Genomic DNA, 288,358 nt, shown 5'->3' with positions numbered 1-288,358 from the left:
ATTTTAAACTCCTTATGTAGCCGAATCTGTGCTGGTTTGTATTGGCCGCCTCCAGTTTTCCCTTTGTTTTGCCTCCAGCTAGTGCCGTGACGTAAGCGAGAAAGGGGTCTATATGCTGGGGTTAATATCTTAACAGTAGTATTCATAATTTTTCTGATTTTACATTGTGTGCTTAATTCAGCAAGTGGCACTTTATCTTGGAAATCAAAAAGCATTTTTAATCCAAAGTCTTAAAGGTGCTGTGTGTATTTTTTTTGGGGGGGGGTCGATTGACAGAAATACAATATAATATACACAGCTATGTCTTCAGAGGTGTATAAAGATCTTACATAATGAAACGTTATGTTTTTATTACCTTAAAATTAGCTATTTCTATCTACATTCACCATGGGTCCCCTTACATGGAATTCGCCATGTTGCTTCTACAGTAGCCCTGAATGGACAAAATACTCTACAGATCTCGTTTCACAAATATGTTATGTCCTTTGGCAAAGAAGCGAAACCGTGATAACATCTTAGCCCTGTCACAGCCGCCGTGATGATTCGAAAGGGAGGGGGAGGGGGAGAGAGCTGTTGGTTGCAATTCGCAACCTCACCACTGGATGCCGCTACATTTCATACACTGGACATGTTTTGAACCTGTCAGCCAAGTCTTGGCTGTCAACGATCAGATAATGAATCAGTAAGTCAGGAGATAATAAAAAATCACTGACGTTTCATTTGTTACATTTGGTCGAAGTCAAATGCGTTGCATTGTTGGAAACAATGCCCTGTTTTATACAGAATATTTTGGCATAAGTATTTACTGCATACTGCCTAACTAATATGACTCAAGTTTATGTATGTCAGGTATTCCAATTATATCCTGATTTATTTGCTGTATCCAAACATCAACTAGACACATGTCAAGATATTGATATGGCGAGAATGTCATCCATAAAATGTATATTTATACCGTGTCTCAACATTTCATATGGTCAGGATTTTAACATTTTCTCATTTCCATTGTTGCTGTTGAGTTTTCTTAACACACACTCAGATTACAGTGATTGACAAACTTGGGTGCCAGCATTCTTTATGAAAAGCAATGATTTCCATTTTGCAATACCCTGCTCAGCATTTTCTATACAGTGCTGTAGGTTTATGAATACTGTCCTTAGTTAATGAAGGAAGTGTGCAGCTGTTACTGTTGGGTTTGTTTGGGTACTAATTGCCTCACCTGTCTCTGTAGTGATTTTATTCTGACAGTCATTCTCCACTTTTCCACAATTTTGGAATGTATTGAGTGTTTGAGTTTTTTTTTAATGCTTCTGAATCTGACTCAACCTTATTCTAGACACATGACCACTAACATACATGTCTTGGGGATTAAATCATTTCAAATCTTTCTGATGGGGTAGCATTTTTGTGTCACGATGAACATACTCTTAAAGGAGAGGTTTCTTTCTACTTTTACACAAATGTAATATAAATCTTAGGGGTCCACAGAATGTGTCTGTGAAGTTTCACCTCAAAATACACCGCAGATCTTTTATTATACCATGCCTTAATTGCCCAGTTTTGCATGTGAGGAGAAACACATGTGTGTCTCTTTAAGTGCATATGAGCTGCTAGTCTCCGCCCCCTTTTCATAGAAAACTCAGCCAGGGTTGTGAGCCTGTGCTTCCATCGACAAAAGAAGGGTCACATAAAGCGAATGAGAAACGCTGTTTCCGTCTTTAAACACCAAACACATTGTTTTCTAAAAGCGAACAGACTCCTAACAAAGGCGTCATGTTTTCTACATGCGAAATTACACATGACAAACCTGTCGCGGGTTTACAGACCATACACACTGCTTTCTATAAGTGAAGATACTCAAGACAAACGCATCGCGTTTTCTCTAAGTGAAAGTAACGTTACACAGGACAATCCCGTTGCGTGTTTACAAGCCATACACATTGCTTTCTTTGCGTGAACGGACAAACGTTTCACAATGACGTTTTACCTACTTTTAAGTTGCCTCAGGTCCCTGAGGTCTTACTTAAAAATAACTGTACTTACAATGTCTTTATTTGCAGCTTTGCCTCGTTCAGTCTGGTGGATTTCCATTGAAAACAAAATAAATCCATTGCTCTCCTGTCAGGCTGGGAACAGTGTTCTGTGCTGCTCTGTGCAGCCAACAACAGAACACTTAGCATGCTTTGCTTACTTTTGCCATGGTGTCGGAACTAATTCAGATATGTCGCTTGCGAAAACAAAAATGGTGGCAGCGCCATGGGTGGACACGTTCAGAAAAGGGGGCAGTAATATTATAATAAGAACGACTACCTACGTCAGAAAGCGAGCGAAATCTGAACGGCTCGTTTTCTCACATGCTTGCAGAGATAGGCTCACGTAAACAAAGTTACTGGATTGTCTTTTTTCACGTTTTCTGAGTTGGTAGATGCACCAGACACCTGTTTATAGTACTTAAACATTGAAAAAGTCAGATTTTCATGAAATGTCCCCTTTAAGGTCTTATAACTGTAAGATAAAGATTATTCTAAAGATAAAAGATACAAACATTCTAAATTTAAGAGAATAGCCAGAGTCCACAACAGTCAACAATCAATACGAAGGAAAGAAATTGCTGAGATTCATTTCCTCATGAACAGTGAACATTGATAGCCAGTCAATGGTGTGGATGCTAATCTAGTTATTGTTATAGCTGTCTTTATAGTTATCGTTCTTGATGTGAACAGGCCTTTAGAGACTTCTCTATAACCTAAAGCTCTAGTTGTAACAGACTTGTGACCCATTTTTGCATCATGACTCACAAGATGAGAACTACTAGCCTATAGTTATTACATATTCCTAACATGTTGATCCCTGGTGCTCATGTGGGAAATACAGGTTTAAATCGAACCTCATTGTGGTACCATTTCTTATTTCTCTCACCACTTTAGTATGTTTTAAATATGTATATATATTTTTTTTTTCTGAGCAAGAAATAACTATCATACGTTTTTCCCTGATTTACAGAAGACTCCCACTAAAATGTCTTTCAGTGTATCAGTCTTGTCAGGCATATTTACAACAAAAATCAATTTATGACACATTAAAAGACTAATTACTTTCACCCCAAATGCTAATTAGTTGTAATTTTACTTTTTTTTAATTTGCCACTATCCTAGGTTTTGCCCATTTGTCAATAAGATTTTTTATCTCATTTAAAGCACAATAAAATGTAATATGCTCCCTTATTAAGGTCATGTCTTATAACCACCCAACTACCTGCCCGCTAGATCCCATCCCCGCTCATCTCCTCCAGGCCATCTCTCCATCGGTTGTTCCTGCTCTGACCCACATTATCAACTCGTCTCTCACCGCTGGTACATTTCCCACAATCTTCAAAGAGGCCCATATTACCCCGCTACTGAAGAAACCCACAACAGTGCAATCCTGCACTGTTAGAGAACTACAGACTGGTATCACTCCTCCCCTTCATTGCTAAAACTCTTGAAAGTGTGGTATGTAACCAGCTCTCATCCTTTCTCACCCAGAACAACCTCCTGGACAGCAACCAGTGTGGTTTTAAGAGCGGTCATTCCACTGAGACTGCGCTGCTCTCTGTCATTGAAGCCCTGAGACTGGCAAGAGCCACCTCTAACTCATCTGTACTTATCCTACTGGATCTATCTGCTGCCTTTGACACCATTAACCACCACATACTCCTGTCGACCCTCAAGGCTATGGGTGTCTCTGGAGTGGTGCTACAATGGTTCAGGTCTTACCTCAGAGGTAGGTCATTTAGAGTATCCTGGAGGGGAGAGGTCTCTGAGTCCCAACATCTCGACACAGGGGTGCCTCAGGGCTCAGTGCTTGGTCTGTTGCTATTTTCTATATACATGACATCCCTTGGCTCTGTCATTAGGAATCATGGCTTTTCCTATCACTGCTATGCGGATGATACACAACTCCACCTGTCATCTCAGCTTGATGATCCGACTGTTTCTGCACGCATTTCAGCATGCCTAGCCGAAATTTCGCTCTGGATGAACGACCATCACCTGCAGCTGAACCTTGCTAAAACAGAACTGCTTGTAATCCCGGCTGACACAAAGATTCATCACAACTTCTCCATTCAAATGGGCTCATCAACCATCACATCTTCCAGAACGGCCAGAAACCTGGGAGTGGTGATCGACGATCAGCTTAACTTCACTGATCAGGTTGCCAGCACCACCCGGTCCTGTAGATTCATCCTCTACAATATTAGGAAAATTAGACCTTTCCTATCCGAGCATGCTACGCAAGTCCTAGTCCAGGCTCTTGTTCTGTCCAGACTGGACTACTGCAATGTGCTACTGGCTGGACTTCCAGCTTGCACAACCAAACCTCTACAGATGATCCAGAATGCAGCTGCAAGAGTGGTCTTCAATGAACCGAAGAGAGCGCACGTCACTCCTCTCTTTTTTAAGTTACATTGGCTCCCTATAGTCGCTCGAATCAAATTCAAGACTCTGCTCCTGGTCTGCAAGACCACCACTGGTTTGGCACAACTCAATATTTGCGCCATGTCTGAGACTTTCCTTATGCGCGCTTTGGATCTTCTCACAGCGCGCAAGCGAGTTTTCTTGTGCATCATCTTGCACTTAAATGTTTTAATTGGCAAGGCTTGAATGAGTGTAGTTTAAATAGCAACATGTGCTGTTCAGGTCTCACCTGCACTCGCGTGCTCATAACACCCGGGTGATGAAAGCATAAATGACTGGTCATATTACAGCATACGTCAATCCTATTGAAATTTTTCTACATTATTTGATTTGTTGTAGGTATTAAATGTGTATCCATCGACAAACATACATTAGCTGAACTTTGTCAGTCTGTTTAACGCATTATAATTTTTAACGAACTATATTATAATGCGTCGTCATATTTAAGATGAGCCGCGTTCCAAGCTCGTTGGACCGAGTGCCGAACAGTTGGTGGAGAATCGTGCGTTTAAATTTTTTACCGAGAACCGTTACACCCCTAGAAGCTAGACATCAATGTTAATATCGCTGTCAATATGGATATTTCTCTTAAACAAATGCATTGATTCGCTTCGGAAGAATTTTGTTAAGACCACAGAGCCGTGTCGAGCAGTTCTTTGATCAATGGATGCACTTTTTGGAGCTTCAAAAAGTCGACGCCCATTCACTCCCATTTTACCGCTTGGAAGTAAAATGATACGTGGTATTATAACTTCGACTGCATTATTCTTCGAGATGAAAACAATATTCGGTTAGGATGCCTTGAGGGTGAGTAAAAGTTTGGAAATTTTGATTTGCCGGTGACATATCCCTTTACTGTCTTTGACCCATATATATATATATATGAATACTTGAATTAAGTTTACTTCTTCATTAGGTGCAATTTTTTTACACAAATATTTTCAAAAGTCATTTTGCTTGATATTTGTACTGAAAATGAGACATTATGTTCCCAGCCTATAACTTGAGTATGCTTGCTCTCCCATTATAAATAAGTGCCCCAGATCTCCCAGTTTGTTCATATGGATGATGTGGCAACAATTCAGCATGTTCCACCTCCTGAATCATAGCCCTCTCAAGCAAACTTAGAACATGAAAAGATTTTATGTAGACCATTCCTTACAGCGTCCTGGTTTCATTGGTGAGGCGTGTATATGTAGATCAATACAGAAAGTTAAGCCGTATTAAAGAGGAGGGGTCTGATCAGTAATACAGTGACAAACAGTCCCTGCGGCGTGCTCATGCTGGGATCAGACTCAGAGTGAAGATCTAGCCGATAGCGTGACGAACACCGTTGGGAACATGATACAGTACATTATTTTATGTTGCTGTAAAGCCACACGGCGACTTGAATCTATTAAAAGCTTGCTTGCTATTAACCAGAATGTGTGCCTGTAAAATGCCAAGATTGTTTGTTCGTTGTGATTTGTTTGGTTTGTGCATTGCAGTTGAACCTGGTGGGTATGTTTACAGTAAGTGTTTCTATGATGAATATTTATACTGTATAATAAAGCTGCATAAATTTGTATAAGTTTGTATACTTTAATTGCAGTATAGGTAAGGTGTGTAATTTTATCGGTTAAAATGTTTTCCAAACCTAAGATGCAGAGACAAGTAGGCCCCTTTAGGTTAGTTTCCTTCGAAAATAATTACGACTTTGACTGAACCATCTAGCCCTGCATAAAAACATTGACGAATGGTGTAAATTAGGGGCGGAGCTATTTCCTTGGCTCATATTTTTTTCAATTCTGTTCATTTTTCGACAATAGAAATTCCTTCAGATTTAAAGGAATAATTTAACTAACAAGAAAAACATTTTTGTCATCGTTTACAGTATTCACACAAGCAAAAAAGGCTTGGAACGACATAGGGTGAGCAAATGATGAGAGAATTGTCATTTTGGGTAAGTTGTCCCTTTAATGAGATGTTACCCTGAGATCAAGAGATTTAACATACATGACATGTATTACAGCGTGTCAATGCCACAGGTTCTTCACAAGATCACATAAAAAATTCATTATATGCTTCTTCATCTATAGTCTAATGTAAAACGTACATTGACAGGACTGTCAGCTGGTTTGGCTCATTTAGCCGTCATCTTGTTTAGCTCATCTTTAAAACATGATTTTCTTATCAATCATTTTCTGTATTACTCTTTGATTTTGTTATATCGTGTGTGAATTTTAGTGTGTCTCATGCTGTGGCTTGTATGAAATCAATAGGATTATATTGGCTCAATGCAGCATAGAAACAGTTAGCATGTTGAGTTGAACAGTCAGCAAAGAGTGATAGACAGAATGATGCAGAGGGCTGAGAGAAGAAGTGATGACATATTGTAAATGCAAGGATCTGAGGTTTGCGGTTACTGCCCGCATAAACTGCCTATAGACCACTTGGCAAGAAGTAAACACTGGTCCAGAAGTACTTCCGGTATCATTTGTATTTATTTCATTTTTAAATCTTACATGTGTAATTTAATCTTAATGAAATTCATTTAAATTTTTGATTCGGTTATAAATGTTCTTTTGGTTGTATTTTGTTCAAATGTTTGTGTGTGCTGTCTGTAGGAACTGCACCACATCTTTTTTTTATCCTAAAAGGTGAATTAACATCATGAATAAACTAATATTTACCAGTAATCGTGGTTGGCAGACTGTAGAATTACTTCAATAACATCATATTTAACCTGATAGACATACTCAGTATGATGATGTTTTCATTCACACTTACATTTTATCTGTAGCCCTGTATTAATTTGAGATATTTAGTTATTATTAACACACTGAAAATGACATTTATGAAACTTCAAAGAAAGATTTTTAAACATCAACGATAACAAAATAACACTAAAATGCACAATTTAACACTGCTAGAGTTTCATCATTTGTAGGCGACTTATTTAGATCAGTAAAGTTAAACCGTATCTTATCCGACTACATATTACTGTACTTTACGACGAGATTAGAATTTGCAGGCTAAATCTTGCCTCAAAAAAGGTGCAACCGAATTAAAACGTTTATTTCAAACTAATTTGTAGTTACTGAGCCCCTGCTGTGAACCTTCCATGTCTATTTAACTAATACCCTATATGTATTACCAAGCCAAATCCTCCTACCAAGGTGAGAAAGAACAAATGTTCCTCGTCTGAGCATTGCAGCAGTTCGTGGGTTGAATTTCTAAAAAAAGTCAAATTAACACTCGCAGTGTAATCCACACTCTCAAAGTGTGGATTATATATACACTGTGAGAGTTGATTTGACTTTTTTTTAACACTGATGATTTTGCTGTGCAGGGAACACACATATTGATAAATGTATACCTTGAATGCACTCTAAGTCACTTTGGATAAAAGCGTCTGCCAAATGCAAATGTAGTCCAAAGACATCCAATAAAATCCATTAGTCCTTTCAAACTATACAAGCTTGTTTAATATTACAGATGAAAGGTATTAAAGAGACCGCAATGTGAAAATGTATCAAGAAATAAACAGTTTTCAACATTATTATTGTTTTATTTGTCCTCGGGTTGTTTTGTGAGTGTGTTTTGTTGTTCATCGCTCTCAGAACAGGTCAGCCAGTTGTGCTCAAACTGGTTACAAACTACATTATTAGACAGTCTAAGTAATCAATAATCTATTACCAATCAGACAAGAAGCCTATTTCATCTTCTCTTTCAATGGTGAGTTGTGTGTGTGGGCGAAATTAGTTTTGGTCCTTTAAGGGAGAACAACACTGTTTTGTAGCACGCTTGACAATCACATTTCCTAAACTGATTTATGGACGCAACCAAATAAAACTATATGTAAAGGATACCGTCAGATAAATCTTCTGCAACGTTCTGTTTGCAACAATCTGTCAAATAAATCTTTTTCAATGTTCGTTTTACCAAACTTTAGAAATGCCTTTGCAAAGTGTCTTCTCGTACACGGGGAAGGTCATTACAGACAATGATCATGTAGCTGGATTTAATGCTCAGTACTTAGATTTCTGACTGCGGATGGCAACCAATCATATTTCACTCCGCCCAAGGCCACCGTGAGATTGGATGGTATCCAGATATCAGTACAGGGCACACGTCAGCTGGGATCAGCCGTACTTTATGTGCATGTGAGCAGTTAGTATAATCCCATTCCTCACAGCGTGAAGCGCTTGGTCTGTGTAGGTGTATGTGAGGGATCATAATATGTATTCAGAAGATGTCCATAGTCAGTCCATATGTTATATTTTATTCATAATTTCTCCAGAAAATCTTTCACAATGGTTCATTGACTCTACACCTGATGTGATATCAAGCAAAAACATGGTTGAAACAAATCACGTTATGTGTGTACTCAACATCTATCTATGTACTGTATCTATTGCTATCTGTCTGTTTGTATATGCTTATGTATGTATGTAAAACAGCAAGATTATGAAGGAAGGTAATACAGAGAAGGCAATGCAATTTTGCTACGCATTACTTGAGTTCTTTGCCTTTGGGTAGATGATTTCACCTGTGAAGACACCAACGTAACGTAAAAGCTGTATATGGGATGTAATTCATTTAAGGCGCTTTAGGCACGTAATAAAAAGTTTGAAATTAAAAAGTTTAAGGGAAGCTTTGAAGTCATAAAGACAAATTGAATAAAAACTTATCTTAATCTTAAACAGTGAAAGTCCTGGATAAGGAATGATCATGTCTTTCTGCCCATCTGTTGTTAAGTGCATTAGTCTACATTAGTTTCCAATCTCGCACAAGTGTATTTTAGCTTTGGTTTATGTGAGATTTTCGTTCTAACAATATAATATATCTAGTCATTCTACATTTAATCCAGAATTAAAACCACATTAAACCGAGTAGAAAATGAAGTCAAATTAATATATATATATATTTTAATTAATGTTTTTCTGGCTATTCTGGGTCACTTCACAACATGGGTCATTGGGTTTTAGGAGAATTCTTTTTAATCATCATGTGTATTATTGTTATAATATCCTGTAATTTGCGATGAAAACAATTCTGTTAAATTTAGAAAGCAATAAAGTCTATTGCAAATGTGTAGGCCTTCTGTAGGACTAAATGTGCGTATCTGTTTGCCCTGCGACAGTAAGCATTTGTTAGCCATGCAAGACAGGGCCCAATGACAAAGGCATTGTTTGTTTGTATTTACATGTGATTCAGGAGATGTGCACGGCTAATCTGCCAGGGTCACACTTTACATGACACAAAAGATTGCTGTTTGCTTTCGGCTTGGCAGTGATTGGCAGTGCTCAACCAACCACATCCTGCATGAAAATACTGCTTCTTTTACTTGCATTACAAAAATGTCTGCGTTTAAAGGTAATGCGTGTCATTTTTGTAAACTTAAATTACTTTCTCTCATGCCATTTTAATGTGTAAATACAGTATATCAGTAATCAGTAAGCCATTCATATCTTTGGCAGGCAGAGATGTCGAATGTTTCACACATATGCACTCAATAACACATTTTTTACTTAAACGCTGCTTGATCTACTAAATTTATAGTTAATAGTGCTTATTAATTCTCCAATTAGGTTTTATCACCCTCACTTAATGTACAATACTGCTGTCTCAACAGGCAGTATGCTGCGCCTATACATAAAAGACTCAAGGCATGTTAGATTTTTGTTTGTTTAAAGGTAAAATGTGTCCGTTCTAATCTGCTGGCAGAACCAGATAAAACTGCAGCTATAAATATTGTTTCTGAACAGGCATATTTCAGATTATTTAGATTATTTTCAGATTATTTGTTTGTATGAGGGCAGTCAACTAATTAATGGGTTAACCCTTTCAAACATAGAGGTCACTACAGTGGACAACTACAAAACGACAGAAAAGGTCAAATCTTGTTTTATATTCTCTAACAGCCATAACACACATGCTCGCACGCGCACACACACACACACGCACGCACGCACGCATGCAGACACACACACACACACACGCACACATGTCTTTATTTAAAGCAATCATATGGCTTCAAAACACCAATGAATGGAAAACCATATGGAAAAAATCAGGATACTTTTATTGAAATATTTTATCTTTTTTGGACATAACCTAAACCAGTGGTCACCAACCTTTTCGGGCCCATGATCCCCAACCTCGGAATTGTTGAAAGGCAAGATCTACCACTCAAAAAGTTGAAAATAAAAACAGCCCAGATTGAACCTCCAGCTTGGGGCCTTTTATTTAGCCTATAATTGTGGGTCTATTTGAATTACCTGAAATTCTTTGTTCCACTTTTCAGATGCAACTAAGCAAACTCTGTAACATGTAGAGTTGCCACTTTCAGTGTGCCAAAATGAGGTGAAAAACACCAATTCAAACACCAGCTCAAGGACTAATTCACACATGACAGCTTGACATTAAAACGAGGTTAAGAATAAGTTTAACAAGACCCTAATTATTTAGGTATTTACTGTATAAAGATTTGTTATTTATGATGCATTTATTTGGTTTACTTTTATTAAGTAAATACAGTATATAGATGGAAATGTTATAAATAGGCCCTAATAATAACAACAAGGTCAATTATTTATGTTAAATCATTTATCTATTTACTTTTACCCATCTAATAATGTCTTGGTAATAAGTATCTGTTTCACTAAATAGCTAGGTCTGACAAAGTAGTATGGAATGGGCTATCATATTAGGCTAACTGAAAACATAAATAGGACGTCAGCAGATGTCATCTCCTGCATGAGATTGTACTGAAAACTGCAGTTTACCATCATTCACAATTACAACTTTGTGAATAGACTGATTTTGTCTTTCAGACAAACTCAACATTAAAATGCGCCGCTTTTAATGTTATATTATTGATGTTATATTCGCGGAAGACAGAGAGCCGCGACTCCTGATACGCGGACAGTATGAAATGCGTGCATCATCCACACCCGCGGGCGGCGCTTGCTTGCGCATCCAGTGTCAAAGCACAAAAACGCGTACAACAACGAACAAGTGGCATTTTAATGTCATATGAATAAACAGTTTTTAAGTGTAATGCACCGCAACAGTGTGGTGACCTCCAAATGACAGTTACGCCACTGCACGAGCGAGTCATTTGCGTTTGATCACTGACCACCGACATTAGAAACACTGAAGAGCGATCACGCGCAGTCGCGCATCACAATGAAATGAGATTAATGATAACGGTTGCATTAAAAACTCACGCAGTGAATCATTATTTACACAGCCGTGAAAAGATTAATGCAGAACTTAAAAACATACAACCGCTGAATGAAGAGAAAGAGAGATGCGCTTGCAAAACTGAACATTGATCAGGCACAATATATTTGTCTATTAATTTTCCTATCCTACTTTCGGGGATCGACAGGTAACGTCTCAAAGATCGACCAGTCGATTGCGATCGACGGGTTGGCGACCACTGACCTAAACCCTTTACCCACTTTCCATTAGGGATGTTCATTTTATACACTCTTTATACACTTTAGTGTGCCATGAAATAAAGAAAATAATATCGGTTTGGAACAGCTCAGGGGTGAGTAAATGATGACAGAATTTTCATTCTTTGGTAAACTTTCCTTTTAAGCCTTGAGCTGTGAAGTCATTTGGTCTTGCCCTCAGAAAAACCATGTGGAACTCTGTGGTGCTTAGCTGTGTTAGAAGCTCAAAGATTTACCCTGAGAGTCTTCTGAAGACGTGCTGTCATAAGGGCACAAATGTAGTCTTACGCTTCATCCCCCTGAGGGTGCAGAAACATACGTTTTTCTTAGCTTTTTTATAGTGTCATAAATGAAACCTTGTTACGGTAGTTTTATACCACCGAGAGATGGAATACTGTCATTCTCTACATTTTGCCGCCCAGTTTATAGCAATTGCAAACGCCCACAGTCCATAGTCCATTCACTCCATGTCAGATGCATACTGCACACAAGACTGGAAAACAGTGATTAAAATCACTAGTTCAAATCTGGTTTTGTAGGGATGTAACGATTCACTGTGAGCCGGTTGAAAATCGATTATAATATGTGACAATTCAAGCCAGATGAGATGTAATTTGAACAGCAGGGGCAGATGTGTTTACTGCAAACTTGGAAAATGTGGCAGACGAAAAGCACAGACGAAGTCTTGTTTTTTTTTAAAGACTTAAACTTTTGTAGTATTAATTTTTTATTTGATTTGGAATTTGTTTCAAAATTGCAGTTTAGTTTTGTTATTTCACAGAAAATATATTTTTATTTTAAAAAAGAAATGTGCAGCAATTGAGAAACAATAAAAGGGAAGTTTTTAGTTAATTTGTCTCAACTCATTTTGTAAAAATAAATTGTGAATTAATCGTATCATGAGATCAGTCTGAGCTGACTGAATCGTTACATCCCTAGTTTTCGGTCCTCCTTCTAATTAAAGAATTTCTGTTACCAATGTTTGCGTGTTTACAGCTTTTTTTCTGTACAGCCGTTTGTTGTAGACAGCCGTGACATTATTGGCATCGGTAATTTTACTGCTGTAATATATTTGAGATATTCATGACATTAAACAATATTTAATTCAAAGCAAGCTTTATTTAGTCATTTTACAAGTCAACAGTCTGTTTTGCAACTCTTGTGATATATGCTTCATCCTAATTCGCCTACTTGTACTATGCCCTTAAAGGACCTATTGCATGAAAGTCCAATTTTTTCTGTGTTTAAGTGCTATAATCGGGTCCCCGGTGCATCTAGCAACCCAGAAAACGTGAAAAACAAGATCCCAGTAACTTTGTTTTGGTAAGCCTTTCTCTGCAAGCATGTGAGAAATCGAGCCGTTCAGATTTCGCTCCTGGTGTGATGTAGACGCAGGCTCTTATTATAATATTACCGCCCCTTAATCTACACAATTCCACCCACGGCACTGCCGCCATTGTTGTTTTCACAAGAGAGAGCGGTGCACGTTAAGCCATGGCTAAAGTTCGTGGACAACATGCAATGTAGTCGCTGCACAGAGTCCTAACCTCGGAAGAGACAGGAGTGGATTTATTTTATATTTAGTGGAAATCCCTCAGAAACCATAAGTAAAAACCTGCTTGTTTGAGCGAATCACTTCAAGCCGGAGTGAAATCTAGGCCAGGATATGTCTGGGAAAAATGTCACGTATGGTCACCCTAAAATAGCAAAAATGAACCGTGGCTAACAAGGAGGTAAAGAACTAGGCACACAAGAAAGATTGATTTCATTGTATTATATGAAAAAATGATAGTGCCGATACCTCATTACAACAGAGAGAAAAGACATTTGAAGTTTGAAACACTTTTCACTGATGCAGTTTTAGTCAGGTTGTTAGCCAGTACCTTAAACTAAAATGATTGACATCTCACATCTTCTCTTGATGGGGGATTCTTTGCTTAATTCCCCCTCTGTTGCAGAAGAAGAGTAGGTAAAGCAAAAGTGTGAAGGTTTTTACACTGAGCTTACTTGCCATTCTGGGGAACAGGTTATTTTCTAGACTTGCCCGAGGCTTCTTGCATCATCAGTTGTGCTTCCCTGTGTGCCATCTGCAATGCTGTCTTGTGCCTGTGCTCAGCTGCGCTGTCTGCGAATGCTGCTGTTTTTTTAACTAGAACAACACATCTTGGATTTTACTTCAACACCAAACAAACAAATCTATCCCACCATCTATCCAGCCACAACCATCCAATTATTCATCCACAACAATCCATCCATCCATCCATCCATCCATCCAGGAAGGAAATACTGACATTAACTAGCAAAAATGAATATTTTGTCATTTTTAATATGTTAGCCTCCATCCATCCATCCAGAAAGGAAGGAGACAAGGAAGGAAATATACTGACATTAACTTTCAAAAATGAATATTCTGTAATTTTCCCCTTCGCTTTGCTCCAAGTAGGGTTTTCACTAATGCTTCACTATGTTTTTTTATCCATTTGGATATTGACAGCCTATAATCTATTATATTTGGAATCATACAAATTTTTATTTTTGGTTGAACTATTCCTTCATCCTGTAAATAAACAAGCAGTCAGGGTTTGACACGTGACACCGCATCCTAACCAAACGCTATGCGATTAGATTCCTGGGATAAGCAATTTGTCTGTCCCTACCGAGCACGGAAAAGGGGCGGAACGCGACGATCAATCACAAAACACAGCCAATCAGAACAGGTTTTCTCTGTCCACTCACCCTCTCAGACTGCAGCTGAAGAGTGCACTGCACATTATAGGACTGCATTGGGATTGGGGTCCCGCGGGAACGCAAATCTCGCAGCAGTGGCCGGTTTTACCTTTGCCGCGGGCAGGACTGGGCGGGTAAAACAAATAGTGCAGGTTCCACGATTTATAGCCACCATCAAGGATGGAGTCAGTAAATGAAGTTGAGAAGAAGATTAAAGCACGATTTTACGGCACAAAACAAAAGCAAGGCAAGTCCGACATTTGGACAAATTTCTCCATTGTTACAGACAAAAGTGATAAAGAATTAGACTTCGTAAGTTGCAAGAAATGTGGAAAAGTATTGATTTACAACGGAAACAAATCTGGCACCTCTGGGTTGGGGCAACATACCTGCTCCATTATCCCTGGTCAAAGTAAGATCTGCTTCAAAGATAATTTAAAGTACTTTAAAGTACTTCTCCCCGCATGTCTTAAGCAAGATACTACAGAGAAATGCATTGAACTTTGCTATAAAGACATTTGAGGCTAAGAGTTACGGTGTTATGTTTGTAGCCTTTCATAAGTGAAAAGTTTTATTGGTCTAATGAAAGAAATTAATTTGTCACGTGGTCGTCATTTGTTAAGTTATTTGTCAGGCGTGTGGTGCTTTACCTTCACATTAACATATTTATCGACCATAAGCGTTTAATTGAGCACAAATGTTCTGTGTCTGTTATTATGAACGTTAGCATACCTCAACATTGTTTAAATTCTTTAAGCTAAATTTTTCGCTGGTGGGAGCGAACGCACAAATTGCGGGTGCGGGCGGGAGTGAAACACACGTTGCGGGAGCGGGCGGGATTGGTCAGAAATTAACCGGGAGCGGAATTAAGAAATCAGTCCCGTGCAGGGCTCTACTGCACATAGAGAGATGCATCATGTTCTCATGACATCAGTGATGCCTCACCGAACGCTATGCTATAAATTCAGAATCTAAATTCAGTAATCAAACGTATATAGCCTGTCCTCATTCATGTTTGGCGATTAATATTCATGAGGTGCCTAATTTACATCGAATGAGATCATTGTGTGGGCGGAGCTGTCAGCCGCGACATTATAGAAATAGAAACGGCCGCTCCTCGTTGCGCAGCGCTGTTGCGGCTGGTTAGGACAAAACCTCTGATTGACATGGAAAGAACCTTTTATTGCATGTCATGGCGTCGCATCACGTTTAGTTAGGCCATCTATGGTGTTACGCCGGCTTCACACAGCACGCGTCAGCAGTGCGTTAGCAGCGCTTATTTTTTTCAGCGCTCATGTTAACAGATGAGAGCATTCATACCGCACGCGGAGCAGAAGCGGCTCGTAAGCAGCAGTGCAGCGATCATTTCGGCGCCGAGTCTATTTTTGCTGCGCTGCTAACGCTCAATTAAAGCAACAGTGCATACTTTACGGACAAAATCCACATGGATTGACAGGAAAAAGTAACACTTTTACCTTTAAAGCATGTAAGTGGTGTCTAATGTGTTTTTAACAGTCGCCATGACTTTCAAAAACACAACAGCACATTTAAAGGATTTATAATACAAGTATATCTTAAATGTTATGCTTATATTGCGTATGTGTGAGAGAAAAGCGATCGCATCACTCTCCTATGGTGAGTTAACCCTTTAGTGACTTCGCATCCTTCAGAGCACGATGGCTTTTTATTTAACTTGTACTATGTAGATCTAAAAGAGCATGATATAACAAATCATAGTTATGCTTAAAAAGCGCTTTGATGAAGTTCTGGAAGATATTTTGCTCATTGATGTATTTAAATAACTTAATGCAAAATTGTATTGTTGTACTGTGGTTCCCAGGCAGCGTGGTGCACGGACAATGGGCACGCGCTGCTAACGCTCTCCCTACGCACTGCTCACGCGTGCAGTATGAAACGGGCGTTAGAATTGACAAGATGCGTAACTACAACATTCAGTTCCAAAAGGCATTTTCCATTCATCTCTGTTGACAGTAATTCAAAAGTAGCCGTGTATTCTATCCAAGCATGTAATGGCCATCAGGGCATGTTTTAAACCATTAATAATCATAATTATATTTATGTATCAGTCCATCTTTGGACCTTTTAGAGAAAAGTAAAAAAAAAACAAGACGCACTTGAGGCAAAGACTACCAAATAATATGAAAAATTAATGAATGGAATGCTGGCAAAAGACTTAAGTGAAGCTGAGAGCAGCGTGGGCCTGACTGATGCAGTGAGACAGACATTTAATGATACACATTTTGTTATTTTGTGAAAAAGGTTAAACCTTTTTAAAAAGATTAGAAGATGGCGCATGTAATAGGCCACCACTGTAAAATCTCACTGCTAGACAGTAGTTGGAACAGAACGGACGGTCTCCTGCCTTCTGCTGATGGCTTTTGTTCATGAAGTTTTTTGTATTTACTGTACTGCAGGGCCAGCCCAGCCTCTGTTGGTGCCCTAGGCAAGATTTAAGATTGTGCCCCTCCTATACAAAAAATAAATTAATAAATAAAGATGAACATTTTTTTAAAGCAAAATTCATATTTATTTTAATAAAATGAATTGTGATTAACATAAATAAGAAGTAAATAAACAACAACTACAAATATTTGTAATAAAAATGTTTCTAATTACCTTCTCATTATTTGGAAATAATGTTGCAAATAAAATAAAACAAATTGTTATCTCAATAATAGGCTACTGTATTGAATATTGGAGCTCATAAAATGAATATTTGATTGTTATTATTATTTATAAGGGTTAATGAGAAATTGTTTTTATTAGGGCTGTCAGACGATTAATCTTGATTAATCGCATCCAGAATAAAAGTTTGTGTTTACATAATATATGCCGGTGTTCTGTGCATATTCATTTTGTATTTATAAACACATACACATAAATGCATATATTTAAGAAAAATATAAAATATAACTATTAATAAACTTTTATTTACAATTTCAATTATTGGTAAATATAAATTAATACATTTAAAATTTATAGACAAGTATGTGTATGTTTTGTCTTTATAAATACAAAATTAATATGCACAGTACACAGATATATGTATTATGTAAACACAAACCTTTATTCTGGATGCGATTAATCGCGATTAATCATTTGACAGCCCTAGTTTTTATACATTTTGTCAACCTCTGCACAAATGCTGTTTTGGGTTTTCTTAAATAAATGGCACATGCTATAGTGCCACACACTTTTCAGTTCACTTAGTTGAAAGCAGTAAAATACAGCACGCATCAGTGTTATCAGTAGAGTGGTTCTAAATAAGCAGTTGTAACTTATAATTTGCACCTCTATATTGCAACATTTTTTGTTTCCTACCTTTTTGCATCTGATATGTTTTTAATTTATTTTAACTCACCTTTGTATAAAAGTTTTGAATGAATGGTTTGTGTTTGCACATGTGGCTGACATGTGTAACCGATCCTACCTGAACCTGCTCCGAGCGGGGTAAGAACTTCTAACCAGCGAGAAGTACAAAATGGCAAACAGGCACTCTAGCCACGAGGCCACAGACACTAATAAGGTGTTCTCACATGAATTAAGTTATTTGTGCGAGTAAATTACAAACAAAGTCAATGCAAAGAAATAGACACAAACTCTTGCAGGCGATGTGAATGACGCGAAACGGACTGTGAACGTGCGTAAATCGCGTCTTCCTTTTTGCCTTGCAAAATAAATTTGCCTTGCGCGAAAATAACGAACTATTCCCGCGAATAATAAAGTGCAAGGAACGCGATTCATCGCGTTTGGTCTGAACACAGCATAATGTAAATTGTAGTCTGGGAGTGAGATAAGCTGCACAGATCACACTAGGTGACATAATTAATAACGCGTTAAGATGATGAATTATAATTAAAATCTTTACTCATTTTGGCACCCCTAGCATTTGCCTACTCCGCCTATGCCCAGGGCCGGCCCTGCTGTACTGCATGCTCAAAGAATAATACATGTGCTTATTGAAGCCTTGCTGATAAAAACAACAGATTTTTCCCTTTATAAACTGTGCATATTCCTCTGGTTCCATCAGCCAATCAGCTCTTTCGTGACGTCATTCTCATGTGGCTGCAGGGTAATTAGTTACAATCCATTTTTGGCTCAGGTGATTGGCTCAAAAAAGGAAAAAAAACTGGAAACGAGTGCCCGAGAGCAAAGATGGCAAATTTCAAATCGACCAAATGCCATTGAGATGAATGGGAATGCCAGCGGATAGCTTTCTGCAGGTATTATAGACCTCCTAACACAGAGCGGTAAATCTGCACATAAAGCCATCAGACTTTATCCGGTTATTTTAGCACCTCTGAGAAACAAGGTCTAAATGGATCTAATCCTACAGATGATTTTGTAATTAACCGTCAAACAGAATCCATTGAGTAAGAGATGTCAGGGGGGTCGCCACGGGAGAGCGGGTCTAAATTTAGGATGTCAGCAGGTGGGTGCGATTGAAGCATTGGAGTATGTCATTAAATGAAAAAACACAATGAAAGGGAGATAATGAAGAACAGGTGGACATCTCGGGGAACACAGAGTTGTCATGGTTGAATGACATTCTTACATACTCTCTCTCTCGCTCACTCATTCTGTGTCCAATGTGTTGATTGCACTTCATTTTTTTCTGTACTGTGTATGGAGGAGGGATAGAAAAAAAGAACAACAGTTGGCCGTCAACATAGGTTTTGAAATTGTTTGAATAGAAAGGAAATAAAGATCAGATTATAGAATACATTCTAGAGGAAATGCCTTCTTTGCATTTGAATGCCCACTAGTTTATTTGCGTGTGTCAGATCAGAGCTTCTGATTGGTCTATTGAATAATTTCACCAACTGGTCATGTTCGATTTATACAAGAGGGTATTTGATTTTGAGGCTAAAACAAGGTAGAGCAATTGAAATGAATATGAAGTGATTTTATAGGGGGATTAAGTTTATACACTTTGTATTATGTATGATGATAATAATAATAATAATTATTATTTTAGTATTATAGTATTATTATATTTAATAACAACAACTATTATTATTATTAGTAGTAGTAGTAGTATTGTTGTTGTTAATATAAAATATTATAATATTATAATAGAATATTAAAAAAAAACGTTTAGCACTTATGTGCACTGTATGTTTTTTCCCACAAATGAAGACAGATGCCCATGCACAACAAAAACACGAAAAAGCAAAGAAACTGGGAACTTGTACTTGTCAGTAAATGGATCTGGTTGGCTGGCAGGTGGATCAATGAAAAAAGAGAGGGCCCAGCTTTGAAGGTAATCTGAGACGAATTCTCATGCTGGGATTCGTACGTGTTAAAAGAGATCCAGGCTCACCAGAAAAAAGTATCACAAAAAAACACTCAATAATATATTGACTTAATATATAATGGGATGTTTAAGAATGTAATATCCCCATGAATCTGAATGCGGTTGTGTATGGACCGAGACGGGGAACGTGTTGTGTTCAATGGTGCCTGTATCTGATTTATGCCATAGAGGAGACTCTGATGTGGGACCGCATGTCCAGGTCAGTTGGATCAGAGATGCTCGGGAACGGAGAGGACATTGGCTCCAGTGATCCACAACATGCACCCCTGCATGCATGAACCATACACCCATGCCAGCCAGAGAGCATCTATGCATGTACACACACACACAGAGCCCGGACATCAAATGCCCTTATCCAAAGTGACTTACAGTGCATTCAATGTATATACTTAATCACTGTGTTTTCCCTAGGATCGAACCTGTGACCTTGGCGTAGCAAGCATCATGGTCTGCAAGTTCATACCAGCTTGAAAATACTGCACACTCTGTCATCACAGATCGCATGAACAGATTGTTTCTTCTATGTTTTTTCCAGGACAGTCCTCTGGTTTTACAGTCAGATCGCAACGTAACAGTGAACGCACGAAATAACCTTGGCCAGCTGACAGGACAGCTCACTGTGGGTGAGTGGCATTTATAAACCAACTAGATTTTCATGAGCATGTCAGCCGAGTTCACACGTTCTCATTTTCACAGCAGAGTGTTTCATTTCTAGCACATGTGCTTTTCATACTCGCTTCTATTTTGTCTGTATCTTTTCTGCTGTCACAATATTCCCATGTTTGTGATTCCTACTGTTTTGTCCACTAAACCTGTAGGGGAAGGTTCACAAGTAAACAACTACCAGTTTTGCAAAACAACATTTTGACGTGAAAAATGTCATCTTGTGTACGAACCGATCCAGCCCTTACAAGTTTCTTTATGTATAGGTTGAAGTCAAATGACATCAAACTGATATTTTATGTGAAATTTTACACAATAGTTCAAATTACAAATACATTTTTTTATTTAATTTCATTATTTCATTTCATTTCATTATTTATTTAGGACTTTCAAACAATTACTTGCATCCAGAATAAAAGCTTATGTTTACATAATATATGTCTATGTACTGTGTTTATTAATTTTGTATTTATAAACACAAAAACATACATTTATATATTTAGGAAAAATATTTATGGATTTATTTATATTTACCAATAATTGAAATTATGCATCGTTATTCATTTTTATAAATATTTTCTTAAATATATGCATGAATGTTTATGTGTTTATAAATACAAAATTAATAATTTTATAAAATTATTAACATTTATTTAATTTTATTTATAAAATATTTATATTATTTTATTACATGCTTAATACACTTTTTTTTAACAAAAAATATACTGGTTGTGATTATACATTGTGCTTTAGTCACTCAAAATCTTAAAGGAAACGAACTAAAGGCAAATGTTAAATGCTCCCTCTTGTGAATGTCGCTTTGGATAAAAGTATTCGTTAAATTAATAAATATAAATGTAAACTCAGTACTGTTTGTCTGGTGCAATTATTGCCTGGTGGAACGCAAGCGTTAAACCGAATTTCATTTATAAGGATGTTTTGTGTAAATTTTCTATTGATCTGGCAGCAGCTATTCATCAAATGATGGAGAGGAGCGTTCAAACCGGGCGTATATCCAGATGCGCAGTTTAGACGAACACACATTTGGCATTTTACGGAGCACAGATTCATTTTTCTCAAACATAACCTTATTGTGCTCCTAATTGGCATCCGCACACTCGTGCAAAAGTAAATCAAATTTAAAACAAGGAAAGAAAATCCGTGTATCATTCGTTCAGTGTTTTTTTTATTTAAAGTTGAAAAATGAGAAAACGGCTCCTTTTTTGTGTTTTTATTTTTTTCAAAAACACGAAAAACAGGAATTCAGCTCGATTTTTCGTTTTTCATTCAGGAATAGAAAAATGAACAAACAGCTTGAATATTCTTTCTCTAAATGTGGGCGTGAATGAAACTCCCCATTCGGCTGATTGGTCAGCTGAAGATCAACCCGTGTCGTCATCAGCTCTTCCTCAATTCGGCATGGCAGAATAATAGTCCTCAACTGCTGCAGTTGTACAGATTCTTAGTAAAAGTACAGTACAGTAAAAAAGCCTTGACCCACTGCAACAGTATTAAAGTACCCCACTTCTGCGGTAAAACTGAGGACTTGGCAACCCTGGTGCACTATAAAAAGTGTTTAAGTACAATTAAATTAACTTTACAAGTAATTTACAATTTAAAATGTTGGTGACTTGATGTAACGTATGAAAAGTTTAAATAGCTCATCTTGATAAGCTGATAAGTGAAATGATTTGAAATGAGCATGGTCATAATTGTTTACCATCAAACAGCTTTTTTGCTGTTTTAGGGCCTGATCAGACAGAACGCGTCTTTTGCTGTTAGACGCGCCTCATTTGAATTGTTTTCAGTTGGCAGGGAGTGTTTTGCGTGCTGCTTATGCGCACAGGGCGCCTCGCGTTTCTGCCACCTGCTGCGCCTCGGTTTTAGGCAGAGCGCTCCGAGCGCCCGAAGTTGAAAAAAACTCAACTCTGAGCAGAAAATCGCTTGACGTCATGTGCGCTTTTTTCCATTGTCCAATCGAATGAGTGGAGAGGCGGGGCTTCCTTTTTGGCAACGGAAGTTTACAGATGCTCGGAATGCCTGGAGACATGGAGGAGAAACTTGTTGTGGCTGTTTCAGGTTACCTAGCAACATAAAAAAACGCTGCGCGCTGCTCTTTTCAAAGAGTCACCAAAAGAGTAGCACGGCGCGCTTCGTGTTTTCCAACATGAAAAGCGCGTTCTGTGTGGTCGCACCCTTAGGTGGTTTAAACTAAGGATGTATAGTGGTGTATAACATATTGCAATAAAATTAAAGATATGTATCGTAAAGCTATGTTGATTGTATCACGATTATTAACATATATATTTTTATTTTTTTATTTTTCAGTGACAGGCTTATTCCATTTTTATTTATTTACTTACAGAAGGTTCAAATAAACCTTAAACGTTAACAATGTTATTGAAAATGTTAATGTTTTGGATATTAATCTGTCATCTGAGTTTCATTTCATTTTTTCCTAGTTTCATTTCAAGTTATATTTTTACATTTTGTTCAAAATATTGTGATACACTTGTTATCGTTTCCACAGTATCGTGTTGCATATCCAGGGGCGAGGAAGTAGGGGTCTATCATAATTCTTTGTCTTGAATCTTAATTGAAGCACACACGTACAATGGCACGCAGTATCAGACGTGAGCCTCTGCTAAAAAACGAACTCTAAAAAGATTATGGGGCAAAAGTGAATTTTGGATTTCCAAGCTAAAAGACGCAAATTTTATGAAGCGTTGGATATTGTGAGGGCAGAAATTGAACGTAGATTTGATCAGAGCAAAAGAGAAAAGACATTCTTTTGAAAGCTGTGAAGGGCACAATGATTGCTGAGTCTGACATGGACTCATTGCTGCAGCGTAATAACATTGATGTAGCGGCCCATTTTCTGTCAAAATTGCATTTGCAAACAAGGGAGCTCTTAAAGGAGATGGAAAAGCTTGTCCAGTTATGTTTATGTCTACCTGTGTCTACTGCAAACTACCACCATCAGCAGTCAGTCCTCTGCGCCGCCACCTCTTGATCACGCCCAAACCCCCGACACATGCTCGCTCCCCTCTTTCTCCCTCCTATCTGAAGATGATGTTTCCAAGGTCATGTCTTCGAACCACCCAACGACCTGCCCGCTAGATCCCATCCCCACTCATCTCCTCCAGTCCATCTCTCCATCGGTTTTTCCCACTCTGACCCACATTATCAACTCGTCTCTCACCACTGGTACATTTCCCGCAGTCTTCGAAGAAGCCTGTATTACCCCACTACTGAAGAAACCCACTCTTAATCCTGCACTGTTAGATAACCACAGACCAGTATCTCTCCTCCCCTTCATTGCTAAATCTCTTGAGCGTGTTGTATGTAACCAGCTCTCCTCCTTTCTCACGCAGAACAACCTCCTAGACAGCAACCAGTCAGGTTTCAAGAGCGGTCATTCCACTGAGACTGCGCTGCTCTCTGTTATTGAAGCCCTGAGACTGGCAAGAGCCGCCTCAAACTCATCTGTACTCATCCTACTGGATCTATCTGCCGCCTTTGACACCGTTAACCACCACATCCTCCTGTCGACCCTCAAGGCTATGGGCATCTCCAGAATGGTGCTACAATGGTTCAGGTCTTACCACTCAGGTATGTCATTTAGAGTACCCTGGAGAGGTGAGGTCTCTGAGTCCCAACATCTCGATACAGGGGTGCCTCAGGGCTCAGTGCTTGGGCCGTTGCTCTTTTCTGTATACATGATATCCCTTAGCTCTGTCATTCGGAAACATGGCTTTTCCTATCACTGCTATGCGGATGATACACAACTCCACCTGTCATTTCAGCCTGACGATCCGACTGTTTCTGCATGCATTTCAGCATGCCTAGCCGACATTTCGCTCTGGATGAAGGACTATCACTTGCAGCTGAACCTTGCTAAATCAGAACTGCTTGTAATCCCGTCCGACCCTAAGATCCATCACAACTTCTCCATTCAACTGGGCTCATCAACCATCACATCTTCCAGAATGGCCAGACACCTGGGAGTGGTGATTATCAGCTAAACTTCACAGATCAGATTGCCAGCACCACTCGGTCCTGTAGATTCATCCTCTACAATATCAGGAAAATTAGACCTTTCCTATCCGAGCATGCTACTCAGGTCCTAGTCCAGGCTCTTGTTCTGTCCAGACTGGACTATTGCAATGCGCTACTAGCTGAACTTCCTGCTTGCACAACAAAACCTTTACAGATGATCCAGAATGCAGCGGCAAGTGTGGTCTTCAATGAACCAAAGAGAGCACACATCACCCCTCTCTTCATTAAGTTACATTGGCTCCTTATAGTCGCTCGCATCAAATTCAAGACTCTGCTCCTGGCCTACAAGACCACCACTGGTTTGGCACCCCCTTATCTTCATTCACTAATGCAGACTTATGTACCCGCCAGACCCTTACGCTCTGCAAATGAACGACGTCTTGTGGTGCCATCCCAAAAAGGTAAAAAATCGCTCTCACGAACCGATCATTTCTGACTTGCATATCTTTTCTACTCTATCTATATATATTAACAAAAAAAAACTTAGCTCTGTACACTGTAGTAGGCTTTGTGAGACATGTTTTATTGCACTTATGCTTTTTGATTTCCTAATGTTGACCCAATTGCTTCCATTGTTTACCCAAATGTATAAATGGGCAGAATTGTACACATCTGTATTATTTAACCGTCAGCATTACAGTACATTGCTTTAGAAATAAAATAATCTGATTCTGAATACAGAATTGATAGCTCTGTTTTACTAGCAAACATGCGGCAAGCGTTTTCTGACTCTTATGGCCTGTATTATGATAAACGCAAAGGTTTAAATTGAATCTCGAGCTATTTGAGTCCCATACTTAACTTCATAATGTACGTGCCCATGGGCAGATGTTATTTGAATGTACTTTACTCACTGACGGTGTGTTGCCCATCTGCAGTTGCAAAAGTTCTCTCTCCAATGTGCCCTCTCTCTGACATTACCCACAAGTCTACAGGCCATCGCCCTTGGCTGCCACTGCTCTCTCGATGCCGCCTGAACATTTAGACAATATCACATCATAAAACAGCTCCCAATCAGATAGCAAAGTTTTACTGTATCGCATCTTGTTTCCTGAGTGGTCCTTGCCACCCGCTCTTCTCGCGCTCGCTCGCTCTCCTCCTCGAACCCGCTCGCTCTGAGAACATTAATCTTGAAACAGAAATTGTGCAGAGGTGCTGAGAGCTAGAGAGCTGGGCTTTCCTCTGATAGCTTGGCCCTCGAGTGCAGAGGTCTGTGTTTTTATAATATGTCCCATAAGTTCAGATGATTGATGTGCCATTGTGCTGCGGTGAGCAAGGAGCGGGAGCAATGCGATCACGACTTCATCCCGCATTCGTAAGGGAGTCGCTTAATGTCTGAGAGCGCTAGTCTGTCATGCTCCTCATGGCTTTGGGCTGACCTTCTTCGGGGATAAAAGAAGCTGCTAAATTGCTACTTAACACCTCACATTTACATGACACTAAAAGCCATTCACACTGACAGCAAGTTAGTAGAGCAAATCGAACTGAAGTAGTTAAAATGAATTTATGTTGTCGATGTATGCCGATTCCAAATGACAAAAGCGGCAGCAGACATTGGTGACGTCACGAATAAAGTTCAAATCACACATATGCAGTGATGTAATGTTGTAGCTTTGGAGAGCAGACAGTTGAGCTACTAGAAGCAACGTTACAGTAAAGCTGAGGTAAAAATGTAATTTTGACTATAGTTTGTAGTATTTAGGCAGCTTCTTGAAAAAAATATGAAATTAAAATGTAGTAAGTGCTCAACTTATAGGTACAGTAAGCAATTTCAAAGAACCGCTGTTGAAATTTTTCTGAGAAACGCTGTTGAAACAAATACAACAAATACCCCCACCGCCTTTAAGGCTCCGCCCTCAAAATAACAAAAACGTTCTTGCTTTCTCTCTTCCCTGATCATGAGCGTGTATGCGTACACCCCATGGTTTTTTAAGGTAACTGCATTCCAAATTCAATGTATTTAGATAAATATCATTGGTGTGTGTAGATAAATCTCATTGGTTCTCATGTGTCTGTTGACTAGATATCATATGCGTGTTTCGTACATGCAAGATCTAATAATTACCAATATGGACGTGTTAAATGTTTTTAACATTTACATTTAGCTAAATACACTTTTTTAGTATTATTTTTAATACATTTTTAATCTTTGTGTTCAACTGAAGAAAATATTTCATATGCATCTGGGATGGCATGACGCTGAGTAAATAGTGAGAGAACTTCCATTTTTGCGTGAACTATACTTTTATTATTATATCAAACGTTGCATCCACTGCAGCGCAGTGAGCACAGAGGAACAAATTTAGATGTACATTTATACCTGAAAATCTCCAAACAGCTGTGTCAAAGTGCCTGGAGCTCATGTGGGAGTCACCAAGTAAGTTCTGAGTTCCACTGCACCAAATATCCAGCAACTGAGCGATTAGTTCCAAGTAATTAATCAGAGTAAGAATACATTGGCAAAGTATTCATGCATGTAGATGAACGCTTAAAAAATAAGTTGCTGTTTTATGTTGTGTAATTTAGCCAGAATAAATTGCAGGTTTTAAATGCGTTTCATCATCTTCAACTGATTTTCTCATGTTGTGTTCATATGGGAGCCGTTTAATATCTGAGAGCGGAAGTCTGTCATGGTTTTGCAGGCTTTAAACTTCTCCTGGTGATCCATTGGAGATGTGTTTTTCAGACAAATGGTGGTCAGAAAAGATGCTCCTCGTCACCTCGAACATTGCTTGAATGATGGGGTGGCAGGATTTAGTTGGAGCTGTTGATTGGATGTCTACGAAGGTGAGCTGCCAGCCCATCATGCTTGTCCTGCCAGATCTTGTTTAGACTCTCCCTCCATCCTTCTCCACTAACTGGAAAAGCCCCGCTGTTCGCCACGAGGTCCCCACACGGGTGATTGAAATCAGGAGACGTGAAAATAATCCGCACGCGGGCTGTTCTCACGCTCCGCTCCAGCTGTGAGCTGGAGAGGATAACAACTAAGGGACGAGGAGGGGAACACGGCATCTGTTTTTCCCCGTCAGCTTATTGACTTTTCATTTTTATAAGTGTGGACTGCATAATGAATGCCTTCTCACTTTTGAGAGCGCGGGAGATGATTTCATTAGCGACGGGTGACCGAGAGGACGAGCGAGCATAGACACGCGCTCTGGGGGTGGGCAAGGACGACAGGAAGAGATTTGTGACAGTGGGGTCTCACACGTACACGTGCACAAAGATGCTGCCAGCATCAAAAGTGACTTTGTTCATCCTTCCTAACACATTATGGAGGTGTGGTTTGGTAGTTTAAGGGACGGTTCACCTTTTCAAACCTGCGGTTAATTTTTCTACATTTTGAATTCTTGTCATAAAATGACAGTTCAGATTGACCAGGCTCTAAAAAGGCCAAAAAGACGTTTTATGAAGCCATAGTGTATGATAGATCTGTGTGAGGAACAAACCCAAATTTGAATTCACAAATAAATCTTCAATGATGCCTACTGTATATTTGACTTTTGGGAGTTTTTAATTTGGGGTAGCTGTTCCTTTAAAGATCTGGGCTGAGAAATCCACAAGCTCTACCTCCTTGAGCAAGGCACTTAACCCCGAGCTGCTTCAGGGCAAACTGCAATAAGTGCACTACAAGTCGCTTTGGATAGAAGCATCTGCTAAATTGCTACTTTACATTGACATGACACCAAAGGGGTGCTCGCATTCACAGAGACTTGCGGTGACAAAGCGGCCGTAACTCATTCATTTGTAATAAGAATTGGGGATTTGATAAGTCGTGAGCGACAGCAGCCATTGGTGTTATAACCAGGATGAGCAGAGTTCAGCTGAATGCAAATTAGCAATAATAGGAGTTACTATACTTCACTTGTGCTGTGATGCTTTCACGTGGTACTTTCTATACTCTGGCACATCTATGCATCATAATCATGATTTATATGTAAAATGCTACGTAGTACCATTGTACCTTGCTCTTTTTCTCACTTTTTTGTATGTGTAACTTTGACAACACCTAGTACAGTACAGTGACTTTACGACCTCCAATGATATAATCAAGACTAGTGAATATCCCTTAAAGGATAGTTCTCTTAAAAATGAAAATTCTGTCATTATTTACCCGTACGTCATTCCAAACCTGTATAAGACTCTTCCTTCTGTGGAACACAAAATAATATATATTTGAGAAATTATGTTTTGTATCCATACAATGGAAGTCAATGGGGGCCAATGTTGTTTGGTTACCAACATTTTTCAAAATATCTTCTTTTGTGTTTTGCAGAAGAATGAAAGTCATACAAGCTTGGAATGGCTTGAAAGTGAATAAGTGATGAAAATGAGTTAGATTTTTTGGGGTGAACTATCCCTTTAAAGCTGGATTCTGTTACTTTTTCTCTATATTGCCATCTCTGTTTGAAACATAAAATTGGAGCTTCATGTGTACTTATCTTATGCAGGTTGTAGTAATATGATGTCAAACTGACATTTCCGTGAAATAGTACCCAACGGCGAAACTCAAAATGAGTAATATACAGTGTTTAACAAATTTATAAGACCACCTGTCATGATAAAAACACAAATATTGTACAAATCTGTTCAAAAATAAAACTTCAAATTTTATTGTCATGTATTAATAGCAGAGAAACAACTAAATAGTCTTTGATCACATTTTTATACCCAAATTGTAGCCGGCACATTCAACTTCAAAAGTCAGAACTGAATGTAACATTCAACCCTTAAAACTTTTTTTTGTAAAGGACTACAAGTAAATAACTGTATTGGGAATCTGAATAAAAAATTAACCATTACAGAAACCTAAAAATGGTTTTGATAATCGTCAATATCGTTAGTTGAGGGACGCTGTGGCACAAACCTTACATTGGGTGGTGGTGGTCTAATAAATTTGCACAGTAAGCAGAGTAAACAATGCGAATCTGGAAAAAAGATACTTTTTAGATTTGCCACTTTTTTATGTACTTGCTCAATAACTTATTTGTGTTTATTTTTAACCTGAAAAGTTGTATTGCAGCTTTATCTTTTGTGATGCACAGTATATACTGTATAGACAGTGAAAAAATACTCCAGATAATTTCCATCAGTATGCAAAACAATTGCATGCATTTGAATTTCAAAGTCGGTTTTGCCTTCAATGAATGCTTTACATATTCTTTTTTCCATTGCAACCACTTCCAAGCATACTATAGAAGAATGAATTTCAATGTAGAAGTATTTAAAAATTGCATATCAACTGCATCAGTTCTCTGAGCTCATGTGGGAGTCACGAATTAAGAGTTGCGTGGTAGCAAGAATCCAGTGATTTGAGTGATTAGTTCCAAGTAATTAATCAGAGTAAGAATACATCGGCAAAGTATGCACGCATGTCGAGGAACGCTCGGAAATTAAATGTGCTGTTTTATGTTGTGTAATTTAGCCAGAATAAATTGCTAGTTTTAAATGAACATCATCATTCGTAATGCCACATTGCCTCTTAGAGGTAGTGAGCTTACACCCCGCCTGCTATGGAGAGAGAGAGGTTACCTACCAAAAGGACGTATGAAGATTAATGCGTACAAATAGACACATCAGTCTTCTACACGTTGTTTCCTGATTATGACAACAACTCTGAATATTCGTCTCTTTACCGTGTCTGCGAGCCACACCCAGACACATGAACGCACACCCACTGATGAATGCAGGTGATCAAAATTCACCCGTTTTGTCTTTTATTGATGATGGTCATCAAGCTCAGATAAATATTTTATCTTTCCCTATTTACTCTTATTTATTCTATCTTTTTTGTGTCGCACGTTTCAGAAAGCTACTTTTATTCACAGAGGAACAAAGGAGATTTTTTTTAAATCACCACTAAAAATGGACCGTTTTTGACATTTCTTTGTCTTGCGTCAGCTGTGGTTGTTTGCTTATATGGTCACAGTAATTCAGAACCTCGGCGTGCTTATAGACAGCCTTCTCGCAGAGGGCAACCTCATCCAAATCTTTCACACTTTTTCTATGGCTGCAATGTAATAGAGCAGAATATGTTTGGCACATTACAGTGTAGAGAAGAACGCTTCTGAATAGCCGACTTTTCTTGCATCGCTTTTTTCAGGTTGCAAAATCGTTGACTGAGAATAGCCTGAATGAATTCAATGGTAGGGAATTTTCGACTTGTTTCTCAGGGTCCACCGCGCCATCTGGGTTTCCACAACGAGGTCATTTATTCGTGGCGCTTCACTTTGAGAGAAGCTTTTCATTTCCTCCCACCTCAAAACAACAATTAATCATCAATCCATACTTTTGATGAGGGCTATCAATTAATATTCAAGAGCAGGTTGTTCATATCCGTCACATCGTTTCATCGATTTAAATCACCTGGATGAGTGGAACAGAGGGGAGATCTGTGAGGCGCTGCGGTCTGGCTGGCTTTGCAAAAGTGATGATGTCCTTGTCCAAATATTGAGCGGGTTTGCTCTAAACATTTGCGTTCACGGAGAAAACCCACTAAAGTAATAAGTTAAGTTAAATATGATGAACATAAATATGAACACTTCCTGTGTTGACATCATTTTTATTAAATAGGAAGTGTTGGCAGGACATATCGAAGGACTTGTACCTTTTTTTAAATAGCCTAAAGGGTTTTATCACAGCTGTGAACCGGGATTTGATGCCTGCTAGTCGGCATCAGGTGGTGTTTTGGACTGAAATTCTTCCTCTAGAGAGAATTTCATTGGACAAAAGTTTAATGCAATGTGTTTGGTCATTCTTAAACACAAGTACAATAAATAAATGGATTAATGGTTCAAGCTATTAAAAGTAGGCTTGCGTGCCAACCAACAAGGTCTATACGTATTCTAATTGAAAGAAACGGTGCACCAAAGAAAGTTTAATTCTCTTGTAATTTCACTATATTTTATAAATATGTGCATTTCACCCAAAATGTCCTTTATGCACAAGTTATACTTATGTTCGAACTTTCATGAATGTTTTTCATTTAATATGCGTCAAATATTCATATTTTTCTCACACATTATCCATCAACACAAGATCAACACAAGACACAAGATCCTCCCTAATCCTTTAAGTTGAAAAAGTTATATACATCTGGAATGGCAGGAGGGTGAATAAATTATGAGAGGAATTTCAATTTTGAGTGAATTATCCCTTTAAAGCTGAATAAACAGCAGGGAGAATAAGAAAAAAAAGCTTTAGTGTGTCCTCTCATCACATCTCTCTGAAGATGATCATATGCTCTGTAGTGGAATTGTCTTTCAAGCAAATCTCTGTCCACCGCTGTGTGGTATGATACGGTCAAGAGAGGATTAATCAAATATGAGTGTAAATGAACACTTTATTAGCATTATTTCCTTTCGGCCTAATCAGCATAATCGAAATTAGCCTTGCCTTATCATCAAGCACGTCTTGAATCTCTGGCCAACGTAATTAATGTAGATTTTCAATTCTTTAAAATATATCAAACGATGGCATTTTTATAATCGTAAGAAAAAAGACTAACAAGCAGTAAAATAATGAATAACGTGTTCGTTTTATATTTAAAATCATCTTTCTTTCTTCTGCAGAACACAAAAGAAGATATTCTGAAGGAATTTGGTAACCGAACAGAGCCCGGCACCCATTGACTTCTATTGAATGGACACAAAACCAATGCAAGTGAATGGGTGCCGGTTAACAACATTCTTAAAAATATCTTTTGTGTTCTGCGGAAGAATGAAAGTCAAACAGGTTTGATATGACGAGAGGGTGAGTAAATGATGACAGAATTTGCATTTTTGGCTGAACTATCACTTAAAGAGACTTGAGAAATGTCTTGCAGAATAAATACCAAAAAACAGCAAATAAATGGATGAAGAGGGCTAGAAAGACAAAAGAGGGTGGCAAAGTGAGAGAGTGAGTTTAGGAATAAAAGAAGTTCATTTTCTGTCACACACCATGCAAACAAACAAAGCCTTTCAAAGTTTGCTCTCCAAGGTCACATAAGACATGGGAGATATGATAGCTGTGATGAATAATAGTCTCTGAAGCCGTTGTATTATCCGTGTGTGTGTGTGTGTGCTTGGGCCACTGGATTAAAGGCTCCCGAGTTTCCAATGACAATGCAATAGTGTTTCAGACGCTCTGTGTGAATAAAACCTAGATCAGTTCCATTCAGCTCTCTCGCTTCACCATGAGTGCAAGAGACAAAACAGATTCATTTCCCTGCTTCTGAATCATGTTTGACAGGAATAATACCGACAATAACAAATGTCTAAGAAGTCTTTCCCATAAATTGTATAACCCTTTTGTACATGAATTATGATGACATCATACAATACTTTTTTTTCATTTTGTACTGTTCATTTTCCACCGGAGTAATCATCTGAAAAGATGACAGTGTATACAATAGGAGGCTGTAGTACACTCTTAAAAAAAATGGTGCTATATAGCACTAAAAGTGGTTCTTTGCTTGTAATCATAGGGGAACCACTTTTAGTGCTATATAGAACCATATCTTGGTGCTTCTGTGGTTCTTCAGTGGTTCTTCAGAGGTTCTTTGGGGTGACCGAGGTGCTATAACACTGTTTCTGTATAAAGAACCTGTTAAGCCCCTGTATGGTTCTTCAGCGGTTCTATATAGCACCTCATCCCAAAGAACCACTGAAGCACCAAAATATGGTTCTTTATAGCACTAAAAGTGGTTCCACTATGATTTTGAGCCAAGAACCGCTTTTAGTGCTATATAGCTATATGTGACCCTGGATCACAAAACCAGTCTTAAGTAGCACGGGAACATTTTTAGTAAAAGACAAAAATACATTGTGTGGGTCAAAATTATCGATTTTTCTTTTATGCCAAAAATCATTAGGATATTAAGTAAAGATCATGTTCCATGAAGATATTTTGTAAATTTCCTGCCTTAAATATATAAAAACTTTATTTTTGTGAGTGGATGGTCTGCCACAGTGCCCCTGATTAACAACTTCAAAGGCAATTTTCTCAATATTTTGATTTTTTTGAGCTCTCAGATTCCAGAGTTTTAAACGGTTGTATCTCAGCCAGATATTGTCCTATTCTAACAACTCATATATCTATAGAAAGTTTATTTATTCATCTTTCAGATTACGTAAAAATCTCAATTTCGAAAAATTGACCCATAAGACTGGTTTTGTTGTCCAGGGTCACATATATCAAAACTCATGCCTACACAAAAATGGCTTAACAAATACATGCAAATAAATGCAACCATTTAAATTAAAAAACATTTTTTTGTTTGTGTCAATATAGACGCATTCCGACCGGATAAGTTCAGGAACAAAGTTCCGGAACGAGTAAAAAGGGCTCTCGTTCGTGGACTAAGTTTTCCCTCGCGTCATTTCCCTGATCGCATTCGCGCCGGCAAAAGGAACTATTTAGTAACGTAAGTTGGTCGACAGCAACGTCATTTAAGCGCGTCGGTCAAACAACGACAAACAAGCAAACAACAGAAGTTCGGCCAATCAGTGTTTGCTTACGTCACGGGTCGTTCCGATCCTGCTGGTTTAGAGAATGCCTTGGAAAAAGAGCTAAAGTGTTCCTCCGAAAAGGTTCTCCCGAACAAAAATTCTTTCCGGTTACTGCGGTGCGAAAACAACAAAAAGCCTGTACTTCCGGCAAATCGTCCCAGAACTATGAAATCGTTCCTACATTGCCAACGCCGCTTATGTTGTGTCTTTATTCTTTAGTGGACCTCTCTCCTTGTCTTAAGGGACTTGAAGAGGGTTGGAGAGAAAAAACAGGAAGCGAAACAAGTGAGAGAGTGAGTTTAGGAATACAAAAATATGATAAGTGCAACCGTGCAACGATGGAAAGACAGACAGAGTGAATAAAGTGAAATAGCGGGATAGCGTGAAAACCAATTTACTAAATAATGTTAACTTGACCGACTGTTTTATTTTCGCTTTAACCAAATTGTACAAACAATATTGTCATTTCTTTGTTAAAATGGTTTCCCAGCTTGGTTAGGTCCTTTTGTGCTTTTTCATGTGGTCAACTAGGGAAACCACTCAGTTGACACGCTAAACAAGTTGTTCCCCCAGCTTGGCCAAACTGGTTGTTTACATCAGCCTTGACATTGTAGCATGTTGTGTGTCTTTAAACGTCCTGGAAATTGCCTTTTATTTCGGCTCTGTTTAAAACCCCAATAAGCGGTCCCAATGTAACTCTCTACATCAGGCACCATTTAAGCCAGCATCCTATTTGAAAATACTTTCTCTCAATAACTCTCCTAACAACCCTGTCTCCTGTCTTTTCACAAGAAGACCGATGGTGTTTGTGGACCACAAAGATTTTAATGCGTTAAATATATGTCTCTCTCCCTCTCTTTCTGTAGGCTCAGAGATGGTGGAAGCCCAGTGTCAAAGGTTCGAGGTGAGAAGTAGCGATGGAGAGCGAGTCCTCTTTTCTGCTGATGAAGAGGAGATCAGTATTGGCACAGATAAACTGAGGGTCACAGGTAGCGCAGAATACGCACATATTCATCTGACATTCCCATTCAAGTACGCGCACAGTGCTGGCTGGGGTACACGGACACCCCTTCTGATTAATGGGTTTGCTAGGCATTTTAATTTCGGCGTAGACAAATCTTAATGCTACGGCATACAATGGCATTATACAGAATTGAGTGCACGGGGAAGGCAATTTTCTGTTTTAGCATGACAATGCCTCTGTGCACAAAGCGAGGTCCATAAAGAAATGATTTACTAAGTCTGAGGTGGGAGAACTTAACTCACCTGCACAAATCCCACACCTGAACCCACTGAACATCAGTACCCCTGGGATCAAATGCAGGTTTGTACAGTTGACAATTTATGATGTAGTCGAATTTTAATATTTTTCCAAGGCACTGTATGTACTAGTAACCTGCCCTTGCTTTAAAATGCAAATAGATTTCAAATAGATTTCGCTCGTGCCGGTCTCTCTCACTTTCTGTTCTCTGTCCAAAAGAGAGCATGCTGGGAGGTCAAGTGGAATAGTTAGAGGTCAGGGACAGAAAGGTTACATGCTCAATAATTGGGTCAATAATTGTCCATTATCGTTTTTTTGCGAGAAAAAGACATGGGTTGAGAGCAAAAGAGAAAAAGATGCATAAACGAAATACAGCTGTTCTTCAGGCGAGACTGAAAAGCTAAAAACGTGTCAGGAAGAGGAACTGCCCTCCGGAGAGCAAGAGAATGAAGAGAGAGAGAGGACCATTTGGAGGGCAGGATCCAAAAAGAGTGAATGTCTTAAAGGAACATTCAGTTATGTCATTGTTTTATACCCTCTTGTGGTTTAAAACCCATTTGCTGAGGTGTTTCTGTATATGGGTAGTTGACAAATATAACGTACATGTGTCCTATGGTGTGACATCGCAAAAATAGAGAAAACTGTTAATAATACATTATTTATATTTCTAATCTAAAATAGCATATAATCAATTTAACTTCACTGTTATTGATTTGTTTATTTTGCTGTCATAGCACAACTACCTATACTGTATATGGAGATACGAGGTTACAAAAGGACAGCAGCGATATGTTATATTTTAAAAATGACAAAGACCTCATAAAAGTAGCACAAACGTTAAAAAAATGTTCACGAATTTAATTTTATTCGTCATTTTTCTATAGCTCAGTTGATCAAGCATTGCAACAGCAGTGCAAACCACATGGGTTCGACCCCTAGGGAACACACATTCTGATAAAATATTGAATGCGTTGTAAACCACTTTGAATAAAAAGCGTTTGCCAAATGTATACATGTAATTACATTCCATGTCCTCTGACGTCATACAATAGCATTGTGTGAGAAATGTCTGTTCGCTAAATTCAGAATGCGTCAATTATAACCATATACTAAGCCATATGGTCTGCTTTGATAGAGCTTTTTCATATTTTTAGACCGCACAGGAGTTGATCACTGTGAACTACTGAAGGGCAAGAACCGGCGTGTAATAATTCTTCAAGAAAATCTACTTTTGTATTCAGCAGAAAACATAACAGCATATGGGTTTGGAACGACATGAGAGTGTGTAAACGACGACAGAATTTTAATTTTGGTGGAGCTGTATTTTTTAAAAGTAGAGTAATGACATCATATGCTCGATTCTTTCCCAAACGTGATTGTGAAGGAGGAGAGAAATGAAAGAAACAGAAACAGACAAGCACACACTTGGAAGGAAGGAAGTCATTACTTTACAAGAGCTGAGCACATTTTCAGGAAATACTATGCTGTGAAATGGTACACACTTTAAATGTTAAAGCAAATATTTCTCAGTTCCACTCTGTAGTTTATCTCTTTACACCTCTTAGTATGTCTAATCTCAGTAACTCTCTACTTTATTATTATAAAAGGTGTAACAGAGCACCTGGTAGAGGATAAAAGGGATTTGAGTCAGGTATATTAATTCCACCATGAGCCGTGTGTGTGTGGTGCAACTTATCTTATAAGTCTTACAAGAGTCTTTCAAGAAAGTGCAGTGAATTTGGCCTCTTATGAGCTCCGTTACCTGATATTAACCTTCACTATTTCAGACATTTCTCAAATCTTCTTATGTGTTCCACAGAAAAAGTCATATACAGGATTTAAACAACATTAGGGTAAATAAGTGATGACAGAATTTTACATTTTATATGATTTTTTACTGTCGGTGTTCCTTTAATGTCCTCCGGAGACATAAAGACACATTCACACTACTAATACAATCCATGCCTTCCTACTTCCAAAATTGATTTGACACAAAACACTTTCCACCCTATTTACATCTGTATTCACCGCTGTCCACCTAAGATGAATGTCAGCACCAGGTCCAAACGCTGCCATGTCTTCAGAATCACACTCGCACACACTTTTCGTTTGAAGATCTGAGTAATGAAAAAGTAGATTAATCTTCTAAAGCTGCTCCTCGGGCAGTTTTGTTTTGCAGTCTCAGAAAAGTACATAGAGACAATCATTAGCTCTAAGATCTTGGCCTCTATTATCATACGATTATCATTCGACCATACGATTTAGCTCACTGATTTGTGCAATTGCGGAAGATTAACGTTTTACACTTTTAGACAAATTGTTGACAGGATGTAAGCAATAAATTAGGCAAAAACAGCAAAGCAAACTGCAGAGTGGTGAATTTTCTTGCATTGTGTGCGACTAACAATTCTTGTTGTTGATCATTTAATATTTTGGAAGTATGGTAGAGCATTATTTTTGATTCTTTGCTTATAGGTGCTGTTTGCTCAGTTCTTTTTTTCACAAATTTTTTGAAGAGTTTGGTTCCAAAATGAGGGAACTCCTTTTTTTTTAATTAAAAAATCATGTTTTTTATTGTTATCATGTTTTTATTGTGTTAGTAGAGCTGTATTATTTTTAGTTATTATGGCTTAAATCAAAACAAACCAACTGCCGTTTGATTGATATTCATTGGAATGCACATTAAAAAAACATGATTTTTGAATTAATTAAAAAACAGAGTCATCTCATTTTGGAGCCAAACTCTTCATTTGGTTCTACTTCATCAATAGGACTATTAACTCTCTCTCGTTCTCTCTCTCTCTTTGTCTCTCTCTCTCTCACACACACATTCTTTATCTCTAGGCAACGAGGGAGTCGTGTTTAGTCATTCGGTGGAAACGCCACACATTCGAGCCGAACCATTCCAAGACCTGAAGTAAGGCCTGGTTTTCTTAATGTATCTCCTTGTCATTCAATGTGTGATTCACCAGAGAGGGAAAAAGAGCGAAAGATAGAAAAAAGACAGAGAGATGGATAGAGAAAGTACCACATTAACCCTAATGAATGTTCACTTCCTAATTGTCCACAGACGCTTTATATTCTCAATATTCAATGACATACTGTCCAATTGACACTCTGTTATGAGCAAGAGATTATGACCTCTCCGGCATTCCCGATCCATCACCAGTGGATCGGCCAATCAGATCTAATCTGTTCTGTCTGCACTAGTCGATATGTGATTGGATGTTCGATAGGTCAGAATCTGTGCTTCTCGCTCTCCCAGACATTATCACTACAGGAAATGATGTAGTGTCGTGATGGATGAAGTCACTTTAAGTGTAAATAGGCAGGTTACTGAGGGAAACCGCCAGCTTTTACCGCACGGTTTGGTTTGATGGAGCACCGCCGGATGCTTCCCAGTCGCTTACGAAGTCACTTAATGCAAATACACCAGGAAAAACGATGTGTTAATGGAGGGATAGTGGATTCTTTTTAGCTTTCAACAGGAGTGTTGACCTTTGTCAGTTCCATTTCTTATCTTAATGGCAAGTATTATCAGGGTTGGAACGTGCGAGCGCAAGGTTGCCAGATCTTATTCCCGCTCATTTGTATGTCATGGAAACAGCTGACAGTGGCCTCAAAAATAATTGGGCTCTTAGGCCACAATTAAAAATGTATGAATGTCACCGGACTAGATAACAAAATATCAAACCAAGTGTCATTTAGCAAAAGATACCACAAGCGTACTGTCAAATGAAGCATTTTATCATTTGAGCTTGTTGATTAAAGGTGCTATGTGTATCTTTTTGGAGGATCTATTGACAGAAATGCAATATAATATACATAACTATGTCTTCAGAGGTGTATAAACACTTTACATAATATGAAGGTTTATGTTTTTATTTCCTTATAATGAGCTATTTCTATCTACATACACCTCGGGTCCCCTTATATGGAATTCACCATGTTGTTTCTACAGTAGCCCTAAACGGACAAACTGCTCGACAGAGCGCGTTTCATAAATATGTTATCTCTTTCGGAATGGAAGTGATGACGTGACGACATCTTAGTCCTGTGTCAGCCCCTGTAGTGCTCGAAAGCCAGGGGCGAGTAGTGGAGTGAGCCTTTGGTTGCAGTTCGCAACCTCACCATTAGATGTAGTTAAATTTCATACACTGGACCTTTAAATCGACCTTTTTCCCATTCATCGATGTAATCTTACCCTGTTTCAGCAGAAGAGAGCAGACATTTTGATGTTGAAGTAACACCAGAGAATGTCATTTAGTGATTACGTCATTTCCTCGTCTTTTCTTGTTCCCCCTTCAGAGAATTTCAGAATTTCAGGTTGTTCTCTTGCATCCTTGACTGACCTGCGTGCATCAACGTTTCTCCGCCATTTTGTGGTGATTAACTCCTTATTACACGCTTTGTGCGCATCGGTCCGCTCTCACCCTCATTAATTTGTAAATCGAAAGAAGGAAACGTATAAATCAAGTTCGCTTTCTCTTAATTATTGTTTTATCGAAGCGTCTTCATTATCGTCACGCTTAACAGCCAATTGAAACTAGTCTTTTTAATGAGTTACGAGACAGCTGTGTTGTCCTTGGTGTGTGAAACTTTTGTTTGTCTGGTTTTGTCTGTTCATCTCTCTGTCTCTCTTTCTTTCTACCTTTTTAAGAGTTCAGAATTATGCAGTTAATCTAAATGGAACATGTAATTTCTTAATAGAGTCTTTAAAAGGCTAATGTCTTATGATATAGTCTCACAGACAGAGTTCGGTTGTGTTCAGAGACGAAAATTCTCACAAGTTAATCTGTCCACCTTGACTAGGTGTATTAATATTATAGGCACACATTTCATCTCCATAAGAAGGTACTGGTTAAAGAGAAATAATATTTATGATTATATCTAAAATATTTTAAAATGCAGAAATTATTAAACACTGTGAGGTGAATTGCATTTTACTGTACTAATAACAAATAATTAAGCCTGTTTTGTGGAAGAAAATCACTAAATAGCTACTTTAATCCTCCGAAAAAAGTAAATATTTAAAATATTAGGCTTAGAAGAGCAGTTCACCTTCAAAATGTTGTTAACAGCCCTATTCTATTTTGCATTGGTTACAATAGAAGTGAATGGGGGCTGTGCTGTTCTGTTACCGACATTTTTCACAATATCTTCTTTTGTGTTCTGCAGAAGAAATAAAGTCTTACAGGTTTGAAATGACAAGAGGGCGAATGATCACAGAATTTTCATTTGAAGGTGAACTACTCCTTTAATGCATCAATATTAAAGGTAATTTATTATTACTTCAACTAAAAAGAATGGAGACCTGTTTTTTAGGAAATAATTAATGCTCCTAAAACTAAAGATGATCCCATTGAAAAACATATTATTTTACTGGTTATACGCAATAAACTTTAAAGTAAAGTTCACAGTAAAATATTTTTTATTTTATTTTATTTTATAAAAAACATTTAAAAACAACCTAAAGGTTGACCAAAGAGCTGTACAGAAAATTGGAAACAAAACATAGAAAGAGTACTTAACAATCAGCCGAATAAAAAAAACTAAACAGTAAAATACATTAGTTGTTAAAAAATATAAATATAAAATAAGATTTATGCTTGGATTTAAACAAAGAGAGAGATGACACTGTTCGAATTCACAGTGGTAAGCTGTTCCATAGTTTAGGGCCTAGCAAAGGCTCTGTCCCTTCTATGTCTAAATGTTCTACTACCGGTCAGCAGCCTAGCAGCGGCGTTCTGAACATGTTGTAGACGCCCAATGAATGAACTATTAACTCCGTAATAAAGTGAATTACAATAGTCAAGTGATTAATGCATGAATAACTGTTTCAAAATTCCTGAGGGAGAGAAAAGTTTTAATTTTAGCAAGGCGATGTAAATGAAAAAAGCATGATTTAACAACAGAATTCATCTGTTTGTCGAACCGAAGTCCTGAGTCAAATAAGACACCAAGGTTTTTCGCACACGGAGTAACATGAGAACTTAAGCTGCCTCCAGATCACCCCCATCATAAGAAACACTTGGTCCAAACAATACAACTTCAGTTTTTTTCGCATTTAAGGCCAAAAAGTTATGTGAAAGCCATGATTTCAGATCCTGTAAGCATGCTAGCAACGCCTCAATGGAACATAAATCTTTGCATTTAAGCGGAAGGTACAACTGGGTGTCGTCAGCATATAAATGAAACGACACTCTATGTTTGGAAAATAAAGATCCCAGTGGCAGCATTTATAAGGAGAAAAGTGTGGGAGCTAGGATTGATCCCTGTGGAACACCAGAAGAGAGGTGTGCTACTGAAGAAGTTTGTGGAAACATAGGACAAATTCCTATTAGTTAAATAGGACCGAAACCATTTTAACACGGTTCCCTGAATGCCAACATAACTTTCCAAACGAGCAATTAAAATGTTATGATCAACCATATCGAATGCTGCGCTGAGATCTAAAAGGATCAAAGCAACAACATTCCCATTATCAGTAGACAGCATAACGTAATTTGTGACTTTCAATAATGCGGATTCCGTACTATGTAATTTTCTATAACCTGACTGAAAAGTTTCGTATAATGAATTTGAACTCAGAAAAGACTGTAATTGAGAGAGAACAACCTTTTCTACGATTTCTGAAATAAACGGGAGATTCGAAATTGGTCTAAAATTACTCGAGATTGCGTTTCTTCAGAAAAGGAGTGACGGAAGCATGTTGGCAGGCAGGGAGCGTACCGGTACTCAACGAGATATTGATGAAAACAGAAGATCAGGTCCGATGATATCTACAATGTGCTTTAAAAAAACGTGAAGGGATAAAATCATGATGACAGGAGGTGGGTTTTAAATGTGCAATAATATCTTTACAGGTTTATAAGGAAATGTGATCAAACATGCTCCAGGTGACTGAGTGACTTGTTGTTACGGACCGTGACACGGACCGGGTACGCGACAACAGCAGTTTTTGAGGTCTTGACAATTTTGGTCACTATTTTCACGATCTAAGCGCATGGTTTAATGCGCACGGCGCAGGTGCACTCAGGGCGTGTCCGAATCCACTTTTGCTAAGAGTAGAGGGTAAAGTTGCGTGTTTTACCCTAAAGTTAAAGCGCGTTGTATGTGGACTCGCCCAGAGGCGCATTTTCTACTAATGCGCTATTTTTTTAAACAAAAAAATATTGCGCCATTGACTTTAGACCAGGTTTGAGTTGGTCTATGGCGCAGTCTATTTTCAGTTCCTCAAAATAGCAACGCGCCAACAATGCGCCTGAGCACACCTCTTTTTTAGACCAACACGCCCATGGGCGCACAAATGAGCGCAAATGCATTTGCTATTTAAAATGAGAACTGCGTCGGGCGGAAACTAGGAAAAACACTTGCGCTGCGCGTTGCGCCGGGTGTACAATAGGGCCCCTTGTCTTTTCAGAAAAGAAGGACAAAAGGTTTTCACATAGAGAATCAGACATGGCAGAGAAAACATTTACAGCAGGATTTAAAACAGAATCAATAGTTGAAAATATAATCCTAGGACTCTGATCATTTTTATGACCGTCTCAGTGAGGAATTTGAACTTGGCTGACTTAACAGCCTTCTGAAGAACAGAAAGAGACTCCCTTAGCATTTCACATGACACCTGCAGTCTGTCCTTACAGAATTTGCGTTCAGCCCTTCTGCATACTCGTCTGAGTACGTAGATGCACTATATACTCTGTGTGCCTCACTGTGATCATTGTATAAATTAATATGTTTTTTATTATAATTATATGTAATGGGATTTGTGACAATTCATCGCTAAATAAACCATCATTAAATATTTTTGTATTTTTATTTATTGTTTACAAAATCAGAGCACAGAGGCACCATAGAAATGAAAACAAAAGTTTTGGTTACTAGATTATAAAATTATACCAATTTACCACAATTGCATTAGGTGTCCAGAGCCTAACTAGCTTTTATGCATGCTGGCACGAGCCCGTTCATTTTCCTCCATTTGTTTAGTTCAGTGCTTTCCTTTCAGTGCTTGGGTTTGATCTTGCCAGAGGCTGTAATTAATTAAACTGCACATTTCCGACAAAGAAACATTGCCACCATTTCAGACGGCTTGGATGTTGTCTTTTTCTATTTGACTGTGACACGCGGTCTAGTACTTTTTCCAGTTTAAACTATAGGCAAGAACTGCCACCTTAGACACCAAAAGCAATTTGACTGACTTTAAATGCACCCAGTCGCAGTTTCTCTTGTTTTTGTGCTGTTTTGGTTTAACAGAACATTCCTCTCTATTTTAGATGATGGAGTTTTCGCTAATGATGAAGGGCAAAGACCATACGCTTGTTGTTGATGTCTGTGTTCCACCGCCCCACTGTAGGGTTCGCTTTTTAATAGCCCGCCGGTGGGGTGGGGTGAGAGTATGTCACAATCAGGCCACTAGCAATCAGTTAACGTGGGGTATAATAAGATGAGAATTGATTTAGTTGCCCCAGATCTGATGAGAGAAACTGAGATGACTCCATAGTCATTTAAAGCCACAGCGTATAACTCAAAATTAAACTCGAAAGATATTTCTCAATATTCTTGTCACAGACAATAGCCCCTATGCCACCACAAGTGGTGTTCACTTTAAAATTGATGTTGTAGGCGGTTTACCCTTCTTGTTTGGTGCGTGTTTTACCCTAAGCTGGGTTTCAGAGTGAAAATTATACTCAATACAAAACCAGCAGCTGAAGGGCGTTTGAACAATGACTGGCAATCAAATGACAGCTAAAGAGTTTTTGGCTGTGTGAGTATGTCAGTCAGTCAACAAAATAACATGTCCTAGACTTTCGGTACGTTGCTTTTTTGAAAAGACCTGTTTTGGGAGCTGCCAATCGTTCGCATCAATTTGGCTGCAACCAAGAGTCACATAACTTCTCTTTGCATGCAAACCTTTTACCCAAGAAAGCATCTTTATTTAGCTGTGCGCTGACCAAAAGAAAAAACAACTTGGATTAGCAAGCATATCTTTCATTTTAAAATAATTTCCTATTCATTGTTGCAAAGCCAAACTTGCCTCATGAAAAACACTGTAATTCAGGAAATAAGAGCCAGAGCCCCGCTGCATCGATCCCCTTAAGTTAAGAAGCCATTAGTTATAATTGAAAGGTTATTATCATTAAGTGTTTTCTTAACTTCAGGGGTGTGTTGTAACTGAATACAGTGCCTGAGATGCAATTATGGGTATTGGAGCTAAAAACAATAGGGGAGACTACAGGGAGTGTGCAACACAGGGATTTCTTACACCGTTTAACCAATTACAAATGAACTACATACAGTAAGTGACATCACTGTCGTCCCCTGAGGTCACAGTAGAGGTTGCAAGTCTAAAAATACCACGGATTAATAGGACGAAAAACTCATTTTCAGGTAAGAGAGTAAAACTTCACAAACACACATAAAACTAGAAAAAAGTGAGAATAAATCACTGGGGTGAAGACAAATCATACTAAAATGTACAAATGAGATTTTATAAATAACACTAATTAGCCACTTTGTAAAACAGGTATAAGATTGTGTTTTATATTCCTTTGCCGTTTCATGTGCTTATAATTTCAGGTATTTTGAAGTCAATTTGACTTAATACACTTACGCACATATTTGGTTAATGCTTTTTATTCATTTTGAATAGTAAGGTTTGTTCTCTTTGTTCTTGACAATGATTGACAGTTTAGGAAAAAGTACATTTCTACGGTAAGCTAATTTGTAGCAGATAAATAAGGACATATAGTAAAGGTTGGGAACACGTGACAAACTAAATGTTATGACATTCCGTAGTCTCCCTAAATTTCAGTCGTCTGTTACCGAAAGAACATATTCATAATTGCAAAATATTCTGCTTTTACGCTTTTTATGTTCTTTAAAGGGTGTACATTTCAAACTACAAAACAAGAAAACTTCAAGGGAAAACTTGTTATTGTTATAAGACCACTCTGTTTCTTCTGTACCTTTTAATCCGGTAATTTCATTATTATAAAAGCCATGCAATTTTGCAGGATCATGCCAGCAGATTAGCACGAGCTAGACCTTGCTTTGGAATACATGAGGCAGCTTGCAGGATATAACGGAAGGATTTGGCAGGACCTCATGCCGTTTCCGTAAAGCAGCTACTTACAGGCTTTGGTTAACATCTGCTTAGTAACACCTGTTAATGTTGTGAAGCTATACTCCAGTAAGGGCTTATTTTCACAAACACACAAACTATGAGGTTAGCTACCCTTTCTTTTTTACTGTTTACATAGGCAGCAATCTTCTAAGGGAGTCTTATACAAACATGGCATTAAAAACGAAACAAAAATGTCACCGAGTAATATGAATTACACTTAAAGGAGCGATGTGGAAATTTTAGCAGCATCTAGTGGTGAGGTTGCGAATTGCAACCAGCGGCTCAGTCCACCTCTCACCCCTCCCTTTCAAAGATCTACGGTGGATCAAACCCATGACCTCTGTGTTGCAAACATAATGCAGTACCAACTGAGTTACAATAACTTATAATGTAATAGATATTTGTTAGATATCTATTCATAACATATTTGTTTGGTTGTTTCGGACAAACTGATACATTGAATGCACTGCATGGCTTTGGATAATTGCATCCGCTAAATTAATAAACAAATGTAAATGTAATTGTACGAAAGATCAAGACACGAATCCCTACAGGGAGTTGTAAAATCTCTCCATTAACACCTGCTACCGTGTTCACTAACAAGTATCCGCAGAGAAGGATCCAACCAGATGGTACAAGGCAGAAGCTAAACCCAACAAAAGAGTGATGGGTGCTTTCCTGCACAGTGTGACTGAAGTACAGTTGTGTGGGGCTTAATCCTGATAAGACAGTTCGCTCTTTTCCTCTTCAGAACATAATTATGGATAGAAAGCGATAAAGGGAGACTGAAGGTTGACGGTGGATTTGAAGGGGCTTTGGCAGATTTATTGCACACCTGAATCTTCACAGACGATCGAAAAGCTCCTGTGCCTTTCACCATTTGGGTATATTGGGGAAGTGACCTCAGTGTGCGTGCAGGTCGGATTGCACATACGTTTTAAGGACCAGCCTGAAGAAAATGATTTAAAACACCAAAGAGAGAAACCTTAAATGGTTACATTTAAATTTGAAAATGTCCTGTCAGATGTATTTGCTGCTAATTTTGCTGTTATTGTGTTTATCTGTTTCTTCAGATAAACACGTGAGAACGTAACTATATTAGGATGTGGTGATTTTTTGATAAATGTACACGATTGGAATCATACAAAAACATACGATTGTCAGAAAAACGAATGATGAAAGAATGAAGCTCCACCTCTAACCCCACCCACACCCAGCATCACTAAGGGAGAAAGCAGATTGTACTGAAACGTACAAATGAGGTTGTACAAATGGTTACAAATTAGCTGCCTCATAAAATGATGCCTCGTAAAGTTACCAATCGAGTTTGTGTTGGTATGCTTGTATCAAGTAATGCATCAGTTACAGTAATCCTTTCATGCATGAATTATGATAACCTTAGTCACGATTGGCTCGCTTTTTTAGTTTCCTTTTTTCTTTAAGGGCACGAAAAACAAGATTTTAACCTTTTTATTTTTTGTGCGTGGGTGTGTGCTTGTGTTTTAATTGCCACCTATCTCCTCAAAACGTTACACAATTGCTGGAATTCAGCTAGCGAGTCTTCATTGTCTTACTAGTACTTAATGATGCAAAGTGAACATTTGTTCCCATGAAAATGTATTGTAAAAGAACAATCACAGACAGTTATTACGCTTCCCTCCTAAGATTATGTATGAAGGTATTTTAGTAGCAAAACTTGAGAGCATGTAGATTTTAATTTGTGAACTTGTAAAGTAAGTATTTGTACCTGTAGCCTACACTAAAATGTACACTCACAGCCCCAATGTCAAAACTTGTAAAATAAAAAGCTGAAGTTGAATATTGAGATTTGCACTCGTGGACAAAACTCACAAATCTGTCTTCTGAATTTGAAGTTGCAGAAAAATAGTCACAAACGTGTAAACTGGCATTTACTAAAATACATTGGCAGATACAAATGTATAGCACATATTTACACGTTTTCCTAGATTCAGATTTGAATTGCAACCACAAATAGGCATCTACAACCTCTCAAATCTGTCACTGCAGTTTCAAATCTTCCCGCCTTGACTTTTGCTACTACTTTCGCGATAAACCCGTTGCAAAACTAACTTGTGCACTTGAAAGCTCAGAGGCGAGAGAAAGAACGGCATTTGATGACGTCACGCGGCTGAGCCACACCGCCCCCTAATGGCAGGAAAAACCACAATTTAAATCACTAATACAGTATTTAATTTAAGATGAAACTCTAAATCAATAAATACATTTTCCTTAACAAAAATACTACTTACGGCCACTTTTTTACTATAAATTAACTTTTCTATTTTATTCTCTTTTATATTTACTGCAGTATATCTTTGTTCTATGTTTGTCCTTTATTATATATTTATTGCTTTTCTACCCCATCTGCAAAATATAATTTTTTTACAGGTACATACTGTATGACAATAAAGATCTTGAATCTGATAAGGGTGATGTATAAATTAGCAACCTAATTAACAACCTAACTTAGCTGAAGCAAGTTCGCTGACGATAATGATCAAAATTAAAAACAGAAAATGTACAGTCAGCCTGTCATTGTGTAAGGCTCCTATATCAGAATGATCAGAATCAGTTCTTGTATAACACTGAAGGGGTTTATTCTGCGATAACAACCGACTGGATGCATTATCCTGCGGCTAGTAATTATCACATGAGAAAATAATTGTACACTAAATATTGATTAAATATGTTTAAGCTCATCTGTTAAAAATCCAAACCTTCCATGAGAAAAGAAACTTCCAGGTAAACCCACAACCCCAATACTGTATATAATGGCATTGCACAGTCCTGCATACAATTTCTGTTCATTTTCCCTTTATTGAAAATAACCAAAAAATATAAAAAAGTAGAAATAGCTTAAAAGTGCAATAATGGTCAATAATACATTGCTCACTGAATTTAATTTACATTTATATTATACTACCAGGAACGTGTTTTTTTAAATATTAATATAATATTGGTAACATTATAACTAAAGCAATAATAATTCTCAAGGGTTAGGCTATAGAATCATAATGTTGAACTGTGTAAATGTACATTTTTATATAGTATATCAATGAACATTATAGTATACATAACGGAAAATGTAGTCAGCCTGTCATTATATTTTAAAACAAACCATAGTACACAACGTATTATCGATAGTATACAGAATGATATCATTAAAATACATTACGAAATGATATCTATACAAGATAGTATAAGTCATGGAATAATTATACATGATAGTATAGATAAGTCTGATGGTTTCGCTTTAGTTATTTAAACATTATGTATACTATTATTTGCTAGATCCTTTCATTGTGATTTTTCCCGCCATTAGGGGGCGGTGTGGCTCAGCCGCGTGACGTCATCAAATGCCGTTCTTTCTCTCGCCTCTGAGCTTTCAAGTGCACAAGTTAGTTTTGCAACGGGTTTATCGTGAAAGTAGTAGCAAAAGTCAAGGCGGGAAGATTTGAAACTGCAGTGACAGATTTGAGAGGTTGTAGATGCCTATTTGTAGTTGCAATTCAAATCTGAATCTAGGAAAACGTGTAAATATGTGCTATGCATTTGTATCTGCCAATGTATTTTGTAAATGCCGGTTTACACATTTGTGACTATTTTTCTGCAACTTCAAATTCAGAACACAGATTTGTGAGTTTTGTCCACGAGTGCAAATCTCAACATTCAACTTCAGTTTTTTATTTGACAAGTTTTCACATTGGAGCTATGAGTGTACATTTTAGTGTACAGGTACAAATACGTACTTTACAAGTTCACAAATTAAAATCTACATGCTCTCAAGTTTTGCTACTGAAATACCTTTATAATTATGAAACCTTTTTAGACATCATGTAATGCCCAATTACTAATTCATGTGACTAGGAGGACATACTGTACAACCAACAGCACTTTTTGGGTAAGAGCTTTCCTGGCAAGGACAGATTCCCTTAAAAAAACGAGACTTCTTGTGTACAGACTCTATCACATATGCTTAAAGCAAATAGTTAAGAAATAAGAGACTGATTTTGATGTTTGATTCAATTTACTATTGCAATTCAGGATTCTGTCTTTCAAATGCAAGTCTAAATTCTAGAATTAAATAGCAATTTTAATGCTATTCTCTGATAGCTTTACCACCTGAACTCTATCATTGCAATTCAACCAAAGATGACAATTTCAAGTATCTCAAACTAAAAGCGAGACTCTCAAGCTAAATCGTTTTTTCAAATGCCATGCTACTTTTTTTAACAACCTGAAGATCATATCTCAGCCCGCGGACACCAGTCAGGGACATTAAGCATAGATTCTTATCACCCTCCATCTCTTCAGCTAAAGGCCACACTTAGACTCATCTGTCAAGCGTCTGACAAGAATCGCCTCATATGTGGCTTTTCTACTTCTCAGGCTCTCGTTCCAAATGACCATTTTTTCTGCTCTCGTTACGGCTGGGGTTAAAGTTTGGGTGGAGCAAGATGGTTCTAAATCATGACAACGGCGCAACGGCGACTGATTTCCAGCGACTGATTGGCCAAGATCGTGCTTGGAAATTAAATCTGATTGGCTTGAGAGTTTAGGAGGCTCCTGAAGATGCTTAAATTATCGTTCTGAGTACTACAAGGTTGACAGCCATACAGTTACATATGTAATGTATCATTATATGCGATACGAGATATTCTGTCCGGTTGTAATTATGACAGCACAACCCTCTCAAATCCACATTAAATTGCCTTCCACTCACAAAGACCTCGAGAACATTCACCTCTCGGCCGTGACCTTCAGCCGCATTGATGAATTTATCACACAGGGATTACTCTGATATCTGTAGTGCTGTACCCCCATGTCCATTCCTTATATTGTACTGTCGGCACGGATGAGCAAGTTCTTCTTTTTCTTTCTTTCTGTAAGAGTAAACTTATTTTTTAGATGCTTTGGAAACCAAGGATGTATACAGTTTTGACGCAGTATCGATCTGTGGTGGTGACCTTCACATTTATTGAGTAGTTTGGTAAACTGGCCCTGTTGTCATCTGTCTTTTCTACGGATTAAAAGTCAGTCGATGTATCATATCTTTGAAGAAATCCTGACTGCTCTTTGGACATTATTTAATTCTAAAGTGTGTCCTTAGTTTTTGCCAAAGGTTTTCACTCTACTGATATGTCAGATGTCAATGGTTTAAATACCCATGTGAAGTCTTTCCTAAAGTTTTTAAAGCATACAGTAGTTTTTCATTCAGGTAAGAGATTTGTCACATCCATAACGGTCCATATTCCTCATAAATGGACATATGAAAATTAAAATAAAGTAACTATTTCATGTTCTATAAAGAGCAATCCATTCTCCATTTGTTGAGATTTTTTGCTTCTGGTTAGCACATTTTAATTTGAAATCCTACAAAGTATGTTTTCTCTCAAAAACGTGTGTCCTTTTTTGTCACATCCATAACACATTCATTTGCCATCTTTGAAAATAGAAAACTTGTGCATATGTTTTTTCTGATATCATCAGGGGTTTTGTAAAATATAAACAGATGGTTGAATATATTGGTAATAAATACATTCTCCGAGAATTTATGTTTCAAGTTTTGACATCCATAATCCATTTATAGACTATCCCAGGCTGTTTTGTGGTTCCGGTCTTGCTGGAAGAAATAATATTAATTTATATTTTTCATATTTAATAATAAAAAGAAGATAAACGACATCTAATGTTTTGAAGGCCTGATTTTGCATAAATGCGATTTTTAGATTCAACAAGAGAAAACTAGCTAAAACTAAAATGAAATTCCATATTATTATTGAATCACAGTTTCAGTGTAAAAACGTTTGCGCAAATGCACCCGTGAATGAGAGCCTATATCTTTGCTTGTGTAGTTCTGAGTAAATAGTCTTGTAAATTGCTCTCTCTCTATCTGTCACACTCACGGTCGGTTTCACTTTTTCTTGGTTTGAAACGTCCCTGAAGTGGTGACTTCACCAGACACACGATCTCACTCGAGTGAATGATATTCTTCACGATGAGTGAAGTAAGATACAATACCATTCCTTTAGTCCTGTAACCTGTTTCTACACTGCTGCGATGGTTTAGAGACCCAGTGGCTCTACCTAATTCCTGCTTCCCACTCTGAGCATATACTGGTTCCCCAGTTCTATCTCTATCGATTAAATTATCAGCGATGGATGCGCACGGGCATGAAATTGCTTTACGTTTTCTCACAGGGTCTTGCTGCCAGCCACAATTTCCCCAGCTACATTTCACACAGCAGACAGCCAGGCTGCAAAAGTCATTTTTGACCGGTTCGAGGATTTGTCAGGGAATGTCTGGGACAAGAAACGGGCCATTGGGCCAAGAGCTCAGCGAGCTGTAAAGGAAACCCACTCAGAGGGTCAATGGCTCCGGTGAACTTTTCTGAAAGCCCGCTTTCAACACTCTTTTTCTGTAGTGTCGTGATTCAGATGTAAGCACCTGAAGCTTCTGTGATGAAACGTTTGTGGTGGAAATTGGGTGCTTCTTCAACAACGGGCACCTCTGGCCTTGAGGTTTAGGGGAAGGGGCATTTGTTAGTGGACATGTTGTTGGATATTGTTAGTGGACAAATGAAATTGTACAAATTGTGAGATTATCTTTTTAATTGTTAAGATTATTTCATATGTAAACTTACAGTGTTCACATTATTTTTTTTAATATTCATATTTTTATGATTTTGGGCAAAACCAAAGGGCACATTAAATACCTTAATTTCTTTCTTTTTAAATATTCAAAAATTCTTTAGCTTTTTTAGGTTGCCATTTTTTAAATGCAGTAATATTTTTGTGAAAGCTTTCCTTGTTTTAAGTCTTGGTCTGGCATAAGGGTAAAAAGAAGCTCATACTTTGAGAAACACCCCAATTGTTATACGAAAATCATTGATGTTTCAGTACATCTCTTGTTCTTTCCAAAAATAACTTGCTCAACTTTTACAAACAAGTTTTCGAGATTCCCCTCGGTTGTGTTCAACGTCATTGTGGAAACCAAGCGAGCAAGAAGCTTCACATAGAAACTTTAAAACTCAGGCATGCTTGAAAATGTCAAAGCGAAACGTTTTCTCATCTTTGCCATTGGCTCATGTTCATTTACCCATGCTACAGTGTCATTCATCAATCTGAAGGGCTGCGACTGAAAGTAAATACATACAGAAGAACAGGAAGTCAGAGGTTAGCAGTTGGAATTCAGCTGCCTAATGCCATCATTGGTCTCATTCTCCAAAGTCAAAAGTCAGTAGCCAGCTCCCATGAGCATGTTGGAGACACGGTGATAAATGATAAGACCGTACGCACAAAACTCAGGAGAGAGGAAGACCTCATTTGGGGGCTTAGTTTTGAAAAGTGAGCAAATATAGAAAATAATATGAAAAAATGAAACTTTACTCAAATATGTCCATGGAACCCAGTGACATCAAAAAAGCAGTCAGATATGTAATATTACCAAACACATGGGCATCCACAAAGGAATTATATTTTTAAAAGGGCAGGTTTATGAAAGATTAAAAAAGAATAAAAAGAGGAAAAAAATGTCATGGGGGACAACCTTTTCACCAAAGTAACAATGGACGGTAGTTGAAAATAATACATTTGTAAACACAGAGCTGGAAGTTTACAATGCTACAATACATAATGTAAGTATAAAAGTTAAAAAAATACTACAAATAAGCTTTAAAATTATATGTTTGCTTATATTTTGTTTATTGATCATGGCAGCAGTAATTCATCAAATAATTAAGAATGGTGTTATAATGTGGCATATATGCAGAAATGTTGTATGGTTGATTGCACATTTGGCATTTTAAAGAGCTGATTCAAGCGTCTGGAGTGGTGTGATGAGGAAGTCCAAGTTTACCAGATCGCATTAGTCTGCTGCATCCTCCACAACCTCAACCTCAAATCCAACCCGCAAGATTGAGTTGTAGTGCAATCCTTAATTTCTCAATCTGGTTCTATATCATTGCTCTCCTCGGCTTGCAAGTCATTCTTCATGAATTCCCCCAGTGAATTCTAGGGGAAACAAAACCATATCATAGTCGATCAAAAACATATCATAGTCAAAATCAAAAGTGCACCATAACAATTGCCTGACATGTTGTGGCAGCCAAAGTCAAAATACAAAAGGCACATTTTCAGTAGCATACGATTTACCAATCATGCACTTCTAATTTAAATTCTACCTGTGCAGATAACAAGTCATTTTCAAATATTACTGAAGTCTACATATTCATGTGATGTACTGTACGTGCACAGCATTTGATTCCTGCTGCCAGTGTTCTGTTGATCTACTGATTCACAGCATGGGTTTTGCAGATAGCATACATATTTATCACTGTAACATTCGCTGGGAGGAATTCATAAACTTTTCTTGAACTCCTATGACCTTTTAGCTTCATAATACCAGAAATTGCCCAGGTCAGCACAGCGCCCCATAAATGTTTGCTGTGCTTGGAAAAATATCTTCAACTTACCATTTCTTGAACAAAGACGTGTATAAGAGAGAAGGGAAAAGGTGTATAAATGTGATAATGGTATACAATTCGAATGGCCATATTTTTTGTATTGCTTATCGGGTGAAGGTAGCAAATGTTCCAGCGCATAAATTTGTCAGTGGCAGAAAAGGTCAAGATGGATGTTTGAAAGGCTGAGTTTGTTGGCGGAATAATGAATCAGGCCGATAAGAGACTAAAGCGGCCCTCTCTTATCTTCCATATAAAAATCAAGTCCACTCTCTGCGTGCTTAAGATATTTTGTTTTGCTGCTGAATTGCTTGGGAGCACACCAAAACAGAAAATCAATGACCTGATTGAGTTTTTCGTTTCAGACGACAAGGGATCGCACAGATATTGGGTAAGAGAAGAATACAACGAGGAAGGAAAGAGAGAACCAAAAACAAGAGAGAGCCGTTAGGTCATTATATTCATTTCTGACAGGTCATTAATTAAACTAGTGTGTGTTATTTCAAAATTGCATGAGTCAACTTACTGCAGGTGCTGATGTGTTGTTTTATATTTAAAAAAATGGCAAACGTTTTCTGTGAAGGTTGGGTTTAGGGGTGGGGAATATTATTATTATTATTATTATTATTATTATTATTAATCATCACCATCATCATCATTATTATTATACTGTTTTTAATCATTTATTTATTATTATTATTTTGTGTAATTTATAAAAAATACAACTTTGGGAGTGGCACATAAAAATAATAATTTAAAATCAGTTTATATAGAGTAATTAATAATAATTAATGTTTAACAATAATTAATAACCATTACTGTATAACAATAATTAAAACTCATTTGTGTTTATCATTTTTACACTATAGCAAAAACTTAGTTTTTATTCTTTCTCAGTTGTATAAAATGTTACAATATTTTACAATTGATGTTCATGTTTAAATATTGAATGTCTATGTCTCGGATGAAGGTAAAATAATTAAATATGTACAAAAATAGCAAATGTACATGAACAAGGCATAGTAACAAGCTTCAATGGGAAAGTTACTCTGAAAAACAAAAGTTCTGGGACTCTTTTAAAAGAGCTATAGGCTCCTCTCTCTTTTTGGCTCTGCTGATCGATATTCTTTCTTGCTCTGTGTTTTAAAGCAGTGGATATTCAGGAGTGGACAGCCTTATTCAGTTATCTCATTCTCTGACAGATCTCACACTCTCTTATCGATTTCTTTGTTCCTGTTCTCTCCCCTCTTACAATCTCCTTACCATGTCTCTCTCACAGTCTCATGCAGCCCTAAATAAGTCTTGAATATAAAGCCTTTAATAAGTCTGAATATTGAATGCGATGCATGCAGTTTGTGCAGAAGTCATTTTTGACTATTATAACATGGAAGTATATCTGCTTTCTAACAGACTCGAGTCCCCGACGAGGACGTTGACACTGGAGGCCCCTAAAGGTGTGGAAGTGAACGCAGGAGTGGGGGAATTCAAAGCTTCCTGTAGGAAAGATCTCACTTTAGAGTCTTCAGAAGGAGAAGTGAGTATGTCAGTTGTGTATTGGGGTAACCTTGACATGGTTAAAAGGAGTAGCCTGAATTTTTTCATTGATGGGGAAAAGGTTAGCGGGTCAATTGTGAACGGGGTAACCCAGCTATTGGTAAGTTTTTGTGGCAAATATATTGTGGCAGTGAAGGTACAGTATTAGATGATTTCTTGATACTTTGGATAACACTTAATTTCAATAGTCCACTTTAGATATTTTACAAATTTAGCAAATATGCAAAATCTTGTCAAGTTTTAGTCAGTAAAGTAGTAGTCTTTGTGACATCAGCTATATATTAATATCTGCTATATACTGCTATATTTTGTCTTTCTGATATCTGCTTGCACGTTACTATGATAGTGCCCCAAAAACATTTTACTGACAACGGTTCACATTTCGCATCTTTTCCGTGCGCATATTCGTTATTTTAAATGTGTGCGCGGCAGGCTCGCGCAAATAGGGGGCGACGCGGTCGTTACCCAACCCTAACCCGGACCTTAAAGGGATGGTTCACCTAAAAGGCAAAATTCTTTCATCATTTACTCACCCCTCTGTATAACTTTCTTTCTTCTGCAGAACACAAAAGAAGATATTTTGAAGAATGTTTGTAACCTAACAACGGCCCTACCCATTCACTTTTATTGTAAGGACACAAAACCAATGCAAGTTAATGGGTACCGTCGCTGTTAGGTTACAAACATTCTTCAAATATCTTCTTTTGTGTGCTGAAGAAATATGAATGGAAAGCTCTGATGGTTGTCTAGTAGGTGTTTGTTGTATTATACTGCACTGTAGCATCCTCATGCTGTCACTGATCTTTAACGTAGCGTCGTAACATTTGTGTGTCATCTTCAATGATGAAGTGGTCCCACACAGCACTTAATTTAGCTTCTTTATTAGATTGAGAAAAATACACTAGATCGAAAGTAGATCTTTCAAAGAGCCTAATTCCCTGTCCAACTTGTTGGAATTCGGCCAGTATCCAAACATGTTTAGCCTATCCATGCTCACATAAACCACTCTCCCCAACCCATTCACATTAGTGCCGCCATGTCGAGCTGTCTTGCTCTCTTTCTTCCCCTCTCTCTCTCTCTTCTTCTCTCTCTCTCTCTCTCTCTCTCTTGTTCTCCTATCTCCCTTTAGTAACTGCCCAGGCTATTTAATTAACTTCCATGAGTCTGAGTCATATATCATGCAGTCCTGTCACCTCTCTGGAAAAAAGGGAGATTTTTTTCTCGTATTTTGTGGCTGAGATAACAGGATGGTGCGGAGAGACGTTATATAAGAGACAAAGCGGTTGATGCACAATGAGACCCCGCCTCCCTTTTGACTCTCTCTTAGAACAAATTTGGAACAAATGCTCATATCAGCACAGTCCCACCGTGTTTACCCCCACCTTCCTTTAATTCTCACGGGAGAAGAGACGCTGCCCGGAAAATGGAGGCCTTGGTCAATTTAGAGGAGAGAATCAAGTGCGTCAGGCAGCTCGGATGAAAAATCTAATCTATGTTGTCAGCGGTCGACTCTTAAGAGGCCTGTGTTAAAAAGTTTTAGGTGAGAGAATTAAAGGCAAAAGGCTGACTGGGTTCAGGTCCTAGTGGCTTCTATTGCTGCTGCTATTGCCCATTAAGATCAAGGGAAATTAAAAGTGACTGGTGTGGGTTGTCTGATAGCTGTTCTGAGCGAGGGAGCAAGAGAGAGACCCTGAATGCTGTTTTGTTAGTCGAAGTTATCTAATCTTTGTTTTATAAAATGAACTGTTCGAGAATTCTGTAATACGCGGATGAACATTAAAAATTTCATCACATGTGCTGCAATGCTGTTATAATAAATATATAATTATAAATATATAATAAATAGGCAAGCGCAGCTATGATTTGTGTTTAAGCATAGGCCACAGTTCAATAAACAGGAAGTTAATATCGAGAAACATACATTTTCTTTTCAGTAGTTTTTCCATGTTAACACTATTGTACACACTAATATCACAGAGTTGTTAAGAAAGTTAAGCCAACAACAATGTTATCTTTAAGTCACAACATACTAAACTACTAGGATCATCCAAAAATGCTTTTTCACGACCTACAGTATAGTTATGATTTAACGTTAAGCGCCATCTAGGAAGAAAAAACAGCAGTTTTGTGTTGTGCGTGACATCACGAAATGACATTCAACTGTCGCAGTGGGTTAATTTATACAAAATGCGTGAACTTTACATAAGACAGACATTACAATTATGCATTTGGCCGACCCATTGGAAAAGAGACTTGCAGTGCATTCAAGGTGTATCTTTTACCAGTATAGCCACTGTTCCACCATTGGGCCGAACTTGTTCTCAATGCCTAATCGTTCCATTTCGTGACTATATAAATAAAATAACTTATTTTTATACACTAATGTATTTTTATACACTTAAGAAAATGTTCAAATGAATTGGCAAGAAATATGAATGCTGTAAAAGTGAATTAGAGATCAAGCATATTCAATATTGGGTAAAGAAACCAGTTTAACAATCGAAGGGCCAAAAAAGAAAAGACAATGTAAATGACTTCATGATTATCTCAGCCCAGCCCTCGACTAAATCAGTTTTCATTACTGCTAAAGACCATCACATCATCATCCGTGAAATTGAGTATCCATTTTGTTGTTTCGGAGGTGTTACATGACAGCTGTGGAGCCAATTAAATGGCCCATTCTCTCCACCTGAACACTCCCTCTCGCTTCAGCCAGCCAATGAGGCGATGGATATAGATACATATGGTGGCGGCGAGCCGAGGAGACAGGAGAGCTGAAGCAGGCATATGTACTCTAATGTTTCATTTGTTTGTGCAGAGCTCCAATATGGCGTCCATTTGAGAGCGTCCTCTAAGCCATGCGTCTTAATAAAGCCACTAGGGTGTGCGATAGGGCCAAAGTAACGAGAGAAACATTTCTAAACTCACCCCGCGCTTATCTATCAGTGGATGAATCAATCAGAAGGCCCATGGTGCACAGGAAAGGGGGTAGATCCTGTGAGGTTAATAATCCAACGGCCATATTACTGCCAGCAGTTTGTTTTGCCCCTGGGTTGTTTCTGCGTTATGGCAGCAAGCTTTGATTTTCTATTATTCTGGACTATGGAGTCCCATGGCACTTCTTTCTGCCGTGCTTAGCCTCTAAAAGTCAGAGGGACAATTTAGTTTTTGGAGTGTTTTTATTTGTGCCAGCTCCATTTTGGTTTATAAGTCTGCTGTTGCTTTTCTCTCCGAAATCGTTTGTCCTCCATCGAGGTGTCTTTGAGGCAACCATATTTTTTGGTGTACTCTAGTTGGCCGTTTTTTAGTTGGCTGTTTTTTAGAGTAATTGATGTCTCATTGTGGGTTCAAAGCCATGGTGTGCCCTTTGAAGCGCAAGAACATAGATGGGTTTCTCCAGCACAAAAGAATAAAAAGTTCTTTGTAGAAAGTTTTTCTGTAGCATCAGGCTGTAATTGTGCGTTCACGTCAGGTCAGGATTACAGTAATTAAGAGTTTTCGGCATACGTTTTCATTGAACTCGTAATTACAACTGTTACCTGGCTTTCTTTGTTCTTAAACATTTGGCAGGAACATACGGAGGTATGTAGTGCTTAAATATTTTGCTGGCGTTAACAACAAATCCACACGTCGATCTATTGTGTTGCTATGAGCTTTGCCATAGAAACAAATTATTTAATAGGATCTAAACATCTTTAAGACGACTCCAAGTAGAAACTTAAGAACGCAGCACGACACAGTTTTTGCTTCTAAACAGAATATTGTTTTTAAGACCCGAAAAATACTTTGTGAACACAGATGCTTCTAGCTAAACTAAGTTTGATTTCACGCATTATTGCATTTTGAAACGTGTTGTAACTCTCAATGGGCAATTTTGCTGCCATTGACTTGAGTGTATTTTTCTATAGGCAGTTTTTCTTTATTTTAAAGCAACTGTTGTTATGGTGAAGCAACAGACTGAAGAGACTTGCTGGAAAAGTTTATTTACAGTAAAGTGGCCATAACTCAGACAGTTTCTGCATATCTCATGTTAATCTTACTTACAGAATAGTATCGCACCCTTCAAATATCCGTAGAGTCTTTAGTTTGATCGCATATATAAAAGACAGAAACAGCTGTACGATTATTTCCGAAAACATATGACGCGCGCGAGGGGGGGATAAGGGCGGAATTAAAGCACGTGAGCACTAGTGATGCGCGGGTCGTCTCATAACCCGCGGGCCCTGCGGGTCAGGTTGAGGCTGGTAAAGAAATTGTCACTTTATTTGCGGGGTGGGTTGGGGTGGGTCATTAAAAACAAAATAAAAAAACATGTATGTTGCGTGCAATTCCCTATAGCCTATATTAAATATTTGGGAAAATAAATGTTCATATTTTATTAGGTTCTTTGATAAGGTTACAATACGTTGGCCTACATAGCAACGTAACTTGTGTGATGTCCCCAAACCGAACACGTCACGAAAGAAAGCCACAACAACGAAACAAACAGAGAAATAAAAGTGAAGATAGAAGACGAGGTGCGGGAGAAATTAAGGTTGGGAATTTACATCATTAAAAGAAAAGAAGGTCAAGCTGCTAAATCTAATGTTTGGGACCGGTTCTCAGAAATAGTTGCAGCAGGAGACAACAACAGTATCGGCTATGTGACGTGCCAGTTTCTATGGTTCATAATGGCTGTTTCCAAGCACTTTTAGGCTGAAATAACGCCTGTTTTCATTTACATTACAATGCCTAATATGTCTATTTAGTGGTTGCAGGTGCGGGGCGGGTTGTAAAAATAGATACAGTGGTGCGGTGCGGGCTGGGGCAGGCCAAATACTGTAATTTCATAAAAGCGGGACCCGCTTTCCAACCCACGGGTTGGAAAAATCTCCGACCCGCGCATCACTAGTGAGCACCCATTGCCAACAAAACACAGACATATGACATAAGTTTCACTTACCGCGTGCGGTTCATGTCCGGCATCTTTTAGCGCTGGGACCATCTATCAGTTTCAAAGTCTCACCATCTATCAGCGGCATCTATCAGTTTCAAACGATCTCCAAATCCAGCATTATATCCACCGTTTATATAACATCATCACTAAAATGCCGTGAACATACAAACACACCTCAACTTCTCTCACTATCGCAAGAGTAACGAGCTGCAACTGCAGGCCCGAAGCACAGCCAATCTTGATGGTAAGCGGGTCTTCGTTTCGCTCGCCGGTTAACGCGTGGGAAGGTTATTTCTTTCACCTTGCCGTGGGCGTGCTTTTCCGGGAGAATTGCCCAAAAAGGGACTAAGAAAAGTTGTTACGAAACGGATTTTCATGTTCGAAAAAAACTTTCCGAAACATATACAAATGCTAGGGTAGTGTATCGAGCACAGAAATACTACGTCCAACTCGTTTTTTGACAAGTTGAACATGTCAAGCATGAGAAGACAGCACGTTTAACATTGTAAAGAAGTCAGAATGCATGAAACACCGTTGCACATCCCCTTTAAACTATAGTCATGTATATCATGCACAGGTACCTCTATTGCCCCCTTTAGTTCTAGGTTGGCTACTGATACAGGAACGCATTAAAGGAATAGTTCACCCAAAAATTTAAATTCTGTCATCATTTACTCACCCACAGATTGTCCCAAAAATGTATACATTTCTATGGTCTGCTAAACACAAAGGAAAATCTGTTTGGTTACTGACATTCTTCCAAATATCTTCCTTTGTAAGGGTGAGTAAATGATGACAGAAATTTCATTTTTGGGTGAACTATCCCTTGAATGCATTCTTTTAATGTGTTTGCAACCCTTGTATGTTTCTTGTCTGAAATAACATTTTTATTATTATACTTGTATTATTTGGCCTACCAGTGTGCTCACAAAGGCATGAAATATAAATGATAAGAAATAAATAAATAAAAACCTTTATTAGGGCAGATGTCGAAATGGTTTGTAAATTAGAAATGGACAGTTGCGTTGGCACAATTCCCTAGAGAAAGCTTTAGAAGAGCTAGACTTTTTATATTATGACATCAGTCATAACCAGCCTTCCTCGTTGCTGCTTTTGGTTTTATTAGCATTGCTTTTACATTAAGCGAAGGTCTTCTTTTGCATAGCGGATGGGACCTAATGTTCTGTTTCTGCACAAACAAACATTGCTTGAGGCTTGAAGTATTTGATGAGGGAGCAAAAAGAATTTGTTTTTACATGTATGAATATGCGGGTTCAAAAGGTTGATAGCGCTCGTAAAAATGCATTTAATTTACATCTTAGAAAATTTTCCATTATCAATTATAAGAATAACAGTTACCATGAAAGTTACACATGAACATAAATTTCGTACTGTCGGTGTGCAACTTTTGTTATTGGTAGCGTGCACTTGGCATAAGGTCCACATAAATTTGTCAATAATCCTAATGATCCATATTGTCCCAGCAAAATTTAAGTACGTTATAGGTCCAGTTGTATCAACTCAGCTACCGCTGTACTTTTTGTGTAAATACACTTTATTGTTACATAGAAACTTAAAGGTGGGGTGGTTGATTTGGAAAGGTGCTAACTTGAGCCTGCTAGCACTGAAATTATCATCTATGCGATTCGCCATCCAAAGCCACGCTTCCTCTAAGCACATGAATGTATTTTGTAAATCCACGTAACGAATTACAGACCAAATCCATTAAATTCTTCTTGAAGCATGTACATACCTGTCCAAAAGAAAGATAGCAACCATGGTACCATCTTTCAGACCCTTTGCCTGCTGCAGCTGTCTCCATTGTGTTAAAGCTGAACCGATGTTATTTCGAGTTTTTCCTCTTTCACGATCCAGACGTTTTTTCGTTGCTGCTTTTTCAAAAAAGTTTCGTTTTGTAGATTTACTTGTTATTGGTTCCGCAGGAAAGTTTGATTGTTGCTGATTGTCCGCCATTCTCTCTACATTGACACAGCGGACGTGAACTGGCTTGATGACATGTGATGTCTGCGTGAACAGGGTGCGCAGTGGTATTTAAAATACGTTGGCTGAAAATGTACACATGACCAGTCACAGTGTTCGGCCAGAACGTATTGATTGGGCGAACGTTTTTTGGTCCTACGCCTTTCACAGATGATGTATAATTATAAAAATATTATTTGACCACTATACTTCTTGATTTCCAACCAATATGAAAAAAAATGTTTCCGAACAGGATCACCCACCCTGCCTTTAAAATAGTAATCTCAAAGTGGGCTGGAAAAAATCCTCACGCTCCGACGAGAATAAGTCTGGATAGAGATAAATATTATGCAAGGGTTATTCCCCACCATTCATTTACCTTTTTCAATCAGTTGCATTTCTGAAAACGCTCCCAGGCTTCCCACCTTCGGCTGTCATCTCAACTCTGTCTTTCACAACCTGTTCTTTCTTATTTGCTACCTTTGCTCCAGCTGTGGCGTGGGAGAAATCATGCATGAAAAAATATTCAGACCAGCCATAATTGGCCATACACACATAAACACACACATCACAACAGTGCTTCTAGATCCGTAAGAGGTTTGTAAACAACGCACCGACCGTGTTTTTCTCCGTGTTTGATTGACAGTAATTCATACAGACACTTTCATTTGGGGATGGTGCCATCTTTAATTCTCTCATAAGGTGACCTAAATGACTCCGTTCTAACTTCTTTCCCCTAACCGCCCATCTCAAAGTGATTCTTAGCGGAGGTTATGGTTCCTGTCGGTGGGCGGTGTCAAGAGGATGGAAGGTTCCAGAATTGTTGTCTCTTGGCAAAAAAAATGGGGGACTGTTTAAAATGGGATTGGATTTGAAGGTCTATTTTGGGCCAAGGTGGCACTCACCAGTATTAGGTGACATAATCCATGAGGACATGTTGACTAACTGCATGCCAAAATAGAATTTGAGTAATTTGGCCATAAAGGGGTGACGTGATAAAAGCATTTAGAGGACGAATACGTTTCAACAGAAGAAGGGTGAAATGCAAAACGGCAACTGACCTTCACTGAATGTTAAAACATCACAAAGGAAACTCAGGTTGGAGATTTACAAAGATTAGAATGTGCCTGCCCTGATCTTAAACGTGTTTACAGTATTTTCATGCCCTGTCTGTGGCGTTTATCATCCTCTTCAATTAAAAAGGCAGATTGAGTACCAGTGGCAGTGCCACCCCAAAAAGTCTTCGCTGTTCAGTTTTTATTAGTAACTGTGACACTTAATGCTGTGTTCACACCAAACGCGAATTAAGCGTTTTACTTGTGTACATTACATACAAAGTCAATGCAAAGATGTGAACTCACACCGGGCGTAACAAATGACGCAAAACGTTGAAAATTTTCAACTCGAGCTAAAACAGCATGCAAAAAGCTCATTGACACCTCCTGTTTGACGGGTCCGGACGCCCGAACACACTCCCGGTCACGTGATGTTTTTCGCGTCACGAGAACTAATCTCGCTAGTAATAAAGAGCGAGGAATGCGATCCTTTGTGTTTGGTGTGAACACAGCAGAAGAAACTTGTAATGTCTTTTAAATGCTGCAGTTCATAACTTTTGTCTTTCTATCGCCATCTCTGTTTAAAACATTAAATTGCAGGTTGTGTTACGTGCTAACCTTTACGAGTTGAAGTCAAACTGACATTTCCGGCAAAATCCTGATAACTGTTTACTTTTATTAATTTTGGTTTATTTTAACAATTTTTTTTTCGGATTGCAGCTTTAAATTAAAATTATGGTCGGCGCTGCGATGCACTGGGCTCTCCAGATGCTCATGACACATATAGAAGACTTTGGTTCAATCTGGTCAGGAAAGAACGGTTGACATTGTTCTTGCAACAGGCGTATTTTATTCCAAACATAATGTTCCCGTAGATGTTTTTCAACACCATGAGTGCATTCTGCATTTGAGCTGTAGTTTACTCAAGTAGACCTCAAGTATAACTTGTAACTGCACTCTTTTTCGCTTTGAACACTGTGGAAAAACACTTGATTGTTCTGAAAGCCTCATGTAAACAGGCGTTTGAAGGAACAATACGGCATTTTTAACAGGATCTATTGACAGAAATGCAATATAATATACAAAACTATTTCTTCAGAGGTGTATAAAGACCTTACGTAATGAACCATTATGTTTGTAATACCTTAGAATAAGCTGTTTATATCTACATACAGAGCGGCCCTACATACATTTAATTCTCCGCCATGTTTTGTACAGCAGCCCTAAACGGACAAACAAGTCTACAACGCGAAGACATGTCATATCCTCAGACTGTCATTAATGCACCTCAGTTATAGAAGGACATAACAGCAGAGGTGTTTATAATGTCTTTGAGAATGATTGCATTGGTAGATGTACTTTTCAATGCTGGAAATAGAATGGTCAACATTATGTTCTGAATACTTGCATTCCACCCTAAAGGAGCCTGTCAAGATGGAGACATCTAAAACCCAAGACAGCGTGTGCATCGAAAATAACGTATTACCAATAATTGTGATATTGCAAAAAACACAATTATTGATATAGTGTTAATTGTACATTGCGTAAAAAAAACAAATACATTCATATTTTAAATGTGAGTCATTGATTGAAAATAAGAGAAAACACAAAATAATCAAAGATACATTTGATAATATCGTTATAATGATAACATCGTTATTGTGAATTCTTCTGACCACGATAACCGTGCAGTGATAGCCTGATATCGTAACCGCCCTAATTGTAAGTAACATTTTGTAGTTGCTGGAAACTAACGGACACAGAAATGTAAAAAATGACGCAGCAAACAACAAAGACAGACGATGTAAGAGTCACATAGGGACAGTGGTGATATGCTGTTCTGACAGCAAGCCATCACGTGGGCTTGTTTGTGCAAATGTTTGTTGAGATATGCCCTGTCAACCCTCTCAGATACCATTACTTCCATTAATTACTTCATCCTTGTTGGCATATCAGTCTTTCCTCTCTCCTCCTCTCTCCCTGTTTATATTGTTCAGCCACTGTGTTTGAGTTACGGTAAAATTGTTTGGTTTTTTTTAGTTGTCAGGCCCAACAGATTTTGGAACTGATAAAAAAAGAATGAACAAATTCATAAATCAAACAGCCGGAACTTTAATGAAGTAATGTAGTTTATGTGCCTCCTGATATACTTCCTCCTGTTCCACATCTGGAGATAAAAAGCTTGTCCTTCAAGCGAGCTAATGTGCCAGATTTGTGTCCAAGAAGTTTTTTTTTAAATGTAAGCGTAAAGTCTAGTATAGTTTGTAACTTTTGTCTGGACAAGAACCATCTAGTTAGATGAGAAGAGATTGTTTGACATATAAAGCGAGTTTTTGTACAATTTTATGGGTGGGTTTTTCTGATGAAGTTGATACCACAATCCTCAAAACTCAAGCCATTCATCCAAGATGGCCATTTTTCTGGATATAACATAATATTACAGTTAAGTGTTACAACCGTTTGTAAATGTCTACCGTAATGACACAGTCATTCATCAGCGTGGTGGTTTTATACGAGTGGTGTTTTCGAGTGGTAAATGACTATTATCATATCGATTTATATGAAGCCTTTGATTATAACGTCTGTCTTGTTTTTACTCTTTCTCTCCTGACCTCTCTTGCTCTCAGATCTTTCTAAATGCAAATTCAATCCGTCTCGGCAATCTTCCACATGGGAGTGTGGACACCTTGCTTGGTCCAGGGACCACATACCCCAAACAGACTGTGTACGAGGTGTGTGTATGTCCCAGCGGCAAGCTCTATCTGTCTCCTGCAGAGAGCTCCTCCACCTGCCAGACCACCAACAGTGTGTGTCTCTGGAGCTGAGAAAGGTGGGTGGGCAGTGGACCACCCAGCACCAGAAAGGCCTTCCTTCACCTTTTCTCCCCCCTCCTTTTCTTTCTCAAGTCTTTTAATCTATAATCCATATTTTGTTTTATCTATCTATCTATCTATCTATCTATCTGTCTATCTGTCTATCTGTCTATCTATCATTACTCTGTCTATCTATCTATCTATCTATCTATCTATCTATCTATCTATCTATCTATCTATCTATCTATCTATCTATCTATCTATCTGTCTGTCTGTCTGTCTGTCTGTCTGTCTGTCTGTCTGTCTGTCTGTCTGTCTGTCTGTCTGTCTGTCTGTCTGTCTGTCTGTCTGTCTGTCTGTCTGTCTATCTATCTGTCTGTCTATCTGTCTATCTATCATTACTCTGTCTATCTATCATTAGGCTGTCTGTCATCATTAAAGCCCCACATTTTGCACTTTCTTTCACTTTTTTCTCTCTCTGTCTTTCTCTCCTCTCGTCCTCTCTATCCTTTCAAATGGAAATCAGGAATCATTGGACGTATCTCGGCTCAGTTGACGCCGCATCTTCCCAATCTGTAAATGGAGCAGAAACTCTCTTCGTTTCTATTTTGTTTCTCTTATTTTTATACGGACGTCTGACTCTGTGGAGGACTGCGAGTGTGTGCCGGGATGCCGTACTGCACCTGTAAACGAGCACACACACAGCGAACGAGTGTGTGTTTTTCTAAAGAAGATACAAAAGGTGCCTTTGCTACTGTTAGTAAAGCACATCACCTGCTACGCTCCCTCCACGTACAGTTAAAGAAACTGAGCGGAAGAACTCTTACCTTTGTTCACGGGTCGACTACGACGAACTTCTTTCCTCTTGGATGTTTCTTTTTGGAAAAAAAAGCACAAGATTATGCCATGTATATAACAACATGAATAAATGAAAATAAAAAGAGAAAGTTTATTTTAAGAATTTTGTATTCAAGAATGCTTGGTAATGTTTCTTTTTTTATGGTTTAGTTCTCATGGACATGTTTACATGTACTATGGTGGGTTGACTGATGTTGATTTTTTTATACAATTTCCTGTTATCAACCAAATTCAAATGTTGATTTGTGTTTAGGTTCTGACTAAATTGATCCTGCCAAAAGAGGTGCCGTCACCTTTTCTAAACTATGTGGTTTTTATTTCTTTTATTCAAGTTGTCTTGGTTATTCCTTTCGCATAATGTAGAGCAAAACTCAATATTGCAAGTTTAATACTAATATTCATTGATGCATTATTTATTGTTTTCTTTGTTTAGGGCAATGGGCCATTGCACTTGGGTAAATTAAAATATGATTTAGATGGTCATTTCTGCAAAAACCATCCCACGGTGAATGAAACGTAACTGCCAATGTGGAATAACCATTCAGCGTTCTGTGTTATACAGAGCATTATACAGTTATGAGAAACAGTTCGAGACCCATTTGAAATGATATGCATTTATGCAAGAATAGCTCCTAAAAGGTAATTTCAGTATGATAAATAAGTAAATAGTGATTAAGGACAGTTCTATTTCACAAACAACATGCACACATTTAGAGGCCATTCATGTACAAAACTAATTCCAAAAAGATCATTAACCGTATTGCACATCAGTAACAACAGTTATCCAATAACACTTCAGTTTATAGCTGTTATGAACCTATGACACATGAAACATTGACCGAGCATTTTAACAGCAGCTTTGTGTAGTTGAAAGGGAAAAAGTGGATTTTGGCGACATACAGTAACTTACTGTTAGCATACTGTAAATCTAAGATACAAGTGAGCTCCATGCATTGTTTTTCTAGGTGACCAGCTGTCTCCTGCCATCTATCATTGAAATTCAATACCCCCCAAAAGATACCCAAACCCCATACGCCCTTATCAATGTATCAAATGTGTGAAGATACTTGTACTTGATGATGAAACACCATCATCACCAGAAAGGTGAACTTGCAGTAGTATGAGGTGCTTAACATCAATATCACTATTTATTTATTTTTATGTTTGTGTTCGGTAGGAGAGAGGTTTCTTAAACTCAAACAAAGATATATTTTCTTATAAATTCTATGCAATGTGTTTGTAAGGTTGCTGTGAGGTTGGACTATGATTCAGTTATAGAGGTAAAAAATAATGTTCTAGATTTTCTTTTCATTATAACTCCAGTATTATTGTTATTATTACGCTCACATTAAACTGTCTCGTACAAATAATGACTTTGAAAGTAATTAAAAATAAATGTGAAATGATACACAAATGCAAATATGTTTATTTGGAAAATTAAATATCTTTATTTGGGAAATGAAACCAGGCACTCTCGCTTTCTTCATTTTTTATGTCTTCATGACATGTTTCTAATGCCTTACGTTCAGAGAGAATTGATGATTTACCATTGGAAAATTTTTGCTACCATTCTCTCCCTCTGTCTTTTTTTTCGTTCTGTCAAATTTTCTATCAATTTTCGACTAGAATGGGTAGAGGCAGAGAGATGAAGTCTTTGAGGCTTTTGGATCAAATTTACCATGAAATAGAACATCTTCATAATAGTATGAGGTCAGTGCTTTGGTTAGGACACACTCTCTTCTCTGACACCTCTAGGCTCATTTGGAAAAACAGAATGGTCTTAAAAAGCTTAAGAACTCTGTGTGAGGAGCTAAACATCAGAGGAGAGTGAGTGCCAAATCTATATTTCTCGGAGTCATAAAAACTTTTTATTTGTTTGTGTGTTCGAAATACTGGCCTATTATTAAATGTGTTGAGTGCAAGAACAAATATGGTTTAGGGGTGTTGTTTTTATTTTTTTAAATGTACTCATTTTAAGTTGTTACACTTTCCCCCTTTTAATGTGTTTTGAAAGTAAAATTTAAAATGAAATGTCATTAAATCTGTCTTAAAGGGCTTTGAAAAAACCTTGTTGAGTCTTGAGATGAAGGTTTTTCTGAATATAATTTTTTGAGTGCTTGACGTTTGTAGGGTTCAACATTAAGCTGGGCATTTTCATATATTTGCATCAACAAATAAAATTACAAAATAAAATGATCACACAGGGTTTCTTAACACCAACAGATCACAAAACAGATCAGTCCCCAAATATATGTACAAAATCTTATGAGATTAGGAGCATAAAAATGTAGGTATGTGTGTTTATTGCTATAAATTATATTATACAATCCTAAATGTTCAAAATATGATAAACACTGCTGCAATTAATCATTCTATTGATTCTGCATTGTGTTATCTGCTCAGAAAATACTGGAAGATGACTTCTGACAATTTTAGTTATGTTTAATGAAAGAAAATATAAGAATTAAGTAGGTTTATGTTTAAAACAAGAGAAATTAACTTAAAGGGATAGTTCACCCAAAAATAAAAATTCTGTCATCATTTACTCACCCTTAAGTTGTTCCAAACCTGTGTACATTTCATTGTTCTAATGAAAACAGTGAAAGATATCTTGAAGAATGCTTGTAACCAAGCAGTTCTTGGCCACCATTGACTACCATAGAAGGAAAAATTACAATTGTAGTCAAAAGTGCCCCAGAACTGTTTGCTTTCCTACATGTTTCAAAATATCTTTTATGTGTTCAACAGAACAAAGAAATTAACAAAGATATTTTTCCTACTGTGGTAGTCAATGGTGGCCAAGAACTGTACGTTACATATATCCATATGTACGGGAATTGATCCCCCAAATTGGCTGACGTGGATACTCTTTAAGACAATCCCGCTGTGCCGGTCACGCCCTAATTAGTGCCCTATAAAACACGTATGGGCGTGTGTTCTTTGCTGTATTTTGATCGGAACGTACCCTGCAGCTGTCTGAAGGTGAAGAGATCTCTTCACTCAGAGACAGGGACGGATTATGACTTCAAAGGGTCCCGGGGCCAGATACCGCCAAGGGCCCCCCCTCTTCTTTCCCTTAGCTGCGCATTCACAGTTATAGAAAGTGAAAGTTAAGATGATAATGAATAGTGAACACAGTGAAAAATCAACAATGGACCAAATTAAGGTGTATGAAACACATGTCTTTAACTGTCAAATATACACATATTTAATGCATCACATAAATAAAAAATGATTTCTCACCATAAATGCCCCTGTGACACATGTCTGTAAACATAAAATCATCAAGCAAAAGGTTCAGAAAATGCATTTAAATGTGCTGTAATTGAATTAATAAGTTAAATTTAAGTAGTTAAAGTAACATAAAAACATATTTTGCCATGATTTGTTGATCATTTCATTTTTTACAGGGTATCCACAGAGGCCTTGTATAGGCTATGGGACCCATATATTAAACATAGATAAACATTTGTTTTCCTTGTTGTTGGGTTTTCTGTACCAAACTGGATGGCGCAACCTTGAAGCCCAGGGCCCCCTCGGGCTCATAGTAGCCAAGGGCCCCTGGGCACTGGCCCCATTGGCTCGGTCAGTAATCCATCCCTGCTCAGAGAACAAGGGTTATACCATAACCGAACATTCTCTATCGTATAGAGACTACCTCTCCACAACGTTACATACGTACAGTATATCCATATGTACGGGAAACTCTGTAAGACACCCCGCAAAGGGACGGTGCAGTGAAAAACTAACTATATACAATATTTACATATTTACTATACTGGGCCTCTTCTTTCGCCTTCTCCCTCTTTTCAGAGCGCCCAGGAGTTTGCACTCTTGTTTTGAGCGTGCTTGACGCGCGTCAACATTTAAACAACAAACCTGATTAAACGACCGATTGTAATATCCAGTAATCCAAACTACAAAACGCCAAAAACATATCATTTACGTGTTTAATGTCAGTTTGACATGACAAAAACATTACCAGACCTTCATAGTTCATGCTAAACTGCGTGGCTTTGACTCAGGTGTGTTTTTAGGTTGTGGTTAGCCTATTAAAACAACTATATGATTTGCAAATAATTCAAATGCATCACTTTTAATCAAGTTCTCATTCTTTAATTCTGTTTTTATATTATTTTATGTTGACCAATTTTTAATAAAAACCTAAGTGTCTGCAACTTCTGTAGCTACACAAAAAAGTTAAAGGGGCAGTTCACTCAAAAATGGAAACCTCTTACCTTTATGTAATTTCAAACCCAAATGCATTATGATCCTTTATGAAAGACAGGTTGTATTTCAATCTGGTAGTATTTGTATAAAAATTATAATATCAATTGACCATGTGTTTACTTTCATTACTGATAAACATGAAAAGACAGACATGGTTTTAGCAATTGTTATCTAATTTGCACTCCAAACGTTTTAAAATGCACATTTGTAGATCAAGAAAGTCAATTTTTTTGTTTGGGACAAATTCAGTTTTTGGACTTCGGTATTTCCCAAATCCTGCATACGGCCCTGGAAGAAATAGTGGATGAAGTTCAACCGACTGTCTAAGGTGTATGTCGGACAACACTTTAGGCAAAAGAACTGAGTTAGGGCGTAATATATAACCACTGCATCATCTGGCATGAACGTACAGCAGCTTTCATGTACCGACAGAGCTTGAAGTTCCCCGATCCTTTTGGCTGAAGTTATAGCCAGAAGGAAAGCAGTCTTTAAGGACAACCATTTCAGGTCTGTCAATTCAAGGGGCTCGAATGGGGGCTGCTGAAGTGCCCTTAAGACTCGATCTAACCCACTGCGGTATGACATGTCTAGTACTGTGTGCTGTACATCTTAGAGCCCCCTTGAGAAATTGGGAAATCAGGCTACCACAGCATTCTGATAGTTTGTAATCTCTTTTAAGAAAAAGGTAAAACTAAATTCAAGTTTTTTTATTACTTTTATTACCCCACTAACCTTTTAGCAATGTGTTCTCTACATTGTTTTTTTTTTTGCATTTTGCTAGGTTTTCACAGACTGGGATGAGATAAGTTGAGATAGGGCACACTATATATTTAACTGCAGCAAAAACACACTTTAGCTTTAATAACACAGTTTCATGAATTATTACTTGTCTAATACAAAACAGCTGTTTCAATGTAGTGAATAAATGTAATAAAATGATGTTACTTGGATTTAGTAGAAATTAAGTAGATTGAATAAATGTTATTGCATTTGTATTCCATTCTAAATAATAAAGGCAGACTTCCTGACATTCAAGAAGGGATAAATGCATGAACGAAAGAATAGCGAGGTAGAGGCAAGCCACACACGCATATTAATACAACTTACAAACACTTACTTTAATGTACCTTTGATATCCGTACCAGTCTTCTTCCTTCTTTCTCGCCTTATTTCTTTAGTAAACTCACACCATGAGACCAAACACAGCACGATCTTCAACAGAAATCAGAACACCGTATTATTATTATAATCAGAACAGGTCTAGTTTTCCCAACATGTCTGTAAAGTAGCTTTTATTTCAGACAACTTTTTAGTCATGGTATGGGTGTGTGCTGCTAATGTCAGATCCACACAGACTACTATCCCCTGTGTTATTTTTCATGGCATTAAATAAAGATAATCTTTACTCGCACGAGAACATGCAGTATCTACAGTAAAAAGTTTGTATAAAACTACTGGCCAATTTGGACTGTATTGAAATCACGAAATGAGTCTGTACAAAGTGAACTACGAAAGTAGAAAAATAGCAAAAAGTAGAATATTCATGTGATAGTTTAGGCAAACGATTCCCAAACAGTGTGTGTACCCCAAGGGGTACTTGAAAAGATTTCGATTTTGTTTTGCTAAAACTATAAAACAGAAATTATGTCTTAATAATTCATAAACGTTGAGCTTCGAGGGTAATTCGGCAAATGACTTTACATTTGTTAAACGTTCCATCTGGGTTTTATTTATAAAATAGCTGTTAGATAGTAAGTTTAGCCGTTATTGCCTCCAGAAATGTCAAAACTTGTGAAAGTCAAAAAAGCTCATGTGTCTCATTAAAGGGAGAGATGGGATGAAAATGGGTAAGTGTGTTGTCTTAATTGTTGTTTTTAAAATTGAATCATTGTAATAATGGCAATGCTGAATGATACTTGTAGTAAAATGAGTCAGAAACAAGCATTTATGCAGATGAAGCCTTACTGATGGAGCTGTGAGAGTACTTACAGCAAACAATAACATAAGCTATTAAGTCCATTTCTTGGAACAGAAAAATGATTTGTCTCTGATTACATATCATAAAGACTGTAAATGATTTTAGTTTAGCCAATAGTACACCAGGATTGTATTCGTCACCTTTAATGGTCTTAGCTGTAGCACCCTCACGTCAAGAAAAATCTTCCGTGTTTAGCGTTACGTGATTCCCGGTGCACATCTGCCGTTATGGAACACTATAGCGCAAAAGCTAATGTGAGCGCTTTCAGGCATATTAAATCAGATTAGGCAGGCAATCACCTGAAACAATGTGTCTAGCCATGAGCCACACTGCCCCGTCACAGCCATCCAACTGCCGTCATTTATTTAATGTAATAGAATGTAATTCAGATTGTAATTTAGAATGATTAATTGTATTATACTGTAGGAACATCAGTGATCCCAAAGGGAACATCAGGATGGCTACTGTAAGTAATATTTGCCTGGCTGTCTGCTTCATGTTTACAGAAAAAGCTCACATCTGCCTCAACATGTTACAAGAACATACCTAAAATCTCTCTCTCTCTCTCTCTCTCTCTCTCTCTCTCTCACGATTGTGATTTTTATTTATATTTCTTGGTGTTGTTTTTTTTTCTTTTTCAAATAGCATTTGATTAGTTTTTTTGTGTAAGTGTTTTTGAAAACTTTTCGAGGCGGCATTGCAATGGCGTCTATCCCCGCGGGGATAGTGTCACCTGTGTCGGTCCGCCATGGGATTAGGTGTGTACCAGCACAGGGCATCACGGTGGAGGAGTAATAAGGCCCAAAAGTAGCGACGTGGATGTTGTTAGGCCTAGTACTCCTTCGGCTGTGGAGAGTAGCGGGTTAGCTACGGGGAGGCTTCAGCCTCAGACTGTATCAAAGGAAAGTACTAGTGGTGATGGATCGATTAATGGTCAGACTGAAGATGTGAATGAAGTGGTAGATAAAGGAAAAAAGGATAGCTTTCTTGAACTAGTTGATGACAGAGTAGGAGTTTGTGGAGCAGTTATGGATGATGATGAAAATTCTGAAAAGGTCAATTCTGATGAAACGTGTACTGATGCTGATATGGAGATGACAAATGATGATGCTCTCTCTGACATATCTGATTTTGGATCACAGTACGTAAATGTGGAAGATGTTTACACTTTGCAGGATATAAAGGGTTTTCTAGATGCAACGTTTGGTGAAACTGTGGAAGTGAAAAATTTCTTTCCAGATACAGATAAATTTATTAACACGGTAAAATTGTTGTTTAAAAGCGTTAGCTATGAAGTTTTAAGTCAGAAGAAACGATTTAGGTTGAAAAAGATGGTGACAAAGCTGAGAAGGGCCAAAGTAAACGCCTCACAAGACAAATCAAATGTTTGATTGACGTTTTTTCTTTTTTTGTTCTGTCATCTTTCTTTTTTCTTTTTTCTATGGAGCTGCTGAGGGTGGGCTCTTTAAATATAAATGGGCGCAGATGTGGGAATAAATTGCAATTGGTATCAGACTTTTGTAGTGTTAAAAAGATAGATGTAATATTTTTACAAGAAACGCATACTACTCTAGAAAATGAATCTGAATGGACTAGAGGGTGGGGAAGGGAAAAGTGTTTTAAGCCATGGGACGAATATGAGTGCTGGTATAGCCATTTTATTTGCTAAAGGAATGAATGTTAATATTTTACTTGTGGAAGAAATTGTTAAAGGGAGAATTTTATTGCTGAAGATAGAACATGATGGCTCTGAGTTTATTTTGATTAATGTTTATGCGCCAAATAATGGACCTGAGCGTGTGAAAAGTTTTTGGGAGCTAAGAAATGTGTTTCAAAGATTTGAAAGAAATGTATGCACTATGATTTTATTTTTGATAGAAATGGAGATGAACCCCACTATGAGTCATAGTCATCAAAAATGTTAAAAGAATTAGAACTTTTGGATATTTGGAGAAAAAGAAATAAAAAAGTTATACAGTACACCTGGCTTAAAGTACATGAAAACAGGGTCAGTGGTGCTAGATTAGACAAATTTTATTTGAGTAAAGAATGGAATAATAAGGTTTTGGAGGTTTCAATTTTACCTGTTGGTTTTTCAGATCATCTTATGGTTTTATTTAGTTTGAATATGAATAGAGTTTTAAAGCCAAATTATTTTTTCCATTTTAATGTTAAGTTATTGCAGGATTGTTTATTTTGTGAAAAGTTTAAAGTTTTTCGGAATGATTGGAGGTCAAAAAAGGATTCTTTTGAAAGTTTGAGTATGTGGTCGGACATTGGTAAAGCTAATATAAGAGATTTTTGTTAAAATTATAGTTCCTTTTCTACTTCTATGATGAAATTAGCAATTACAAAGCTTCAAAGAGATATACAAGTCTTGGAGAGTACACTTGTGGACAATAACAATGAGAACGTGCGAAATGAACACTTGAAAAAAAATAAGAAACTTGGCTCACTATTACAAGAGCAAGATATTGTTCTATTAAAGACATGGATGCTCCTTCGGCATAGTGTTTAGTCTTGAAAGGAAAATTGTTCATCAGAAGCAGATGCATCACCTTCGTCGACCAGACAGGGTCATGACTTCTGACCCAATAGTAATGAGGAAACTGGCTGTGGATTTTTATACAGACCTATATGGTGCTGAGGACTGCGATCTTGAATGTGCTTCCGATCTTTTAAGCAATTTACCAAAGTTGACGAATGAACAAAAAAAGCCATTGGATAACCCAATCACTTTTCAAGAGATTACTGGAGCAATGAAACAACTATCAAATGGTAGTTCTCCAGGAATTGATGGAATACCGGCAGAGTTTTATCAGAGTTTATGGAAGGAGATAGGAAGTGACTTATATGAAGTTTTATTGGAGTGTTTTAAGAAAAATTTGCTTCCTACAAGTTGTCGAAGAGCAGTTCTCTCTTTTCTTCCTAAAAAAGGGGACTTATGCCTTCTAAAGAATTGGAGGCCAGTGTCCTTGTTATGTGTGGACTATAAGATACTGTCAAAATGCTTAGCAAATAGGCTGAAAATGTTTTAGAAATATTAATTGACAAGGATCAAACGTATTGTATCCCGAATAGATCAATAATGGACAATCTTTTTCTGTTAAGAGATGTATTTGATCTAAATCAAGCTAATTATGTTAATATGGGTGTTTTCCTTAGACCAAGAGAAAGCTTTCGACAGAGTTAATCATACTTATCGGTTTTGGATTTTTTTATCGTATGTTAAATGGTTGTATTCTGATGTGTTTGCGATTGTTAAGCCAGGTGGATGTTTGAGTGCACCAACACCTGTTTCAAAAGGAATTAGGCAAGGCTGTCCGCTTTCTGGACAATTATATAGCCGTGCTATTGAAACATTACTGTGTAGATTAAGAAAGCATTTTATGGGTTTTTCCTTTTCTGATGCAAATATCAGGAGTAGAATATCAATATCAGCATATGCGGATGATGTTACGGTTTTTATTTCTGATCAAAATTATGTGGATGTTTTAATGAATGCTATTGAGATATATGAAAAGGCATCATCAGCAAAGGTAAATTGGGGAAAAAGTGAGGGTCTGATTATTGGGCAGTAGAAACGTGGGCAAACACCTCCGAAATTACCTGGTGGCTTATTGTGGGAAAGAGAAGGATTAAAAATGCTGGGGGGGGTTAGGTAATTAAAATGTTCAAAGTAAGAATTGGGAGGGACTGCAGGAGAAGGTGTCTGCCCGATTGTTTAAATGGAAATCGCTATTACCATCAATGTCATACAGAGGAAGAATAATGGTGTTAAATAATCTGGCAGCCTCAACTCTTTGGCATAGATTTATGGTAATGTAAAAGACCACCCACTGGCCCAACGACGGAATCCAATAGCGTGGTTGAAGGGATCTCGTGTTCTGCTTCTCCTCAGCGATTTCCACATGAAGTTATTTAAAAACTGTTACAATTGAGTTCAATTTACATGACTCTGTGGTTAAGACCGATCTGACTCCAATTTTATTATAATGTTAAATAAGTTATAGGACATTTCCAATGTATCTATTGATCATAGTTAATTTTATCTGTAAATCTTCATACTTTATATATATATATATTTAGTTATCCTTTCGAGTCTCACGCCGGCCGGATCGCGGATCTCACGGTCACAAAACTGTCAGATCTGACCTTTAGTCAGAGGTTGCCGGGTAAACTAATATAATTAAGTCTGGCCGCCAAATGCTTGCTCAGAAACATAACAATAGTTATTTTAGTCACGATCATGCAACTTGCTAAGACAGATAGATAGGTGGAAGTCTTTACATGTGAGCTTTAAATACGCCCCATTCATATATTGTTGAAAATCAAAACTACATTCCATCCTATCCTGACATATTGATTTTGCGGTAACAGAACAGGTTCCTTTCAAACTACCGATCATAACAGACTCTGAAGAATTCAGATATAATCAACAATAACAATTTATTATGCCAGGCAGGTACAACATTAATTCAATCATAGAATGCGCATACAAAGAAAATCCAAACTTAATAGACAAAGATGATCAATATAATATAATAATAATAAAAAACCACAAAGTTTATCATACCTGGCAAAATTGAGACACACACTTGCAGTGTGGGAAGTTCTGATTACAGAATGCTTCCAAAATTGAGACACACACTTGCAGTGTGGATAGTTCTGGTTACAGATGCTATAAAATTGAGACACACACTTGCAGTGTGGATAGTTCTGGTTACAGATGCTATCCTGAGTCTTTTGCCTATTCACCTTATATACCCAGATGTAACAAAGAATCCAATGGTCAGTGAGAAACTTGGTTTGTTTGTTTTCTCGTGACTGAAGAAAACATCAAATGGGATCTTATCTATCTATAAATCAGATTCCCCGAGAAAGTCACACCTCTTAGAGAAGTGCAGGTTATGTCCTAAAGTTAAAAAAGCTCTAATACACTCTTTGAAGGAACCAGACCCTTTTACCCATCGCACCATGACCTTTAAAACAATACCAAACATGATGTTCAAAACTTCATAATATGACAATAAATTATATACAAAGTATAACAAGTGTAAGCATTTTTCCAGTGATCAGGGCCTGAAGAGATGAAGAGGAGGGGAGAGGTGTGATAAGAAGAGGGGAGAGGTTCCTGGGCATCAACAATCCCTGAAAGGAGGGCAGGATATCATTCCTCGGGATCTAGCAACAAATGGGGTTTAATTGTTTTGTGTCCCAGCATCAAAAACAAACTCAGTTCTTAGCACTTTTCCAGCTGCCTTACAGTAATGCAACCACCAGAAGAACTCATTTGTAAATTACAGAGGATTTTTGTGGATTTGTTTTGGAGTGGAGAGCATTGGGTTCGTGCTGCAGTGCTCTACTTGCCCACTTATGAAGGCGGTCAAAGTCTGGTAGACATACGGAGCAAGATCTATGCGTTTAGAATGCAAGCAGCACAAAGACTTTTGTATCACAAAGACCTGATGTGGGCACAAACTGCAAAGACGATTTTACAAAAAGCAGGTGGTCTTAAATTGGACTGGCACCTGTTTCTAATGGATCTGGAGAAGGTGAACCTGTCTGGGATTACTTCTTTTTATCAGTCAAAGTTTTTTTCCTGGAGGACTGTGTTCAAGGTGGAAAGGGACTGTGATGAATGCAGGAGTTGGATAAAAGAGGAGCCGTTATTTTTCAATCCGGTGATCCAGACAAGGCTTTTATCAGCTATAAGTGTCCGTGAATGTTTACTAAGGCATGGAATTGTGAAGCTGGGGCAATTCTTGGAAAATGACAAATGGAAATCAGTGGAAACCCTGAAAGAACTGACTGGTTTAAAGTCTTCACGCCTGGTCGAAAGATTAGTAAAAGAAATTTTCAATGTTTTACCAAGTTGGTATAGAGAAAAAATTGGACAAGGTTTTCTTCTAGATGTAACAGCTGACTTTGAATTTCCAAGAATAAGAGTTGTGGATGTTGACAGAAAAAAACAAATGGATGATTCAGCAGGATCCCTTTTAATTTTTGATACTACAACCAAGAAAGATATATATACCGTGCTACAGTTAAAGTCTTGCATCAGGATTCGCTTAGAGGACAAAAGATCTCAAGGTGGCCAGAATTGTTGAAGCCAAAATTTCTCGTGAGAGACAGATGGAGAACCCTATATAAAACTCCAGTAGAGAAGTGAACAGCGGATCTACAATGGAGGATTATTCATGGGGTAATACCTTGAGTGCGCACCTGAATCCAGCACTAGGGATGGAATGTAGGTTCTGTGGGGAGGAGGAAAATTTAGAGCATTTGTTTGTTAAATGCAATAGATTGAGGGGTCTTTTCGATGCTCTTAGTAGGTTGTTTCAGGGTTTTAATGAAGACTTCTCAAGTTTGGTTTTTATAGGGGGTGTGAAATATAGTTTTTTAAACAGAAGGAAGATTTGCTTGTTAAATTATTGAATTGGAACAGCAAAATTGGCAATCTGGAAAACAAGGAAAAATAAGGGATTACAGTTTTATAGCACTGATGCTGAAGTGATGTTTTTGAAATTAGTGGCTGGAAGACTGAAAATAGAATTTGCATACTATAGTCTTGTAAATGATGAGGTGGGTTTTAAAGATGTGTGGTGTGTCAGTGATGTTTTATGTTGTGTATATGAAGTACTTTTGGTTTAGAATTTTTAAATCTATTCTTTATTGGATAATGTGAGCTGGTTATTGTAAAAAAAATTATGGTTTTGTTTTGAAATAAAGTATTGTTAAGTCTCTCTCTCTTTCTCTCTCTCTCTCTCTCTCTCTCTCTCTCTCTCTCTCTCTCTCTCTCGACAAATGATATCAAGAAGAAAAAAGTGGAACTAAAAACACTTCTTGAAGAAAGAGTTAAAGGTGCCTTAATTAGCCCTAATTAGAGCAAGAATATCTTCAATAAAGGACATGGATGCTCCAACGAACATTTTTTTAAATCTGGAATGGAAAGTGATAAAACACAAAAATATGCTTCACCTTCAGACAGATAATGGTACTTTAACCTCAGATCCCAGGGAAATGAGAAGAATCGCATCAAAGGAGTATCAAAGGATCAAAGGAGTATGGATCAAATTTTAGAAGAGCTACCTAGTTTGGAACCTGAGGACAGAAAAGCACTGGATAAGATGTTTTCTTTAAATGAGCTTTCAGACGCTATAAAGCAGTTGTCTACAGGACGTTCCCGGGGAATAGATGGTTTCAATGTAGTCACTGCACAGAGTCCTAACCTCGGAAGAGACAGGAGTGGATTTTAATTTATTTTTAGTGGAAATCCCTCAGAAACCATAAGTAAAAACCTGCTTGTTTGCGCGAATCACTTCAAGCCGGAGTGCTTTATCAACCTGGGACAGTACAAGCAGGATTAGCTTCAAAGTTGTTCCTCAAAAGGGTTCGAGACCAACTGAACGAGACAAAAATGCCGATGTAAGTAATATTTATCAACAGTCTGAATTGACGTACATGTAACGTATGTATAGGAGGATAACGTTAGCATACGATAGCGAAGTCAGTCACGGGCTAAATAGAACATTCAAAGCCAGTGTTAAACTTACTCTATATTTATGTTATTTGGCAACTGGCCACTTGGAGTGCGTTGTAACTCATTACCATTTAAAGAGACATGCACCAAAACGGGTTGTTGGCATAGCTGTTTTTGACAAGGCAAAAATGGTTTTGTTTACACTGCCACTGAGTGTTTTTAAGCAAAATATGTTACAGACATTTCATGAAGACCCTAATAAATCATACCAACTTGTTGAAAGTGGTCATTTTATGAGTCCTTTAAGATGGGGGGGGTTTGAGCCAACCTTTTCCTATATTAAGATGGATTAGGCAAGGCTGTCCACTATCTGGTCAATTGTACAGTTTAGCAATTGAACCATTACTTTTTAAACTTCGAGAGAAATTGTCAGGTTTTTCTTTTGTCTCAAAAATATGTCTTCCTGCCTACACTGATGATATTACAGTCTTTGTTAACCATAATTAAGGTATTAAGAGGCTGTTTGAAGTTCTTGATTGTTATGAGAAAACTTCATCAGCCAAAGTAAATTGGAACAAAAGTGAAGCTTTTTGGGTGGGTCAGGGTCATTTAGAGAATCTCCCTCAATTGCCATGGGATCTTAGGTGGGGCAGAGAAGGAATCAAATTGTTGGGAATTTTGGGGGGTCTGACACTTTTCAAAAGTTAATTGGGAGGGTACAGTAGAGAAGGTGTGCACAAAGTTGTCTAGATGGAAATATTTGTTACCTCAGTTGTCTAACAGGGGATGAATTTTAGTGACCAATAATTTGGTTGCTTCTACTCTTTGGCATAAGGTGCTACAACCACCTGCAGGACTTATAGAAGAAATTCAAAGAAAGCTTGTGAGTTTTTTTCTGGTCAGGGCAACACTGGATTCACTCTGCTGCTTTGTTCCTTCCTGTTCAAGGTGGAGGTCAAGGACTGATGGATATAAAATCCAGAATAATGACCTTCCGTTTGCAGACTGTTGTATCACACTAATGCATCATGGATGGAAACTGCTGTTGTTCTCCTTAGGCGGGCAGGAGGTACAAACATCTGTTCCTAATGAAGCTTCCAAGATGATGATCGAGTGGATATTACATCATTTTACAAGTCAACAATGGAGGCATGGAAAGTGTTTACTATTTTGCGTTCATCAGATGAACCTGCTGGTTTGTGGCTATAACTCTTTGTTATAAGCAAGACCGATGTCTGCACAAAGTTTGCGTTCGCATTTCATTGCTGCTGGATGCATAAAGTTGGGACATGTTTTGAATATAAAGATAGAGGATGTAAGTGAAAGGACTGGGTTGAGATCCTTACGACTGCTAAAGAAAGCCATCTCTGAGATTACTCAGTCTTTGGATGTGGACTATAAAACTTTCTGAAATGATTCAAAGAACATTAATCAATGGAGAAAGGGAGTTCCTTATGTGTTTCCCTCATTAAAGATAAAAATTGCTATGTGGGAGTGGGAAGGTGATGAAAACTGTCTTCTGTCATTAAAAAACCCTCAGTTGGATGAGTTTGAAGATGTAACAAGGAAAACTCTTTATATTTTCTGTGTAAAGTCATCTAATGGTCATTTTTTGAGATGAGTTCCAGAAACAAGATGGACTGAGTTTTTAGGAACTAATTCTTCCCCTAGAGGCTGTTGGCGGTCCCTACACAAACGACCAATTGAGAAACGGACAGGTGACCTCCAATGAAGGATTGTACATGGGGCCATAGCTACAAACAGACACGTGGCACACCTTAATTCTTCTGTAGGGGTGAGCTGTCTTTTTTGTTCTGAAGTTGAAACAGTTTTTCATTTATTTGTACAATGTTCTCAGTTAAACGATCTCTTTCTTTTGTCCCAATGGTTTATGGCAATTGGTGAAGCTTTCTCTTCTGAAATATTTATGGTCCAAAATATTCAGCAAGTAGGAAAAATATGTTCACCTTATTGAATTTTTTGTCTGGTACCGCAAAACTTGCAATTTGGAAATCTAGGAAAAATAAATTGCTAGGGTAAGGTTCTTTGAATGTGGTGAACGTTTATGGGACTGGTGGCAGCTCGTCTTAGGATAGAGCATGCCTATTATAAATTGGTAAACCGTGTAGAAGTGCTTGTTGATATTTGGGGGATACATGAGGTTCTCTGCACAGTTAATGAAGATGATGATTTATGATTGCTTTTTAAAAGAAAAAACTGTTTTATATATATTGTATGTTTTTAAATAATTGGTTTGCATTTTGATAAGCCTTTTGTGTGACTGAAAATAATGCGTCTCAATAAAGGTGCTTTCAAGGTCTCTCTCTCTCTTTCTCAACAGGTGGATAAAAGTGAAGATATTAATCATTAAAATTTAGAACTTCAGACATTTCAGTCAAAAAAATTGCAATTCTTCCCTTTTCTCCCCACAGAAATAAAGTTTGATTCGAGATTATAAGGTCAACAAAATATTGATGCATCCATCAAATATAATTTTCCAGGCCTCTCACAGCGGATCGCAGTCCCATGTGAGTACTAAGGTGGTTGAATCCAAAGGTGTGTGAAAGATTTTCCTGACAGACAGTGTCTTGCTTTATATTTGATCTTGGTTTGTATGTACTGTGAGGTCCAAATATGTTAAAATTTGGTATAATAAATATTATCTTTATCAAAAACATTGTGCCTTTAAAGGGATAGTTCACCTTCAAAATTAAAATTCTGTCATTATTTACACGCCCTCTTGTCATTTCAAACCTGTATGACTTTCTTCTGCAGAACACAAAAGATGACATTTTGGAAAACAGAAAAGCGTTTGTCCCCATTGACTTGCATTGGTTTTGCGTCCATACAATGGAAGTCAATTCAATGGGGACCAACGGTTTTTTGGTCACAAACATTTTTCAAAATATCTTGTGTTTTGCAAAAGAAAGAAAATCACACAGGTTTGAAATGACAAAATAAAAAAAAAGAAAATTCATTTTGAAGATGAACTGTTTCTTTTAGAGCTCCTCAGCAGGTGTGTTTTTATGTTAAAGGAGACAAAAGATGACTTCATTTTATATTTATATAGCGCTTTTCACATGTAGTTAGTGGAAAAGTAAAATAATAATGAAATTAAAAAAGACATGGGATACATTGTATCGTATTTTTTCTCAAAACAATTTACATTGATGAAACTTTTTTATGATATTTTATCCAACTAAAGCAATTTGCTATAAAATGACAAGCAAACAATTCTCTAGAATATCATTATATGCTGTAGCATTAAGATTTGTGCTCACAGAAATTACTTAAGTTGTCAAACCTGTTTATTAGTGTCAGGATTGAAGAACAGAGAAACCGACTGTGAAGGTTTGAAACCCAATGCTGGAGTTTTTAATGAAAACCCAAGCAAAAATCCAAAGTACAACAAAAGCAAGACAAAAATAAATCAAACACCAAAAAACTAGCGCTAACGATCAAAACGCTTAACTTGGGTGAAGATAGGCATCAAAAACCAGTTATGTCCACAGAGAGGTGAAGCATAAACTAGACAAAGAACAAACCAAACTGAGAGCTATATATACACAAATGGTGAGTACTGATTACGTTAATGGGTACAGGTGTGCGTGATTAGAAGTCCCAGAGGTGCTTCTGGGAAATGTAGTTTGGGGAGAGACTGGTGAGTATGTGACAATTAGAAGGGGGTGTCCCAATACTTTTGTTCATATATGAGTAAAAATACTATTTTTGAGTAAAAGTTTAGTTTTAGGGTCATTTTAAACTTTCTAGACTAGAATGAGAACATTCCGTTTCCTTGGAAACACTCCTGACAGTCTTTCTGGTTAATAGCAGCAATTTGACATTGTACAGCAATTACAGGATTTAAAATGAGAATTGTTTAACGGATATCTAACACTGTGAACTATTGGAGTCAGCTATCATGGTCCCATAATGTCCCACAGCTACTTAATCACGGTTTTCCGGTCTGTGGCTTGAAGACGTTGATCTCTTTAACTTTGTTTTGTTTACCTCCTTCATTTATAGCAACAAAGGTATTTAAGAATCGGATCACAAAGCAGCGCACCAGCTCAAGGGCAAAAGAATTTTGGAAGTATTGTTCTGCTGAGTGCTTTGAAATTGAAAGGTGCTTTTATTTTGTCTCTGACATTCCATCTTCATCATCGTGACATCGCCATTGTAATACAAATGACTTTATCATGCACTATTCTTTCAGTTTCCATTCTCTCTAATGTAGCTTTTGACGTTTACCTTTGTAACAGCCCAGGAGTTTTATAGACCCAATTTTGCCGTCATTATGGCGTTTCCGATCACAGAGGAAGCAATTAAATTATTTTTTTTTTAATTGAATCATGTCAGAGTCCTAGAGGTAGTCTTTTGGCTTTTCATGTAGTTCATTTTTTGCAGTTTGTTGTGGGATCAGGTTTGAGAATAATTGCTTGCTTTTAATATTTTTTTTTTTAAATAATAATGTTTTATAAATATACTGGCTAATTTGCTCATGTTGGCGTTAAAAATGTACAGTAGAGCTCTAAGGTCTGTTTACACATTTTACCGTTAACATCAATTCCACAAATTATTCCCTGAAAATGCACAAAAATGTCTTCTGGCTCTGCTTATGCCTTCAATAATCCACATATTAAAATATACTTCATATATCTCACTTCAGCCGCATCCATCTGCTCATATGTAAGGCGAATCCTGAATTAAAAACACCTCATGGCTCATTTGCTGGATCTGGATGTGTCTCATATGATTTAACATTCTAAACATTATTCATGTGGTAAAATTAGTGTGAAAGGTTTCGACATGGAGAGAGACTCTCTCTATAATTTCCCACTTACAGATAATCTACACGTCTGCACAGACAACCCGGTATCCAGCCTGATCTCATGGAATTCGTAACTATTATACGAGGTGGCTATTTCTTATGAATCTTCACAAAGTAAATTGTACAGAGTTTTAGTAAAAAAAAAAAAGATCATGAAGCCCCTAAACATAAAGCAAATCCTACTAATACAGTATATAGGAATAAGGTACGAATATACAAATAAATACGAAATTAGCCATCTCATATATTGAAATGTGTACCTGGTGCAGATCCATGCACAATGGCTGACATTAATGATAAAACTGATACAACAGCTGATATGATGCAACTCATCTTAGAAGTTCAGTGATGCTAAACAAGATAAATAAATTAAAGTAATGCTTCACTGAATTAATAAATTAAACAATAGTAGCAGTTACATAAGACATAAAGAAAGACGAGCTGAAATGAGATAAACAGCTGAAATGCAAAGCGGAGTTGTAGTTGTAATATGTGTAATTTGTAACAATCACAATGTGCAGAAAACAAGATCTTCTGTTTAATAGATCAGAGGTTCAACACCAACCATTGTTTGATATGCCAGTTATGAAGCATTTGACTGATACATTACATTGTATTTTAATTCACATTACACATTTTTAAGCAACTCTCTGTTGCTTTTTGTGTGCAAGTGAGAAGCAAAACTTTTAAGCTTAGAGAATTCAATGACTGTTCTGTCAGAAGCAGTTCAATTTCAAATCTCTGTTGAATTCTTACAGCATGTCCAAAAGGAAGATATCTACAGTACAGTATAGCTTTTGATCATTTCCAACACTGTCCTGACAAGTACAGTACAAATAGAGGATACGTTTTATCCTTTTTATCACCTCATATAGCCTATTGATGTAAAAGTTCCATTTTAGATCTTAGAACAAGACACCTTTCTAGCCGACATTCTTTTGTCAACCGGCAGTATAAAGTAACCCGATGCTCATCGTCATTACAGCAATCACGCTGCAATAATCACAAACATTTTGTTTTTCTTATTAAAGCAGAGCTAATTGGTATTGCAATAAACTGTACTCGTTAAAATGTGTTAACCAGTAGTGATTTTGAAATACGGATTATACCGTAGCATAGCTGTGGATAAAAAAACCCTCCAAACTGTGTCACAGACGGACGCATGTAGTCCAACCGGCTTTGTTGATTATAATGGGAGCAATTTATTTTGGGCGTGTTGTGACCCTCCGCTTGTGTCTGGTGTAAACACAGTGTGACATTTTATAATTGATAATGAACGTGGCTCATTCATTCAGGGTTATATTGTACGACTGTATGAGTATTTGTGTTTAACTCGGGTGTATTGATGCCCTGTGCAGATTTATGAAGAATTTTCTTGTTGTGCTTGTTCGACATTTGGAAAATGCATCTATTCAAAGTAACTTGCAGTGCACTTACGGAATAATGGAACCCATTGGAATTTGAACCCATGACCTTATATCGGCTAAAGAAATGCTTTTCCATTTGAGCTACAGAAACGTTAAGATTTATCATTTGTTTTCATCATATCTTACAGGTCCAGTGTATAAAATTTAGCGCCATCTAGCGGTGAGGTTGTGAATTTCAACCAATGCCTCACTCCACCCCTCCCCCCTCCCTTTCGACACGGGACTAAAATGTTGTCACATTTTTGCTTCTTTGCTGAGATCCTTTAAAGGGGTCATATGACACGGCTAAAATGAATATTATCATATGTTTTAGATGTAATGCAATGTGTATACACGATTTAAGGTTCAAAAACGCTGTATTTTTCAGATACCGTGCATGTTTGTATCTCCTCTTTGCATCTCCTCTTTGCCCCGCCTCTCAGAAACTCGCGAATTTTATACAAAGCTCATCACTCTGAAAAGCGAGGTGTGCTATGATTGGCCAGTGCGTCGTGATTGGTCGAATACTGCAAGTGTGTGATACATGCATAGGCAACTTATAACACACCAAAGACACAGAAAAACACGTATTCGCACCATATGACCCCATTCATATACATGCAGCACCTTTAATTTCCAAATAAGAACAGCCAGGGGTGAGAAGTTTTGATAAATAATCAAAATTACAATTACAATTAAATAACAGTAGAAAAAATGAAAACAAAGAGAAAAAAATAAAAATAAGATAAATTATAGAACAATCTGTCAAATGCATATTTATATATATAACGTTACACAGATCTCATACTGTGATTTTTTTTGTTGGTCAGGGGGCGTATTGTAGAAAGTTTCTTATCTGAGGTCTTAATTTAAGATATGATACGTTAAATTAGGATTTTTCACAAATTCGTATTACAGAAGCAAATCTTAACTTGATTTGGGATTCCTATCCTATCTTACAAAATCGTATCTTATCTCTAGTTAGGAAATCCTAAATTGCACCATCAAGCTCGGCAATCCACTTTCAAGTCTGTTACCAGGCAACCAACACTGCGCGAGCTGCTGATGAGGTAAACAAATTATAAAAAACAAAACAGGCAAGCTTTTCATTTTACTGCCGCAGAAATAGAAACTTTAATAAGTTTGGTAGAAAAGGCAAAGCAGATACTATTTGGAAAGTTTTCACCGTCGCTCGCTCATGAAGACAATGACAGGGAGTGGGCAAGAGTTGTCGATAATGTGTCTGCAGTGTCCGGCATTAACCGTACAGCTGAGGCTATGAAGAAAAAGTTTACCACCCTTGCAAATGAAACAAAAAAATCGGCCCTACAGGCAAGGGAGATGAAGAAAACGGGAGGGGGAACAAGCAAGCTCCAACGCAAACTCAATGCTAAAACGTTACTTACAGTATAAGTACTTTGTCATCAAATTGTAACCCATCTTCAGGGTCCTCCAAGAGTCTTTCTTCCATTACACATCTCCGGTCTTCATTTTGAATTATTAATAAATGTATTGCCATTGTTGGACAGCGCAATTGTGAGCGGTTTTTCTGTTAGTTTTTAAATCATTTTGAAGTTAGGACAGCTGTGGGGTTGTCCTAAAGTTAAGACCGTTACAAAGATTATTTGTCAAGTTAAGACGCTTCTGTATTTCCCCTTTCCTATCTGTAGTTAAAATAAGTTTATGCACTTAGGAAGTGCTGTTCTGTAATGGCTTTTTTCCTAAATGAGGTCCTAACTGAAATGACCATGGTTATCAAACAGATAGGATAAGATTTTCAAGTTACGATCTTTCTGTAATACGCCCCCTGATGTGTAACACAGAACTTCCTTTATCAATATAAAACAGTTCTAAAAAATAGCGTTAAGACTAAAGGAGTCTTTGTGGCCCCAGAAATGTGACTGAAGCCATTCACACCCACATGCTTTAGGGTTGCTGTAGACCAGTGGTTCTCAACTCTGGCCCGCGAGATCCATTTTCCTGCCGAGTTTAGCCCCAACTCTGATAAAACACCTGAAGAGGCTAATCAGTGACTTCAGGAACAGACGTGTTCAACTTAATGTTGGGCTGCGCAGATTGTTTGGCAAATCGCATTAAGTTGAACGCATCTATTCCTAAAGACGTTGATTAGCTTGTTCAGGTGTTTTATATCAGATTGGGACTAAACTCGGCAGGAAAATGGATCTCGTGGGCCAGAGGTGAGAACCACTGCTGTAGACAGACCTTGTGTCCAAACTCGTTTCTATCTGAGACAAGCGTTCAATTCAGAAGCAAAGTGAAAGAATTCCCACACAGCGATGAACTCGTGTACATGAGCCAAACGAGGCCTTGTTTGCATTATGCCCACAATCTGCATTTATTTCTCGAAGCCATTTACATGTTTTTCAATTATGTCTGAATGAACCAAGTCCTGTCCAATTAACGCCCCGCACCACTGCTCAATTCGTTCAGCCCAGCTGGTGCCTTCTCGGAGTTCTTTTGGAACCGTTTCCGGTCCGATCGACCGACTGACCTGTTGTTGCTTTCTTGTTTTACTTTTTTTCATGAGGTGTGCGACACAACCTAGCGACTGCGGTTTTCGCCATCACCTAATTGAAAACATCGACCTTAGCATCAAGCGAGATGAGGGGAAATTGAATTATGACATGCTGTCCCTGAAACTGCCTTTATGATTTCTAGCTGTGGGGATCAAGCGATTCAGGGGGGTCATTGCAGTCGGGGGTATGGGTGAGGGGGGATCGGTTGGGTCCGCTTTGGGTCCTGTTGTAAAGTGCGAGCGGATTTTGAATAATGATGATCAAACTTTCATTTTGTCTTTCATCATGTGCCGACGGGAGGAATGGGAGAGGAGGGAGTTTCCTCTCTGGACACATTTCTTTCTGATGTGATGAACAGAGACAGAAGGCATTAAGGGTTTCGTGGCGATGTTTAACCCAGCCTTTCCCGATCTCACCCATCCATCTCGCCCACTTCCACCCGTGGATCCATCGTGCCAAGGGCTACTGTAATGAGTTTGCTTGTTTCGCCCCGCTGCTGTGATTGAGTTATGGAGGGCTAAATGAACTCCATCATGGCGGGTGTGTGTTTATCAAGCCAAACCCCATTGAAAATGTTGTTGAGAATGTTGAGGACGGCAAATGAGTTAATCTGTGGATCCAACGTTGGTTCATTACCCCCACTTTCTATTTACCAATACAGAAGACGAAACCTCCACACCGCTTCTTATTTTCATCTTTTGCCCTCTCTTTCAGCCTCTCAGCATGTCCCGCCCATTTTTTCCCCGGTCTTTTATTAAGCGAGGGATCTTAGAGGTTATACAAGGGTGGTTGTTAGTGCACGCGATGTCTTGAATGCTTTGACTAGAAAATAGCTCTGTTATTCCACGGGCACCTTTGGGATTTAAAGAAGGAATAACAGGGGATGGAGGCTTATTATTTGGAGGATTTGTTATTCATAAAATGCACTTTTAAGTAGCCCATTTAAAAGCAACAGTCTTTAGGCCTGCAGTCCCCGTTGAATTATCTGCATTATTAAGCTGCAATACTTGACGAGCCCTTATGGTTTTAAATCAAGCTGAAGAGCAGGTATGCAGCATTGAATTTACTCACAGCTCTCGTAGCCGCCGAGAGAGAGAGGGAGAACAAGTGAGCGATCAAAGAGACATAAAACGCGAACACTTAGATAAGTGGAACAAAGTACGGGGGGCCGAGTAATAAAAGCAAAATAAATCTCTTTACGTTTAGTTCTTTATTGATTCACGCCATTGTGCCGTTTCTATCAGTCATCATGCGACGTTCTATATCAAATCACATTTCTGATTGGTTCATTCTGTTCAGGGAACAGGGCTTTGAAACTGCTTGTTTCCAACAGAAAAATAAAAAAATAGGGCTGCCTGTTCACAAAAGCAGTGTTGGTTGTTTCTTTTTTTATATATATATAAGTTTATATTTCTCTTTTTATAAACTTATGCTTCGAACGACGTCAACTGCCTTTCTGCCTGCAGAGCTCAGAATGAAAAGAATCATCGCCGTCTTCGTGGTATTTAATATTATTTTTATGCATTTAATTTCATTTATTTCAAAAGCATAGTTATCAGCTTCATGCTTGAATTTTAATATATGAGGCCTTCGGAGTATATTGAAAGACAACTTTTTAAAGTTAACATTTAGAGGAGCTGAGGTAAATTCATCTCACTGACAAATACAGAAAAAAGTCACAATTTATCTGAATTCCTCTTCCAAAAAGACGCAGAAGCCATTACGTGTTGGTTAAGTATTTGGTCCGCCAAGCTTCTCACATTTAAAAGGTCTAAAATGTAATATATCATCAGACTTTGTGACATAGGCCTATTCTTCTTTATGCCTAATTCGTCAAGGCTAATTCAGACTTAAAATGAAAAGAAAGTTAAATGAATTGCAGACAAAAGGTCTATCAAGAGCAAAACGAAAATCATTTCAGTCGTTTGTGTGCTGTAATGCAAGATACAAGTCTTCTGATTATTTTCTGGAAATTTTACTATCTTTAAAGGGAGACTCCACCCCCAATTTTTTTTTTTTATTGAAAATTCTGTCATGAATTACAACCTCTAGTTGTTCCAAACCTGTATACATTCCTTTGTTTGGTTGAACACATAGAACAATATTTGGAAGAACAATTATTTGGAAATATTTGGAACTGACAATCCTGTGACATCACTGAATACCATAGCAGAAAAAAATAGTAGTTAAAGGTGCCCCAGAACTCCTAGATTGCTCAAAATATCTTCTTTTGTGTTCAACAGAAAAATGATACAATATCTTTGTTTCTAGTATGGTAGTCAACGATGTCCCAGAATTATACAGGTTTGAAACAATTTGAGGGTGAGTAAATGAAGACAGGATTTAAATTTTTGGGTTTATAAATGTAACACTCTGTTTGCAACTCATTGAACCTGTGTAGTACTCTATTTAGATTTAAAAAAAAATGATAAAGAGAATAATACACAGCATTCGTTTTTGATATTTTTTAAATATAATTTTTTTGATTGTTGAAAGTGGGTGTTACAGCAGAATGTGTTCAGGTGGCTGGAGAGAAAGGGTTAAAACATTAAAGAGATTCAGCACAGGCAGCGTTATTATTTCATTTGGATGAATATTAGGCATTAGGTAAATAAATAGGGTCATTTTTGGATCCACGTTTATTTGGAACACATTACTCATTGAAAAATTTCTTTCTCAGTGTCAATAAACCAATTTATATCATTTATATTGGTCTATTTATGTAATAACATCTGCTTGTTGTTAACTGTCTCTTCTCTTTGACATTACCCCGGTATAGCAAAGAAACAGCAGAGCAAAAGAAAAACAGCCGTGAGTAAATATGTTGTCCAGGTGACTCAGGGGTTTGAATCAAAATCAACCATATGGTGAGGTTTGTGATTAATGTTCCTTAAGCCAGAGAAGATAAACACACAAACACACTGTTTTCGTATCCGTGATTCATTACTGTTTTTATGTTGCCTTCCGTACTTTTCATTAAATATTTAGAGGTGGCTGTTGACTACAATGTGGTTCAAATGTTTTCACGATTAGGGTAATGATTCATGAATGATTCATATTGTATATATCTTCTGTTGAAAACCCATTTCACCAAACGGAAACAAGGAACGCATTCAGCAACTGGGAAATAAATGATTGAATGATGGCATATGATGGAATGATGACATAATGCCATGTGTCATAGTTATATCATTATCTTGTGACAGTTCTATTTGCGTATTTACTGTATAAGTATATAAAAGCATAGATTATGACCAGATCGTAATGTGGTGATGCTCAATGTTCCAGACAACCTTTTTAACCCAAACCTCAAACTCTTTCCAAAAGTGTCAAGTTTTATGAAATCTGTCATTCTCGGACAGCTGCGCTTCAGGCAGCGAGTGCACATTAAAGTCTGCATCTTGTCAAAAAAATTCACCTTTGATCTGGTTTAACGTGTCTGTGTACATGTCTGACAGCCATTATACAGGTTCAGAATTGGCGTCGCAACTTTCACTTTCTCGCTGCCCTGTGAAATGCAAAGCCAGAGGAACTGACACGTATATTTTTATTGTCACCCATACATTGATACGCACATGATCTTGAAAAAAATCTTACTTGCGCCTTTCTTCTCCATGCTAAAGTTTTTCTCTACAAGTCCACCAAGTACAGGAGCTCTTTATACACCGCAAATATGGATGACAGACTTCCTGGAGCGGGAACGACGGTCCCATCTGGAACTTATCTCATCCTAGATAAAAGAGAAAAGAAACCTCGATCTTAGAAGTCGGTAGGAGGCATTGTGCTGCATTTCCACGGCCTCTGATCAAACAGGTGTCAACAGAAGTGATGCTGCAGAATTTCTCTGTTGATTATGTAAGTTTTGTCAACAGAATTTCCTCCAGCAGAGCTTTTGAGCTTCGGTTGAATCGTAAATCCGAAAGCCTGAAATTCTGAAAGTGTGGATTTTGCTTTGTGCTGTGGAATTTGTAATGCTTTAAAAGCAGCTTGCGAACATTAGGGAAATGAAAGAGAGAACATAGAGACATTTCATAGGGAGTCTTTCATGTTTGGCTACTGTGAAAAATATTTTGTCACATAAACTGAAAATGTGATAATGTCTAAAATACTTGGTTTTGTTTAAGTGAAACAGGCGATGAAAATTTATTTGGGTGGTGATTCATCTCTCTTGGAGCTTATCAAAGCCAACCCTGAAGATAACAACATCTAACAGTCCAGCTATATCTCTGTTCTCACCAGGTTCGCCGTTGTTCTCTACCAACATTTTTCAAAATATCTTCTTTTGTGTTCTGCAGAAGAAAGTCGGGTTTGAAATGACAAGAGGGTGAGTAAATGATGACTGAATGATTTCTTTTTGGGTGAACTATCCCTTTGGAATGGGCTGTCATTTCATTCATTGTTCTTACAGGTATAGTGTTTCTTACCATTATTTTTCCCTTGTGTACAATTAACTCTGTTTATATTCGCTATCTAATTGAATCTCAGAATGGAATTGCATTCGCATGCTAATTTTGGTTGTTTGCACCCATTGCCAAGATGTCTTTGGTCTTTTTATCCACGATTAGATTAATTTACCTGATGAGGATTTCATGTGATGAAAAAAAATCAAAGTTTCTTAAGCGGTAGAAAGAAAATGTTAAACAAAACTTTAATCAATTAATCATCAATTTATGACTGGCACATTCCGCACAATCCCCCATAATCCTCTGTAAACATTCTGAATCATATACTCTGTTGATCCAGGGAGTCATTTTTACACAGAGCTGTTGTTGGAATGATAAGTTTTAATGTTCCGATTTCCTCACCCTGAACTTCTAAACAAGATGCCATTTAATGGAATGAATAATGTATAGATCTGAACCGCACAGATCTGTTTTGTTGGCGAGCTACTCGGTGTTGATTTAGCAAACTGAATCTCCTTTCATGTCGCAGGTTAACAACACAGTTTTGTAAAAGCAAATCCCCATTATTTGAGTATCGACTGGCTTAAAGCTTACCGAGTGTACAAGTGTTTTTATCACCGTTCTGCATCAGATAAGGTGTAGAACGCACTGTAATCCAAAACTCGAAAAACACATACTATATATACATGTATATATAAAACATCTTATGTGTATAAAGGAGGAGGGAAAGTGGGATGCATTTGCTCTCTCTTCGTCTGTAATGCTCTGGGCATTTCTGTTCTGATGCACTTTGGTTCCTGTTATATTAATGGCCCATCTGTGAGGATCTGTTACGAATCGCTGCAGAGTTTGCACTGTAGTGAAAATAAAGATTCAGGAAAGAATACTGTTCTTATCAGGAATCATTTTTTACTTTATATGGTTCTTGATATGGCTATACTGTATGTACATTTGAATTTCCCTTACTTCTCTGTAAAAATGCGTTAATCTTTTCTTTTTTGCCAGCCTATATTATATATGGAATTTTGTAGCCAAAACTGGTCGATTTTACATAAAACTTTTCTCTACATTCTCTTGTGGCTTAGATTCATCATTTTAATATTATCTTAGACTTGTTTATAGCTATGCAAAAAATCTTGCTTGCCAATACTTATCAATTGTTTGATCAAACTTTTGAAAGAACTGATATCATTTGTAACCAATGCAACCATGAACAGAATGAGATAAGGTGTGAAATTACTGATAACACCTTTTGAAACAAAAGAAGATGTCACTTCCATAGTTATTTCCATAGTGAAGCCTGAAAACAGATAGCAGAAATAAAATCTTGCTTCCTTCCATTGCTTCCCTGATGTTTCTATGTACGCTATTATTTTAACCCTCCATCACTGCATTGCCGTAAACACGCTACCAGTGATAACAGCAGTTGCGGCTTAAATTAATCACCATATGGCTACGTGACTTGGCAAACGCTGGCACGGATATTACTCACTTCCATGCAGGAGCTTGAGAGTAAAATGACTCTGTTCATAAAAGGTCATATAACGCACAATGAGGAAGTATTTACCATATTATAATGTAAGCGGTATAAACAGAGCACTATAAACCTCCATTTAATAACTGAATTAAATCTCATTCATAAAGAAAGATTAACACTTTGTACATAAACCTCCCCTGCTAAATGCATTAAGAAATGAATGTAATATAATTTTTAGATGTTTTTTCATCTGTGTTTGAATAAAATCTACTGCTTTTTAATTTTTTGCAAAATTATTTTTCCTTGCCTGCAATCAGGTTTCTTACATTTCATAAACTGAAACGTTTTCATAAATATCTGATGGTGTTACAGTAATAAATGTATATGGACACGTTTGTGAAAATATTTTGATAAAATGAACCAATTTTCTCAAGACAACACTTTCTATTGTAAAGTTATATTTTGCACTGTAAAAACTGTAAAACAGTGTAATTTAGATCTCCAGATTTTTATTATTTTTTTAATAAAATATTTCTTTCTTCGCCTGTCACTAAATATAGGGAAACAGTGTCAGATACAAAAATTTGAATGTTTTTTAAAGAAATGTTTTCATAAATATCTGATTGTGTTAAACGTCATATCTCATATTAATCTTTAGTACCTGTACAGTAGTATTGCAAACTTTGTATCTTCGAAGAGTATTTAGTTTGATCAAATTTATAAAAGCGAGATACAGCTGTACGATTACCATTATCCCTTCGTGTTGTTTACATTATGAAATCCGATTGCCAATAAAACAGACATATGACTTAGGTTGACTTACCGCATTCAGTTCATGTCCTGCATTTTTTAGCACTGGGACCGCACCATCTATCAGTTTCAAACGATCTCCAAACCCAGCGTGATATCCACCGCTTATATAACATTCATCACCAACATGCAGTGAGCAAACATACACAGCTAAACTTCCGTCAGCCGAGTTAAGCGGCATTGATGGTCGTGCTCTTTCTCTTGCGCTAGTGCGTGGGCTTGGTCTTTCGCTCGGTGGAAGACGCGTGGGCGTGCTTTTCCTGGTGAATGGCCAATAAAAGGAATAGGATCCCTGTTACGAAACAGGGATCCAGACTTATAAAAAACTTTCCGAAACAAGTTGGAGTGCTGGGGGAGTGTATCGAGCACATAAATACTACGTCATACATCCAACTCGTTTTTTAACAAGTTGATCATGTTAAGCTTGAGAAGCCAGCACGTTTAACAGTGTAAAGAAGTCAGAATGCATGAAATAGCATGGTAACCCATTTTAAAACTAGGGAGCCATTTGAGAAACACTTTGAAAAGTTTATTTGCAAAATACAGCTAACTAACACAATAAAACACAATAAAAACCATGATTTTGAAATATTCTTTTTGCAAATAAACTCATTTGTAACACTTTTTTTAAATGCTACAGTATCTTTTAATAATAATATGAAATATTAGATAATTTGGTGAATATAATGTCTAAATCTAAAAAATTAAAACTAATTATATAAAATGTGTTATAGATCATTCATGTGATCATTTAATCCCTATTCAATTTCAGTGGTGAAGGGCTGTTTAAAAGCTTATCGCAGGTAAAGTTCATGAATAATAAGAGAGATAAGTGGAAGAGAAGAACCAAGAGAGAGAGAGAGAGAGAGAGAGAGAGAGAGAGAGAGAGAGAGAGAGAGATCAAGAAAAAGTGCATGCAAAAGGTAACTGCAGACCTCGTTTGAAAAGCGAGATCGAGAATGAAAATGAGTGCTGTTACATCCTGTTGTGCTCAAACATAGCCGTGGCATCCTGCAGTCCATTACAACACAAAGGCGCACAGACGCTAACGCGCGCACGCATAGCACGCCGAATGCCCGCAGAGCCAAGGAGCAGGATTTAGACTGATTACAGGTCTATTAAAACAAAAAAAGAGCTGAAATTACAGCTTATTCCCCGCTGAGCCGTAGAAACGTCGACCGTCTTTGCTTTGTGCTCTTCCTGTAGATTCTTCAGTCAAATTCAACGTGAACATTTTCTTGTCCTTCATATCTGAGCTCCTTTCTTTTTCACCTCTGCCTTTGTGTGAAGCTATTTGGTTCAAAATGGTCTTAGACTTGCATTGCTTCCAAACCAAATTATGCTATTTACCTCTTGTTGTGATGGCACTCTGGCAAGCATAGCTCATTACTTGGCCTCATAGGGTGCTGGCTCTAAATTCAGAGTTTCTCAACCTTTGCATCTACTCAATCCAAACTTTTCTAGGAGCAAAAATGACGAAAGAAAGTCCGAACAGTTGGACAGAAGCCAGACAAATGATATCTGATTTTGGAGCTATGTTCTAACGCATACATTTTTAATGCTCTCAAGCCTCTGTTTATAAAAATATTATTTTCACACTGTTGGAGGGGTTGGTCATATTTAGTTTTCATGTTTCTCATTCTTCAAATAAAAGTGAATGGGGACCACAGCTGTCCCTAGTCCCCATCCACTTCCAATGAATTAAAAAGAAATATTTAATTCTTAGAATTTTTATTTTTTGTTCCGCTGGGGAAAAAATAATATATAGCTTTAAAACAACATGGCAGAGAGTGCATAATGATGAAATAAAGAATAACTTAAATTTTGTTTGCAACTGTCCCTTGGAATCATGTGATCATACTCTAAAATAAATGGTGCTATATTGCACTAAAAGTGGTTCTTTGGGGTGACCGAGGTGCTATATAGCACCGTTTCCGTATAAAGAACCTGTTAAGCCCGTCTATGGTTCTTCAGCGGTTCTATATAGCACCTCATCACAAAGAACCGTCACTGAAGCACCAAAACATGGTTCTATATATCACTAAAAGTGGTTCCCCTATATGATTACGAACCAAGAACCTCTTTTAGTGCTATATAGCACTATTTTTTTAAGTGTTCACCCAGAGGACACGTTAGCTCAATTTATACTAACAAATGAGAAAAAAATCTTCATAAATGGAGTGAGGACAGAGCCAATATTGCATTTGGTACGAAGTGTGCAGCCGCTAATGCTGTTTTAACCAATCTGCTACTTATTTCAGGTTATTATGGAAGTGACAGACCATCCGTTTGGAGACTAGTGCGTCCCTTGAGGTTCTGGCACAGCGACGAGGCGGACTGGCCCGCGGCTTATCGAAATGCAATGATGCTTGGTACTTTCACTTCGTGATTTAAAGCTGTGGCCAATTGGCCACTTATCTTCCACCACCTGTCTTAATTTTTGCTCTTGTAGAAGTGTGAAATAATCGCTGTTTAAAAAATATCCTCTCTGATTCGACTGGCTGTCTCATATCAGATTTCTCTCTTTTGCTTGTTGACTAGTCTTAAGGTCTGCTTAACTTTAGCTCAATGCCAGCCTTGAAGAACGTATAAAGGCCTGAGGGGGAAAAGCTGAGAGCATCGTCATTTTATGTTTCTATTTACGTTTCCATGAATGTGTCTCCTGAGAACAAGATGTATGGCTAAGCAAGTACAACCTTGCACTAATGCCCGAGAATTATTTTGGGGGTGTCTTTTCTGCAAGCGTAGCAATAGTTCGTTCATTAACGGCTGAACATTTTAGAATAAGCAGAATTCTTTCTCTCTTCCTCTGCTTCTCAGGGTGTGCGGAAGAGTGCGAGATGGATTACGTGAGGAGCTACACCTCGATTTAACACGCGTCCCGCATTGAACCGTTGTCCACGTTTTGGCGAAGTGACATTTAAAAACAAGGACGCAGCTGCAGCCCCAGATATTTGATAAACTAGCGTTGGATACGACGTTTAAATTGTGCAGATGTACAGAGCATATTCTTGCATTCAGCGAAAACAGCAAGAATTGGCCCATTTGAGCCCTTTCAGAAAAATAAACTTATTAAAATAATCTAATTGAATAAATTAAATTTTGTATGGTTGTGATGACAAAAAAAAAGATTATCAAAAGGATTATTACTCTTAAAAGGGAGGATAATCCCTGCTGAAAAAAAATCAATAGAAACCTAATAGAAACCTTCAAAGTAATTCTAATGGTTTCCATTGAAATACCATTATGAACCGTTTTATTAAAACCATTCCAAAACTCTCATGTTTACACAGGCAAAAAGGCCTGAATTGCTATAGTTTGCAGAGGGTCGAGCAGATGGGTTTATTAGTAAGCAAACCCACGCGTGAGATAGTGTCCTCCACACCCCGAGCGTTTCTCTGTGCCATTACACAGATCGCTATCAAACAGCAGCTCGCTGGAATATTCCACTGTGCAGTCTTGCAGTCTCTGGTAACTTTCTCGTTTTCTCTCTCCGTCTGCTCAGGTGGACACAGTCTTATGTCTGTTATCAGTGCTGACAGATAGACAGCCGGGTAACAGCGGTCTTCCATCTTTTATCTCTCTCACCTTTACACCAGTTCAGTCAGAGAGCGTGAAAAAGCCCTTATGGACCCACACTCACACACAGTGTAGAGCAGAAAGTTATTGTGAAATCTGATTGCGTTTTCTCAGCAACGAAACAAAAAAAAAAACATTTTAGCTTCTGTAATTAGGTTAAACATAATTATATTAGTTCTGGACTACTGTGTATATTAAATCGTGTTTATTGTTAAATATTGTTGTTGGGCCTATTCAAATAATATTGTTTTTATGTGGATAACAACTTTAAATAACTTAAATTAAAAAGCTTAATATCAGATACTTTATAACTTTATTCCTTGTAGGTTATTTAAAATACATCAAAGGAGATTAATATTACTTAACATTTATTCATAAATGCATTTGGTTGTTTTCAGTGAAATCTTGTGAAAGGGCACAAGCCTCATATCTTTAGTGTTTGTTATTTTTTATGATTCATTTATTTGAAATCCTGCAGTAAAAGCACCCAGAAAACCACTATTATCATCTAATTTTAATTCAACTGTCTGTGAATATAGTTTAAATGTTGTTCATTGATCAAGTATAGACTTTTAAATGGATTGATAAGAATATCAAACCCATTACAATCATACTTATCATCATTATTGAGTACATTGTGAGTAATGCCGCTTTTCTTTTTTATTTCTATTGGTTGACAATATCTTTTTGTGGAATCATTTCAGTAGAGTATTTACTGCTTTTGGATCCGTAGGTGGTGTACTCGTTCAGAAGATGGGTACAAGATAAGTAAAAAACTGTCAAAACACGAACTGCTGGAAATTTCTGTTAAAGGAATAGTTCATCCAAAAAAGTTAGGCTATATTTTTTCAGTCTGACACAATTTGAGTAATTTTGGAAGGTGTCTTGGCTGTTTTCAGCTTGGTAATGGCATTTGAGAGTTACCCATTTTTGAAGCTGCAAAAAGCGCATCCGTCATAAACCATATGACTCTAGGGGGCTAATATTAGATGTCTTTTGAAGCGAAACAATACGTTTTGGAGTAAAAACGAGAAATATTTTGAGTGTGTTTAGCCAAGATAGGTCCCATTAGACTTTGTAGATGAGAAACTAATGCAAAATAGCAGCACGCCGGCTTTATGTATCTCAAGGATGATTCTCATTGGTTCTCATTGGAATTTGAATAGTTCTCGACCTACGTATAATAAATATACAGTACATATAATAAGGTTAAATACATAGATACAATTCAATTTTGGGTTTAGAGAAGCAATATCTCATAAATGGCAAAAAAATCAATCAATGGCACTGAAATAGTTAAAAATGTAAGCCATACTGTAGTGCTCAGTAATACTTTTAAAAGTGCAGACATGCTCCAGTATATAACAAAAATAGATTAGCTGAATGTACTGGTTTTCAAATGTAATGCGATGAGATCCCCCGCCCACAGCTTCTAATGATTGGTCCACTGTTTAACTGGTCAAAAGTTAAATTCTTTTAACTTGACAATGTGTTTAATACACTGTGCTAATACGTCAAAATGTTGCCAACACTATTCAGCAATGGCATTGCTTGCAAACAAACATATACATATGTTCAATAAAAAGTATGTATTCCACAACCCCACCCACACTCGGGTGAAACTCAAGAAAACATATTGGGTCCACACCAGCATGTAAATGATTTATCAACAGCATGTCTTAAAGTTTATGAATTATAAATGAAATCCTAGTGACTTTTCTGTAATTATGTCCCACTCGGAGATAAATATTCCTTGCCCGAAGTTATCCCCATGTAGCCTATTCTTTGTCATATTAATTGATTTAGCAGTGGCGCACATTGCCAAGCAACACAACTTCTGATCAGGCGCGAGAAGATTAAAAACAAACACAGCACTGTGATGAATAATTGAAATCGCAACATAGTCTTTAATTAACATACTTTATTTTGGCGCCAAGATGTATTGTGGCCAATTTATCTGAAAATTTGACAAACATATCCATCAAATAAAAAGAGAGTTCCATTTTAATATGTGCGTCTGTGGTTCAATGAGCCAGTCCGTGATGTTTCTTGGCTTTAATTAGACGTCATTCACACGCGGGTACTAATCAACTCGCCGGTGGAGTCTTCTCTTGTATCTCCGTGGAGTCAGAGAGCATTCACACCCCAGAGCGTTTAAAACACAGCCACAGTAAGGCGTGGGGAAAAATTTGTTCCTACAAATTCGCCGTTCACAATCCTCCCAGTCCGAAGAATTACTTGGAACCCGTTTTACTTAAAAACTCTTGGTAATTGTGCGTCTTGGCTGCTTATAGTGGCTGTCGGAGACATAAATGTGCTTTTGAATTCACACTGAACCGAAACGGTATTCAATTCAATTTCAATTCAGATTCTTTTGGTTATCTCGTCGCAGCAGTCGTACACACGCTTCTGAATAAACACGCTTGATTGGACTCTCATGAACTCTCCTGCTTGATTCTTGTCCAGTTAGCTGGCAAAATGAATTGGTTGAATAAACATGAACCTATAATGATGTAAACTTAAGAAGTCTGGATGTGAAATGTAGCCTTGTTACTGGTAAACAGAAAGAGGAGTTGCACAGAAAGGATATTGTTATCGGCTCGAACGCCGGACAAACGTGGATTAAGCACTTTAATTGACGTTTTCAATGGCTCAATATCTCAGTATGCAAAACAATAGGTAATCACATGTCTGTTCTAATCCCAAGTAGTTTTTAATTTATGATTTCCTAGAGCGCTCTCATAAATCACAGAGCTTATTTCATTGTAAGCCAGCAATGGGAAATGAGGCATTGGCTCTCGTCCATAAATGCTGCACCTCTCCTGCTGTTTCTCTCTGCTTTGGTCCAAAGATGTGGGTATTATCCAAAGGGTCAAGGTTTGGCTGGGTAAGCACAGCCTAGTTTCGTTCTTGCCAAAGGAAGACGTAAATATGTTTATGCATTAAGCAGATCTTTTATTCATAGAAACTTACAGTCCATTTAATGTATGACCAGTTTGTTTGGAACTTGTACTTTGAACTTGGTGTTGCTAGTGTAACGGAGGTCAGCTAGTGAAGAGCTGTGCAGTGTGTAAACCTCACTCCCCGACCAACAGAGACGCTAGAGACTGCGGTCTTTAGCCTCCTCGTTAGAGCGCCCGTCTCCCATCCGGACCGACGCCGGTTTGAGGCCCTCGCAGAGCGGGGCGAGTAGGACCGGTTACACTAGCATCATGCTCTTCCACAAATTCTTGTGTATCCATCAGGCAATAGGTATCGCCATGATGTCATTTACCTGCAGCTCCAAAGTGGTTTGTCACATGATATTTACGGCTCAGGTGATTGGCTGTGATTTCGGGTGCAGTGTGGGGCTAATGGGGCTATGCTAAACAGTCAAGTTATTATCACTTAGTTCATGTAGGAGTGCATATCTGTCTCTTTCTCCTTCACCTGTCCTCATCAAACACATATTCTCATTGTGAAGGATTCTCAGGGTAACCACTCACGAAGCAGAGGTTAAGCGTACGAGCACTGCTAATTGTCAGTTGAGCTTTTGCCCTCACTGCTTTCATTTTCCTCACTTCAGAAGTGCTTAGTCTCACAGTTCTCGTCTCCATTTGTTCCTGGGATGGAAAGAACGATTTTGTGATTAGGTACAGTCATCGTGCTTGCCAGATCAGTTGTGTCTATTGGATTTGTGTGCATTTGGGAGATTTTTAAAGGGATAGATATTGTACATGGGGAGTTTACTATAAGAGGATATAAAGCCCTCTAATGGCAGGCCTTACAGAAAACTTGCATGAATTTCACATGTGCAAAAATATGTTGTTTTAAACCATTTTCGGGTGAATCCCACTTACTGTTAAGTCCCATGTGAAGCATGTGGTGACATTTTGTCCAAAAACATGTGAAGTTCATGTTGTTTTTCCTGTAAGGATGTGTTTATTTTGTATTTGTCCCTTGAGACTCTTTTTCGAGGCAGACCTCGCCAAGAAGGCACACAATTACATAAAAACACAATAACAACAGACATAAAACAAAAATCGAAATATTTGTATGTTTTTTGTATGTTTTTTTGAAATGTGATAAAAAATGTGAAATTACAGATATAACCTGAAAATTTACAAGTTGGGTGTAACATTTAATTTTAAAATTATTTTAAGTTTTATTCCGGCGCCCTGGCTGCTGAAATATTACCGTATTTTTCTATGCCAAATGCAATTTTCCCAGCAAAATTCCCATCTTGTGAGCTAGTTATCAATCTTACTGTACATTGTAAACTATACAGCCTACACTGTAAAAAATGGTAAATTTACAGGATTCTATCGTTTTTTTTCAGCATACACTGTAAAAATCTGTAAATGTAAAGTTTTTACTTGTATTTTTTTTACAGATTTTTCATGTATTTGTGAAATACTGCAAAAACTTAAAATTACAGAAAAAGACTTCAAATTTACAAGAAAACCATGAAAAACGTGTTTATTTTGCTGTATTTTTCTGGCGCCACAGCTGCCAGAAGGTTACACAAGGCTAAACCAGAAGCCACTTATTGCCGTTGTAGCACTGGAGTGTTGCACGGGAAAGATAGGCTGTTGCCAGCGGAGACCTAAACAAATTAACAGCACACATTTCATTATTAATTATGACAAATGAGGAATGGAGAACAGCTTAGTCTGTGGTTAGGACTGCGACAACTTATCTCGCATATTCAGCCTTTTGCATTTGACTAATGCGTTTCACACATTTTAGTGACAGGAAACCCTTTCATCTGTGAGATATTGGATGAGTGTCTAAATTTGTGTCCTATTGGTAACCTTTGACAGTAGTAGGTCATTGTTTGTTAAAACTCTGGTGTACAGTGGGGAATCCCATAATGCACTGGGCAACTGTGTGCCACAGTTTATATGAAACAAATCAATAAAAGCTGGTTTAGCCAATTTTTAAAGTGGCCAATGCAAACCAAGACATTCTGATCCTACATGGCAGAAGCGTGAGTGTGTTTGGAGTGATCAATGTAGCATCTGCGTATTCATATCTATGAATATAACAAGATGACCATCTGTTTCAAGCCTGTTTCAAGTGTTCTTAAACCATCAAAACAGATCAGTTTGAAAAGCTACGCCAAGATTTGTTTATATTTCACCCACAAACACAACAAATGTATAACCGGTTCCATTGTGCAGATTCATTATGACTGTATGTCTCCTACATCTCAGTCTTAAGCATAAGAATCCCACATGGTCGATGTCTATCTAGACTCTCAGCACATAGAGAGCGGCTCATTCATTGTCAACTGCCCTACTAACGGTATAATCTATTTTTGTTATGTACCGGTCCTGACAGCTTTTTTTTTTTTAAGCCAGATCTGATTTATGGTTCTCTATAGTTTAGTGTGTTTTGTATTTTTCCTCCGGTGGCCAATATATGGCACGCACACACACACACAGCACACCCAAGCATACACATATTTCAATCCCCACAGAGTCTGAGAGTGTCTGTCTCATCTCTTTAAATCACCAGGCCCACCCTCATAACAAACCCCCCTTCCGTCCATCCACACACACACACAAAATGGGAAGCTTGAAAAGTGCATAGGTAGAAATCCCCAAACTAAAATACGCAAAAAAACAACATTTTAATGCTTGTTGAACGAGTTTGTCCTATCTGTTACAAAAAAAAAATACAGACAATAAAAAAATTAAGAGACCATTCCAAATTTTCAATTAATCAGCATTTCTAGATGTATTGTGGTGTGTACATAGTCATACAGCAGCAATGTGAAGGACTGACAGAATGACAAGACACATGAAAACTGTGATAAAAATCCAGGTTATCACATAAAACATCATTTTTGAACCTTTCTAATACATGTACAGATATTACTGTTGTATTGCTTAAAAGTGAATATGAACTGTATTTGAGGAGTATTTGAGTTATCTTTTCTGTTATTTTGACCTGTTTCTCCAGTTTTCATTTTCTGCAGATAAATGCAAAAAGAAACAATCTTTTTATTTGACATTTGGTAATAATATTGTTAGTAGTTCATAGAATGAAACAAAAATGATCATTATACCTAATCGCATATACATATAAATGAAAAACTCAAAAAAGTGCTATATAGCACTAAAAGTGGTTCTTGGCTCGTAATCATATAGGTGAACCCCTTTTAGTGCTATATAGAACCATATTTTGGTGCTTCACTGGTTCTTTGGGATGACTGAGGTGCTATATAGAACCGCTGAAGAACCGGGGGCTTAACGGGTTCTTTAAATATAAAAAGTATAGCACCTCGGTCACCCCAAAGAACCTCTGAAAAACCTCTGAAGCACCAAGATATGGTGCTATATCACCAATTTCTTTAAGATGGGAATAGTATAGGAAAATATAATGCCATCTTAATAAAAGCATTCATTTCTATAGCCTTATTTACATTGCAAGTGCTTGTTTTTGAATATATGAAAAGTGACCGTTCCTTAAGTATTATTTAATATATTGCAATATTGTAATATATTAACAATGTAGGCTATTGTTCTATATAACTTTAAATATATAAAACATTATTTTTATACTTACAATTAACATACAGGAAAATATTGTCTACTGCCTGAAGCTGATGAGAACTTCATTTTACAAATAAATGAAATGTTACGAAATAAGATGTTGGTTGCTCATTTCTCTCCTCATCATCTTGTAAGGTTTTTCTTTTCTCCCTTTGTTGAAAAGGGCGGACTCTGACTCTGAGCTGATATACAAATAATATGTTTACATGTCGATTAATGTTGGAGTCTGTCGAGAAGAGCAAAGAAAACGCTATCTGCTAACCATTATCGGTCTCTGGCTTTGTCAACAATTCCACCGCAAGATGAGGCTTCACTCGTTTTCCATGAGCGGCTGCGCTTTCACTGCCCTCTTATGGTCATTACAGGAACTACATTCAAGCGTCAGATTGTTTTCTTATATCCAAGACCCAATTTACCATTAACCACTTATGGCTCTCCCTTAATGCATCACACACCACCTACTGATGTAGTTTGGATAACTGTATAGCAGTCTGCAGTGCTGCAATGCACCTCGGTTGTATTTATGCTTGGCTTTGCTAAACAATCAGCTCAAGATGCATGAGTTTACTGAGTGTAAATGGAGCTCGGGTAGCCTTTTTTTCTCATGGGGTAAAACTGTGCAAGCTGGTCTTAGATCAAGGTCAATGGGCAATTGCTATTTAGAGCCTGTGATGCATAGCAGAATTGCCGTGAAAGAAATTAGCAAAGGAGCAGGAAATTCAATTTGTTAGGCTACCTCTGTAGCACCACAGTAGCAAGACTTCTAGGTTGATGTTGTCTAGATTCATTTTATTCAGGTTTATAAATCACTTAAGCAAATCTACTGTATGTTTTGAATTGCCGTTACTGGTCTTGTTTTTATCTTGCAACATTCGTAATAGTAGTTCATGTCTTTAAAGAGAGATTCGGAACAGCATCACTCCTGTTACAGTAAGTGTTAATGACTGAATGTAGGTTCAGAGGAAAGCAATTAAAATCTCATCCGCTTCAGTTATTCTTAAGAATGCTTGCATTTAATCACAGCGTTTATGTACAGAATTCCTTTGTATTGTTCTTTGTGGTTGATGACCTTTTCATTACACTTTGCATTACCGTAACTTCATCGCGACCCATGATCCACCAGTTCAGGTCTAATCAGGTCTTTGGGACAGATAGGAGAAGACAGAGCATGTTTTTTGGTCAGCATGCGAGCTGCTGGTGGTCTAGTCAAAGCGGCTCTTTGTCCTCCCTGCCGACCTCACTAACAGTTCCCCACCACCCACAAACTGCAGAGCAGCTCCAATTCCACAATTAACTGCCACGGGAGGCATGGAAAGACAATAATTTAAACCCTGCTGGCATGTCCCCCGTTGGCCCTGCAGTCACCACACGTTTACCACATGGTGGAAAGAGAGCATGCCGAGAGCATGCCTCCCTCAACATCCACCGATGGTCCTGGGGGATCAACCACCCTACTGCCACATTCTGTCTAATTACCCTCTGCCCCCTGTGGTAATGCCCAGGCTACCCATTGGCACCCTCTCATTTACCCCGGTTTGTCTCGACCCCCTGTGGTAGGCTCAGTCAAAGATTTTTCATTTGTTGTGTGATGTCACACTGTTTTGGTCAAAGTGAAATGCGCTTTTTAACATTATATAGATATAGTAGGTATTCATCAATTCATTTTAAATGATTAAACCTCCATAACAAAGGAAATGAGTATTTTTGTGTGACCCCATACAAATGGGGTTTGTAAGAATTGTTTCTAGTATTTATAATTTCTTTAAGCTCTGTGGTAAGTCTCTTGTGACACACCATATATCTCATAATAAGCCTCCCCGCCATTTCCATGGGCAGCTAAATAAATCAGGGCCGTTGTTCTCCCCAGGAGAACCCCTAACAACCCCGATGCTGCCTATCTGAGCCACAACCGCCCAATTAGCCGCACTGGGTTGGTGATGATCCGATGGTCCCAGTTGGCCGTATGACATTGAGGTCATAGGCAGCAACGATAGAAATGCTTACCTAACAGTTAAGAGTCTCTAGTTTAACTTTTGTTATGTGTTAAGAAAATATTCAATCAGTTTGAGAAGCTGTTTGCTATAAATGACACAGATTTAGAAAATTAACTTTGAATTCTTGATTCTGATTAGTTGACAGGTTCCAAGGTTTATGTGCAGATTGATAGATTTTCTATAATTGCACAGCTACGATGTTCCAGGTTTGTTGACAGCATTACAGTTGAAGATCAGCTGACTGTATTTTTACATTCATCAAATTATTATAAAAGTGGCTTGGGCTAAGATACTAGGATACTCAATTCAAGTACCAAGATATGTTTAAAAACGATTATGTTTTGGGTGATGTCCATCTTTAGACAATTGACATCTTCGCTTTTTATTCAATTATATAATGATGTATTAAAAACTTGTATTTGTGTTGCATAGTTCTATTTAAGCATGAACTGAAGCTCAGCTTTAAGAAAAATTGAATGAGGCAAGGCAAAAAATATGTGCAAAGTTGTACAAAGTTTGAGACATAGGAGAGTATTACTACATGGAGTTCCACTGCACATTTGTTTTTCCCTGATATGCTTTTGTTTGTTAGATTTTTTGCCAAATAAATGTTGTCTTGTCTATACCCCTCATATTGTCCTCACTTTATAGGTTTTATAGGTTTTTTCACAAATTCTAACTTGAAGGGGGGTTAAAATCGAATATTGTACAAATAAACCCCCTGGGACATCACTATAGTATCTTAAGTAAACCTGATTCATTCGTGTCTTGGCTAAGGTATGGTCAGACTCAATGCTGATGCTTGGTGTCATGATGTAGATGTTTTTTTCACCCCGTCTTGATTTAATAGATAAAGTGTGTTCGTGTGATTTTCTGGTGTGTGCTCCCAAGCCTGAAGACAGAATTGTAGTAATCCTTTTATGAAATGCTCAGATGGAAACAAATGACTTTTGCTCCCTCTGGGCTAATCTCCATCACCATGGCCAAATCATTAAAGATTGGGTGAGTGGGATGGATGATGAGGGAGACAAACATTTGAAGGTCAAATCTGTAGCCTATGTGTATAATACATGCTTAAAACAGATGTGTAAAACAGCCGGGGGTAGCAGCAGAAAGTATGTAAAGTCTATTTAAAGCTGAAGTGTGTTAACTTTTAAATGTTAAAATTTGTTTTACTAGTAAACATTTCTCAGACAAAGGGTTATTTTCTCTAAAGCCAGCCCAATATAATTGATATATTTAGTGATGCTAGTGGTACATAAATTACTTGTGTCAGTAAAAATATTATATATATATGTTATTATATAATATAAGCATTCTTTCTTGATGTAATGAAGCAGTGAAGAATTTCTTTTCACACTTTTCTTTAATGTGTGTGTGTTTATGTGACTTAGCATGAATAATTTCAACCCCAGAAATCTCACAAAAGTAGTGTTAATATTATGGTCACCAAACACGCATAAACATTTATTTTCAGCTTTTCCTTAATTAGCGGCTAACATTTGAGCACGGGCTGTACAGATGCGATATCATAGATCACTAACAGCACACAAGACTTATGTAAAGAATACATTTAGATATTATCTGAGCAAGATTCGAGAGGATAAAAGAGGGGCAGGGTGTTTTAATCTATTGCTAATCTAATTCTGTTGTGCTACGGATGAACACAATGCCTTATATTTCAGTTAGCTTTAGGAAAATAAGCAACAAAAAAACCCCAGGATCATCTGTGAGGATTAACTGTGGTGCAATTAGTAAAATTAATGTTTTGCTAATTTAATAGTCCTCAGAAATCAAAGGTGTGTGGCGGGGGATTTTTACACATGATGCCTGTATAGCTGAGTTTAGCATAAGAAGAGATAGGCCCACTCGATAGGCTTGATGTGATAACATTTAACATTATTTAATTTAAGTGAATAATAAATATGAATAAAAATATAATTTAATATGAACAAATAAATTTGATTACATTAGTTTACATTTTGAGGGTCTTAAATGGACTTAAAAACAACTATTAAGATTTACTTAATTTTTTGTGCTATTAAAGTAAAATTTACTTTAAGAAACTGTATGCTAAAACTTGCGCAAATTAACACAAATAATAGGTAAATCCATTTTTTATTACCTTATTTATACTTGTGTACTTTAGGAACAATTTGTTTTTAAATCTTTTTAAATAATCTTACTTGGATTTCAATCTCAAATCAGTAAGTGTTGCATAAATATTTATTTATTTTCATTGTAAAATGCAGTACCTAGGTGTTTTTAGTGTAATGTTTTTTTATTTACCTTAACAGTAATAAATAATCAAAGTCTTTGGTATGCTTCAATGTAGCGTAACCAGCATAAACATGTTTGTGTGTGATGCCAAAAATATGTCATGGTAATTTATAGTTGTTTTACATTTCATCAAACTGGTAATTTGTTGAATTTGTACAATGTCATTTGCATGTTTTTGACCAAGTGACAGTTGTGTTTAGGGATGAGGTTAGGGGCGGATCTTCATGTTTGTTTCTTTCCCAATAATTTGAAGTTCTTGTATGATTTTCCCTGTGAGATCAGGTTGGTGCATCAGCAGTAGGCCTATTAGACCTGAATTTTGTAATAATTTTGACAGATGTTAAACTCCAGTTGTAAACATATAGGTGAAGAAAAATTTTCTGTATGTGTGCATGAGTGTGTCACCATCAGACTGCTCCTCAGCCTGACTTGGCTCTGAGTCAAGCGTAGCGGCCATGAGACAGGTCTTCTCATCTGGGTAAGTGCTGTGGGGCAGAGCTCTGTGTGTGTGTGCGTGTGCGTGTGTGTGTGTGCGTGTGTGTGCATGTGTGCACGTGTGTGTGTGGGAAGGGTAAACCCTACGGTATGGGGACAACATGTCCCCACAAAGATGGCAATATCCAAAACCCTTGTCCTTGTGGGGACATGTTTTTGTCCCCATGAGGAAACAAGCTTATAAATCATACAGAATTAACTTTTGTGAAAATCTAAAAGAGCAGACAGTTGTGTGTGATTGTTAGGGTTAGGGGTAGGGAATATGATATACAGTTTGTACAGTATAAAAACCATTGCGTCTCTGGAATGTCCCCATAAAACATGGAAACCCAACATGTGTGTGCGCGCGCGCGCGTGTGTGTATGTGTGTGCGTTCATGTTTTTATATCCCAGTGGGGACCTAAACCTGAATGCACACCAACAGATGGGGACTCCGTGTCACCGTGGGGACCAAAATTGAGGTCCTCACGGGCAAAAAAGCTTATAAATTGTACAGAACGATAATTTTTAAAAATCTTAAAATGCAAAAAGTTTTCTACGATCTTTAGGTTTAGGGGTAGGGTTAGGGGTAGGGGATAAAATATACAGTTTGTAAAGTATAAAAAACATTACGCCTATGGACTGTCATGGAGATAATAAACCAGACATGTGTGCGTGCATGTGTGTGTGTGTGTGTGTGCGTGTGTTTGTGAATGCATCTCCAAAATTAACCAGACAGGATACACGGGTATGACAGCTCCAACCCAGCAGCCATGTCTGCGGAAAAAGTGTCTCAATCCACCAAAAGCACTGTGACCTGATGTGGGTTAGTCTTCTGCATCTAAGCCTGTTCATCTTACCAGTGACACTTGTGTGTGTTTTGTGGTCTGTGGTATGTCATCATGTCTTTGTGTGTGCATTTGAGATATGTGCAGTGTTTTGCTGGTGTCTTTCCAACTTACACTGCCAATAGCGAAGTATTGATTTAAACCCTATGACAAGAGCAATCTTCTTTCCTGTGTTGACGTCAGTCCTATTGAAACAAGAGTTAGGGCGAGACAGAGAAACACTCGTTCTTTGTAAAAGCCAATAGTCTTTATACAGCTCAGTCTGGCAACAATATGATTTGCTACATGCTGTTGCTTGTATGGGTGGCAGGTGGTCTTCTAATTCTAATTCTAGAGAGAATTTAAATGGACAGAATATGCACCTTCAAACAGATAAGACGTCAATATTTTTGGTCTTTGGCCATTAGAAAAAAACGAATATATGCTACTTATATATGATACTGAGAGGAAAAATAATCATTTTCAGTCATGTGCTCTTTAATAAACTTGCAAGTATTTGAGATTATAGTTTGTACACATACGAACTGGATGCACAAGCAATATTGAATGCACATGTGTGTGTCTTTAAATCCTTTTTCCATTCTCCTCCAAGTGAATCAGTCCTCTCCTCTAATGCATATTTGCATCAGGTCTCTCCAGGGACTGGACTCAGACTGATCCCAGGCTCAGCTGCCCTCTCTGGGCTTCATCTCTCAAGCAGGTGTCCTCGCTCGGTTGAGTCTGTTCTCATCAGCCTCTCATACACAGAGGAACCTGCCAGGTCTCAGGGGAAGACTCAGGAAACTCTGCTTGGAGGAGACTTTTTATTGTGTGTTGTGTACTGTAAGTTCTGGGAAGTCAAAAGGTAAGATAATTCTGCGTTTTACTAGGATGAACTATGTGTAACTGTCTGTTATAAGTACTGTAGGGACAGTATATTTCCAGTGCAAAAAACAAGAACATTCAATAGTGTAATTTCTATTTTCAAAAACATGAAATGGTTGGATATGGTTAAACATGGGACCAGTTGTATAAACATAGCAATTCATTTAAAAAGACTACCTTAAAAAGTCAGAGAAAACCTGTTGCACAAAACAAGCCTGCACTGCTTTTTAGGAAATTTCATTTGCACTGCATTGTAAGAAAATATGTTGTACCATAGTACAACTTAAAATAAAATGTCTGCATGTTCAAGGAATACAATGCTTCCAAATTGACTTTAATGAACTGTTTTCAATGCAAACATTTAAAAAGGGTTAAGACCCCAATAACATAGTTAATGATTTGTTAATGTAATGGTTTGAAGAAGGTACATCATCATCCCACACTATACATCAGTTTACCCCCATTTTTCTACAAAGGGATGCCAAGGGTTATACTGCGTTAGTCTTAAATTTGACCAACTTACGTTTTTTGGGAACAAAGATAGTCCATTATAAAATCGATTTATGCACCATGCAGTTCATTTTTGTTTTATGGACTGCAATGGGAGAAAGTTGGTCAATACTTTAGGTCATGAGATCATCAGTGATTACTTTCTTTTGTTGTATTATAATGATTAGTACAAAAATAGTTTATTCAAGTGTAGTTTAGTTAAACATAAGAATATACTTGTATATATCAGTACTCTTGTAGTCAATTATTATTGTAATATATCTCAATTAAAAGAATAAGTATTCTCACTACTAGTTTACTGAAAGTATTCTTCAAAGTGTACTTTTATAAATAAAAAAATGTGCTACAAGTTTTTAACTAAAAAAAGCTATAAGCATACTTATAAATTCACTTGTTGTATAGTTGCAGTACAAAACGAAAAGCATAGTTGTAAATTAGTTGTGAGTTCAAAGTTTACTGTTACACTTAAAGTATACTTAAAAGTATACTTTTATCAACTAAAAATATTAATATCACCTTAACTGAAAATAACTTAAAATTAATCAATGTGATAAGTAGTATTAAAGTGACAAGTGTACTGCTACATTAATTTTGGTATACTTACTACATAAAGTATACCTAAAAATGTACATGAACTTACATTTCGTAATATACTTGATGTATACTTATTTTTGTAAAAGGAAAGTACTTCATTTCTGTATAAAATCCAATCATTACATTCATGTTGAACTGTGTACAGACAGACACTGTTCTCTAAAGCATCTATGAGAGAGGGAAATTTTTCTGCTCCAGTCGGTCCACAAGTTCACTTGCAGTGAAATGTTTTCTAGTTCTTTGAACGGCCTGTAATGACAAGGGTTGTCCTATGTTTTAGGTGGTGTTAGGGATGCTGGAGTGTTCTAGAAAGGCTACCACTAGTTTTATTTATGTTGTGGTGAACCACTTTTGCCCATTAAACTACACGGTCATCACACTGCTGTTGGCATTAGCCAGATAGCATATCTCCAACCTTAACTTCATCATCATGTGTGAGTGTTTATTAGTGTATCTCACATATGTCAGTGTTTGCCTAAGAAGCGTTCACCAGTTTACTTAATAGCTTCATTCCAAAACCCATTAAAATCACCTTCTATTGCAGCAATGTACCTGAAATGGTACCTCATAAGGGACTGAGGTAAAATGCGCTTCAAGGGGCTGTGACTTCAATAATGGTCGTTCATGTGTAGAACAGATAAAGGAGTCGATTCTAATAGTCTCACATTTGCTTGTCACAAATCTGACATTACGAAAGACAAACAATGTTAATACTCTTAAAAATATGATGAATAAAATAGAATTATTTACAAGCAAGTGTTAAATGCATGTTTAAATGTAACATTGACTATTGAATTCATATTTCATCGTAAGACTCTAGGATTGGTTTATCCAAAGGAAGACACCTGAAATGTTACTGTATAAATGTCATCTGGTTGGGCTAATATTTCATGTGTGAATTTGAAATGCCGTGTTTTTTTCCAGAGATTCCAGAGAACGCTGAGCTCGAGTGAGAGAACTGAAAGTGGCATTATTTTTTCAGCCCAGGTTTATTCATGTCGATCTAAAAGTTTCAACTTGTAATGGTTTACTTCCCCTACAGATCTCATTTGCTTGTCTGAATTCATCCATGTTGCGCAATTTACATACTTGCCTTGTTTTTATTCGACAAGATCTCTTTGAGACAGATTTTCATAAACCTGCCACCGCGGTGGCTAATCTCCTTTGTTGTGAAAGCTAATGAGATAAAGCGTACAGGCCGGCGAACTTCCCCACACAGTTTGTTCCTCGCATGTTCCCCTTTAACCTCCAATCTCACGCATGCTCCTCACGAGCACGGCCGTAAGTCTTCCTTTCAGGCATTTCCCTGTCATGCTGCTGTGGCAACCGTATCCAGGGACAGCACTGTTGCTTGGACCTCTTCTGAGGCACCAGTGCCAAACGCTGACAGCGTCCAGGAATACACACTTATATGCTCGGGGTGTCCAAGAGCCCATCTGGCCTGATGTATGGCAATACACAAGGATGACTAAAGCTCTATCTGTGACTCATGCTAAGACTCGGAAAATATACAAGTATTTTCAACCATGAAATGGACATCGAATATTTCCATTTTGATGAGGAATTGTTGAATACTTCCTTTTTATGAATAAGATGGGACGTTTAAAAGCCATAACCTTCCCGTAACGTGCACAAGACGTTGTTTCTTTATAGTCAAACGCATTTTTTGCGGACAGTATGACCTTTATAAAAATAAACATGATTGAAGGCTCTTGAGAGATTCTTTACCAGCAGTAAGTGTGAGCAAGATCCATGTGCATTCAGTCTCTCTCTCTGCATGGTATAATGCAACCTTGTCTCTGGTGTCATGCTTCCATATTCATTTCATTTAGGCTGTGGGTCAGATGGCTTTAATTTCTCTGACTGCACTCCGGCTGGCCGAAACACTGATGCAATAATGTGGCAACAATAGAAAGCTGTTCATGCTGCGGGGAGCTGTGCTGGACAGGCTCTGTTTTGGCTTCCCATTATTCTAAGTTTGATTTGTTTGTTAGGTTTGCATCCACAATACACCATTGTAGTTCAGTCATTTGAACTCAACATGTTCGATTGTTTGCAAATGCCCCAAACATCAGCTAGATGTTATAAAAGAGTCTTGTATAATCTATAAGGTGTTTGTTTTGTGCTCATACCTTGGATGTGCTATTCACACAAATGATCAACTTCATAGCCTACTGAACAATCTTACAATTAACACGCTTGTGCTTTTTGCAGATGTTTCTGTATCCTTAAAGATAATGCATTTGATGCGTTAATGCAAACATGGATCTGGATAATTGGCCTCAAATGCTGACGTGATGTTATGAAAGATTTTATTTCACGACACATCAAACATTTAAAAACCTTATTCTTCAGGTAAATGCATTTTACATTCATTGAATTGTTACGCAAGATAACATCTGAACATCATGCGTTATAAACTGCTGTTGAGGCATATCATTGTACGTGTGTTATACAATTTTGTGCTAGGTAATCTCATAAGCTGTTAGAAAGGTCTAACCTGTTCCTTATTTGTTTTCTATATCCATACGCTCATATGGCAGGACACACACACATAAACTGAGGCAACAGCACTGTAACAATACTGTCGGAGCTGACCTAAGCTAACCTTCAACTGTGAGCACTCCAACCAAAGAAACCACACTGCCACCTGCTGGACTCCTCAGGTAAAGTCAGCATCTGCATAGCACCTACTGTACATGGACACTTATTATTTTATTATTAATGCATGTCATATACAACAATGACAATGTACTGTATAACAAATGGAGGTAACAATGTCCCACATGATGTTATCTTGTATCTTTTTGTGTACTGTACTATGCATACAAGATCATTTAAGACACTTCATCTAATATTAAGAAGGTTTTGGCTGCGTATTTATCATCAGTCCAAGCACAAAAAGATCAAACTATCAGTTTTTGCCGTTTGCCACATGAGGCCCTGTTTCCATTGAATTTAATGAGTACAACCCGTCTAAAAGACAAACACACAGCTTGTTAATGATGCACACTGTGGGCAAACCCACCTCCTACTGACCCACTTAGTGTATCCAAACAGACAAAATCATCAACAACTTATTTTTAGAGTTATTATTTATGTATCTCTCATTTTGTCTTAATGTTTTCTCATTTTATTTGTTTCCCTTTTTCATTTGGGCATTTTATTTTGTGCGGTCAGTAGCTGAAACATGAGATTCCTTGTAGATTTCCAGGATCATTAACGCCCACTCCTGTCATTATGATTTGCAGCGATCTGATTGGTCGATTCTGCTCATCAGTCACTGAGCCTGCTTCGGGGAAGGAATAAAAGCAGGTGAAATCTCCTTGGCTCTTTTTAATAGAACATTGGAAGGCTTGAGCATGTTGTAATTGTGTTTCGTGTAATGAGATGGATGGGGTGAATGAATGCTGCGAACACTGAATGAATGAATAGAAGGAGAGAAAGAGAGATTAATAGCTTATTGGATAGACAGGTGTGCTGTTCTTGGAGGAAGATGACAAACCCAACAACGTTACACTGTCCCGAATAGACTTCAGACTGGAGGTTGTGCCAATTTGTGTCCTTTTTTGCAGCTTCCTACACACACACACACACACAAATCATCTCAGCAATACACATTTGTTCCCACCCGTGACGTGAGGTGAGATTACATGGTCTGTGGGCATTCAAAAGGCTTTTCTACCAAGAACCTATGGCAGTGCTTCTGGGTCAATTTATTCTGGGAGTTTGATGTCCCGTGGGCAGCCCAACGTTCTAATGACCAGCCACACAGGAAAATATGATCAAGTGTTGGGGATGGAAAAGAGAGAGAGAGAGAGGAAGATCAGTCCTAATTAAAACCGACTTGTTTAAAAACCAAAGCTTTCAGACGTGTTAAAGTGTTTAATGAGCTGGAGGAAAACTGCCCACATCTAATGACTAATGATGCCCCTTTTCACACGATGCAGGAAAACACTGACATCTTACCTGACATCATATTTTTATCGCTCTTCCTCCGTCACCCCTCAGAAGATCACTCACTCAGAATCTCTCTCTCACACATAAAGACAAACACAGTAATGATGATAAATTGTAGACAACATTTTTATTAAGGCTCATACCTCCACTAGTTTAGAGAAAATGTCAGACTTTTTACACTTCTTGAAAAAAAACCCAAGTGCTGCATGCTTATGCAAAGCTCGCCACCGCAATGCCAGTGTGTTGTAGGTGTTTTACATTCTCCAAAGTGTTTTGTGTGCATTACTAGAGTGTTCCAGGTGGTTTTTGGTGATTGCCAAGTGAAAAAAACACAGATCTTTGAAATTATGGTCCATAGATATGGATTGGGGTCTATGGTATTAGCCTTTGCCTAATTTATTATTTCTTGAGGCAAAAACAGGCATGTTAATTGAGAATGTAAGAAAAAGAACTGCACCTAGATCTTTAAAAAGCCATTTCAGAAGTAATTTATGCACATGCAAGATAAGCAAAAAGACGAGTATTTTGGTATTATATGTTGTAGGATGATGCTGCGGTCACACTAGACCTTTAAAATGCGAAGTTTCTATGCAGAGTCCTGCGTAAATGTGCAGAAGCCAGAACAAAATGTTGATAAAAGATTAACATTTAAACATCATACAAAATTAATTGAAAGATTCTGGCATATTTGCACTGTTATTGTTGTTTTGTTATTTTAAAGGAGCTATGTGGAGATTTTAGCGGCATCTAGGGGTGAGGTTGCGAATTGCAACCAATGGCTAACTCCATTGCATCCTTCTCTTACAAAGCACTACAGTGGCTGACACAGGACGAACATGTCATCACGTTTTCACTTCTTTGTTGAAGGAGATAACACATTTACGACATGCGCACTGTAGAGCAGTTTGTTCGTTTGGGGATACTGTGGAAACAACATAGTGAATTCCATGTAAAGGAACCCGCGGTGTACGTAGGTAGAAATAGCTCATTCTAAGGTAATAAAAACAATGCTTCAATAGGTCTTTATACACCTCTGAAGATATATAGTTATGTTTATTATATTGCATTTCTGTCAATCGATCCTCCCAAATATTACACATAGCACCTTTAAAGCTGTATTGTGCAAAATTGAATTTTGCAATATTTTTATTATTATTAGCATTTCCTCCAATATAAAAGTTCACGCTGTGGCGTATCGATCTTCTACAGTATTTGTCACACATTGTCACGTGCTAAAAATTCACAATTCAGAGTTCACCAAACGTGACCTTTGGAACTAACATATCTGATCTACCAAGTCAATGGAAAGAAAAGTCTAGTATTATCACAGCATATTACTTTTAAGTGTGTGTGAGTTTTTCTTATTATGCAGAATGGTCCACATTACAGTTCCATTGTAGCATAAAGTTTAATGACTAATGAGGCTTATACAATCTGTTACTCAATAACTGTAATTTTCTATAACTTTACATCAAACTCTGGTGACCTTGCATTAAACTAAACAAAACAAACATTTAATCATTAAATGTTTAATTTAATTGAATGTGTTTTATTAAATGCAGCCTTTAGTCAAGGAATGAATCAATATGTATGTCAAATTGAAACAAATAGCCTAATAAACTAATGCAAACTAATACATTAACCGCTAATCCAGTTTAATGCACATAGATGGTGATATTTTTCAAAGCGGTAGTGTTTTGAAAACAAATGGAAGTATAATCATGCAAATGGAGTCAACATTTTTTGTGAAAAAACATTAAGGTGAATAATGAGAAACATTCAAGAGGATGAAGAATTTAAATTGCCATTAAAAATACAATTACCCAAAAAGGACAGTATTGTTTTAGAAAAAAGATTGTATATTCAGTGTGGGGGGATAAGGCCATCATCAACTCTGAAATAAATCTAAGCATACATTCAGATTTAGTGCACATTTGTACCGGATCTAGGTACCTTGCATGATTAAACTCTCTCTTCCTCTCTCCACTCACTGAGTGAAACTTTCCATCGGCTCCGTGTGGTTCCCCTCTTCAAACTGGCCTTCCACCAATAATAAACTAAACGGCAGAAGAATGTGGGAGCATTTCCTCTGGATCTCTGAGCAATGCTTATGGAGCACAGGTCAGACCAAATGGGACTTGTGTGTTCTTCATGAATGGGTCATTCTTTATTCCGCGTCATGTGACTAATGATGCTGTTACGTGATAGCGGAACTCTCATGGGCTTATATGGTCATATTTCCGCTCTGGCTGAGCATGTGTGGGTGTGTTTGAGCATATTCTAATAAAGATGACAGGCCCTCCTGTGCTACACACACACGCACAATTTGTCTACCACCTGGAACATTAAACACTGTAAAAGTATATTCATGGCTTAACCCCGCATTGTTTATCCAGCTGAGAAGGCGAATATTTCAACAGTTTTTTATTTTAGTGTATGATTTGAGTCTTGACATTTATTGCAAAGCTAAATTCAGATTATTTTTATTTAAGCAAATTGTTTTTTATTGTTGTGGCAAAAAAACGTTTTTTAGTATTAAACACAAACACAAAAGGATTTATTCTCAGAATGTCAAAACTGTTCCTTTATATTAAATGCAACTTGGGGCTTAAATATATCTGGCAGTCTTATTGGAATTATTTCACCTAAGTTTAGTTATTATTTTAAGTGAATATGACATATTTTTATTAATTTTATTAACAAAATATAATAACAATAATGCTTTGTAAAGTAATGTTTTCTAATGTGCTTTAGAAATATGTGTTATATTATAATACATAATATAAGTTATATTATTTATATTATTGTTTTTATTATTATTCAAATTAATAAGATGAATACAAATATTTCATATTTTTAATAATACCTAAATAATTCAATATTACTTGGCGGTTTTCCGTTCAGTCTGTAAGGGTTCCGGGTCATTTCCCTTTGAAACAACGGAAAGTGAGAGTGAGAGAAAAAGAGAGGGAGAGAGTGACTGTCAAGCAGCATATCTATATTAGGCAATGAATGGGCTACTCACACACTGAAATACATTATACCTTGTTTTCTTTCGAAGTTGTTCAAGAACAAGCAAGCTACTGTCAAAGAGTTTATTTACCATTTTGATATTATTATTATCATCATCATTATTATTGAATCAAAGTAAAATAAAGATATTTGTGTTATTTGTACTTACTGAAGAAACATATTAATTTTTTCTTTCAAGTGTTTGTTTAAGGATGCTTGAGCGATTGCAATAGCCACAGAAATGGGTGCCAATGCATTACTGCAATCTTACTTGGCTCTCAGATCCAAACCTTTACACAGCACTCTGTCTGCTTCTAATCAAAACCAACTGCAGAATGCTTTTCCCAGTGAACACGCTGTGATACACACACACATACTCAAAGGCGTGGAAAGAGAGCGTGTGTGTTTAAATGTCAGCGAAGGGAAATGTGGAGGAATGTGACATGGAAATTTTATTGGAAGAATCCAACTTTAGGAAACAACAGCGTAAAGGAGAAAAACCGAAGATAAAACGAAAAGAGATGGGAGAAGTTGTCCGTTTTCAGAAGCGTAGCGCGATAAAGATGGTTTGAACAGCCTGGTTTCTAAACAGACGTGTGAGAGATGGACGAGTAGAGAAGTGGAGTAAGAGAAACTGTGACTCAGAATGAGAGATGAACGAAAACAGTGATCTCTCCTGGCATGAGTGCTCAGCGTGAGTGAACGACCCCTAATGCCATCAAGATGACAACAGGCGACACAACAGAACTCTCTGAGTTTCAAGCTCCACACATTTCCTTCTCTTCCTACTCATTGCTTCTAAGATGAAAAAGCTCCAGTGGGAACTGACCGCGATCAGTGATCTGCCCAGAAGAAGACTCCCTCATCCATTTCTTGGAGTTCTTGCATCGGCTCTAATCCATGTAAGACAAACACAAATTGGTTGCAGGACCAATTTGGGATGGTAATTCTAACACTGACAGTTCCATAAAAAAGTGCTTAAGAACCAATTTAAAGTGCTGTCAAGCCGAATTCATGTTTTATTTTGTTGTTTGACTACTTACCTCTAATAGTACTGGAACTTTGATTTTCTTATTTCTCTTGGATGCAACAATTGTATTTATTGGACTTTGATTGCGCTGGACTATAGAAATGCTTTGACCCCTGGACACAAATGACCGCAATGTCCTGGCGGGCTGGACAACAGAGCTGTGTGAGAGGGTGAGCTCACCGCACAGTGGGGAGAGGGGGTAACTGGCCGCTCCATCACCACGGAGAGACAGTGCAAACACACTGACACACTTATAAGGCCGAGGGAAGAAGAGAAGAAGAAGTGGAGAAGCTTCCAGGTACGATTAGACTCACCATCAGCTTTCGTTTTTTCTTAAGCGTTTTTCGTGTCTTACTGTCATGTTAGTGTTTTGTATACAAATTAAGACATTTAATTACTTTGATAGGCACTACACATTTGCACCAGCTTATAACCACTCTCAGACATTACCAAACATACACAAAGTAAGTTAGAGAAGAAAGTCGCTAAGGAGTCTCTTTAAGACAAGATTAGCGTCTTTAATGAAAACAAACCAGGAAAACCGCGCTCTCCCGTCTCTCTCATGCTGGACCCAAAGACCAGATGTTCCACAGAGGGAGTGACTTCTGTCCAGATGTTATAAGAATGTCCTTCTTCTGAACACCAGCCACTAACCGCTAACTTCACTTAGTCGTCAAGGAGATCTATCTGGCGTAGGGGACTGTGAGAGCTCCTGCCATTTCACTGCACTGTGCGGTTTCCAAGCAGCCTTTTATTACTGCACTTCTTTCCATTTTGGAACTTTCCTTCTGGTGTAATTTGAAATAAAAGTCAGCGTACGGTGGCTAATCACTGAAGAATGGCTCAGTGCGAAATGTAGAGAGGTCTTACTGTACTTTTGAGTGGGTGGAGGGTCTGTTAAAAATCTTGGCTGACTCAACTTTTGGCGCGAGGGTCTGTTTTTAAGGATTCATTTCTGTAGCTGTGTTTGAAAGCACAGTCTTTTTGTACACGCTGTGGGAATTGTAAATAATCTTTACTGTAAGTTCAATAGCATTAATGATATAATGATGATGTCAAGACCCTTTGACTTTGGATGACCGATTGTTGGTTTGTGCTTCAAAACTGAAAATCAAATGTATTGAAATTATCAATCCGTTCAAATATATACTGTATAGTTGTTGAAAAGGTTATGTTAAGTGGTTAGACATTGGTTTATGCATTTCAGAGAACAGACTCTTCAGACTTAACTGGTTTAAAAGCACTTGAGATTCAATGTCAAGAGCACAGTTTTATTTTCTCTAGTTCTATCAAGTGTAAAGATCATGCTTAAAAGTGAAATTCTCTCTCTTTCTCTCCCTCTCTCCCCCTCTCTTACTACACTAGGACCAGTGTCTGGTTTTGTGCTTTACTTGGGTCATCGTAATAAGGTTCTATGGGCTAGCAAAGGAATTTGGCCATGCCTGTTGCCATACGTAAGTGGGACTGGGAGGACCCTGTGACCACACGCTCAGGACTAAAATACAGTTATGATGACCTGGACTTAGTCTGCTGCCGTGCCATCGTTGTGGGCCGAGAGAACCCTTTTAGGGGCCACAGTAGGATCAGGTGTGCCTCAATGCCAGAATGTGGCCGGACTTCAGTGTTCCTCCAGGTTGACGTGGAAGATAGTCTGAGAAGGATAAAGACAAAAGTACAAAATTTACAGGATAAAACTACATCAAACTTTGTGAAGGACCAATCATTGATGCCTAAGGGACATACTGGAGCCATAGCACATGAGACAGCAAGGCATGTGAGTGACCGAGATAGCAAGCTACCTTCAGACAGTGTGGCAGATCAAGATGAATTGCAACATTCTACTGTGCAAAATTCGCAAACTCATGATGAAGATCAAGACGATAAGGAGCTAAACAAGGATAAAGTGTCTGCTTCCCAAAAGCTGTCACTTTTGGAGCTTCCAACCGCAGTATTGGCCCAAATAGAGGAAGCGAGTGATTTATCAAATGCTTTGAAGACTAAGGGCAATATCTCCTTTAACAACTCTGTCAAAGTGGATTGTTCTGAACTAACTTCTACAAAAAATGAAACTTCTGTGGAATTGCTTGAAAACACAGAATCGATTGCGAAGGTCACTGCGGGTAGTCGAATGTTATTACCTGATCACACGAGTACCACAAACTCAAATATTGTGCAAGGACGGTGTTGTGAAACTTGTTCAACAAGTGGCAAAGTTAAATGCCCAAATACAAACTTTGCCACTGTGAATTTACCATCAACCCTTCAAGTGACTGATGAACACAGTTTAGATTGTAATAAAGAAACTTTAGAGCATAAGCATGATAAAATACAGGCCATACAAGATAGTGATACTCAAAAGGATCATGAGATGTTAAAGGATGGGGGCCTTAGTCAACCCGCTGGTGAAACGTCTCTCATGGAGTCACATGGAAAATGTGACACCACGGAAATGTGGCATGACTGCTCCTCAAAGCTCCACACCATTCATGAAGGGTCAGGAGATGATGCTTCGGCTCAGATTTTAGCAGAAATGCCAGAACATCAGACATGTATCGATTTGAGAAGCCATGGTAATGATGAGCATTTGACAGACCAGTCTGAAGGCCTAAAATCAAATCCAAATATGAATCCATCTAAAGATCCCGAGAGTTCCTTCGTCAAACTTCGTGCAAAAAAGGTAAGATTGTATGGTGTTAATATTCTGTTTGTGAGTAAACATAGGTAAAAAAGCAATGTTTTGATTGAGCCATACTAGCAGCATCTAATATAAAATGACGATAAATCTCCTTTTATTTTTTTACCCATCTAAAGTAACATAGACAAAAATGTGCTTTACTTACACAGTATACTGTATGAAGAAATGATTTTACCCACAAGAATGTTTTCATGTAATGTGTGATTTCCATGAAGGTCATGAATCAGTAGGGGGAATTCTGAAGGGGATTTCCACATAAATAGTCCATAAAAAGCGATTATGCACACTAATAAATTGAAATTTATAAAAATGGTCCAGTTTAATGCATCACAAGATTGCAGTCAGTTTTGTATTAAAACATTATATTCTGGAGTTTTTGCAACCTTTTTTTAAGTAAAGGATGTTAATGGAGAGAGAATGGGGAAATGGAATGATAATGCAGGTTGGATTCATGTCTTCATCTAACCACTAGGCTACTATGACTTGTGCCTGGTAGATGCTACACGGACAATAACATTCCACAGACTTGCATTGAATGAGAATCCTAAATCCCATTTAGGAGACTAATACCAAAGTAAATTGCAAATGGGACCTTTTCACTTGCAGACGGGACCTTTTAACTTCTGTGCATAGAATTGCACAGACTTGTGGTGGGGTGACCACCCAGAACTCCCTTAAATTAATGTGGTGAATTCTGTGTGTTTAAATACAACTCACATTTTCTTTAAAAAGTCTAATATCTTGTGCTTCAAGGCATGCTGACTTTTATTTAAGCCAGTCTCCAACAAACCAATACACACACACAAACAGATACACATTTGTATAAAGAGATATTGGTAATAGAATTCCAGCATGTTCCTTCGGTGGACACTTACCTTTCTTTCTGCTCCATGTTTGTGCTTGCTTGTATACACAAATCTGATAAAGGGCATTTATAAAGCGCCTTGCTTTTCAAACACCACATCTTAAATCACTATGCCAGCCACACCTTTGAAAGCTATGACATCACAACGGCTTACATCTCTGGCCATGGGCATCTGTGGAATGCTGTACAGTCCAAGAAAAAACGCCGTCATAAAACTAAAATGGCTGGGAAAGAGTTTGTGTGTGCGAAAATACATACCACCTCTGCAGGACAAATTGCTGTATGCTATATGTGAAAGGTGTTGTAAATATAGTCTGTTGTGGGTGTGCTTGTATGCATTTATATATTTTTACCTTTTTGTGTGTGTATGTGTTTGTGTGGGTGATTGACAGCGGCCCGCCTTGCCAGCCTCGGTCCCTTGAGTAGAGTCTCTCATAGCCCTTTCTGTTTATTCATCCTGCCCTATTCCACAAGACCCTGGAGGCGTCGTCCAAAACACAGTCATTATTTATATAGCAGGATCCATTAGGCAGGAATCAGCCCAAGCACAACACGCCATGCTGTGTAATTGTCATTTATTTGTGAGGCTGAAGTCCTGGGCTGGTGACTGGAGTTCTTGTGGGGATTTGTGTTTGTTGCAGAGCAGTAGAGTGAATGCAAGCCATTTAAGGGCCTGAGCGACTCTATTCTGCTGCTAATGGATACATGAGCTATTAGGAGTTGAAGGATTGAGTGAGGAATGGAAGTCGAAGAGTGTGGGAGAGTATGTTTGAAGGATGACACAATGGATTCTGCGTATCATCTCTAAGAATGAAGCATTTAAAGATGCAAAGAGTTGCTCACTTGACATCACAAAAGCGTTAATGATGGAGAAAATGAGACCAATGCTTAGGTCTTTGATGCTTTGATATCACTAAAGATTTCTCATATCATAGACATAATTGTTTTCTTGCTCTACCCTCAACTCCTGTAACTGCATACTAGATGCACACTTTAAATGTCGATTTTCCAGATTCTTCAGTATATTTGTGAGGTCATTTTTAATTCGGGGCTCACAAGTTTAGCCAAACCTGTACACACACACACACACACACACACATTGAATGTTCTGGATTGTGTCAGTCTGGGGATTTATCAGGGAGTTGAAGTATGAATCTGGGCTTCATGGTGGATTTGAGATTCTTGGAACTGCATAAGTGGCACTAACACAGCGACTGTTTTAAAAACCACACCCCACATTGAGCAACTGTCTGAGATCACCTTCTCTTGGGTTTGTGTGCGTGTATGAAGTTATGTTTGTGAAATTGTGCTTAAGGTTCAAAATGTTTTAATCCTACAATATGTGACAGAAATCTACACATTATTTCAATAAATAGTGTACATCAGCTGGGAAACCTGTCTCACCTTGAATAGCCATGCAGGTTGTCAAGCATCACCGCACAGCAATGTTGGTCCTCCAGACGAAGTACCAGATGAACCAAAATGAACCATCCTAGACTAGACATAGGCATTCATTTCCAACCTGATTGTTTCCAAAGAGCTGCTACGAAAAGCTGAAGAAAGGTATTGCTCAAGGCCAAATAAAGAGTATTCATCATGGAAATAATTATGAGCTGCATCATTTAATCATCATAATTATTGTACTTTTACTCAATATAATTATCCTTCTAAGGGTCAAAAGTAATCTTTAAACTCGGTGTGATGGAGTGACACAGTGTATATATCAGAAACAAATTTACAAACCGTCGCTGTCCTGTCCTTCTGAAACCTTGTATGTCCAAATTCACTGTTTTTCACTATCGTGAAAAACACTGCTCTTTTTAAATGATCACATACTGTGTTGCCAAAGTTGACAAGCACTTTTTAATACTTTTTATTGGTTAAATATTTGCTAAACCCAGTGACGAACCAAGGGTGACTAATAATGATGATTTGTAAAAAAAATCACAAAACAGACACAAGGTTTCAGAAGGACAGCAGTGAGTGCACATACGCATGTGTGATGTATGTTTGTTAAACAGATGTTGGGTATCTATGAAAACTACCAAGACTGAATTTACAGCACTGATGTAAAGCACATACATGTAATGGAATGGAGATTAAATCTGTAGCATGCGTCATTGGGTTTCATGGTGCCAACACACAGACTTCAACCCCTTAAGCGTTTCGTCAAACACAGGGCTCCATTATGGTTTAGGTGATAGATTAGAATGTGCTATGCTATGTCCTGGGCTGAAGAACGTTGGTAACAACATTGGCCCCCATTGACTTACATTATACTGTATATGCACAAAACCACTGAGACAATTCTCATATTATCATCTTGTTTTGTGTTCCACAGAAGAGAGTCTTAAATATAGGGTTTAAATGACATGATGGTGAACAAATGATGACAATGTTTATTGTTTGGTGAAATTAGCCTTTAAAAGCATCCTATCCATGTTAATGTGCAGTGCCAACTATGTCACTGTGAGTTTGAGCCAGGACTTCCTGTTTAACCAACAGTACACAAACACACCAATTGGCATATGACATGAAAGTGTGATTTAAGCGCAAACTGGTCTGTATGCTTTTTACTCTCACTGTACACTCTGAAAATTCCAGGCTGGCTCGGTAACATATGTACAAAACCAACCAACTGTTGGGTTATGAATTAATCTATGCTGGGTCGTTACCCAACCATGGGTTGAAATATTGGTTCATTTTTAACCGAAAGCTTGTTTAGTCCATATTTTATCTCAAATATATATTTAAAATATTTGCAATGTGTATGTAAAATGCAAACACAACTACTTTTGAACGGACAAAGATGCTTTTTGTGTCTTGATGGTGCAGCTAGCATGTCAGCAGGGGCAAACTAGCCAAACCTTGACCTCTTGTGTCAGACCAAGTGTCCTGTAGGCCAGATGTTCAGTATCCTGCTTACAAAAATGTAGAAAAATCCCAGTCTGTGCTTCTCTCCTTATCAACAAAGGCAAAAAGCCTTTTTCAAGAGCTGGAGGTTTGCATTGTGCGTGTTTCCAAACTGCCGGTGTTTGGATGTAGTGTTATTTTTGTGCTGCATGTGAAAGGTTAGATGCATTTCAACACATTCTGTTTCCCTTGAGCTGACTAAGCTAAAAGAGAAAATTGCTTCATCTATGTTTTAAACTCTGTGAAAAGGGTCAAATTTCCCGCTAGGCTCTTGTACGCGAAGCATCTGATGCCCCTTAGTCTTCAGTTCCCCTGCCTTTTGTTTTAAATTGCAGCAATTCACAATAAATTATTCAAGTGGGAACTCAAACCTGGGCAGAGAGTTCAGATGTCTCTTGTGTTGTGAAATGCTTTATAAACCACCAACCACCAAAACAAGATTAGAAATGTGTGCCAGCAACACGGGGCATGAAGTTGACACAACATGTATAAAGGAAGGACTTAAAGTGCATTCTTCAAACTGTAGTGCTCCCTTTTAAATACTGTATGACCTTGATCGTGTGTGTGTGTGTGTGTGTGTGTGTGTGCGTGCGTGCGTGCGTGCGTGCGTGCGTGCGTGCGTGCGTGCGTGCGTGCGTGCGTGTGTGTGTATGTGTCTACTAAACGATCCTTTGGAGACAAATTTGTCCTTAGAGCTGAGATAAATCTGACAAAATTGTCATTTGGGTTTTCTGTTAGAATTATACTATTATTATCCTTATACTTTATGAAAACCATAGAAATACAGTATTGTATCTTTCTATTTGTACAGATAGTTAATCTGAGTATAAATACAATTTTAAATGTATATTAATATTGCACAGAAGTGATTGCAAAGTTGAAGTGAGGTAATGCGGAAAGAATTAATTTGTGTGTCCTTGAACATTGCAGCTCTCAGACTGCCCTTATTCAATAATATCCTAAACATAAATTGGGAATGAAAAGTTGAAGCCGTCTTCCCATGCCTTCCCATAATGCACTCTATGATCTAAATAGGTCTAAATACCTAGCAAAATACTTCACGTACTTTAGTAAATGAGTTGTCTGATGGTTTCATGTTTGTACAAAATTAACTTTTCTTATACTTCTTTCTTTGCTGATTCTTAGTCAAAATAGGTCACATGCACTCATTTTTTATTGAATCAGTGTACCATTGACTACATTTAGTATTTTAATGGTCAATTCATACTAACTGCTGCATCTAATATAGAGTATTTTGTTGTAACAAAACAAAGCACTTGCAAGTTTACCAATGGTTTATGCTTTGCATTTACCTTTGCAGTGCCTTTTAGCAGATGATTTGATCCAAATTGATTTACAAATAAGGCGTGCAAGAACATAAGCAATTAATCTAAGGAGACAGCAGATTTGAGTTACAATGACAGTAAGTTCCATCATTGTGGAAAAAAGTACATGTAGGGTAGGGCACAGATGAAGATGAAACAGTTAAGCAAATACTGCAGTGATTTAAGGTTCAAGTTTTAAGTGCATGTGAGTCAGTTGTGACTCAAGCTGGGCTGGGTTATGGATTAAGATGGTGGGCTCAGTGCCGGTGGGTCACTAAGTACCAGGGGCTTCTAATGCTTGGGACTGAGAATCCAAAAGGAATTTATAAAAATGCTGCGTAAAAACTGTCCTGAATCTGATTTTACGATAATTTCTCAAAGTGCGTACGTGTGATTAATCAAACAAACATATGTACAGAAAACGTGTGTACACCTCTTTTTCAGATGAAAAATCTATAAATTGCAAATTATCTTGAAAACGTGCGCTATGCACTTTTACACGTCAAAGACCGTTTTTATAAAAATGAACGTCGTCGTGGATTTTTGCGTATGCATACTCTACGATCAAATCGTTTAATATAAGAGGCCCAGAACTTTCAACGAAAAATAATTGTAATTATAATTTTTGTCATAATCGAGCAAGCCTTATCCTATCGGCATATTTTTGGTAACAACATCCTAAACAAAATTGCATGAAGAGAGTTGACAAATTCATAATACTAATTGTTTTCCCCTCTATATAATTCTGCTTTATCCATATGCAGTATTACACATTTAGCCCCTGTTCACAGACAAGGCTTAAAACTAGTCCCAGACTAAAATGAAATTTTGAGCTACTTCACTGAAAGTAACTTGCCCTGATATATCTTAAAATATGTCAGAGCCATTGTTTTTTCTCAAGATGCACATCAGTAATGGTTTTTTCTAAGACATTTTAATAAAAGTGACTTAAATAGCCTAAATTAACTAAAGCACAGTCCTGGCTTAGGCTAAAGGGCTCAGCATAGTCCATGCGAATTGCACTTTTGTTCTGCCTTTTGGGGTAAAACGAAGCTCGAAAACGTTGAGAGACGGTATAGTGTTTTCGAACAATCCAACACCCCTTTGTTTCTGGAGGCGGGGTTTACATGACGTATTTAAAGTCTCTGCGTACGTGGCCACACAAACAACACACCCACCTATTACGTAATGGCCATGGACTAATGGTGGCTCGAGGGTGTTTACCGGCCAACACGAACTTTCCCGGAAAGTTCTGTTTGGTTTGCTGCTGCGAACTAGTGAAACGAATTGTCGTCTGGACCAGATTTTGTTCGAAATCAGGTCACAGACGGTCGTTTTTCGCTTTCGAATGTAGTATGCTGAGCCCTTAAGCCTTATCAATGAAATCGGGCCTTTGTCTTTATTCTCATAATATTACACTTTAGTCTCGTAATGCTTAAGCTTTCAACATTAATTTGAACTTTATTCTCATCATTTTTTCTTCATTCAAAACATTACAGCTTTATTCTGAAAATCTTTCTAAATCCACCTCTGAGTTGGACTCAGACCAGCGGACTGCACTTCTCCCGATGCCCAGCGCTGAGAGAATTTCATTACAGTAAGAGTCAAGGAAGGCTGAAAATGTGACATGGCATCTTTTAGAAGTCTTATCGTGTGTCCGGTTGTATTTTCCTGCTCTCTCTGCCATAAGCCTGTCTTGCTGAAGGATTATTCTGTGAAGTTCTGCCACCGACAGCATCCATTTTAGATTAGCGGCTGGCTGGTTAACCAGTGATGTGTCACTGTGCTGGACACACTTGTTTGAGATGTTGAGGTCTTAAGGGAAGATCTGTGGGGTCACTGAGGACGGATTTGAGCTGGCCATACACACATTCCCCTGAGATCGCTGGGAAAGAGGAAGAGAGAAGGACGATTCAGTGTGGGAATTCTGTCATGTCAAAACAGGAAGAGGTCTGTAGGAATGTGACCCTAAACATTAAAAGAGACATAGACAGGAATACTTAAAAACAAGAATATGGAATATTTTGTCTGCCCGGTAAAGATGATGTTCTTAATATAGTTATACTGTTATTAGCGTAAATGTGGTTTAACTGGTTTATATTTCAATCAGATGATGGAGAGGATTGTCAATTGTTTTAGAGACATTGAACAATATAGAACACATGAGAGTAAAAACAGAGAGCTTCTATGTGCACGTTGTGTTTCTCAGTGTGTCATGGAAAAGCTAGGCATTCATACAACTGACTTTCAGCACACAGTCTCAACTCACCTCAGCAAATCCAATGGCAAAGTACTCACACTGACAGGCTAATGCAGCGCTAAATGGAAAATAAATGGGGAGGCAGTCACTAGACATTAGTAAAATAGTGAGAGAACAAGGTGTGCATACACTAGACACACACGGTCACGCTAATACTTCTTTTGATTTTTTCTGGTCAATATCCTGAGGCCTAGTTAGGCAAACTACTGAGGCCATCTGCCAAACTACTACCTACTTGCAATAATTTTACACAACTCCACTGTAAATACTATAAATAAAAAATTGCTACAGATACAGAATGTATTTGCTAGTTTGTTCAATGAAACAATTAGATCACAATGTCATGAAAACGCTATAAACAGACTGATGCAAGTATTTGATCATCTCATGTCAGACTTGACTAAATTTAAAAGAGAAAGAGACATAATATATAGAGAAGTGAACAAGATGGTGATAAAAAAGGAAGCCAAAGTCTGTACAAAAAAAAGGTAAAGCAAAGAATAAAATAAATTAAAGAAACAGGCAGTATAAACAGAAAATGAATATAAAGTGGCTATATAAAAGTTATAATCCAAATACTGAGAATAAACTCCTAACTCCCTTTTTTCCTAAAATGATTTTAGTATTATAGCCTACAATAGGGTCATTTTTTAATTCCTAAACTTTTAAATTTTTTTATTTCTGTGCATTCAATGAATGTGGGCAAGGCTTGCTAGCTTACAATGAAAAAGCACTACAAAAGTATCACAGAAATTGAACTGAAGCCATAAGACAGAGGAACAGACCAAAATTGTATGTTTTTCTCTTCTGTATTTATTCATGAATCTTCATGTTGTGATTGGACTGAATATTTATTGGGAATTGTTTTCCCATGAAACGTTTTGTAGTGACAAAGTTTCATTTTGGATGAATTATTCCTTTACATTTTATACATTTTCAAAACTCTTGATTGAATAAATTCAGTATTTTGTTTAGTCTAAATATCAAACAAAAATGCACTTTCGGTTATGATTGACAGTTTATTGTTTAGGTTTTGTGTAAGTAAATGGTATAGGATTTCATAAATGTAACAAACCAAAATAGCACTTACAGTATATTCTGTGTAACATTTAGATAAACATGCATTTATTCAGTTTCACATGTTATATTAAAGCTGATTAAAACACGAGCAGATGCAGATGCAGAGGGCACTGTAGTGAGGAGCATGCCGTGAATGAGGAATGTGTACTTCTTGAAATAAAAATGCTTTAAAGAGCTCAACATGCTTTAAACTTCAAACTTCACTAAACCTTGCTTTTAATCGTATAGGAAACATTTAACATTTGTTATTTTGATCCAAAATTACCTACTCCCATATAATATGAATAAAATAAGTAGGCAAAAAGAGCATTCCAAAACCTCATTGTGCAAAACAGGTATCTCAAATAGGCTTATGCCATTTCTCATACCTGTCCCAAAAATGAAAATTCTGTCATCATTTATAGTACTCACCTTCGAGTTGTTCCAAATCTGTATGAATGTATTTGTTCTGATGAACACAGAGAAAGATATTTGGAAGAATGCTTATAACCAGACAGATTTTGCCCCCATTTTGCCCCCCTGTTTGCTGTCCTACATTCTTCAAAATGTCTCATTTTGTGTTCAACAGAACAAAAAAATTATAAAGTAATTTTTCATACTACGGGAGTCAATGGGGGGGGAAATTCTGTCTGGTTAGAATCATTTTTCCAAATATCTTTCTCTGTGGTCATCAGAACAAATAAATTCATACAGATTTGGAACAACTCGAAGGTGAGTACTGTAAATGATGACAGAATTTTCATTTTTGGGTGAAGTATCCCTTTATGTCCACACACAATTATAATATAGCTTATATATGCTAATCGCATGAGGGGCATATATTTCTATTATCTTTATAGTTGTAGTATGTGTCTTACTAACAGAACACCACCTGAGGTCAGTGTAACACCTGATATTACACAAAAGGCAGGATGGAGGAAAGGATGGAGGGGAGTCTCTGGAGTTAAGTAAAAAATGCAGGAATGTTGTTATCTGGTGTTGTCCTGGTGTTGTGAACCATTTTTATATGATGAGTCTTTTTTATAGATTGTCCCATTTCTGCATTTGGCATTATGCATTTTGAATCCAAAGCAACTTGCAACATTTCGAGGGAAAGGTTTTTTTTACATGTTCCCCAGAAAGACGTTAGATTACTAACATGTAAACTTTATTATGTACCTTTTGTGATACATAATAAAACATAAATCTTGCCTTGTCACATTTATATTAAATAATTTATCATATGTGTATTTCCAAGAATAGATAAGAGATGACAGATAGCATGTGACTGTGATATGCTTATGTGGAACCAAATGAGTTATGCCTGGTGCAGATTAAGAATTAACTGCATTTCAAAACAAACAGCATATTCTTTCTGTCCAGATGCTCTACATTAGCACACACACACATACGTTCAAAGCAGAAGGCATTGAGGAATCTGAGGACATGTGTGAAGTTTCCTTGCTCATTTGTCAGGTGATGTGTCATGAGTGTCAGGATTGCAGGGGCTTCTGACCGAATTTCACTAAATGATGATTTATGAAGTATAGCTTTTACACATGAAAGTGTGTCTTTACCCTTTTTGTGTAGGTTCATTTGAGTACAGTGTTACACAGTATGTGTTTCGCGTGAGAACGAAATTTAGTTTGATTGAAGTCAATTAAATAAAGGACATGAAAGCTGCATGTTCTTTGAGGTGATTTGTTAAATTTGTCCACATCTGCACCAGGCAAATCTTTTTGCACAAAGTGGCTTTTGTAATTGTAATTGCTGAGTTTCTGTTTTAGGCCAGGGCGATATTTGGAATGTTAGATTTTAGCGAGAAGATTGTGCTGATGTCATTTGTACGTTTTTTTTGTTGTTGCACTAAACATTTATAATGTTCAATTCAAATCATCGTATTTTATCTGAGCTAAAGAATGTCCCCTTTCAAGAACAAAAGCAAAATTTGCGAGATTTTGAGAATCCTTAAAATTTGGATCAACATATTGAGATTTTTTTTAGACTTTTAAGGTGCATATTATCCAGCCTAAATTGAAAACTCTCATTGAATCACTAACAATATTTTTTACATTTTTATTTTTTATTCGTGGAACATAAATTCAGATGAAAGCTGAATGTATGAATCCGCTTTGCTACAATACAGTATGTTTGCATACATGCAAATGTAACAGAATTCAGTTCTGTTAAAATTTTGCTGCTGTTCACTCCATATGGCGATAAGCATTCGAGTTTCACAGCGACTCTGTCCGTGTGTCTCATAAATGATGGCTCATTTAAACTTGGCCAACAATTTAATCATTAAAAACGCATGACGAGACCACGTGTCAATACCCCTGTGTTCTTTAATCATGCTTTGGTGTTCTTGATTATGTTTTTGTAATGCTGAACAACATTGATTTGTACTGTAATGACTCCATTGTCCACACTAAGTCAAGTTACGAAACTCACGCACTGTAGCTTGTGTGCTTTCCAAGTTTTGACCCCTTGAGTTATAAAAGAAGCCAGTCAGCCAAATGACGTATGCTGCACATGACCATGACTCACAAAAGTCCATGCTGGTTGACCACGCAACGTAGTTATGCTTGTCCACACGCTAGACCATCACCAAATCGGCATAAACCAATTTACACGAAAATTTATGATGGTCTATGCAGGTCTTCTCTGCAGTGTTTAAATGTCTAGAGATAAAATGTGTGTTTTCAGATTGCATTCTGGTTAGCTCATTATAGTGTCTCTGTCGCCCTGTATGCTATGTGCGTGTGATAGACAAGTGTGTATTAAGGGTAAATACCAGAACAAACTACGCAAGCCCTCTACACACTGCGTTGCTTTGTGTGGGGCTGTTTGCACAGGCCTAGTTCAGCCACAGGGCAAGTGCCAGCATCATTCCTCTATGCTTGAGTAGCATTGCAGCTTCTGTCTTTCTCTCTCTCTCTCTCTCTCTCTCTCTCTCTCTCGCTCACTTGCTCGCTCAATTGGCTATGTAGCTGAAATAGTGTTTTATTCATTCTTCCATAGTGGTAAAATGGACAAATGCAGCACATAAATTTTCAAGCCAAAAGTTGATGGACATTAAATAAAATAGTCAAGATAGATAATAAAAGTACACCCACAAATCAAGATTGTTTCTAACTCACCGTTTTTAAAGTTGAAAATATGTGAAAATAAATTATATGAAAATAATTCTCTGGATGAGAGATTATTTTTTTATTTATTTATTTTAGGCAACCTACTCATTTAAAAGCAATGGCTGCTTTTAAGATTAGAAAGCAGAGATTAGTTTAAATTGAATTAATTGGTGACTCAGTTCACATGGAAAAGTCCCGTCGAGTCGGCGCCTGGTCTGCCATCGCGACATGTGTTTTAAAAATTGTCACTGCGAGCGATCAGATTAATGTGTTGGTTTTGAGATTACATTTCTCTGACGTAGTCTGATTTATAAAGAACTGTTTTTCTCATTGCAGACCTCACGGGAGGAGAGAGAGAAGGAGAGGTCCCGTTTGGACTCCATGGTTCTGTTAATAATGAAGTTGGATCAGCTGGACCAGGAAATTGAGAACGCTCTTAGCTCCACCTCCTCCCTCAATGGCACACCCAACCTCAAAAGGCGCATCATCTCTGTGAGTACTTTGGACCATACAGGATCTTCTATTTAAATGACACACACAGATCACTAAATTCTTTGGTAAATCAGTAAATGATCTAACCTTAATTCCGGTGAAACATCTGATTTTATACGAAGATTTTGTAACTCTTGTCCTAAACAGGAAGTTGATTTAGAAATGCTGGATTCAGCAGGAAGTCTCTCAGCCTCCTCTCAGTCCTTAAACACTCCAATATATCGCTCTTCATCATCACTGTCTTCTTCAGGACCTTTGGGGAACTCCGGAGCTAGACCAAAGAATGAGGTTAGTTGAACACAGACCTAAGAATCCCCAAAAACATGTAGTTTAAATGCACAATTTTTAATTTTTGCAGCAGGTAGCAAAACAGTTAGCGATTACTCCACCGCCAATGGAAATCGATCCAACGACAAAACATGTTTATGGGTGACATAAAGTTTTATAACTGTTACGTTATCAAGTAAGCCAACAAAGTGGCTTGATAGAAATAGCAACAACAGATCGATCAGTCTTTTATTTCCAACTCCACATTTACTCACTGAAATCACTTTATAGCTATTTTTCTGCTTTCAGCCTTTTCCCAACAGGTCGTTTTAACCTTTACCCATACACAAAACATTCAAACATTCTGTCCATTTCTGCCACTCACTCCCACTTAAAGCGTTTCTTGGCCTGTGTTTCTGAAATGTGGAGTCAAGCATAATGGCTAATCAAAGGAAAGACTCTCACGTCAAACATACAAAAATACACATTCTGTCCGTCTCTAACCTGCATTTCGCACATACTTAAATGCACAGCTAGACACACACATATACCACAGGGAAGATCATAAGAAATGTTCCTCTGTTGGTTTTAGCTAGTGGAAGTTGGCAGACAGTAAAGGGTGTCATTATCATGTTCCAGCAGCTGTATGTAATCTGAAAGAGAGAGAGAGAGAGAGAGAGAGAGACTATGCCTTGAAGTGGCACAACACCCCTTTAATTTACTGTTTACATTGTTATTCGGCATACTGAAATCGATGTCTAAGTGTTGGACACTTCAGTAGCCTCTTCATAACCAATCAAATCCCTTTGAGCAACCTTGAGACGATGTCACTTAAAGCAGTCTTATGACGCGATTTCATGTTTTCCTGTATCTTACAAGTTGTTCATGCATATATTAGACACGTAAAATTGCAAAAATTAAAGTCTCAAACCAAAAGAGATGTTATATTTAAAAGCGGAGGCTCATCCAAACCCGCCAAAAATGCCTCATTTAAACACGCCTCCACATTTCTACGTCAGTTTGTGAGAAGCGTTGAAGAACAATATAGATCAGTAATTCAGCCTCGTATCCTAGGGCTGTTATCACCTGCAGCGTGATGCTACGTGAAAAAAGTCAATATAACGAGAGACAGCGTCAAAGGCTACTCAAGAAGTTAGCTATAGCTAATAGTAAATTAATAAAAAATAAAACCTGATCGATCTATTACACTCTGCTGGCAAAGTCGCGCTGGCAAACTTGATTAATCCGCTTGGTCAAATGCATTTTCTGGATCATATTCAGGCTTGAACTCACACGGTACCGGGGACATTATCAGCTGTCAATATGCTTTGAAGGTTGATGTTCCAAATATGGTAAGAGGTGTTACATTTTTGCCACATGCCTAAGGAATTCGGCCAATCACAACGCACTGGGTAGCCGGCCAATCAGAGCACACAGCGCTTTTCACAACGACGAGCTTTGTTAAAAATCGAGGCGTTTCAGAAAGGTGGTGCAACGAAGAGCAACAGTAATGCACGGTATTTACCGTAAACCCCATAAACACACTGTATTACACCAAATACACACTATAATTTTTGTTTTAGCCATCCAATATGACCCCTTTAAAGGAATAGTTCACCCAAAAATGGATTTTTTTCATCATTCACTTACCCTCATGTCATTCCAAGCAACATTGGATCCCATTGACTTTCATTTTATGGACACAAAACCACTCAAAATATCTTCATAATTGTTCCACAGAAGAATGAAAACACACTATAATCTAAAACATTGTATGGCATAACATTGATGTTGCATACGGAAATTACTTGAATAGCAAACCGAGGTGGTTTCCTTATATGTTTGACCATACAGTGTTTTAAACATAAAATAATGAGGCAATCACACTGAGACCCTTTAAAGTTGATAAGTGCAGTCTCTCTACCAAGATTTCTTTCTTATCTTAATTTGATCCTGTTTGTCTTATCTTTCATTCTGTTGCCATCCTGACTGAGGTCATGAAAAAAATGAAGCAGGCGAATAGATCCGTTTAATCTTGATTAATGGGTCAAGATAGCAAAGTGCTCAGAGAGATGTCAAGGAGACGAGAGATGGAGACAGACAGAATGAGAGAGAGAGGATTATTCAAACAACATAATGTATGGCAAGAAGAATGCAAACCTGCATGTTCGAGCAAGTACCCGCAGACACGCATGCAGACATCATAGCGAAAAGCACGCGTGACATCAAACAGACGCAGGGATAAAGTCATGTTTACAGGCGTAACTACTGTTTACGTTGACACTTGTTCAGTGTCTGCGACCATCAGTTGTGTGTGTTTGTGTGCGAGAGAGTGTCCGCTTGCACATCTTTTTGTTTGTTCGTTTTTGCCATTCCTCACAGGATTACATAAACGTACCAGGTAAAGACATGACAGATAGCCTTGACGATACACACACACACAAACGCTAAATAGCCCGTTAACAGCATTTGCACGCAAACCCCTTTGCTGTTGCGAAGGCATTTTAAACATAGATGTTGCAATCTAAAAGTCCACAGATACCCTTCACTGCTAATTTATGTTGTTTGTTGTCGTTGTCTCAAAGTGACAGTGAATGACCAGACTGACGGTTACTGAGGGGTCACCATACAGTATGTTTTTTCTGGATGAGTGTGTAATAAAGATGAACTACTTTAGTTTTTCTATAAATAACACATCAAAGGTATCAAAACAAAGTTATGCTCTGTCAAATAGATGGTATTCGCTGCGTATGTGCCATCCTTTCAAGGTCTTCACAACCAGGATGATAGAAAGTTAAATAAATAGAGAGAAGTTATAGCAGGTACTGAATAATGAGCTCTTTTGACTGCTTGTAGCCTGTTTAAAGTGTTTGCAGTGTATGTGTACTGTGAACCTTCTGACCTTCTGGCACACAAATCAATTCCAATAAGCCTTGTGTTGTGTAAGTAGACATTTGACTTAATGGCACGAGGTCTGGTTTATAATGCAGCATATTCTGGTCAGGAACTGCACTTGCAGTACATGGGATGATAATGTCTGACTGACATGAAAAGTGCTGCTGTTTTGTTTGAATTCATGAACAGTTTTATAATAATACTAAAACATTTTGGAAAATAGGTATATGCTCTATGATCAGAATATTAGAGTATGTCACATACACACACATTTTTTTATTTTATTTCATGTGCTTTCTACTTTTACTGATAACGTTTTCATCTCCAGTTCACTGTTGTTGTCATGATACTGGAATTTTTTAACTTTGAAATGATACCTTGAAAAATAAAGGTATACCGTACCATTTTCAACATGACCGGGAAAACACTGCCACAACATTAAGGCAGTTATTTTTTTTATTTTTACCAGATAAATATAAGAAGACTGTATATTTTTACATTATTTATGTATGTTAAATTGTTAATCTGTTAATTAATTTCAACATTTACTAAAACGTTTACCTATTAAAATCAAAAGTTGTATGTGTTAATATTATTTAATGGAGCAGAGCTAACATAAAACGTTGCATTTTATTAACTAACATAAAAAAATTAATAAATACTTTAACAAATGTATTTCTCATTGTTTGTTGATGTTAGTTAATACATTTAAATGATGAACAGATTTTCATTTAAATTTGGTATCGATATTGTGGGACGAGTATTTGAACCCATTCAGGTTATTCACCGATACTTTTGTAAACACTATAGTGCACGTAAAACACTTACACTCGATTTCCATGTTTTATAAAGACTCATGCCTATGCACATAATAACTTTTATGGACAGGATAGATCGGACACACGGGCCTTGCCTGAGGTTATTTTCTGGTCTGTGTTCTGTTATAATATAACAATTTATTTGATATTTATTTAAAATTTATATTAATTTACATTTATATTTTGTTGTATAATAATTGTTTAAATTAAATTAAAACTACTCAACAGTTATAGATTCTTTGCGGAGGTCTATCGGAAGTGGCCACAGAACGTTTGTTTATATTGTTGCAACTGAAATCGTCTATACTGTATTCTATCTACTTACCATCACACTAGCCTTAAACACAACCCTCACAGAAAACATTCTGCACTATTACATTTTCTATGAGATTTAAATTAGAGAGAGAGAGAGAGAGAGAGAGAATGAATGACAAATCAGCAAGAACTGATTGTTTTCGGAGAAGGATGTGGAAAATATAACCTCTTTTTGACCTTCGGCAGGAAATTGCTGTTTTCCAAAATGTTCAAGGTCGTGGGTGCTGTATCAGGCATTCTAAAGGCCCAAAACAAGACCTCCGTCTCTCTCTCTCTCTCTTTCTCTGTTTTGGAGACAAAAAGGAAAGAAAGCAGACATGATACATGAATGGCATGATATCATTCGATTTTACAGATCCAGTCCCGATCTGACATTTCAGTTTATGTAAGAGGATTTAAAAGAAAGAGCTGGTTGTGTTTTGGAGATGCCAGAAGCTTCTGAAAACATCTAAGCCGCCTCATGAACATGCTTTCATTCTGTAAACACCCTACTAATTCTTTACCACACAGTCTTACAGTTGGTAACTAATAACGTTCATTTACAGCTCTCCATCACCAGTCCAAACGAACCTGTGATTCTGTACGCCGTCGTCGCTCATAATGACCATAATGTACTCTCTTACTCTCAACTTACATGAGCCTGAAACATGAGTGGATCACCCCACTTTCATCCCATAAGTCAAGCCTGTCAGGAACACAAGATGTTTGGTGTATTTGGCTCACATTGTGGTGTTGATATCTCATTGGCCCAGCATGGGCAGAACTCAATATATTTGTCTGAGGCCCCCGAGGCTCCATCATAAGAACTCTATGTGTCCGGAACGGGCGTCATATTTGCATATCAAACGAAAGACAACAGCCAAAGTGGAGTTCAGTCCTTTATTGACTAAATTCAAATGATGCTTTTTTGGTTTAATAAATGTGCGTGACAGGGACTCCCGTGAGTGAGTGCATCGATAAATATAAATCTCAAAGTAAATCTGCAAACGTGCACAGGCAGAGGAAGGATCGAAACAGATGTTACTTGTAGTACATGTACACACGCAAACACACACAAGCTCTTAAAAATGTAAAGAATGTAATTTCCCTATTATTTGAAAATCATCCGTTGATACTTTTATGAGTGTTTAGATTTATGATCTGTACGGTATTCATGTATCTACGTGTAGGATAAATTTACTTGTAAAGCACAATGACATACAATAATAAGGAAAATGTATGAGGTTTACGCTTAAGGAGAAAAACAATGACTGTAAGAAATGTAATTTAGTTATTTTAGTTTTGTTTGATTTTTAGCATGGAGACAGCGTTTGTTCTTTACCTTTTTCACTTTCTTTCAGTCACACACTGCTGTGTCCAGCGGGGTAATTCCCCTCTGCATGGCACCCTAATCCCGCTCCATAGGTGAGCCTCATTTGTTTTTTCCCAAAGTGCCGTCTGCCTAACTCAGCGTCTTCCATTGTTATCGGAGCCTGGATTATACTGGATTACAGAGATTAGCCTGCCGACTCTTTCTCTAATCCACAAATTCCGGAAAAGGGTGAAAATGTCAGCCATTGTGATGTTGGTGACTTTTGGAGGGAATGTGCTTGACTCCTTGAGATGGTCTTCAAAAATAAGTGTTTGTCCCTGATCACTTGTGTTGAAATTAAAAAACCTTTGCCATAGATTTAGATTTATGTAGGCCAAAATTATATTCATGCATTTGGCATTTTATCTCTGTGTGTTCCCTGGAAATTTAACCTTTGAGCTTCAGGAACAAAGCACAGGCTGGACAAAATATTAGACTTTAATATTTCGCATTTCTTAAAATTTGGTCATTTCTGTCATTAGCTTTGGATTTCTTTGAAAATGAGTCATGACTACAGTTTACATCATGTAACACGCTCTGAGGGAAACCTGACATCACTTCCTGTCGATATGGCTCGCATAAAACACATGGAAGTTATTATGATATGAAGAAGTGTTCTCACTGTCGACAAGAACATTCTTGAAGGGGGAAAAAGAGAGGGTACGTTTTTCCCACGTTTCTCAGCACACGTGCAGGAATGTCTTCATTAGTTATGGAAAATGTTTGAGGTTCGGGGAGGGGTTAGATAGCATCTCTGCATCCATGCACTCTACAAACGGTATGTATACAGTATACTGTATGTCCAGTATAAACATGCTCAATAAGATTTTCTTTGAGATCAGAAATGGATTCCAAATGTACCTAAATAGTGTGTACAAACACAACATATGTTTATAGTTATTTTATCCCAACATGTATCTTTGAGAAACACATTTATGTATGGCAAAAAGAAGGTGTAGTAAGATAACTTTGCACTAAAGGTGACTGAAGTGCACACACTCTCTCTCTCACACACACACACACACACACACACACACGCACACACACACACACACAAACCTTACCCATTGGGTGGGCCAGTGTGACCCCTGCCAGCTGCACATTCTTAACTAGACTAGGTGGCTGGTAAACCTGCTCAACTTGCACGTGCACACTTCTCTCTCTGTCTCTCTCTCTCATAATTGTTATTGTTTATTTATAGCAATAACCATAGGTAAACTGTTACACACTGATGCCTTTTATAAACAATCTTTAATGGCACTTAAAGTTTTCTGAGGAAAATGTGCTAAGATGTGTGTGTGGGTGTTTGTCAAGGTATTGCTAGATAGCTAGGTGCTTGCTTACCAAAGACAAAATATCTCACTCTCAGATCAGCGCAAAATCTAGGACCCTATAAATGAAGGGTTTGGTTCAAAAATGAGATAACACCGTTTTTTTTTCATTTCAAAAATCTTGTTTTTTTTATTGTGCCTTCCAATTAATATCAATCAAACTGCAGTTGGTTTGTTATGATTTAAGCCATAATAACAAATACAGCTAACTAACACAATAAAACACAATAAAAACATGATAACTCCATAAAAAACATGATTTTTTAAAGAGTTTAAAAATGGATCTCATTTTGGAACCAAACTCTTCAAATATAGTTTAGGTCCATCCCTCAATCTAATCCTCTAAATCCTCAATCTGATTACTCAGAAAAAAATGGCAAACTTCTCCTCAACAAGCCATATGATGTACATGAGGGACAAGTTAGGTGCTAAAGTTTAATTCTTGGAAGAGAAAACCCTAACCCCAAGTATGAGCTGGTAATATAAATATAGTCTGTTTTATATATGTATTTGCTTTTTATGTATGCAGTCCCACCCACACACACACATTTACTTACTTATTTATCTAAATTAGGACATTCCATAGATGTCTATTGTTTGTATACACAGCTAGTTATAGATAACTTAACCCACACTCTTAACCTAAACCTAAACAAAACTTTTTACATTGTGAAAACTGTATTAACTAGATTTTATAGCTTTTTGAAATCCACAAAGGGAGGTTTTGCTCATATTTGTCTGGTTTTGCTCGTTTTTGGCCACAAATCTGCCCCCAAAATATAGTTAACCAAGTACCCCCCCACACACACGCAGTGAATGTGTAATTGAGTTCTCTACGCTGTTGTTTTTTGTTGGACACCTGACACGACCTCTGATCCCTAATGCCGTGACAACCTGTGCCCAGGGACCTTTCAGAGCTAAAAATGTGACCTAGTGCTGCCCCACAACGACAGGGGACACACACATTCACATGCTCACACACTCACACTTATAAAAACCTCTCACTCTCATGACTGAAATGTAACATATGACATGTATACTTGGGTGGTCCAGTGCTGACTGGCAAGTGCGATGGTCCGTTTTACCACAATATAAACAATCTTTCCACACTTAGTTTAAGAGGATGCAATTCTGCATTTTTACATTTTTGTAGAATTTGTGTTTGCTAAAGCAAAACTTAGAATTTTCATCCGCCAGGCAAAGATCTTCAGTCGCAGAATATTTCAAGCACACTTCTCCTCAACAACCCATTGAGCTATCATTCATGTCAGTAGCACAGCCAATGTGAGGCGATTTGCATGCCAAAGTTTAATAGTCAGAGTTGGCCAAACCTAACCAAATATGAGCGATAGTAATTATGATGGTTGGCCACTAATGATCCTCTTGTTTCTTCATTTATTTTCTCTATTGCTCTCCATCTTGTGTTGTGTTGGGCCTCTTCCCGCTCGTATGAAATGGGTGGGCGTTGTGTTTGGAATAGCACATGATAACAGTGCTCTGAGACAAATGTAGTTATTCTAAGTATGCCAGAAGCCCTCCTAAGTATTAATAGTATTTTACTGTCAGTGACCTTGAGATGTTTCTGTGAATTTGAGAAAACAACAGGCCTACACCCAGAGGAATGTCGAGAGAGTTATTATGGTGCACACAGTCACGCTACGATAACACGACTAACTCGCTACTGCATCAAATTTCATGCCATTTGTGAGCTCCCGTCTTGAAATTTGTATAACCGTGCTTATGAAATTGAGGGTCGAGGGGTCTTGATTTTGACTTTCGAAGGCATGTTGATGTATATTTTAAGCTGTAGCTTAGAATCTTGTTGGTGTTGGCATGCCTGTGTATGTGTGTAAGCGTGTATGGATGATTTACTTTCGATCGCTTGCAGTGTGCCAGCACGGGGCTTATTTTGCCGTTAGCTGACTGTGCCACGGTTATTATTTAGCCATAAATATCACAACCGCATTGTTGAAGGGGGATTTTTGCTGATTTATTTACTGATTATGTTGCTGTGTTCATGGGCGTGGGATTTAGATAAACCACGTTGAGGTATTTGTAAATGTGTGCCCTCTCTGTGCATGTGCATGTAGTTGTGTGCTTTTGTGTGTATTGGTGTCTGTGTGTGTTCCCTTGCATAGACAGTTTGGGTGCAAGACAACACTTTATCCATACATCTGTGGCAGCACCATCAACAAACAGAGGAATGTCATGGGTGGATTTGTCTTCCGCTATGGAGAAATGAATCTGTCGGGTAGATTATATTTTAAAGTTGAAGGTTTTTTTTAATACTGTCCCTACACTGTTTGTAAAAAAGGGACGGTACGCTTTTAAAAGGTCCTAATATGCACAATTTAGGTGTATATGTATACATGGTAGCAATGTGCACTTTTGAGGTACTAATATCCTTTGACAGTTTTTGTACCTTTTTGACAGTATATGCCGTTCCATTGTCCTAAAACGACTTTCTTTTAAAAGTCAATGAGTAATTGTGTTATTTAAATGTGATCTCGACACTGGGTGAACTAATTTGATCATAATTTTGTCATAACTGAAAAAAAAATATCCTGAGATTTGAGAGCCAGTGGTGTGAGTTTGGAACAGGACAAAAAGTTTATTGGACCAATAAAAGATAAGTTGCTTTTGTAGTTCTGTAGTTTGTAGGCTCTGCTATTTATGCTGAAATTACACATTTTACCATTAGGTAAGAAAAAATGGTCAGTTTAAGCCAAATCTTTCACATGTATAACATTTGTTGACCAATCATACCCATCTTTTTCTACTTTATATGCATACATAAAAAAGCACTTTGTCAAGACGTGGATCAAATTACCAGAGGGAAGATGATCGGTTGATAAGAATGGTGTAATATTAACCCTAAACCAAACCCTGAAGTCTGATGGGATGATCGGAATTCCCATCAGGACCATCAGGGATTTTTATCCAGGAACATGTACTGCTTGTACCTGTTGTTCAAATCATATGAACATCTACATTCTGATCCACACACACTATGACATGAGAATAGTGATGGTTTTTCCATGCAAACTTAAAGACAAGTGGTTTTTAATCTCTAAGGTGCACCATGTCCATTTAGATTGCGATCTTGCTGTAAACACCCCAAGGGATGTCAACATGTTCCTGTTTTCTCTGATCCACACACACATGTGCTCAGACACATGCAGGCACTCCTTTTCACATCAGACTCTTTTGATAAGTCACTTTTACCCCTCGCATACACAAATGTTATTCCCAGCATGCCTTTGGCTTCGTGAGGCGAGAATGGGCGGACTCAAGGATGAGGGTACGTTAAAAAAAGCAAAAGATAGTGGACAAAAAACGGGGGAGATAAAACTAGAGAATGTGATAACGGAGGGCAATAAAGGAATTGGGGAGAGAGATAAAACATAAAAACCAAGAATGAGCGAGATAAAGAGTACACTGTGATGTTTTGATGGCGACTTCAGTTTGAGAGAAAGCCACATTCTTTGTAGAACAGGACGCATCCTTCTTTAAAGGCCGATGAGGTGCTTCTGTCAATATGATCTGTTCCAGGGACCATTGGATTACACAAGGTCAAAGATCAGCGGACAGAGCGGTTCTGTGGATGAAGGTCATCCACAAACAGAGACCCCGACATTCTTTCTGCGCTCCGCATGGAGAATCACAGAAATTCCTGTTTGGCTGACTAAAAAAGTCATGAAATGGGGCAATTTAACCAGATCTACAATTGTGCTAATTTTGGAAATATTTTGGAACAGTTGTGATGAATTTAAGACTTATTGATGCCTTGGCCAAGTAGTCTGTCTGAATGTATAATTTTCCTAAATAATCTGGCCACCAAAGTTTGAGACATGTCATAATGTTAAAACTATGCAGCAGGTTATTTTTATGGTCTCATAACCTTTTATTATTAAAATAACACACTTATCAGCGTTATCGACCATAACACACATGATCTAACAAATCGTGGGTAATAACACAAACACTTGATAATAAAGCATGATATCAGTGAATCTACAGCATATAAAGGCATATGTGTATTTGTGTGTGTGTTGGTCTCTGTGTGGTGGGGTATCTTGTTCATATGAGTGCATGGGGGGTTTCAAGGTTTCATGGCTACACAAATGGCCTTATTTCTTGGCCAGCTGCACTTGGTGGACACACACACACACACACACAGTGCTTTACTCTCAGGGACAGGTGGTGGGCTAGTTTCTACTGGCTTGGTTTGAAATGTAAGCTACGTTCATAGATTTACATTGTGAAACCCGACTATTCACTAGTTGTCTGTGGATTGTGGTGAAAAGTGAAATATGAACTCAATAGAATTCAATTTCAGGAATTTTATATCTAAGTTGGCTTTCAGAAGTGATACAATAAACAACATGTTTTGCCTTTTTGTTTATTAATTGTGTCTTTCTTTTCTTTTAGGGCTCTGCAGTTTTTTCTGAGAAAGACCGAGCAGGTAAGTTCACATGGTCTCATGTTTTATTGTCATCACCTACAGCAGGCAGCATTATTTTGATACAGCAAAAATAGGAAATTAATCATATGGCATGAGATTGTTTCAATAACGTGTTACCTTTTTCAGTTTAAGGGATAGTTCACCCAAAAATGAAAATTCTGTCATTATTTACTCACCCTCGAGTTGTTCCAATGAACACATAGAAAGATATTTGGAAGAATGATTGTAACCAAACAGTTCTGGGGCACTATTGACTACCACAGCAGGAAAAATGACAATGGTAGTCAAAAATGCCCCGTAACTCTTTGCTTTCCTAAATTTTTCAAAATATCTTCTTTTGTGTTCAACAGAACATATAGCAACTTTTCCTACTATGGCAGTGAGTGGTGGCCAAGAACTGTTTGGTTACAAGCATTCTTCCAAATATCTTTCTCTGTGTTCATCAGAACAAAGAAATGTATACAGATTTGGAACAACTTGAGGGTGAGTAAATGACGACAGATTTTTGGGGTTTGGATGAAGCGGGTTTTTATGAAGTGCAAATTATCCAAACCTACCATAAAAATTGCCTAGAAATGAACATGCAACTTTATTTTCAGTTCATCACATATTTTAAAATGTATTTGCCTAGTTTATAATGGCCAACTAAATGAATGATTGTTGAAAAAGAGATGAGGTGTTGCATCACCGTAGTTGCTAGGATTTGTCTGTTGACCAAATTTCGGTTCCGATCTCTTGATATCTGTTTCAAGACTGATGAGTTCTGAAATGCTTTTGTCTCCTGCTCAGTTCAGGATGAGTTTGTAGACCATTTGAGTTATGTAATGACCCCCTGGGGCTCTATGGCTTGGCATTCTGGTGTGTGATGGATGATAAAACGCAGGCCTGATGGCAGTACAATGGCCCCCTGTTTTGAGACACATCAAAGGCTCTCTGTATCAAGCCAGGAATGTGGGCTGCACAGCCTGGTTAAATCACGCAAGGTTTGCCCGGAGACCCAGAGCATTCATGGTTAATTTTCAGGTCGTTATGGCAATGGGCTTTTGGGTCGCAAAACACCAGATGCTTATCCACTCTCTCTTCTCTGATGATTTTCATATGTTCTGTTGGCGCTGGAAATGTTGTCACCATCGATATGAAACAGGAAGGAGACAAACGTATCATAGGTGTTCAAGGAGAATAATGGAATCATTTCCTACTGTAGCATCCTTTACCACACTTGGCACAAGACACAGCGGGGGCTTGGCAAGAGAAAAGCAGACCAAAGGCACAAATGACACAAATCTTTGTATGTATTTTTGTGTGAGGGAGTATCTGTTATCTAATACAAGCTCCATTGTCATGAAAGCCTAACATTGTTATTAAGTTTTCTAGGGTTGTTTTAAAGTGGTCATATGGTGCGAATTCTTGTTTTTCTGTGTCTTTGGTGTGTTATAAGTTGCCCCTGCATGTATTAGACACGCAAAATTGCAAAAATTAAAGTGTCAGATCAAAAGATGTATTCTATCTAAAAGCGAATGCTCACCCAGACCTGCCTGAAACGCCTCGTGTAACCACACCCCCACAAATCTACGTCAGTTTGTGGTATGATTTGACTAAGACCGCCCAAATGTATACGCAGGTAAGGTGGGCGTACCTGTCAGTACAATTGCTTTGGAACCTGATGTTTTAAGTATGGTAAGAGGCGTTACATTTCCGTCACACACTTGCAGTATTCGACCAATCACTACGCACTGGTTAACTGGCCAATCATAGCACACCTCGCTTTTCAGGCGGGGCAAAGAGGAGATACAAACATGTATGTGGAAAATACAGCATTTTTTAACCTTAAATTGTGAGTACACATTGCATTACATCTAAAACAAACGATTATTCATTTTAGCCGTGTCATATACTGTAACCCCTTTAAGGGTTAGAAAACCGGAATTGTAAATTTGAGTGCATTAAGTGCTCAAGTTTCCTGAGGTTTTCACTTGTTCTAGTTTCAATGTAGGTGGCTGGAGCATTTCAGTGTTTAACCTGGCATCTTATCTTTGGAAAGAACATAAGGATGCTCACAAACATTTGTTGACATAAAGATGAAAGCAAACTCAATGAAAAGTTTTTTTTATAACTATGCACTCCCTGTTGAAAAAAACAAAATATGCTGGTTCTGTAGGTTTTGAAGCATGGTAGCTGGTTTGTGCTTGTTTAAGCTGGTCCTGAGCTGGTTTAGGACCAGCTTAAACCAGCTCAGGACCATCTTAAACCAACACATGACCATATAAGGACCAGCACATGACCAGCTTAAACCAGCACAAACCAGCTACCATGCTTCAAAACCTACCTAACCAGCTTATGCTATTTTTTTCAACAGGGCTATTGGTGTATAGAGTGTTTACAAATACCTTCTTATCTTCTGAAAATTGTAATGAGTTTCGCAATTTATCTAAAAAATTTAAATAGTTGGAGCTGATAGCTTTGTGGGCAGCGTTCCAATATAGAGTAACTGCCATCTCAAAATTGTAAAAAAAATCTTGTTTTCCTTACATTTTTAAGTTTAGTCAAATTGTCTATCATTTCTTTTTTTACTATTTTAAATTTTGAATTTGCTTTAATTTATTAAAACAAGTTGAAATGTACAAATTTCGGATATGTTAAAATAATGTAAAAAAAAAACACACACATAAGCACAGAATGTCCCCAAAATTATTTAAATATTTAAAACACAATAAATATTGAAACGATTTGTTCATTTATTTGTTTAGAATATAAAAGTTTAGTTTTACAACATAGTAATTCTTTATTCATTTATTTATATGTAGCACTTTTCACAATTTTCATTGTTGCGGAGCGGCTTTACATGCATTCTAATTAAATAATAAAAATAATAATAACAATAGGTGAATAAAGACAATATATGGTATTACAATACATGGTATTATTGCAAGTTTTTCTCTACGCAATGTACCTTGATGAAACTTAGCTGGAATAAATGCAATGTTTGTTTGTCAGAAACTGTCAGTGTTTTAATTTATATTACACAATTGAAGTATATTTTATACAATATTATAATGTCATGTTTTATAATGGGTTTTTATATTAAGAAGGTCTGGGTCTGGAAAAACCAATAATAATCTAAAAGGCATTTAAAAGTTTCTTGCTAGTAATGTAGGAAAATGTTTCAATGACCGCCAGTCTCCCCCAACAATAAGGTGAGAGAAAGGCAGTGGAGGAAATGAAAGACACAGTGGGCGGTTTTCATAGCCTACCCTCCCTCAAATTAAATCCTATTAATTCTGATCTGGGGCCAAAGTTTTTCACACACAGACTAACATCAACCATAATGAATCGGAACAAAACTGATCTCAGGTCTGCTTCAAATGCAACAATAACCTCTCATGTTTTCTTATCTCGGCTGAGTTCGGCACCTATAATCAGGGCTACAGAACTCGTCTCCCCGCTTCATGCCCTTGGTCCTTTGATGTGCGTTCATCCCGCTGCATTCCTGCCCCTATCGCACCAAGTCATGGCTCAGACTCTAGGTGCAGAACAATGGCTCTATTGCTCAATCCTGGTCTCTCTCACTCACCTGCATCTGGGGTCGAGCCCCAGCTGGGTACGGCCGGGACAGTCCGGGTACGATCAGGTTGGAAAGGCTCGAGGAAGAGAGGGGAGGAAAGGAATGAAACATTAATGGAGTGCTTGAGGAACTGTCAGGGCTGGGATTAGCCACACATGTCTGCTGCTTCCTGCAGGCGGCTTCCTCAGATCCACGGCTGCACGCACACAAGCGCCAGACGTATGCACATACAGGCTTGGCTGGATGTACTGATAGTGCTGTCTTTTGTCCTCTGTGGCATTTTATCTTTTTTAATATCCTTTCTGTCTTGTTTTTGACTTTGAGGTGGGGAGAAATAGTTGTCGGTCTTGCAGTTTTGCAGGAGAAAATGTTTTTGCATGCAATACATATGAATTACAAAATTGTCCTGGTCAAAATCTACTGTAGATTGTTAAAGGCAATACATACATTAACATGCATTTTAAAGTAAAAAAATATTGGTAAAATTATGTTTCTAGGAGTCAAATATAAAAAAATGAGATATTATCAAGATTAACTGTGCTAAATATATCCAATGAACATCAAAATACAGTATATATCAATCATCAATTACATTTAGAAAGATATTGAGATATCAAATTTATTGTCGAGCCCTACCCAGGAGCTTTTTGTTTATCTACGTTTTATTTTAAGATTATATTTGGTTAAAATAGGTATGTTTCTTTTTTTGTGTACAACTGTATGCCACAATGTTAATTATCATCAGTATATTTTTAGGTGCAAATCAGATTTCAAGCCACGTCGTAAACTTGACTATTTTCTTTACAGTGATCAGAAATGGGCGCAACACATTTTCACTTTGAAATCAAAGATGGGCCATCCATCTGTGAAAAGATCATCAACACAGAGAAAACTTCAATACTAAGCAAGTTTTACTCTTGACTGTAAATCACAACTTTATAATGTATTTTTTCATTCAGTTTATTCAAACAAATGGCTGGTGATATAATTTTGGCGGACCCTACGTGACCTTTACAGCCTTTAATTTCAGCTCTAAGGCTCCAGGAAGAAGGAGCTTATATTTTTATTGGTTATGAAGGGTGGAGGTTCATCAGAACAGGATTTCTGCTTTGTCTATTAATATTCAAGAGGGAAAACATCAGAAGCACTCAATTCCTGGCATACATCCAGTGGAAATGCTACTGCCTGACCTTCTATCAGACTAGTTCATTTGAGAACAAAAGACAGAATACAGAATGTATACAGGGTAATAAGAAACGTGCGAAGCAAGATTTTCATCATAATGTCAAATGACCGTCATTTTCCGAAAATGTTTAATCACACTTTGTTTCATTATTACATTATTATACTTCCTTTAAAAATCCAAGAGAATTGTCCACTTGGAGCTATCATTGGGTTTTCATAGGTGTGAGACCCTGGGAAACTCCATTTTGGTCATAATGTTTTAATCGTATTTACAACTTGCTTTCCATATGTGTATAAAGTGTAAAAGTATGTTGCCATCAGTTTTGCAAGGCTATGACTATTCCACGAAAGAGGCAATTGTTGAGTCACTTTCTATAAAGCAATTTCCTTTATTGCTTGTTATTGGAACATTTCCTTGGAAATGGTTTTCCTGCGTAGTGAACATGCCTTGATTATCTACCTGCATTTCCTTATAGCTTTGTTGAAACTTTGGCTTGTCACTTTACTCTGTCTGTTCTGGTTGTTCTTAAAGGGCCAGTTCACCCATTATTCCATAACAGGAATCCAAGTAGTGCAATGCAAGAGAATTACTTTGACTGATTAACACTTTTATTGACTCACTAAAGTCAATTTAGATCATTGATCTGCTGGTGTATACTCACGAAAAAACTGTAATTTTCGACAGCAGGTACTCCAGTGAAATACACTAAAATAACAGTTTTTTACATAAAATTACGTTTTACTTGTAAATTTGTCTTTTTATGTAATTTTCTTTTTACCGCATCTTAAAATATCACACTATAAAAAAATCCTTTAATAACGATCATTTTCCGCCAGCTAAAATACCATTCACATAATTCACATAAAATTTCATGTTTTTCTTGTGATTTTTGCAGTCTTTTTCTGTAATTTTACATTTCAAAAATTTGTGAAATTATGTAAAATTACACTTTTTTACAGTGTAGTGTAAGAAATGTGAATGTGAGAAATTAAAAAATGTTTAAAAATCAAACATTTTTATGACAGTAAATTCATTTTTGTGTGAACTATTCATTTCCCTATAGAAAAAGAAAAAGGCGAACTGATGGTCTAAAAGGGTTAATAAAATAATTGAATGTTTTCATATTTATTTTTTCTGTGTAACTTTGTCATTTCCAAGGCAGTAAACACACTTTCCTCAGAAGCGTAAAATAAAAGTTCACCTCAACAGGAAACAACCCAATAAATACAAACACACATGACTAGATCTTTTTTTAGAGTTTAACCTTTGAAGCCTTCAAAGACTCATCTGTGTCCTTATCTCTCTAACAGTACCGCATCACAGACTACATTTCCATGCCAATTTTCTGAGACGGTCATGCTCAAATGGGTTAGGTTTCACATGGAACGACCCAGCTGACCCAAGGCAACCCAAGGTTCTCCTCAGATTCTGTCTGGATCTCATGATCATCTCCTTCGTACCCAGAGGCAAAAGTAGCATAGCATTAAGATGCGCCTGAATTTCAGAGCTAATGCATTCCGTATTGTCTGTCACGGTTATTACACTTTAAGAGTTTAATGCCCTCTCAATCCAACCCTTTTATTTTCCACAGTTTTATTGGCCTTGATTTAATGGTGAGGAGACATAGGGTTTGCACAAGGGCCCCACATTCCTGCCCCCTTCATCACTTTAAATCTGTCCCATGCAGCACTTCTTCCATTATTGACATCCCCAGCTTTTATATATGCCTATTCCGTGTCCTGCTGTGTCCTATGAATACCAGACCTCACCGTTTTAATAGTTTGTTCACTTTTTCTCCTTTTATGCCAAAGCGGTCCGGGTTGTCGTGCCAGAATATGTGCTTTTGTTGGGGTGATCTAAAGACAGCTCTCAGAATAGGCCTACGTTTTCACTAACCACACCTAGTATTTGTTTGCAAGTCTTACACGTTTTGAGAACATATTTTTAATGTTTAATGTAACATTTCAATGTTTTTATTTGTTTATTGAACAGTATTGAAGGAGTTCATTGTTCGTTTCTAGTCATTCCTTTTTTAAACAATTTTGGCTTTGTAAGAAATATATTGGCACAATTATATTTTTTACTACGAAAAAAAATCAAAAATTTTAGCATATGGTTATGAAATGAGTTAAGTGATCCTTTAAATATATTTATATTTGTAAATATACAAATTTACAAATATAAAATTTCTATATTATTGTATAATTTCTATATTATTGTATATTGTTATTTTTTTATCATCTGTGTTCTGTCCTGTTGCTGTCTTTCTGTTGCACTGTGGAGCTGTCACTATAACAAATTCCTCGTATGTGGAAACATACTTGGCCAATAAAGCTCATTCTATTCTATTCTTCTATTCTATTCTATAAATATTTGTTTTTATTATTATATTATATGTATGATTAATAAAATGAGCTAAGTGATCCTTTAAAAATAAATATTTGTATTTAAAAAGATATAAATATAAGTATTTTTATTTGTATTTATTATTATTTTTAGAATTATTTGTATATATTTTTTATTGTGTGTGTATTATGCATCTCAAACATGCAAAACTGCATTAAAATGTAATGGTGTTTCTGTAGTTCCTGTAGTCTTTTTTATTTATTTGATTTGAAGTCCTTTGAGACACATTTCATAGGAGTCCTGGCTAAGAAGGCACACGATTACAAAAAGTCAAAATTGAAAACACAACAAAAACAGATGCTTACACTCAGACTGTGGTGGGGTACAGTACTTGGCAGGAAACTGTCAATTGCGTATTGAGTTGATGGGTTGAGAAGCTTGTTAAGCTTATTTAAAGCAGGAAATCAGTTTGTCTGTTCTTGAGAACAGCTCTTTAGTCCCATATGTGTGCCCTTGGGCAGTCTGTCCATGTCCCATGATCCTCGGCGGCAGTCTTGTGATGTGACCACATTTTCTGAAAAGAACCTTCAGTAATATTTGCTTGTTTTCTTGTGCAGGCGTCTGTGTGCTTGGGTGGGGATTTTAGTATTTTGTTTTTTTTCTTTCTTCCGTTCACTTTACCTCTTGAACTTTTTCCCTATTGTTTCGAGTTTGTAGGTCAGCGTGTGTACACTGGTAACTCTCTCAATCCCTCTGTAAAGAATATCAGAATCAGGGAGTATCTTGGCTGCTAGATACTATCTTCTTAATCCACCAGCTCCCCATATTATGTTTCTGTCTCTCTCTATATTTATAGCATCACCTTAATGCCTCTTCAGTAACACAGTCAGGTGTGTATGTGTGTGTGTAAGAGAGATATTTTTTTAGAGAGACAACCAGACCGAGACATTTGTTCTTCTTACATGACTGCAAAGCCTCCTCATTCACCGACAGCAAGATGAACTTTCCATGTTATCGATACAATCACTGCAGGAATTGAATATTCGGGAGAGATGAATGAGAGAGTTTGGATGTGTCTCAAAAATGTGAGCGTGCTCATTTGTGTAAGTGATTGAGTATAAAACTCAATAAAAGAGACTGTTTGTAGGGCAAAATGTTTCCAGACTTCTAACATTACACATGGCGAGACACCGTGATATTTCTAAGAAGGTTGTATTTTTGTAAAGCTGTAAGTTATACTGATAAGTTTAAATGTGTACAGAGTGTAGACTCATAACTTCATACTAAATAAATTGACCTAGATCATATCAAATGTTGTGTAAGAGATAAGAGAAAACAAAATAATTCTTATGGGGGAAGTTTCTGCATCCACATTTTCTGTGGCCTTTTTGCCTCATGCCGTGCCAAAAGTATCATTTCATTTACTTCTAGTACTTTTGTTGTATGAAAAGGAATAGTTTACCCCCCAAAAAATAATAATGTCATCATTTATTCACCCTCATGTCATTTAAAACCTGTATGACTTTCATTCTTTTGTGAAACACAAATGAAGAAATTTAGAGAAATACCTCAGTGGTTTTGTGTCAATATGGAAGTCAATGGAAAACAATGTTGTTTGGATACCATCTTTCTTCAAGATATCGTCTTTTGTGTTCTGCATAGGAAAGTTTGGAATGGCATGAGGGTAAAGTATGGCTAAAGCGAATTGCAGCTAAATTATGATACAGTTGTCACTTTTCCATATGCAAACGGATTAACAGAACGTAGACATTTAAAAAATAAGTCTTATGGCATCAAATCTCTTCATTAATTTGTCATAAAAGTCTACATTTTGCGGCTAGATCATGTTCAAAATGTTTAGATAAAAAACTAAGCAGCAACTATCGGGTCAGCGTTGGAAGCGCTCAGTGTTTTCTGTAACGTACGGTCTCTGCTCCATCATGCTGTCTCGGGTTAGCTTTCTTATGCAAGCTTTTCAAATGATCTTAAATATCTACCATTTTTCCCCCTGAGAAATGTTCCGTGTCATGATGCTGTGATGGTCAGAGCGGCATAGGTGAACACACGTCAACAGCTAAAATGATAGATATATTTCATTCATATTCCAAAATGCAAGGCATATGTATGTAGGTATAACTGATCTATTGCCCTGTGCGTTGTGCAACAATAAATAAAACTTTGTTTTATTGTTTTCAAGAAGTTTTTTAAAAAAGTGAGTATTTCCAGCATGCCCTCGTGCTAGCAATAAAATAAAAAGAAATTCACAATCTTTGCTAGTATCTTACACTTTCTAATCATATTGAATACACATGTTGCATAGGATTTAAACAACACATTTTAATGACAACGAATTACAAATAACTGAACGGAGCTAGAATCTCGGACTCACCGCTGAACCGAGCACAGAGGGATAACCAGCCAATAGGACAACCCGTTTACCCTGGCCTGTCCAATCATATTGTCCAATCATTATTGGCAAGCAGAAGTGTTACCTTCCTGTTACCTATGAAATATATAGACAACTACAAAAACTAAAGATATTTTATACTTTTAGTTCATTTCAGTTTTTTTTTTTTTTTTCTTGTAAAGCCTTGCCATAAATACTAAAGTGAAACTGAGGGGGCACAAATCAGATCTGAGGGTGCAATGCCCCCTTTTTCCCCCTTGTAGCGCCGGGCCTGGTGAGGATGTAGATTCTGTTGCATATTTTAATAAAAGTTTTATAAATCAAATTGATAGCCGGTGGATTTGGTACTTGCTCACCTGACATAAATCGTAAAAGTTAGATTTTGCATTATTGTAAGCAGATTGTGTGAAAAGCATGTGAATTAGTAAACTAACATTACATCATTAGTTCTAAAAAGAATTCTTTCCTGGACATTTCCAGCAATTAAACCTCAATTTTGGAAATTAAACTACTTTAAAAGTACCTCAAGTTAGTTTTCACCACTACGGCTGTGTGTGGGTTCTAATGACTCAGGCCAATTGTTGTTGTTTTGTTGTCTTTGAAAGCAAAGGCTTATCTGCTCTAGCTTTACCTTAGAGGTCATAAAGAAAATTGATTGTGTGTGTGTGTGTGTGTGTGTGTGTGAACTGTGTGTGGTGTGTGGCGTGCGTGCGTGCGTGCCTGCGTGCGTGCGTGCGTGCGTGCGTGCTGCGTGCGTGCGTGCGTGTGTGTTTGTCCTTGCTACTCTCAACAAGCATTCATTTTAGTGCATCTCTTAGCTTGCTAATTAGGCCTGATTGTTCGCTTCACTGTGAGCTTGCTGGGAATGTAAAGCACTAATCCAAATTTACGTCCCTTGACGAAGTATCTAAACATTCAGTTGCTATTAGTCTTGACCACTCTCTGAATGCTCATAAAACCTGTCGTTTCACACCCCAAACACCGCTTTTACGCACATACATATACAGGGGTGATGTGGGATCTGGAGAATGGTAAATGGATATTAGGAGTAAAGCACATTTAACTTATGCGTTTGTTCTGTTTTTCAACCTTTTACTTTGTTTTCTATCCAAATGAGAAATCATTGTAGGGATTTAATGGAAATTAGATGAAGTCAGTGTTGTGTTTAAGTATTCTTAAAGTAGTAAAAAAATAGGCTCATTAATCAGAAGTATTCCAGGTGATAGAATAGATCACAGTGAAGTTCAGTTCAGAGAGAAAGAGAGAGAGAGAAGAGAGAGAGAAGAGAGAGAGAAGAGAGAGAGAGAGAGAGAGAGAGAGAGAGAGACAGAGAGAGAGAGAGAGAGAGAGAGAGAGAGAGAGAGAGAGAGAGAGAGAGAGAGAGAGAGAGAGAGAGAGAGAGAGAGAGAGAGAGAGAGAGAGAGAGAGAGTGAACGAGATAACTTAAGCTTATTGAGTCTGAATAAGAAGGAAAAGACTGCAAATGTTTCTTTGTAGATGTTTTATTGTGTTTACAGTTACATTAGCAGATTTTTTCGAAGGGTGTGTGTGTAACAGTTTATCCGTGTGAAACAACATCTATTGTTTGATGGCCAAATCCAGTTAATTTCCACATTACTTGTTGCATAATACTAAATCCATTTGGAGCCTGGTATTATCTTAGCTTAGAGGTGTGTGTGCGTGCATGCATGCGTGTGTGTGTTTGATACATTAAGCGGTCTCAAATTTGAAAAATTGTGGCCTTCTCATGAAAACAAAAACTTCAAACCAGTTTAAACCAGCCTAAAGGGATAGTTCACCCCAAAATGAAAATTCTGTCATCATTTGCTCACCCTCTTGTCATTTTAAACCTGTATTGCAGAACACAAAAGAAGATATTTTTTAAAATGTTGGTAAAAGAAAACCGTTGGTCCCCCATTGACTTTTGTGTCCATACAATAGTCCAATAATTTGTGTCCAATACAAAAGTCAATTGGGACGTTTCTTGGTTACCTACATTCTTCAAAATATCTTCTTTTGTGTTTTGCAGAGGAAAGAAAGCCATATAAGGTTCAAATGACAAGAGGTTGAGTAAATGATGGCAGAATTTTCATTTTTGAGTGAACTATCACTCCCAGTCTGGTCTAAATGTACTTTCAGGTACTTATCAACTGGACAGCCTTGGAGACCAGCCCGCTAACCAGTTAAACCAGTTTAAGCCTGCCAAGACCAGCAAACCAGCTTAGGCTAGTAAAGCAGTTTTCTCATTAGAATTGCATGCAATACATTTAATCATTTAGCAGACGCTTTTATCCAAAGCGACTTACAGAGAGTTCAGGAAGCAATAAAGCGATATGTCATACAGGGGCAATAAAACAATAAGTGCTAATACCAAGTTACTAGTTCCCACAAAGGCCAGAACAATACCTGAAAGAGATGGGGTGTAGGAGTGTAGGAGGGTGTGAAAGTATACATAAATCCAAAATGCTAGTATTGAAGTATTAAAGTGCATGTTTGTTAATGCATTTTGCGTACCTGTGATTTTGGTTGCATATGTAATCTTACCACCAGACTAATGTTCATGTTAGACTTCCTCTCGCATAAGAAACCATGCTCACTCATGCACACAGAATGACCATGAATTCATGTTTCAACTCCATCATTCCAAATGTAAAGTGGCAACATGAAGGCACGTGTGTACCTAAATCACTCGAATGCTGCTTTTTCAAACATTCACACTGCATAAGCACAGAGGCACAGAGGCCCAAGACGGACAGCGCTCTCGCTCACACACACACACACACGCACACACACACACACACACACACACACACTAGCGCAGGACTGAATGCGAGAGCATTGCAGTAGGAACTCCCTTATGCACTGCAGCACAGCATGCAGACCCGGATACAGAAAACGAACTGAATAGAGAGACCAGGAGAGAGGTGAGGCGTAGGACAGGAAAGAGGATGATGCTGTAGAACCTTGGAGACGAGGAGCCGATCTAGAGGAGAAGATGTCACGGTCCATGCGACTGCTGCTTTTGCAGAGATCTCTGAGTGAACACATAAGATTCTCCACCTGCAGGGCTCTGGATCTGTTGAATAAGAACACACAGGACCAGAGGTTGACAGGTGAGTGTCAGGTCATGTATCTGAGAGGGACTATGGCCTCTTTATGTCATATTTAGACGAGAGAGTCATTTCTCATTCAATTTTAAACGTGTTTTATACTCCTTTGTCAAATGTATTGACGCATAGCCTATGCATTTTCTCTTGAAAAACATACTGTCGTAGTACTGTGGTATTACCATCTGATAGCATCATCGTGTTAGTTGGTACTGGATTATCATAGTTTGCTGTACCATGGTATTTACACAGCACCTCAAGGTAATTGTGATTATACCATGGTACATGTCCAAAAACATACATATGTGATAAATGTTATGGGTATAATGCACCTGTTTATTCTAAGGTGAGACCAGTGCAGTCCTAGCTCAAATATGTTTTCATTTTACATGCAGGGTTCGATTCCGAATAAACATTTTAGTTACGTAAACAAATTTGAGCTTGATCACATGCAATATTGCAATTTTGTTTTATTGAAGAAAACTTGTAGCTGTAAAAGAGTTTGCAGTAAGATGAGGTTGGGTAGGTAGTGACTTCATTTTTAGTAAAAAGCAAATGATTTGCAAAGGAAGTCACCCGATTGGACCAAATTTAGATATGTGAAACGCATGTGATTCCTGTTTCACAGCCACGGTTTTTAAAAAAGGGGGGCCAAATGCCCAAAATTGACAGAATGGCACTTTCTGTAAGTACTCTCTGCTATCCAGGAAGTGTAGCGATAACTTAATTACTTTACTGAATGCTTTTCTCATAATGCATTATTAATCTGATACCTGATACTGTGTTGTTTTAAGTGGATATCTTCTAGCTGTAGAGAAAAAGTGCTGTATCATTGTCAACCCTATTAAAGATGTCTGAAAATCAGTGCCGGGAAACCATTCACCGTCATGAGTGATTTATGGTGTGTGGGAGAGAGAGACTGATGGAGATAGACGGATAAACCGTGTCTTCTGTCTTATGGGTTTTGTGTGTTTTAAAGTTTGTTCTATAATGCATACCCAAGACTTAGTTTGCTAGATCGCACCCACTGCACTTTTCTCGTGAATTAATAATGCGAGACAGCAAGCCATCAGCCAGTAAGCTACGTCTATGTCTCAAAAAGATACTGCAGAACAATCATGTAACTCACAGCAAATGCTAAAAGTTTTATGAGCCACCAGCATGGCCTGATGGTTTATTTAATAGTGTGAGCTTACACTGAGGATCACAACCTGTATGGATATAGCTTATTTGGACCTAGAGAGGACTGCACAAATAAACACACCTAGTCTAAAGAAATAGAAGTCGACAACTCACTGATATAAGCTCAGTTTGATAGTCTTTTCTTTTTGTCGGGCTTTTGCTGTGGTGGTCACTTAACCTCAGTTAAAGTGATAGTTCACCCAAAAATTAAAATGATGTCATTAATTACTATGTCATTTCGAACCTGTATGACTTTCTTTCTGCAGAATAGAAAGTTAAATATTTTTAAGAATGTTGGTAACCAAACAACAGCGGTACCCATCGACTTGCATTGATTTTGTGTCTATAGAAGTGAATGGGTACCGCCGTTGTTCGGTTACCAACATTCTTCATCTTTATACAGATTTAAAATGACAAGAGGGTGAGTAAATGATGACATCATTTTTATCTTTGCGTTATCTATCACTTTAAAATACAAGTATGCTACTTAAAATAAAGTATGCTACTTAACGCTGTTTTGAGACAGCATCTTTTAACTGGATAGCAAATACAAATGGATTTGAAATAAAAAATGCAGTTTAGAATTTATTATTATTATTACAGAACAAGACATATTTTCAGGTGAAATTCAACAAGATGATAACAATTATGTGATAAATAAAGGGTGATACGTTGTTTAATACAAATATTTAAAAAGGTAAAAAATACTTAGTTTGGTCCTTCTTGAAAATAAATCACTTGTTCACCTTGGTTTCTGAAGCACATGAGAGTGATAAGAGGTTTTGGAGAATGTTTTCGTGTCAATGTGCGATGATCTGTGTACAGAACATTCAGAGCAGGTGCCGTCCAGCCGAGGTACAGGCTGTATCCAACATGGTTGAGCAAAACACAAACATACCCAAACAGACTGCCGACATCACATAATTAATAATCGCCTTCTGTTTGCTTGAATAAGCTGTTTATGTGATAAATCGCTAATATTACATGTAATATGTTTTATAAGCACATTTTGGTCAGCAAGTATATTTGATAACTGCTTTATGTTTACCTACAGTAAACTGGGGTTACAAGAATTGCACCCAAAAGTCTCATTATCTGCTTGCTATTTGTAACCCTTCTTTCTGTCCTTTTTTGGGGACATAAGCATCAGATTTTATTTTAAGCATTATAAGATGTTACTTCGCCGCAGCACACACGCGACTTTTCAGACTATACCATACACTCCAGCTTGATCTTCCGGCAATGTCCACTCATAAATCACCTCCGTTGACATTCATCTCTCTGCCAGCCTCCCCACATTAGCCATAAGGCTGCCTTTTCTTGAAGTCTTCTTTCTCCAGCTTTGGAGGACCTGAGGGTGTGGATTCCAGGTCAGAGGCCTGCCCTCTCCTTTCCTTCCCTCAGGAGATGTGAACGGGTCTGAGCTGATGGATGTTGGTCTTTCCGAGCCCTCTTTCCACAGAGTGTGAAGGTATCTTCCACTCAGCACCCACAGATGAAAGAGAGGTGGGTCAAAGCGGTCCACAGAAAGTCTTTTGGGTGTTTTTTCTCCTCGTCATCCCTCTTTTTCTTCCTCTCAACCCATTGCCCTCTTCTGGCTTTCCAAGCAGTTACTATAAAGTTGTGGCTTTGGCAAGCAGGATTTTTGTAATGAAATAAAAATGTATGGGAAATGACTTTATAACGGAGTGTGGGTGTAGGCTTATCAGATGAGTTGTTTGTATGTGTTGGTGTGTAATCAAGTTGAGCATGTCAACATAAAGTGAAAGGAGTTCACTTTCCATAGTGATTTTTATTCCTTCTATGTAAAGTCAATGGGGCAAATTTTGAAGTGAACTATTCCTTGAAGAAACAGCAAAGCCTTGGTCACATTCATTAGATTGAGACAGAGAAAATAATAAGTTACTTAAAGGTGCAGTGTGTAATTTGATGGCCTGGTTGACCATCATATGTTTTTAGCAGGGATAGAAACTAATTCTGGCACACTTGCGTTCTTCGTGACTTAAAGGATTTTAAATGGATTAGTTGAAGCATCTAACAGCATAACCCAGCAGGCTAGTGGCTGATGAAAGCTCAGATTGCCTTGAGGTCAAAGGTCAACTGCGCAGCTGCAGAGTTCCATTTGCGTAACGTCTGGCGCTCTTGCTTCCAGGCGACCAGAGAACAAACTCTGCAATCAAGGGTCTTAGCACTTAACCATTAATGGAATTACATAACCTATAAATGGCTTTGTCTGACATTAAGCATTTAACTGAGAAATCTTATGAATGGGAGTTGTAACACATGCTTTGCATTATAAGACAGAACACAGCCTAAGGGTCGAATATCTTTTTACAAGAAAAAAAACGTTTATAAAAGAGACTCTTTATTTATGCAGTTGGGAGCGGATCTTATTTTCAGATTTGATTTGATTAGATGAAATCAAATTGAGAAATTGAACATTGAGTAAATCGAAGTACAGAGTGTAAGAACTTAACCTTGTGAAGGAGAACGTTGCAAAAATGATGAGTGATTTTAAAAGAACACAACAAATTAACAAAGTACGCCTTAGTTCGCCTAAAAATACTTTATTTGTCTTTCAAGCTTAAATGTATTTTTGTGAGATAATTCTTTTGGGTTTTTCTTTTCTTTTTTAAGTTGGAAAGCTCCGGTCCCCATTCATTATAATCTCATGAAAAATAGATAACATTTTTGAGTGAACAGTCTTCTTAAGAAACAAAAATGAAGAACCGTCCGCTTCACAGACTCTCAAGTGGTCTCCATCAGGTCCAAAAGCTTCATTTGGACATCCGCTGTCTTGCTGTGTGACTTTGTTGCTTTTGCTTGCGGGTGTCAGTCTTTTGTGTAATAAATGAAAAGATCAACAGTGGGGTATCTTGTTAGCTTGTCCAGTTTAAAGGGCCCTCGCCACGCTTTTGACCTCGAACCAAAGGTTCCTTAGATAGGTACATGGCCACAGAGGCTCAGAATGTGTGTGTTCATGCCTGCTAGTCACTGGAGGATGAAGACTAGAGGTGTGGTATTGTACATCCAAGTTGTTAAGTGTTAAGAACAACAAAAGAACACGGAAGTGTCAAATTAGTTGTTTTGGGTTGATCGCTACATTTCCTGCCTCTTTGTTTTGCTCTCTGTCATGTTGCTAGGCTAACAGTACGATACTCTTAGCAGAAAAAAATACTTAGCATATTTGAACAATGACATTTAATTTTTTATTCACACATTTTAGTATTGAATTTGTGAATTTTATATTGACATTATTGTTTTTGTTTTTCTGGGAATTCCTTCTCTGTGAAGGATAAATGATACTTAAAGGATACTTAACAGTTCTTGGCCACCACTGACAACCATAGTAGGAAGAATGACAATGGTATTCAAAAGAGCCCCAGAACTGTTTGCTTTCCTACATTCTTCAAAATATCTTCTTTTGTGTTTAATAGAACAAAGAAATTTACAAAGAAAAAAAATCTTACTATGGTAGTCAATGGTGGCCAAGAACTGTTTGCTTACAAGCATTCTTCCAAATATCTTTCTCTGTGTTCATCAGAACAAAGACATTTATACAGATTTGGAACAATTTGAGGGAGAGTAAATAAAGACAGAATTTTTATTTTACTATTTTACTTATGTTACTTTAAGTTATGATATTTATGGAGCACATCTGCTATGACTTCACAAGATGCCTCTGTAGGCAGCTTGCTAGCTTTTGGAACAGAGCAATGTTCACTCTTTGCCAAATGCCATGTTGTTGATTCCCACAGCTGTTCATGGCTCTCGAAATTTCAAGGCCTTTTCTCAAGGTCATCTTCTTTCCTTTCCACCTGCTCTCCATCTGGCTTCTAGCACCCACACCGACCCTGAGTATCCAATGATTTATAGCCTTCGACCCACAGGCCAGTCCATGAGTTGTGCTGTTTTTGTAAGCTGACTACCATAGAATTGTTTGGGATCCAAGTGGACTAGGCAGAAAAAACTCTGGTTTACCTCGGTAAAGCTACATAATAGAACCAGATAAGTGTAGCATTTTTCGATGTGGTTTGCCAGTTCCCAGACTAAAACAACCACATCTGAAAAGAACTTGTGTCATAATCAACTTCAATTGCACAGTTATGGCCTCAAGATATGTTTCATACATTATTATTAAGTTAAACGAACAGAATTCACACATGCATCTAATATATACAGTATATTTCAAAAATCACAATATAATATTTTGTACAAGTATACCTCAAGGGGCATAAATATTTAAAGGTTAGTTAGCCCAGCTTTTTAATGAAAAAATATTGCAGTTTTCTTGACATTTCAGCGCCATTAGCAGTAATGATGGCTCTTATCGTACAGAAAGAACAGAATGTGAAGACTCCATATCACCACCAATCTAAAAATGCCAAAGCTATTCATTGTATTATTCGTTCAAGAAGGTGCTGGTCAATGACAAATGCTTATGATAGAATGAGAGGGTTTGCTTTCTTGACCTTTGAGATCTGAGAAACAGAAGACGTGTGCATAAGTCAAGACTTATGCAAATTGTGGGTGGGCTTTTGACTTGGCCAGTAAATAAGGACAGCAACCCCCCAATACACACAAGCGTCCAGTAAGCTACAACCATAATGGTCCCTGATAGCACACTCCATCTGGCTTACTTCTATTTGACTTCTGCATTTACATCTGCAAGATATTTGCAATACATAGTTTGCTCATCTGCAATACATCTCGGAGACGTCTATAATACGTCTGCTAAAGATCTAAGAAAGAGCAGTTTCACATCCATTCTAAATCATTAACATCTTACAGATATCTTATAGATGTCTATATGACGTCTGATAGCAGATGTCTCCGAGACTTATTGCAGATGAGCAAACTATGTATTGCAGATGTCTTGCAGATGTAAATGCAGACGTCAAATAGACGTAAGCTAGATGTACGTGTGCTGTGTGCAACACTCAAGACAACTTGAAAAAGATTTTTATCTGAGCTAAATTAGCATCTAGCATAGGTTAGCTCCATATCATTAGAGATTGATGTTAATTGCATTACTCTTAAAACACAGGTCCATTTCTGGTTGGTTAGAAAATGTGGAAATTATTTCAAATTTTCACATGTGGGTCTGAGAAAATGTTTGTGTGTTTGTCACATAGTGCTCAGAATGTTCTGAGCCTTGAGCCATGATCATCTTCAAACACATTCTGCACACCCATCTCATAAAGCTGCTGAGAGGGAAAAGATAATGTTTAATTAGACCACAATCTCAAGGGAGTGATGCGTTTGTGTGTGTGTGCGTGTGTGTGCTTGTGTGTGTTTTTGTGTATTTGAGGGGGTAATATGTCCAGGAATGCAATGCGTGCCTGTGTGTTTGCGCGTGCATCTTTATAACTCCTCAACTGAGCTGATGTTCACAGTTGTCTTATCTTCCCCTCGGTTTGAAACATTCCTTCCTGTTTCTTGTGTTTTCTGTCAACGGTTGTGAGTCTTGCGGCTGCCACTTAGCACATATTGCGCAATATACCTCCCAATCTCAAACAGTTTTATCTTGTCAACCCTCACGTTGACAATCATTTAACTATACAAAGTTAACCTTAGTTTTTGTTTTTATTTGTAGCAAATCAATAGTAACCATTAATGTACTAGGGTTTCACCACAACATTTTCAGTTTTACTATAGTATTTGTGGTAAGATGTGTGTTAAATTATTGTAATACAAATGGTAATCAATCTGCCAAAAATCATGTTTACTTGTTTTCCAGTAGAAAAGCATGGTTAATTTTCCTAAATTTTGCATGTGCATTTTTTTGCAGATAGAATCCATTATGACATTACTTACCTGCAAGATCTTTTACACTTTTCAATAGTCTGACCTCTCAATTGTTTGTGTATTTAACTTGTAAAGTTGGACTGTTTGCCAGTTTGTTTAAATAAAGTTACTGTAGGTAGCAAGTTTTTAAACAACCTTGTAGTGTTTTATGTGTGCAAACATGAGTAAAGTCTGTGAGAGCATATTGTGAGTGAGTTGCTCTAATTCTACACTATTGCTTTTGGTCTGCCTCTCTCTCTCTCTCTCTCTCTCTCTCTCTCTCTCTCTCTCTTTCTCTCCTTTACCCTTTCAGTTCTCAGAAAGTCAGAGGAATGTTTTCCTAAACCCAGCGACACTGTAAAACTTACACCAAAGGCTATTTGCTTTCCTTTCATTGCTATTTTTTTTCTCTTTTCCATCCTTCTCACTTTTTCTGTCTCTTGCTCTCTTTGAGTTTTTTGCCCCCGTTGAAAGTATAAGTGTGAAACCTGATTGAACCATTAATGAAAAAGAATTCTTATGGAATAATGTTGAATGTCCTTACGAATCAGAATATCATTGTTGAGGTGGGATTTTTTTACTTGGACCAGTAAGCAACTACCCCCATAACATCCTAGAAACTACCATGTAAGAATATTAGCAAGCAACCAGAAAACACTAGCAACAACATAGCAATGACTTCCTTTGATTTGACTCTAAATGTGTGTGAGTGATGATCCTAAAATCCAATGAATTAGGGTTTATTCATAGCCCTAATGAAACAGCTCTAAAGCCAAGGTGATGTCATTAGTCAGCGATGAACTCTGTCAACAGACAAATCCAGACATACTCAGACCATTTACACAGCAGTGAGCCATCGCACATCATTCATTTGAAGCCTCTAACCAGCCCTGTCTGAAAGGAACCAATATTCATGTTTTTACATCGAAAAAACGTCCTTGAAAGTGGTATGTACAAATATTTAAATCGTGTGCTGGGTGATTTCAGTGATGAACGTCTGATTTTACATCCTGTCTAAAATGGCCGATTCAGCAGTTCGCACCATTTTTACAATCGGCCTGATAAAATCCAACTTTTGGGAAATTTCCAGGTGTCATTCACTCTTAAAAATAAAGGTGCTTCACGATGCCATAGAAGAACAATTTTTCTCTAAATGGTTCCATAAAGAACCTTTAACATCTGAAGAACCTTTCTGTTTCACAAAAGGTTCTTTGTGGCGATAAAAGGTTCTTCAGATTATAAAAAGCTAAGAAAGAGATGGTTCTTTCAAGAAACTTTGACTGAATGGTTCTTTGTGGAACCAAAAATGGTTCTTCTATGGCATCGCTGTGAAGAACTTTGAAGCACCTTTATTTTTAAGAGTGTACATTGTGACAACTGTGATGTAAGTTTGCATTACTTATAGACTTAGGCCATGATACTCCTTGCAAATGTTTTTATATTTATACATTTAAAAATCTTCTGAAAGCCATCCAGTGTATATTTTTGTGTCACATTTTTAGCTAAAAAAAAGGTTGTTAATAAACCCTGTGGTTGGCGGTTACGGTATAGAGCGTATATTGCAAAATGCACAAAAAGGCTCTCTGGGCTTCCTCATTTCTGAAACACAGAGGGTGTTTGTGTAGATTTGAGCCCACGCTACATACCCCACTCTTATCTTCAGTGCTTCATCTGTTCTGCGTGTGTTTATTTACCTGTGGTGATAGCTGAGACTGTGGGAGCTTCATAGCCTGTTAACAGGGGTCTCGTCTTGCTGACCAGCGGCCCCTGCCTGGTCAGGGGTCCCAGGCTGTGTAAGTGAACCACATCTCCTCTTTTTATATTATAGTCACTCAAGTCACAGAATAAAAATTGTATTTATTTAGTGGCGTTCAAACATGCATCCTTTGCTTAAATAATCTACTCAAAAAACTTTTTGGTAACACTTTACTTAAAGTCTTTATGTTATAAAGGGTTATTAAATGGTATGATGCATTATAATTGTTCATAATGTGTGTTGTAATACATTAAGGCGTGGTTTCCCACATAGGGATTATCTTAAATCAGGACTAAGCCTTAGTTATATAAGGACATTTACGTAGTTTTTACAAACATGGCATACAAAAACGTCACTTGTGTGCATTTTGAGACAAAACAATGGTACTGGTGTATTTTAGGATGCAAGTTGTTTACAGTTTAGACAGCTCTAACATTTACTGTAGTCAAGGACTAATCTTAAACCCTGTACGGGAAACCACCCCTAAATGTTGTTGTAAAGAATTATAACCCGTGTAACAATGAATTGATTAGTGTTATAATGTATTAACTGTAATTACAATTATTCATGAGACATTACATTACAATGCATTATTAGGTGCATTACAAGGCTTAAGTAATGCATTAAAACTACTTTTATAATGCAATATACTGTATAAATGCTTTAAGTAAAGTGTTACCGAGTTTTTTAACTCTTGAAGAGTATTATAAACTACGAAAGGATTTTAATAACAGCATTGCTGTTGTTCATTCATAAAGGCATCACAATCTCCTGCTTTGTTGTTTTGGTTATGCACAGCGCTTGAAGTGGGCCGGCACTTCTCTATTTAAATCTTTAGCATACCTTCACTTTTTCTTGCGTACCTGCACTTCTCACATGTTGCCGGTACTTTGCCACTCCGAGTCAAAGCGTCATTGTGTGTGGGTGATTCGCTAGAGCCAGTGCATTAGCATTAGCCGTTACATATTTTTGGCTAAAGTTTACAGGCTTTCCATCTTTCCATCAAATTACAGAGGCCAAGCAGCAGTCAGCCAATTAGACTAAAGAAGACAGAACATTCAGCCAATCAAATTGCAGGCTGCCACAAACGACTGTGTAGTTAGATGTGAGAAGGCAAACATAACAAGCCAACGGTTTTACAATAAAAATGATGAATGGTAAGATTTCAGAGATGCAAACTACTTGTCTTTTGTGAATTCGGCTGTTTTAAATGAAAACTTAGGTGGTTTGTCACATAATGTGATGTGTGTTCGACTTGACATGCCTAAAACATAACATATACACTAACAGTACAGTGTGTATATGATGGATTTAATTAACAGAAGAATTCCATAGACTGCAGATCTATTATCACAGGTAATAAAATTACTATTTTTGGTTAAATGTATTATTGTATTATTAAATCGGTTGTTTGGCAAATGCTTCCTTTAGTAAATAAATGTGTTGTACAATGTCCAAATACTGTTTTTTCGTTCTATAAATTTCCAATTTGGTAATAATTTGCATATGGCGAATTAGAGAGTACCAGAACCTTTTTTTCCCACTCCAAGCACTGGTTTTGCAAACTCATGCTTCATTTCCCTTTTGGGTGGTTGTTGTGGCTTCATTGACGATTACAAGACATGGCCTTAAACCTGTTGTCTGTCCTTATCATCAGCATTCTTTCTTTCTCTCTCGGTCTCTGCAAACTGTGCTGATGATAACAAGTAAAAGTTATTTGAGGAGATATGTTGTGTCTGCAGTTAGGAAGTCTTGAGGGATATTTGAGTTGGATGCCCTTCTATACACTACAAAGTACAGTATATAATGTTTTTTTGCATTTTAATACGGTGTCTTATTAGACCTTAACCATAACTATCACGTACAATAGTATATATCAGAGCACCATGTATTGCAGAATATTACAGTTTGCGTATGTAAAGTAACCTGCAATTTTATGTTGTAAACAGAGATGGCAATATGGAGGCAACAGCTAGGAGTGGCTTTTGTCTATTTATAATTGGTTTGGACACGCTTTAGACTGCTATATAGACAGGATGTAAACAGGAGTAGAGAAGGAAATTGGGATTGAAAGCATCACAGGTCAGACTCGAATCTGTGTTACCCATTTGAGCACTAAGGTTTACCATGTCTGTTTTATATGTGCACAGAGCTGTACCGCAGATCCAACCCGGTCTCATGAATTGCGTATAAATAACACGCTGTTGCATTATCATGAAATATGTACGCCAAAGTTTGATTTTGCGTGCATATGATACGCCAATGTTTGCGTGCACCTCGCTGGAGAGCAGCCATTTTGAAACGTACATGAAGAGGAAACACTGAAATAATTAAAATAATACTGTTAGGTTTAGGGTTTGGGTAGAGGTTATAATATGCACGCACGCTAACATTAGGTTTAGGGTTTGGGTTAATAAGGTTAATAAGGTTAATAAGACAAATTGCCGGTTAATATGCACGCGCGCTAAATTGGCGTATCATATGCACGCAAAAATAGGCGTATTTATGCGCGCAAAATCAAACTTTGGCGTACGTATTTCACGATAATGCAACCCGCGTGTTATTATTACGCAATTCATTCTCCAGATCTAGTGACACAAACTATTTATGCTTCGACATTGAGAAGAAAGACACCAGAAGTAATATGATTTTGTTTAAGATATACCTCCATTTAAACATTTAAAGATTACTATGCCTGATCCTGTATCTCAGAATCAGAATTTGCTTTATTGGCCAAGTGTGTGCAAACACACAAGGAATTTGTTGTGGTTTTTGAGCACTGGTACATACATATATACTTGACATGAAAACTGGAAGAACAATTAATAAGTATAAATAAGTATAGAGGTAATAATGTTGCTTAAAATTTGGAACAGAGGATTTATGTACAGATTTACTGTATATTTAGTTGTATAAATAAAATGTTCATATGTATTTACATAATCCTTAAGAGAGAGGTGGAATTAGGATTGGAGCAATAAATTACAGGAAAAATAAACGGGTAGTAATTTCAGTGTTAGCTGTTTAAGCTGGAGATGGCATTGAGGAAAAACTGTTTGCCTAGATGTTCTGATGGACAGAGATCTGTAACGTTTCTTCATTCTGGAGTTATACAAATCCTGAAGGTTGGGCAGGTTTACACCAATTATCCTTTCAGCTGTCCTAACAGTCCGTTGCAGTCTTCTTGACTTGCTGGCTGAGATGTTATGTGTCAAGAACCCTGCACACACAATCACACAGGTTATGACCTGGTCTTCTTCTTCTTCATTACATTGAGTGTTTCTGCTCTCTGACAGGCAGTGGAAGGTAATTGCAAGCATGTTTCTATTAAAATGCAATTTTCACAAACCCTAACCTAGTTTCTATACTGGCCTTTCAACCAAACAGCAGGCTATTAGCATCATTGTCTAATGTTATAGCTGTCACGGGTTAAAGATGTTATCAGCTACACCTGTCGAAATCATTCTGACAGCAGTATATGTAATAGCTAAATAAAATAGATACAAGTAAAAAACTAAAACAAAAATGTAATTTAAAACCGAACTGAACTGAACATTTACAACTAAAACGAGAGAGTAGAAGGAAATAAAAAAGAAGACAAACCACCTGTAAGCTCCAAGCTCCTATGAAAAAAAATCCTTCCAAATATTACATGAAATATTATAAACGAAAATAAAAATATCTCTTCATGATCTGTCAATAGTTAGTGCTCTCTGTAAAGTAACTCAATGATATACAGTATTGTCTCTGGCAAAAACCTCCAAACGCTCTTTGCCAAAAGCCTCCCAATGCGATGTAGATGCCTTGTGTAAATGATCATTCTGTGTCAGGTGAAGATCTGTTACTCAATCTTATGCTACACCCAAACTATCTTCTTAAACCCCCTACTATTAGTTTGGGCAAAATATGTAAATTTGTGCCAGAAACCATGCAGTTAAAAATTGCTGAGATTATCTTGTTATTCGGTGTGCTCCAGGAATGCTTTCTGGGTCAGACTTTCTTTGAAAGTGTTGAAACCGCTGAGAGTTTGATGAAAGATGCAACTGAGAGAATCTTGAGATGAAACAGCTCCCCGTATTTGCCATTTCATGCGAGTCCTGGCGTTTACGTCGATGCAAAGATGAGTAAAACACTTACAGTACATTTCAATATGAAGCTGAACTAAGACAAACAGAAACCATCTGACTGACATGTAATGTATTTGTGAGGGTTATCTGAATTAGATATTGCTGGAGCAACTCCAAACCAGCACTGACCAGAACAAATCTGTCTGAACCTGCATGCTGGTCTAAGCTGGCATTTTAAGCAGGAGTAAATGACAGACAAAAGGAAGCCGGGGTTTGAGACAAATTGTCCTGTGATTTTTCAAAGTGATAGAGAGAAAGAAAAGCACGGACGGAAGAAACCGAGAGATTGCTCTAGCCCAAAAAGGGCCAAATGTCCCGAGGCCTTCGTTTCCCTGTCCTCTCCTGTACAGCTTTCTATGGCTCCTTCTCAAGACACACGCTTACTGTCCAATCCCGGGTCTTCTCCTCAGGGCAGACTCGCGGCATCTAAAGCTTTCTGATAAGGGCGGTGTCACCGTCACCTTTAACCTCCGACCTTGAGGTCACAGACTAAGTGTCGTCCCGACAAGCGGCTCAGAGGGCCACCGCAGCGCAGTGTCACCCCCGAGACATGAACCCTGTCGATTGAACTTTGACATGCGACCTCGACGATGCTGTAATGATGTTGTAATAATAGGGGCGATGGAGCGCCCGAATGTAGTGCTGACACTATTTAACACGTGGGTGTATGTGTATGTGTGTGTGTTTAAATGTTGTTAGCCTATGGCCATATGTGAGGTGGAGAAAGATGGGGGTTTCTACACCATTACTGCCAGTGAGGTTATCTCTTCCCTTGCTAGGGTACATCTGGCTCATAAACCACACACTCTGTCACTCTTAACACAAACACACGCACATCTAGATACACACACTCTCTTTTTTGCCGTTTTCAAATTGCAGAAGATTTATTACTCTGTGGTTTCTTGCGCAGCGCTGAAAAGAAACAATAATACACAGACAATTGCATTTGGCCTTCGTCTCCATTTGCTCTCTATCTAATCTCATTGCTGTGTAGAATAAACAACTGAGATATTATAGACCATCAAGATACACGTCAGTGATCTTTAAAAAGCTCTTATTTACTTAAAATACATCAAGATGTGTGTTCGTGTCTCTCTGCTGTTTTTCACTTTTCACGTTAGTTCAAATGTGTCTCAAAGACGTTATCCGATAACTAGCGTGAGAAGATTTGACAGCCGGCAGATACGGTTCAAATGCTCGGAGCACAAAAGTGAAAAGTCATTAATAACGCTTTCCAATGTTGTTGTTTGTTTGTTTATGTTCACCATGGTTCCCTGCGTTCCTGGCCTAATCACCAGCACATTAGTCTGGAAGTTTCACTGCGAAGGCATAAACGCTGCAGAGCCCGGTCTCTTCTGACCTCTCGTACAACCTTTGCGCTGGGAAAACAATAGACTCGTTTTTACGACACTTGTAGATGGTTCTTCCGTTGCTTGTTACGACCCGACCTCAACTAGGCCTGTGTTGTGTTTGGAATGAAAAATAAAATGTTCATTTCAAACTTAAAAGTAAGCCTATTCTGTGGATGCTTAATTCCGTGGATGCGATGATGCATTGAAAATCTTGTGATGTCCTTTTTGAAACAATCATGTTTTATCGGTAGGCTGCTGATAATGCCCTTTGTATGGCGACACATCGTCAGTTGTGCACCTCAGCCTGATTTGGTGTTTTTATATAAATTGATGTTCTCTCAACTGAAAGGATTGGCGCAAAACTATTTCTCTTATATAGACCACTTCGGAAAATGTAAACCACGCGTATACAACCAACAGAACATTTATTAACGTATCAAAATAATAATAATATTAAGATTTCATTATATATGTAAGATTGAAATGAAAATATGAAACCAGAAGTGCTGCTGGGCCAGTGTCTGGGCCTGGGCCAATATCTTGCTGCAAAGTGGTCTATAGATGGTGTTATCGGACGTACACGTCTGGCCCGAAGTTAACTTCCGGTCTTTCTTTGTTTGTCGGTCTGGCTAATGGCTAATAATATACCTATTTATATTTTATTTATATTAATATTAATTTATATTAATATTTGGTTGCATAATAATTGTATTAAATAAACAATTTGTTGAATTATATGGTATGTTAATTTTATTAAATAAACAATTTGTTGAATGGGTTGTGTAACTTTGTTGCATTTAAGTTTAGCCAAGTAACGGTTCTTTTACTGGTAATCCCCAAAATAATACTGGCTAGACATATTTTTAACTTTCTAGCTGATGTAATTTACTTATTTCTTTTGCTTGTTTTCAGAAATAATCCTCAGGGACTCTATCCTTTGCGGATGTGTACCAGAAGTTAAGTTTGGGCCACAAAAGCATGCATGCCCAGTAACGTTTATATTATTGCTTTGAAACTGTCTATACTTTATATATTTATGGGAGTGGCTAGCCATGTTTTGCATTGGTTTCTGCACAGCTATAATGTGTTAGCTTGGGGTCAGTTACTCCAGATGTTTCTGGAATTCAATCTGATGGGGGTTGGGATGTTAAGTAGAGGTCTAGATCTCTAGAAGTTGTTGTCATAGCTTCAAGACTGCAGCTGGACGGTATTAGCACTAAGCCTGACTAAGGAATCTTGAATTCTACTAAATAGGATAACTTCATCTATCAAAATCTCTATCCGTTCAATTAGCACTAGGTCTAACTAAGGAGTCTAGTATTACGCAAAATGGGATAACTGCTATACTTCAATTCAGTGAGGTCTCTGAATGGCTTAAAAAACCACGTCAAGTCACGTTTGACTAGCTGAGAATTTCAGAAGCCTTCTACCGATTTGGCTTCTCATCACAGCAACAGCCGGTCACCAACTCCCCCGCTAATACTGGAGGTCAGGGGTCCAAGACCCTCAAATATTGGGATGGCCCATGGGGGTGATCTGCTTTGATGAAGTCTGGAATGGTTAAAAGCGCATTTCTATGAATCAAATTGAATTCTTTCTCTGTGGGGACCTGAGTTTTGATAAGGCAATTGATCTGCGTCTCCTTTTAGTCTGGGATGGATGATTTGGACAGACCATTTTTCTGTTCAAGGCATAGCTGTTTGTTTTAAACAATCTTGACCTTTCCCAGACCATGATATAAGGAATGCCAATGTTCTGTGTGATGTATTCTTTAAAGCTTAAGTCATGAAGCAGGAAAATACCTCGTAACGTATCTGTGAAATGGTCACCCTCCCCATTGGTGTGTTGGTTTGAGAATTAATCATATTAGTCATAACGCAACCATTTAAAGAATCTCAGTGCTGTTTGGACTGCTCTGAGAAGATATTGTTCATTCTTGGTTTTGAGTAGGAGATGCCGATAGCTGTTTATCTCCTGGGAATTGAGCTCATTTTTTTATTTAAGACACCATTGGCATGTTGGCAGCTATATATATACAGTATATACTGTATATCCATTTTTCAAAGCCACTTGTCCTTTGTAGAGTTGCAGGAGGGTTGCGACCTATCTGAGCATCTTAGGCTGTAGGCAGGAGAAACCTTGGATAGACGTTCATCGCATCGTTTTATTAGCATTTTTTTTTGAGAATGTAAAAAGATGGCTAAAACACCTGGGCCGACTTGCGTCATTCTTCTTTAATCAAATCCTCTTGCGCATAACATGTTTGTTTATTCTTCTTAATCAGTAGGATTCCATAGATTCCTTCTCGAAAGCCCTCATAACGGCGTGGGCCGCAAGATTAACATCCTTGTGCACCTCCCGCTGCGTGCGGGACAGTGGTGGTTAAGACTCTCCAAACTTTTAAGAGGAGCTAGTTGAAAATGCGAACAGTGCTAAATATTCTTCTTCAATGGCTCCTTCTGTGCCCACCGGCAGATCCCACCCCTCAAGAAAATCCAAGAAACACCCCAACTTTGGGGTCCCACCCTACTCTCGCTTCTAGTTAAAGAGGAGCATTCACTGAGATGTCCTCAAGGGGCCCAAATCCCCCACCACACATAAACACAGGGACTTGAGGTCAATCACTCACTTTGTCTCCATCTAATTGAAGGACCCAAAGGAGCTCCTGAATCTCTCGCACATCCTCACTCTCTCTTTCTCGCAGCTTAGCAGAGTGAACTAGGTCAATGGTGTTGTGAAATGACTGAGCTAATTCTACAGGCAGCACAAGACATGTTTTATCACCTGACCTTGTGCTATTCGTCAACTCATGCCTGGAGTACTGTCTAATAACCACCACATAAACCCCACAGGAAACCAGCAAGGTTTGACAAACCAGAATAGCATCAAAGGCATTATCAGGTGTTGCTCATGTATCTGGGAAAAAAACAATACTGACGTCATTAAAATGAAGAAATTTGGTCCTTACTCCAGACGTTTACAACAGTTGTCAATTTCAGCTTAGCCCATGAAAAAATTTGTGTTACATTTTTTAGGGTTGTCAAACTATAAATCACGATTAATCGTATCCAGAATAAAAGTTTGTGTTTCGTAATATATATATCTGTGTATTGTGCATATTAATTGTGTGTTTATAAACACATACATTTACTGTATATGCATATTTAGGAAATATTTACATGTATTTATTTATATTTACCAACAATTTTAATTATACAGTATATAACCGTGTATTAATTTAAGTATATGTTTTTATAAATACAAAATTTATATGCACAGATCACATACATGTATTATGTGTCACGGGTGTGGGTGGTGGGTGAGACAACAGACAAGGATACACAGACAGAGGACCCAGATGCAGACAGCGGGTAAGGGGTTAATATGGACGTTTAATAAAATAAAACACAAAATACAAAACAAAGACCCACGTGGGGGTAAACAGAGGGAACAAGAACAAGACTAACTAAACTGACAAGACTAGACTAATAACATATCACATAACTACAAAATAAACCAGACTAACTAAAAGACAGGAACACAGCAACTCACCCACACGACAAACGCAACACAGTGTAATGACCCGACACAAGACAAAGAACACAGGGGCATTAAATAAAGGGACAAATCAAAGGGGAACAGGTGTGGGGCATGAACTAATATACAACCAATAACGAGAGATACAAAAGGGCGGGAACAGAGACGCCACACCGGAGAGAGGGAGTATATGGAATGCCAAAATTGTCTCTCTCCACATAAAACAAGAGGTTCTATCATGGTTCTGCCACTAGGTCAAGAAAAGCAAGACAAGGTGGGGCAGACCCATGACAGAAGCCCCTCCTTAAGGAGCAGCATCCTGATGCTCCTCAAGGAACAAACAAGACTAGACAGACTGTGACAAAAAAAATAACTATACAAAACACGACCAAAACGAGATACATAGAGAAAAAAAAAGTCCAAACAAAGACATGGCGCCGGCACGAAGGCCGGCTGGACAGCACATGGCCCCGGCTAGAAGGCCGGCTGGACAGTTAATGGCGCCGGCTGGAAGGCCGGCTGGACAACACACGGCGCCGGCTGGAAGGCCGGCTGGACAACACACGGCGCCGGCTGGAAGGCCGGCTGGACAGTACATGGCACCGGCTGGAAGGCCGGCTGGACAGTACATGGCGCCGGCTGGATGGCCGGCTGGACAGTACATGGCGCCGACTGGAAGGCCGGCTGGACAACACACAGCGTCGGCTGGATGGCCGGCTGGGAGACCGGCTATCACCGGCTGGGCAGGCCTGGATGTCGACGAGACAGGAGGGGAAGTCGGAGGCTGGGCAGTGCTCTCTGGCAGCTGGGCAGCGTTCTCCGACGGCTGGGCAGCGCTCTCCGACGGCTGGGCAGCAAACGAGGACAGAAACAACAAACACGACAAGGTGTCGACCTCGACAGGCCTGGGTACCAGCTGGGATGCCAGCAGGGATCTGTAGTGGGAACAGGACACTGGCAGTCTCGACTCTGGAGGGGAACCCGACGACCACAACCCTGGAAGGGAGCCCGGTGGTCTCGATCCCGGACGGGGTTCCAGCAGTCTCGACCCTGGAAGGGAGTCCGGCGGTCCCGACTCTGGTCTTGAGCCCGGCGGCCTCAACCCTGGAAGGGAGTGCGGCTTCTACCCTGGAGGGGAGTCCGGCAGTATCGACCCCTCCCGCTGCGATCCCTCTGTCTGCTGGGTCCTATACTGGTCGGTTCATTCTGTCACGGGTGTGGGTGGTGGGTGAGACAACAGACAAGGATACACAGACAGAGGACCCAGATGCAGACAGCGGGTAAGGGGTTAACATGGACGTTTAATAAAATAAAATACAAAACAAAGACCCACGTGGGGTAAACAGAGGGAACAAGAACAAGACTAACTAAACTGACAAGACTAGACTAATAACATATCACATAACTACAAAATAAACCAGACTAACTAAAAGACAGGAACACAGCAACTCACCCACACGACAAACACAACACAGTGTAATGACCCAACACAAGACAGAGAATACAGGGGCATTAAATAAAGGGACAAATCAAAGGGGAACAGGTGTGGGGCATGAACTAATAAACAACCAATAACGAGAGATACAAAAGGGCGGGAACAGAGATGCCACACCGGAGAGAGGGAGTATATGGAATGCCAAAACTGTCTCTCTCCACATATAACAAGAGGTTCTATCATGGTTCTGCCACTAGGTCAAGGAAAGCAAGACAAGGTGGGGCAGAACTTTTATTCTGGATGCGATTAATCGCAATTAATCTTTTAACATTATTTATATTTAAGCATATTAATTACTCAGTTAAACATTCAAATTAACACATATTTTTTATTAATTAAAAAAATAAAATTAATAGGGATGTAACAATATCAAAATCTTACTGTGCGGATAATACCTTGGTATAACGTCCACGGTGCTGTATTTATTGCATTATTTAAAATGACAAATGATGACTATTTTCTTTATCCTCTAATCATAACTGTGGTTTAGAGGTATGAGTTATTGTATGAGAGGGGTCAAATGACCTATAAATCCCTTTTATAAAATAATTGCACCAGATGGACATTGACAAAGGTTTTTTCTAACATTCTCTATGTTAGGCCCGGAAGACCTATTGTTTCATACAGTCATGTGACCACGATAATATTGAGACAATTTTGCTATTGCGAAAACACGAAATTGATAATATTGTTACATCCCTATAAATTTAATCAAAAAGTGTCTCATTTAACTTTTAATTTCTTTTGTATTTAAAATCCACTTGCACATGAACACTAAGGGGCTGTGTCCACCAACTAGTTTCTGCCAGCGTACGGTGTGTTTTTGTAATTGTTTCCAACGGAAACGCCATGATTTTTTCACTCTCAGCCTATCATAATAACCAATGCGCATCCGGCATTCAAACGCAACTGGTGTTTTCAGCCAGCGCCTGCCATTTCAGCCACGTAAAAGCGCCTCGGTGGATCTGGAGCCTTAGTATAAATAAGCATGTCACTTCAGCAGCAATACTACTTTTCCAATTGTCCACCTGGTTTGGTTTGGACATGGCTTATGGTGGTGCAATATGCTTCATCTGAGGTGAAATGCAGTGCAGGGTCGAAGGTCAGAGAAGGTAATAGGTGTTTGAGCTGTGTAATCCATTGACTGTAGGGACTCGGACCATATGCTGCCTTAACCATTAGCCGTGTACCCATCTGCTGTACCAAAAGTTCCCAAATTCCCAGAAAATGCATTTCAGCTTCCATTTCACAGTTCTATGCCTACTTGATTAATGAAAAGAACAGGATTGTTGGTCACCAGCATATGTTGTGTTTCAAATACTTACCAGCATAAACCAAACTGGACCATCATACTGGTTTAAGCTGGTCTTTTCAACAGGTATTTTTTTCAGATATGCATCATTTACATTCATGCATTTGGAAGATGCTTTTTTCCACATATTGATGCATTTGATGTGTATATTTTATATGTGTATTCTCTCAGTCGAAATCACTCATTTGAATTTACATTTTAAGATTCTTGAGACATTTGGCATTTTAATAGGGGATTTTTAGAAGCACTGGCTGCTTTTTAATGGATGTTTTCACCTTTTTGAGCAAAGGCTGCAAATTTGGACCTGTGAATACTACTGCGTGGGTTTTTATTTATGCTGTTTCATAAAATTATTCAACCCAATGTCATGTAGAAGAGTCATAGTCAACTGACACATGCTTTCAGCCGCCAAATTCCTTGGCCAAGTTTACTTATTCCATAACTGCGACATTGCATTTTTCTGCCAATGATAGAAATCCAGTCAAATCACAGCCAAATAAGATTTCTGTCTACCTCGACATATCCGTCTGTGTGTTAGTCAGCTAGCAGCTTGACATCTGTTTTAAAATGCTAGCTCATAAAAGAGCATTAGTCAAATCAAGACAAGACAAAGATAAACCAGATGACACAAGCAAGGGACTCTATTTTGGTTTGCTTGTTATCTTGTTATTGTCATATACAAACAAACAAAATGCAGAATGCCCATGTGCGGATTGTGAATCGACGGTCTGTTGAGTTACGGACATTAACAAGTGAAGGGGATTGCCAGAGACTGCTATCTGCAGAACAGTCATGGATAAATGATTTTTGTAAACAGGATGTCCAGATCTTTGCTTGTTAGACGCATCATTAGGATACAATCGCTGCTCATGATCCCGCATAATCCCTGTGGTTTGAATGCACTGTGAAAATAAATCCTGAAAAACAGTGGCAGTTGTGGTTGCCAGATATTCACCATAAAAGTTTAAGGCACGACTGGACTTTTTACGCACACAATAATTTGTGTCTCTGCAACAGCTTAATTTTCTAAATGTATATATTGTTAACATATGATAAAGGAATATCTCACCAAAAAATGAAACTTGATTAATCTTTTACTCTGTATGACTTTTTTCTGCTGAACACAAAAGAAGATATTTTGAAGAGCATTCAAAGAAACAACATTGGCCCTCGCTGTTTTCTGTTGTATGGACTGAAAATCATTCAGATTGTCTCAAAACATCTTCTTTTGTGTTCCACCGAAGAAAGAGTCATTGCACAACATGAGGGTGATTAAATAGTTTTATTTATTCATATTCATTATTTTTTTTATTTTTGGCTGAACTATCCTTTTAAATACCATACAACTGCTTTGATTTTTTATGTTAAATGTACTGTTTTATGCAAGTATTTTATACATTTAATCAATTAAATAAATTGCTGTGGTAATACATTTTTTTATATGGTAAAGTTTCATCAAGTTTCTCATAATAAACGATTAGATAGGATTTTAATGTGGCTGTATATTAATTTATTTTTACTTTTTAACATGTTTAAAGTGTAAAAAAGGTGAGAAATAATAAAACAGTGCCACATTTGTTAATATTATATTTGGATAACAACCTAACGTCGGCGGAATTTTCCAAGGGTTACACTAGAGCACAGAATAACACTTTTTGGTAACTCCACAGTCATTTATTAGTTTTTTTTTAATAGTCATGCTGAAGTATGTCAGTGGTTTCCTGACTAGACTCATATGCTGTATTTTTAACATGGCTTTAAAGCAGTGCAGCCTTCTGTACATTAAAGGAGTCCTCTTTTAAAAACCGTTCCAGCTTTAAATTGACCGTATAGCTTACAATCTACGGGTTGGAGGATCAGTTCAGAGTCATCAGGAAATGAAAAATCATATTTATTAGCACGATTGGCTGAGAGAGGCCAGCAGAGGCTGGAAAGTTACAGCTGACGCTTCATAGATCTCATCGTTTAACATAAGTTATCTGAAACGAGCCATACTTGCTGAAGACTGGAGGCAACTCGAGCAGCTGAAAGTGTTGATGAGAATCTGTGAGAAGGACGAAATCACACATTTACAGTGAAAGAGATTGATGACAAACGTTAGAATTATTACCAGAGGCTCAGCAGGCGAGAGGAGAGGGAGATCCCCAGTAATATGAGTTAAATAAAAGAGACTAAGTCAATTGAGCTGAGATAAAGTAAACATTACTGTGGCTACTTAATCGCTTGCTCCCATTCTGAACTCTGTGCTTGATCTTTTTCTCTCTTCACCCTCCTTCACACATACCTACACGTGAATTTATTTCTCTAGTGCTGTCTAAACCAAACCATCTGTAATCTTCTCTATTTATGCATGCCTAATTGAAAAAATATGAGGCACGATTTGAAGGCACTAGTTTCATTGCCCGTCGTGTGTATGCATTCCTGCAGTATATGAATATGTGAGAGCGTCCATTCATTTGAATGTGATTGTTTTTGTGCATAGATGTTGGCAAACATTTTCAGTTACTGTATATACGTTTATTTTTACAAATTATTATTCTACTTTTCCTTATTTCTATGATATGTTTTCTCCTTATGTCTCTACTAATATTTACAGCGCTATAGAAAAATATTTACATGTTCATTACATTTAGGCATTTAGCAGATGCTTTTAGCCAAAGTGACTTATTTATAGTCTAATCAATATGTATAACGAATTTCTGTAAGATTTACCTGTACTGTATATCCGAAATTTAACATAAATATATAATTAATATATATTAAAGTTATCATTTTTTTAAGAATTATTTTCATTAGAAAACATTAGAAAATCACCCCATTCTGCTAACGTTACGCCGCCTTCATACATGCGTGTCATGAGAAGCATAGCGTGACACTGACATGCATTTTCGAGTGCCAGCGTGTCTGTTACATGCTTCGGCGTAATACTGGGTTGGGTGGTCAAATCTCAGTTGCTAGCATTCTTTCAAATATATTTCTTTGTGTTCAACCAAACAAAGAAATTAAAACAGATTTGGAACCACTTGAGGGTGAGTAATTCATGACAGAATTTTCATTTTGGGTGAACTATACCTTTAAGAGAGAAATACATTGTTTGGCAGTATTTAAGAACAAATTATTGCTCAAATGTTGCTCTTTTCATTTAAGTATCAACATTGTCATTCTCATAAAATTCTTTAGGAGAAATAAAAACATTCAATATTGTCAACATGCAGGACAGAGCTAGAAAATGAATGCGGATAGCGGATAGCATAACCCAAATTATTTGATCTTAGAACAAGTTTTGATTGTTGACATGTTTCATCTGTGACTTTTCTTTCATATGAAAATATTTAACTGTGAACATATTGTTGCACTGTTCGTAAACTACACGTGCACACACTTCTACCCTAAGATATTTCAAAACCTTCAAATGAATTGTTAACACATCATGAGCAGTTTTGACCAACTTTAGGTTCCTCAGAGTGAATGTTATCTAGTTGACCTACAAATTGCTGTCATCAATGTTTTTTGGGTATTTGTTAACTTACCTCACATCCCTTCCATCCATAAAACATTGTTGTGAGAAAAGTATGCTGCTCGGCCAGCTGACGTTACTCGAGACCAAACGGTCGTCTATTATCCCCACCTCATATAGCCAGGAATGTGAGAACGAGAGATGAAAAAGAAAATCGAAGTGTGTCAGAGAGGGAATGTGTAAATGTGTGTTCAAGGTTGCCAGTCCAACAAGAATATATGGGAGCTGCAGATCTGTCAGCGAGGGTGGGATGAGTCAATCAGGTTGTCTGAGGGAAGAATGTGTCAGACCTTTCCGGAGACTTTTGGCTAATTGATGGCATTTTATGGCTGTCTTCAGGGGGCTTTGTGTACATCTTTTTTTTTCAACATGCTTTGACAGCATTCCTATCAAACAATTGTAGACATAACCCAAACCTATCCTGTCCGATCATCTTGAGTATCAGTGCAGATCAAGGCCAGTTTATGCTGGTTAGTGCTGGTTTAGCTGGTGAACCAGGCATGTGTTTTACCAGTCACCTTCGAAACTGAAGACAAACTGATAAACCAACCAAGCCGAAAAACACAAACGCACATTTACATACATTTCCCACATTCCTTACCACAGTTGCTATACTTCATTTAATCCGTAATTTGTGACCTACTGTAAGTTTCTAACACACATGGCCTGTGAATAGCGAATGGCATGTGTATAGCACCGCAAGATTTGAACATGTGTTGGCCATTTTCTAAATGCGCATTTGGTGCCGCTGCATGCTTCGCACTAATCGTCTTAAACAGGCACACTAGCACGTACATTAACCCTTTCAAACCCATTATGGCCAAATATTCCAAATGTCAGACTTGTCAAATCCATCGAGTCCATGTTTTAGAGAGTCTATCTGAGCCATCTCCCTCAGGGCCTCTCGGATTCCAGACAGCTTCTGAGGAGAACCAGAAGTTCTCCATCTTTGCACTGTGTATATATCTCCATAACAGCTGTGTACACTAAAGTCTCTCATACACGTAAGAGCTCTTAGCTCATGGAAAAATCAGGAATGGGCTGGGGAACTGCCAAAGCGCTTCAAACTGTCCGGTTATGAATTACAATACGCTGCGTTACCTAACGTTACCTATGTGCAGACATTCTGCAAGTCAGCAATTCGGTAATATAGCAGCTGTTCGATATTAAAATATTTTTTCACCTTAAAAGTAAATACTTTTAAAGTTTTTTTGAGTTCAGGTCATAATTTATAATGAAAACAAAATAATTTGTTTTACAAGAAAATCAATTCTTGAGACCACTAAGATATGTTTGACGCAATGGTTTTTAAATGAGTTTAAATTAAATGACCATGCTAAATAGAGTTAATGTGATTTTAAAAATAGCTCACATTTTTTCTCTTTATAAATGGTGTTTAAAATGCTGTGTTATTTTCAACCCAGCATTGGGTCAAATAGGGACAAACCCAACTTTTGGGTTATAACCCATATTTAACTTTTAACCCATTGTAGCATCAAATATAATTATCTGGATTATTTTATCCCAACGGTTGGGTTTGACACTTTTTGACCCATTACAGGTTTAAAATAACCCATTATTTTTTAGAGTGTGGTAAAATATATTTTTCTTGTATGTGATTTTGCATCTAACAGGTGACTTTACACTGAAGCATTGCTACACAGTATAATAGCACAATTTTTTAATCAGAATGTATGCATGTGTCTTTATTGTTGTCATGTGTCTGTGTAGGCTATATAGGGAAGTGAGTGAGATGGGTCAGTAAGGACAGGGCAAGAGGCACCAGTGAGTATTTGTGCACTTTTCCAGTTTTTATTTAAAGCTGGCACATTCTGTACATACGCGTACAGCTTATGTGGTCTGATAAAGTAAGTACTAATGCGCTGAAGGTCTCCAGTTGTTTTGCATGCACACTGTATAAACTGCATAAACAGCTAAAAAATGCGTTGCGGTGTATACACACACTCCCACCTGCCCTGTTCTATTTCTGATTGTTTTCAGCCTGTGCTGGTTTATAAATAGAAGATAGCAGTTCTATTCTTCTGTTCTCCCTTTGTCTTAGAGGCCTGTTGTGGAGCAGATGCACAAAACGCATCGAAAGGCAAACGGTTCATTTACTGCAATATGTAGAAGAGTTACTGAAATTGAACAATGAAACAGGGATTCAAACTTAACTATAGTAATAGATGCATAACACTCACTATAATTACACTAGTGACAGTGGTCATTCTATGAAAAGGCAAAGAATTGTAGGAGTAGGACAGAGGTTCCAGTAACTTTAGACTGTGCTTGGCGTCTCTCATACTCCTTTAATTTGCAATGGCAACCTGCTAAATATAATGTCCACAAAATATAATTTCAGTCCAGGCCTTGTCCTCTTCAGCGCACCACACTTTTACCAGTCTGAATTTTTGCTCAAGCTATAAGTGCCTTTTTAAGTTAGGCATTGTCCTGGCAAATCCTCACACAAATCTTTTAACCAAAACAAAAAATTCACAGATTCTCTAAAGCATCTCTCTTTTTTATGCAATTAACATTGTATATCCAAGTCATTCTGTATAATTTAACAATTTACTGGGTCTAAATCAAAAAGCGTGAACACTTTTACATTTTGAATGTTTAAATACTTAAAAATGTCAACTGTCTTGGAACATAAACGATTTCAAAGAACTAACTATCATTAATCTATCATCAAAACTATCATCAATCATACCGTGCTGGAGTTATGAGCTATTGTTGCAAATCTATCCTCTATGCACTTAAAACACACATTTGCAAAGTTGATGAGCTGTGACAATGCTGACTGGTGAGATATACTCATGTCTGTAATAGAATAGTCTCCTGTTTTTGTTGGAGCTTTAAATGCTCACACACAAATACACACTGAATATGGGGGGAAAAATCAAGATGCAGTTTTTCTTGTGTCTAGAGAAACTATGTTTGATCTTTTGAAGTAAATATATATTTAGTGATACAACAAACAGTGCAACTGTAAGCAAAAGAATACTGCATTTCACTCAATCTCTGGTATAATGTCTTAATGCAGATGTGGAAACAACTGTTCCTTAAGCAGGACTTCACCCTTATTACTCATCTGTCTTTCATGCAGAATCTGATCTCTCTCACACAGATCGTCCTAAATTTACCATAGCAACACTTTACCACATATGAGCCATGCTGAGTTGCTGGATTTTTGGATAGTAAGGAATAAGGGCTGAGGTGAAAATTCCACAAGTGAAGGCAATTTCCCCCTGTGATGCCATGTGCTTTTTTCCTTGTGAGTCAGACACTGCACTGTTTTACAGACAGGACAAATTACAGACTTAATCCAGATGCACACTGTTTTAACGATTTTAATGTTCTTTTACGAACTTAAAGGTTTAGGCCTACAGTGTTTATCTGGCTTTAGTTTTTTTTCTGAATAGCTTGCAACTAACCAGCCTCCTTCGTAAGTATTTTAAGAGATGGTTAATTTGTATGAATTTGCATGAAGTGAAAAAAAATAAAGATTGTTAGAAAAAAAAAATAATAAAGCTAGTTAAAAGCTAGTTCAGTAAAGAGTACTCAGTGACATCTGGCTAATGTCCATGTTTCCTATGGTCTCCATTTAAAATTCTGAATTTTAATTGAAATGTTCAAAGGAAGTGAATGTGACTTTCTTTTGACTTCTAAAGCAGGAAGCTTCAGCTTCATAGGGGACCATAAGCTTGTTTGATCTCAATAAGAAGTCTTCACACAATAGAAAGTCCTGCCCTGTGTAAAAAGCTACTGCTACACTGTTGCGCCCAGGTGCGCGCCAGTGCGTGAGCGCGCCTGTGCGTGCGTGTGGAAGAAGGCGAGGATCAGGGACGCCTGTAGATGGGGCTTGTTGAAATTACCATAGCAGAACGGTCTCATTGTCTTCCCCTTTCACAACATCATGTCCCACAATAGCTTCTTTCAAACGGCCCGTCGACTTAATGAAGTCCTCTAATGATATGCTAAAGCCGCGCCGTTTAAATTACAGTTTAAAGCCGTTAAGTCCCACACAATGTATTACAGGCAAATGAGCAATATATTCGAGAAAATCACTCTCACTTTTTAGATGACGTGAATTTGGTTAGAATAACGTCTGAACTACATTACCAAGGACAAAAGTGTTAACGACAGTTGACTGGCAAAGCAAAACACGTTTTTAGCCGTCGTAATACAACAAAATAATTGTATATGAAGCGCGCGTGTTGCGTAGCGTGGCAAATAGTTCTATTTTACGATTAAAAAGCATGAACTCGTTGCCATAAGCAATTTGCATTAAAATGAAAACATCACATTATTACATTTTCTATTTAAATATGTTTTAAAGCGTTTTTTACACTTTTGCATTGCGTTGATAGATAATGCGCTGCATTACGTCGTGGCACAACCAGCAGAGACGAATGCAAAATAGTATCCTATAGAAATACGAAAGGAATTGGCATAAACAAATTAAAAGTCAGGTTCATTCATTCAAGAGCGTTTGAATGCTGCTTGTGAATTCTGAATGAATGTTTTACGTGACATTTTGTTGCTCCAGGTAGTGTGTATTGGAGGAGCGCCACCTCCCCGTCTAGATCAGCGAAAGCCCACCTGAGGCTGCCGCGGGCGGGAGGAGGTGGAGCCTTCCTTCAGCCTCCCAATCCCGAAGAGAGAGTTCATTCACATTCACACAAGCGCCAGCCAGTTTACGGGAGTTTCAAACTCAGATCTCCGGAGGAGTTTTGCCCTGAGCAGACAGGAAAAGAAATCGGTCATGGATTTACTTTTTGCGCTTTGGTCTTGGGACCTGCCGTAAACTTTATTTAGGAGGAACGTGATATTATAAAAATAAATGTTATTCTTATTCGGATACTATGCGAGCTTCGCTGTAATGTTGGAATAAAACGAAGACGGCTCGTGAAGCATAGCGCAGCTGGAATATCGCGACTCTGCATTACCACAAATACTAACCATGATCCTTACTCGTAAGTACAGTTGTTTCAGTTCATTTTAATTTGATTGTTTATTAATTATTTTGCGATAAATAACTTTGCCTTGCTTTGAAACCTGTTTCTTTGGAGTTGTAAAGTGGATGTGGAATGTCAAGTGTTTATAAAGCTTTTCCATTTTCTTCGTTGGTTATTCTTAGTTTTACGCTCCTCTTTTAAAGTTTTGAGTTTATATGCAGTTATTTGGGTGGTGCGTGAGATGGGTGTTCACGCGCTGCTGGCGCTTCGGGCTGTCAGATAACTAATCTCTCTCTCGCTCCACGAATCGCAGCGCGTACCCGTCGGCTTTACGTGGATTTCACATATTTCCGAGATAAGAGTTGTGTGTTTCGTCAGTCGAAAGGTCTGTGTTCTCTCATTATTAAGCCTAAATGCTGAAAGTTGGGGGAGGTTTTGCAGGAATTGCCCATGAAAGCGCGGAGAGTCCGATTTGCGTCTCGTTTTCAGACCGAGGGCGCATTCGTGCATCTTTTCACGTCTTACCATATAAGAGTATAAAACAAGTTAAATAAGTTGATGAAATGATTCTAACAGTTGTATCTTTTCTGCTGCCCTAAATCGGTCGTAAAGTTAAGTCTTTCAACCTTTTGCTCCAAACAGAGCCCTTTGCCGCGCTCGGGGCTCTAATTGTCTTGCATCCCTAAAACAATGTTATTTAAAGACATAGCATGTTGCAGACTTTTCTTTTTTTTCTATCTATAAGTAGAGGTCGATAAACGTAAGGCCGTGTTAGCTCCAGGTGATAAGGTATAAGCAGGTCAGTCAGGAGTCAAGGAAAGAATGCCATGCTTAAAAAACATCCTTTTGAAGTTGATATACATGAATCACCTGATAGTCTAAGGTCATGGTTTTCAGTGCGAGTGATGGACTCTGACATTTACATACTCAAACACCCCCACGTGCACCATATGGTGATTTTGGGGGGCATATTTCTGCTTTTATTAATGAATCTTCACCATTGTTATTCAGAAACTATAATATGTCAGTCTATGAAAGGTTTGATGGTGGGCTTTAGGATTATTTGATGCATACGAATCTTGGATTATAGACGAGTCTTCTTTTTGTACCCCTAAATTGTATTATTTAGGGAATGCACAGGGTAGCAGATTAGGGACCGTATCTAATCATCTAACCTGAGATCAGTCTTGCGTTACACAAAGTGACCAGTCATCAGAGCTGGCCAAGCTGCCTCCAGGTCAGTGATAGCCAATGTTTAAATCTGTCAGAAAGTCTGAGACACACATTAATGGACCCATCTGGCCAATGTGCATGTGTGTGTGTGTCGCTGGCATTGCGGTGTTGGGTGACTGTACTGAGCCATGGGGTAACCCCATCATCCTTCTGTGTTTGTGTGTGTGGCCAGCTCCTAGTCAAACTCTACCTCCATATGTCTGTAGATAGTCATGCCAAGATATGCAATGCCTCATCCTCCGCAAATGATGTATGACTGCTCCTGATCTGCTGATTTGAAGTGTTTGTATAGAAAGACACAACATGGAGACTTCATTGTCTTGGATGTGGTACATCAGCAGTGTGACATACTGATACAATTATTTCTGTTTGATATTGTCACAGATATTTGTGTTTGCAGTTGTCTGTATCTAAAACAACAACATTTACCACATTTATCATATTTACACAAACTTGCTTTCATACACACGGGTTCCACCTCCTCCCTCATGCCGAGGAGTCGTCAGCCAGCGATTGTGAGAATTTCCTGTGACAGGAAGAAGAGGAAGAGGAGGGGAGAGAGAAGAAGAGGAAGAAGAAAGGGAGGAGCAAGGGTAATTTTAGAAGTGGCGAAAAAAGGTCCAGCTAGCAGGAATTCAACTTTTATTGGAGTTTATTGGAAGGTCTCTCTAGAGGTTACGATTGTCTGTCGTTCTCCCCGTCTGGAGGCTGTCGTCTGCACCTTTGTCTTGTCAGCCTCAGTTTTTTGGATTTCCCGTGAATTTATATCAAAGAGGATGTATCATAGATTTGATACAGACAGATGCATACTGTATACTTTGATGAAAGGAGAATACACAAAGGCTCATGCAATTCATTGTGACGGATGCTGACCAGACATCCTGTGTGCTTGGCTCAGGTCACTGTGGCAGGGTCACAGGTCAGGCATCCACTGGGTGACTGGCACCAAGATATGAAGCAGATGGATTGTAGATTAAGGCTGATGGAGACGGGGAGGAACTGGGATGGTAATGGATAGGGTTTTTAAACACTGAATCTTAAGGTTTTTCTAAAAAAATGAAAGAACAGAGGGAACATGCTGAAATCTGCAATATAGTGGATTTCTCATTTTTATACTGCATTGTGCAAAATATAATTTGTGTAAAAAAACTTTACAATTATTAAAAAGCATATCTGGCAGCTCAATTAATATGATGGCATTTGTCTATTATGTGATGTCCAATTGGTCCAAAATGTAAGAATTATCTTGTTAATAAATATAAACATTTTTTGTGAGTTTTGAGCAAATTTTATGGAATATTAACTATTTTAAGTACATCCTCGACTGTGTTACATAAATATTGCCCCAATATTCCAGCCCTGCTCTCTGGATATTAGCATCAGCATATGCCACTAAAACCCCATAATTGTCAACCACAACTTTGAAGTAATTTGGTCAGTTTTTCCATTATTCATTTCTAAAATGCTGTCAAATGTTATTTCATCTACCCCTGACTTACGTAAAATGTCACATGTTGGAAACATTGCGTCTATGACATGATGGCATATGTAGGCCTTCTGGGATATTTTTGAATCTGGATAATATACTCAACGTCATAGGAAAAGTTTTAATGCGTCCATCTCCATGAAGTAATACTGACTTCAGTCTGGCTCGTAACACAATGTTAGTCCAGTCGCTCATCCAAGATGTGTCCGTAACTTAAATTGATTGCTTCCTTCAAACGTAAACGCATGTACTGTACAATCACAAAGGATCAAAATCTGTTTACATTACAGGGGCGGTTCAACCTATCTCTCATTTTCTGTGAGGTAGAACGTTCGACATTCCATGTGTGTGTTACAGGATGTAAGGCGTTCTCTGTGTTTGTGTTGGCACTGAAGGCCTCCATTATCTGGCCTTGAACAAAAGGAGGTGTGTCCTCCAAAGTGACCATGGTAACTGTGGAATGAGCCGCTCTTGTTGGCTTCCTGTCGGCCTCGGGAAGGCAGGGGATGTGAGGTCACCGCCTGGCACGGTGATCCGCACAGACTTGTGGGGAGAGCACAGGATGCAATGTGCGATCGCAAACACAAACTCTAGCCTTATGAGTCAAAATCAAACATTTAGCACGGAGGTGTGTGCTTCAGTAGGAGATGTGATGGCTTGCTGTTGACAAGTGTCAACACTCATCCGCGTGATATCCAGCTGTGTGTATTAGATGGAATTTACAAAACAAATGCATTTATATTTGTAAAGAGATTTTTTAAGTGTGTTTGCGTTTTGCTGCGATGGATGAATTCTGTAGTGAGAAGAAGTCACAAATGAGATTCTCAATTTTTTAGATATCAAATTTTTTAAAGCCAGAAATTAGATTTAATGGAGATTAAGTCTGCGATTTGAGTTTTCAAGGATGTGATGAATAATGTGACCAAATGTGCTCAGATGTGCCACCAAACATTTGTGTAAGAACTCACCAAATAGTGGAAAAAATATATATTAGTGCTTATTTGGTCAGGCTGATTCACCAAAAATACATATTTTGCTGGTGAGCAATAAACCCATGGTGGTCCGTCAGCTAGACCAGCACTATAACCATGGAAACCTCTTATACTTAACTGAGATTCCTTGAGGTCTCCTGAGACATGACAGAGTTTCCGTCTGCGTATCCACATGTTGTCTTTGTGCCTACGTATTTTTGTTTTTGTCTCCCACCGAATGATGGAGTGATTTGAATTTTCTACTCAGACAGCCTTGAGCGTATTTACTGTTGGTGGGCACCTGTGTGATAGCAGCCCATTGTTACCAGGTGGGGGGACAACTTTCCGATGAATGAAAGGCCAGTCTGTGAGACAGCCATGGAGCCTGTGTGTGTTTATGTGTGTGTTTATCATTTACATTTAAATGTGGTCTGTCGTCTAGCTGCATGGTCCTCAGTGGTGCCAAGCCACCGCAAACACACAAACACACACACAGGAAGCCGCAGCGCTCATTACAGACCATTCCAAAAAAAGAGTGTCATTATTTTAAGTGTAGCATATTCTTGAAAGTTCACGAACTCTAGGAAAGCGCTTTCATGCAAAGTTCTGTCCGTCGAAGAAATCCAGTCGGATGGATTTTTACATTTACACAGATGCTTTAATCCAAAGTGACTTTTCATGCATTTTTATCATTATGTGTGTTCCGTGGGATCGAACCCATGACCTTTGCATTGCTAACACAATGCTCGATGGGTTTGCCACGCATACGCAATCGTTGTTGCATATTTTTGCATTCCCGCTCTTGCTGTCAAAGCATGTTTTGAAATCCTCCCTCTCCCGCAATTACTCTTCCATCTCCTGCTTTTTTCTCTCTCCACCAACAGAGGACCTCCCTTATTGTGTGCCTTTGTTGTTGTCAAGCATGCCGTCACTCTCACGCTCATTCGAGTGGGGAGTCACGTATCCCCGCCTGTTGAGACAGAATCCGCGTCCTTTCCTCTGGGCAAAGTCTCATAACGCACGTCTTTCTCGCCTCTGCTTTCCTCGGCACCTCCTAATCCCCTTCCTAATGTTCGAGACGGCTATTTCTCTTTCGTTCTGTTGAGTTGACAATGAACTTATCTGAGGTGGTCTTTCACAACATCACTGCTGTCATGCAATTAGAATAATTGGGATTTTAGGAGTCGGGACGTTTAGCCGCAGAGAAAAGCGAGAGTCCCTCCTATTGTGAGCTGTAATTGCGTACTAGATTGTAGTTGTGATAGACTACAGTGGTGCCAGTGGACCAACAGCATTGGCTGTGTCTGACCTATAGCGGACGCTAGTAGGGGCTTTGAAGCACCGAGCCAAGGGATTTGATATTTAGACCAAAGCAACTAAGCATTATTCCCCCTGGAGCAACCTGAGATTAAGTGCCTTGCTCAAGGCACAGTGGCTATCAGGAGAGATTGCGATCACAGTAACTCGCTAGTTCCTGCGTCATGCCTGCTTGAGTTCAGCACAACAATCTTTACGTTTGCCGGAAGATCCTTATCTGGCCATTCACCATCACAGTGTCCAGTAAACACCTAAACCTCTTGATTGGTACTTTAACTTGAATGTTGGAGATCTAAAACACAAGACTTCATACCTCAAATTTTGGTATGACCCATTCTTGGCAGGTACTCAAACAGATGCAGTGTTACTAGGCTCAGGAGTCTTTGGTGACAAAATCACAGTTAAACTTCCAATTCTGACACCTTACTGTGTGAATGTGGTCTCCAGAAAGAGCCAAGATCCCTCGAATGGTGTTTGCCATATGGCATGTGGCATCTAAACGGTCGTTCACAGCTAATGGAGAGGGATGTGGTGGCTCTTCACCAGTCCAACGACAGCTCGGGACACTGTGGATGGCCACTTAGCACTGCTGTCTCAAACTTAACACCATAGTGGCAGATAAAAAAGACAAGCTGACCAATTTTTAGAAGGAAAAAGAACGACACTCCACTGTAGTGTTTTTTATTTTTGGAAAATTGTTTGGTCTTTCATTTGAAAGAGAAGGCTATCAATAAGAAAATTGTTAATCCATATGTTTTTATTACGCTTCACTCACTATGTTGACAACAAGCACTGCATAAAATGCTGTTTTAGATGTAAATCCCTGTCTTTCTGTGTCTTGCAGAAATTGAAGCGAAGGAGGCGTGTACATGGCTGAGGGCTGCAGGTTTTCCACAATATGCTCAGCTTTATGAAGGTAGGTCCTCATGTTTTTGCTCTCAACCACAATAGCCAACATTACATACCAGGTTGTCATAATAAGTGACGTTAATAAAACTTTCTCTATTTTCATCTCTCTTTAATGTACTCTGTAATGTACTCAACTCCTTCTATTAACCAGCACACAAACTTTTAATTTTAACCTGTTAACTGCAACAATATGTATGCAGAATATACATACATATACATATACAAATTCACTTTCCAAATTTAAATGGTTGTAATTCATGCATGCTTTGGGATACAGTCCTTGCTGACCAAAAAAAGAAATTTGAGTTATTCTAGATCAATTACTGTTTCTACATAATTTATTTTGTAATACACTGGACAGATTTTAGATAAACTGGACAGATATTTTAGAGAATTAGACCTTTATTGTGATATACTGTATAGTTTGTCATGATTAGATTATAATTTAATTGTGAAGTTTTCAAGTAAAATTAATTGTTCCACTGACGGAACAGTGACAAATTTTAACACAAAAATGAATGTGCATTTAAGTGGGGGAAATCATCAGTTTATATCATTAAAAACACCTGCCCTTGTAAAGCTCATACACAAATTAGAGGAGCAAATTTTAAAAATTTTAACACCTCTAGCACCAGACACTTTTAACCGACTTAAACTGCCATTGTCACATCACCTGCCTGTTTGAGGTGTGTTGTGCAGGAATCAGTATTGTGTTATCCTGCTGTCATGATTGCCCCACTACAGATAAGAGACAGTGAGTACAGTCCGACAAAACCAATAAAAAAACTCTTCTGTTATCGCTTTCTCACTCACAGACTCACGTACACACACAATCAACAACTTAAAAAGTCAACTGGCCTTGAAGAAACACATGTTTCCCACAAAAAAATGAATGAGTTTGTGTGTTATTAAAGACTGAGTTAATAAATACAGTCTGTGCTCTCTGAGGGTTGCCAAGTGCCTATTGTGATTCCAGCACCCCCTTCCTACACATACGTACCTCCCACTGGTGAGCTTTGCAGTATTGCAGCTGTGTTTGTTTGGCCGGCTAAGATGTACTTCCTCTACCTTTTCAACACTGGAGGAGGGTTGTGTGTGCGTGTGTGTGTGCGTGTGTGTGTGCGTGTGTGTGCGTGTGTGTGTGTGTGTGTATGACATAGGACAGACATGCATCTCATCTGCCTCCCTTACATACACAAACGCACAAATACATGCATTTACTCCAACATGTTTATTGGGTCTCCGTTATTTTTATATGTAATTGTTTTTTTTACAAAAAATCTGTTCTTTTTAATCCTTGTTTCTCCTTAGATGGTCGGTTCCCTATTGAGATTTCTTCTGTGACTAGAGATCATGACTTTCTGGATCAGGATGCCATAGAGGCTTTGTGCAGGTGATACACACACAGCTATCTATTTAATTGGGGACATACAATTCAATTAAAATAATTATGAATAAAAAATAATTATGAATCATTTATCTTTGAGACTCTTTTGCATAATGAGCGTTTGTCAAATTTAGGTTCATTATCTAAAACTATAGCTAAATAAACCAATCTTAAATGCAGATCATCGCTGTAATCCAATTTTTGCTTGTCTCAATTTTTTGCTCATTAATTCCATCTTCCTTGTGCTGTTTCCCCTCACTTTCTAATTTGCATGATTTTCTTTGGGTGTCTGTCTCTACATGTCTTTTTCAGCATCCTTCTCTTTGTCTTCCACATCCCAGACTCTTACACTACAGTTAATAGTGAGGTTCCAGCTCTGAAGGAGCTAAATGAAACGTCAAAACAATAAGAAAACAAACTGCATAAAGAAATTATTAAAAAAAAGGATTCAGATTTTTTACATTGAGAAAGATCCATTAGATCACAGCTGGAGCTCACAGACATCTGGAGGCCATTTTCTGGTGCCAGCCCCCCTGATGCAGACAAACATACATTCCCCTCAACTCGGGGTCACATGACACCGACCAGGTGGCTTCTGGGATAAGCTTTCCGTCTCTTTTGTTGCATTGTTGTCGCCACTCCAAATTTCTACCTCCCTTTTCCTTTCTTCCTTTTTTAATTCTCTGTCTGTCTTCCTCTTTAATCTGAAGTTTATCCCTCAGCAGCTCATTATCGGACTCAGCTCCCACTCATCCTCCTCTCCTTTTTTCCATCTCTGTCTCTCACCATCTATCTTAACCTCTATCTCTTTGCTGAGCCCATCTTTGCCCCCCTCTTCTTTTTGTCTCTGTCCAGTGTTTTGACTCTGTTGTAGGCTAATGATTGGATTTAGACTTTGTTTGCGGCCCCATGGTTCTTTTCAAGGTGCCTGCTTAAAAATGATTGTCACTGTTTTGCTCACGCATTTGCTTGTGTGTATTGCAGAAGACTTAACACCCTCAACAAGTGCGCTCTTATGAGATTAGAGATCACTCCTCAAAGAAAGAGGGTAAGTGTCTTGTCAAAAATCCCTTTCTCTTTATTTTGCCAAATCATTTCACTTGGTTTCCTTCTTCAGCTTTGACGGTATTCTCCTCACTCTCTCATCCTAAATATGTGTAACGTGTTTGCTTTTCGTGTAGGATAATTAGAAAGAAGGTCTGTTTTCTTATCATTTTCAAGGGCTTGAGGGCAGAGCGGATTAGCTCCAAATGATGGGCTTTCGGTAACTTCTGTCCTCCTCCTGCTATCTTTCCCTCCTGTTTGTCATCTTTTTCTCACCATGCACTTCCTTAAAACCCCCCTCACACCATAAAAGGAAGAGAATGCACACTACGCAGCTCGGTTATTGGTCACTGTCAGTGTGGTTTCAGAATGAGTGTGTATAGTCTAAGACTGCCCTTAAGCCATGACTAAAAAGTACATGCGGGTCGAGAATGCAACAACAAACAACCCAACTATTTAATCACTACAGAGAACTTAGGAAGATAACCATCATGTCTAACTTTGGCTTTATCTGCCCTCAAAACTTAAAAGTCCGAACAATGGCAGCCTTGTCAAGTGTGCATCCTTCTAAGAAAGCAGATGACCCTTCGGTGTCATCTTATGTTGACGGAGTCAAAGGTAGAGGTCACGAGATGACTTGAGGAAGTGAGCTGCCCTTTTGAGACGTACAAGCACTAACCATGCCTGGAATGCATTGATCTGTTCAGGTGGCCTCTGTAGGGTTCTTCCTGTTTTTAAAAAAATAAGTCAAAATAGTCCTTATGAATTCATATTTGCGCCCACATTAGTGTTCTTAAATAAGAAAAGTGTTATGGGGTGGTAGTGACAAAACGTTAAACCCAAGGTCTGCGTTCTTTATGATCAAAGGCTTGCCCTAAGGGTCTATAAAATAACAACCCCAGTTTTATGGACTTTCGTCGCCTCCATTATTATGAACCGTGAAAGAAACACCTCTGGATCCCGCGACCCCCTGTTAACCGGCCAACTAGTTTTGCTTTCGCTGATTAGTCAGGGCTTTGGGACTCAAGTCTGTTGTACTAAAATCACCACACAATTTAATTACGGGTGTAAACTTGTCAAACATTTCTCAGAATGTTTAAATGACTCCCTAGTCTCTCTAGAAAAATTACATTGGTTTTAAGACCAATTTAAAAATGGCAGAAAAAATTAAAGCTGCATTTGATGATAAAGATCTCCCAGCAGTCCCATCCTATGGCTCTTCAGGTTTCCTTAAGATGATTGCATTGATGGGGGATGGGACCAGACCTGCCCTTTCCGGCTGGGGTGTAAACCCTGAGAGCTGGCCTGGAATTTTTTGTCCACCACCCCCTTCTTTCCATCCCTGCCACCCTGAAGGAGGAGATAGATTAACCCGAGTAAACTGGATAGGGGGAATGGTGGACATGTGACTATGTTGTGACATGAATAAGCCAACCACAATAACAGCTTTTTTCTTTGAATGGACTCTGGTCTCTTACATATGACATATGACCTTATCAAGCCCATGAGGGCCAATGGTGAACAAAGTGGGTGAAATGCTACTTTAATGATAGATAATACTACAACTTTTAAAGATTTGTAACTAACGAGTCATTAGTATGCTACACTGCTCTTAAAGATTCGATCTTAAAGGTCCTGCTCTCCCTTTAATTCCAGAGTGAGGATTCTGATGAGGATGAGCCGTGTGCCATAAGCGGCCGCTGGACTTTCCAGCGGGACAGCAAACGCTGGTCTCGCCTCGACCAGCTGGACTTGGACGTGTTCTCTCCTCCAGCTGGAGAAACTGGCTCCTTTGCTCCCTTCCGATCCCAAGATGAACATTTTGCCAGAGGACCCCTTCTAAAAGAGGGAGTTAATGCCAGCTCTGAGAGCGTCTTGACAGATCTTAGCGACCAGCCAGAGGTGGGCTCTCTGCACAGTGCTGGTAGTGGAGATCGAGGAGGATCCCTGAGTACCACTGTACCGTCCAGCCCCACTACGACCATCTCTAATGCTAACACAGCCACCACAACAAGGGCGAGCTCGGTTGCTAGCGTATGCTCATCTGGAACATCAGGTGCCAATGAAGACTCCATGTCTGATGGGCTCCCATCTCCACTGGATCGTGGTACCTTTGCTTTTGAGGTAAAACCCAGCTCGAAAAGTACTGGTGCTGAAAAAAGCACACGCTCGAGAGCAAAAAGCTTCATCAAGCGCATGGAAAGCTTGCGGCTACGGACCAGCAGTAATGCGTCATCCAAACGCAAGAAGAAGGGTGCGGCCGGGCAGGGCAAGCTAGAGATTAGTGGGCCGGTGATTAAGGAAGGTCTTGACGAAGACAAATTGCGGCACCTCAACTGCGTAGACATCGCAACACTAGATTGCAATGCGAACCGCACCAGAAGCATCTCCTATTCAACACAGACAAGTAGCGGGAGCACAGGGAGTAGCCAATCGGAGGCCAGCAGCGGGAGTGCTGTAAGTACACCCAGTCCAGTCTCAAGAGCACGTAGTCATAGCACGGCAGCTGGGGCTACGAAAAGAGGCGGAATGTACCTGGAAGGCTTTGACCCATTTAATTTTGTCGTCTTGCAACCTTCGGAAGACCAGGAAAAGAAACGGAACCACCAGAGTAAGAGAATGGAACCCAGCACAACCACGGAGCATAACAGACGCAACCGCCAGAGGTTGGATAATAGGCGAATGGATGATGAGGACAGTAGAGAAGAGGAAGGAGGTGTTATCTTTTTCTATTTGCCTGAAGGCCACAAGCCTGGCACTTTTCCTAAAGCACTTGCAGACGGGGCTTGCTATCGTAGTGGCGACAACATAAGCCGCCGTCCACCTCGGAGGGGCTCCGCCGCCTCACTAGACAGTCGATTGAGCATCTATGACAATGTTCCTTTCTCAGAAGTGGTAGATGAGGAGGATGAGGTAGAACCAAAACTGGAGGATGTGCTGGAACGGGTCAGTGGCCTCCAGCAATTGGTAAATGCCTGGTCAGAAACGGGAACTGGGGAGGAAGACGAAGAGGAAGAAGAAGGGGATTCAGATTCGGCCCTCGATTCTGCATCTCCTTGTCCATCATCCCCACTGCAGAACCACTTGGAAGAGACAGAGAACTGCAGCGATCAAGATAGCACTGGAAACCCACTAACGGAAAGGGATGAGACGCTTAGCGCGCGAGAGAGATGTGACTCTGGTGTGGGAGCATCACTTACACGAACCAACAGGTAAAACTCACACACATTGAGTAGCTCTCAGAAATATGCTTTGTTATTAGCGGTCTTGCTAATACACTTCTATAGTGATTTTAAACCTTGGCAGTACTCTATGAAAAAACGATCATGCCAATGAAACAATGAATTAGTATGCAGGAAGGGAGGAAAAGAGAGCGTGTCAGAACGGCTCTCCTTATATAACAAGGGATATTTGTAGGATATAGAATTCTTTTGGAATTTACCACAGGAATTCAAAGACCCCCACCTGTTGATAGAGACCTTGATTATTAATCCTTGTTATCTCTAACTGTTCCCGAAGTTTGTGTTCATGTCAGATGCATGATGCGTAGGTGCTTTTTACAAGGTACTGAGTGTACTTTGTGCTTGTGAATGTTTGTTTTTCATGGTTTTAATGCGCATGGGTGGTTCACATCTTGAAAATACGCACACTCGAGTCTACAATCTTCCAAGAACATTTTGTGATTAATTTATTAAATCATAGTTTGGGCTATAAGTGTGTTTATCTAAAAAGTGTTATGTTTTTACGAATGCGTACGTTACAGACCTCAGAAGCTGCGCTGGCCAAGTTTCCAGAGCTCCCACAGGCCAAGTCTGTCGTCAACGGTGTTACAAGTTGGATGTCAGTCAGTTCTGCAGATGAACCTTCTACAGAAATACAGCCTGCTTAAACTTACTGCTCTGCTGGAGAGATACACACCCACCAACAAACACGGCTTTAGCTGGTGAGAACACACAAACACACTTTCTGCCTGTCTTTCTGTCTGTTTGCTTTCTAGCTTATCTCCACCCCTCACCTAAGCTTCAGGGTCCATGCAATGTAAATATACAGACCTCACAGGATATGAACTCCCTCCTTTTCCTGTGGCACCTTTTTTCAACCATTTACCTCTCTTGGGGGCTGTCAGACCTCCACAACACAGAGCTGTTGTGTACCATGCAGTCCTGTTATTGACTTGTTCCTGTTATACACCCCCCACAAACATCTGCACATGTCCACATACAGCTGAGCCATATTTATATGTGCGATTATGAAACCACCACAAATCATGATACTGACAAGCCTGCTATTTGGCATCCTTGACACACACACACACTGCCGGTCGGAAAGACAAACACCCGGCCGCGCGGATGTGCACAGATGTGTTCTCATTCCATTTTCTCCCTTTGCTCAGAGCTATTGTCTGCTGTCTTTGTGTTTATCCTTCAGCCTGTAAAGGGGGAAACAGCTTGAAGTGGCCCCTCAGCTTCTGGAGGTTTCCCCTTAAATACACAATGACCTGCACACTCATACACTTGCAGCATCCTGTCAACTCATATGTACCAAATTTGTGCCTATGTCAAACATGTCATATTCAACAGCACACTCTATAGATATGTCTGAAACAATTATAGCTGTCTTTGTTATTTATTTGTGTTATTAAGTGGTTACTTTGTATGACTTCATTTTTAGTGGAACGAGTGCATTTGGTCTTATTTTGCGTGCGCAAGAATTAAATAAACATGCTTGTGTGCCTGACAGGGCTGTCCCTAAGTTCATGAAGCGGATCAAGGTTCGAGACTACAAGGACAGAAATGTGTTTGGAGTTCCCCTGCAGGTGATAGTTCAGAGGAGCGGACAGCCCCTGCCCCAGAGTATCCAGCAAGCCATGCGTTACCTACGGAGCCAGTGCCTCGACCAGGTGAGAGATGACAAACACACACTAAAACCATACAAGTGCATGCTTGTCCAAGCAGTGCTCAAAGAAACATGCCGTAACGTACTGAACTTAAAGGGATAGTTCAATCAAAAATACAAATTCTGTCATTATTTATTCAACCTCATGTCGTTCAAAACCTGTATTTGACTCTTTCTTCTGTGGAACACAAAAGAAGATATATTGAGGAATGTTTCAGTGGCTTTGTGTCTGTAAAATGGAAGTCAAGGGGGGCCAGTGTGGTGAGAAACGTTCTTCAAAACATCGTATTTTGTGTTCTGCTAAATAAAGAAAGTCATACAGGTTTAGAATGACACGAGGGTGAGTAAATAATAATATCATTTTTTAACTATACCTTTAAGTAGGCTTTGTGATATAGTCAGTCTATATAAATACAAAAACTGTCTGGTTATTTATTTGTTAAAAGCTGTTCTGTCGAGGGAGATAAATAACTGCAAGGTCATAACCTAAGTAAATGATCCCTATTTGAACAGCTGTTTAGTTGCACGTTCCCTGTAGTGTCATTATATGTAACAGGACCCAAATTCAAGCACGGACATCTGTTGTTATATCGTTGCACACATACCTGAGTCTAACACTCTAAGACATTCATGCACGTTCAAGTCTATGTGCATTGAAATTATCTAAAAGAAACCTGCATGTCTTTCCTGGTTGGAAGTATCCACTAGTTACACATTACCCCTTACCTACATGGCTGACATTCCATTCCAAGAGTGTTTATGAGAGAGCAAGTGATCTACAAACCTCTTTCTCTCTCTCTCTCTCTCTCTCTCTCTCTCTCTCTCTCTCTCTCTCTCTAGTGTCAGATGGAAAAAAAACTACTTGACAAATTACATAATATTTACAATATGAGACATATCACTATTCATGACTAGGTTATGTAAGAAGTCAATGGATTTTTTCTAAAACAGGTGCCTTTTAGATTTCTTGTTGCGTGTTTGGGAAACTCATGGCCAAATAAGTGATCCATCTATTTAGCTGTCAGTTTGAAAAAGAGAGAGTGCAAGAAATAATTAACTTAACACAAAACATGAAATGAACTAGAAAATGGAAGTGGATTGTTTGACGTTTGACTTCAAGACACAGTTGGGTGTAACAGTATTAAGTAATTTTACAATTTGTGTTTCTCATACATACGTGTCTGACCGTGGTTCTGTACAGGTGGGGCTTTTCCGAAAGTCAGGAGTAAAATCACGCATCCAAGCCCTTCGCCAGATGAACGAATCATGCGGCACTAATGGAGGCGGAGTTAACTACGAGGGCCAGTCGGCTTACGATGTGGCCGATATGCTAAAGCAGTACTTCCGAGACCTTCCGGAGCCCTTGCTTACCAGCAAACTGTCCGACACCTTCCTGCAGATATATCAATGTAAGATCATGCACACAATTAACTTTCAATGTATTTTGCCACATCGAGGATCAAAAGACCACACACAGCTTTACAAAATGTTCACAAAACATTCTGTGCTAGGCATTTATCTCTCACGTGTAAAGAACAAAGCGTTTCCCAAAGGGCAAGACACAAATAGCTGCGGATGCTTATTCTTGAACGAGTGAATCATTCTGAAGGATAATAAAGTATAAACAAATTTATTTCAGGAAATAGCTGTCAAATGATGCATCGGCACCAATAAATCACTATCAGAGCCAACACCAAGCTGTAACTTACAAGGAAGTGTGTAGTTACCACAGCTATTACTTACTTTACACACGTTGAATTGGGTGTGTGCTAATTTCAATAAATACCTGAATCTCAACTCCAAACACTTTGTTACACGAATTCATAAATGAATTAGTAAATACATTTACGGTTGGGAGGTACAGAGGTTTTGTCTTTTGTGGAGGAACACACAAACTTGGTTTTGTATTCATCTGCGTTTTGTAATGTTATTCACAGCTATTCATGATGATGAATAAATCATGATGTCATATTATTACAATAACATTACAAAATATTTTTATTATTAACTGAACAGGCCAAATGAGATTTGAGATAAACACAGGATTTTCTTTGGGTCTCTGAGAGCAGTGTTGTAACTCCCATCTTTCAGAAACATATTGCCTGATAAAAACAGTCTGTTACCAGAATCAAAATAAGAGGAAAACAAGCATGTTCTCCCAAGCACTGAAGCTGACCACAACCCCAGTGGAGGTCTTAGCATTCCACACAGACAAGCAAGGGTCTGTGTGTGCCTGTTTTGTGTGTGTTTGTGTTTAGACAGAGGCTTACATTCCCAAGGGCGACGATAACACACTGAGCATTGACACACAAAACTGCATATGTTTTCGCTGTTTAAAAGCGTCTCTGTTCTCAGTCACGTGCATCTGACAGCAGTCTTAGACGATTGCAAGTGAATTACACACCCTGTGTTTATCATATAGAACTCTATACACCATCGCACCACCTGTATACTGTTACAATGTTTTTCATGAGGATCCATACACTCAGTATTCAGAATAAACCAATAAAACCTCTTTTGTCGCTTGCAGATGTTCCCAAAGAACAGCGTCTACAGGCGGTGAGAGCCGCAGTGTTGCTGTTACCCGATGAGAACCGCGAGGCCCTGCAGACCTTGCTGTGCTTCCTGAGTGATGTGACGGCCAACGTGGACGAGAACCAGATGACCTGCACCAACCTGGCTGTGTGTTTGGCCCCCTCTCTTTTCCATCTCAATACGCTACGGAGAGAAAGCTCCTCGCCCAGGTGTGTGTGCACGTCTGTTAACACTCTTCACGTGGATCCTCTCATCTCTTTAATTGCACATCGCTTGAGGTGCTATCGTATTTGGTACGCGGCTACTTCAAATCCTAATACTGCGCAATTATTCGCTCTTGTACTTAGTTGAATAACAGCGCTATCAAAACAGGAAAGCCAAAGGGACGGGTAATGAATGAAAGAATAGAGAACTGACTTACATAAGGCTTTGAATGCCAGCCGTGTTCGAAAAAGTAGCTCTAAATTAGCCATCACGTTACGATGAGATAAGCATTTGCATTTTAGACATCCATTCTGAATTCATTTCTCCCTTGTGTGTTTTTCCTTATCGCAGGGTCATGAACAGAAAAAACACCCTGGGGAAACCTGACCAAAAGGACCTGAATGAGAACTTGGCGGCCACACATGGTTTAGCCCACATGATTCAGGAGTGCAGAAAGCTCTTTCTGGTAAGCCTATCGCGGCATGTCTTTATTTTAACGTTTGACTTAACTTATGTAATTACGTAACAAACATTTAACGTTTGTTTAAAAAATCAACATAACGTTCATCTCTCACGCACATCAAAAGTGTGACAGTAACAGTTTAAGACTGTGGTCTTATCAGTGCACACCAGATGTCTCTCTTTGTTATCCAGGAGAGCATGTGCTCTCCAGTCAGGTGACGGATGGATGAACGCACGCATGCACGTACGTTTATCAAGCACATAGAGCATGTAGACAAAGGTTACGCGTACTATCACGGCATCTTAAAAAACAAATAATTTGATGTTTCACAAAGCTTCCTGGAAACACTTTTATTTAAATAGCCTGTGGCTACATAGATACTACGAAAGCTGGCCTCATATTTTTAGTGCTGTAAGATCGATTAATCGTGATTAATTGATTCCAAATAAATGTTTGTTTTTATATAATATATGTTGTGTGGCCTGTATATATTTATTTATTTATTTATACAAAATATGAGTGATATATTTATACATAATGCAAATTTAATAATAAGTTTATATATATTTGTAAATATTTGTTATATATGAAGAGTTCATTTGCAAAAACAGATAACTCTGTCGTTTTTATTGTGTTTTTTTGTTGTTATTATTACTTAATTAAAAACAGCCCAGCTGCAGTTATATTGATGTTGCTTGGAATGCACAATAAAAACATTTTTTATGTTTTTGCAAATGAACATTTCACATACACACATATGTGTGTGCATTTATATATACATATAAATATACACGCCACATACATATATAAACACAAACATTTATTTTGTAATTAATCGATTTGACAGCACAATTTTTTATTTTGTAGTTTAATGCTGTTTGTTGTTGCACAGTCTTTGCTAGTTGTTCTTGAAATCATCCATAAAATAGCCACGTATTGCATGACATGGTGAAGTTTGAGCTTGCTAGGAACACTTTAACCTTGATTACAGACAGTGGTGACCTTGTCTATGCATACAGTAAAGACCTTGTGTTGGTTAGCACATATAAATCCATGACCTTACACAAACAGACACTTCTGTTTGTGCAAACATGGCCTCAGAGCTTTTTTAAATGAAATTTATAACAAATTGGTAGCAAATATTGGCCACAACATTTTAATACATTAGCCGCAACATTTTGATACATTAGCCGCAAGTGTGTAGCAAGTAAAACTGTTTTTGCAGAGGTGTACACACACATTTCCAAGTAAAATAATGAAAGTCACCAGAAGTTTAAATACCGGTGAAACTGACCCGACATGGAGGTCGACAAAGCAGCGTTGTTCTGTTGATCTTATGCTCATTGTTACATCATACTCCTCTGCCATCATTTTCCCTGAGCAGACCAATAACTCCTGTATTCAATTTAAATTATTATGTCAATCCATTACCGTAAGAAAACATCTCAATCAAATTATTTTCTCCTTGATTAGCTATTTATAGAGTGAATGTGGAATGCAAAGATAGTATCTTGTAGCAGAGGGCACAGATGTGAAGGTCTGGTCCTGCTGTACCCATCGGTCTAATCCTTTTTGCTGAACTAGATAACAAAATTATCTGGATTTCCGCTGGAAAAAGACAAGCACCGTGTCACGATAAACATCGCCAGACAGGAAATACACAGAAACATTGACAGTGAATAAAAAGCTGGACACACATGGACACAAACAGGATGCGGCATTTCCAGTTCAGAATGAATCATTCTTGTCACTTCCCTTGATATTAATTCCACTTGTATGTACACTGAGAGCAGTTTAACCATTTGTCCTACTTAATAGAATTATTACCCACGATGCAGATGTATCATTGTGTGTAGTTACTTAGTAAGCTTTTCTAAGTGTTCATATTACCGTGATTTGTCTTGGGTAGTGTAATTTTGAGCTCACGTTGTTCCCTACTTGCCGGATGCTCCCGGTGGGGAAGTTAAGCTTATTTATGCTAATTTGATGATGTTAATTTACTTCTATACATTTTATGAAGTAGGCAGTTTAGTAGCAGTTTGTCTTTGAATGAATTTGTATCGCTGAAGAGACTAGCTTGTTGTGTTCTGGATGGTGGTGGGCCTGACTCGCTTGACCAGCTTGGTCAACCAGAAAGACCACCTTTAAGTTTTGTAGGACTTTCAGGACTAACCAGTTTAAATTGCTCTGGATTACTTGACATGCATTATTTTCTCTTTCAGATCCCAGAGGAGATGTCACGCTGTCGGAACTCTTACATGGAGCAAGGCCTGAGTCCCATTCGAATGGAGGTACTCGTGGAAAACTGCGGCTCATGTAACTACAAAAATCTGCTCAAAGACGGTATGGACGCCTTACTGAAAGAAGGCAAGGACAAGTTTAAAGGTTACGACACCTGCTCGACCCCTGAAAACGCTGAACTTGCATATAAGAAGGTAAGGAAACATTTTAAGCTTTTTCTTTACATACACTTTTTCTAGGACACAATTTGCCATTTTTTCCCATTTCTCTCATTCTTCCTTTGCTCATTTTTTTGTTTATCTTGTGAGTCTTCGGGAAAAGTTGTGTCTCTTCCCTGCGTTTTACATCCTCTATTTCATGTGAAAGTGGTCTGAAGTATGTCTTTCCCAGCCCTGCTTTGGCCTACATCCAACCATGACATCAATTTGTCTGCTTTTTCAGCTTTTTTGCCTGCTAACACACTTGTGTTCATCTCAGAGTTCTCTCGGATCCACTCCCTTTGCATTTGGACAGTGCTTCATGTACCCATAAAGCATTAGAACAGATTGCACCTAGATAGACATGAGGAACCGCACAGCTTGTTGGCTAAAATAATGTCTTTGATCACAGTAGTATCTCGCCCAAGTTTGGAGATTATTGTGCTGGAAGATGCAGTGACTGTAACATCATCTTCTTTTGTGGTAGGTCCAAGACGGTTCTTCTCTGCGGCAATGGAAAGTCTGCGTTGACGTGCCTGCATCGCCCGAAGATGTTCTCCAAAGAATCCTGCGGGAGCAGGAACGTTGGGATGAAGACCTGCTGGAGTGCAGGGTCATTGAGACACTGGAGCAAAACGTGGAGGTCTACCAGTATGTCAGGAACTCCATGGCACCTCATCCACCCAGAGACCACGTAGTGCTCAGGTGATTACAACACATGAGTTTACAAAAAAAGTTTGTTTTAAAGTAGATTCAGGACACTAAAAGTATTTTTTGTGTGTTTTGGAGCAGGTCGTGGGCAACAGACCTGCCTAAGGGAGTGTGTGCACTGGTCTGCACGTCGGTGGATAACGAAAGCGCAGCCGTGTTGGGTGTTCGCGCAAACGTCCTGACCTCTCGCTATTACATAGAACCCTGTGGTTCCAGTAAGAGCCGGATAACACAAATTTCCAGAACAGACTGCAGGTGAGAGCTGCACTGGAATCTCAGGCTTATTTGCGGATGTGCTTCTGTAATTACTGTGAAATTGAATTAGCAATTTTTGTTTTCCAATAATATTTGGGTTTTAAAAAATCATTTGTTTTTAAATAAATAATTTTAGTTTTTATTTCATTTACCTCTCTGACATTTTTTTCATGTTTTAAGAAAAAAGCCAACAATAATTTTGCTTAAAACTCTTCTTAATTTATCTTTTTTGAAGAATTAAAAAATAATAATAATAGGTCAAATGTAATTAATAATAAAAATTAATTAAATTAGTAGTTGGTATTAGGTTCACAATATTAGATTTTTACTTCATGGTAATCATGGCCAAAATAATATATTACGATATATATTATCGCGATATCTGTATATAAATATATATATAAACAATGCTAATGCCAATAATGTTAATGCAGTCAAATTCACAATTCATTTTATATTGTTTTCTTTCTTTTGCCAATGAATCATGCCCAAATTATACTGTATATTACGGTATATATTATATATTGAAATTTGAAATTAATAAATTAATAAAATTTCGTTTTCCTTTTTTTTTGCCAATGAATCACAATATGAATGTAGGGATACACAGAGAGATCATTGCTCTTGAAAATGTATTTACGATATCATATGTGTAGTATTAACACAATCACGGTTATTGTCAACACCGGCATATTGCAACACCCTTAAATACAATAATTAAATAAAAAATGACATCTGAATACAAATAACATCCCTGCTAATCTATTTCTTTCCTGTTTTTTTAGGGGTCGCTGCCCTGAATGGTACAATAAGCTGTATGGTCACTTGTGTGCTGCTGAGGTGGTGCGGATACGAGACTCTTTTACCTGCTTGGACAAATGAACACACACACCCGGAGTGTTGACGTGTAATTTCTCGTATCAAGAAACTCTTATTTAAAGAGAAAGACCATGAAGATTCCCCTTGTTAAACTCCCTCAACCGTCTGAGCCCTTAAATGTAGATGGGGACGGTTCCTAAACCTACGAACTACAAGTCAAAGGTTTTGCTTTCAGACTGAAAAGTTGGAAATGGGCATGCCTGCTGCTGTGACATCATCATCACTGAAGTCACAATGTTTGATGTCATAGCGTGACTACACGAAATGGGCGGTGCTATTGCTTCTGAGAAGCAAGTATATATGTGTGTGTTCGAATGACTGCGTAAGCTAGCATATATGTATAAGTGTGTATGAGGTCGTATGTTACCTTATGTATTGTGTGTGTATGTATGATTTATGATGCATGTGTGATCATTGACTAATGAGGCGTATTCCATGCACTGGCACCCTGCTGCAATATAGTGTTTTTATCTGTTTCTGTGTGTATGTGCATTTTGCGCCGTTATTGTGATTGCAAATCTGCGTACGGTGCTTTTATTTTGTTTGTATTCGTTGGAATGGACAGATGGGTGGAGAAACAGATGTTTGTCTACAGCAAGCTAAGATGGTGGTGGCTGGAACACCTTTGAAAAGACCAACGGGAAGTCTGTGATAGAGGAAAAGACAAGCACGTTGACACTGTTAAAGAGTTTTGAGGGTTTCAACTGCTACAAACCCAAAGCAGAGACCAATTTAACAATGGACCAATTCTTTACTGCATAGAGTGACAAAAAGTAAAGACAAAAGACACCATACAGGTCAACCAGTCAAATTCTTCCGAACTCAGAGTCCGGAATTGGTCAAAGCCTAACCATGTGTCCGTCCCGTTTCCTAAGAAAAGAGAAAGTTCTAAGAAGAAAAGTTCAATAAGGTTTGACAAAAGGAGAGGCCACCAGATGGCGCAGTTTACAACAAACTGATCGGAGGATGGTAGAGAATGTGTGAGAAAAGATGTAATGTCTGTTTGTTTATCAGTGTTAATCACAAATGAAGTAAAAGTCTAAAACAGAGTAATAACGCTTGCTTTCACACTCATAACTCTAAACAGGTTCACAATAGGAGTGCTTCGGTTTACACGGAACGTATCGTAATGAGACTCACAAGCGTCTGATCTGGAATCAGTTTCTTGACCGGTGTTTTAGTCTGACACGATGGTTCAGAAGAACGCAGCACTCCTATTATGGCCGACGTGCTCCATGACGTCGGTCCTGAGTTCAACGTCCATGCTAGATTTACTACTATTATATGTGCCTTTTCACGGCGGTGTAATATAAACGTGTAAATTGTGCTGCCAACCCAAGAATAACGCATGACAATGAGTTTAATTTAAACCTCTCTGTATTTATATCACTCATATCGTGTTTTGTATGTATCTTATTTTATTGTAAATGTTACACTCTAAGTTACAGAAATGAGAAAATTGTTTATCTTTTTTATTAATATTATTTCTGTACAGATTAATCGTTGGTCAAAATGCACTATTAAATGTATTAAAACAACATGAATCTCTGTTCTGACTATTATTCACCATTATTCGATTATCGAATCAATTGTGCCTATTTAAGGGCATTTTGGCTAGAATCATTTTAAATGTTTACATTTGCTCATTGCAGATGCTTTTATCCAATACTGTAAAACAACTATAGGATTTACTTTTTTGTACATTTTACTTCAACTTTTTTGTAAATGTTTTTTACACCATTTTGTAATTTAAATTTTAAGTTTTTGCAGTTGTTTTTTTTTTAGTAAAAACTGCACGTTTACCCGCACACGCACACACATGCAGTTGGAAAGCTTCTCTGGGAACTGAATAACAAGCCAGAAAAGATAAGATACGTGTGTGAGCAAGAGTCAATATTGAAGTATGAGAGAGAACTGAGGAGAACATTCTTTTGAGAGTTTTCCCTCTCACTTCTGAGAATGAACTGGAGAAGAGTTCCCACATTGATAACTGATACGCCTTTATGAGGGAAACCGTTCTGTATGCGCGGTTTGTGGTCAACATGGTTTGGCACTTTTGCACATTTTTTTTTCTGAAAACAAAGAAAGAAAAGACTATGAAGTAACTGGGCTATAGATCTATATAAAATAGATCAGTAGTTCACTCAAAAATTAACATTCTGCCATTTCATTTTACAAGTTTCATAATTGTATAAATGACTTTGTTCTGATGAACACAGAGAAAGATATGGAAGAATGTTAGCAATTTTCAGTTCTGGGACATCATTGACTACCATAATAAGACAAATTAAATGGTAGTCAAAGGTTTGTTTTCCTAAATTCTTCAAAATATCTCATTCTGTGTTCAACAGAACAATATATATATATATATATATATATGTATGTATGTATATATATATGTATATATATATATATATATATACAGACTTGCTATGACATAGACAAGAGGCAGTGGACAAACAAACGGAGGATGTTCTCATTGAATTCCCACCATGACGGTGAGCTCTTTTGTAGGTGAGCACTGCCCCCTAACGGCCAATATGAGAACTTCCATCTACATTAAGGTCCCTCTGGAAAGCTCGTAATCAGGTAGGTTCAACACTTTAGTGAAAGTACTTTACATGTAGTCCACGAAGATAACCTCAACAGTCTTAACCATGTCTATTAAATCAGCCACTTCTTGCAGTTTTATAGACGGTAATAATTTGCCAGTTCTAAAATCAACCCATGACTTTTGGGGGGCAAACGCAATATAGATGACCTGAAATTACAGACAGCTCATTTATCTTAAGATTTGTTATGCAGTCATTTTCTTAAGGTGAATCAATTACTGAACCAGGCAGATTGGAAAAACAGTAAGTCTATAATCAATTTAAATCAAACGTACAAAATGTCTATTAAGAAACATATCAAAAATGCATCACTGATTTTAACAAATCCACCCCATGAATAATAAACGACTAGCACTAAAGAAATACAACAATCTTACCAATTTCAAAGCTTTATTTTGTATTCACTTTATTTTAAATATACACCTCTACCTAAACATCCGCTCGTGAGAAAAGAACAAGTTGCATACACAGGTTGTGTGAAAAAAAAACTTTTGGAATTTATACTTTTAAGAGGGGCTACAAAAGCACCCGAATTGAACAATGTATATTTGTACTGTTACAGCATTCTGTTCCATAATAATACAGTCATCATTTTAAATAACAAGGTCACCAATATTCCTTGGTGATAAAATGTTCTCAGAAGTGTAAAATGTAAACTTGCAAATTACATTCAAGCAATTATTTTCAAGTTTAAATGTGTGTAAATGCATCGTCCTTAATTTATAATATATCTATTTATGCTTATAAAATAATTGGCAGTTAAGAAAGGCCATTACCACACAAAACCTCTCGATGAACAATAAATTCCCTTTTGACATTCCGACTTGGTGCCGCCTGACAGCCAAAGTGAGTTGAAGAGAATTCTGGGAAAAGGATCTGCAAGGGAAAAGGCCTCAGATTCTCCACAACAGGCCTCTGCACTGCCTTTAAAAGTCTTTAATGAAGTCTTTATCAGAAAGTCTTCCTCCCAGTGTGTCTATAAAACATCCTTCTGCCCCCATCTCACATTTTTTCATTTGAACCTTTTTACCAAGAGGTGAAGAAAGGTCTCTTGCAGTGAAAGGTCTGGGTGAACGCATTGCCCAGCTGAACCACACGACCTTGGCCTCCCCCGCGACTCCTTTCCACCACCACACGAGGCATCTGGACTAACTGGATGGGGCTCTTCCCGTCCTTCAAAGCCTGGGTCAGATTCAGGATCTAACCAACAGAAACAGGCGTATGTGTCATTGACGAATAAGGTCACGGTGAGAAATTTCAACTCAAGTAGTGTAATGGTCAGGTAAGTCAACACAATACTTTCCTTGCGCCATAAAAACATACAAGCAGGATTATTTTAGTTTACGAAAATTGAAACGTTGAAAGTGTTTTTGTTTATTGAAATCAAATAAAATATTGGCCTAAAAAGTATTGGAAAAAATTCAACAAACAAAAAAACTAAATTGAAATGTTGAAATAAGTTAAAAACACTAAAATTATAATAATAAACAAAACTAAACTAATTAAAATTAATTCATCTTATATAGCAACATAAAAATAAACAAATAAACAATAAAATGACAAAAGCATAACAAAGTAACATAAAAACGAAAAATCTCAAATTAAAGGCTAATTTAAAATATTAACTAAATAAAACTAAGTTCTAAACTATAATAACTCTGTATAAACGTGTGCAAAAAATATTTTAAAAGTAATGGCAGAAATTTGAATCTTATGAGACTTTTTTTTGAAGATCTCTCTGTATTGTCTGTATTGTTATTTCTCAGATTCTTCAGAAATGCATAAAGTCATGTCTGTCCAAAATAACACTCAATACCGTCAGCATGTATGTTTTGAGCATTGTTAACTTTGGAACCATTACAGACAATACACATTTCCAGATCTAACAAGCAAAAATGTCCAGATCTAACAAACTACAAGCACCTCGTGCATGATTAAGTAGCAGGAACCATTAACACACCCTGTCAACACACTCAGTCTCTAGCTCAAACAACTCTGAAGGTCACGTTATCAACAGCAAATACACTGTGACAACACAGGATTAAATACAGTCTTTGTGGTATTAATACTGCTGCTACATTAATAGAGTTTTCTCCCTAAGAGACACAGACTTTGACCGATAATGCTACAGGAAGAGATCTCTTACTTGGCACTGTAAAATTTCTGGTCTAAATCCGGTTCTGCGTTTCAGCTGCGATAGGCTGAAAATAGCAGCCTGGCTGGGTGTATTAATCTAAGCTAACTGTGAATGTTTCATAGTGATAAAGCTTCAGAATTTAGTGTGAAAGGGAAAAAAAACTGAGAAGCTATTTCTGTAGCACACAGAGTAAGCAGAAGATAAAGTCATCTCTGGTTAAATAGACATACTGTACCTGGCCTCTCATAACGGACATCTGTTTCTCAAACATGGTTTTGTCAAAACCTTTATCGGTCTGAAAGAAAACAAGTGTTATTAATATGACATTTATTTATATTGGACATTATCTCTATCTGTCTGTCTGTGTAGCTATGGTAACTATTTTAAGTATGTACAGCCACAGAAAAAATTAAGAGACCATTTTAAATTTCATTTAATCAGCATGTATAGATGTATTGTGGCCATTCCAGTCCAACAAACCTCAGGAGTGACAAAGTCATTCAACAGCAATGTGAAAGACTGACAGCATGACAAGACACATGAAAACTGCAATTAAAATCCAGGTTATCACATAAAAAATATTTTTGAACTTTTCCTAAATACGTGTACAAATATTACTGTTACTGTAAAAAGTGAATATGAACTTGTTTTTCTTTGCAGTATTAGAGGTCTAAAAAAATACAGAGCATATTCTGTGTTATTTTGACCTGTTTCTCCCGTTTTTATTTTCTGCAAATAAATGCAAATAGAATGTTTTTATTTGGGAGAAAAATTGTTTGTTCACAGAATGAAAAAAATGATAATTTTACCTATACACACATAAATAGTAAATTCAGAAAAAACTGAAAATCATTTTAAAATGGTCTATTAATTTTTTCCGCGGCTTTAAATTTTCATCTGTCCAGGACATCTTGCACTGCAAACTAATGAGGAAGGTTATAAAGAGACCACATAATATTATCTAACCTGTTATTAAAATGGGTCAGGATGTTAACTAGTTGGTTCAACAACCAATGTAGGTTTGTCAATGTGGTCTTGTTAATTTAAAGTTGAACATTATTAGCAATGGCACTAAAAGAAAATGAATTCTGAGATTGTATTTGTTTTTAAGAGAGTTTTAACATATTTAAAGAGGGAAGTTCATAGACTTCTCATTGAAGTACCATTGCTAATGAAGCACAACTTCTGAAACAAATTTCAATGAGAATTCAAGTACCTCCAAAAATGTGACCCTGTCTGTAAAAACCCAGCCGAAGTCATTTGTTTGTGATTTAATAAAAGGTTCTGCATATTCCAAATTACAATTGCACAGGTTAAAATGAACTTCTTGCATGCAGATAATCAGTAAATCACAGGTTGAGACAGTGAGATCTCCCACCTTGAACATCTCATAAAGGTCCTCACAGAGGTCCTGTACAAAGTTCATGTCGGAGATGCGCGAGAGCACCAGGTCTCTGGTCTCTTGGGAAAAGGACACTTTGGCCTGCGGCAACCAAGCCCAGTGGAACGGATCTGTGCACGCGCACACAGAGAAAAATCACACTAATACAACCATCATAAAGATGCAAGACTGACCACATTATCAATTAAATGATTCATCTAAAAAAACATTATTTACAGCATTAAAGGGATAGTTCACCCAAAAATGAAAATTCTGTCATGAATAACTCAACCTCAGGTTGTTCCAAACCTGTATATATTTCATTGTTTGGTTGAACACAAAGAAAGATATTTGGAAGAATGTTAGCAACTTTCTGGGGCACTATTGACTACCATAGTAAAAAAATGAAAAAGGTAGTCTAAGGTGCCCCAGAACGGTTTGCTTTACTAAATTACTCAAAATATCTCATTTTGTGGTCAACAGAATATTTCAGAATTATTAACAGAATTATTTCTTCTATGGTAGTCAATAGTTCCCCAGAAAGTTGCTAACATTCTTCCAAATATCTTTCTTTGTGTTCAACCAAACAATGAAATTTATACATATTTTGACGACTTTATACAGACTTGAGGGTGAGTAATTCATGACAGAACTTTCATTTTTGGGTGAACTATCCCTTTAAGGGTGATATTTACACTCCACCAGTTAAAAGTCCCAAATGTGTTATTTCATAGTTTTGATGACTATTTTCTTATGGTAAAAATAACGGGTGAGTTGATGGCATTTATGCGTTTGACAGCTTTAAAGTGCTTTACAGTGAATTCAATCTACGTATTTTAAGTATTGCGTGTTCCACAGGGTTCGAACCATAACACTAATTGTGAATTAAATATGTACGTGGTACTGTAAATCTCGTAGTACTGTACATTACATGAGCAATTCAAACATCATGCTTTCAATCCCTAGGGAACACATACTAATTAAAAGAAATTCTACATGAAACGTCACTTTGATAAAAGCATAAATTAAGAAAAACTAAAATTCTTACACGCTCTCCACTCATCGGGGTGTTTAAAAGGGAAGGCCAAACCATTATCTATGGCTGCTATCTTAATGGCGGAGTCTTTTGAGTCCGTCCAATCAGATTCCTAAACACAGACAAGTAAAACAAAATTGAAGCTCAGCCTTTATTTATGACTGGAAAACAATGTAATCACGTCAACAGCAAAAACCCAGAAGCAATGTAATCAAGTAATACTGCGAATGGAACCAGCTCAATCCTGAAGTCTTATGTTTGACGTATGATCTATAAAGTCATTTCCCATGTATGTGGGAGGAACAGTTTGGATCCCATTACAGCAGACCCGCGCTACTCAGTCGCAGCATTTCACTTTGAACTTCCCAGCACTGTAAACAGAGCAAACTATAAATATCTCGCAGCTCACCTTCTCTGCCAATTCACCATCGCCCGGCTTCTCGTACTTGATCAACCAGTTATCGTTTCCTCTGTCTGAAGAAGACAAAAGAGAGATCAGATTTCTTTTTCAAAGACACGGATAACAATATGCATACATGCCACATTTGTGCTTGCGACATGAGCATGAATAAAGGAGGCGAGTCAACAGACAATGACAATGAAAAGTGACATTTGCTAAATAAAAACATTACTTAACAGAATACAGAACTTCTTTACACCAAAGTATAATGGTTACCTCCAAATACCAACTAGTGTACATCCATAAATTCACGAGTAACTAGATTTTTACATTCACTACAGGAGATGTGAGTGATAGTTGTCTGGGTAAAAACATGGCAACACAAAGCTGGTGTGCGGGGGGTGGTTGTCAGGGAACTATGATGCTAAGGTTTTATCAGGTTTCTATGCGGTTACCAGGGGGTTCTGATTGGTTGACTACTAAGTCCATAGAGCCGCTCCTCAAGTGTCTATATATATTCTTGTCCATTAGAAAAATTCTTGTCCATGGCTCGGGTTCTTCCTTTACTGCAAACCTATGGGATTTTTCTTCATCTGTTTAACCGTCCAATAGATGGATAAAAATACAAAAATCCCATCCACACAAAAAGAAACGGCAAACCTTTCTTCAACAAGCTATTCAATTTGAGGCATCATTCCTATTTGTAACACAAACAGGCTTGTCTTGTGGCAGAAAGGTCTTGACTCCTAGCAAGCACCACCAGCTTTGACATTAAAGGGATAGTTCACCCAAAAATGAAAAATCTGTCTTCATCTGTTGTTGCAAACCTGTGTGAATTGTGTTGTTCTGCTGAACACAAAGAAAGATATTTGGAAGAATGTTTGTAACCAAACAGATCTGGGGCACTATAGACTTCCATAGTAGGGAAATAAATCTACTACGGTAGTCAATGGTGCCCCAGAACTTTTTAGTTTTCCACATTCTTCAAAATATCTTTATTTGTGTTCAGCAGAACAAAGATTATAAATTATATAATAAAATTATATAATTTAATAAGATCGCTTTAAGAAAACACTTTTTTTACTATGAGAAAACAACAGTAACCATGGCAACATCATGGTTTCATACCTGTATTTCTGATGACGTAATCCAGCACCACGAGTCTCTCAAACTGAGACTGAAGCCGTTTCCTCATGTTCTCTGGTAGAGGCTCCGCCTCAAACTTCCTCAGCCAATAGTCTGCTTCGTGGTAGCCCTCCACAAACAACTGAAATGAGCCCACCTGCACAAGAGAGAAACAGCCAGTGAGGCATTATAAAGACAACAGAATGAAACTGAAATCATGACAGAAAATAAAAAGAATTGATTGAAATTGTTGATATCAGTGGTTCAAACAAGGGGGTTGTATTATTATGAGGTAAAGCTTCACCTTTGGAGGAAGGCCAACTCTGTGAAACCGACGACCCACTTTGGGGACTTTCTCCAGTGCATATTTTTTACCACGGGATTTGGCACGGTCAATCGCACTATAGTGAAAAGTCTCGCTGGCCAAATAAACAACCTGGAAGGGAAAGATAAATGAGAATTCATTAAAAAACTTCAGTTACAAATGCAAGAGATGTGTTAACTATTTGAAGTCACCATGAAATAAAAGAACTAGTGTTGTCACGATACTGGAATTTCTTATTTCGATTCGATACCTAAAAAAATATCGATATTCGATACCATTTTTGATACCACGGGGAAAAAACTGCCATTGCATTAATGCCCTAATTATTTTTATTTTTTATTAAAAGTTAAATTGAACAAGACTAGACAATGAATGAGGTATATTTTTACATGATTTATTAATTGTTAATCTGATGTTAATTTTACGAATACATTTTCTATTTAAAATTGTAGGCTATTTGTAAATATTAATGGACCAGAGTTTACATAAATAGTTGTTTAACTAACATTTATAAGAGATTAATAATTACCTAAACAAATGTATTGCTCATTCATTCGTTATGTTAGTTAATACATTTATCTGATTAACAAATTTTAATTGGGCTTTTATTCACATATAATCATTGATCAGCGCACACAGTGTCAGAAACGCAAACTTTAAACGCAAGACTCAAATGAATTCAGATTACAGTCTGTCTATTTAGCATAAATCAATAACAGAGCTTCTCTGTGTAGGTTATGCCTCTTTTAAATAAGCAGAACCAAATCTGCTGTCATCAAGTAACTTATTTGTCAGTATCAGTAATACAGTTATTTTGGGAGAAAATGTGAATTATTGCATTGCAGGCTAATTTAAAGGTGCAATGAATTAAGACATAAATTTTAACCCGTGCATTTGTTATATAAGAGGTAATCGTATTCAAGCGAAAATCCTGGAAGTTTCAGAACCGAAACGCCCTTGTTACTGAAATGACAACTTTTATTGATACCAGGCATGCACCTGGCATCCTGGAATGCACCTATCTATGGCAGGTTGAACACCGCCTCCACAGAAGAATATCAATGACTACTTCTCTAGCCCCACCCACTGGTTTGCTCATGACAGTACTAAAGTAATAAGTGGTGCGGAACCAGATAGAGCGAGCAAGCAATAAACATGCCGTTAAAGATTGCAAAATATTGTGCAGTGCCTGGTTGTGGAAGAACACAGTCTCTGCATAACCTTCCTTCGGATTCCGATATTTTTTTTAAAGACGTTCCAGCTCACGTGGGTAAAACATTGAGCGTTTGTTCGCTTCATTTCACTGCGGATTCCTTTGTGAACAAGGCACAGGTCGACGCTCGATTTGCGGAGAGACTAGATTAAAAAGCAGTGCTGTGCCGTCAATATTGGATCCGACAGGAATGGCGCAGCAATCTTATGCGAGTAAAAATATCTGTACGATGCGTCACTATTGCTTTGTTAGAGATTGCTTGATATGTCCTGATATAATTTTTAACCTGAAGTTACATGTCTAACCAAATTCACAGAAGGCTCCAACTAAGTTTACTACGCAAAATGCTATCCAATCATAGCAGTGGGCGTTAACTTACAAGTCTTCAATGCAGCACGCCCATTAACACAGAGCGTTTGTCGAGCCGGCCTCAAAACCCGGGTAGAAAATAGCCTATTACTTATTGATTTCGATGTTTTTGAATGCAAAAACCACGCGAACGTCATAAGAAGACCTCATAGAACAGTATAAAACAATAAAAAGGCAAGGTCATGACACCTTTAAGGTTAGCCCCTAAATTTTTTGCTTGCACTCCTAAAATGTTCAGTCAGGGGCTCCAGTGCTCTTAGTAAAAAAAGTTAGTCTGGAGCCCTGACATACATCGAGCGCTATGGTAAACATGGACGCGCAAACGTGCATCACACGCAAGAACTATTGCGGAGACTTTACCCGCACCAGCATTATTTCAAACATCAACTTAACCGGAGCGAATGGAACGAGTGGATGAAATCATGGATCTACGCACACACGTAACCCCCATTCACACAGACCACTGATCCCAGAAAATTGCCGTAAAATTGCCAAAGTGCCTTCTGTGTGAACGCAAACGCATCTCGGAATGATCCGAAAAGTGTTACGGGATCAGTCCCGGAAAGCGCCCTGTGTGAACAAAAGGCAGAAACAATGCCGTAAAAGCTGAGTAGTGATGACACGCATCTATAATAAATCATAAATAATTTGGCTATGAAAATAAATATAGTTAAGCGAGTAATTTTTGTTCGTTAGTAAATCGAGAACTAAAAAATAGGCCTACTATTTGTCTTTAGCTAAATCATGGATGAATGCAAAAGTCCTAATCACCAAACTTAAGGTCAGATGCGAGAATAGCGTTGTCTGCTTCTAAACGCAGTTTAAACTTGAAATTACTTTTATCAAAACTATTAACACGAAAAACATAGCGCTTCAATAAACTTGATCGCTTACCAACCTTTAAAGGGGTCATATGGCACAAATACGTGTTTTTCTGTGTCTTTGGTGTGTTATAAGTTGCCCATGCATGTATTAGACACGTAAAATTGCAAAAATTAAAGTGTCGGAACAAAGATGCATTCTATCTAAAAGCGAATGCTCACCCAGACCTGCCTGAAACGCCTTGTTTAACCACACACCCACAAATCTACATCAGTTTGTGATATGATTTGACTAAGACCTCCCAAATGTATACGCAAGTAAGGTGGACGTACCTGTCAGTACAATTGCTTTGGTACCTGACGTTCCAAATAGGGCTGGGCAAAAAAAAAATCGAAAAATCGATTAATCTTTTTTTAAACAGATCAATTCAATATCGATTCTCAAAAGCTGTGAATCTATTTTTTTTCTTTCATATTTATGCAAGCACTGAACATTAATTTACGTTAATGTTATTGCTACTACTATCCACTAGATGTCACTTTTCTTTTTACAACGGGTGGATGTTACAAGGAGTATCCTTCATTCATTGCTTAATTAACATGGGATGGTTGTGTCCTCGAATTTAACATCACCTTCATATAAAAGGCAGCGGTTCACATGATTTCAGCCTCTATTTACAGCTATTTTTGTGAAATTTTGTTTGTTATACTGCATCTTAAATTTAAAATATCTGTTCCGTTTCAATATACCCAAGTGTTTTAAAGTTTAATATGCAGGTTTGTGGCTCTTCATTTCATTTTTTAATTCACCATTGTAATGTGATATTTACTGATCTTTTTTTAGAAATATCTATAGGATTTGTATTTAATCTATACCCAGATAGCAAGCAACCATTGAATCAATGTTAAAAAATTGTTAATTTGTCAATGTTAATTGCGTTGAATCAATATCACTTTTGCACCTGCAATTTATGTTGAAAAAAATGTTGAAATTTCAACAAATCACAATTATATTAACTCTTGTATTTTAATGTTAAGTTTTCTTTAACTGGTCATGTTTAAAAGTAAACTTTTCAAAACATCTCTTTCTCTATCAATGTATAAGTGTTCTTATTAAAGCACTACTGTAAACATTGAAAGTGGTAAAAGAGTTGCCTGATCACAATAATGGTGATTTGTTTAAATTTCTAAAAAATGTCTACATTAATTGCAGGTGCAAAAGTGATATTGATTCAATGCAATTAACATTGACAAATCAACTATTTTTTAACATTGATTCAATGGTTGCTTGCTATCTGGGTAATCATTGACTCGAATCGAATCGTGAGCTTGTGAATCGGAATCGAATCGAAACGGAACATCAGAATCGATACCCAGCCCTAGTTCCAAATATGATAAGAGGCGTTACATTTCCGTCACACGCTTGCAGTATTCGACAGTATTCGATACGTTTTTATAGCATTATGTGCAATATGCTTTAGGCCCTATTACAGTTTTTCTCGATTGCTAACACAATTCATGAAACAACTCACCATTTTCTGACAACTATAAACACATTCTCAGAACAATACACCAACTTGTACAAACCCCACACACAAACAGTCTCAATTTGCAAAGGTTTAACCATGTTCTCATTCAGAAAACACAAACACACAATATAATGAACTGAAGTGTCAATATGTAAACTCAAATAGCACACATTTGTCCATCAGTAAACATTCAGTGGCAAAACTGATGACACACCAATCAGAATCTCAGGATAATATCAATAGGAGCACAGGTAATTGTGCATCCTAGAATCATCTATGGGCTTTATACTACTTACTGTAAACATACAGTATAATTACAGTACACACTTTATATGAGAGAAATTTTTCTATTCTGTATCCAGTAAACTGTAGCACGTGTACACCCTTTTTACCTGTGTTCTGAATTTTTGCAGAAAATACGGAATACTTGTAAAAATTGGGCCAAAGGTGCAGAGGATGCCATATTTTTTACATTGTCTCCTATTGACAAATCGCTTCACTGTTTTGTTTCCTTTATCTTCTCTGTAAGTCGCTTTGGATAAAAGCATCTGCTAAATGCCTGAATGTAAATGTTATTTGTGCAGTTGTGTACCGTATTGTGTTGCATGACCAGTTTATATTGTTCGTTGGTTTTTGAACTTCTCTTGTCTTGTAAGATCATCTTCATCTACTTTACAGTAGTGTAATGTTTTATTTTTTATTTTTTCCTAAAGCTCGTTCTTGCACTTTGCTCTATGTGCACTCTTTTATGTTGTACAGTATATTCTAATATACACTAAGCTGTCAAATTATTCTTGAATCCCACTAAGAGTTTTAGTAACAGTGTTTTGAATTGATCTCATCAGTGTCTAAGACTATGTTGCAGTGTGGGTGATTTTGAGGGCTTGTAAGTCATGTCTGCAGGAAAAGTTTGGTTTTTCAGCAAGTTTGAATGGTTTTGAGAAGAGAGCTTCATTTTGACCTGAAAATAAGATGTTTGGGGAATTGTGTGAGATGCTATGGATTTGTGTTTACTGTTTTGAGAATACGAGGCATAATTTTAAGAAATGTGTTTAAGCAATCGAGAAAAACTGTAATGGGTTTTTCATGCGATCTGCGTGAGCTTATTCCAAAATGGTTACAAAATCTAAATGCTAAAAAACGATAAACTTAATCTTAAACTCACATTTTTGTACATCATATTATTGAAAAATTATTATACCGTGCCTTTTGTATTGCAGTTAGGCTATGTTGCAAAAATACTGGCTAATTTTTACTTCGCAGCATTCCGTTCATTTTTTCATTAAGGCTGTGTAAATTTCCCCTGAACAATTTGCTTTTATTTGTTTTCATATGACATTTTATATTTAGCTTATATTTAGCTTAATCTCGTTGGGCTATAGCCTACCTTGCGTTCTTGTGCCTCATTCCTCTTCGTTGTTCTGCATTTACCAATAAAAAATATAAATAAAAAAGTTGACGTCTTTGTCATTTGCAAAAGGCAACAATATATGCTACAGAATAATAACCAAAAATTATTTAGGCACTAAATAAAGGAAGGCAGTAATAATAACAAATTACGCTATTTAGCTACCTAAAAACACCACAAGAAATATATTTTCTGTTGCGAAAAGAACTGTTGCGGAGACTTCACCCGCACCAGCATTATTTCAAACATCAACTTAACCGGAGTGAATGATACGAGTGGATGAAATCATTGATGAGGGCACATAAAGACAGAAACGCGTGCATTAAACATGACAACTGTTACTGAGACTCTGTAGGCTACTGGCCATCTTTCTAACATAAATAACGTTTAACTAGGGCGAATGAAACGAGTGGATGAAATTATTGATCACATACATACATCGAGCGATATGGTAAACATGGGAAGGGTAAACAAGTGTGCACCAAGTGCCAGATGTGTTATCGTCTTACTGAGACTCTGCACTGGCCATCGTTTTTAAGAGAGGAGGCGTGGCTCTGTTGTCACTGCATTCACGTGCAGTGTGTGTCAACTCACTGTCGGAAAAAAGAGAGCGAGCGAGAACGCGCAGCTGGTATCGATACGTGGGACATGAGTATTGGAACAGTTTCAGATTTTTCAGTATCGATACATATCGAACTATCGATATTTTTGAGAACACCAAAAAGAACATCATTTTTATGTTCATTATAAATTATTTATTCATGCAGGTGAAATTCATTTTCAAAGTCATAAACTTTCATCACAAAGAAACTATCTCCCCCTCCCCTTTTCTCTTCATGAGGCATCAAATATTAGCCTAAAAATTAAAAACTTAACCTAAACGAAATTGAAATTTTGCCTCAGAAAGGCACAAAAATTATAATAATAAATAAAAAATTAAATTAAATTAAATTAATCTTATGCAGCAACATAAAAGCATTAATGGGACATTATAAAACACAATACAAAACAAAAAAAACATTGACATTTCGTCATTTAGCAGACGCTTTTATCCAAAGCGACTTACAAATGAGGGAAACAATGGAAGCAATTGGAACAACATAAGGACAACAAAAAGCATAAGTGCAATAAAACTGGTCTCATGTAGCCTACCACAGTATACAAAGCAAAGGTTTTTGGGGGGGGATAGAAAGAGTAGAAAAGAGATAGAAGTCAGATCTGATCGGTCAGGTGCTGACGGAAGAGATGTGTTTACAGCTGATTCTTAAAGATGGCTACAGAATCTGCTGACAGATGTGGAACCGATCCAGAGAAGGTTCGTGAGAGCGATTTTTTACCTTTTTGGGATGGCACTACAAGACATCGTTCGTTTGCAGAGCGCAAGGATCTGGCGGGTACCTAAGTCTGCATTAGCGAGTGAAGATAAGGGGGTGCCGAACCAGTGGTGGTCATGTAGGCCAAGAGCAGAGCCTTGAATTTGATTCGAGTGACTATAGGGAGCCAATGTAACTTAATGAAGAGAGGAGTGATGTGTGCTCTCTTCGGTTCATTGAAGATAAAAAATGAAACGACAAAAGCATATAACAAAAAAGCTAAAAATTTTACTAAAATTAACAAAACCTAAAAAAGCAATCAAAGCCAATTTTAAATATTAAAATTTTCAATAAAACTTTAAACTATAATAACTCTTGTCCATTGGCCTGGCTTCCAACTTACGACGACTCAATCAATTCCAGATGGAATTCCCACCAACATTTTTCCTAATTTCAAAAGCCGTTTCACTCAGATATGCATCACCATGCGGAAGAAAACACCACTGTAATTTTCATTTCATGCCAACTTTAAACCACTATAATGCCAGCGTGGCTTTTATAACGCCCGTCCTTACCTTTGTTTTGGGTACAATTCCCAAGCCCAGTTTTTGGTCCACGAGGGAGGCAGCTGCCTCAGAGAGGTAGCCCTGGTTAGGGATGAGGCAACCGCGGCCAAAACAGCACGGGCAGCAGACTTTATGGAAGTATTTGGTCCATTTAGGGTTTAAGTGACCATAAGGCTCCTCTGATTTTGGCTTAAACACACCAATGATTTTCTGAAAGAAACATACAGGCATTAATCAACGATCTATCCATCTCTCTATGAACTTCACTGTATCTTCAAGCTCTCAAACACACACACCCACCCCCTTTGGATCCTTCACAAAGTAGCTTCCGCTGGATCCTTGCGAGATACGTTCGGGAAAGACGCCACTTTCGATTGCCTGCTCCGCCCTTTGAATAATCTCTCCAAATTCGGGGTCCTCTGGAAAATGGTTGAATTCTCCACTGCTATTCCCTGTAAGCACATAAGAAACTGATTTGAACCGCACTACGCAGGAGTTTATTGGACTTGTGAATATGCAAATGTGTGTGTAAAATCTGTCAATAGTCCTCTCATCTCAAAAGGCCACAGAGAAGCACAGCAAATGTTCTGGGGACTGATTTTCTTTTAATAATTTCCATCACGGGGTGAAAAACAAGCTCAAGGCCAATTTCCTAGATAAAAACTAAACATACTCTTAGAAATTAGACCTTCAAAGCTCAAATCACTTGTGCCGTGCGATTCAGTCAAACACGGTTTTGGAAAACCAGCCTTTAAAAATGGTGCCTGTCTGTTCTGACTGTTCAAAAAGATACAAATTGAAAGAGCGCTGGGCATTTTTGATCATGGGATGCCAAACGCAGCGGAAAAAAAACCTGACATGCCTAAGATGAAAGGTTTCATATCAAAGCACATCATCTGGAAGACAAGCAAATGCAAGGTTTTCAGTTTCTTTGACATGGGTTCTGATAAATATTTTGCTTATTTTGTCAAATTGTGCAACAGAAAAACATGCAGTGAGCGGGAAATACAGCCAAGTCGTCTTAATATAAAAACAATGAAAAGATGATTCTTACTTGTTCCTTAAAGGGATAGTTTACCCCAAAATAAAATTTCTGTCATCATTTACTCAACCCCTGTCATTCCAAACCTGTATGACTTACTTTCTCCTACAAAACAAAAGATATTTTGAAGAATTTTGGGAACCAAACATCAAATGGGCGCCCATTGACTTCCACTATTTGGACACAGAACCACAGATAATGTATTCTTTTCACAAGGTTTTGAACAACATGAGGGTGAATAAATTACCTAACTTTAAATTGGGAGTGAATATACCTTTTGATTTTATCCACGAGGTCCCCTTATAAGCTATACGTTTTTGGATGTATTCATGTTTGGCGCACAGTTTAAACAACTTTAACAAACTTTGTGTTGTATCAGGACAGAAGTTTTGAGTTGTTTGGTACCGTGATGTTGTCATAACACTCACAATTCTTAATTCAAAAGATCATGGAAAAGTTATACATCTCATGATATGGTCAATGTTGGTGACGAATATCTAATGTATGTTGCTACATGCATTGGAGTTTTGCAAGCAAGTTAGAAAGAGAAACACACACACGCACACACACGCGCACACGCGCACACACGCGCACACGCGCACGCGCACACGCACACGCACACGCACACACACACACGCGCACACACACACACACACACACACTCATGTGATCATGAGATCAGATGATGCAGTCACCATCCCAACTCGAGTAAACATGGTCTGTTTCTTATTAAAACAGAGCACTACATCCACAACGTTCAAACTTGCCCTGTCTTTAACCCTGGGTTGTGATTTCCATGGAGGACAGAAAATATTGACATTTATTCTTTAAAATGTACTATCCAAAGGTGAACAGGTATATAAACTGAATGCACATACAGCTGTACAACAACCACAACAAAGTGGCCCACGCAAGCTCTAAAAGGTACAACACATGCACACTTAGATGATGGTCTCTGGGTGAATGTGAGAGTCCATTAGACACAGCGAGACGCCTCTCTGATGGCCATTAAACATTTAGCAGAAGGCAAGTGCACTTTCCCCTCTCTCAGCAGGGATCAACTTTAAGGATGTTTTGCTGCTGGCCCACTCAGGTTTGTGGCTCAGATTTGTACTTGCCCTGACAATATATTCAATGACCCCAAGGTTTAAAAAAGTGCTTTTTATTTTTAGCTACATGATTTTTGTAAAACACAATGACTTAATGATTGTCTAGAACGGAAAAGAAGTGTCAACTCTTTATTTACATAAAACTTACAATATTTTCATTTATACTGTGTTTGTATCATCTGTCAATAATAGGGATGTAACAATATAAAAATCTCACTGTACTATAATACCCATGTATAAGGTCCACGGTACAGTATTTATTGCTAATATATTTGAAATGACAAATGATGACTTGGAAACGTGCCATAAGCATCCTCTTTTCTTTATCCTCTAACCATAACTGTTGCTAGAGGTATGAGTTATAGTATGAGATGGGTCAAATGAGCTAAAAATCCCTTTATAAACTAAAATAATTGCACCAGATGAACCTTGCCAAAGGTAGCATCTATTATTTTTTCTAACATTCTCTATGTTAGGCCCGGAAGACCTATCGTTTCATACAGTCATGTGACCATGATAATACTGAGACAATTTTGCTATTGCGATAACACAATATCGATAATATTATTACATCCCTAGTCAATATTTCCTTGTTCTGATGAACACAGAGAAAGATATTTGGAAGAATGCTTATAACAGATCTTGCCCCCCCCCCATTGACTCTCATAGAAGTTATCTTTTTTGTTCTGTTGAACACAGAAGACGACATTTTGAAGAATGTAGGACGGCAAACAGTTCTGGGTCACTTTTGACTACCATTGTATTTTTTCTACTATGGGAGTCAATGGGGGGCAAAATCTGTCTGGTTACAAGCATTCTTCCAAACATCTTTCTCTGTGTTCATCAGAACAAAGAAATGTATACAGATTTGGAACAACTCGAAGGTGAGTAAATGATGACAGAATTTCATTTTTGGGTCAAGTATCCCTTTAACTGAATTAAAAAAATAATAATTCTGTCAAATAGCAACTATTTGCGCTCAGACTTATCCACTTTGAGCCTCTCATGACTCTAATAATAATCACGTGTCTACAACGTCACCTGGAGTGATGACACATTCCAGATAAAGAAACAGCCAAGACTTCTCTAGATTGCTCAGCAGCTGCTCTGATGTCACCTGTACACGTGTGCCTTGGGTTCAAAGTGCATGTAAACTGAAAAGTGTAAACGGTACCGTGTTCTTCTTTTCTTTCCGCTCAGAGATAAACCAGCTGAGATGTAATTAAGTATAATTTGGGACATTTGTAGAATATTTAATATTCTTCAACATGAATAATTTGTAAGGGAGGAAACAAAACCAAACCGGTTTCTTTCTATTTAAGTCTTTTGAGAATGCCCCAAGGCACATTAGCTGATGTTTTTGTAACTGCGCAGTACAGATTCAGAACACGCGCGGTTGCTATGGAAACTAACGCAGCCTGGTCTCTTGCGAGTTCTTTACCAATCAGAATTCAGACTACAAAAAACGACGCAAACCGTGTGGTATTAGAGGGGCGTGGCTACCTTTAACTAAAAGGCGTGGTCATGAGTTTAATTAGTGATATTTGGGCTAGTTACATGTGTGAATTATGTGGAAACAGGAAGTATATTACAATTATATATATTACTCATATCAAAATATATTACACATAGGCCCGTTTTCATAGACAAGGTTTAGCCTAAACCAGGACTATGCCTTAGTTAAATTAGGTTATTTCATTTATCATTATTATTATTATTTTTAAATTCGTTAGAAAAAACATTACTGATGTGCATCTTGAGACAAAACAATGGCACTGACATATTTTAAAATATGTCAGAGAAAGTTATTTTCAGTTGAGACAATTCATTTTAGTCTGGGACTAGTTTTAAACTTTGTCAGTGAAACATAATAAAAAATGTAAAGCAAGACAATAGCTCTTTGCTATGCAAGTAAACACAAAAGGCAGTTGTTGTTGTTGTTGTTGTCGTTGTCGTACGAATGTAATGTGCGAGTATTAAGAAAAATCATCTTAAAACTCCTGTTAATCTGACAAAATGATGACGAGATTATAAAAGGTCATATCCAGCTCACACACATCTCACCTGGAGACGCTGGATTATCATACGATGAGCTGTATCTGTTCCTCCGCGTCCTCTTCTCTCTGCCCGCTCGAGGTGACAGATTTCCGGCAGGTCCTGGTAAAAGAAGCGCTTCTTCTCCGGAACCGTCCGCTTCTAGCTCCGTCAGCACGCTTTCCGTTGAGTCCGAGATTCGGACAGCTGCTCCGGGGTTCAGCGACAGTCCCAGTGAAGGCGAGGGCCGGGTCTTTTCAAATAACACCGCGGGTACATCTGACGGGTGATAGTTCGTCTCCGGTGTTAAATCTCCACCGCCTTTCTCCGGCTCGCCGTCGGTGGGATCGCACTCCGTCATCATCGTTAACGCGAATCAATTCCGTCTCCTAGTATAGAAACTCAAACACTTCTAATATGTGATATAAAACTCGCGACATGGCTGTGTGTGTTTCTTTAGGAGCTGTCTTTATTTTCTCGAATACGCGCTGGTGCTCTCGATTGCTTCACGTCCACATCATCCGTCACCATTACCGACTTCCTCTTTGCTCACGCATGCGCACTTCGTACCGCTGTCCGGCAGGTTTCTTAAAGGTACAGTAACCATGCCCCCTCCCTAAGCCCTGTTATCCACTCACTTAAAATACGTTTTTGTTTGGTTTGGGGCCAAGTGTCTAATATAAACTCAAATGCATTCTTTACAAAACGTCTCTTCTTGTTTAGCCTGTGACGTTATGCTCGTACATCCTGTTGCAGCAAAAAATATGACAAAAAGAGATAGTGTAGTAAAAATGTTTTATTTTCCCAACACTCCCATACTGAAAAGTATAAAACAAAATGTTATATGAGAAAACTTAATAATGTGTACATTTGTAAAAAGAAATTATAAAATTCATAGTTATAAAGCTGGAATTGATTGTGTAAAGTGCCAATATAAATGGTAGCTCGATATTTTCCCTTCTCTTGGAACAAATACTTTACATGCAGAAATGGGTAAGGGAAATATATATTAGTGCTAATGTTTTTACTGTAATTTGATTTATGTAGAGGTAATGCGTTATTGGTAAACTTTAATAAACATGGAATATTGTTTCATCCATATTTGCAAAGTGTACTATATTTGGCACCTCGAGCTGTGCAAATCTCCTGAGTTTTTGAGAAGGTAGAACTCTTTTTTTCCTCTTAGAATCATACAACCTTTTAACTGACATACTTTCATTGCAAACTACAAATAATAAAACAACAGTGACAGTCAAAACTTAAAACAGTTCAAGAGTGTTCATGATATTAAAATGTAGAACTATGTAATATCAGTTGGATCCTTTCCGCAGGTATGTTGGACCTCCATGGAAAACCTTCCAGTTTGTTTTAACAGTTTTTTTGTCCTCGTTTTCTTTTGCTTAATCAACCTAATTAAATCCCAGCTTCATCCAAGACTCTGAATTTTCCCATCCAAGTATCACTTTAGAAACATCCACATTCAATCATAATGCTTTGTGCATATCTTTAAAATACTATTGATTTGGAAAAACATTCATCCAAACTCATTGCTTGAATTAGAAATGAGCAAAATCTGTCTTTGCAATTCAATTCGAGAGCCTGACCGAGTCCACAGAGATGTCTCGGCAATGCCACGTGATCTCAACCCTCGTTCTCTTCCTTCTGCTCTTCTTGATATTTGTCAAGCTCTATTTCTGGATCCTGTGTGGGGTTTTGTCTAGCAAACGAGGCACATCTGTGCAGAGATTTGCTGATTTTGTAAATCTAAAAATATCCAAATGACCAGACGAGACAAAGTGGAGGTCCGTTTTCAAATCTGCGCCTTTAAATCTTCCAGAAGATCTTCTTCCTGTAGAGCAGGTAGGCTATGAACACCCATATGGAGGTGGCCAGGAGGTTCTGTGTCAGATGCTCTGCATGTGACTGGTTGTTGGACATCTTCCAGCGAAAGGGGAAGTACTCTTCAAACACCTCATGACCCACGTACACCAAGATGGAATTCATACCTGACAAATAAAAGTAAACATAAGATGCTTTTATCTATAGTGACTTACAGTGCATTCAAGGTATATACATTGCTGTCAGTAACACAATGCACTCAATTGAGCTACAGGTACTGCTATAGGTACAATTTAGGTACAGGTCCAATGTAATGTCCAATCAATTCGCTGTAAAAATCTTGAATGCAAATATATAATAAACAAATACTTCAAAAAGTCAAAACAGGTCTAGGAACATTCCTTCTACTTGTGAAGCCTCTGGCACATACCAGGGTAAAAGAATGGTGCTCCTGACCACCACTTCTTGACATCAATCATGTAGTAAAATATCTTGAGAACTACAAAAGCGAAACAGCTAAGAGTTGTCACGTAGGAGAAAGACCTACAATTGAAGAAGGTGAGACACAAAAAAGAACCGGTAAACACACATTTCTCTTTTAAAGACAAGCACACTCGGTGTGAAACGTCCTGCTAATGAATGCGCTACATATGTGTATGAGCAAAACATTTAGTACAGTTCACCCTAAATAACTAATGCTGCAAGTATGTGAACAATTAAAAATACAAAGCAACATTGCAAATATCTAATGAAGAAATGTAATGGTATAAATAAAGTGATTTTACCATAAGTTTTTATTGACAGGGATAAAGCCTTTGTTGCTGGAGCACTTTGTCAGTATAGCCGATAAGATCCCCTGTACACAGAAATGTATTCATATATAATATAATAAACAAATATGTAAACGTTTAAACAGATATTACAATTACATTGCATTACAATTTCTATTTCAACATTCTAAAACTCAGTTACATTCTACTACTGTACTTAGATGCATTACATGTTTTTTATAAATCAACAAGGCATCATATACATAGACTCTGACTTGCCATCTGAAATAAAAATGCCCTTCTTTTCAAACAATTGACAAAAAAAAACAGGACCAAAAGTAAAACAGCTTATACCTCAATAGATTCGTTGTTTATTTACCTTCATGTCATTTCAAACTTATTCGACTTTGTTTCTTCAACAAAACACAAAAGATATTTTGAAGAATATTGGACACCAAACAACATTGGACCACACTTACTTCCACTGTATGAGCACAAAACCACCGACATGTTTTTTAATATCTTCTTTTGTGTGCCACAGAAAAAAAGGGTCATGTTTTAAATGACATAAGGGTAAATGAATGAGGAAAGAATGTTTATTTTTGGGTGAACTATCCCTTTAACTTGCAGTAATGAGATATTTTTATACTGCATATGCATAAATTGATACAGTATACATTGAAAAAGTGAAAATTACTTAAAGGAGTTACACAAACAAAACCATACCAGCATGAATCCCCATATCAGAAATCTTGTGATTATTTGTCTGTGTTGATCCCTGTAATGCAGAAGAATTTTCCCTGCCTGAAACACACACACACAGAAAACAAATGCAAAAGGGCTTGACAATTATTTAACGTATTAGATTTGATTTCTGGCTGAGCTCCAGAACGATAACAGATTAAGCATGTGACTGCGCTGCTGATACTGGTACAGCAAAAGAGTGGAGGGGAAAAGAACACAAGCAATACACAAACAGTCTTTCTAACAGACCTGAAGACCCAAAAAAGCCATCAATATAGAGTTGATGCTCCCCAAAACTCCTTCTGGGTCAAAGGGCACCGAAGTCTGGTACACAACCTGTGACACAAAATCAACTGCATCAATGCAGTACAGTGACTAACTGTCAGATACTAGTTCATGATTGGATGAGCAATTGTTTACGCAGTTGTCACATTGTTTGTTTACCCGTGATGACGGCGTCTGGTAAATATGGTTCTCTCCCAGCAGCCAGCGATCAATGTAACCTGCGGCTCCCCCAGTACAACTTGGATACTGGTTGAAGTCGCCAATCCCCCCTGGACCCAAATAACCACTGCGGGAAAGAGACGTGATAACTTAATAATAAACAACACGTTGCAAACAAAGTGTGTATCATGAATGGTTAATACATCAATTGAAACAACAATCAATCTTTTTACTGTTTTGCAATTCTAATCTATTCCAATACATTAATGTAACACATATGCCCTACATAGTTATAGTACTAGGGTAGAAAAAAGGTTAATTCTAATAAAGGTTGTTAGAACATCCCTTTGAGACCGTTAAAACAGAAGATGACATTTAGGACTAGGATAAAGTATGATCACGAACAAGATTTTACTAACGTTGGGCAGCCTGGTACTGGAAGAAGGAAGGTCAAACACAACCACACTATCTCCAAGGCAATTACACAAAGCCATGCCGGCCAGTAGAGAAAAACATCATGCAGAGAGTACCAGCGTGTTTCCTGGGAACACAAAACGGACATTTTCAAAGAAAATAATTATAGTAGGCGATCACAGTGAAAATCCGAGTGTGTGCATATGCGTGAAGGGGAATAATGCCACTCACACTTGACAGGTTGGTAAGCTGGTCCTGAGCCACCACAACATCCAATCCAGCAACAACAAGGTATGTGAAGCTGAGGCGCTGTAATACACCAGGAATGCGCAGGGAATCCCAAGACACTGTTCAGATACACACACATGCATAAAAATGACTTCAGAGCCCAAATTATAGCACTCTGTCAATTTAACATACTTAAAACTATTTATTATCATTCTGACATTGCAGTATGTTTAAATTTAGAAGCCATAAAAAAACGGACAATTTTGTGAGCGGGTAATATAGCAGGTGATGTAATCAAAATGATGAGTGATAATGAACGGAACATTTTAAAGACTCCAATAAAAATGATTTTATAGATGCAATTTACTTTCTGCATTGATGTATTTTCTAATAAAACATAAAATAGTGTTGGTACTATTTAAAGGAAGTGTGCTTTTCTTAAAATAACCAAAGCCTTTGGTTTATGTCATGCCATGGCAAATGCATGATTTGTTAGATATTGTCAGAGGCAGATGGTATGAGGGGAAGACATTCATTCAACAGCAGAAGAATTTTGAGAAAAATTATATAGCTGCGAAAATAAATAAGAGACCAGTTTTGCCTTTAATCAGCATGTCTGCACATATTGTGGCAGTTCAAATCCAATGTCTGTTAAATTTGAACAGAAACAAACCTCAGGAATGAGAGTCACACAACAGCAATTTGAAAGACTGAGAGAATGCAAAGACGCATGAAAGTTGTGAAAAAATTCTGGCTTATTCCATCATATATACATTTTTGAATGGATCTTAAAATACATGTAAAAACATTAGTATTGTGTTGTTTAAACATAAATATGAACTTCGTAAAAAGCAAAGAAAAATATTAAACATTTTAATTTGGAACTTGGGAGAAATGTTGTCACTAGTTCGCAGAATGAAATAAAAATGAGCATTTTACTTAAACATGTACCTAGAAATGGTGAATTCGGAAAAAAAACTGTAGGGCTGTCAACGATTTAATCGCGATTAATCGTATCCAGAATATAAGTTTGTGTTTACATAATATACAGTATGTCTGTGTACTGTGCATAATCATTTTGTATTTATAAAAACATACACATAAATGAATATATTTAAGAAATTTTTAAAATATAAAAATGCATATATCATTTATATTATTGGTACATATAAATGAACACAGGTAAATATTTCCTAAATATGTATACATGTATGTGTATGTGTTTAGAAATACAATATTAATATTCACAGTATACAGACATAACACAAACTTTTATTCTGGATGCGATGAATCACGAATCACGAACGCTTGACAGACCTAAAAAACTGTAAAATAATTTTAAAGTGGTCTCTTTCATTTTTCCAGAACTATACATGCCCTTGCAGATATTAATCATCAACATTTTTTGTCCCATTTTGCTAAAAACATTTAAATTGTATTTCAAATTTGAATTAAATGGATTTTTAACTATTCACAGTGAAAACAACTCTAGTAATAACAAGACAAGTATGCATCATGTTTCATTCACACATTTCATTTCATAAACCAAACCGTGCAGAATGTGACCACAGCAATAAAGCTGAAGGAAAAAATCTATTTAAAAAGAGAGAAAAAAAATGTTACTGCTCACAGGGTCCTTGGCAGTAGTTGGGATTGATGATGATCACTCCAATGAGAAAGAGCTGTAGGCCCCTCCAGAATATCTTCCCCAGCAGATGAGTTCGCTTGACGCCCCTGCGCAACGATCCGCTCAAGGACAAGCCGACAGACGTTCCCATAATGAACACAAACCTGGTGAAAAATCAAGTGTACTTTAACCGATTCCTTTAACCTCACGGTCATTCAATACAGGCTTTCTAAAACCTCACAGCAGAAAAAAAGTGCACTGGGTTTGCTGCCTTTGGGTTCTGCTGACTTGTGTATGCCACTTCATGTGATAAGCATCCATTTGTGTCGAACTGCCTCAGACACACCATCACTTATTTCAGAGCAAATTAATTGAAGGATGGTTATAAACTTTAAAGTCTAATAAATGTTTTACTACTATATCACCCAGTGGGGTAGGAAAAGTTTAATTATACCAGAGTGCAAGGGGATTTATATGAAATAATAGAAAGAATAAGTGGTTTGTGATGTCAAATCGACTTACCAAGGAAACACAAGATCAGCCACTGTTAGACCTGCAGGAGGAAGTAGACAATCTGATATAACTTCCTGTTTTCATAACACTGTTCACATTTACCTCAACGTCATGAGAAGTACTTTTAAAATATTCACTTGTGTTTATCAGCTATATTAGCAATAATATAAACTCTGAGATTTGTTGGTTTTAAAGACATTACTCTATCTGGTGTAAGAAAAGATGAAGGAGATGAGTCTACCGTTCCAACTCTCATGTCTAAAGAACCAGTAACGTCCACCGCCGTAGTTCACAAACACCATAATGACCAAAGCCAGGCTGTGGAGAGAACACAGCGGATTCTGATATTAAACCACATAATCTAACTATAGTTCTTACACCCGGCATGTCTATAAAATGGTAAGATCAAATGCAACTCTTAAAACAGTCTCTTATAAAAAACACTGTAATTGAGTGCCATTTTTTAGGCAAGGTTAGCAGTGAAGTAACCTTGTTTTAAAAGGCAATTAAAGTGCTTTTCTCCAGTCAGTCAGTTTAATTATTTTATATAAGAACTAAAATGCAAATGACCTGTGGGCAACCAGCTTCACAGTATGCATAACAGCAGTGCAAGATAATATTCATCGAAATTTTTCATCCCTGATCTTCACTATACTGGGACTTAAAATAATTAGTGAAAGAGCACCGTACCCACGAAAGGTGTCCAAAGAGCGAAGCCTCCGTTCTGCGGTCGCTGGAATTATCGACTCCGTGGAGGCGGTGACTCCTAATCTGTTAGGAATGCCAAGTTCCTACATACAAAGAAAAAGAGAGAGCAAATTAATGAGAGTAAAAGATAATTACATTTCCTTTCCATGTCTATGATTTTAAAGGCTCTTACCTGGGAAAAAAATCACTATTAAAATAAAAAAGATGGTACAATGGGGTGTAAAATGAGTTAAGCATTCACTTACTGAGTTTATCAGTCTCTCTGTCTCCACTGTGCTTCCCAAGCGAAGAAGTAAATTGCGTACAAAATCCAGCCTGTATAAAGCGGAGATAAAGAAGAAATTTGAAAAACTTCCAAATAAAACAGCTGCAAATTGTTTAGATGCTTTTAAATATATTTTAAGATGTCTTTACCTTCTAACTGTGCTCCAAATAGTATATAATGCAGCCAATCCAGCAAAAACCAGAAAAGCAAACAAAATGGCTGGAAACACATACAAATATGATTAAATTCAGATTCAGCTCAGTCGAGTCTAATGCATTGACATTATTCACGTTTTACTTCCCATGTCTTTCTTCTTTTAAGACAGGAAAGATAAGCAAGCACAATGTTTTGTAGTTACAAAACTAGTTTGCATAAACTAGTTTGATGTGTCCAGACAATGCATTTAGTCATTTTTAATTTATTGGTGATTAACAGAACACAAAAAGTTCCAATAATATTAGTTATTGATTTTCAAAAATAACCAAAACAAAAACTAACATTAGGGGAACGTTTTGTGTTTGCTGGGTTGTTTCAACTGAAAATTAATGGATAGTCAATAGTCTTATTCTTGTGTCAAAGTTGACAATGTGTCAAAGAAATGCAAGTTTAAATTCAGAGGTTTTGTTTAAGTCGCATTTGCCATCACTATTTTATTAGATAAATGTATTAAAATGGTTTATAGAATATTTTATCAGCCATACGCCATTCTGCTTTCTAGACATTGGAACGGATTATGGACATTACTATTTAAAAATCAGTATTAGTTGACCCGTTATTGATTATATTGGTAATAAAGAATTTATTATCAGTGGTTCTTTTAAATTTGACAAACAAATTAACACGTAAAGTCGACTCACGCAGGTAGCTGTTCACAGGCTCTGAATCGGTAACTATATTACAGCTGACCCGCGATGGTTCAATCAGGTTCTTCACCCATAGAGAATAGTTCCCCTGCTCCCCAAAGTGAAAGTCAACCCTGCAAACAAATCAGACATATAAAATCTAAACAACATTATCATCCATATCTCCCTCCAATGCAAGCAGGTTCACAGGACTACAGGAAATGCAGTATAGATGATGTTATCAGTATAAACACTAGAATTGTTTAGTCTACTTTTAAAAGTATTTATGCATAGCTTACTTGCATAGCTCCTGGTTGGCAGATTTGCTGTTAAGATGCAATGTCAGAGCGTGTTGGGTGCCTACAACAAACCCCACAGTAGTCGGGGTCCCAGGACCCTGGCCTGCAGGTACTGATCCCAACTGCTGGGGCAAACACTAACACACGCATGCACAGAAACACAGGAATATATCAGAGAGACCAGTACATTAAATAACGCTGTTTCAATGGTGTATCATTATTGGTGCATTAGGTATTAATATTATAATGGTGACGATCAGATACTTTAAATAAGTAAACAGTACACATATATCTATAACATGAATATTTGATACCTGGTAACAGTGATCAGAAAGTACATAGAGAATAATCTCATCCTTGATTTCATTTGAAACCGACAGCGCCGCCTCATCCATTTTCAGCACAGAGGTCTTGCGATGAGGACGAGATGCTGAAAGAAAACAAGCCACTATATACGTTATAAAGCATTTTAAATATACACATACATGTACACATCAAACTTTACAGTACAATGTATGTCAACATACTGCATACATACTAAAAAGCTGCCTACGTAAACAGAATGTTTAAACAGCATAGGTGCCTTCCATGCCCAAAAATGCAGTCTGGTAGGAAGTTCACAAAGTTTTGAAACATAACCGACAGGAAAAATACTACTTACCACTCTGTGGACTTCAATCGCTCCCTATAATTCAATTTAACCAAACTAGGATTCCTGAATGAAACTCGAGGGTCAGATGCTTTGGTGCTCTCTACTCCTGCTGCTGTATTACAATAGTGACTCTGTGTTCCATGCAGTCACATGCTTTACTAATCTGCCTCACAAGAAACTGCCCCGATCTCCTCAGGAGGGAAATTTGAATCGATTAAGTTAAATCTGTAATAGTTTGTACAATGATTTTGTTGTGGCTAGGCTAATTCAAATAACAGTTATAAAGATAATTTAGATAATGGACAAATCTGACTGGAAATGTGTATAGACGTTATTGAGTTGCATATCATAAAAAGCATAGTGCACATACTGTAGTCTAAAATATAAAATAACACGGTTGCCAAACATCGTTTTTAAATAAGAACCGCACATAGGCTAAACAGCACCGGCTAGCAATGCTGCTAGCTGCTTAGCCGACTAAAAAGCCGAAATGAAATCATCAACAAAAAAATACTGTTTATTGTATAATGTTGATCAGATAAACAATAACATTGACATCCAAATGTTGAGATCGGACTTACAAGCTGGTTTATTTGTCACGTGAGCTGCGCTTACAGCTAGCAGAAGCACAATCACAGCAGAAACTGTCCATCTACATTCCCCTTCAGATGCCATAACATCAGATTTTCCTGCCTCCTCCTTTCGATCTTCTTTCTTTAGATCTAAAGTGTTCCTTTTTTGCATGGCAACATACTTCCGATTCCTCCTCCGCAAGTAGTGGAAGAGAAGAGGGTCAAAGTCCGGTCTCCGTCACAAATCAAAGTACGCTACCTAGCTGAATGCATTTCTGCAGACAGCCGCGTTTGGTAAGCGTACTTTTTTTAAATAATGCTGTATAAATGTTTAAACAAAGGCTGGACGCGTATAGGTTAAGCAAAACCCGATACGAATGAGGTTAAAATCTTACAATATGCTGTCTAGATAGGTAGCTCACTGGGTTTTGACACACGTACATTCTGTCATTCATTAAATGTATTCACAAGACGCATGTGATTTGTTATTGCTCATTTATTCATTCATTTCGAACTTCAACAAAAATGCAGGCAAATGCTTCTTCATCTGCCATCTATGCTGCTTCTTTGGTATATTTATTGTGAATGAATTTACACATAAAACGTAAAGCATGAGTCTAACAACAGCTGGGCTGAAGGGCATTCAAATCTTTTCTGTAACTGAGTTTTCTATTAGAAACACATCAAAGGGTGTAGATATAAAACGTGGCAAAGGTTTGTTTGCTTTATTATCTGTGCTCCAGTGCTCTCACTGGCATAATGCAAATGATTAAGTAAAAAAAAACTTGCAAAAAGAAATACAGTCGCTGTAAGATGCATAACTAATGTTTTCTATTTTTAGTGGTAGAATAAGCACAGCTGCTTCCATGAGCTCTTTAGCTTGCATCCTGCACCCCATCCATATGTCTGCACTGAGGTTGGTGAAACTGACACATACACCATCAATGTAATACTGTAATCCATAAATATACCACTATGCAAACAAATTCCATATATGTATTTAACTATGTGCCTAAAATTAAGCAGAAATCAGTAGAAGCTAAGCAACACGATCCTAGCATCACATTTGAAAACATGCCAAAAATTAGCAAACATTACATTTTGTCATTTGTGATGCACATACTTTGTATTGCATGGTTTCCACCTGGTCCCAGTAAGAGTTTAAAATGATGGTTATCTTTAAAAACTCTGAATGAATTACCTGAATAACCAAGGTCAAACTCATTTCTATGAGATTGATTGCATCAGTTTGAAGTGTTTGGTTTAATGAGAACATCACTCGAGAAACTGGAATGCTAAAATAAGATTTCAATTTAAAATGCCATTTTTCAAGTGTTTATTTTGAAAGTAATTAGTCGAAAAGTGAACTTTAATCTGTTGCTGAAAATAAAAGGGTATATACCTTGAAGTTGCTGCAAAGCTTGAACCAAAGCTTCAGAAAGTGTTTATTAGTGTGGTGTAAACAAAGCAACTTTCTATAAAGTTCTTGGCATTGGCAGTCCAACCTTTCACATTACAGTATATCTGCTCCAAGTTGACCCATGTCTGAATTTAGCCAGCGAGTTCAAATGTGAGTTTTGTTGTGTAACCAAAAGTTATACTATACTGTTATCCAAACTGTGTTATATAATTTAATTAACATTTTGATTTGATCTGTTGTCCTTGTGTCTTTTATGTTTTCTCAAGGTTGTAAAATATTAAAACGTAGAACAAATTCAAATTTCATGCTAAGACTTTCCTTTTAAAACAGCCTCATTTTACTTTTTTGTCTGTGCTTTTTTAAGCCATTTGTTACAGAGAGCATCACTTTCACTAAGCATTTTAAATTAAAAGTTGTGTACTGAGCCTTTTGTTGGGTATTATGTGTGCTCTTGTGTAGGGAGCACTAGTTATTTGTTATATGAAACACCCTGCACTTGCTCTCTGAACTGTCTTCAGAACTTAAGGTTTTCATCATGGCCCTTAAAGACTTCTTTCTCAGAAACCTTCAGAGTATTTCCTTGCGCTTTTCTTCTGCTGTTGACTTCTCATTATAAAATGTCTCATTGCTAGAGTAGTGAGAAAATGTTTAGAGAAAATGTGAAGCTATTAAGAATAATCTGATAGGCATGGGCATTCTTAAGGTTACACTTAGATCTCCCATAGCTGCTTCGTGATCTGAGGCTGCTGTTGAGTTGAGGTTTAAAGGAACTAGGATTACAGAAAAAAAGAGCTTAAGAAAAGGATATAAATTTATGGCAACAATAAATGTACTATTTCATGCATGAACATTTCCTTGGAATTTAAGAAAGCCTCAGAGACGCTAGCTCCTATGTCTGATTTATTTACCATTTAGTGGGGCTGTTTGATTCCAGAATTTTTGGGATCGATTCCGATTCCAATTCCTAGTTTTGTAAAAGCCACACAATGACTGTGGCGCTCGCCTCACGGTGGGAATAAACTGTCCACTAAAATGATAAGCATCCAGTAATGAGCTTTCCCAGCACTGTTTTCATCCTGATGAATAGACACAGACATAAATATTGCAAAGGCAGACAAAATGAAACTGACTGTTTTTTTTTCAAGAATCGATTCCTAGCTGCCGTTTTCGATTCCCATGTGATTCCCAGTTTTACTGCAGATTTTAATTTGTTATTAAGAAATTAACACATTTCTCGTGCAATACAAATATCTAAGTATTTATAACGAATACTGCGAGTATGTTGTAAGTGTTAATGACAGACAAATATCTCCAGAGAGTTAACTCTTTTTTCCTTTACTTTCTAATATACTCGCATGTTTTATTGTTGCTGCTTTTTCTCGTCTTCCCATTTAACGTTAAATGCAAGTAAGCTATAGTGCCGACGGGTGCTGAAATAGTGCTGTGTATCTTTAACAGCTTTAAACATGCAGCTTTCTTCAACGCCTTGGAATCGAGGAATATCGTATCTTGAGTATATCTTGAGTATATTTCTAATAGAAAATCTGTACTTTTACTTCGTTACACTGCGTGACGTTCCTTCGTTCTTCCATTTTAAAATATGCATTATAAAATGCGTTGTTTCTTTTTACTGGCATTCTCGAATGATTGATTCTTTTGAGTCGATTCTTTTGAAAGCATTAATTGAACAATGGGCAAAACCATTTGAATAGGTTCACGAGTCAGTTCAAATGATTTGTTCAGTTCGCAGCACGATCTCGGCGGATTACTTCTCGTAGCGCGAAATTTAAGAACACGCAGAACACTAAGAGCGTTGGATGAAGTAGAAATTAATCTATCTATAAAAAACTGCAATTGTGTCATGTTGTTTGCCAGCAATGATGAATGACAGCAACGTGTTTTTGTGTTTACGTTTCTAAAGATTTCCGTTATCAACCCTGCGGTGCAAAATGAAACCATTTACTTACCGGTTGGCATCAATATTATCTGACTGCAATATCGGAGGCTGCACTCTCAGGGACGCACTTCAGGGGACGCACTTCTAGGACCCTAATTGGTTTTTTACAGCGCCACCTATCGAATCGGAGTTAGGAGAGAACCGTAATACCAAGGACCCTAGTTTTTGAGGACCGAAAAAGTGCAACTAACACAGTATATCCACCCAATTCTAATTACTTAGTTTTTAAAAGGTTTATTACACCCAAATACTATATTTCATGCAATTAAACCTTATTGCTAACAGCTGAATGTTATTATTATTGTGACTAACTAGCATAATATAATAAGTAATTTTTTTAAATAAACAAGAAATCATGGTAATGCCTTTTCAGTCACTAGATCAACCACATTTCAAGTACAGAGTGAAGACACAATGATGACTCTTTAGTTGAGGAAAGGATCTCCCTTCTTGGATTGTTATGTGTTTCTTGAAAAAGAGAGTCCAATAGGTCAAATAAAACACTTTAAGTTCATTTATTATAACTAAATAGACTTTAATTAGGCCGAAGCCTAGTACTTGACCAATTAATTTATTAATCTTTTGTCATACTACTGCCTGCACTGAGCTGTGTCCTTGAATAGACTACACGGTACATTACAAAATCTACCACGTGGTATTTTAACAGTCAATTATTACGATGTCAAATGTAACAATCAACATTATAGAAACATGCATCGTGGGATTAACAAATTGACTGAGCACGAGACAATTAAAACATTAAGATTAATTTAAATGACTTAAAATGGAAAAACAATGAGTAATTAACAAGGTTTCACAACGAAGAGTTCTACAGTTTATTGTGCTGGCTAGGTCTAGAATTAATAATCATACCATAGTCACAAAATCAACATAAGATTGCCAGTCGTTCTACAGTTTCGTTAAATGAATATACTTACAACTCGTTTTACAGCCTTAGAAGCTTATATTGTGGCTATATATTGCATTCAAGACTATTTAGCATCTCACTTTGGCTACATTAACTTTCCAATATTATTGTTTTTAGTTTTTATTGTTCAACATTAATTCAAATTTGACACTCACACTCTGATTGTCGTCCATTCCGGAAATGCACTCGATTCACTCTACTCGTCACTTCCGTTGTCGCAGGGTCCTAGAAATGCGTCCCCAGAAATGCGTCCCTGAGAGTGCAGCCTCCGATATTGCAGTCAGATACTACTCGCTGGCATGGATCAGCACGGAGTGGAACAATTAAGCAACAAGAACGATACGACGCGATGGTGGAAAAGCGATCATAGTGAAAACATGCTGCTACTGCTCTAGAGAGAGTGAGATCCCCAATAGCAGATCTAGACAGTTGGTGCTGGGGAGGCGGAGGGATAGAATTGAGATTTTTATAGCACGCAAGGTTAATGAATCCGTTTGGGGTGAAATTGGAAACAAAATTTGATTAACTGAGGAAATCACCTGCCAACGAGCAATTGGTATGCAGATATTTAGACTTGGTGTGTGTTAAGTTTAGTTTTTCTTTGAGAGTTGTTTGTTTCTGAGACTACTTCATTCCTGAAGGCCCAGATGAGTTTCTATATAGACAAGTGTCCTATAAGCAAGTTAAAAGCAAAGGTTGGAGTTTGTACCCGATGTCTGCATTTTGTAACATGTTATGGTTTAAAGGGGTAGTTCAACAGTGTTTCATGCATTCTGACTTCTTTACAATGTTAAACATACTGGCTTCTCATGCTTGACATGGTCAACTTGTCAAAAAACGAGTTGGACGTATGATGTAGTATTTCTGTGCTCGATACACTCCCCCAGCGTTCGTATGGGTTTCGGAAAGTTTTTTTCAAACATGAAATTCCATTACGTAACAACTTTTCTTAGTCCCTTATTGCAGGGGTTCCCAAAGTAGGGGTCGGGACCCCCGGGGTCGGGGTCGCAAGATGATTTTCAGAAATCTTTTTTTTTTAATTAGGAATAGCATATTTAATCACTAAGTGTAACAAAATATAAAAATATTACTTAAGTTAAAAATAAAATCATGCAAATAAAAAGCCAACAGCCTTTGGAATTTCCGACCCCTCGATCGTGACCCCTGAGGTGATTATGTCACATTAGCAACCGCATTAGGTCAAGTCAATTTATAGCACCACATTAAACATTCCCATATGTGCACGCAGATTATTTTTCAGGCTTTAAATTTGAGATATTTTCATTTGTCGAAATGAAACTTTGGTTAATATTGACCAAAGACAGCGCAGGGAGGCCAGCGGAGGAGGGCGGAGAAGCGCTACAGTCAGAAAGGCTATCGTCCTCAGGTAGGCTTCGAAAAGAGGCCGGCGTTTGCATAAAGAGGACATCCATCAGCACTCGAATCAGTTTGATGAAATTTGACCATCTGTAGTGATAGTTTATGGTTTATGTATAACAACAAGTAAAAATAGTGGGGGTCTCGAGCACTGTTATTTTGGGGGTTGCTGGCTGAAAAGTTTGGGAACTTATTGGACCTTATTGAACCCCTGCCTTATTGGACAATTCTCCCGGAAAAGCATGCCCACGCGTCAACTGGCGAGAGCAGAGAAAGAGCACACCCACGCATCATAATGAGAGACAGAGCACGCCCATCAATGTGCTGCGTTCAGCTGTGTTTGTTTATTCACTGCATTTCAGTAAGGAATGTTTTATAATCGGTGGATAAAACGCTGGATAAAATAGATGGAGTGGTCCCAGCGCTAAAAGATGCCGGTCATGAACCCCAAGCGGTAACTTATACTGAGTCAAATGTCTGTGTTTTGTTGGCAATCGGCGCATGCGTGCATTATGTAAACAACACAAATTTATAGTGAATCAACAGTTAGGCGCTGTGTCCACCGAGGTGTTTACACCTGCAGCCGACGTGTTTTTTCAATTGTTTCCTATGGAAACGGCGTGCTTTTAAAAAAAAGCCATCAGCTGACGGTTTTTTTCTGCGCTCTGCGCTGGTGCTATGCATTTTTTTCACGCTCAGCGCCGGTGTTTGTCCGAGAGCCCTAAATTGAAAAATGCTCAACTTTGGGCAGAGCGCTGCGCCTGCAGCGGGTGTTTTCAGCCGAGCTCCTGCCGTTTTCAGCCGCGTAAATGCGCCTCTGTGGACACAGCCCCTTATGCAGGGATAATGCGATGATGTATTGTGTGAAGAAACGAAGTATGCAATACTAATCTATAGCTACTCAAGATTAATATGAGATTGGCAGAAACTGCGTGTGTTACATCCGCTTTAAAGTAATGTTACCTTAACTAAATTGGTAAGGTGTTTCCATTCTGTAATTTGTTAATCCTCAAGTAGAAACAAGATACCACTTTGTCTCTGTTTGAAGAGGTGGTCTCTGAGGAAGCGCTCTCAGATTTAGCTAGAGGCAATTTTTTCAATAATGGGCTTTTAATGAGAAAATTGAGTTGTCCAAAATTGTCTAGTCAGGATTATTGGAGTAGTGTTATATTTTTAGTTGTTTGCTAAACAGGGCATGGCCTGTATTAACTTATTGATCCTTGCATCGCTGGTTACTGAGGACTTAGAAAAGCTTTAGATGTTGACCGGCCTGGTGCATGATCCATCCAGGGCCATGTGTTAGCCCAGAAAATAAGATGCTGCAAGGGGTCGCTTTCTATGCAAAGCAGCTTTAACCTCTAGATGTCAGTGAAAAATAGAATTTTTTTTACTGATGCTTCAATCAGAGAGTTGTGCCTGAGGGCACAACATCCTGAATGTTATGAAATTGGACAGCTGAGAAAAGTGATAAAATATTGGCTCATTTCCTGATTAGGTGGATTCAGATTATAACTGTCAAAACGTGGCTAGGTGAATTTGTTCTCAATTTCTTCAGCATGATTTCTAAGAAATATGGCTTGAACCAGGCCTGTAGTTCGGTAAATATAATGGTTATAATGGTTGCTGTGCCCATCATGAACAACCTTGTTCAGCAAAATTTTGATAATCTGACAGATGTCCACTCCTTCAAAGTATAAATGAAGGTCAGTAAACAACCTCAACGATTTTATAAAATGATATGTGACATACTTCAAAAGGCACAAGGAATGGATTATGGACAGACATACCCCTCTCTCTCTCTCTCTCTCTCTCTCTCGCCTTTGAACTCGATGGATCATCTATTATGAATGACGTGGGTGGTTGGTTATGTTTTTTAATTTTGGGACATCCATGATGGCTTACATCACTGGCAATAAAAGGGACACTAAATTTTGAAAGAAATCATAATTTGTTAAAATGTAAGTGCGAGTTGTTTCCACATCCAGAATAGCAAGTCCGTATTCCACTGTGAAGAAAAAATCTTAAAAATGAAGAGCCTCCCCAAGCAGTGCTTCAAAGAACCCTGCCTCATTGAAATTGCCATCAGGGGGAGTCCCTAGATTTTGAATCTGGCAAATTCTTCAAATTTTTAGATATTCTGTTACATCATTCAGGATCTTCATTAGTCAGTAGGAGCATTTTTAGCGTAGACTCACCAGCTTCAAAACAAGAACAAGCCGGATCCCACGGTTCAGGAGATCTATTAAATTCAACTCAACTGCTAAAGAGCAGATACATATTATCTACATTTTATCATTCTGTCACATTTAAAGACATTTGGACACAGGAAGCAGCTTCTCTACAGTAGGTACAGCTATCTGAAGTAACAGAACTAAAGATTAATAAGCTTTTTTATAGCTTTAATCACAGCCTTGATATTTTTCTAGAATTGCATATAGATATAATAAGATGGACTCTTTTGACTTGAAGTTCATTTAAAGATTAGAAGACACATTGTATACGGTAAAAACATAATGTCCACTTCTGTGCTCATATGAGTTCCAGCTGCATTAAAGGGATAGTTCACCCCCCCAAAAAATGATTTTCTTCATCATTTACTTAGCCTCATGTCATTTCAAACCAGTATGACTTTCTCTCTTCTGCAGAACACAAAATAAGGTATTTTGAAGAACGTTGGTAACAACATGGGGGCCCCATTGACTTCCATTGTTTGGACACAAAACATTTATCAAAATATCTTCTTTTGTGTTCAACAGAAGCAATAGGCATATACAGATTTTGAATGACATGAGGGTGAATGAGTGATGACAACATTTTTATTTTTAGGTGAACTGTCCCTTTAAGTATAGAACCAGAATTCATATATGGGATATCAAGTACACTGTATATTTGTTAACCCTAGTATGAACAAGTACTTTTCTCTCTAGGATGTGTACATGGTTCAAAAAGTCACTAATCCAAGATCAAACAAAGTCTTAACCACAGCACTTGCAAAGCCAAGTCTAATGTGATTTACCCAAGTACAGTATATTGCCTGGATCAATATCCTTTAGGCTTTGGACTCTAAACACAATCAGATTTTAAGTCTAAGGGTTTATTAGTGGTATTTTTAGTTAGACTTAGGAGCAGGGAGACTGCTAGACTTCATGGGGCCTGGGAAAAAATGATAAAGCACCAACCCCCATTGACCCAGCCAACATAATCTTAAAGTAATTCATAACTATTTTGCAATCTCATTTTTTTCTAGCCAGTGAAGCATGTTGACCCATGCAGGACCATTTTATACTTTTTTTTCAGTCATGCTGTTTGTGCAATCTTGCTTTTGCTGAAATAATGTTTTACAGATTTGCTCCAACAGTTTTGTTCTGTTGTCATTTCTGACGTCAACTCAAACTGTACAGTGGGTGCGATTTTTCTTCCTTACCAGCAGGGAGCAGAATTGCCACAAGAGACAGCAGATCCAATGTATGGACAAAAGTATTGGGACCAAATACTGTCACCATTTACTCACCCTCGAGTTGTTCCAAATCTGTATACATTTATGTAAAAATCACAATGGCAGTCAAAAGTGCCCCAGAACTGTTTGCTTGCCACCATCTTCAAAATATCTTCTTTTGTGTTCAACAGAACAAAGACACTTACAAAGAAATTATTCCTACTATGGTAGTCAATGGTGGCCAAGAACTGTTTGGTTACAAGCATTCTTCCAAATATCTTTCTCTGTGTTCATCAGAACAAAGAAATGTATACAGATTTGACACAACTTAAGGGTGAGTAAATGATGACAAAAACGGTTCCTTTAAATTCATGAGTAAAACAGTAGATAAAATATCTGTGCAAGCAGAACACAGTTTTAAGGTGTTTTAATGTCAAAATCAAACATTTACATGTCACATACCAAATCTGTCAAACCATTCCAAACCCCTTTTTGATTTGCTATTTGTCATAACAAATGCAACAAACTCATTGATTCCATAAGAGAAAGCTTCAAAAACTCCTCTTTCACATAGCATAAAAACAGAGAAATAAAAAAACATTTTCCTCACAGGTGCAGGATTAAAGACCGTCAACATGCCTTTCAGGTTAAAGTTCAGTGGTCGTTTCTCTACAGGGTAGCAGTAAATGGCTGATGTCGGGCGAGTACATGAGTTCAGTGTTTATCTCATAAAAAAGTTCGAGTGAATGTTACGCTTTACACACAATGGTATTTCGACCCCCCCACCCCCTATTCTGCAGTAAGCGAGTTGAACTGTTAGGTAAACGTGCAGTAAAAAAAGAAGACACACCATCTCATATACATAGTCCGTTATGTATCACGTAAAGCCCTACTGTACACTACTTACAGACTGCTGTATAACAGCATATTTAGCCTATAAACCTGGCAAAGGAAACACAATATTTCTTCTCTCTCGAGTGACTCCTCCCGATCCAAACCCTGTTTGACGGAGTGTAAGCCCGTTCAGAAATTTCCTCTCATCCAGGCACTGAACTGCAGGTTCTGGGCTAGTCTTTCTTTTCCAAGGTAAGTTTGTGCACCAGTGGTTCCAGGAACACCGGAAAACCTGGCCGGATTTTGGCATAGATGGATCGGAGTCCACCGATCGCGCTCCACATCCAAGGCTGTTTCAGTGAAGTGAAGAGATGAGTCTGCGATTCTCACCACATGGGAAACCAGAAAGCACGCACACTTCAGACAGCGTCCAGACATACAGTGTTGTCTGCTAAAAGGGGAGGGCTAAGAAAACAGGCTCTCAAACTATGGCCTTGTGAGAGGACGAATCGATCGGAGACGGAGTGCAGACTAAAGCTCAGAGTGTTGATAATGGTCCAAAGACAAACGCTTAATCTCGAATTTCCTGAGAGTTGTTGAAATACATGTCAATTCGTTGTCATCAATCGGATTGTACTTACAATGCAAAACAAGAGCTAAAAAAAGCCATTCATAAACTCGACGTTAGACGGCTTTCAAATGCCGTCCAGATCACGGCTGCCATATTCAAGATTGTAAAAATACATATATTTAGTGTCTGACTGGGTTTTGAAAACTACGTTGTTGTGTCATTTGCGGGACGTTTCTTTCTAAATTAAAGGCTGCTCTACTCCGTCGATTCATGAAAGATTTGTTTGCACGCTGACCTCGCTTTAACATTCACACACGCACTCACGCACCTCTCATAGAGGTAACAAAAAAACGGATCCTTATTTAACAAAATAAGCATTAGCTTATCGTCATGCGGTGTAGCCTTTAAAGAAATTTGGTTTACAAGTATGAGTATACTATGAGCTCTACTTAAAAAGGGATGAGATACGGTATAGTCCTTGATTATAGTATAGTATAGATGTGTCTAAACGTTTTTTTAATGCCCCTGTGTATGCACTTTACACAGATGATTAGTTTTTCAAATACACTTCAATGTCTTATATACTAGTCGAAGATTAAGCAGGCAAAAATGCTACAGCTACTTTCCAAAAAAAGTGTCCTTAAAAATAATACATACACACCTGTACACACACACATGCGCTAAAATGGATACGGACAGAAAACCAATTCCCAGCATGGGATGTATGCTATGTGTGTGTATGTGTGTTTGTGCTGTGTACAGAGTATTTAGAATCTGAGATTTTAACACTGAGGTCCGATGAGATGGTCATTTAACAGTCATTGTGATAATCATCCATTGCAGAAGCGAAATACCAATGACTTCCAGTTGAATGTTTTGAAGCGCTGATGATAGCTGCATTCTATTCCCATATTTGTACTAAAAGGAAAACAAAATACAGATGAACTTTTCCCTCTAAAAGTCTCTAATTTATGACTTCTGTTTGTTATTGTGACTGTACTGGCACAGCAACAGGAAACCAGTTAGAATAAAATATTTAGGCATCACCATACAAGTTGTTAGAATTTCCTTCATCCTGATGCTACATGGGAAATGTCCGTAATGTACCACAATCGATATTAGCGTCCCTTTATGACATCTTCACCCACTTGTCCATATTCAGGTCTGTGACCGAATCGTGTCCTTATGTGAACTAATAAGATGAGTTTAGAACTCAGAGCATTAGCTGTCCATCCCCACAGCGCCCCCTGCAGGAGGCCTAACATGCAAGCCTTCGCCATGTGCAAAGTCCATCAAAGCTTATGAAAGAATGCAAGATGATTCGCTTTTTCTCCTCAACTTGGATTTCAATTTTTTTGCATCCAGAGAAATGAACGTAAGATGATTTTTTGGCAAGGAGAAGAGACCTGTTCTGAACAGGTGTGCGCTAGTCTCAATGATCCTCCTGCTCCGATGCAGCGAAGATTTCGCTCGGGGGTCCGTACCCCTAGCTGCGGCTCACAGGTACACTTCCCTGCGAGACAGAGCGAGGCACGAGGTGGTTTTATAGTCGCCCCCCGTCCTCGTAAGTGGTATGACCTCGGGGGAGTGCGAGCCTTCTTCCTCCGGACGGCGACCGAAGCCGGCGCTGCTGAACGTGTCGTAGGACGCTGAGGTCATTTTACGGTTCAGGAGGTTGCGGTTGTGGTCACCCATGTTCCTGTTGCGGTCCCGGCGGCTGAGCGTTCCGAGCGGATCTCCGTTTGCGAGCGAATCTCGGACCTCCTCGCTTCCTCCGCTGCTTTTGTCTGTGCCGTCATCTCTGTCGTCCTCGCGGTCGCTGTCGTCCTCCGTGTTGTTGTTGTTGTCGCCGGGTGAGGCGAAGGTGGAGAGCTGGGGGGGTTCGATGCGTCTGTGTGGTGACTGCTGCACGGGCATCCAGCAGGTGTCGGAGTGACCGAATTCGTTACATTCTCGCGTGCACTTTCCTGTCAGAGCCACGTCGGGGAGCTGCCTGGGGTCTGAGATAAAGAGACAGTTTAAGCATATTCTCGACTAGCTGAAAATAAATATATTTCATTTCTTTATATATATATATATTTATTTTTAATACGTATTTAAATATTGAATATGTATTTATAATTTCCTAAAAATATATCTATGTACATAATAAATAAATCTAAATGAACTAAAAATTTGATTAAATCTAACCTCCCATCAAGCAATCCATACATCAATCCAATCCTTTAATAACTACATGAAAACTATTTATGGGCAAAATATCTGTCTAATTATATAATTAATATAAAGATTATAAGATATATTATTAAAACTAACAAATATCATACAGTATCTTAAAAACGAGTTAGTTCTGGTGACAGTATAAAATTCAAACTTGCAATATGCATTTATAGAAACTACCATCTACACAGCAGTAACGTTGTTTAACTTAGTTAAAATTGAGTATTTTCTGCCACAAAATTGAATGCAAAATGCTGGAAAGATTCTGCAAAGTTCTTTTACCACGGCTGAGCTTCTATCGCGCCACTGAAAATATGTAGTTAAATTGCATCACGGCTCCCCGGCGCCGTTATCTATCTACCTGTCTCAACAAATGAACTTTTACCATTCTCCACATGCTCCTCTTCGCCTACGCTTCCTTCTGGTGTCGTCCTTTCATATCCGTCCTCAGGCAGAGGTAAAGATCCCAGTCTGGGACCCGATGAGCTCTTGCTGCTGGGGGTCTCAGAGTCCTCCACCCCACTGTCATAGCAACCTTGATCTGGAGCTTGACTCACAACTGAGAATGTCACCCGTCTAAGCGGCTGTGAAAGAAACACAGAAGAACACAGGATTAATAGATAACTTCTGTATTACATCAATGAGGATTATGTGGATAAGCCCATTGACTTAACTTACTCGACAATAATTTCACATTGATCGCTAAACGTTACAATACTCGCTTTACATTACACACAGAAGTCCTATAAATGATGTTGTCTCTCAAAAACGTGTCCTTTTTGTCACATCTATAATAACTTGCGTATATTTCCCTAATCTTAAATAGAAATGTGCTTAAACTGGCTATTTTTCTAATGTCTGGACTACTGTATTAACAAAAGTTTAGGACAATAAACAGTACTGGTATATAATACAAATATAGAAATATACTGTATATTGGTAATAAATACATTCTCTGAAAAAATGTCAAGTTTTGACTGCAAATGTCACATCCATAACATTGGAATTGCCCTTTTAAAAAAAATCTTTTAGGGTTAGGGGAAGATTATAGTATTAATATCTAGCTGTGTATAAAAGCAATAGAAGTCACTGGAATGTCCTCATTTAGATAAACATTTTATATTTAAAATACAGTACTACAATATATACAGTATAATATACTATAATGTGTATATTGTATGTTATAAAACGTAACTCATTTTAACACACAGTGTAGAAATCTTTACGGTGCATGTTTTCTAGAATCTACAATTTAAAAAATGCTGAGCTATTTTCAACCCATCGTTGGGTCAAAAAGGAACGAACCCAGCAGTTGGGTTAAATTGACCTTATATTAGCAGCATATCTACAGTTGTAACCACAATTCCAATCTCATACCAGCGAATCAGAACATTGAAAGTTTCATCCAAACTCATCCTGTTCATGCTGAACTCTAAAGACTAGTCAACCACTTAAGTCCTACATCATCCATTCAGTATCTACTGGAGCGATGACTGACAGCTGTTAGAAGAACTGCCTTACGAGAAGCACAGTCATACGCTTCAAGGTCTGCTCTAATCAAGACAATGTGAACAGAAAGAGAGACGGAGAGACGGGGGTCTAAATGAACAGAGTAATTAACTGGTGGTTTCATTTTTCACTGGGGGGAAGTGAGGTCGGAACAGAAGAGAGGGTGATGAATCAGTATTTATGGGAGTCAGGTGTCAAATCTAGCATGTGACAAATGAACATTAATAGAACAAATGATCTGTTTCGTCTGCGAGCTGATGTCTGACATGGTTCGGAAACTTGAGAACTTGCTGACAGGTTTCAGGTGGAAACAACGACAGCGTTCCCGTGCAGGAATAAAAGGCGAATTTCTTATTTGCTGTACGGCTTTAAATGATTCCGCAGTGCACCAGGAGCTTTAGTGAGTAATAATTGGATTGCACTATTTACACAAGGCAAAGCACAGTTATTCCTAAGAGATCCTTAAATCTTTAATATTCTCTTTTTACCTCCCTGCATTGTGCTCACTGTCTCTGGAGGCACATAAAACGCACACACACACGAGCCAGTCAGCTTTATGTTGAGCCAATCAATGCCGTGCCCTTGACCCTTGCTGTGAGTCTCAATGGTACGCTGCTTTATTGACCCATAATTCCCCACCATCGTTTACTAACTCCGGTCCTTGCTCTTCTCGGAATTCCGGCCTTTAAATGAATAGAGGAGATCTCCTCGCGTCTAACTCGTACAGCCAGTGCCCACATCGACTCTCCTGTACTACGAGCATCCAAGGAGAAACATCTTTAGCATGTAGTTAGGATAGTAATATGAAGAGGCTCATTAACTCAAAGCAGAATACAATTCCCATCTGTAAATCCATCTGTCACTTGGGTAAACCTATAGATTTATAACAAACCCTATATAAATTGGGCATATGTTTAGTCTAATGCATGTGTTTAATGGATGTATATAATAAAGTATTTGTTTTTGTCAAAGTTTACATGTAAGTTTAGTTAAACTTATACAGAGTATCGACACCAGATGTGATGTGCTATACATCAAGGCATTTTTCATTTTATTTCATGTCCACACCAGTCGCAATGGCGATACGCAATGAGCTACAATAGATTCTACATTAGTGATCAAATTAACCCCTTGTATGGCTTTCATGTTTTTGTTGCCAAAAGCGTAATTGAGTTTTTAACCCGCAGAAATATCTGTTATATAACATAAAAGAAGATATTTTAAAGAATGTGGGAAACTAAACAGTTCTGGGGCACCATTGACTACCGTCGTACATTTTTCCTACTATAGTAGTCAATAGTGACCCAGGACTGGTCATACGGTGGAATGATATGAAGCTGAACTTAAACTAGTCATTCCAACAAATACTTGTGTGACATTCTCAAACTAAAATGAATTAAATCGCACAGGGTAAAACGTAAAAAAGGTACAAAAGTACAAAAACCATGTGCATACCATATGGCCTCTATCTTGGACAGCCAATCAAATGTGTTCAACTTCCTTAAAGTCAAACGAAACACCCGTGTCGGGTCACCACTTGTGAGATCTGTGTCCTGATTGTAAAAACCAAATTTGGACCTACTGCCATGAAAACTGTAAACGGTTGACTCATCGGATCGAATGAGGGTGGGTCTACAGCCTCAATAACATGGGTGGCAATATAAGCCTGTTTGCTGCATTGACACAGTGGAACCAATCAGATTACGGGGGATTTCGTGTTGAATTGCCAAGCAATGCTGGCTTATGTTTTCCACCCTAGACTGATTACCTCAACCCACATTCCCGCTAAGAGGTTCATTTGATTTATTTGATGAAGATTAAGTTCATATTTAAGAACAATATCAACTTCGCATGCATCAGTTAGTGGAGTCTGCGCTCGGCAGCTGAAAAGCACAGCTCGTGGAGGATGTTGCAGAAAATTCTAGAGCACAATTTTATCCACAGAATTTTGCAGAACACACAAGTGCCTGAAGGATTTCGACAAATTACCCACCGAATTGAGTTTCACCTACTCTTTCTCTCTTTTTTTTTTGAGGATTCACGCTAAATTGCAGGGAACTGCTGCAGTGAGCTGCTCCAAATGAGCTTCACTGAATCAAGTCGAGCTGAAAAAAATCGCTTTGTTTGACTGAGAAACAATGTAATTAAACCTATTATGTGCTGTAATGAATTCTGAAGACCGGGATATATTTAGATTGCGTTCGACTTTAAGAGTTTGGTGCCGTTTACTTGACAAATATTGAGTCGTTGTCCTGACAATTTGTTGTCCCTAACTCTAGTCATTAAACTTAGTTGTAGTGTGATTTTCACTGTCAGTATTTACTACCTACTGAGAAATGCTTTCAATTAAAGCCTGGCCCCGACCGTTGAAGGTCCCATCATTAGGAAAGAAAAATCACAAATGTAATCTCATTAATATCTCAACTGTCACTGCTAGATACCAACGGAGAGCAAACTGCAAAAGTAGCAAAAATTCTCCTGCTTCTTTTCTCCTGAGCTAAAGACTACAATAGTCACATGTATCTCTGCGTTTCAGAAGAGCAGAGGTGGGTGGAATGTGCTAGATTGACTCAATTTCATTTCGGAAAATGCACAGTATGAGCGCAGGCCAGTGGGGGAGTGGGGACAATCGCGCTCCGGCATAGTTCAGGGCATGCTATTAGATGCAGGGCTCTCCAATTCTTCAATTTGTTCGTCTGTTCAGACGTCTGTTAACTTATAAGAGATGCAGAACACCACACAGCAACTTTTAGGTATTGCACCAAGCACAAGTCAGTCGTTATCATTACAAAGATCTAAGACCAAGCGCCTAACAAGGTCTACAAACGTTCATTCGAATGGTTTGTTTTCCCCCACGGCATAAACGGATATGACGTTTTTGTGGGCGTTCCCAGTATTGCAGACGCTCATCCACACCCACCGAATCACATGTAATTTGCATGACTTTGAAAATGCAAACAAAAACGAAATTGAAATAAAAATCAAACTTTACATTTTAATTTGAATAGTGTCAGTATTACTGCGTGAGCGTTAATAAAAACCGTTGTTAAAATGTTTTTGCAATTTCTTTTTCACATATAGAAAAGCAAACAGTTCTAGGGCACTTTTGACCACCATTGTAATTTTGTCTGCTATGGTAGTCAATGGTGGCCAAGAACTGTTACAAGCATTCTTCCAAATCTTCATCAAAACAAAGAAATGTACACAGATTTGGAACAACTCGAGGGTGAGTAAATGATGACAGAATTTGTATTTGGGGGTAAACTGTCCCTTTAACTTTTATGCATTATGAAAACAAAACTCAGCAGGTTCACTTTATTATTTTGTAGTTTTTAAGATATCTATTCTATAAAATAATGCCATTCTTCGTTTTCAATCACAAATTCCACATCTACACGTACTGTCACAATACAACAGCCGCTGTGACGTCTGCGCATCTGAGAGAGAAACCCAAGTCGCGCCAATTGCAGAGGTTAAGCTTTTGGCTTTGTGGTTGTTTATGTGTTTGGCCGAGAGAGTCTGGCTGAAGACACAGAGCTTTGGCTGTGCGAATGTGTGTGTGAAAAGCAGACTCTGGCTAAAGTCACAAAGGTTGGGCTTTTGGATGTTTGTGTGTGTGCCTCGTCTTTGGCTAGCTTCCAGTCGGTGCACCAGTAGCAGATACACAGTTGATAGAATATTAATGGACTTTGACGGCAAACATTAAAAACCAACCCTTTAATCTGACACAGGCCATTTAACTTCTCTTTCCAGCATGACATCCAACTGTGTCTCTGTATGTTTACTGATGTGACTGTCTGTTAAACCAGGTGTGCATCGCTGCCTCTCTACCTTTGTGTGTGTGTATGTGTGTCTCGGACCACAATGCCTTTGTAGATGGGCATCTAACACATCAAAAAACACATCTTGTTTGTGATGTTTCAGGCCTTACTGCCTGTGTATGTGTGTGTGTGTCGGCTTTCCGCAGTCATCAACATAATTAGATAGAAACACTCTTACCTGACGGCTCAAAGGAAATTAATGAGGCCTGATTAATTAGTGCTTAGCCTTTCCTCTGTGTTCCATGACTCTGCATATTGAAAGGGCATGCCGCATACAATGAATAATTCAAGCCAGCTGATTTGGATATGGATCTATAGTGTGTTCCAACTAAGTACATTCAATTAGTGACAGCAGCACAGAAGCGGCCCTCAAGCCTTTACCATTAACTGAGGAATCCGTTTTATTCACGATCAGCATGCACAAACTGTCCTGGTAACTGTATGGTCTCTTGTTCTAGAAAATCACTCAAAAAGATTTGCAGCATTTTATGCATCCTTGAAATTCGATTCTGTTAAATTCTCATCTAGTTTGCGTTCAACTAATCCAATAAGAAAGTAAAATCGCAAAAGAAATCTATTTAATATCTCAAAGGTTTCTCCTAGATGATAATGAAGCGGAGAGCAAATTGGGACTCAAAACCTTGAAATATTTGAAATACTTCAAATTAAATAATATACTTTAATTGAACAACATAACGTTTCGAACCATCCAAAGTACAGTATATATTTCAGTTAAAATTCCTTATTTTATTTTTTCATCTATTATTCAACTTTTTTTTATAAAATTGACTTGAAAAGGACCCCGAAATCTCAGAAATGTCTAAAATTGCTTAGATTCGCCTGCAACTCTGCAACCAAAAGTCAAAATGATTGAAGAAATCAATAGAACTCAAACATTCCTCATCAAGTCCAGATGATTTTGCTTATACAATCTATGTTACACCTGCAACCTTTTTTTATTATATTATAGTTTTATTATATTATAGTGTTTCTATCATTTTATATGCAATTTTAGTAGAAACATTTGAGACTATGGTTATACTTGAACGAAACAACTGAGAACTCCATCAAAAAAGTGGGTAAAAAGAAAACCTAAGAGCAAGACACATTTTCCTCTGGGAAGATATTAAAGTTTGCAATCAACAAACATCAGGAGTCAGAAATTTCAACCTGAACATTTCTCAATGAAATCTTCCATGACCCACTGATCTAGACTATATCCAATTAACTTATTTTCACCCAAAGGAAGCATCTGAGAAAACACTGAAATAAAACAAATACTCCATCGACACAAAAATGCTGTCATTCATTTACAAGACACAGACGAACAAGTGGCATTAACATCATTGATATCGATGCATCTTGGCGTATCGCATTTGAATATTCGCAAACGTGACTCGAGCGCAATTGCAGACGGAAGCTTTTCAGTGAATAATTTACATACATTTGCATATGTTCCTCACACAAAGCCACCGTATGACTTCAGATGACTTAGTTGCTTAGCGCACGAGTCTCATGAACTATTTCAATGGTCCTTTTATGATTACTATTTGTGATTTTTTTTAAACCTGTCAGCCTCTTTCATGGTATAGAAAATAAGATTCTATCTGACATCCTCTTTTGTGTTCCACATATGAAGAAACGTCATACGGGCATAAAGAAATAAGGCTTTGGGTCTCCTGAGCTTTGTATGAGTAGCCCCTGGGCCCTTAAGTTTTCCTCTGGGATGGCAGTGCTTGGTTACAATGCAGCAAAAGTGCGTGTGACAAAATGCGAGTCCTTACGCACGTGGAGCTGAGAGAAGTTCTGGATGTTAAATGTACACCCACACACACACAATGCGCTGTTGCTTATTTACTTCAGTTTAGCATTAACACTTCGGCGGTCCTGTGGAAAACAATTTCACCTGCGCGTGTAGTTGCAGCAAACATTGACAGTTATTAATATAAGCAGGTGGCAAACTGACAAGCGTGAGTTTGCGGAGGACGCCGATAGATGGACAGGCCTGAGCGCAAACAAAAACATTTACGATTTACAGTTTCCTTTACGTCTCCTGCTCAATGACACGGGAAGGATATGTGAAAGCGTGGCGGTGGGCTGATGTTCCTGCGCTGGGATAAAGGTCACCGAGTGAGAGAGACAGAGAGATGCGTATGTGTTCTGCAACAGTGTGACTGATACTCACAGATTACCATCCTCCAACACATCTCACTTTGACTGCAGTATTTTACACACACACGCACGCACGCACGCACACGCACACACACACACACACACACACACACACTCGCTCTCTCTTTCTGCTTCCTTCCTTTTCCCTTGTTTCTTCTCCTTATCCTTAACTCTCATCCTCCCCTTTCATTTGCACGATTCCCTTTCAACCTTTTTCGTTCATTCATCCAACCTTCATCTCTCTCTATACATCTCTCGTCCCAGCTCTCTCTCTCCATCTCTCCGCTTCAGGTGATTTACAGAGCCGCTCAGCAGTATCGGAGTATCAGCACTGAGTCTGTGTGAGGAATAATAATCACCATGCGGTGAAAGAGGCACTGCGGAGAGAGAGAGAGCGAAAGAGAGGGCGAGAGACAGAGGAAGAGAGAGCGTCGTGAGAAGAGCGGAGAGCAAGCAGCGGTACCAAGCGGCTGCGCAAAAACAGGCAAGCAAACACACGCAGATATACAGATGTGGATTACAGCGCATTAACTGCATCAGTGGGGTCATCATCTGACTGCAACACAGTCACAGATGGAGACATGCACCAGTGCCCCTTAGTGGCCAAAGTCACACACTGTCAAACTGTTACTGCAATGACATCAGACCATTTGACAGCCATTCACACTGCCTTTGCTACTGGATGCAGTTTGGGATTCTTATACTTTTTGAGTATAAGTATATCTCAGAACATGTTGACAGTCCTGATATGATGTTCATTCTGATGACATTTCATGATTTTCTTTACTGAACTCATTTTCTTTACTAAAAAAGAGTGAGTTGGACTGGATAGTTAAAAGTGTCCAACAAGTGCTCAGTATATGTGAAACCTTCTCAGTTCTATTCCAAAAGCTTCCTTGTTTCTTTTTCAGGTAGTTCCTTGTGAACATTGTTGAAAAAAATGCCAAATGTTCAGAGCTGTGCTCTAATCTTCAAGGGTGGCGACTTTGAAAATGTTTACAATTAAGAGACCTGGATTTGGTTACCATGTAGTCTTATTAATGCCATGCTTTCATTTGTTATTTCTATTGATTTTAGTGACTAAATGTAGAAATAGTAATAGCAAGAAGAGTTTTTCTGACTGATATTTTATATACAGTATTACACAGATTCAGACTTTGTATTATTATTTTTATATATTTAAAATTCCTTTTGACTGTTTGAATGTTCAGAATTCACAATGAAATGATGATGATGTCATTGTAATTTGCACAACTCGTATTTATAAAGACCGTTTCATCGGATGCACACGCCTGGCCCGAACTTAACTGTCGGTCTTTGTTTGGCTATAATATAACCTAGGGCTGTCACGATTATGAAATTTGACTGACGATTAATTGTCTAATAAATCATTGCGATTATGACGATTAATTGTCTGTTTTAGGGCTTTGGCGATTATGACGATTAATTGTCTGTTTTTGAGCTTTGACATTTAATTCTCATTCATTTTTGATTCAGCGATTGAAACGACCATATTGTTCTGAATACAAGACTGTTTTTTTTCTTGGAAATACATTGGAAAAAATTAGGTCATCATACTTAAGGTTTAGGCTTTTACCTGTCAAATACTTGTAAATTAAGTAAATTGATCAGGTGTGAATTGAAGCCACAATTAAAATACTATCAGTCGTAGAAAAGCTTCTAGTCTGTTTTTTCTCACTTGCAAGACTACAATAAAATTTTACTTGTATGTTAATGACATTTTGGTAGACTGGTTTTCACACTGAGATTTGCTTAAATTATATTAAATTGTACTGCAGGTAATTTGTATATGTTTTAGTTTTTTTTTTAAGTGATTGTGTTGTGGTGGTACATTTTATAAGTATTACCATGCTTTAGTTACAATATATACAATATGCAGATGCACTACAGCTCCCCCTAGTGTCTTCTATAGAGATGTGCGATAATTGCGATGATCTGAAACCATCGCGATGAGGTCAAACAATCGCGATGAGACGATTATTTAATAATCGTGACAGCCCTAATATAACCATTTATTTTATATTTAATTTATATTAATTCTATAAATATTTTATTCTATATTAATTGTGACATTAAATTAAAACTACTCAACAGTTATTTATTCTTTGCAGAGGTCTACAGAAAGTTAAGTTTGGGCCACATAATGTCCGTTTATGTTGTTGCTGCTGAAACCGTCCAAGCAATAAGGTACCAGAGACTGTGCTGTATTGAGAATAAGTCAAGGCTGTGATCTATTCACATTAAAGCACTAGCGTCGAGTACCTTATTACTTTTATAAAACAGTTACCACATAATACAAATATTAAAATTAAAAAATCAATGCAACCTGCATACAGTAAAATCACTTAAAGCCTATAAATGCATTTACTAATATATACTGTATATATGTATATATAGTGTATATATATATATATAATGTATATATAGATAGAGAGCTAGATAATATTAAAAATAATTTATCTTTATATATTTATATATGTACATGTTCACAAGTTTGTATAAATTTCTTGCTGCCAGTCCCACTGATTAGTTTTTCAAGTCTACTATCCAATACTGTAAAATGATTATAGCAGGCTACTTGTACTATGCTTGTGGTAATGCGTTCTGTATTTGTCATGTGCTGACACTTCTCTGCAGTGATAAATAAAAACATTTTATTCAAAATTAAAAATAATTCAAGGTTTAGAAAATATGCACAGTTGCACACAACATACAGCATGCATGTACCTATATGGATGCTCAGATGAATCAACTCTTGCGAAACAAACCATATGCGCCACCCACACCAAACAAAAAACCCTTCTCATTTGAACGTTTAAAGCTTTTAAAGGCTGTTTAACACTGAAAACAAACACCAACTATCAGCTCTTCTTGATTCTTTGGTTTGGTTCGCTGTGGTAGTAAAAACATCACACTTATGTTTCCCAACATGACTCATCAACCAGCACACTTGAGCGTGTGTTGGAGTTTGTTGGGGAAGCAACCTTCGAGTGAGTTTTCTTTATAATAATTTCTTTAGCGAAGCCAGACATCTGACTTGTCTATGCAGCACAGCTGTGACAAAGTCAAACACGTGCGAGCACTTAAATCCCAGAGGAACTGAAGAGCACATTCTGAAGCGAAGCTGTTTAACCAACCGCACTTTGAGTTTGGGAAGGTTTAAGCTCTTGAGTCGAGGGCAAACTAATCTATACGTGATTGGGCTTTGACTAAATAAAAGATAATGATTAGATGCATGACTGACAGATGTGTCTTTTCTTACTCGTTCGTTTCCTTAGGAACAATGCTCGGTTAATGAGTGGGTCCTGACGTTAGCGAGCAGCGCGCAGTTCGCACGGAGGTGATATTTATGGCTTTCCTCATCATCGTCTCCGACATTCACATAAAAGTCTCCATTGTGCTTGATGAAGTAAACAGGATGGTCGATTCCTCTCGTTATATGAGCGTTTGTGTGTGTGTAAGAATCTCGCATTTTTCCGTATATGTATCGTGAGATTGAAACTGAATGAATACCCGCTTGTGACGAAAAGCGACACCCACACACACATACACACACTCCTATTGTCCATTTTATAGGGACCAGCGACTAAACAAGGCCGTCCTGTTACAGCAACAACAACAAACAAAAAAAACACAATGAAGTAACCGAGGATGTCTTGCGATATATGCGTATGCATAATGAGCTGAATAAGTATGTCCCGTGCCAGGCGAGTCATTTTCACACGCAGATACACAAGATGGCGTTTCAATCAGCGCCGCTACACAGTTTTGCGTGACTCGACTCTGTTTCCTGTCAGATACTTTTCATTGTGGTGACACAAGACAACGAATCCACGGGATTTACCCTATACACAAAACAATAAATTCACATACCTCCAAGTCGCCCCAGACAGCTCACACACCCCGTGTCAGACATCAATTTGAACTTAATGTCTCACGGCACGCTGCGGTTACCGTGACAATAACCTCAGTGTGTTTATGCGTGTGACACAAAGGGGCGTTATTAAACGGAGCACACTGCCCTCTTTCAGTCACACAATCGCTCATCTCCGGGGAAACTTCGTCATTGAAGTTCATCTCTTGACGTCCACTGTAAGAAAAGCCCCTTTTCTGAGACATAATTAACATCGGCCCTGTCTCATTCCATCTCCTATTGTTTTTTGTTGTCTCCGTCTTGCTGTCGTTTTAGCCCATAAAATATTCAGTCCAATAAATGTGAGCGCTAAATCACACTGCACTTTAATAAATACCATTTCAGAGGGATAATGACCGCCATAAACCAGCATGAAGACACCTGAAGCTAGGCTCCGCTTTTTAAAGACCGGGATGTTGTAAACATCAATTTCACGGGTTCAAATAGCCTATTCGTATAATCCTTGACCGTAAACAGGTTTGGTTTGCTGTGGTCTTGAGTCCCTGTTTAATTATAAAAATAAAAGTGGATGTGTGGTGGATGGATGTCAGAAGAACTGCCATAGGATTGAAGAAAGCAGCTGTGAATACATCCTTAGTGGTGTTATTAGTGTGAAACTCCATTATGATGTCCCAGACACCTGCTTTACAAATTACACTTTATATATGGGTTTCATAACTAATTATAATAGTTTGGACGGAAATGCTTGGCACAATCAACCTTCAGTTTTGTGAAAAGTTTTAGACACAAAGAGGATGTTTTCCAAAAAAAAAGTCATAACGTGATTCACTAATTCACATACTAGATTACTAAATTATATATCTGAAGTTGGGTGTTGCCATTTTTTGCTTTAAGAACAGGTTTTGTCCCGTAAAGTGGCTTAACTGCTGCCAGAGTTCTTATGGATTTAAACTGTCTCAGTTTTCTTCTTTCTGTCTCTTCATGTAATCCCAGACTGACTCACTGATGTTGAGATCAGATCTCTGTGTGGGCTATACCGTCTGTTGGAGAACTCCTTGTTCTCACAAAAATCTAACACGATTTCACAGTGGCAAACAATGTTTGGGAATCTACATTATCTACTGACACACAACAGCTATATCAATATCTAAACACAACAAAAATATCAATAAATGTCTCAAATAACTTAGTTTTGTGAATGATCTATTGTGTCAAAAACCTTTGCATAATCTTATTAATGAGTGGTATGTGTAATTGTTGTACTGTTAAAGTTAGCTATTTGCTGGTTGACTTCCAGAAATGTATAAACATTGTGGCTTAGTGACTTTACTAGATTGTTGGTGTTTGTTTGTGTTGTTGTGAGCTTCTGGTTCAAGCAATGGCACACATTTACAGGAATAGTTAACCCAAAAATATAATTGATGCCATAATTTACTCATCTTCCTTTCTTCAGCTGAACACAACTGGAGTAATAATAATTCCAATAATGTTCTTGGCTTTGTAATGCCACTGAATAACAACGTTTTTGAAGCTCCAAAAAGCGCATATATCCATCATAAAACTAATATACACGACTCATGGGTTTTAGACTCCGGCAACAGCCAGGATTTGGATTATTATCATGCTTTAAAACATTAATGTTACTAATGATTTAGCCATGTTAAAACTTTATTTTTTTAAGTAAGTATATTAAAACTTTTTTAGTATTAACAGACTGAGGTCCCAGGAATCATTTCCGGGTTGTTGAGGTGGGAAATATCCTAAATCTGAAGTGTCTTGAGAGCAGCAGAACTTCATTTGTGTTCGGCTGAAGAAAGGATGTACACAGGAGTAAAATATGACATAAATTTCATTTTTAGATGAACTGTTCCTTTAAGGCAGGACTACCTGCCTGTGTAAAATGAGTGGTGAAACACTTTTCCTGATACTGTGATGGTAGTTGTGCAGAAATAAAAACAAGTAACAAATAAAGACAACTCAGATGCTACAAAAGACTTTAGTGTGCAGCACAGGACAGATAGTAAGGATAATACACCGTTTACAGCAGTGCCTCTGGAAACAGACAACAAGTGGGGGAATCAATCCGTTTAGCAACAATAAACAATACGTGGCCAAAGTGCAATCTCAGCCCACAACTCAGCACTAATAAAACTGTCTACTTGTGTCTGTGTGTGTGTGTGAGAGAGAGAGACAGCCAGAGAGAGGGACACTTTCATGCTATTTCACGAAACATTTGCTTCACTTACGTGTACAGTATTTCAACACAAAAATGTCTTGGTCTTATTCACTAACCACCCACGATCCAGTTTATTCAGACGTTTAATGCCCCATGGGTATTTAAATTCCATCGCAAGTATTGACGTTATCAATCTTTTCACCATAGCTCAGTCAATGCTACCCTCGTCATATATTATTCTTGGTGAATACATCCCTAAGTGTTATAAATTTGGTTATACTGTAAATGTAACTGACGGATTATATCAAAAGCATCTTTTTCAACATTAAGATTTCTTGCGGTTTTATGTTTAAGTTTACCTTACTGTTCACTAAAACAGTCCTGCACTGACACATACATGTATTATCAGGGAATGAACTGTAAGTTAAGAAATAGTTACATTTATTCACCCTCATGTCACTCCAAACCTGACTTTTATTCTTGTGCAGAACACAAAAGAAGGTTTTGAAGAACTTTGGTATCCAAACAAGTATGGACACAAAATCACTGAGACATTTCACAAAATATCTTCCTTTTGTGTTCCACAGAGGATGTTTTGAACTACTTGAGGGTAAGTAAACGATGACTTTTTTTTGGGGGGGTGAACTGTCCTTTTAAATATGCACATCATTAAAACTGCATATCTAAAAATGATTAAAAAATGTAAAGCATGTCACAAATGATGAATTATGAAATTAACAAATTATGATTTTTTTTCAAAAGCAAATTTCCAAAAATGTAGTTTCATTCAGCGACAAGCGTACAAACATGTACAGTATACTGCAATGTCTCAACAGGAGGTGTCTGACTGTGTCGTGTGATTGAAGCCGGAGCGTCAATGTGTTCGCGTGTGCGCGGGAGGAACAGATATCAGGCATATTCTCTCTTTCTTTCAGTTTTTCGAGCGCAAACGTCTTTAAACTCGCTTGTCGTGAGACGCCTGAAGAAGTGGTGCGTGAAACTTGAACTTCAAAAACAACCTATCCATCTCACGGCTTGCTGTTCGCCTAGCAAAATTGTAAATTACAAAGAAAAGCAAGCTCTTAAGGCCCACATAGTTGACAGTCTAACTTATGTTGGGTGAATCTTCCAACTCGCGCACAAACACACACTCACATCTCCCTCTCTTCACACTGCTGCGTTTCCAAAAAGTCCTTCTCAGGTCTGTCTACTTAGATGTATTGCCCCTTTTATCCGACCAATTAGGCGTCAGCATTTCATCTCCCAGGAAACGTGTTTGTGGCTTTAATTGGCCATTTGATTTGCATCACTTTGATTTAATTCTAACCGAGTGAAGAGTTTTATTTTCGCCCGGGTGGCTGTTGTTTCCCCCGGGTGCCTGTGCCATGTGTGTGGTGTGGATGGGATGGGTGTATGCATGTTTTAAATAAGAGGGAAGAAAGTGTGTGCGCGATTCAGTTTGTGAGGGCGTCGGGAGTTGGATTCAGGGTGTTGCTTTGGTTTCTTTCGAGCATTTTAAACATTCTTTGAAGAGTGCTGGGTGATGTTGTGAACACTGTTACACTTGGCCAGTGTGTGGAGAGCATCATGTCTTATCTCTGCGGGCTTCCTGTCGACGTGTACAGGCAGGTGTGAGGGATCACATACACGCGCACACACACACACACACGCACGCACGCACGCACGCACGTCTGGTTTATTATCTCCGTGGGGACAGTCCATAGGCGTAATGTTTTTTATACTGTACAAACTGTATATTTTATCCCTAACCCAACCTCTAAACCTAAAGATCATAGAAAACTTTTTGCATTTTTAGATTTTTAAAAAATATTGTTCTGCACAATTTATAAGCTTTTTTTGCCCGTGAGGACCTCAATTTTGGTCCCCATGTGTTGGTGTGCATTCAGGTTTAGGTCCCCACCGGGATATAAAAACATGAACACACGCACACACACACACACACACACACACACACACACACACACACACACATGAACAGGCTCACAGGCCCTGGCTTGCCCACACACTCCGTTTCCACCAGTGGGATAAAATGAAGGGGATGGAGGACTCTATAGTGGTGTATCCAAGGAGAAAGACAAGTGCTTCTTTTTCTACATCAAAGCGCTATTGCAACCGTGCAGATGTGAAAGATTTTATATATCAAGTGTGTCGCAAAAAAACAATTGACCATATAAGTTCAAATGAATGCAAGAAATATAAATAACAACTAAATATATTAAAGCATGTAGAGTGAGCAGGTCCACAGCTATGGGGTGAGAGAGTATAAGGGCAGACAGGTGCAGGGGGTCCCACAACAATGCAGAAAGTATTGATGTAAGGGGCTCAAAGCAATACTGGGGTGGTCAGGAGGCCCTGCATTGTTAGCTAACAATGTGTAAAATCTGCACAAGAATGTCACAGTAGTATAACTGACCACTGTCAAGTTTGTATTCACTGCTTCAAACAATTCTACATTAACAATTCTGTATAAATTCACTCCATCATCACGCAGTTCGCACATGGACTGGGCGCATTAGTAAATGTGAGCAATCTAAATGCAAGCCTATAATTGGCATAATTTACCAACTGTACATACATGAATAAATCCCTCAGGGTGGTTGTGTACATACAAAGCCAAGGAACAGACTTTATAGAGCCAGGAATGATTTTGGTTCGCATGCCTACAGACGTGTTAAAAGAAGCACGAAGACCCTCATTCCCCTGCTTTCATCTTTTTTTTGCCTTTCTGAGATTTCTATCAGCAACATCAAGTTGAGCCAAAGTATAATCCCTAATTACAGTGTTATGATCAAGTATGCAAGTCCAAACAGACTAAAATGCTAATTAAAGGAGGCCGATGAACACTGGGCTCTTTCTCTCTTTATGCATGCATGCATGATATTGCATACGGAGTTCCAACATGATCTCATTAGTTTTCGAAAGTATTTACTGTATAAATAAAGTGAAGTTCTAGTACATATTCATATTTTTATGTTTAGAAAGAAAAAGTTGTGTTTAATGAATATACGGTAAGTCTTGACAGCTTATGAAACAAACACTATGTACAGTTTAAAGGAATATTGTTTCAAATCTATATAAATGTCTTTGTTGTGATGAGCACAGAGAAAGATATTTGGAAGGAGGTGGATGCTTGTAACCAAACAGTTCTTGGCTACCATTGACTACCATAGTAGGAATAATTACAATGGTAGTCAAAAGTGCGCCAGAACCGGTGGCTTTCTTACATTCTTCAATGGAACAAAGAAATGTTTCCTACTATGTTAGTCAATGGTGGCCAAGAACTGTTTGGTTACAAGCATTCTTTCAAATATCTTTCTCTGTGTTCATCAGAACAAAGAAATGTATACACATTTCAAACTTGAGGGTGAGTAAATGTAGATAGAATTTTTATTTTGGGGTGAACTGTCCCTTTAATAGACTTTTAAATCTTCACGATATCACTATTCAGGTTCGTAGAATGCCAATTTTTTTCAACTTTTAAGTACGCCCATACCGTCCATCAATAATAATTAAATTTCACCATACAAAGACTGCCAACAACTTTGCTTTCATTAAAGAGCCCATCTGGATTTAATTTATTACTAAATATGCCATTAAAATGGTGTCTTTACAACATTTATTAAAATTGTGTATATAATCATGCATGTCAATATTTTCTGAGAAAAATGCACAAATGAAGAAAATTCAAAGACATAATTGTGAAAAAAAATCTTTAGAAAAAGTCTCTTTAAAAGTCTCATTGTTTGTTATTCATTGTTGTAATTAAACACAATCCAAAGGAATCCATTTTGCAATATAGGCCTATTATAATAGAGAGAGTTTACAAAAACAGAGTTTCTTGTTGTTTTCTCGGTATCAAACAACTTTTTGAGATGCAGTGTCAAGCTACTGTCAAACTTAAAAAAAAAAGGTCTCAAGACCCCTGCACTCCGTTCCATTCTACTGTGCACCATCTCACATCTTTTTAAAGATAAGAGCACATCCACTGGGAAAGCAAAGACATGCTGTGCATTTAAATGGTATTTTATGCTTAAATTGCTTCAGACAGACAGACAGACAGACAGACAGACAGACAGACAGACAGACAGACAGACAGACAGATATAGATAGATAGATAGATAGATAGATAGATAGATAGATAGATAGATAGATAGATAGATAGATAGATAGATAGATAGATAGATAGATAGATAGATAGATAGATAGATAGATAGATAGATAGATAGATAGATAGATAGATAGATAGATAGATAGATAGATGAAATTAATATCTGAATATTCTAAATATAAACTCCTGACCACTCAATTTAAAAATAGCTTTCTCTGTCACTTATTTAATATTTATTTATTACATGTTATATATTTATTTACTTCAGTCCTTCCTTTCATTCTGTACTCAGGGGTTTAACTATGCATCTCTCTCTCTCTTTCAACATCTGACAGGCAGTGACAGAAGCAGCCTGGGGTGTTTGAATAAAAGATGAATACTCAGGCTGGTTCATGACACTGGGGTAACCCTGAACTGTAACAGTAGAACCGCAGCAGTACAGCGAGACCACAACAAAAGGATCACCCCATGAGAACCTCTAGCACTGGAGATCCAGGGAATCGGAAAGCAGGAGTTAATGCCGGCTCAAACATGAATACAATTCAGAGCTGAACAGAAAACGCATGAGCTTTCTAACTCAATACACAATACAGAGCGCTAACAAAAAGGGTGTGTTATTGTGTGCGGTTGTTTATTTAATTGTCCCCTGTGGGTGTGTGTATGTGTATTTAATTGTTTCCTGGCGTGTGTGTGATTTTGGATGGAACTGATGCCCATCCTTTTGGGTCCAGATGATATTTTGGCTGCTGAGCAATGGCACATCATTGAAAGACAGGCAAAGTGAGAATCACTAAGCTTCCAGCTTTTCCATTAGCGTCTCGGTACAAAGATTTCCCAGTCCGGACGCACGAGAACAAATCTCTGAGTGTCACGGCCTAGATCTGCGCAGGAAACTGATGCAAGAAGACGGGAATGTTTTTGCTTCATGATCTCTGCTTAATGTGTGTGTACGTTCTTGGTTCTGTTGCCGCTTGCCTGTGTGGGCAAGGAATACCAGGAATTCCTGTCGTGTCTTATGTTGAGGTTGAAACAGACAGTCGAGCAGGTCTCTACCTCACAAAACAATGTCAGCCTTGAATCTCTGACTCAGATTTATGTGCTGTGACAAACAAAGAACCACCGGACACTAAAGGAAGAGCTATGAATAAATTGCGTTTACAACATTCTCTTGTTTTAAACGAACCTGTCAATCAATTTCAGCTTAAGCATTATTTTCATACAATGAGCCCCAGTCATTTTCCTACTCACTGTTGGAAATGACAATACAGTCCAAAGAGAAAAATAGCACGAATGTGGGAGGTAAATTGAAGGTAATAATCCATAAGGATGTACTATTAAAAACTGTTTAAGGCCTCGGCATGAACAACTTTTCCAATAAATAAATAAAAAAAATCCCTCCCCGACTGCCTCGGCTTGTGACACTTGTAATACAACAAAGAAGATATTACAGCAGTGTTCACAAGGCTATTGTAAACGATTTACACATCTCTCCTTCGTTCTTAATCATCGTCCGATTTCGCTAAAGGAATATCTTGATAAATAATGAGTTACCCTTGCACTAATGGCTGTTGTGCACAGATATGTGGCGTCACATGAGAATAGCTCCCATCTGGTCACAGCCATCACTAACCTAATGTGTCATCTATAAATTATTAAGCTCTCATTTTTCAGAATGTTACACTCGGCCACTGAAAAAGCATCATTTACGTAGTCTTGCGTTTCGCAGATGCCCAGTGCAACCTTAGAAAAGCACACAACACAGGTTATTTACTGCGAGTGTACTTGAATTTGAACTAAATTGAGTTCCTGCAATAAAAATGTGATCAGAAAAGCAATGAGAAAACATAATGACGCAGAAACTGAGAGAATTAATACTGAAATTATCTCTCTAAAAAGGGATCTTTTATTGCTTTATACAGTCTTGCTCTTAAATTAACATTGTTAATTCAAATCGCTACAGTCCTACAACGTTTGCCATTGAAAATGAATAAGGACTTAATTTAGTCTCCTAATAAACCATTTTTCCTTATAAGGAAGGACGTCCTCATCATGATAAAGTGTCTTTCCTTCGGATTTGGCCAACTTCTGGGAAAGATTTTCAGCAATTTTGTCCCCAATAACCCAGCTAGGTCAAACACACACAAACACCCGCGCACGCACACACAGAGCGTCTGCCACCATCATCCTCTATCCTTTATAACCATTGCAGTGCACGTCCCCATAAAAGCTTCCATAATGCTTTCCCAATGAAAATCAATACAGTCCTACAAAAGTGAGGCGGGCATTAGTAATCTCCCCTCATTTCTCTCACTCTCTCTCTGTTACTCTATGTGTCTCCTGGCTGTTCCATCTATAGTCTCCTCCATTAATTTATAATATCTATCTCTGGAATTGGTTCTCATGAGTGTATGCGTGGCTCACGTGCATGCGAGTGTCAAGTATATCGGCTATCCATCTGACCTGTTGCCTGATCCTGACTGTGTGTGTTGAGTTACACAGACTCACCTACTAACCCCCTGTCTGACCACTAACCTTGACTTCAGGTGTGTGTGTAAATGCACTACTCTCACAACAAATGTGCACATTAACCACCCTAGTATATTGATTGCCCTCTGTCTATTCAAATGATAGAAATGCGGGCTGCCGTGGGGACGGGAAGCTGTGGGTCGATAGGTGTTGGCGTGAGTGGGCGGGAGGAGGCGGGGCTAAAAGAAAAGTGCACTGCAGCAAAGAGGTAGTTCGGAGTTTCACTCGGAAACATGCTGAGTTGCGCATTTGCAGAGGATGCGCGATAGAGAGATGGCAAGACAGATATAGGTCAACGGGATTTCCATTTTCATCACTTTTCGATTCTGCAAGCGCTGTTTATGCGCACACACACAATTTGCAAATTTATACTGCAGAGGGGTATTGGCTTGCCATCACACTATACCATCCCATCATGCAACACACACACAAAGTCTGGCCGACTAAAGTTAGGCTAGGTCACAAAGCTCCGTGGTAGAGGAGTTAATTACAGTGTGATCAATAATTGATTAAATCGTCTGAAAGAGTCCAACAAACTCTCCAGTAAGCATTAACGCACTCACACCGGAGAGCGGGAACGTGCACGCAAAAGAGCGCAAACACCGAATTCTCCATTAAGCATTTTCGTCTGACAGAGATAAAAATGTCAGCAGATTAAGAGGATTGACTCGGTATTGGATTAACCCACCCGCTGCGGTCAGAAACGCACCGGCGTGGATGGATTGATTAGGTCTTGCGAAACACGCGTCACCCTTACGGCTGCATCAGCTGTTTTTGAGACGCCGGTTAAAGATAGTTACAATCCAACTGTCAGTCATGCTAAAGAGGCCAAAAACGACATGTCATTTAGAACTCAATATCTCCTGTGTAGACCTCTGCGGATTGGGTTTAGGCTCCAAATACCTGTCAGAAAATGTAATTCGCTCCCAGTGCTCAATTTCACCATGTCGGTCCATTATACGGGGCCACCCTTCGGTTGCCGCTAAGTCCAAAGCACCTGTCAAAGCTTGTGCAGCTAATCTTTTTTATTATTAACACGTCCGGGTAAATGCAAAGCAAGCACTTTAGGAATGCTGCATCAAATGTGTGACCTGGATAAAAAGTGTAATGATGACAGATTGTGTCAAAAAGACAACCCTGCTAGCCTGCGTGATGTCTCCACTCAACCGTTGGGCACCTTCCACTCCAGGCTGCCTCAAAACAGGTAGACGTATATTTCGCTCTATATTTAACACAACCAAACATGTGTCAGGAAAATGAAAGCGCGTCCAAAGAAGTGGAGTAAATGTCAAAGACAGAAAAAGAGTGGAAGTATGACGGAGGAAAAGAGAGAGAAGTATGATGGAGAGAGAGCGAGATGAAGTATGTGTAAAGGGATCTATGCGGTTTAAGAGAAAATGGGTTAGCATTTCTCCTCTCTTCGACAGTCTATTTTCAGTAGCTACTCCTGGAAAGGAGAGCAGGCAGTTAGCACCACATAACCTTATCCACTCAACAACAGTGCAGGGTGAGACTTTCATTCTTATCTAAAACTAATGCAGTTTTGAGTCATCTTTTCTATTTGATCAGATTAGGATTTAGCTAAATGGAGATCATGGATCAGGGTAAACAAACTAAATTTACGTCTGAAACAGAACACAAGGTTATTGAGTAGATATGGGCCAATGTTTTGTAGGTGCCTATAATCGTGTTTTACAGAGTCTGAATTCTTAGAAAACTTAATTACTCGTTCAAAGGAAAATTACTGCAGTATCCACTGCTATAAGCATTGTCTTTACTAATCTGGGAATATCCCAAGGTACCCGGTGAATTCAGTTCAGTTTTGGAATTTGGGTCTAGTTCAGACTTGAGGCATCTGTCTTGACAAGACTTGTAACATTTTTGGTGCTAACCACCCAGTCCAGAACTTTCAACAACGTATTTACATTGAAAACAGCCAAATTACTGCAATTATTTCTGAAGTAATTATAACTGCTTCAGTCTTTAGAGCTGAGCACACTGATGTTGAGTCAGATTTATATCAACAACACGCCTTTGGACTCTTAAGAAACTAAATTCATTTTTTGCTGTTTTTGATGTGTTAGGGTCATACAAATATATTTCAACACATATCGCTGCTGTCCTTCTGAAACCTCGTATCTCCATATTTGGTTAAATGGTTAAATCATTATTATAAATCACCCTTTATGTTTGTCACTGGGTTTTGCAAATATCTAACCAATAAAAATTATTTTTTCCATTTCCTGAAAAACAGCGACGTCAGAGGGTTCGGAAGGACAGCGGTGATATCTATAATTTATAGACTTAAATTAGACTTAAAGTGATCATTCTGTCATAAATTTACTCACTGTATCACCTGTATGACTTTCTTGTATGTTTTGAAGAATGACAGAATTTTACCTTCAAGACAAACTTTTTTTGATAAACGTTTAGCCTAAACGAGGTCCTTTTGTCTTGTCTTAAATTTTTTTTTGATATTCTTAATGCAAAGCATTATTTTTTCAGGGTTTGTTCCTTAAGTGTCCAACAGCTTTCAGGGCTGTACTTTTGAATATAAAATCTAAACATATCCACAACTAAAACATAACTGACACTTTGTGAACATGGCTTGCAAGTACATGTTGAAGAAAGTGAATCACAGAAGTTCAGCTTCTTACCTGTTTGTTGTACTTGGCAGTCTGGCAGCTGTAATCGGAGCACTGGTCTGAGCTGAGGGACATGGCATCTGCGTTAGCCGTGCCATTACCGGTAAAGGTGTTAGTAGGGGGCAGATCCTGGACGGCCTGGTGCTTCTTTCCCTCCACGGGCGGCGAATTGGGCTGCAGATGCACCGCAGGCAAGGGCGAGCTTGACTTGTAATGGCGGGCCAGATCAGGGCTCGATTGGTGACGTCTGGTACCCAGTCTTGGGCTGCTGGGGTCCCCGTCTGCTGCTGCGCAGTACCGGGCGGCGATCCTTTCGCTGGCGTTGCTTGCCTCTTCATCCTCATCTTCTTCATCGCCAACCCCTCGCCTACAGCCATTCACTGTCATAATTCCACTGTACAGGGAACGCTCGGCTTTGGCGCTGCCGTTACTGCGCTTGTCTCTGCGTGGTTTGCGTCCACGTTCATTAAGGGAGCCCTGAGCTTGTAGTGGGGGAGGCTGTGGGCTAAAGAAGTCCTCCTCTGGTTCTTTCTTGCCTGCCTCGTAACCGTTCTTACCCTGGACCCCGCACTGCCGGGCCGTCACCACCAAGAGGATGACCAGAATGACGGCAGCGGCGCCAGCCAGGACACCAATGGCAACGCTCAAACGCTGTTTACCCAGTGCTCTCTCGCTGTCTGGGTCACCTGCAATATCCAGAGAGAGTGGGACTGCAAGGCTGCGGGCCACCTGAAAGAGAGAGAGACATATGGAGAGAGCGAAGCAGACTGAAAGAAAAGGCCAGAAATGGTGTGTGTGCCCTTTGATAACTGCATCCTCATTTTCCAGCTCTGTCTGCTGAAGCATACACACACGCACACATTCACTTTTACAGCGAGGCCCAGACTTCTCAATTATCATGTCAAGGCTCTGATATTCAATCATAGTTATTCTGTGCAGGCAAGTGTGACTGTGTATGCATATGCACATATCTTTCATCTTTGTATTTGCATGTTTTCTTCTCCCCAATATTTATGTGTGTCAACAGCAATTTGATGTATAAATATTTATAAACAGCAATATTTTGTTTTTGTCAAAAAAATGTTTTACTTTATGCTATGGTTTCATAGTCATGCTATTTGTAATGCAGATTTCCTTCCTCTTATAACAAATACATGTTCAACCTTATTTAGCTAATGACCAATCCCTAGACCAATTCTACATTGGCTCATTGTTGCATTTTGTCTATTTTTTGTGTGTATTGTAACCGTGTGATGCACTGCTATCTCTCACCTGCGCGTCCACTAATGTAGCATTGGCCAAGGTCTCATTGATGAAGACATGAACCAACGCTGTGGCACAAAGGGAAGGCACACCGCTGTCGTTGACCCGGACCACCAGGCGGTGCAGACCTTTGTGTCTTCTCTCCAGGGGCTCGGCCAGGGTTATGACCCCACTATTAGAGCCAATCTCAAACAGATGAAAGGGGTTTCCTCCAACCAGAGAATAGCGGAGATCAGCATTAGACCCTGCGTCGTTGTCAGAGGCCGTGACTGTCTGGACAACAGTCCGGGCCCCACTGGCAGGTGGCAGGAAGGTGTATGATTCATTAGCTGGTGATGTGACGGATGGCGCATTGTCATTTTCGTCAGTGACAAACAGGGAGACGGTAGCAGTGGAGGACCGTGGCGGTTCTCCACCATCAACGGCACGCACACGGAATGAGTATGCACTACGCCTCTCACGGTCAAAGGAGGCGGAGGAGAAAATGGTGCCGGTGTTGTTTTCGATGGAGAAAACTTCTTGCTTTCTGTCTTTGCCTTCCTCACCACCCTCTTCTTCATCATCCTCAACAAAAAGACTCAACTCGGCATTCTCTCCTTCATCTGCATCGGTCACGGTCACCATACCAACAGGGCTGTTGGCGAGCAGGTTTTCTTTGACATAAAATGTGAAAACTTCCTGGACAAATTTGGGAGCGTTGTCATTTCTATCTGTGACTTGAACTACGACGGTAGCGGAACCCTGCAGAGAGGGGGTGCCTTTGTCTCGGGCTATCACACGAAATTTGTACCGTTCCCTCAGCTCCCTGTCTAGCGCTCCGGTGGCACGAATATCACCGTTATCAGCGTCAATGTAAAAAGCTCCATTAACAGATGGATCCAGTGAATATGCAATCTCTGCATTTTTGCCGCTGTCGGCATCGGCCGCCAATACAGTGACCACTCGTTCTCCTGGGGAGTTATTCTCAGCAAAATGAACCTCCACTAAGCTTTGGGCAAAAGTGGGAGCGTGGTCATTAATGTCCACCACACGCACTAAAAGAGAACTATTGCTAGAGAGGCTTGGGCTTCCAGAGTCCACGGCCACAATAGTGACGCTATATTCACGTGTTGCTTCGTAATCCAAAAGTGCTGAGGTGTGCAGAAAATATTTCTTTTTGTTTCGCTCATAAGCATCATCTGTGGCTGGGGGAGGTGCCTGAGCCGTCTCGCCCGCTGGTTTTAGTGTGAAAGGAACGTCTCCCACCACGGTGCAGGTAACCGCACCATTCTCCCCCTGGTCATGGTCTGACACCTGCACTAGCGCTACTGGCGTGTCCACCAAAACATTCTCTGGAACCATGGCCGCACCGTCCCGTACAAGTATCCTTCCAATTTTTCGAATTTCCACTACAGGCACGTTATCGTTTTCATCTCTTACATTCAGAACGACCGTAGTGCGGTCAGTGCGGGGTGGCTGGCCCCGGTCACGAGCCGTTATGGTGAAACGTAGCTGTGAAACTTCTTCACGGTCGATGCGATGCAAAACACTTAGCCATCCTGATGCTTCGTCCAGCCTGAGGAGTCGTCGCACCGATTCTGTTGCGGCTCCAAACACATACTCAACCTGCCCGTTGACACCGACATCACGGTCCGTGGCGCGCACCTGCAGGACAGGTGTGCCAGGTGGGGCGTTTTCTGCCATTTCTGCTTCATAAACCGCTCTCTCAAAGCGTGGACTGTTGTCATTGATGTCCGTGATGGACACGCGTAACAAAGCTTGAGAGGAGCGGGGTGGGGTGCCGCCATCACGAACACGTAGCACAAGTTCGTAAGAATCACGCACCTCACGGTCCAAAGGCCCTTTGACAATTAGTTGTGGCTGCTTTTGTCCATCAGGTGTGTCCGCTACCTGCAGTTCAAATACGCTGCTTCTGCTGGCAGGCCCCGCCCCCGAGTCTAAGCCTCTCCTACGGTCCCCACCATTCCCATTTGCTTGTACGTTCGCAGGACGTCGCAAAGACGACCCTCCATCTCTGCTATCCTGGATGAGCTCATAGCGATCAATGCCGTTACGACCAAAATCACGATCAGTGGCGGTGGGAAGAAGATACAGTGTCCCAATCGGACGGTTCTCCTCAACAGATAGCGTGAGTACAGGGGATGGAAAAGAGGGTGTGTTGTCATTGATGTCTGTGACCACAATACGCCCCTCAAACAAATCCACCCAACTCTGCAGCGGACCTATGACTGACACCTCAAAGTTCAAAAAGCATTCATTCTCATCAAATATCATCTGACACTGGGGCAGCTTCTCTCTGTCAATCCTCCTGCTGCCTGTAGTCAGCTCTCCAGTTACATTGTCAATTTTGAAGTACTCAGAGCCAGATTCCAAAGCAAAAGTCACATCACCTGTCCCTATCCCGGAGGTGGACAGCCCCAGGTCCGCAGCCACGTTTCCTATATGCACATCGGCCGGCCCCTCTTCCGCCACGCGGTAGCGCAGAGCCGAATTGACGCGCGGGAGCTGAGTCAGCAGCTGCAGGATGAGCACGAGGTAGCAGCGCGCGGAGTGCACTGCGCCAACGCTCCTTCTCCCCATGACTCTCTCTCTCTTTCACTCTCTATCCCTCTATCCGCAGCCTGCTCCGGTCCAGAGCAGACGGGCTCAAGCCAAACTCGACACGAACAATTTCTATAGACGCTTCCTATTCGCCCCAAATCTTTTTTTTCCACCAACAGTCTTTTAGTTCCCCGGTCACGTTTTCAACGCGATAAAATAAAACATCCACTCTGTGAAGGGCTGTGAAGTCTTTGCGCCACTTTTACGGCCAAAAATATTCCTTTATTCCTTTAACGAGTAAACGGGAGTTACATTTGAGCAGTTTCAGCGACTTTGTCCGGCTCATTGAGATGCTGCAGAGCGCTGGCTCCTCTCGCGCTTTCACTGTTTTAAACTGCAATGCAGTAGAACACAAAAGAGATCTGTCTGAGAATTCGGCTCTCGCATTCGCATCTCAAAGCTTGCGCTAGCGGCTGGGAATGAGCCAAACTGCTTTTAAAGTCTTTTCCCGTTATTATACGTTCTCTTACCTTGAAACACAGCGAGGGGCAAAGCTTTCCCCGCAGTCTTACGCGCGCGTGCCAAGCTCTTATAGATTCCTTTACGGTTAACTTGACAAAGAGAAAGCTTCTTAGTCCGACTTCCCAAAGCACGCAAATTGGCCACTTATGAAAAGATGGAGCGCAGGATAGCGAACAAAAGCCTTAAGTTATTCCTCCAGAGTCCGTGCTGGATGTGTGTGAAGTATTTCAGGAAAAAGTCCCGCATTCTCCTCCTCCCTCACCTGCACGTTCTACTGCACTGCATGTGAACGTCCCTCAAATGATGCTGCAGTCTCTCCCTCTCTCTCTTTCTGTGTGTGTCTTCTCTCTCAACCTCTCCCTCTCTCCGTTCACTGCAACATTTCCCTCACTACGTAACTCGACCGTTCAGATGAAACGAGAGACCGGGAGTGTGTGCGGATGTCGTGCGTCTCGAAGGGGCTCGCGCTTTTCTATAAACCGGTGTAAAAAGCGCAAATACAGGGGGGGGGGTGTTTGCAAACGACCACAAAACAAAATACTTAAGTAGCGAAAAATATACCAACACAACTATACGGAGAAAACAGACTGTTATCAAAGCAGCTGAGTTTGACACAGATGGAAATGATTTTTCTATGGTCCTAAATATGAAATGTTTACAAAGCTTTCGATTCAGCTATAAATTCCCAATAGAAAATGAAAAAGTTTGTTCTCAAGTCCAATTGGGCGCCCTTGGGAAAATAACCATATGTTTTATTAGTAGTGTAGTAGTCATGTTTTGGGCAGATTGATAACCATTACCATAGTATAACTAAGGTTATCGCGGTGAACATATATGGTAAATGTGTGGTTATAATGGTTTAAACACAAATACAACTATGGTTAGTCAAACATGCGTAATTTTTGCGTAGGGGCTATCACGTTTAATAAGTGAAACGCTTCAAAACTGACAAAGGTCGTAAGGTGAGTAGTCGAGGTCACCCAATAATGATTTCATTAACTGCATTTATGTCGTTTCGATATTTCGATCATACATTGTTATCATCTTTATCTCTGTTTTCTGGCAACATGTATTCTATAATAGAATAATGTCATTGTTTTATTACATTATTTTTATGATGTTATTTTTGTTATTATATATCACGCTCTCATTGTCTGAATGCGGCAGTGTTGGCTGCGATCGGTTCTCGCTCATCCTCTGAACAATGAGCATGTAGCCTATTACACACACACTCTCCGGTCCCAGCACGGGCTGCCCCGTAGCCACGAGGATGCGCGAGCGCAATGCAGCACTGACTGAACGATACTACAGTCATACAACAAAAGAAGCAGCCCTTCTCCGTTTCCATCCCGTCTCTCAAACACGCGTTTAACGGTCGGGATTGGATCCGGTGCATGCGGTTGAAACTAACTGGAAGGGTTTCCCCGGTCAATCTCAGTTCGTCTGGTCAGAGGCGAGGGAGAAAGAGCAAGAGGAGAGGAGCGGCAGGTCTCAGCGCGGCTCTCCTGCTGCTGCTGCTGCACCGGGGCTGGTTAACATTCCGCCGGCGTCACCACGCGCGCGTGCTGGATGCTCTGCGTCTCGCGCCCTCTGTTGTTGCATCGCGCGCGTTTTGATTTTTCTTTCGAAATCAATCGCCCAGTCGAAGTGGGTGGGAGAGTGGATTTCAGTGTTCGTGTCCCATGAGCACCCTCCATCACGTTAAAGTTTGAGTCTAGTTAGCATACAAGCCACCGGTGAAACTTTATCTTGTGCAGAACAGACTCAAAAAGCAATTTAACCCGATGTTGCGTCCCCTGCATGTAAAATAGAACATCTGCATGCATTCTGTTCTATATAAAGCGCGTGTAAATAACAGCATGTATCCAATTTTTGTGACAATAGATATTTTCGGTGTCTTACCTTACCAGCTATATGCCTACTTATTCTAAATCAGTGGATCCACTTTCTGACTTCAAGCCCCCCAATGTCCTCAACAATATTACATACATAGAAACACGTATAAAGGCATGTTTTATTTTAATGCGATTTGTCTTATTTTAAATCATTTTTAAGCCATCTTGATTCCTGTCACATGCTAATTAGCGTGAAGATGTCACATGCTAATAGCATATTCACAATGCCTTTGTGTCATATGCATTCTGTCAAGTGTCAGCATTTCACATCTGTTTAGGCTCTTTCCACCTTATCGGACATACAACCAGGCTGCTCTACATACTGTCTACTAAGAAAAGCTAAGATTTATCCAAAATGTAGACTTAAATTTTTCACAAACTGTAGTTTCATTGATAAATTTGTCACTTAAATTGTAGTTTCATTGATAAGCCAATACAAGCAGTGTATAATACCAAATTTGAATAATATACATCATATAAAGATTGAATTTCATGGATATTAACCTACAAATGCATTCTTGTGGGACAAAGGGTAAAAAGAAGCAGAAGTAATTATTACCATAAGCATTATTACCTCTCTAATGTTATGGCCATCACAAAGGAGCTTTCTCAGGTGCAAGACTCAAACACTCACTGCTGTGCAATCATGCGTCTTCTAACCGAAGCGTGGAGTAAGGACATGAATTTTAAACATGCAAAGGGAGCCAGGAGAATAGGCTATGTATTGGGAGCACCAATTAGTTAACTGTGCTTTTGTGCTTTGTTTGAATGATATTATGTTTGTTTTCAGCATTGTAAAGCAAGTTGCATGGAATTTCATTGTTTTTTCGGAGTTCTGTTCTCTCACAGGGTTTTCTTAAAGCCAATTACACGAGAATATATCTAGGCACTCACCGATCTGGACCTTTTGTTTACACGTTCTTAAATGTCTAATCTTTAAATTGAGACATTCATACAGTACGTGGCTAATATATATTCTTTTACCAAGGTGGTACCCTGTGAATGCCCCTTATGGGGAAATGCAACACACCAGATTAATAATGAACACACCAGAAATAAAATTCACAAATCTGATTCAAACGAGAAACACATAATTAAAACCGATAGGGATTCTATACTCTAAACTTTTTATCCAGTGTAAACATCTAGGGAGGAACACAAATTTAGCTCTCTCACTTCAAGAGAGCTACAGCTGTTTCCATAGTTACTTTGATAAAGTAAAGCAACAAAACAGAAAATTGATGTTTAATAAAAATGCAGAGGTTATATTAAGAAAGCGAGTGGGAGACAACGGATCATAATAAGAACCTATTAAGCAAAAAAACTATGGTTACAACTTTGGACTACTATAAGCATTTGAAGGGATAGTTCACCCCAAAATAAAAATTCTGTCATCATTTACTCACCCTCTATTGTTCCAAACCTGTATACATTTCTTTGTTCTGCTGAACACACAGGAAGATATTTGGAAGAATGACAGTAGCCCTAAACAGACAAACTGCTACAGAGCGCGTTTTATAAATATGGTATCTTCTTCGGGAAAGAAGCGAAAACGTGACAACATCTTAGTGCTGTGTCAGCCACCATAGTGCTTCGAAAGGGAATGGTGGAGTCAGCCGTTGGTTGCAATTCGCCACTAAATTTCATACACTGGACCTTTAAGAGTAATTGATTATAATGCTCTCTCTTGCATAATGTAAAACAACATTTATCTAAAGTATCGTAGTATATTACGCAAAGTATTATCACACTGATGTTATCCAATCAGTTTGGTATTTTATCCCAACCCTTGCTCCTAGTTGGAGGCTTCTATTGAGTTTATTGGTTTAATGGTGCAGTAACAATTGCCAGCTGATACAAGCTGTGTAAACCTCTCCCCCAACTCTCAAGAGGCCTAACAGCCACTGACAGTAGAGACTGTGGCCTTCAGCCTTGTTAGCCAAACTACTGGTGCCGACTTGATCGCTGGTTTGAATCGTGCTGATAGAGGGTCAAGTAGAAACATTTATAAATGTCTTTGTTCCGCTTGAAAACTTAGGAAGATATTTGTAAGAATGTCAGATCTCATTCCCCATTTACTGCCATAGTAGGGAAAAAGGTCTTTATACACATCTGAAGATATACAAAGTAGTTATGTATATTATATTGCATTTCTGTCAATAGATCCTCTTTAATTTTATTAATTAATTCATTTTATTAATTAATTCTCAGATCATTTATTAACGTTAGATACCTTTCCTGATTTTTTATTTACATGTTTCATTATAGTAATATATTTTATGATTATGTATTATGTTTATTATTTGTCAATGGGAGTTTAATGTTGATGGTAGTGTAAGGCAAAATACCACTTATGATTTCATATGGTTGAAATACCAACTATAACAAGTTAAAACTAAAACACATGATTTTTAAACACTTCCACTGTTTACAGAAGAATATTTGGTGCAACCCAGCGGTTTTCAGGGAAAAAGTGCAAAGAAAAGGGTCAAGTGTTTCTGAAAACGAATTTGAAAACACATAAGATGGTAGAAAAGTGGATTTATATGAAGTTCAAAAGAAAATATGTACGTTTTTAAGTCCTATAATGCTCTGACCTTCGTTTAGAAATGTTCAAGGGATAGTTCAACCAAAAATGATCTAATCACCCATTGACTCCTATAGTATTTATTTTCCCTACTATGGCAGTGAATGGGGATGAGATCTGTTTCGTTGCTGACATTCTTCCAAATTTATTTCTTTGTGTTCATCAGAACAAAGAAATTTATACAGGTTTGGAACAACCTAAGGGTGAGTAAATGATGACAAAATTTTCATTCTTGGGTGAACTATCCCTTTAAGATGACCATCACTGCACTTAGCTCTTTTCAGGTATTTTGAGGAGTATTGAAGTTTCTATATGGACTGCATCTGCTGCATGCTATCAATTACCATAGAATATTTTGATAAATGGGAAACACATTTACACTAAATACACCTTACAGGCAAGCATGTGGCCCTGCGAATAAACATATGCAAATATGACACTGGTTTAAAAGTCAAAACAAGAAGATAGTCAAAACACATATGTTAGCACGAGACTGGTGTGATAGAATTGCTTGTAAATCCTGTCGGTGTTCACATTTAAAATTATCTTGAAGTTTACTTCGTAACTAGCTGATGCCACTTCAGATTGGTATCTGTGCTAAAGATACCAGGAATTGTTATCTTGGTGCTAACTTGTAAGGATTTTACATTGGGTAAAGAAGTAATCCTTGATGGAGTAAAACTTTATAATGCAAGAAACAATTTTTTTTCTTTCTTTTTTCTGACTTTAAAAAACATTTAGTCTTGTAAGTGTATTACTGTAATTATTTTCAAACTGAATCCAACAGCACAGAACAGATGCAATTCATACATGTTAAAAATTACTCGCAATATTATTTTGATATATTCACACCTTTATGTATATTTGCATGTGTGTGTCTACTGCATCTGTTTGCTTGAACGTGAAGGGAAAACTACGTTGTTGCTTTTATATGATGGTATACGATCTGTGAATACTGTTTAGTTCATCATAAGCAAAGAGCAGGTCCTTTGTGAACAAGTGAGCTTAAAGATGAGGTAATTCAATCTTCTATTAATCTCGAGTACCCATACAGTATTGCATACTTTGTATCTTCGAAGAATATTTAGTTTGATAAAATTTATAAAAGACAGATACAGCTGTACAATTATTTCTGGAAAAAGACGAGTGCCTGGAGGCGTGCAGGGGGGGGGACGGAACTACAGCGAGCTACGAGCACACAATACATCATCGCATTGATTCACTATAAGTTTGTGTTGTTTACATTATGCACGTACACGCTTTGCCAACAAAACACAGACATATGACTTAGTTTGACTTACCGCATGTGGTTCATGTCCGACATCTTTTAGCGCTGGGACCACGCCATCTATCAGTTTCAAACGAGCTCCAAACCCAGCGTTATATCCACTGTTTATATAACATTCATCACAGAAATGCAGTGAGCAAACAAACACAGCTAAACTTCCGTCAGCCGAGTCAAGCGGCATTGTTGGGCGTGATCTTTCTCATGCTGGCTGGTTGACGTGTGGGAGTGCTCTTTTGCTCGCTGGATGTTTTTCCGGGATGATTGTCCAATAAGGGACCAAGAACCCTTGTTACGAAACGGGAATCCATGTTAGAAAAAAACGTTACGAAACCTGTACGAACCCTGGCGGAGTGAATCGAGCAGAAAAATACTACGGCAAACGTTCAACTCATTTTTTGACAAATTGACCATGTTAAGCTTGAGAAGGCAGCACGTTTCACAGTGTAAAGAAGTCAGAAAACATGAAATAGCATGTTACTTTAAAGCCACACTATTAAACTTTTGCTGACGGCTCCCCCATGTGGTTGATAAGCTCAATTGTCTGTTAACAGTGTCGTGAATAATAAGCACCCCGTGGGCAGCACAATACACGTGAATTTGTTGACTAAACTGATGAAACCGGCGAATGCAGAAACGTCGTTTGTAAACCATTTCACACTCTTCCGCAGGCAGGGGATGGGCGGGGCTGTGTGTACCGACCCAGAACCAGACTGTGGTTGCAGCCGATATGAGGCTGCTCAGATAGCAGCGGCTGTCGAATTCATCCGGTTAAGAGTTGTTCTACCACTGAAATAATTTTAGAGACATAATTTCAAGGTCGAAAAAATGACATAGTTTTGCTTTAAACCCTCCAAAGCATCATATAACACCAAGTAACCAACAACTAACAAGCAACATCACTTTACATTTATTAAGCTTTTTTAAATGTTAGTTTAAAACCCAATCGTTGTTCATTCATGTTAGTTCATTGTGCATTACAGTGTCTAGTTTAAAAATTGCATCAGTGAATGCTGAAATAAATGAATGAATGAGCTAATAAATGCTGTGAAGTTGTTAATTGTCAGTTCATGTTAACCAATGTTTACAATTCAAACTTTATTGTAAAGTGTTACCGCAAACGAGCAGAAAACGTAGGCTAATTGTTTATGTATTTTTAACCACCTTGCAAGGGATATAGACATATTGAAATGATGGCAATGATGATGATAATTATTAGGTCAGGTAAGAGCCACATTAAACAACAAAGTCACTTTGAAGTAATCGTACTTTTGAGATGAACACGCACGAATGGTATAATTAGCCTGCGGGAGGAAATCTGGGATTTTCTTTAAGATACGGCAGAATTGCATTGGTGATAATTAAGGTGAATGTCGATCGCACAATTTAATTTGTGCGCATTTTGTGTATTGTTAGCTACGAATCTCTCTGGAAAACCCTATTCATTTAGTCTGCTTATGAGGCATCAGGCTTCTTGTGGCAGAGGAAGAATAATAAAATACATTGATAAACATCAATTATGGAACTAATGTGCATCCTTAGCTTTTCATTTTTATACATCAGCAGTAAAAAAGCTTTTTGTCTGGAAGAGAAAAAGAGACATGAAATTTGCAACATGCAACATTCATTTCAAGTAAAATCTAGTACATTACACATCTCTTCATAACTGCGATATTTA

At 38.2% G+C, this 288,358-nt stretch overlaps 5 protein-coding genes and 1 long non-coding RNA gene across 10 annotated transcripts in view; 2 read left to right on the top strand and 4 right to left on the bottom strand.

Moving 5' to 3' along the window:
• LOC130552534 (zeta-sarcoglycan) overlaps positions 1 to 69,303 on the top strand; it is a 235,344-nt gene extending 166,041 nt beyond the window's left edge. The window contains exons 5-9 of one of the 2 annotated variants that reach the window (XM_057330877.1): positions 20,506 to 20,593; positions 35,047 to 35,169; positions 38,286 to 38,358; positions 55,466 to 55,589; positions 66,208 to 69,303. In XM_057330877.1, coding sequence (XP_057186860.1) covers positions 20,506 to 20,593; positions 35,047 to 35,169; positions 38,286 to 38,358; positions 55,466 to 55,589; positions 66,208 to 66,405 — 606 coding nt within the window. In that variant the 3' untranslated portion in view covers positions 66,406 to 69,303. The remainder of the gene's footprint in view (positions 1 to 20,505; positions 20,594 to 35,046; positions 35,170 to 38,285; positions 38,359 to 55,465; positions 55,590 to 66,207) is intronic. The other variant, XM_057330876.1, reaches the window with a different exon arrangement.
• Positions 67,221 to 84,433, bottom strand: LOC130552535 (uncharacterized). Its single transcript, XR_008962750.1, has 5 exons — positions 84,247 to 84,433; positions 72,599 to 72,693; positions 70,495 to 70,518; positions 70,217 to 70,331; positions 67,221 to 67,268 (listed from the first exon to the last, which is right to left on the bottom strand). It is a non-coding gene; the product is annotated as an uncharacterized LOC130552535 (long non-coding RNA).
• A 37,014-nt stretch (positions 84,434 to 121,447) lies between these two features.
• dlc1 (DLC1 Rho GTPase activating protein) lies at positions 121,448 to 212,167 on the top strand. Of its 3 annotated transcripts, XM_057331395.1 has the most exons (18): positions 121,448 to 122,388; positions 123,456 to 124,767; positions 136,675 to 136,830; positions 136,978 to 137,118; positions 148,239 to 148,272; positions 195,758 to 195,829; positions 197,134 to 197,215; positions 198,194 to 198,257; positions 199,910 to 201,465; positions 202,017 to 202,196; positions 202,994 to 203,153; positions 204,351 to 204,558; positions 205,680 to 205,893; positions 206,240 to 206,354; positions 208,574 to 208,786; positions 209,277 to 209,494; positions 209,582 to 209,755; positions 210,541 to 212,167. In XM_057331395.1, the coding sequence occupies exons 2-18, from the start codon at positions 123,529 to 123,531 to the stop codon at positions 210,635 to 210,637; spliced, it is 4,923 nt and encodes a 1,640-aa protein (XP_057187378.1). In that variant the 5' UTR covers positions 121,448 to 122,388; positions 123,456 to 123,528; the 3' UTR covers positions 210,638 to 212,167. The 3 variants fall into 3 exon arrangements, with proteins under 3 accessions (XP_057187378.1, XP_057187379.1, XP_057187380.1); XM_057331396.1 differs by lacking the exons at positions 121,448 to 122,388; positions 123,456 to 124,767; positions 136,675 to 136,830; positions 136,978 to 137,118; positions 148,239 to 148,272 and adding an exon at positions 160,635 to 160,886; XM_057331397.1 differs by lacking the exons at positions 121,448 to 122,388; positions 123,456 to 124,767; positions 136,675 to 136,830; positions 136,978 to 137,118; positions 148,239 to 148,272 and adding an exon at positions 189,640 to 189,924.
• A 1,458-nt stretch (positions 212,168 to 213,625) lies between these two features.
• Positions 213,626 to 231,599, bottom strand: pi4k2b (phosphatidylinositol 4-kinase type 2 beta). The gene is made up of 10 exons (XM_057332297.1): positions 231,085 to 231,599; positions 227,170 to 227,321; positions 226,879 to 227,079; positions 219,630 to 219,761; positions 219,329 to 219,482; positions 218,210 to 218,274; positions 217,813 to 217,912; positions 216,762 to 216,895; positions 215,619 to 215,678; positions 213,626 to 214,446 (listed from the first exon to the last, which is right to left on the bottom strand). Exons 1-10 carry the CDS (start codon positions 231,416 to 231,418, stop codon positions 214,273 to 214,275), a joined length of 1,506 nt encoding a protein of 501 aa, XP_057188280.1. The 5' UTR covers positions 231,419 to 231,599; the 3' UTR covers positions 213,626 to 214,272.
• A 241-nt stretch (positions 231,600 to 231,840) lies between these two features.
• hgsnat (heparan-alpha-glucosaminide N-acetyltransferase) lies at positions 231,841 to 241,198 on the bottom strand. Of its 2 annotated transcripts, none has more exons than XM_057332779.1 (18): positions 240,981 to 241,198; positions 240,062 to 240,177; positions 239,748 to 239,884; positions 239,464 to 239,582; positions 238,756 to 238,825; positions 238,587 to 238,656; positions 238,324 to 238,424; positions 237,875 to 237,951; positions 237,643 to 237,673; positions 237,124 to 237,284; positions 235,497 to 235,612; positions 235,271 to 235,392; positions 234,852 to 234,978; positions 234,657 to 234,743; positions 234,390 to 234,467; positions 233,679 to 233,749; positions 233,324 to 233,436; positions 231,841 to 233,060 (listed from the first exon to the last, which is right to left on the bottom strand). In XM_057332779.1, the coding sequence occupies exons 1-18, from the start codon at positions 241,141 to 241,143 to the stop codon at positions 232,879 to 232,881; spliced, it is 1,941 nt and encodes a 646-aa protein (XP_057188762.1). In that variant the 5' UTR covers positions 241,144 to 241,198; the 3' UTR covers positions 231,841 to 232,878. The 2 variants fall into 2 exon arrangements, with proteins under 2 accessions (XP_057188762.1, XP_057188763.1); XM_057332780.1 differs by lacking the exon at positions 240,981 to 241,198 and adding an exon at positions 240,409 to 240,927.
• A 9,303-nt stretch (positions 241,199 to 250,501) lies between these two features.
• Positions 250,502 to 281,260, bottom strand: pcdh7a (protocadherin 7a). Its single transcript, XM_057331644.1, has 4 exons — positions 277,860 to 281,260; positions 276,600 to 277,316; positions 254,100 to 254,298; positions 250,502 to 253,494 (listed from the first exon to the last, which is right to left on the bottom strand). Exons 1-4 carry the CDS (start codon positions 280,428 to 280,430, stop codon positions 252,992 to 252,994), a joined length of 3,990 nt encoding a protein of 1,329 aa, XP_057187627.1. The 5' UTR covers positions 280,431 to 281,260; the 3' UTR covers positions 250,502 to 252,991.
• Between the last annotated feature and the right edge of the window lie 7,098 nt (positions 281,261 to 288,358).

This window comes from Triplophysa rosa, linkage group LG4 (assembly GCF_024868665.1).
Source record: "Triplophysa rosa linkage group LG4, Trosa_1v2, whole genome shotgun sequence".
Taxonomy (NCBI): Eukaryota; Metazoa; Chordata; class Actinopteri; order Cypriniformes; family Nemacheilidae; genus Triplophysa; species Triplophysa rosa.
This window is presented reverse-complemented; position numbering and strand designations above follow the sequence as displayed.

Bases quoted from the DNA above. Each gene is read 5' to 3' on its own strand.
- dlc1 (XM_057331395.1), top strand. From the start codon at position 123,529: ATGCCTGTTGCCATACGTAAGTGGGACTGGGAGGACCCTGTGACCACA. The intron at 148,273-195,757 runs GTAAGTTCACAT...TGTGTCTTGCAG, and splicing joins TTCTGAGAAAGACCGAGCAG to AAATTGAAGCGAAGGAGGCG. The intron at 203,154-204,350 runs GTGAGAGATGAC...GGTTCTGTACAG, and splicing joins GGAGCCAGTGCCTCGACCAG to GTGGGGCTTTTCCGAAAGTC.
- pcdh7a (XM_057331644.1), bottom strand. From the start codon at position 280,430: ATGGGGAGAAGGAGCGTTGGCGCAGTGCACTCCGCGCGCTGCTACCTC. The intron at 277,317-277,859 runs GTGAGAGATAGC...TCTCTCTTTCAG, and splicing joins CTACATTAGTGGACGCGCAG to GTGGCCCGCAGCCTTGCAGT. The intron at 253,495-254,099 runs GTAAAAGTTCAT...TCTTTATCTCAG, and splicing joins AGAGGAGCATGTGGAGAATG to ACCCCAGGCAGCTCCCCGAC.
- hgsnat (XM_057332779.1), bottom strand. From the start codon at position 241,143: ATGCAAAAAAGGAACACTTTAGATCTAAAGAAAGAAGATCGAAAGGAG. The intron at 239,583-239,747 runs GTAAGCTATGCA...ATTTGTTTGCAG, and splicing joins GCCAACCAGGAGCTATGCAA to GGTTGACTTTCACTTTGGGG. The intron at 234,979-235,270 runs GTTAGTAAAATC...TCTTTCCCGCAG, and splicing joins CCAGTACCAGGCTGCCCAAC to TGGTTATTTGGGTCCAGGGG.
- pi4k2b (XM_057332297.1), bottom strand. From the start codon at position 231,418: ATGATGACGGAGTGCGATCCCACCGACGGCGAGCCGGAGAAAGGCGGT. The intron at 219,483-219,629 runs GTGAAGCTTTAC...TCTCTTGTGCAG, and splicing joins GAGTTGGCCTTCCTCCAAAG to GTGGGCTCATTTCAGTTGTT. The intron at 217,913-218,209 runs GTGAGCTGCGAG...GTCTGTGTTTAG, and splicing joins ATGGTGAATTGGCAGAGAAG to GAATCTGATTGGACGGACTC.